Here is a 239767-nt window from a genome sequence, read left to right on the forward strand (position 1 = left end):
AATAAACAAGTCCATAGACTGCTTATGAACCCTGGGTCCCTCAGGCCCTAGCTTCAACAGAGTTTGTGTACATTATTATTTTAGTGTGTTAAAGATTTTTGTTGTGTTTCTGGTCACACTTGACTTCATTATTTGTTTACAGCACAGCTACAGTTCCATATGACTTCAAGTCAAAATGATGTTACGTGTCATGGGCCAGCAGCAGCTTTTATTATGTTTGAATATTGCTGTAATATGTGTGTTACGTCTCACTGTTACGTCCACAACTTTTAGAGCAGAATAACGACAAAAAGAAACAAGGGAGAGTGGATATGTAGTTATAAATCCAAAGTAGCTTCTGTTTTGCCCACACACGTTGATGATGATTTCACATCACTAAGCAGGGTTATCAAATGTGGACAGAATATTAGCAGAATCTTATCATTCTCATAAGATTCTGTTTTTGTGTCATTGAATACATGTTTGTGTGTGACTGTCAGAGCAAAGAAGTAGGGAGGAGGATGTGGAAAGTAAGAGGACAGTAGATTGTAGAAAAGCAGAAAGAACCAGGTGATCGAATGTTGGCAGATAGTTAAGCTCAGTGGAAAAACATGAATTATTTTTCACAAAATAAATAACATACTGATATGAATCGTAGTATTTTATGGGATTCTAAAAATGGCTGCCATGATGGCTGCCACTACACTGATGTGACACACTACAAACTCTTTGAATTAGGGTACACAATGCTCTGTGCTGAGTCCACACAATAAAAGATTGTTTGTCCGAATTCAAAAACTTTAATAACAAAGCTGCTCTTTTAGCAGTTTGCTTCTTGTCCACATGTATAGAGGGGCAGTATGATGGCCCTCCATACACCTGTATGTATGGAGTAATGCTGCTTTAAGTACTAGATGATTTGGTCGACTGCCTCTACTGCATGTGGTTCAGGGACTGAAAAAGTGTCTGATCAGCATAGCTGCATAAATCTAAAGGTTTTGATTTAACTCCCTGTTTTAACTGAAGATGGTTTTCTTTATTGTATTACTGATGATAAAGACACTTTGGTTTGGTTTCAGTCAATGCTAATGCAGAAAAGCATAATTTGCATTTCATACCATATTATGTGATATGAAACAACTAACACTGTTTGAAAGAACCAAGACAGAAGACAGTTTGGCTGCTGAATCCACACTGGAAGCAAGATTACAAGATTATCTGTTCTGCAAGAAATCTTTTAGTGTTTGCTAGGCTGCTGCAAGGGCATTTGAAGTTAAAGGCACTATAACTTGTTTACTCATACAAGAGCTGATTTCTCATTTCTCATTGGAATTAATTCTGAGAAAGGAACAAAGAACACTTCCATAGCAAATCCTCACTTTGCCATTGGTTTTGCCAGTTTTTTATCTTACACTACTTGATAACAGCTCTTTTCTAATAACATTAAAGATGCCCTTTAACTGCTTTTCAGCAGTAGTGCCCTACTAATTTAAGACATGTTACATATAGAGGAACTTTATTAATAATAATTTTAAAAAAGATACATTTAAAAAATACAACTTAATTCTCTTTTAAGACATGAGCAACCTGTCAGTGATGACCATTCATGCATCGCAACAATGATTGCACTGTGATAAGAATAGATGGTTATGGGGTCAACTTAACCGTGTGTCACAAATGAACAACACAGTTGCTCTAATGACAGTAAGCTTTTCCGAAATGCCTGGCAGATCTTTATTGTAAGAAATGGGATACATGAAGGACTGCGTAAAGAAGTAAGCTGTGGCTAAGAGGAGAGGGCAGCTGTCGCTAGCTAAATCCATTTTCCCACAGCTTTATCAGTGTCAGTGTTGTGATGTGGAAGGAGAAATATCAAACCACACTCTCACCGCACCTAATATCCTGAATTACCAGCAAGCATCACCTACCAGCCCAGTTGGTGTGTTTCATGGGAAAAAACAAGATAATGTGTGTTGTTTTGTTTCCAGCCTGTGCTAGAATTGTTTTTCAAGGTTGGGACAGAGAAATATGTGAAATTCTTGCAATGACAGGCCCGTTTTTCATGGGTGGTCTCGTAGGGTGTCTTGCATTGAAATCTGCTGCAATGACCCGGTTACTGCGTTCACCAGATATCAACACAATTTCGATCCGCTCCTCACGTGTTAACCTCTTCAACATGTCAATGGCTGTGGACAAAGAGAAACTTGTAAATAACTCATGAAAGAATAAAGTTACGTTGAAACCAAGCACACCATTGTTTTTCTTGTGACATTACCAATAAGTTTGATGTGTCACATGGCCCTCTTCCTATTGAAAAAAGAAAAGTTGTATCCAAGATGGCCGACTTCTAAATGGCCACCATGGTCACCACCCATCTTGAGGAGTTTGCCCCCTCACATATACTAATGTGCCACAAACAGGACTTTAATATCACCAACCATCCCATTTTATTACGGTGTATCCATATAAAAGGCCCACCCTGTAGATTTTGTGTCTTCACCCTGAGTCCATCCTCTGTCAAGCAGCACCTGTGATTCTGCGGCTGCTTGCTGATGAGGTGACAGATAAGTAAATCTTTTCTTGGATCTTATCCCCTTCATCCTTACCCTATCACCTCTGCCTCCCACAGGACGCCAGCCTGCACTGACCAACTGGACAGCCCGGATTTGAGGCCAAAACTGCAATTTAATGGACCCCTGTGTGAATAAAGAGTGAAACAGAAGGAAGCATTGCTTTGGTTGTCAATAACAAAGGAGGCCTCTTTATTATCAGCCATTGATTATATGCGAGCCATCATCTGAGACCTGAGCCAATGCTTGTTCCACTTGCGTTAGCCCATTGCCCTGGATTGAATGATGAATTACAGATCAATACGAGCGGTTTGAAGAATATCCAATCAGAATGGCACAGAATGCAGATCCCCCCCTTAATTATTCTAATGTCATGGTAAGTATGGCTCTTTGCCCCCCTTTCCGTCTTAGCGAAGCCAGGTATGAACCGTTAGAAAGCTAAAAACTGTAAAGCACTGCTGCTGATAAATAAATAATTACCAAAGCCCAGTAAGGCGGAAATGGTTGTAATATTTATGATGCTGGTAAAAACATGTGAAATATCACCATTTCACTATGTGCAGCAGTCAGTTCATTTGGTTAAGTGATCAGTTTGAGATGAAATATCATGGCATGGGCGTGGGAGTCAGAGCTCACCAGGCTTACCTACCGTTGCATTTAAAATGCCCTGTCCTTCTTTATGCTATAAACTCATGAACTAAAGGGCCAATTACAAAGATTAAAAGTCGTAAAAGCACCCGGAACTGTCCTACCTCTCAAGGTTTAAGCAAAATTATGTTGACGGCGGTTGCAAAGGCCCTCATTAAAGCATGATAACATTAAGCTCCTGGATCCTTTCAAAACAGTTCAGGTGGCACTGCTCGTTTCCCTCCGTGCCCTCTCCTCCTCAAGGAGAGCCTCGGCCCCAAGCGTGTAAATGCAATTATCCAAATGACTGAGGTAACCTTTAACTCTTGCATAATCACGTTGTCGGTGTCCCATTTGTACAATTTGTCGCTGTTAATTACATATTTAAATTCTGCGCGCCCTTTGGATGCATGAAGCGACAGATACGGCCCTGATATCCACGTCTTTGTGTTTCGGAAGCAAACAAAAAATGGTTAAAGAGCTTCATCCAAAGCTTCCGTCCCTGCAGGCACGGTTTGAAACTGGTTCTTTCTCCTGCGGGTACACTCCAAAGAGAATAATTTCAATCTTTTATTCATGCTGTTTAATGTAACCCTTTAATCTGGGTGGAAGCCCAGGGGGCCTCTAATCCAGGAGTGCCAGCCTGTGTGAGTGTGTGTGCTGTATACCACTCTGAGTACATGAGCCCCTATTGTGGTGCCAATCAATCACACACTCATTACACCGGCGCTATAAATGCCAAGGCGTGCCAACAGTTATGCCTGAGGCCCCAGACAGCAGCTTTTCTTCTTCATGTTCCTGCCAGGCGTACCAGTGTGTGGGCATGATTGTCACCTTGCCAACTTGGCGATATGCTGTGTCTATATATGTCCTGAATGTGCCAATGCTGCATCATTTTGACGCATGGGTGCTGTCTGATGCTGTCATACAGCAGCGCTTTTAGGCTCTAAAAGCCTGCTGGGAATCCCAGTCGATGTTCCAACCACTTGCAATTATCCTCTCTCATTCTGGTGCCAGTAAATTCCTTGCACGAAAGAAGAAATGCATAATGTCCATAATGTGCATGATTGATGTTTTTATTGACAAAGGTTTGTTTCTGTAATTCAAAGGTAAAGGAAGGCCTCCAACATCAGAGGTGCCAGCACTTTTGTCTTAGCTGCACAGTTTTCACAGCTGGGATTTTCAAAGGGACATTTGCTTCATGGGCAAATTCAAAACCACTAAAACATCCTTTGCTTTTTGCTGTTTCTTCTTTATTGCAGTTGTTTTCAGATCCTCAGCAAAGTGCTAGGCACACATCACTGCAATTAACCTCCTCTGTCCTCGGTAGTACCAAGCTGCAAGCTGACCAGAGGCTGTTAGACAACAGGGTAGTGCAGGGAAGAGAGGAACAAAAGGCCAAATCACAGTAGAATTGTCTCTGTCAATGCAAAACACTCTGTTTAGTGATGATCTTTAACCTCTCCTCCTACTGTAAATCAATCAGTGTACTGTACACAGATGATGTTAAGAAATAAGATGGAGGGCTTTCAGGTAAAAACACATTTTTACTACCTTCCATAGGTAATTTTAAAGGGTCATTCTATGAAGTAATTTGCATTTTAGGGAGAAACAAAGAGGTTTTTTTGTTTTTTCAAAATATTCACTAATAGATAATTGTCCTCCTCACGTGATGGTACATGTGCTTTTATTATCGGCCTGGTTAGCCTTGTATTAATGAGGTTAACCAGACCATGAGTAAAAAAGCAAGATCAGACTGTTTAAAAATTCACTGAAAGCTGGACAAGAAACAGAGATATTTACTTTATTTGAATTTAATTTCACTGTTTAAAGAGGAAAAAAGGTTCAAAAATGAAAAGTGACATGTGATTTGGAGTATTATATTATTGGGTAATGTTAATGGGTCATTTTCTAATACTGATGGGAATTCTGGCTCTTTTTAGAGAACCGGCTCTTTCGGCTCGGCTAACTAAAAAGAGCTGGCTCTTTCGGCTCCCAACCGGCTCTTCAGGTTGTTTTGTTGCTTTAATTAATTTAATATCAACAAACATATAAAATTATGCACAAAAGGAATTACTAATGTAAAAAAAAAAAAAACCCTGTGGTTTTATTTATATATGTTTATACATAAATATATACGGTGGCCATTAGAAACAAAGCACCTACAAACTCCAAAGCACGTACAGAGCTACCTAGATCACTTAAATTACACAATTGAAAGCATATGTGTATTGTTTGTGTATTTATACACAAACACTCAAATATATTCAAATAATAAAAAAAAAAGTTAATTCACCTGTTACTACCGCACACCAAATCAGGTCGTTGGTACTTCCTGGCTTGTGTAGCCACTAAGTAACAAGAGCTTAACACTAACCCTAGCATCCTGGAGCACTTCTGTTGTGTTTTGGTAGTTTATACGTGCTTTGTCTCTAGGAGCCACCGTAAATATACTTTTATTTTTTAACGCCACATAAAATGTAATAAATTAATTATAAGATACAAAAACCAACTCGCATCGTTCACTTCAAAGAGTCGGCTCTAAGAGCCATTTCGTTCGCAACTGACACATCACTATTTTCTAATAATATATGCAATAAATGTGAAAACATGGCACTTCTAGTAATTTATACAGAGTGTAAACTTAATGGGCAGCTGCTGTCATGCTACTGCAATAGTAAAACTGTGCCTAAAAGATTCATATATGTTAATCAGGGGTCCATCTACAGTTACAATAATCCCTACTTACTGAATTCATTACCTTAATTTTTTTCAAGTTTTTGTGTAAAGCAATGTAGCGGTCACGAAGGATAGTAAAAGTTCTTTAATATGTAGGAGTTACATCAGTTTAAGTGAACTGTAAAATGAATTCAGATATTTTAATTTACAGTTTACACACAGACATCCACAGATTTTGACGTCTTTTTTCATTTTTTAATTTATATTTTTACTCTCACATAATTTCCACCATCTTACTCAGTACGTCAACTGGTATCATTAACATGTAGCCTTTCAAAGACAGTATCAGTAGTGTACCTTCAGAAAAGTAGATTAAATTAGTTTAATATAATTTTGCTGCTTGGCTTTGTCATTTTATAATGCTTGACCAAGCTCACTTGAACTGTTCTGTAATAAAGCAACAGCAGAGACGTTTTTCATAAGCTGCTATGCATGTAGGCTATATTGTGGCATGTTTTAAGCTAGGTGAGCTAAAAATTTAAAGCTAACATTGAAGTGGATAACAGGGCTCTAGAGTGCGACCAATTTGGTCGCAAATGCGACCAAATTTTTCAGTGGTGCGACTAAAAATAAATATTTGGTCGCACAGGTGCGACCAACTGTTCCGGTAACAAAAAAAAAATCTCTGTAACTCTCCGTGTGGTCAACAACAGACACACATTATGCCCCTATCGTGGACTAAACCAATCAGAGATAGTCAGGGGCGGGACCTCTCTGATTGGCCGTGGTCCAGTTGAAAGTGCAGGTGGAAGAGAGAGGTGAGTAGCTTGAATAAAGCGATATCAATTCATTAACGGATTCCACACAAAGACCCAAACACGGAGCGGACCCAACACATCAGAATCAGCTTCGTCTTTCTCGGCTTTCTCACCCGACGGCCTGAACACAGACACGCTGTCGGAGCTTAGCGATTCTTTGGGTCCGCGCTGTGTTTACGTCTTTTTGCGCTGATTCTGAGCTGCAGGTTTTGCCTCTCTCCAACCAAAATTCACCGAGCCTGCAGCAAAAGAAGCAGCAAACTGCGCTTCACATTTGATCAATGTCGTCATGAATTCCCTCTGACTTTTGCTGTTTTGCTTCCACCACGATAAAAATCACACTTCCTGCACAGCTCTCTCTCTCTCTGTACTTCAGGAACAGTTTCCCGTCTCAAATCTGTTTTCTGCATTATTCATTCGCTTATTACCCACCAGTCTAGCGTTGTTTACAGCGCTTTTTCTTTTTTCACTTAAATGACCTCGGACAAGAAAGCCTAATTTCTGCTGTTCAATACTGAAGAAATTTAAATTTCTTAAAATTATGCAAAATTGCAGAATATTTTTAAGGTTATCTGCTATAAAAAGCCAGACCAGGAAAATCTCCTTCATGTTTTCCTGTGTTTTATTCTCAGTTACTTTCACACAAAGGCATCTGCTGTGATTTTCACAATTCTGATGAAGTCTCATGTGTATCAGTACTGATAAATGATCAGAATTATAATATTTCTGACTGTCTGAGGCTAAATTGAATCAAATCAGGACTTTGAGAACCGGAATTGAATGGATTATAGAAATCAGTGATGATACTCAGCCCTAGTGAGCAGCCTAGGCCTGAGAGAAGTGGATGTACTGTAGCTGTGGGTAATAAGAAAAGATGAAAAGAACTATTGATAACTTTTTTGTTAAGTTAAGGCCTGATCTGTCTGAAATTCATAGCCAGTGCTCTGACACGGTGCCATCAATATTTGAATGCTGAAAAAGCACAGTGTATCCAGAAAACACATTATATGCTGCAGTAAATGCACTGCCCAAGTGTCCCCTCTCCCCACGGCCTTTCAGCAGCAGACAGCAGCAAACAGGTCGTCAGAGGAGCCAAGATGATGATTAAGTTTTTAACATTTTCTACAATATTGACAAAGCACTTTAAGCACAAGTTTGTTAGTTAATAATTTAGAAATTAATATTGTCTGTATGGACTCCCCCCCCAAAGAAAGTGCACATGTAAAACTGCGGTGTTAAGCGATGCGGTTGAAAAATTTGAGTGCGCCTAACTTTTGTGCCGGTACGCCTAAATTTTTAAAGTTAGGTGTACCGGTGCGCCCATGTCAAAAAGTTAGTCTAGAGCCCTGGATAAATGCACTAATTAACCCATTTCTTGCTGTTTTTGACCTGTTTTATTAGCAGAGGTGGAAAGTAACAAAGTACAAACATTTCAAGACAAAATAGTGTGAGATAACTTCATTCAGAGATGAAGGGAGGTGTAGGAAGACAGAGAGGACAGGAGAGAAAGAAGAGAGGTTAGATTCAAAGGTAAGGACTGCTCATCAACGCTTGATAAACTGCAAATTTATTTAAAGATTACATTCAATGTTATCATTTTATTCACATATTGCAGTACTGTGGTGAATTTACAGTAAAGCGCTGTGTTGGACTGGTGCACAGTGGTTGTGATGGTCAGTGTAGCAGAGAATTTGATTTTAAGCTGATGATGCTTAGATTCATTCACTGGATGCCAACTTTATACCAAGTTTATACAGCGTAGTATAAAGATAGTACATGCTATATTGTGCCAGTGCAGGCGATGGAAATTAGTCAGGAAAGCTCGAGTAAACTACGTACATATGGTTGAATTCAGTGTGTAAATCGGCAAAGAGCAGGACAGCTGATCACAGTCTGTACTCAAATAAAACTGAAGCTCAGATACTGAATCCCACTGCAACCCTTGACTGTACTCATTTTACTGTTCAGGTGTGAATGTGTGCATGTGTCCTAGATAACAGATTCAAGCTGAGTACATTCATTAGAGCTAAAATATAGATTTGAATCATATTTGCATTCTTATGTACTAATATTGTTGTTATATTAATATAGCTCAAGATTCAGTCGCCTTTGCACAAAAATTCTTGGTAGAATTGTCCCATAAATAGATACAGTTAAGGAAAGATTTGTGTTTTTGTCCCCTAATGGTCATAAAAAATGATCAGTTGTATGGTTTGTGCTATATGAAAATGGAATCACATTGAATTTCCTTTTAAATTTAAGTAAAAACAAAAACAGCAACAGGTTTAATAGTGTTAAAACCATAAAAATTTCACTATATATATTGTTAAACAATTTTATCTGCTGAGGCATGAAATTGTATCACTGAACCACCGATCTTTGTTCAATTTATCTGCCTGAACAATGTATTTCACAAAAGGCTGCCTCAGTTTCTTTGCTGTTAATTGGACTGACAAAGTAGAAAGTGGAAAGTCAGAGAATGTGCAGGTTTGTAATACATAAAGGCTTAATAGCTTTTACCTTGAATGTTCAGCTATGGCAGAGTAAATGGTGTACCTTGATGGCAGCGATTTAAATGAAATAGGAAGGAGTCCAACTGTGCATTTGGGAGATAAGATCAATGCTGGAAAAAGAAAAAGACTGACAAAAACTCCCTTTAAAGCTACAATCAATACATACATTCCCATTAACACAATTTCCCTTTTTCCCCATTACAAGGTTGTGCTTCTTTCCTTTTTAGCCCCCAACCATGGAAAACGAGGTCAAGTCTGACTCATAATCTGCTATTTATTTTTTTATTTTTCTCCAAAGTTTATCCTCTTCCAGCTCTCCAAACCCAGCGGGAGCTGTTCAATTCTTTTTTTATTTCCTTCCCTCTTCTTGTGACCTGTAGCTTGTCACCCCCTGGAGGCGACTTTGGTCACCTCACGCACTCAGTGGTCAACTGTAAATCCCCCCCTTAGGAGTAGAAACACAGTAAGCTTAAGAGGATTATTCAAACACTTTTGTCTAAAACTGTTAGTCCTTACAGCTGCTAATAGAGGCTTGATTAAAAAGTCATCTTTTTTATGTACTGGTGAGAACAATACTCAGGCCTCAATTTCAGTGCTCTTCTTGAAGACTCAAAATAGAGACTATTTTGATTGAGGAACAGAATAAGACCAAATAATGATTATGCATTTAGCTTATTTATGATGTCTGTGTAGAGTGCTGTCTAAGCATGTCAGTCCAAGGCTCTGGTAACTGGGATCTGGTAACTGTTAAGGACATTTATTGTTTTAATCGTTTCAAAACACATCGTTTTAAAGGGAGCTGTTCTGATTTTAGACATAAAAATGTCTTTAGAGTGGTTGTGAAGTACTAGTCGACTACATATAAGCTTATTTGAGTAAGCTTTGATAGAGAGTGAGTAAGTAAAAAAAAAAAAAAAAAAAAAGTTCAAGGCAACATTGGCCTCTTCTAATGTGACTGCACTGTAGTCAAGCGGCAATATGTTTTGTAAAGAAAAAAAACTGTTTGTGGAATGAAAGATATTTTTGTAATGAAATATTTATTCAACGTAATCTTTGCAAACATATGTGGTAAAGCGCGATAAAAACAAACTACACAAAAATGTCTGTTATTCAATTCCGGTTTTGAAAAATTGGGATGCAGTGTTAAACACATTTAACTTAAAGCTAAATGATTATTGCAGTATTTGCAATATGCTGCCTTTCAAAATAAGAGTTTGTAAAGAAAATACCTGCTTATTACAGCAAGACTATGTCAAACCACATGCAATCATTCCATAGCACAAACGGAGGCACCGAAGTACTAAGCAGCTTAAATCACATATCAAGCAATGATTTTTTTGAAAAAAATCTTGTCACATTCAGGGGAGGGACTCAAGCGCAGAGCAGAGTTCAATACAAGGAATGACGTTAGTTTACACAATCACCAAGTGCAAATATATACAGTGGGGGAATTGTGGGGTTCCAAGGAAGGGAATCTCATTCACACTCGCTCTCCTCTTCACTCACGTTCACACGGTGGCAGTTCACAAAGCTAGAGATTCACTAATGTGTCTCACACAGTCATCCAGCAATGAGACTGTCTGTGTCCTGGCCTTAAATATCCAACACATAATTGCAGGCTGATGAGGAGCAGGTGTGTGAGCCAAGGGCGGGAGCCTGCAATGAGCTCCGCCCCGGCGGAGAGGTGAGAGGAGAGAGTAAACAGAAACACATGTGGCCTTGTGGAGCCGGACGGGCAGACATGGGAACCATGACAAATCTTTTAAACCAGCAGTTCCCAACTTTTTCCATGGACCGGTTTGATGTCAGACAGTATAAGATGTCGCAAATAAATACAACAAAATAAAATGATACGAGCAAGACAAAAACTGCGGTATTTTGTAAATATTATAATACATGCGAATTCACTGTGTAATTGTGTAACTTTATTTGCAGCGTGCTCCTGAAATGCCCCAACAACATTGAGCATAACATCCTCCTCTCTGCCCCTTAATGCTCTCTGATTGCTATGGTAATGCTTAAATATTTCTTTCAAAATAAGACACACAACTACAACACAGGAAAAGACCCAGGGAAACCAAGTTAACAATAAAACCCCTGAAAACCATAAATTTCACACCCGAGCCTCAAATCTCGCAGCCCAGTACCAAACGACCGGTACCGGCTCCTCAGGCCTGGTGATGAACTAATCATTTGATTCAGGTGTCCTGCAGGTGATATCTAAAACCTGCAGGACACTGGCCCTTGAGGCCTGGAGCTGGACACAACTGGTGTTAGAGTGTTGCAAAACTAGCAAGTGCTGCAACACCTAAACAAGCCCATTCCCAACTATTGCGTTTTAACAGTTCAACGATATAAATAGTCTACATCTTGCAAAATGTTCATACATTTACATGCATGTTTATTTGTAAATTAACCTCTATAGAAACTAAAAGAACAAATGTCTTAGCATGATCAGACTTATGCACATGATCATGCCTAAAACCTTCTGACCCATAAACATTTAAAATTATTAACTGTAGAGGATTTTTCGGCATCTTTTATTGACACCTCTTTTATTATTGTACATGGACAAACCCGGGGAGTATAAAGAAGACCATTTCCCTGCCTAACAATGGCCCACTGACACCAGTGATTAGTGTATTTGTGTTGGTGACCAGCCCAGCACGGGCCTGAATGAACTACGGTGATCAGCAGAGATCAGCCAAAGAGCATGTGACTTAGCTAGCTATTAAAGCGAAGCAGCTGTTGATGAATAAAGTACTAACTAACCACAGCACAGACAGTTTAGCCTCAAAAACTCAAGGACCAGGTGATCTTCCCTGGAGTGCTTGTCATTTTGACCTTCCAACAGTCACAGAGATTGTTAGGATAAGCATGACTGCAGTGCTAAAAGGGATTCTGTAAGGCCATTTTGCTGTTGTGTTCCCCCCAGCACCCTGACACACAGGGACATTGTACAAGAATTCAATGACATGACTCTTTCCCCATTCAAGCCTTTAGGATCCTTCCTGATTGATATTATTGTCTCTAAGAACACCAGCTGTAAGTGTTTTATCATTTCAATTTTAGCGGTTTCACCTCTCGTATTGTGTTTAACTGCAGCTGGGAAAGTGTCTCAGCTTTGCCAATGGAAAATTAGTTGAATTCCAATATTTCTATCATTCAGCACAAGACCGGCAAAACGGCTGATGTATCAAGGGTACAGACAATGTCAGCGAAGTTGTATTGGCGGCATCCCGCACGCTTGCCAAGTCTTAGCCCAGCTTTAATGGCTTTTCGCTCAATAACAATGAAGCGACAGAGAGTACCATAAAGACAGAATCAGCCAATCCTTTCTGAATCTTAATAAGGATGGGCGCATTTTAATACAACCACGGGCCTGCTTTCCATGACGAGCTCTCACGCGCTGCCAATCAAACAAGTTGCAAGTCATTTACAGCCTGGAAAGAGTTTGGGGAAAATAGCCCAGAGGAGTTCCAGTTACAGTACGCTTTGCTGAATGAGCGAGGGAGCAGAAAGGCTTTTCTAATTACAGACGCTGAGCAGCAAAATGTAGCCCAAACAAGTCTCTGCTGTAATCAAACCCAGAGCAGCCACGCCCAGCCACACCATGCAAGAACAATCAAAACATTCATGCGATTTTTCATGCTTTAGATGACATATCAGGCCGTGGACAATCACTCACTCACTGTATATCAGTGGAAGCCGGTGTTCACAGAGGGGAGGGTGCGTGTGGCCCTTGTTACTCAAGTTAAACTGTTCATACATTATTAGAGCAGTTGAACATTAGAAACAGCTTGCGTGCAAACTTCAGCCAAAGCGTTTGCACTTTAGCGGACATGTGGCATGCGAGATACATGCGCACGTATATACATACATATATATATATATATAAATAGGATATGAAGAGAGTGCAGATATAGGCAAGCAGGTGCTGTGAGCAGAACAGCAGATGCCGCATTGCATGGCTCAGCCATGGGCCATTGGTATGGTATAAAATGGGTCAGTGGGTTGGAGGTTCACCCTGAAAGGAACCATATACTTTTTACACAGGCTAGCTGTCTGTATATATTTATTTATTATCTTCAGACTCTAGAGGTTGAGTTAGCTTCAACATCTAAGGGGTATTAAACATTCCCATGCAATGATGGGAGGGCATTCAAGTCACAGAGCTTGAATTCAACTCTAGTTTCTGTGCTTTCCTTGGGGTAATATATAATGCTGTGGCAAAGCAACTCTTAAGAGAGGAATCAATTATCAGACACATACTGTATCCTTTTGGGAAAAGACTCATTTATCTGGGGGTTTGAATCTTCATTGAAGGTTTGCTTTGCCTGACGCATTTGTCATTTCCAAGAGATGAAATCACTCCTGACTCACTCTCAAATGATGCGACACTGTTTGGAAGCATCATTACAAAGAAATTATAAGCTGCAGCTTCCTATGCGTGCTTTTAAGTTGACACAATATAAGCAGTAGGCAAAAGTTTGATTGAAAGTTTTCATGCCTTCCAACATGATCAGGTTTCTGCTAAAAATGGTGCGGTGCATTGTATAGTAAACAGATAGAGTTTACCTCTGAGGATGGCTTTTCAATACGCTCCAACTCCGGCAGTTAAGTTCCTAGTTCTCAGAAGCAGCCACACCTCCCATTCATAGCTCTGCACATCTTTGACTGCCCTGCAATCTCGTCTATAAAGGTTCTGCTGTTGTGTTGATACCGCTTATTCCTTTACAGTGTATGTTGTGTAACAGTTGTCCTTTTTAAGAGGGGGGAAAATGCCCGGGATTTTAAGCATTAGATTTTAATATTTAGCTGTGATTTCTGAACCAGATTAAATGTCTGTTGCCTCCAACAACAGCAGTTTTGTATTTAAATTAATCTCGTCTACATGGACATCTTTGTGTCTTCCTGAACAACCTCTGTAGGATGGATGGTAGTAAATAATCTTAAAAAGACTATTAAATTAGACTAATTGGGGTGAGAATTTGATTTAAAGCACTGCTCCTGTACTCTCTTTGGTTTTAAAGCCAGCCCCCCAGCTTGTCCCTCTCAGCTGAATGCAGAGGGCAACAAATTGCGACCCATTTCCCCAGTGTTTGTGTTTCTGCAGCGAATTGCCTCATCTGTTAAAAATGGGTAGGTGATGCATCAAGAGGGATGAAACATTTATCGGAGGATGATTTTTCATTACGGCAAGGGGAATGCTTCCATCAATATTTCAATGGGCCTGCCCACAAGTGTGTGCAAGTGCTACCATGTGTGTTCCTGCACATTCTGTAGGCACAAACATCTTCACAAAGATGGGCAAAATTCTTATTTTCCTAAGAAAACCACCGCCAATAAACAAAAGCATGTGATTTTCAGAAACACACTGATATTTCCCTTTTATTTCTTCTGGGGTTGCTGATAATAGAGATGTCAGTGTCTCAGAGTACCCTTTGCGGTGACTCAGCCTGTGCCATGCTACTACACACTCACGTGCTCTCTTCTTCCTTATTCCTCCCTCTCTAAGATGTCTTTCAGAGTAGCAGCCCTCCCTTCATTTTGCTTCTAGATGGCTGTTGTAAGCTGTTCTCCTCCGAGCATTTTCCGCTGTCACACTTTTTCAGAGTTCGCGACGCTGGTTTTAGTCCTTTGTATGAAATATTCATAGAGGAAGAGAGGCAGCTTTGCCACGTGCTTTTCTGCCCACCACCCATATGAATTACATCCCTCTCTTCAGATGCACCTTAAATCCTCTTGACTCATTTTTTTCTCTCCCTGTCCTGCTTGCCCTCTCCTGTTGTTGTCCCTGTTGATTTGATCTGTAGGGACTCTTGAAAGCACAGACGTGGAAAAGAACAAAGACAAATTGCTAAATTACCCGTATGTTCTACTGTAAAGTACATAAAGTAATGCAAATACTAACTGGATGATTTTTTTTATCCTTGTTTGCATTGTGCATTTGCCATGTTTTCCTTATAGTAAAGCTTTATTAAATATTTTAAGGCACATGCTGCTTCAGCACAAGCTCGAACCTATGTCATTGCATTATGTTGGTATTGCAAATGTTGCAAACACCCAGCAACTACAACCCCAATTCCTTAAAAGTTGTAAAACTGTTAAATTAAAAAATATATAAATTTTAAAAAAAGATTTACAAATCTCATACAGCCATATATTGTTCATGACAGAACATAGCAAACATATGCAGGGCATCCATATTTACGGCACTTCACTTGTTCCACAGTTTTTATGCATTTTTCCAAAATGAATTAAATTCATTTTTCATCTTAAATTTCGACACACAATACTCCAAAATGACAACGTGAACAAAGTTTGCCTGAAATTCTTGCTAATTTATTGAAAATTGTACAAAAGTGTTCACCACCTTTTGCGACGACACTCACAACTGAGCTCAGCTGCTTCCTCTTTCCACTGATCATCTGTCAGATGTTTCTAAGACCTGATTCAGTTGGACATGATTTGGAAAGGCACATACCTGCCTGTATAAGGTGCCATAGTTTACAGAGTATGTCAGAGCACAGACAAACCCGTAAAGTCCAAGAACTTGTCTGTAGACCTCTGAAACAAGATTTCATTGAGGGACAGAAACATTTCTGCAACATTGACGGGGACCGTCATTGGGACAATGAGCACAGTTGCCTCCATTATTCATATAATAATACAAGTTTGCAACCACCAGTACTCTTCCTAGAGCGGCCCAGCTAATCTGAGCGAGTTTGTCATTATGGGGTGTTGTAGTTTTGAAACAAAAATTAACTTTTAATTTCCATTTTGGAATAAAGCCTGTAAAATCAGTAAAATGTGAGACAAGTGAAGCGCCGCGACTCCTTTCGAGAAGCACTGTACATATCTTACTACTAGGTTATTTAACATATTCTCTGATTGCTTTTTGGTATTTAGATAAACTGAGAAAGTGCATGTTTCGCTACGGGTTAAACTGTATTGTTAAAAGTAAGGAAGGAGAAAAGACATGGAGAAGATGTGTTTTAACTTAGCATGCTTCACTCCTACACTGCTGTTCTCAGATTTCAGCCTCCAGTATGATCCAGCAGTGCTGTTTTGTCCTCGCATGCATATCATGTGGCAGAGTGAGCATTTGTGCTGAACTGCTACTGTACCATAACCTACATCAGTCAAAAAAAATGAAACCAGGAACCACAAATTGCTTCTACCTAATGTGTTAAATACATGCGAAGTTCCACCTATACTCTATACGTCTATCCTAACATACACTATGCCGCTTTCTAGAAGGATATGTAACATTGCTCATATTGTCAGTCTGTTAAAGTGATGGTATTCTGTTGCTCAGAATGTTCACTTTTATGTGAATATTTTTCACGGCTTCATTTGAACGTACCCATGACAGTGACAAGGAGAGCCACACCATATGTGCCATATTTGCCATATGCACAAGATTGGACAGTACATCGTTAAGGTTTGCCAAGTCTCTCAGTCTCACGCTCTCATGCTGCCCAAACAAATCTCATGCCAAATAAGAGGAGGCCTCAAAGGCTCTTTATTAAAGAAAAATGTTTTATACAAGTGCAGACAGACAGAATCAAATCTGAACATTTTTTAGCATTTCACCACATCGGTTCATTAACACTGACGCAGACTATGACTTCAACATTTGACATGGTAGAAGTGTTCCCTCTGACTATGTCAAATACCTACAAAATGAGACACATTTGGTACAGCAGCAGCATAAGCTCATTATAAATCAGGCAGAATGACATTCGCTGTTCACTCCTTTCTTACAAAGTGAGTCTTCTTAATAGAGTGAAGCTAGTGAGTTAGGTCATGCAAGTGACTCAAGCTGAACTGCACTCCATACACCCATAACATGCCCCACACTTCTCACATACCATATGCCATATATCATACACCGAAGTCATTAAAGTTTTTTTGTTTTCATTAAGTTTTGACTGCAGATCAGATTCACTTATGCTTTCCAGACTGAGTTTGTTCTCTTATTACTTTTAGAGTCACGTTTAATTGTTATTATAATGTGGTTGGTACAGTACACAGTACTGATAGCTTAGTCACAGCGATGTAGACATCCCTGGTTCAGGAAGCATATGTGCCAAAGCATTCTGATGCTGACTGTGATGACAAATTTGACCAAATCATAAAAAACTATAACTAGGATGACTGATGTATATGTTTAGTCTGTTTCATTATTTTTGTAAGTATCAAATAGTTCATTTTTCTCTAAAGCCTGCTTAATACAAAAAATACACTTAGTTTAGTTTTTATTATAGTTTAAGTATCTCCCAGTCTACTTAATTAATATTGCTGCCAGGTTTCTCAACCCCTCCGCCACCCAACATCCACCTGTAGACTCTTACCATCATAAGTACATACTTATGTGGTGTTAGTCCAGTGTATCATATTTGCAGGGGAGTATCAAATGTCCTTTGAGCCTAGATGCCAAACTTGTAAGTGTATTCTGCTGCTGTGATAAATCAGTCATTTCAAGTGCAAGTTGTCTCGGTGTACTCGGGCCATTTTTGCTGTTTCTGCTGTTCTCAAAAATACTACCCAGGCACATGAGTGACATGCACATTCGTAGCTGAGCATGTCGATCTGATCATGTGACTACGTGCATTTCAGGCTCGTGTCATGCTGAAAGCGATACCTTACGTAGGCTGCGAGTGATGTTGCTCATGAGCGTGTGAGCAGACTGAGGGATGTGAGAGTTCAAGTATGGAGATGGTGGAACATATTTAGGGTGAACGTTGGAAAAAAAATAAGGGTGACGATGAAAAAGCTTGTGGGGGAGTTATGGAGCCCGAAGTGGCACGATGTGGGGGTTAAGCATACTGAGTACCAGAAAGATGAGGAGGGTGCATGAGGGTGCATGAGAGATATGTTTATAGAGAAATATTTTAATTTATGGTGAGAGAGGTTTTGATGGGGATGGTAGGTGAAAGTCAGGGGCGGCTGGGCTGGAAGTTCTTCCTATGAGCATTGCTGCAATAATATTTACCTTAAACAAAGCACAGTGGGACAGCAGTGGCAGTGGGGAGCAGAGGAGAGACGTAAAGTCCTTCCATCTTCCTTCTCCCTTAGCCATTTTTTCCTTATTCGCTGCTTGTCAGATAAAGTGGGTCAGCATTACACATCAGCACAACCCGCTGGAGTGGAGGAAGGGTAGGATTTAAGAGACAGATGGGGGCGATGGGAACGAGGTAAGAGAGAGTGCAGAAAGGAAGACAGAGATGCTGCAAGCAGACAACGTTGACAAAGAGAGTAGCTGTAGGAAAGTGAGAGAGAGCAGGCATGGAGGAGGGGAGGAATGAAGAGATAAGCCAACAATTCATTTATCTTTATGTTTCAGTGGACCACTATGGTAGCTGCCAGCTTTAAGAAGCCCTTCACGATGGTGAAGGGCTTCATCATCGTGTTTAAAGCACTGTTCTCATCCTCCTCCCCTCTTCTCACTCTGGCTCCTGATTTAGATCCTCAGGTTTATGTAGTTTTGTTTTTCAGTGTGGGAAATGATGCTAGAGAAGAGGAAGAGGAGGTGAGCCAGGGGAGGGAGAGAGAGAGGGTGAGAGGGGCAGATGAAGAGACTGAGAGCAGGATTAGCTCAGCCATGTGTCAGCCTGTGCCTGTGAATGTATTTGCCCGTATCCAGTATCTCCAAACACATGTTTACCCACCTCGCAGGCATCCGAAAGCAACGACAGTAGACGTCTCTGCCTGCCTCACAGGCCAGCCTGACATCAGAGCAGGCCCGAATAGCCACTCACTGTTTGTTATTCTGGGCAGAAGAATCGCTGATCCAGATACGGGAGGGTGAAAACCCACCAGGGAATGCTTTGTACTGAAGCTAAATCCATATAACTCATCTTTTTATTAGAGGGGAAGAGAACAGGTACGGAGCTGGTTATATTAGTTTTAAACTGCCGCTTGACTTCAGAAAGAAATAGTTCTTTCGCATAATCCTCACAATTGAAACTGAGCACGTTTCACAGGAACTACTTTCTAGGAAATTGTGGACTTGAAGTATCAAGAGTAACAAGGACAGTGTTTATGAAAGAAGCAATTTACAGTCCTTAATTACAAAAATGTTAGCATATCCGGCACGCCGTGGAGTCGAGTTCTTGTAGGACCCACTATTTCAGATGCTTCAGCCTGCACACATTTGCTGCACATCTGCAAGCCACTTTGCAAATTTACGTCCAATTCACACTGCATCTGACTTAACCAATGCCTCATCTGTTGTCATCCATGCCTTTACTCTGGGTATCCATGTGGAAGAGCAGAGAGTTTGGAGAACACAGTCTTCCCACAAAATATGGTGGATGTGGATGAAAATAAAACGTCTTCTTTATGTTTAGTGGTACTGACTGAAACAAGGTTGCCATTAGCTTAATTTCATTGATCTAAAGGTGTTTCAAGACATTCTGAGCTAGTAAATCTTGAAGAAATTACAGATAGCAAATAGACTATCCAATGTGAGTGCTGAATTTATAGTCATGTCAGGACGGCATGGTGGAATGGGGGTCAGCAGTGTACAAATCTACCATCAGGCTAGAGCCTTTCTGTGTGGAGTTTGTATGTTTTCCCTGTGTCTGTAGGTTCTCTCGAGGTATTTCAGCACCCTAACAAAGCTCAAAGACATCCTGTTAGTTGGGTTAATTCGTTTTTCTAATTGTTAGGTGTGATTGGATGTCTGTCTCTCTGTGTTAGCCCTGTGACAGACTGGCAACCAGTTTGATACGCCTTTGATAAACATGCTTCAAACAAGTTCACCACTATAATAAGAGTTTCAGACAGAGAATGAATTGAGAAGCTGCATAGATTAAAGAGGCATTAATTTAAACTAGTGAAACATGCAAAGTACCCCAAGTATAAAAACATGGAGTTTGAAAAACATTTAATAATTTTTGTGGTGTTGATTTTGTAAAATCCACTGAAACCCACCGAGAGGGACGCATTTTGTACATTCTGTCTAGTTTCCCCTCCTCTCTGTTTTACGCCGCCTCACCTCTCCCACCCTCTGTTAAAGCATCTGCCAAGACAAGTGCGTCTCAGGCTGTCCAATCTGTGCAAACCTCAGTGAAGTACCTGTGACTCATGCCATCCAAACCCACCTTGGCCCCCTGTGAGCCTGCCAGATGAAAACATTGAGAATTTTCTCAGGTTTTTCAAAAAATGGGAAAAAAAACAACAACTACAAAGCAAAAAGGTCTTTTTGCTTTGTAGTTTGGCGGCAGTACACCTCGTCAAGATCCTCAATGACATCAAACGCTTGGCAGAGGGTTATCCAACCAGCTGGTGCAGATGGCTAGACTCAAGCGGGACATTCTAATGAGGAGCAGGTAGAGCATTAGTAGTCTGGGCAGAGTGGCAGCGCCCAGGAGACAGCAGAAACACACATATACATGCAGCTCTAACCAGCAATATGCAGAGAGGAGGTGTGGAGGTTTTGCATGCTTTAAGCAGCTAGGAAGGGAAACTGTGGTGGACTCTTGACAACTTACTTCATCCCTCAGACATACTCACATATTTACAGACGTGCACATCCATACATAACTATCTCATAGTCTAGTCTGGCAGCACAGCATGTCAGAGTTGAAACAGCATGAGACAGGCTCATATCTCTGTTACAGTGCTGGGAGCTTGAGGATTCTCTTGCTCTGGGGTGGAAAGTGGGGGTTAATGGGTTCATCAACTGAAGTCAACAGCAGGCTACTACTGCCACCTAGTGGGATTATTGGATGACAATCTACCCTGCTTTGAGATAATGGGGGTATGTAAACAGAGGGGGTGCATTATCTGGTGGATACTGCGAGGTGCAGTAGTGAGAAAAATGGTTTTTTTCTCATTTGGAGAATCAATTCTGTTCATAACTCTTGCGGTGTTTGTAAGGCTTCATGTTGGATGAGATTCTTAAGGCTGGTATTCTATACAGTCTCACAGGTTAAATTTTCCTTTATAAGATGCAGAGGCATTTTTAATATATACATTTTAAATAATAAAAGGCAAATCAGAAGAAAATGTATTACTATTTAAATGTTAATACTAATGCAAATTCTGTTAAGAGGTCAAAAATAGTATACCCTATTTGGTGTTTTCAAAAAATCTTTTTACTAGGGTTAGGGTTTTTCATTAGGTGGTATTACCTGGCACCAGGTACTGTTTTAGTACCTATGCGGCCAGAATGCCAAGCAATCTGAGGCGCTTCTAAAATGAGATGTCAACAGACTGCATGGCACTTATTGGTTAGTCAGTGGCATGTTTTTAAATCTGATATTGGGTCTGTACATGTGACACTATGCTTTTTCATATTGTGAAACCTGCTGCAAAACAAACTGAGGTAGGCTAACTGTTTTTTAAAGGCTGCAAACTCCTCTGCAGGTTAGTGCAGGACAAACAGGTTTTCTGCGGGGGTGGGTTTAAAATAAAGAACATTGTGTGACTGGTGCACAGCGGCTGTGGTTTCATGGTCAGAGGTAGGTTACATCAAGTGTAGCAGAGACTCATACAAATTTTAGCTGATGATGCTTAGATCCATTCATCGAATTCCACCTTCATACCAACTGTATAGGGTACACTATAAAGACAGCATAAACAAGTACTGCCAGTGTTGGATGGAAATCACCCATGACAACCCGTGAAGCATCTGGTCACATCTGGTTGAATTCAGGTGTGTACATCCACAAAGAGCAGCAGGTCAGCTGATCACAGCCTGTACACTAAGAAACATACTGGAGCTCTCAATAGAAATTATTGTGAGTTATGATTCTTTTTCCCCACACTGAGCCATCACAACCAATTTTAGGGTTCCCCCACCTGCTGAATCCACTTTAACCCCTGACTGTTAAACCCCTCTACAGTGTAGGCAACAAAAACAGATATATTTTTTATTTCCCTTCTTTTTTTTTCAGATTCAAGCTGAATATAATTAGAATTTTAAAAAGTTAGACTAAAGCTTGTATTCCCACTCTTCTCTACTGATATCACTTTATCATTATGTTAATATAGCACAAGGCTTAGTTAGCTTTGCACAAAAATAGAAATGTCCTCCAAAGAGCTACTTTTTACTTCCCTACTTTCAGGAGATTTCAGAGTTTGTACTTTTTTTCTTTATCTTGAGTAAAGAAGTTGAATCAGTAATTCAGCTTTATTTTTTAGCAGTAGTATTTGTACTTCTACTTAAGTACAGATTGTCTGTACTTTTGCCAACTCTGGTAGCCAATCCCAGGTCTCCTCGACATCTGTCTGTAATGTCCATTTCGTTCCTTCCGCTTGCTGTGCTGTGTATCTGCCCCCTTGATTGTGACTTCCCTCTTTTATACAGTGACTGAGCACTTGTTGATAATTTCCTTGATTAGGGAAATGTGAGTTTGAAGTGGTAACTTTTCAAAATAAAAGCATGCAACATTATATAAAAACATTCAACTATAAATGCAAACTAATAAAACAAACAGAATAAAACATTAAAACTGCTTCCACAACATGACAAAAAAAAAGAGAAAAACTCCAACAGAGCTGTATTTTAAAGTATCTGTTCCTGTCAGAACCCCTTAGAATATATCTGTGAACGTATCCATCGATCCATGTATTTTCCAAAATGCCCCTAGGGCCTGGAGCCTATCCCAGCTATCCAAGACAGCATGCAATGTATAGATACGTTCACCAGGGTGGATCTACTGTGGTGCCATGTGCCACCCTAAAATAATCTGTTGCCAACCTGAGCACTACCCTAGTTTTGCAGTTTTGTTTATTAAAATAAGCTAGGATTGATGCTTTGAATTTTAAAACTGAATATGTTACATTATCTCACCTGGCTTTGATTTTGTCAGCCCATCTGATTTCCATGCCACCCTAAAAAAAAGAATCTAGATCCATCCCCTGATTGTGTGATGCTGCTGTGAATTCAAGTTGTTTTACATCAAGTGGCCAGCAGAGGTCAGCGTTGAGTAGTAAATGTAGTTTAGGAAGCCGGCAGCAGCAGGCTTTGGATAATGCTGATATCAAGTAAGTTTTAAGGAGGTTACAACTCAGTGGATGTGCTGCACAATCGCGTGTCTTCAGTTGTTTTGATTACAGATGGATTTCGTATTGCTGTCATTATAAGGCTGCCTCCTTACTTTAGACTTGAGTTAAAAGACCTGCCAAAAGAACAATTATGAACAAATGTTAATCTGTTTTCCATTTGCATTTGTAAAATGAAACAGGGTGACTATTCATTCTTAACAACTTATTTATCAGAAACAAAATTTAAACTGCTTTCAATCATAATTTTTCTTTTCACAATTTTAACTGAAATCTAGGACACTGTTTTTGTTTGTTTGTTTTTTAATCAACCTAACTGAGCTTTTCTTGTTTGACTTATTATATTTTTATTGCATTTATAGATAAATCACCAAACACTCCAATTCTGTCTGTGTTGTTGCATCTGAAGGTGTTGCATGATTTCAGTTTTAGTCTTTGACACACTTTCTGTAGTTTTCTGTCTTGTAGGCTGAGCATGTGCTCAGCATGGCTCACAGGTTGAGTTTTCTATCTGTTAATAATTACAGCCTTGTGTTCTGCCTTCACCAGGACTGGATTTATTGGCTAGCCAATACCACAAAAACCAAATCCTGCCACAGTAATCTGATCAATGTCGGGGCGGCCATATGTCAAAGCAGCTTATGATTAGCTGTCACTGTATGAAACCGTTGGCACAAGCCTGTGGATTTTTGTGAGGTCAGTGGATAAAATTATGGAAATGTTTATGAACATGATCACAAGTGGCCTCAGATGTTTATGGAGCGATTATTTTTCTTCATGTACAAACAGTGGTCAGTTTGGTTTGTGTGTTTTGTTTTGATATGTTGAATCTGAAGACCTCCCAGGGAAAATATTCTATTCAAGCACTCTCCAAATTAATGCAGTGTATAAAGATTTAAAATATATTCTGTGTACTTTACTGTTGTTTCCTTCTTTTTTATAAAAGAAGATTTCATTAAGATAGACTTAGAAAATAATTTTTTTCTTGCTTGTGTTTAAACTATGGAAGGTTTCACTCTTAACCCATTTTTTGGTACAGAATAAAAATCAATGCAAATTATTTAATGAACATTTAAATTGTGGCCTTTTTTTATGTTAAGAAAAAGACTTAAGGGAAATCCATCACATAAAACTGAATAATGATCTTAGTCGCTAAACTGTGGCTTTTTATCCTCGACCCATCTCTTCTGTGGCCCATAAATTGGGTTGAGCTCAGTTACTGTCTGTCTAAGTTAAGTCAGCCAGAGAGAGCTGATGGGCTTTAGGAAACCATTCATTGTAGCAAAAGTACACTTTTCAGGCCTCATTGAAAGAGTGACCTGCTGAAATGATCTGAGGGCAGAGGATCTTCTCTACTTACAGCTCTCTGCTCCCTCACTTGTCTTTGTTATGCTTACCCCAGCTTTTAAATTTAATTGAATGTGGATTTTTTTTTTTTAAAACTCCACTTGAAGTTTGTTTCTTTTAAGTAATTGTGTGTCTGGTTGAGTAAAATCTCTGCTTAAAAAATGAGCACATGTTAGCTATAACTTTATGGCTCTCTGCTAGCAGCGTTTAGCAGGAACAGCATATAGTGCACATAGAAATACATACTTTATCAATTTGATAAGTGAGAATATAGCAACTGTTTCTGGGTCCAAGCCTCCACAGCACTGGATGAGACTCTTACCTACATGGTGTAATGCTTTGTCCCTTGTTTTTTGAATAGCTGTCAAAAACTATTCAGTTGCCATTTGAGGACTCTACAGCCTTTATAAGCACTTTAATGTGTAGCAAGCCTTTAAGGTACATTTTTAAAAGGCCATTCTAGACAGTGTTTCTGTTCTGATAGTGTAAAAACCACTGTCCATTAGGATTTCAGTGTGGACTGCAACCATCCATCTATTTTCTTTCAATCAGTTTTTTTTTCACCTTATCCAAATTATACAATAATAACTTCATATTATGGATACGATCAGAACTTTCCGTAACTTTAAAAAAATATCTGTCATTTGTAATTTAACCCTACATCTTCTCTATGCAACTGTTTATAATAGGCTAACCATAGTTTTGTAGCTAGCCACGACACAGCATGTCATTTAATGTTAACTAGCACAGTTTCGCTAACCTTACAAACTTCAGTGTTCATGAAAACACTTCACATACGTTTGCCTTTCTATCAATATCTTCAAATTCAAAGATGGAATGGAAATAACAAAAGAAGTTATCTTTTACTTGAAATTGTGTGTGTGATCTAAATCTTTGTTTCTAATAAAATTACACAAGTTAGTTAACTGATGCTATTTGCATTAGCTGGCTAAAAAAATAAAAGCGCTGTTATCTGAATGCATTTTTATCAGAAAACTAGTATTGATATGTGTAGCTAATGTTTTTATGTATTTTCGGACAAACTGTTTATTTCTGCTTTTTAGCAGTTTTGTGGCAGTTCCATACAATTTAGTAATTACTTGCATATATATGCATATATGGTTATGAATCGATTATATAAAACCCTGTATACGTGGGCACTTTAGCCTGCTTTTCTGCATCAGTATCTGCAGCGAGCACAAGGGGCCGTTTGTTCCTATCCTGCTCGGTGTGTGTGTTTGTGTGTTCCTTCATCCTGTCCAGCGTCGAGCCAAGGGCCCATCTGGCTCCAGTGAGGGCCACTTCTTCACGGTGCCTCAGCCTGATTCATGGGCAATGGACAGCTTCAGCTGCTATCCCACTTCCACCGTTTTGCAAAAAAAAAAAAAATAGTCTGCATACCTCCCAGTTCCCACTGCTCTCCCACTGACAGACAAACTCTGCAGAGATCCAATATTTCTTTGAGTAAGTAGAATCCTTCAAAAAAAAGTGTTGGCCAACATTTACATCTGCTTCTGTCCATCTGCTTTGCGAAATCCCCGCTTGTTCTTGACCTGGGAGTTCCAACGCACGGCCACCTTTGCCTTTTCCTCTCCTTTGCTTGCCCTCAAGGATTTCCAGTTTTACCTCAGTTGTCATAAAACCATTGTACAATGCCCTTATGGAAGAAAGAGTGTGCAAATTACAGCCAACTTTCCTCTCTGTGTTGTTTTTTCTTTCTCCCTTTCTTAATTTACCCTGCATCTTAATCGCTCGCTCTCTTTCTCTTGTCTTTTCAGCTTTCACACTCGTCACCATGACGTAACCACAAATGCAAGACTGCTAGTTTGTCCTCAGACTGCTGGCCAAACCTCATGGTATGGACTGTGTAGTTCGCGGGCGATTCTGTTGCACAATCCAGAGCCATGAGGCACTCGTAGTCTCAGATATGCACTCATAGGAACTCTCCCTGTCAATCACATCACAAGACCACAGAGTCCATGAAAAGACAAAAGGCAAAGAAATTGCATGAATTATGAATGGATATTGACGGCTGGATTGGATTCATATCCTCTGCTGATGTGGCAGTATGGTAACATATGACCTCTAACATGCTGCACAGGGAGATGCATTACCTCTGCATATAGCTTTACTACATACAGTCTGCTGTTCACCAAACACCCCAGGACAGATTTTTGCATTATTTTGACTGCAGTTTAGCATAATAATTTCCTGGTTACTTGCCTGGTAGCGTTCTTATGAATTTGAGGTTGAGGTATAAAACATATACAGTACTTTATCAGGGTTAATAATTGCTGACATTCTATGAACAAGTCAAGTTACTGATTTACTTTAAGGTGAATTTAATATTAAACTGAAAATAATCAACTCTTTTCAAAAAGCTCTTTTTTAAATTCAACATGTTACAATGTTATATTAAATAAACTGTTCTATTTTCTTACGAGCTCGGTGTAATTAGATCAATTGTCATGTTATTCCAGGTCAACTAATGGCTGAAGTCATGAGTTGAGTATTAAGGTGGGTAAACACCCTACAAATTTTTCTCCTGTTCCTAATATTTTCTATTAATACCCATAATGCACTGCATTAGCATTTCAACGTATCCAGAAAACCTGATTTCAGCTTCACATAAGAGCTTTGTTGTATGTCTCAGATGAGTCACATGGACTTGTCTCATAACATTACAATGATGCAAGTGTAGTGGTATCAACTTCAAATGCTCCACATACTCTACGGGTTTGCCAGTGGCTGCAGGCAATCTAGAACTTATTAAGAAGATCAAATGCACATTTTAAGTGCTTAAATGGTGCATATTTACCACCCCACTTCTGAAAAAAGGTAGCATATTGTGTGAAATGTCATTAAAAACAGAATGCGCTTTTTTTAGTTTGCCCACTTGAATGTTTTTAACTATGATAATCTTAGTTGTGATATTTAAAAAGTAAAATAGTTATATTAAGTGAATATTAGAAATCCACAAGCAAACATTTGGTAGAATTAAAAACATACAAGGACATGTTCAGTGGACAACACAGTTCTCTGAGGTGTAAGTCATCATAGGTGATGTTATATGTTGGAGAAAGGCTAAAGAGGATTATGATTTCCCACCCTCCCAACTCTGGATTTCTTCCTGTTAAAAGGGATTTTTTTCCTTACCACTCTTGCCAAAGCGCTTGCTCACAGGGTGACATATGATTGTTCGGGTTTTCTCTGATTTCTTTGTAGGGTCTCTGAGGGTTAAATCACAGTAGATATGAATTCTCTCATACAGTACACATTAGCTCTCCTTCACCTGCTTCCACTAGTTTTTCTTCAGCTGACCCTGTATGGATAGCAGATGTTAGGCCTTGTATCTTCTTTATCAGTACATCTGGTTACCCTTTCAGTATTAGTTAACCCTCTGAGGTCTAAGCCATCATAATTGTTAACTTTACCCTAATCTTATATTTTAGAGAAGGGCAAAACTGAATTTTCTTTGGAGAAAAACATGCCAAAAGTTTTTGATGTGTGTTGGAGTGTTGTTTTTCTTTTTTTTACTGATTCGGGACTTGGAAGAAGAATCAGAATTTAGAGTTGGATAAGGGAAAATAGGCATCCTGTTGCCACGATGTTGGCTCCAGTAATTTGGCAATGGGGGTTTGGTTGCTGTCGCCATATCCGACACTCCACCTGGGCAGGGAGGTTTAGCTGAGGCTCACCCCCTCCTCTACAGAAAGGATGCAAGTTAAAAGGGCAAAAGGTGAATATATAAATACTTAAATAATTGAAATAATAAATAATACATTTAAATATATATATATATATATATATATATATATATATATATATATATATATATATGTTAAAAAATCAAAAATAATCAAAAAGACATACATAGAGAGAATATATCAATCAACCTATGAAAAAGAAAAACTGGGGGAAGGGAAGAATTTATTTTTTTTATCATGCATTATAAAATAATTATGCATTATTTTACCCCACAAAGAAAAGAAAATAATCTTTTTAAAACTTTAGAGCTGAATAACTTCCTCTTTCTTGTTTTCACAGGTTTGACTCTGCGGAGATTTCCCTTATATACTCGGGCAAGAGACAAATTCAGCTCATTCTATTAATTTCCTAATTCAAATGCATATCACAAAACTGCTGCTACTATGAAGGATTTTCACCATGGTAAGGATGTTGTGAAAACCTGCTGTTGTGACAGGCCTAATGTCCATCACACATCTTCAAGAGAAAATTGAAACCACCCTTTGCTTGCCTCTGTAACCGGACAGAATTCCCTTGTTGGCTTATGATGTGACTGTTAAAGGTTTATAGTTTGCTCTTCGGATTGAGCGGGTCATGGCTGTTAGTTTTACAAAGGGAAAATGTCCTTAGAAAATGTGTGCAGTAGCCACGGGTTTTTCTCTTGAGAAGCCTGCATACTTAATTTAGTTTTTCTACAGGTATCCTAAGGCAATACTCAGTAGTAAGTAACAAGACAATAGGTGCAGTTTACTGGATTATGGCTGACAGGAAGACTGTTGAATTTTCCGTGTTTCTGTCATCTTTATTGCAGTCGGTGTGGAGAATGTTAGCTGGCAGAGCTCGTTGCTGTGTGCAGATTCTTGCCCTGCATTCGCCAAGCCACTAAATAAGAGTCCCTCTGTGCTTTTAAAATTTTCTACTTTTTCCTCACCTGCTGTGAGCATCGTGTTGTCAGACAGCACTTCAGTCTGGCTTTGTTTGCTATAGCAACCAGATTACTACACGTTTTAGCACAAGCGATGTTTACAAGTGTAGTTGGGATTTTTATGAGCCAGGACATCATTCAGACTCCTTGGCAAGGTGGAGCCCAGCAAGAGAACTACAGCAATGTATGAGGGTGTGGGGAGCAGACAAGTGAACAGAGGAAGCCTCTCCCTCTCAAGGTGGGGCCTCTTGTATGATTTTAATACACCTTTTTCATGCCAGGACACATAACAAGACAAAGGACATCGGCAACTGATGACTACAATTCAATATTGACGCCTTGTTGGGACAATCAGGCTTTAATTTTATAAAACTATATTCTATAAATGTGTAAGTAGTAATATAACATACAAAGTACACTTATTTATATAATTTGGTAATGAAAAATCTTCATTAGCTTATTGCTTAGTCCCAGCTCGATTTAATTATTTGGTTCACAGTAGTTTAGTGCTTCTGCAGCAGTCGTGGTAACCATAATGACTGAGGAAGACACTGAGCAGACGGGGCTGTGCAGGTCACACTTTGGGCAGTACTGCTTGTGTCTCTTTGAAACAAACACATGGTCAAGTTCCCAAAACAAATCCAAAACTGTTGAGAATATAAGTTAACCGTCCTAATGTCCGGTGAGTTGACTGTTGAGGTGGCAAAAGTACAGACATTATGTACTTAAGTTCAGGAGGTGGGGGGAACAATACTTTCTATTGAGAGCACCAGCAGACTTTCTAAATGTACAGGCTGTGATCAGCTGACCTGCTGCTCTTTGTGGATGTACACAACTGAATTAAACAAGATGTGAGCAGATGTTTTGTGAGTTGTCATGGGTGATTTCCTTCTTCTACAGTGGCAGTACCTGTTTATGTCTTTTTTCTAGATAGTATGAAGTTGGTATGAATGTGGAATTCGGTCAGTGGATCTAAGCGTCATCACCAGCTGGCGGCCATGCAGCTGGAGCATGCCTCACTCCTGGTGGGAAGAACTGTAGGACCGATCCGAGCATCAGGTGCAGCTGATCGTGAGTCTGGCAGCTCGGGTCAGTTCCTGGCCTACACTGCCGCCACTCCCACCCGCGACCCTCGACTGCACAGCAACTGCGGTCCATACTGGTCCAGCGCCCATGCCGGCCCCCAGGTTGAGGCCAGCCAGGACGCAGCCTGCCTCCGCAACCATCTCCACTCCTCAGGTGGACTGGCTGGTGCCCAGCAGGGGCCTTCACCCATTCCTGCTCCCCGGAGGAGGGCCGTTGAGCAACTGCCGGGCCCACCACCTGCTCACTCACCTCACCAGCCGTAGGTGGAGGACGAGGCACGCGAGGGACCTCATAAGCCGGAGACAGAGCTCGAGGGGCGCGAGGGTCCTGCCAAGCCTAAGTCGGCGTGCTGGCCAGACCAGCCTCACCTCCACTGCCAAGCCACCTGGGAGTCACTGCCACGACTGCTGCACCACCGCCGGTTGACACACGGGTGGCCCCCAGACACACCTCATCACCACCACCGGTGGATCCGCGGGCGGCCCTCTGAACCAACACGCCCCTGCCGCTAGGCCATGGGCTGGGGATGCCAACGGTCGGGGCTGATTCCCTCTCCTGCTCAAGGGATCTGCAATCGTGCCTCGCCGGCTTTAAAATCTGTATTAGGTCCTGAGATTGTGTTGTTGTTGGCGTGTATGTTTGGCTGGTGACTGGAAAGCCTCAGGTGCGTGTGAAGAGCACCCAGTGAATAAAAGCAAGATGCTGAAAAGCATGAATGTGTGGAAGGGTCTGCCGTGTGTTCATTACATTATGTCACACAGTTTTTGCTCTTTCATCTCTTTTTGTGCCACATATCCTGGTTATTAATAATTGAATAGGACTGCCTTCCATGTGCTAATTTTCAGACTCAAATTGGTTTGATATTTGAAGGTCTGCAGTGATGAAATAATAATTCCATTCAAATCAGCTAAACCAAAATTAACTAGCCTTTTTTGAAAATGTAAGGAGTACAAAGTAGAGATATTAGTTTAAACATGTAGGGAGTAAAAGTAAAAAGTTGTGAGAAAAAAATACTTAATTAAAGTACAGATACATGAAAGTATCAGTATTTGTACTTCAGTACTTCCCACCTCTGGTTCACTGACCTACCTCTGCACCTACAAAAGGTGTCTTGTTTGCTTTGCCTCTGCAATCTAAGACACATATTTTTGCACTTTTACAACTGTGAGTGTTGTGAGTACTATGCATGTATGGTTGTAATTATGTGAGTGAAAACCGACTTGAGCCAAATGCCCCTGTCAAAGTTGGTTCCCCATCCAGTTCGTACGGTCTGCTACCAACACAGCTTTTAGCTTATAGCAATTACCCAGTAGCCACATTAGCTGTCTGTGAAGTTGTCAGTAGGGCTGTGGCTGGCAGCTATGGATAATATTAAAATAATAATGTTAATGTGCTCGAGCTAGGGAACTTTATGAGTCCTGCCCATCTGTAACGTTAATGGACAGTGTTATTTTGATAGGAGAACACAATTATTTGTCTCTAAAAAGTGTTGCACTTCTCAAGTACCCAAATTAAAAGTGAGAAAAGTGTACCAGCAACAGACAAAAACAGCATCATCCTACCCTACCCCAAAAAAATATGGTGCCAGGTCACCAGAGGCACAGTGCTACTGTCTTTTTTTGGGTTTTCCTTTTGCACTACCTGAGAGAATCTTAAAATATTACTCAGATACGTACCAGTATGTCAGTGCTATTGAGCATCAAGTAATTCCCTGGGTATTGGTGTCATAAGTTTGAAATTCTAGTGTTGTGACAACTCTAGATACATAAAAGAGGAAGAAAATAACCCAAAATAAAATGTATCAATATGTGTGGCAGATGCAAAATAATTTCATCCATTCAGCTAATTTACACAAAATGTTGTAACTAGTTTTTAGAAATATATTTTTGACGACAAACTATTTTTTCTTTCAAAAAATAAAACAAATAAAACCACCAAAGAGTTCTTCTAAAGCTTATTATCAAATTTGTTATAACCACTTTAATTTTTATTTTGAAACCAAAATGAAACAATAGGAATTTCTCATTTAACAGAGTTTATATGCTGTAAAGAATGACTTTAAAAAGTAATGCTTTTTTCAGTTTTTATGTTATGCTAAGCTAGTCTGCTGCTCGGTTTATTATCATTTTTAGCATGCTGACCTTAGAGTACCATCTATTGATAGCATAAAACATGTACATAGCTTCCAGGTTGGAAAGATTAAGCCAATGCAGAAGTCCTTTTAATCCTCATTCTACCTAAAGGCTGCCAGACAGTGATAGATGGTTGACCTCTGATAACACTTTCCTGGTGATTTCATGGTCTCAGTCAGTCACCAGTCCATTTGCCAAAATAGTTTTATTCACGGTATCAACTTGTTATTGACAAATTGTAAACTAATGACCAACTGGTTTAACACTCAGGCCACCACCTCCTTGTCATATCACATGTCATATATTTTTGTTTTTTTTTTAAACTAAGCGGGCAATGGTGAAAAAGTTGATCTCAAGACTCTAGAAAGACGCAAGTTTTTCTTTCTCCAACATAGTTTTTATGCCATTATTTTAATTTTCTTCCATCTGTTTCCTAGATGTTTTCCTTTTCCTCAGGATTGACCTAACAACTGACAAACGGATAAGGAAACGATATCAGTGAGAAGTGCGTTCGAAAAAAAATGATGAACAGCTTTTAAGATGAGTAAAATAAGAAAGTCCACATGAGGACAGGGTTTGCCAACACAGATGTCTTCCTTGTAGTCCAGATGACTGTCAAGAGAGATTAGACAGAAATAAGTCCTGCCAGAGAGCCCATATTAACTTCGAGTGTTTTTTAGAGCTTGAATGTTTGTGCTAAATAACATTATCTAGCTGCACTAAAATCGTTTGTGGCATGTTATTATATCATGATATTAACGCTCTCTCTGACACAGAATAGATCTTCACGTTACTGCCCAGTTTCCAACAGCTTCTTCATCCAAAACAATACACACACACACACACACACACACACACACACACAGAAGACGTGACATTTTCTCTGGGCAAAGCAAGGCCCTAAAAGCAGCGCTAGTGCATAGCTAAAGAGTAGAACAGCACCATTATTGATGCAGTCACGTTGATTTTGTTTTGCTAGCCGTCATTTCCTAGAAATTCCTGCCTGACTTCATTCCCCTAGCTCTTCCTCTTTGATTTGTGTCTGCCAGTTGTCTTTTGCTTTTACAGAGAAACACATGTAAGCTACAGCGTACATACTGCACCTAGCTTCCACTGACACACAAGTGGTACTAGACACCCACACACTCTCTCTTTCCCCAACATAATTATGTGATTCTATAAACGGGTCAATACAGTCCCAATTTTTGCTGTTCTCCCTCACTATCAAAACAGTCTCTTGGCTGCTGTGATACTGCACACAAAATGGGTCATTTGGGTGTCCAATATTCACCAGCTGTTGTCTTAAAAAGTAGCTGTTAGAGGTTTATAGTTTCATCCTACGTATTAAACAGCATTTATTAACCAAATGGGGCACGTGGGCAAAGGGGCGGTCTGACATGTAGTTAATTTTGCTAAATGGTCTACTTTAACCCTAACCAAAGCCATTTTTCTAAACTCCTCCATGTAGCTTTGGTGCCTAAACCCTATGAAACTCGTGATTGCAAGCAAGCCTTTCTGGCGGAAAGCCCTGAAGGCAAACTCTCCCACTACTGCAATGCAGTCATGCCAGCTCATTCAAACTGTGGCAAACTATTGAAACAGTGTATACAGTTTTTACAGACTCTTAAAGTCTTCTCATCTCTATCCTTTAACCTCTTTTATTTGGGTTTTATATGCCCTTTTGGGTTTATTCTCTACCCACTCATTAGCATGGTTTATACCAACAGCAGCTTAAAGCTACAAAAGCTCTTAAAGGCAACTGTACATTATTTTTCTTAAACTTCAAGTAGGATTAGCAATAAGTGGGTTAGCTTATTAGCATTTGGCAGGTGAAAGGCTCCATAATTTTGTTGTACATGTATAATGACAACAAAGGGCTATTCTGTTCTATGCTATTTCCTACGAGTTAGAAGTTAAACAGCAGGCAGCCTGCAAGGTTTCTAAGTTGGTGTAAGAACGCATATATATGAATGAACAGTAGAAGAACACTCGCCCAGCTTGGATGGGCACAGTAAAAATGGTAGTGGTCCAATTTGTCTCACAGAGAAACGTCCTCCTTCTGTTTTCTCTTATCTTGAGGTGATGATGGATCTGTTTGTCACATGCACATTTGTTTGAAAGAAGCTAGACGGGTGACAGGTGTCATCATAATGCGGAAATTCTGCAATAACATCATAACAAGGGAGATGAGACTTAATATGAAGCTAGTATAATTAAAAAAACATTTGAAAGGAAAAAAGCTAAATATCACCTTGACTGTCAAGTTACTGGCTCACTCCGACCTTCCCCCGAGATTACCGTCCATCAGCACAACCCTAATGGCGCTCTCGAACATGTGGTGCATGTAACAGAGGGTGTGTTTAACACAAGCCATGATTGGTTTAACCCTTACCAAGTAAGATCTGTGACTAAAATAACTAGCAATTGTTAAACTAGGGATTCTGACTTTGGACAGTTTCGTTAACAAAGTCAGCCATTAAGAAAATCAATAGTCAACTGTTGAAGATGAAGGAAACAGAGTGGATTGTTTAACAGAGGCTTATACATGTTTACAACACTGGCGCTTTGTGTTTTGCTGAAAAATCTAAGAACATTCTGACTTTAAAAAGTAATAATTATAGAAAGTTTGTTAAATCACACAAAATAAGATTGTCACTGTGCAATGATTGGATTTGCAAGTACTCAACAAACCAAACCAACTGATGCACAATTTTAGATGTGTTGGATATTTTACATAGGAAATGAGACAAATCAAGGAGATAAAATTTGTACCATCATGTCAGCTTTTTCAAGCGTAAAAACAGCTGTTTATGGCTTTCTTTTCTTTTCAACTCTTGGGTTTTGAAAAGTGCTCCAAAGTCCTGGAGTCATACAGTGAGCCTAAGATAGCCAGGCAAGATTAAGTAGATACATTCAATAGGAACAAGGATGCTAAAAAGGGGGGGGGGGGGGGGGAGACAACATTCAATAAATAATAATCTGCACACACAGTGATCTTTCATCCTCCTATTCCCGTCATCTCCTCCTCCTTCTCAGATGCCTTCCTTCTCCTGTGTCGATGTGTTTTTCCATCCGGAGGTTCATAGGTTAAGTTGTCCCCAGCATGTGTTAGCACTCAGGTCAGCAACAGTCAAAACCTGTGATGACAGAGTGTGTGAACGCTGGGGAGTGTCAGGGGTTAAGTGTGTGTACAGGTTGCATGGCGAGCTGGGGTATACACCCCAAAATACTTCTTTTCACCTGGTGTTCAGACAGGACAGGGTTGATAACAGGTTTTAACGAGTTTACATATGAACAAAATTTGAATTGAAGTTAAGAATGATCTAATTAGAGGATTTAAGATACCTGATTTTTCCTGACTTCTGGAATTTCTAACAATTTACAACCTTTCATGTAGATTTAATGTCAGTTTGTAATTTCTGTTAGTCCACTGCAGCTAACCTAATCTGTGGTGTAATTCATATTTTGGCTAACTGTAGTCTGGATTCTGAGTGCTTCCCTTCAAATACAATATTTATATTGAACAAATGCTACAAACATCTATGGTTTATAGCACAAATAGATTGAAGCCCTTTTAGTGCAAATGCCAAGAATACAGCAACTCTTTACTGATGAAATTTATCATATTGAATTTCCAAAAAAAGGTTGGGACCCGCTGGTGTAGAATGTAATAAAAACAGAAAGCAATGATTTGCAAATCTCCCAAAACATATTTTATTCACAAAACAACATAGAAGAGAAGGGAAAAACAACTGAACACTGAACAGCAGTGACATGTCTTTAAAAAAAAGTTGGGACAGAATCATGTTTACCACTATGTAGCATTTCCTTATATTTTAACAACAGTCCATAAATGTCTGGGAAGTGAGTTGACTGTTGGAAGAGGAATGTTGTTCCACTGTTTTCAGGTATAGCATAGTAGCTGCTCAATATTCCGGGGTCCTCTTTTTAATTCTTAACTGCAAGCAGGCCAATTCAGCAACTACACTATGCTCACACATGCTGTTATAATAGATGCAGCATGCAGTTTACTCCTGTCTTGCTGAAATATGCAAGGCCTACCTTGAAAAAGTCATCCTGGATGGCACATTTCCATGCAATCGGAGATGCAGGCCTTTGAACTGAGTGCAGATAACAAGCCTATCCTACTCCCTATCCTCTTTAGTCCAGAGGATGTGGTGTCCATGTTGTCCAATAATTTTTCCAATTTGCCCTAGTCCATTTAAATGAGCTCAATGGCTCAATAAAAATTTTAAATAAGCTCAATGACTCATTCAAAATGGCCTCAAAAAATGGTGTTTCTGGATCATGTTGGCTTCATTTTTGCACAATACAGCATTTGTGGATAAAAATAGTAAACTTTGTTCACAGATAGTGATTTATCTAAGTGTTCCTGAGCCCATGCAGTGATTTCCACAACAGAATCATGACTGTATTCAATTACAGGTATCCAGTATTGATCAGCCACATGTTTTCCCCCTCTGTCTCTCACTCCTTTCCTGTCACTATCAAAAAAATGCAAAAATGCCAAATAAATAAATAAATAATTTCTACTTTGAGCAATAAAGTTGCCTTTGCAAGATTAAATGGCCAGAACCTCATAGATGTGAAACAGAAATTCAGAAAGTTCCCCACAAATAATTGCATAGTTACTTTAAAAAAAAGCAATACAATCAGATGAGTTGGGTCGCCTTTTGTAAAGAGACACACAGACAAGTTGTGCTTCTCAGTGCAGACTGACTCCGACTGATTGCAACATGTTGCCAATCAGTCTGCACTTATGAATTAGACAACGATTATTTGGAAACAATTGTTTGGAAACCGTTTGGCTCCCACCAGGTGACCTGTGCAATCGCTTAGCATTGGCCATCCTTAGGGTGTTGAGCATGCAACACCCTCAACCTCTGGGAAATCACCAATGACTGAGAATGTGTCACCAAATGCAAAAAAAAAAAGAAAATTCATTGCATTCACTGAACAATCACAGATTTTACCTGTTAAACGAACAATGTCATCCTGGTTTTACTGTAGTATGACTGATAAATTTCTAAATGGATTTGAACAGACACCTTTACCACATTACCAGAGCCAATTTAAATAACCTGACGTGCAAACCGGCACACGACCACACGTTTAACTTAAAGGTAATGCACCAGCACAACTATAAATGCTGTCCACTTGCATAGGTTACATCATAGACTTTCACTCTAGAAGTCTAAATCAGCTATAGCTGCATGATCAGCTAGCAATTGACAACGTAATCCATAAAGGAAAATATCAAACAATTCACAAATAAAAGCACCACCAAGAAACTGTTAATCAATGTCAAAATGTGTTTGTTTGCCTTGTCACAATCACTTACAAAGGAAGCTGAAGGTCTAACATTACTGACAGCTGCTCATGTGTTTGCTAAGCAAGAGTTTCAATGATGTTTCAGACAAAATACAAGTGCCAGTGTGATTAGTTCAGTTACCATTTGAAAAAGCAAAAACATTAAATCGTTACAGTAAAAGACTGGCCGAGATTGTTGTAGCTAAAAGAACTCTCAATGTCTAGATATGTGTACAAATGTGTACAAAGTCTACAATGCCTGTTTTTGACAAATATCAGAGGGAGACAGAGAAGGTTACTGTCTGTGGCAGATATCAGGACTTGTTCCCAGCACTAATGAACTGCATTGTTAACTGGTGCTTCCTCTTCCCCACAAATATTACTAGTAATTTCATTTTTTATTATTATTATTACTAGCAATTCTTAGTATTTTTTCAAGGCCATTGGGTCTCGCACTTTTAATAAAACATATATGTATTGCTCTTGTTGTTTTCAAGCTCAATTGTGTTCTGAACATTTATTTACAGATATGCACAGTGATAAACTGCACTAAAAATGTTATTTACAAACAGCAACATACACATAATACAGGCAATGTCGTACACGTTATATAACATGCCATTCATTCTGAGATCAGATACATATAAAATATACTTGTAAGGATTTGAGTGTTGTAAATATAATTCCCAGAAGTTATATAGATGTTGTATATATGATCCTGGTACCATAGACAGTTTACATAGGAAGTTTCGTTCAGATTGATCAACAGATTAACGTGTCTAAGAGGAGTCAGAGAACAGATAAGCTGCGAGAGTGTTATCATTATACTTGAATTGACAGATTTTTTTCTAGTGGTGCCACTTGTGCCACTGATTAATTTATACATCTATCGAAGGTTTGACTGTTTCTTTTACCTAAGCCATAGTCAAAGTCTTTCTGTGTGAAACTGGCCTCAGTACATCTGGTCTAAACCCACACAGACAGAAGGAGGCCATGCTAACACCAGCCAGCTGGTGATCACATTCAAACCAAAACCCCTCTGTGCTAACCACTGAGCTAGTGTGCCAACAGCTTTCTCTTTGACTATATGATCCTTTAAAAGTTACTCAAGAACCACGAAACACATGGTAGAGACAATCAGAAAGTGTCCACACACCAACACACACACACACACACACACACACACACACACACACGCTTAACATAGTGAGAATGACAGAAGCAGCTGCTGGCATGATCTGGAGGTCATGTTAGATCACAACACTGAGGTAAAAAACAAATTCTTTAACCCGGGGGGGTTGTCTCAGATCTGAGTTACTGGATCACATGGTGATACAACGCTGCAAGTGTTTGCCTCAGTTTGTGGGTCTCTTTGAGAGTAACAACGAAAGAGAGTGTGTGTGATTGGGTTTAGTAAAAAGTTTTATCTGAAGGACGGCACCAGGAAAGATTTTAGCACTATAGATAACTGTGCTGCAACCAAGAGAAAACAATCCAGGCCAGGAGTCAGTGAGAACAATAAGATCATCATAAAATGTGTCTGTGGTACGATAAATACACTTGCAGCACTAACCAGTTTCACGCTGTGGAAAAGAAAGGAGCATTAAAAAGAAGACGGAAAAAAATAATAATTTGAGGGGAAAAATCAGGTTATTTCATTTGGATTTCTTTGAATACGGCAGCTTGTGTCGAGCAAAAAAGACCCGTCCAAAAATTTATCATTATCTGGCAGTATGAAATGTCATTAAAATAGTTCCATGTAACTACACTCTGGGGTGTATTAAAGAAATAATAGCCTTTTCAGAGCAGGGGGCAGCAGTTCATTAATAAAAGTAATGTCTTAGTTTAGGAACTGTGCAGGTGTGATTTGTCTTCATCTTTAATGGTACGCACTGATTAAGAAAGCAAACAGTGTGTGCGTGTGAGAGAGAGTCCAAATGTGGCTACACGCATGCACGCGCATCTGTGTGTACCCGCAGTAGTGTTGGTGCGCGCCGCAGGTGATTAGACCCTTTTCCAGAATATGTGTGCATGGTTGTGTTTCTGTGTGGGTCTCAGTGTGTTGGCAAACAGAGCTGACAAGACTATGAGTGATCCTTAACGTTGTTATTGACTCAGACTTTATTTATAGAGTGTGTGGTCCTGCTGCATGAGCTGCACACAGCGCCGCCCCTCCGAGGCCCGCGAGCAGACACGATTAATCAGAAGAATGTTATAATTAGGGTTAATACCCTCAGGCTGCATGAAAACACACGCACACACAGAAACAACACTATAAGTGAACATGAACATAATGTATGAATGCATGTGGTCCACAAACACACACATATACACACGCACACATACACAGAGGGGGCCCTGTGTATGTAAGCAGGCCGGATGGGTTGCAGAGGTTTTCGGAGCGGCTGGGCCGGCGTGCTGTTTGTCCAGAAACGCTTTGAGGCTTGTTCTCTTCATCGGAGAGGTTGTTAAACAAAAGTGAGTTTGTTACAGTAGCGGGGGGCCAGCGGGGGGGTATTAATACACACCAATGCAGATGTCTGAGCATTTACAGCCATCCGTGAGAAAGCCTGTTGTGTTCAGTGTCAAATCCAATGTCTGGTGATCCCCATTTGGCCGGGCCTATTTTGGTTGGAGGGTTCACATGAGCCCCCTTGAAAAGTACACATTTGTCTCCGAGTGCGCTAGTATTCTTCCGCCAGTGAATTACAGTCACTCTCTTTTTATTTTATAGCTGTGGCAAAAAATAAACACAAAGACTCCCATTTAGCAGAACAACAAAAAAGAGACGAAAACAAGCAGCTATTTTTGGAAGTTTTATTTCATTATAAATAGGAGTGATAATGCGCTCGTACACATGACATTATGTCATATCGCTTTGTCAAATAATACAAAAAAAATATATCAAATGAATGAAAGGACTGCTTCATTCTAATATAGACAGAAGGACAAAGCAGGAGTGCTCGTGACGACACTCTGCTATTCACAATTTCACGGATAAAGGATTTTAGTTCTTTTGCTTTTTTTTTAATGACGTTGCTGACACACAGGACGCTCGTGACAATAAATATGTCTGGAATGCATCGGAAAACTAATCAGCATTTCCTGCTTTTGTAAGACGGAAGTTTAAAAAAAAACGTTTCAAACAACACAAAGTAATAAAAAAATACAATTTTGGCTTTGTCATTCCTTCGTTTGCTCTATATACTGGCTTTCCCTTCACTCAGTCCTTTCAAGGCCCTGAAGCCCTAACAAATGTGGTCCCCTCAGAGTGCTCTTTTAGCTATATTAGCAGTGTTTCCTATTTGTTTTGGACCCGAAAGCCTTCAAAGGCACATGTGTTGCTCCTTTGCAGAGTCCCAAACTCGATCCAGAGAATGACTTCAAGAGGCACATTTGATTTTCTTATTGTTTTAATGCTGAGGTTGACTCTAAGTTATGTGATATTGCACTTCTGGTCAGCTGGGAGAGTGGCTGTCTTTAGTCTAAACTCTTTTGCTTTCTTGCTTTCTCAAGTGTCTCCTGGTCGTGACTTGTGACCCGCTGGATTTTTCTTGCCAGGAGAAGATCTTTAGAGGTTTTTTTTTTAACACTGTGATCGATCTAGCTTGTCGTCCCCCCTCCCGTTCCGCACGCCTTTTTTTAAAGCCACTTCTCTGCCACCCTCTTCTACTGCGCTCTCATCTGTCACTTTCCTTAAAGTCACCCTTTGACCTCTTTAAAGTTTCTCTTTAAAACGACAAAAGGCCTCACCGTCTGAGACATCAATGAGACAGAAAGGAGGGAGAGAAGGCAGAGGGGGAGGGAGGCGGGAGGAATGTTTGAATTAACTTTCTCTGCCGTACAGCTGTGGTGTACATTAGACTTTCTGACACAATAAAAACCCACGGATTCGTTAGTTCGAGTTTGTTTTCCTTCTCTCTGGAATTTCTTTCCATGTGTGGGATGCTGAGATGTCAAATAAATGCAACAAAATCAACAAAGCCATTTTCTTCCCCCATACAATTTAAGGATTAATTTGGGAATCTTCTAGGCGCTCATGTGGTGCAGATACGTAAACATGGTAGTCTGTGATGATAGGTCGGGGTTCTCTGTCTTTACAGGCAGAGCTGGCCGTACAACTTCATCCTCGTAACACAGCAAATGGTCCGAACTCAGCGAGCACTGGAGGCTCCGCCGTTCATCTAAAATAGCAATGTTTGTGGTTCATAAAGAGTTTTTGCTCCCGTATTCTTTCTTGTGGTCCCTTCTTTTTGTTTTTTTGTCCATTCATCCTCCAAAGAGAATTAAGTAACATCCTGTAGTAGACAGTAAATGGTAAAACAAATTTGGTCCAGATATTCAAATATTTCTGTCACTACGTACACTCTCTCTCTCTCCCTCACACACACACACACACACGCACACACACACACACACACACACACACACACACACACACACACACACACGCACACTCTTGTGGGGCCTTCAGTGAATCTTGAAGCTGCTCATCAGGTGATTTCAGGCCTCAGATAAGGAAGGGTACCTGTAAAAGAAAAGAAAAGAAACAAAGGATGAAACAGTTGTTGAATTATTACCTGGAAAAAGTGAATTTAAAAAAACAAATGAAGTGGAAATACAATAAAAGAGATATATGGCTGCAATAAATTTTGGGCATGTGTTTTTACGTCCAGTTCTGCCAACATATGGCTGTTGTTAGCATCGCATGTGACAACAGTGGTTTGTGGTGTTGGGTCAGCGCAGAGAGATGTGAGAAGTGTAGGTATGTGCAGAGGGAAACTAAACTATAAACTAATTATTAAAGTGAAATTTAATGGAAGAATTTACATGTAGATCATGTATTTAAGCACCAATATTATTATTATTATTATTATTATCATTATTATTAATAATAATAATAATAATAATAATAATAAATGGCCTGTATTTGTATAGCGCTTTTCTAATCCCTAAGGACCCCAAAGCACTTTACACATTCAGTCATCCACCCATTCACGCACCCATTCACACACTGGTGATGGCAAGCTACATTGTAGCCACAGCCGCCCTGGGGCACACTGACAGAGGCGAATAATAATATAATTATAATAATAATAATAATAATAATAATAATAATAATAATAATAATAATAATAATAATAGCATGCTGGTTTAAATTCTTCTTCCGACTCCCAGAAACGACATTTTGTAATTAGTAGAATTTTTTTTTATTTGTGTTGCACTTATTTATTGAGTGTGATGTACAAACAGGGCAGAGAATCCCAGAGCACCTCGCAATAATGTTACAATATGTGGTTATCAATGTGACACAGAGACGTTGTAATACTCAATACACTACAAGACTTATTAAATATATATCCCAATATCTTAGAAACTATAAAAAAGGCCTTAGAATTGTCACTTTAATGTCTTTAATTTTGTATACATACATAAACCAAATGGTCCATTTATTAGCTCTCAGATTATTTTTCCAGTGTTCTGATCTTTTTAGTAGTTTTTTCTTTTCTTCTGTAAGCCTGTCAACTGTCCTTGCCATTCACTCACACTCACTCATCGGACGAGCGTGCCCACAGAGAATTATAAAGTAGTGATTCTGATAAGTCGAATTGTTTGGAGAGGCTATTTAGAGCCGCTGCAAGTTTCATTGAAAACACTGATATGTGCCGCCAGCGGAATCAGGTAGCTATGTTGCAATACCAGTATTTCAGCATTATATGTATCTATATGAAAATCAAAAATGTCTAATTGGCCGCAGCTTTTTGTTATAATAGAATTTTATCATTAATTTTTGTCATTGATTAGCACCTGTGTGTATAGGCTCCTCTATAACCGAGTATGTATGTTAAAAACCAAACGCTAAGGAACAAACTGGCTTTGTTTTTGAGGGCCGATTACATATGAAAGATATAATGGAAATAAGACTTAATGAACAGAGCACAGAAAACAGTAGCTCTGAAGATTTTTGAGAAATGTCATCGGTTCAACAAACAAAGACGTTTTTATGGGTCGATGAGCGCCCTGGGTCTCCGTGACTTGTTTGTTATGGAACAGTTTTCAGACTAATTCTGATTGGAGGCCTTTCCTAATACACAGGAAGAGATGTTTTATGTGAGATGTGTCCATTTTTTCCCAAAGTGAGCTGTAACTGGCACCACAGCCTAACAGGTAAAGAAAATGACAGGTGACCTTTGCAAAAAGCACCACAGAAATGTCTGCTTAGCAACAGAGACATTACATAAATAAAACCAAACAAGTGCTTCATGGATTACCGCTGTAATTTCCGTGAGGCGGTCCAGTGAGAGCTAACGTGTTGTCAAAATGTGCAACAGTGTGTGGACCAGTTTTTTCATACTGCTCTGGAACTTGGAGCAGCACTGTTCAACACTGCTTCCCCAGCTGACCTCAGTCCTAGCACCTGTTTCTAATCGCCGCCCTGCCAGAGGCTATTAGGATCCGTCCACCCCCAGAAAGGACCTTTCCTCTGCAGATCCAAACCCAACCACACACCGGCTATCCAGTCACACTGATTAATCACATCAAGATGGACTGCTCAGCCTTGTATCGCTGCCGAGGTGCGTGTGTGTGTGTGTGTGGGGGGGGGGTTGCATTTGGAGGTCTGTGTGTATGTAAGCGCACAGAGCTACATGTTAGCGGTTCATCATGTGTGTCGCACTAATTCTTTATTCTGTCCGCTTTAAGATATCAGACCGAGATATTTCATTAGACATTTGCTGCTATCGGATATTAAGTTAGATATTCATTTGATACCCGCCGCCCCACAGAGCTACACAGAGTCAGACTTGTTGGACCGTTGCCATGCTCTTTGAAGGACCCAGTTGTATTGAGGTTGCCACAAGGTCAATGGATGAATCTGATTGGTCAACCCCCTGTGGAGCAAAATTGGAAACGGCGGCCGCTGTAATCACGCTGTGACGGAAAACGATGTTGCCTTCCAAAGTTAGAGGGAGATGTGTTTGAAGTTGATTTTAACCCTTCAGGTAACAGTAATGCGAAGTGAAAAGACCCTCACTCCAGGTATTCTCTGAGGACTAACAGTCTGAGGAGGGCTCCGCTGCTGCTGTCCTTTACCCTGATGCAAGCTGACTCTGCAGTGTACTTCACCGCAGAGTTCAGTCTCAGCACCGGCCCAATCTCCTCTTAGATGGAATCAGATCTGCACAATTAACCCCAACACTTGAAACTGCATAACTGGACCCGCAAAATGTTAACAAGCAGTGCTACAGCTACCTGCGTCCTGTATGTACAAGAGCGTTTTTTTTTCCATTTGTGGAAGGAAAGGAACCAATCTGTGGTTACAGGGTAGACCTGAGACCACTGAACTACCAGCGTGCTCCATAATCATACACTGTAACGCCTGATTTGGCTCAAATGTTTTCATATGTAAGTAAAAGGCCACAATAAAACCAGTCAGCAGTTTGGACAAGAAAACTGGAGAGTTACTGAAAGCCATACGCTAGATTCAAAATAAACACAACTCTGTGGTTTTTGTTGTTCTTTAGTTACATGATCTCAAAGTCCTAAGAAAAGCATAGACATGAAAATACACCATATTTTACTGCAGGATACTGTATTTTTCATTCCTCTGTATTTATTTATTCATACTTTTCTGACTCTGCATGTTTTAATGCTGTACACACGAAACACAAAATCACTTTATAAAATACAACTAATTTCTAAGATTTTACAAAGTATTTAAAGTCTGATCTGTCAATGTATGCATCTATAATCTTAAAATACTGCTTACTTTTACGTCTTTATTAGACAATTAAGCAGGGAAGAAAAGACTGCTGCACCGGTGCTCACAATCAGGGTTTTGGAAATACAGGCTTTTTACTTGTAATAGAGTCAAGACTGAATACTTTTTCCATAACACATAAGTGTGTCTGTCTTTGTGTTATTGTTATCTTTTTTTTTTACGCAATTGCATTAAAAAAACTGCAAAAACAGGAACCATGTCTAAATAATGGCATTTTAATGCATTATTAACTAAAAGGTAGGAATAAAAAAGGTGAAGTTTATTGACCTTACTTTGTCCGTACTGGCTGTACTGGTAGGATGTCACATGGTCGACGGTGTAGCCCGGTGAGCTGTAGGATGGGGGGCAGTAGGACTGGGAGCTTGGCAGTGAGGGCAGAGCTGACATGGAGGGAACGCTGGTGAGACCCTCCAAGCCCTTGATGTGATCCATCCGCTGGCTGCAGCTGGCAGCCATGCCGGCCGGCGGCTCGAGGCCGCCTGTCAGTGGAGAGATGGCGTAGTCACTTTGGGGCTGATGCGGCACACCGCCTGGGTTCAGAAGACCCATCACCTGATTAGAAAAATGCAAAGAAGAGGAGAGGAATGAAAATCAGATTAGTTATGTGTTCATTTTTAAATACGAGTACTGAGACCGCCTCTAACGTTGGTAGGATCTGAATTCAATTCAATTCAATTTTATTTATATAGCGCCAAATCACAACAACAGTCATCTCAAGGCACTTTATATTGGAAGGTAGACCCTACAATAATACATACAGAGAAAAACCCAACAATCATATCACCCCCTACGAGGAAGCACTTAGGCGACAGTGGGGGAAAAAAACTCCCTTTTAACAGGAAGAAACCGCCAGCAGAACCAGGCTCAGGGAGGGGCGGCCATAATGAAATGTTAGTGTGGCAGATTATTCATCTTGGTAATAAGCGGAAGACCATATATGTGTCACCTCCCAGTGGTTTGCTCAGATAGGTGTAATCATTGGAACATAATGCGTTATCAGCATGGCAAACTTTAAAATGTCAAAGTGATTTTCAAACTTTCAGTGATTAGCACCTTAACCCCTATTTTCTAATACCAAAGGGGTGGAAGACATGTTTTCTTTTTCTTTTATTGTTTCTGATAAACCACTATAACAGCTTAAATATCTGTAGTTTCTCGAGTACAAAACACCACAGACACTAAGACCAACACCAACCCAAAGTAAGGAAATCCCCCTGTCGCATACATCAAAAGGCTGCCAGCGAGCCTGTCTCATACTGAGATAGCACCAGAAAGGAAGAATTAAGCAATTTGTTTCTGATCTTTGGCTCTACTTATTCTAAAATTCCCTTTTGACACTGCTCCAAAACCCATGGCATAAGATAACAACTTATCTCCAAGAGAGATATGCTGACAAAGACAACACAAAAGAAAGGTCTGTGTGAGCTCAGCTCCGTTCAAACCCTCCGAATAGATTTCCAGGTTCAGATCTCCGTTAGCTCTTGACCTGGTCTTTATTAGCGACCAGATAATCAAATTTGGGGGGAATAGTCCTTGGCCAGCAAAGAATGGAAAAGAGCTGCGGGGTGAAGTGTTTCAACTGGCTTCAAAACAGACCTGATATCACGACTCTCTTCGCTCACTCTTTGAATTTACCTGTTTGTTAACAAAATCCATGGTAAACCATAAATAAGGAATAGACTGACCTTATCACTTATGAAATTAACTCTAACTGAACCTGCTACCTCTAAATGTATCATATCCCACCTCCTTCTCAACCACGCAAAGGCCTCAAGGCTCTTTCAGTTGTCCTAATCAGAAGCAGGTACACCACTCTGCGTCCTCCTGGTCCTCTAAGTGACATATTATTCTACATTCACATACACACATGGTCCTGCTTAAATCATTTCCCAAGTAGGGGAGGTGAGTGGAGGAGTCCAAGTTGATTTTGAGAGGGGAGTTGTGTTTCCTCCTGTGCCTGGTAACATTTTCCTAAAGAATTAACCTGCATTTGAAAAGTTCGATTTAAGCACACAGAGATCGGGGAGACAACACGGCCAAATCAAACCACAACGAGCAGGAATACCTGCCCCGTGAGTGAATGAATTCTACTCTGATGACTTTCATGCTTTTGCTGTTTTAACCAAACTTCTAGCTACCATCCTTCCCCTTTCTCCCTACCTCACTAGGGGGCTGCCCCATCCAGGGTGTTTTATTTTGGAGCGCTGCCGTTGCCAGCGGCCTAAATCAGGGTTTAGTAGGGAAGAATGTCAGGATGGGGGAAATGTCTAAGATGGGGCATTCCTTCCCGTCCGTACGAAATATATACAAATAAAATTAGAACCTTTGCTTTCGCGCGGAAGAATGTTGAAGCAAACATTTTAAGAATGCAATCATGAGAAGGCTTCCTTGCAGCTGTAGTTTAAGGTTCGGTGCATGCACATGCACACATGACCACGCTGTCTACGTGTGCACAGTATTTTATTTTGTGCACGTCTTATCTGCGCAGGAGAACGGCTAAACATCTAAAAGTATGTGTGATGTATGCAAAACTAAAAGCTCTTCCACATGCTCCCTCAGTTTACCTGCGTATATTCAGATCATTTTACTATCAATGCTGAGATCAGCCAAATATTAGCACTGATCTATTTACTGATGTCAGTGGCTGATATTTCTTTGCTGTATCGCATCCTTCTTGTTCTGGCTAAATGTTAAAATATATTAGAATCAAGAGCTAAAAAGTTTTAAAAAGTTCAGTATTCTTTAACGGTTGACGTGTCTTTGTTTCCTTGGCACGGAGCTGGAAATTATAATAATAATAAATATAATCTAAACTAAAAGATAAAATAACGGCCAAATGATTATTTTGAACATTGGTGTCCGTGTCAGCCCAGAATTACATAATTTGTGCATTCCTAGCAAAATTACTGTGAGTCATTTGCGAATAAATTGGCTTTAGTTCCTTGCATGATGTATTTGAAAATCCTAAAAAATGCAGTAATAAATCCTCCAATCTAAACACAAGATTGAAGAGTTAACTTAGACATGCCACTTGACCATGACATGTAATATTTGTGTAAAAGATGTTGCAAAATCCTTAAGTGATCCTCTGAATGTTATGGAGTTGATCAATTATCTACACCGTGTGTGTGTGTGTGTGTGTGTGTGTGTGTGTGTGTGTGTGTGTGTGTGTGTGTGTGTGTGTGTGTGTAATTATGTGAATCTGCGTGTATATCTTTGCGAGTGTCTCCATCTTCACACTGCTGTGGCCTGTTCTCTGAGCCTCCACCAGGCTAAAATCTCATTTTATGCCTGTTAGGCTCTCTGACTCCTCTGTCTCCTCTGCTGCGCCCTCTGTCTAGATGCAGAGACCTTGGGACTTCATGCCCGATAATTGACTGTAATTGTCTTTTCACTTCTCATTTGTCACACGTTCACTTGTCCTCTGTGCTTCTTGAGTCTTCGCACTTATCTCCCTCAGCAGCAAGTGACCCATCAGCCACTGAGCGGAGAGCCTTGAAGCTATGGTGCAAACTGGAATCAGAAAGAAGTAACGCTGCTTTTTTATGTTTTTGCAACTTGGTTGAGACTTTTAAAGCTCACGTCACATGCTTCTCAACTTGAGTTCAACTCTTTGAAGTCATGTTCAGATTTAATTCTCCCCAGATACAGTATGTAACACGATCTCCATCTCCCAACCTAAAAACATCAAGTCAGAAGAAGCACCTTCTTAATTATGCTGTTTCCCTTGAACTAACCCATGACAGCGCAGACCCATTTTTACTGTCAGGAAAACTATGGAGGGTCAAAGTTCAAACTTTAACAGGAACTTTTTTCAATGTGTAAAGGGGCGGTGACACCGTGGGTTCTTATGGGTTAATTTAATCCCAAACTAAATGTCACTATGTGTAATTTAATATAAGAGTCAAGGTTTTTATTTTCCCTAAATATGATGAACAAAATCAGGAATCCAAGAACATCGGTGCTTTTTACACTGCTTGATATAAGTTCTTGTTTAATGTCAGTAATTAATCACCACACATACCTCCAAATATTTCTACCTTGTGTCTCACCTGTGGAGAGAGCCCATTCCCTATGGAAGCATTCATGGGATTGGTTGGTGCTCCAGGGCTCACAAAGCTGTCTGAGTAGCCTGAGAAGGAGTGGCGTCCGGAGGCGAGGCAGTAAGCAGAGCCTCCTTCTCCTTGTCCGCCGGAGGCCTGGTGGCCCGAGGAGGGAGGCAGAGGCTGGGGGCGGTGCACTGTGCTGGGTGGCTCTGACACTACTGGAAGCAGGAAAGATGGAGTTAGAGTAAACATTGTTTGGGAGAAGTGATTTGGATGCCTGAAAGTGAAATTAAAACTATAACATATCCTCCAGGCAGACTTCAGAGATCTATACTGAATTTTCACTTAAGTAAAAGCAAAACTGATGCTGTCAATATAACCTTCCACGTGAAAAATGCCAGAATAAAAGATATGTAAAGTATGTTTTTAATACCAACATAATATATAGGAATTTTGGAAAACAACATTTTTTATATATTAATTTGAAAAAGAACAACCCAACACCAAGAGCACTGCATTCAAAATTTAACAATACCTTGGGCTATGGATGAGGGGGGGTAGCTGCTGTCAGAGAGCTGGTAGGGCTGGATGCTGGACATGGCTGATGGTGGGAAACCCCCTGGAATGAGGTGATTAAATGCCATCAGTTGATTGGCTCCAGCTTGCTTCCTCCATCTTGCTCGCCTGTTGCTGAACCACACCTAGAAGACATCACAATGATGATGTTCAGTCAGTGTGTGTGTGTGTGTGTGTGTGTGTGTGTGTGTGTGTGTGTGTGTGTGTGTGTGTGTGTGTGTGTGTGTGTGTGTGCAACCCATCTACTACAGTAGAATCTACCATATAAAGGTAATAATGTAACACCTTTACGAGCTGTTGTGATGATTACAAATATTTTGAATGGTACAAACACAAACATATTCACAAATACACGGAGAAACATTTTCAGGGTGTGAAGTTGAAAACGAAGGTGGGAAGCAATGTGAGAGAAAAAGTCTGTGTGTGCGTGTATAACACGGCTGGTTGAGCTGACATACTGTGCCCATATGGACGGAGCTCATGCTGGGAGTGTTTACACTTCACATATGGAGCCCATGGAGGAGAATTTACTGGACTTCACATTAGAAATAGGAAAGTACAGATTGGGCCCCTGGGAGCAAAGGGTAAGTTTGTGCTATTGTATGGAGCAAAGAGAGATCAGCAGGTTGCCTTTAAATGGTTAGAGTGTGTATAAAGCCACAAAGTTTACGTCTGTTTCAGAGGGATGTTTAATGTATGGCAATGTTAGGTCGTGGCTTTCATGGTTCTGTAGGGTTGAAAAGCTGAAAAAGAGAGAGAATTTTTTTTTTGTAGATCCTGACCGTGCACGCATGTGCCTGCTCATACCTGCACCCTGGCCTCCGTGAGCTTGGCCCTCTGAGCGAGCTCCTCTCTGGTGTAGATGTCAGGGTAGTGTGTTCTTTCAAAGGCCCGCTCCAGTTCTTCCAGTTGCTCTGCAGTGAAGGTGGTCCGACTGCGCCGCTGCTTCCTTTTCAGCGGCAGATCAGGCTCTGACTCTACATCTGAACCCTCATCTGAGTGACTGGCTGCTCAGACATAGGAGAAAATAAAAGAAGACAGCCTTAAGAACAGGTCCATTAGTCTTACCTTATGACACATTGAAAGCCGAATTATGGTCTCTCTAGAAAACATAAAGTGAACACCTGAATTCCTGTTGCTGCACAAACCAACTGAGATTAAAGTCTAAAAACCTTTATTTATGATAAGGAAGAGATATCACCTTCAGCAGGATTGGGAAATGCTCACTTATTTGCCATCTGTTGTCCTTTGTTTATGTTGCTTATAGAAAATGTGTGTGTGTGTGTGTTGGGGGGGTTCAACTTCTTTACACACCCACACAATCACACACACAAACAGCCAAACAGACCTCCATTCAGAAGGAATATTCCAAGCCTAAGGAATAATCCCATCGGACATGATTCCCAGAGCACCACAGGGGGACCGGTGTACTAAAAGCCACACAAAAGGCTAATTTGGATCCAGGGGCCATTCTTCAAGTGTGTGAGGGTGTGAGTGTATGGACAGTAGCCTGAATGGCCAGAAGCAAGCTGACTCGATGAAAGGCAAACTGTCTTTTCAGTCAGGTGATTGCCGCTTTATGATCCAAAGGGACGCTATGCAGCAACTGCTGTTAACAATGTCTCCTTTTTCCTGTCAGTCGACATGCACAAAACTACGATTCCACAAGTCCCTCAGATACAAGTCAGTGAAGTGCCTGCTGTAAACTAGGCTGTGTGATTTTATAATGGTGACAAAACATTGGATGACATGTGTTGATTTGATTAAAACTAACCCATAAAAAGACTTATAATTAGAACAGGGCTGGATATAGCACTTATAACACTGATATTGGGAGGAAAATGTGAATGTGTATCATGCCTGGTTGTGTGACGTAATTCACTGAACAACAGATAGATTACTCACTGACTCATTCAATGAATAATCTGCCTGTTTGAAATGTATTATTGCAAAAGCATCCCCAGATTTTTTTCAGTAAAAGCTTCATGACTACAAAGTCAAAATGGATGAGAAACATTTAGAGAATCCAGTTTTCATCGGTCAAAAGTAACAATTTTATGAATGAAAAGAGAAGAGTGAGCATATATAACAATGACCGTGTGAGTCACAATCTATCGAAGTTAATGCAGTTGGAAATGAAGCACGATAAATCTAACATCAGTTTTACTCACTGTAGTAGCAGGTGTCTTATTAAGTCAACATGCCAACCTGTGAAAAATGGGACCAGATAATTCTTTTATAAATAAAGTTACTCCTTGACTAAACATGTTGGAGAACTTTTTCAAAATTAATCATTTACTTTAAATATACTATCACGTTTCCTTGTTATTTTTGTTGTGGCAAAAAGACTATAGACTGTGTGGAAGTATTTCTGTCTTCATCTGACTGCTTGGTCCGCAGCTGGAAACTAGTTAAATGTATCCAATCATACAGTTGTGTCAGTCAGGTCAGCCAGTAAGAGAGCAGAGAAGATGGGCGTCACACTGTCAAAGTATTCAGATTACTTTGTGATAATAATATTGTTAGTTGCTAATTAGCTCTACTTCATATTCTTTAGCAGAGAAGCAGAGTCCTGGAAATACAACAGGTAGCTTTTAGCTAAAGCTCTCATTCTGGGATCGAGGAGACGCTACCAAAATTAACTCACTATGGAATTAGATCAAATCAATAAACTCAGAGGTAAATCGACTACAGGGTACACATTCTTTGGACAAAACTGAATGCAAAGGGTTACTTTCCTCAATACTTTTTAACAAAATCATTGAATTCAACAGGTGTTTTTAGTTGTTTGGTTTTTTTTAAGTAATCCTGCCCAGCACTGTTGATCGAAAACAAACATTAAACCTTATGAACTGCAAATCCTCCCATTAGAGAAGCTCTTATCACTGAACTGTTTGCCATTCCTGCTTAATATGTTACACAATTTTATTTCTAAAAATGTACGCAAATTTTTGCTTTTTCACCCACTGTGATCTTCAGGCTGACTGAGCCTGGTGATATCATGTGTCTTGACAGCTTTTGTGTGTTTTTACTTTTCCTCACTGTCTCAGATTAGTATTAATTCCATTGTGAGCTGCGCTCTATAAGCCAGCAGTTTGGGTTTTTTTTAACACACTTACTTCAAACACTTCATTGGCTCCCTTCTAAGTTCACCAAGGCCAAAGCGCCCACTTTTTGTGTTACACTTAATTAATTCCCCCTCAGCACAGGGGAAGTTTTGTGTGCAACACTGTATTAGTTCCCCCCTCAGAAGCAACAATAAAATACAAGAGAATCCAAATAGCTCAGGGCCCCTCATGTGAAACTGATCCTCTCTGCCCCCCTTTGGCGATTTTCTCTTCACAACACCAATAGCAGTGGGAGTCAACTTAACATGCATTAGGAGCAAATTGGTAAAGAAACATTCAAGCATGAGGGAGGCAATAAGTAAAATATTTTCAAAGAGGCAGCAAGAGAAATGGAGACATTGCCTTAAGCTGCTGCTGAATATTTCTGCAATTTTGTTCTCTATGATTTCCAGCTCTTCTTCAGTCTGCCTGTGAGTTTAGAAATTCGCCATCGTAAAAAGACTGCAGCACTTCTCAAAGACACGATCGTTCGAAACTGCGGCAACTGTGGTTTCAGATAACAGCCGTTTTTGGAACTTCTTACATTTGCTCGTCACAGTTTTGGAGGCGAAACCTCTCTGGATTTGAGGGCCAACTTTTTTATATGACTAGAGGACTTTGTGCTTCAGATGGCGAGGAAGGAATTCGGGGTGTGGGGTATGTGGCACTTTGGAGTTTTTTTGGACAGGACGGCTGAAAAACAAGAGACGAGGCCTTCTTTTAGCCTCCCCCCTCCAGTTCTTGCGTGGAGGAGGGCCACAAGGAATGCCCCCAACACCACCACCTCCCCCACTCCACCCCAGCATGCACGTTCCTCGGCATTTCACAGGGATTTGGGTTTTGGGAAAGCTGAGGCAGCCCGGGAAAATCCTTAATCACTTTGGAATTACCTATCGGTTATGAGCGCTACCGGGGTTTCAAGAACTTTTCAAAAGAAGCGACAGTGTGGCACCTCTTAAGTCTCGGGAATCTAGTCGAGATACAATCCTGCAGAGAGGACCAAAGCTGGCTCGTTTCATTTCGATTCGTTGGATTGTAGTATCAGTTGATCTTAAGATCCAACGAGATAACTGTGTTGGTCAGTGCAACAAAACAATAGCAGCACCATGTAGTGACAGGTGAAAAAAAGTGCTGAGAAAACATCAGACTTGAGCATTTTTCACAGCAGCGTAACACACACTTTTTCGGACCTCCTTAAACAAGCACCACCTTCTCCTCCCTCTTCTCTCTCAGTCGCTCTCCCTCCTTCTCACCCTCTCTCGCACCCTCTCTTTGTCTCCCATCTCTCTCTCTCTCTCTGTCTTTTCCACCCATATTTCTCCCTCTGACTCTCGGGCTCTTTGTTGCTCCACAGAGTTGAGGTCTTTGCCGGCAATTTCCACGCTCCATCTGTGGAATCCGTCATGGCTCCCTCAGCCCTTCACAGTGGAGGGCTGTCACCTGCCCCACGGGGGAGCTTGGAAAGGGCTGGGGAGGGGCATGAAAAGGCTTCTCAGAGGGCTGGAGGGGTTGGGGTGGGATAGATGGGGGTATAGCCGGGGGCATTCTAACCCCCCCACCCCCCAAAGAACACCCCTTCTTCCAGAGGGAACTGTAAGAGCACCTGAGGGGGTGAGAAGGGAAGTGGAGGCAACAGGGGCTGTTGCTGTGCTTGTAAATGTACCCATGGGGATAGTCTGTCTGGGCATCTGTGTTTGCTTGGTTGTTGTTGGTAGACGCAAAGTACATCCACAGTTTTGTCTTTTAATACGGTGTGCCCTTTCGAACAATTTCCCCAGATTTTATTTTTATGTGTTCTAAAAGATCCAAACCTCTTCTGTCTCTTCCCACAGGTCTCCTTTGTTTTAAGCAACAGTGCAGCTGGTTGTCAGATGTCATTTGAAATCAAAATGGAGCCTCTCTCTTAAGATGGAAATCAACTGTGTGAGGTTTGTTTATGACATGTCTTTGGAAAAGACTTTAAACTGAGTTTACTGTGAATGTTAGTGGTGAAAAACAACAATGTGAACACATTTGGGAGAAGACACTCGTGGCATATTGTCATTGTGAACTTAAACTTTACTTGATTGCTGTTTCTTTCACAATAACATTATATGTATAAATGTTTTCTGACTGGTAAATAAATGGTTTGCATTGTCTGGATGGTTATTGTCAAGTTAAAACAGATTTTTTTTGTAAACAAACATTAAACATTAGATATCTATTTACAGTAAAATGTCAGTTATGGCCGCTCTGCTGTCATTGTAACTGTTATTTATTTATGTATTTAATCATTTCGGTCAGGTTGGGGTGTTAAAAAGCCCATTCCAAACATTAACTCTGCAGGCTAAAAAATTACCAGGACACTCATCATATTAAAATATGACACCAAGGTTTCCTGCTGCACTTACATATGAGGATTTAAGCCTAAGACTGGTCCCATTAAAACACCATCAGGTAGTATTAGATGCACAGGGAAAGAGGACGGGCTCACTGACCAGTAATAAATCCTTTATAACAAAACTACAACATTTGGTTATAGGCATAGTGTATCTAAAATGTTATGTTTGCCGATGTCATCAGAATGTAATTGTTCTTGATGCGTATCATCTGTGATAAAATTCATAAAGCAAATTTTTTTCACACACTAATGACATCTGACAATGACATAATTACTACAGTTTGTAAACTTTGCTACGTTTTGTTAGCAATAAAATTTGCATTAACGTTATAAATTTAATGAACGACAGTCAGTGCCTTTTATACTGTTATTTGGGATGGTTAGTGCAAATCGACTTTTGTGTCTAGAAATAAAGTCTTTGTGGCAATCAATTATTACAAATGTTTTGCATGTAAATATATATTTACAACAATAATTTAAAGAATCAGAAGTCAGTATTACATTATCTTTTAGTTTGCCTTTCAAATAATTAAAACGGTTTCCAAAAGCAGATTTGAATTCCTGCATTTTTTGTTTTTTACTTAAGGTATACTTCATGTTAAATATACCAATTCTATAATTGTCATAAAACCCACAACACCTAGGTGATAAAGGCTGACTGTGAGAGACGTGTTCGTCATAAAAGAAAGAAAAAATCTCAAATTTAAAATGTATTTCTTGGCACTTTTTACGATCTGAAATCAAACACATCCCTTAAATGCTAAAAATGTAATGTCATGCAAATTAAAGTGGCAGGTGATGGCAGTTCATGTGTTGTTGTAGGCAGAGCTGTGCCAAGAACGATGCCAGTCACCCAACCACCACTAAAGCTCTCTACACCCTGCAGCTCGGTTAAAGAGCTCTTAAACACACACATACACACACACACACACATGTACGCTCCTCATTCTAAGCTTTTAAAGCTACGTTAATCAAGCTTGTCAGCCCTGAGGCGTCCCTAATTCAGTGTCCAGTATTACTCGCCCTTCTCACATGGCTTAAAAGAGCCGATCAAGTCCACCATGATCTTTGTAATTACAAAATAAAATACCGGAGCAACATCAGTACATAGTGTACCCTACCTTTCCTACTCACGGAGGAAGCAAGGAAAGGTTAGATGGTGAGAAACCTTTCCCCTGCTTCCCGGATCTTTTCCAACCTTGTAAACCTGTGGTTTTGGAGTGCCCCATTTGCCGTCATCGCCTCGCTATCCCTAAGATCTGATCATATCGCTTTGGCACCGTCAAATAGCCTTAGCCAATCAAATTATCCACTCTAACTCTCATATCACTCCCTGTACATATGCATATGCTATATCTTGAAATGCAGTATTTATAGCCCCTGTAAACACTTGACTTCTCTCTGTATACTTTTGCTCCACCTCGGCTTAAAGGCTACAGGCATGCGGTCCCAGCTCTTGTCAGTTCATCAAAATCTGAGAAAATACGAGCCTTAAAAGGGTAAAATTATCTGAGCAGTAGAAGGCCTGGAAAAGTAGCCTCTGCGAGCTTGTCTGGGAGCTGGGGAGCATTAAGCCGCAAAATAAGAGAGGAGCAGTTGGAGTGGGAGGGAGTGTGGGTGGGAAGGGGTTAGAGGAGAAAAGAAAACTGTTTAATTTAACCAAACTGAAGCCCTGAGAGGCACACAGGGCACAGCACTCCGGGCCAAAACAACTTTTTCAGAGCCAAAAAAAGAAGGAAAAAACCCCCCAAAATGGCTCCCATCGTGCAACGCCATCCCAGAGAAGAGGAGAAAAAGGAGGAGAAGAGAGGGATTTAGCTGAAACACACTACTGGAAAGACTTCAGCATTGCTGGATTTCTAGGAGGGAGGGGGGATAGTCAGATGGGGACACAAAGGCTTAAATATGTCCACAGAGACATCACACAGTACACACTGAGCATACACGCCTGTGTGCGTGAGAGACGGAGAGAGAAGGAGCTGATGGGGATGTGTCCAATGTGGATTTTGGGACTTGGGGGAATTGACTGACCATATGTGGGCTATTTACACCCCTCTTTGGACATCCCAATAGCTCTTCTGGGGCTTTGGTTAACAGTGAGGGTAAATTGAGCTTCTGACACATTGCACCCCCCACCCATCACCCTCACCAAAAAAAAAAAAAACCCACAAAACAAAAGGCAGAGGAGACAAACGCAGCATTTATTTGGGCGGGCCGACCATGCTGCTCCTATTCAGCGGCAGGGGGACTAAGTGACTGGCCGACTGCATTAAACAGTATATAGAAGTCAAGGCAGGCAGATGCTGGGATGGATAATGGCTTTACTGACAGCTTATGGACCCATCTGCGACTCTTTCTGATGGGTTGAGAAAAACTGTGCATGTGTGCATGTGTGTATTTTTTGTATGCGGGTAGTCAAGAGGGAGGGGTGGCAGGAGAATGATCTCACTTGACTTGCTAAGAGGAGGTTTCAACCTTCACAGATGCCCTGTAAATGAGCCAGAGCTGTGTGTGTGTGTGTGTGTGTGTGTGTGTGTGTGTGTGTGTGTGTGTGTGTGTGTGTGTGTGTGTGTGTGTGTGTGTGTGTGTGTGTGTGTGTGTGTGTTGGCTAAAATGTGAATATACAGATAAATGGCACACGAGGACAAACAGTCATCAATCACTGCCTTGTTATGTGCAGAAAAATGGAATAAAGGGAGATGCTGTCAGTCAACACTTACGGGAGCTGTTGTGGATGTCAAGGGGGGGATCAGGAAGTGGCTACCTGTCATTTATGGCTAAATGTGTTTCTAACCCCGTTTCCTGTGTAACGTTAGGGGGGAGCGACCCTCCACAGCCCGCTGACCCTGCAGTTCCTTCTCTGTCTTTTAACTTTTGAAAATGTCTCTCAGCTCCAGTCAATGGGGACGTAAGCTGGCCTCACAGCCATATGCAATTTTTTTTTATTAATTTTGTTTTGCTGACAAGGAAGTATCTTCATCGCTGCACAAGCAGACCACAAGAACTATTTTTCTTCTACAGAAATTAGGCAAAGAAACAATCCATGGACATGTGTTACTGTTGTTTTTGTATTTTAATTCAAGTATAAAAAACATGAATAATAAAATCTAGTGAGATTATGGATTAGAAGCAACAGGCTGCATAATTGTGCACTGATTCATTTTTTATGGGAGAACGTGGACATGAGTTTCCAACTTTTTACCTCAGATAGTAAATATTACAGAGGAACTCTGGGTTTGGCAGTGAATCCCTGTATGAACAAGGACATACCTGTAATCAGGTTCTACACAGTGGTACATTCACTCAGACAGCTTATATATGGTTAATTTCTTTTCATCATAAATGTTGCTCAAATGCAACTTGTGCTGGAAATCAACACGTTCTACCACGGTCTGTAGAAATGCACTGATATTTGCATATTTAAAACCAGTACTGGCCAGTATCGGCCTTTTTAGATGATGTCTTACCGTCGAATTTGTGCTCAAAGAGTGTCTGCCAGTGTTTTACAATTTTATAATTAAGAAAAAGTTACAGCCGTTCAGTTAGCTAGTGTACCTTATTAAACTATTGTCTCTCACATAAACAACAACAGGAATAAAGACCCAGGTAAATGTTATGACTTCTGTTTGACCTGTTTAGCTGACATCACTGTCCACTAATTAAGGTAGGCTAATTCATTCACGGCTGTACGTGAACAAGGGTTAAGTAAATGTATTTACACATCTTCTCTTCGTGCTGGAAAGGACAAATAAAACCTCTTTTATCTCTCTGTCTCCCTCTAAGCCTGACACAGCCCCACTGCCCTATCTGAGCCACCACACAGTTAGCAATGTGTGTGATAGAGGGTAAATAAGATGAATAAGATAGAGTGTTAAATAAATTATGTCTCTCATGCTGGTTACCACTGCCAAGTCTAACAACTTTGCTTCCAGAAACCCTGAAGAGCTAAACAAAAAGAAAAAAGAGTTAAAAAGTTTTTTCTCAATTAAGTTGATTTTCTGAAATAATATTGGCATTTGATGCAGAGCAAAAATGTGCTTTTTCTTTGGCTATATCCCAAGAATTTAGAAGTTATCATAAACACAGAATTCTATAGTCAAAATAGCTTTTTAGGAAAATACTGATTATGAAATTCTACACTGATATTAATGTTTAAAATGAAAACGCAGTTAATTTTTAACCCATTTGAATCAGGAAAATAACAAAATCTTGATTCTACATAAATAACTGAAGTTTTTAAAGCCTTCCTCATACTCTTTGAACAGGCAAAGATTCAAAGATACAAAGTGATGAAACTAAATCCCTGACAGGCCCGAAGCAGGCCACAGGGCGTATACGGGACAATACTGATAAATCTGTTCAACGATTCTGTGTCGAGTTGTTCAAGTTTAAGAGTTTTCCTAAAACATATTCCCACAGGGCACGACCGCAGCCTTAACACAATTTTAAAGCCTCTTTTCCAACACAAACACAAAAGCTCATGGGCTAATTAGTTAACAAAGCTGTGAAGAAGAAGTCAAGCTTCATCAGTCAGGTGATTGACAGCTGCCTGTCCCTCCATCAGCAGCATATACTGGCCTCTGCCATCTTTGACACTCAACCCTTAACCCCATAACGCGCACATGCACAGACTCACACACATTAAAAAACATCCAATCTCCCAAACAGACAGATATATATATATGAGAGGGACAGACATGCACTCACATTCCTCCTTATTTTCTCAGAGATGCACACTAACACACTCATGCACATTAAAAAACAACCTCTCTACCCCTTTCACCCCCCCAGCTGTTGTGCCTATAGTGCATACTTGCAGCAGATAAAGAGGGGCCTTATTCTAAGGCGAGCCATTCTACTTGACCTTTGCTGGGCCTTTTCACTCTTTCACTCCCTTCAAATCGTCTTTGGGGCTTGCTCACTCTCAGCTCAATGTGGCTAGTCCATCACGGGTGAAGGCTGGGGCGCTACCGCGGGTCTTGAAGGGGGAATACCCCAAATAAACCCCATCACACACCACTGCCCCTTCCCCCTTATACACATACATGCGCACACACTCAAAAGCCCCGCCCTTTTAAGAAATCACCCTGACTTCAAAGTTGGTGTGCATTCATTAATTGCCCTTTGAATTGATATCAGAGTGTCACAATAAGAGTGTGAAAGGAAAAAGAGGCTTTAATGAAGCATAGAGCGGCCATTCATTTGCAGATAACTATGTTTTCATGCTTGGATAGTCATCATGCATGGGCTTATTAGAAAAAACTCACGAGAGAGGGAGGAGTACGGGGCAAGGAGAAGAGAGGAGAAGAGAGACAGAGAGAGCCCCGGGGCAGAAGAGAGTGATTTGGTGCTCGACCACTTGGCCCTCGTGCCCCCCTTTGCCCTCGTGCCCAGGGACTCACTGAGTGACACATTCATTCTTTCAGTGGACAGACAGAGCCCTCTTCACCAGACACTTGGCTCAGGCCACTAACAGCTAATAGCTACAGGATCTATCGAGATCTTATTGGTTCTGTGTTTGTCAGATCTGATGACAAAACAGCAACTGGTAAGTTATTAGGGCAGTTACTTTAATTACAATTTCATTTACTTTTTTTTTATAATTGAAGTCTTTATTTGTTTTTAACATTTCACAACTACAATTTCATTTACTGATTATTTCGCAGTTATGATTAATGACTTTGGTCTGTGAAATATCAGAACATGTGCGTTACAAATTTTAGAAAAATCCAAGGTCACATCTGTCTTATTTGTATCTATACCCAGACACACAAATATGTTTAATATACAGTTAAACAAAATAGAGGAAAGCATCAGACGCTCACATCGGTGAAGCTAAAAAGAGAGAATCTGAGGTATGTTTACAGACTGACTGGCTTGTTGTTTCAGCTTAGCAGCTTAGTGAAAAGTACAATAAGTTTTCAACTTTGAGATTTTATTTGACCCTTTTTGTAACAGCCAGAAATAAGAAAGAAATTAGTCTATTACGTAAGGTAGCACACACCCACTGCCTTAAGTGTTCTGACGTGCATAGGCATGAACTGAAATAGATAGTTTAAATAATCTTTAGATAATAACTATAGTTTATATACAAAAGTTCAAGTTAAAAGTCTGCCTGAGCTAAAGCCTTAGGCTTATGTCCTCTCGACCCATCCTCTGCCTCCCCTTCAGCTCCTTCACTTTTTTCCTTCACTCCTTCCCCCTCGATCTGTTGTTTTCTCCAGTCATGGCATTGGTCCAGGGTCTGCCCATGTATCACATTTGCAGCACGCCATCTTCACCCCAAGTGGCAGAGAAACCCCGAGTCCCTCCTTCACCCGCATTATTTACACAAACAAAGTCCTGCTCCGTTTCTGTGACAAAGCCAGCTAAATCTTTATGGCTCTTTCATGTATTGTCTGCTCACGGTTCTCTTTTGTCCCTCGGCCATTGGCCCAGGCCACGGATACAATGAGGCCGGCAGAATGGAGGCAGATTGAAGGAATGCGCCTCAATAAACCTAATTATGACATGATGACTGCGCTCACCATGGTAGGGGTTTTTCAAAGATCCCGGGCTTATTCAATTAGCCCTTTCCAGGATCCCCTTTCACCAAATAAAGTTATCCCTTTGACTGTTTGCATTGCAGAGTGGAATGTGTGTGTGTATGCATGCATGTTGTGTACGCGCACACACGGCCAGCCTAAATGGAAATGTATTGGCCCTCAACAAGGCTCCACTGTATTATCTGGCTAATTTCACCTAACTAAGTATGGACTCCAAAAGATATACTGTGAAAATGTGCAGCAGGGGAGGGAGGAGGTGGGGGCACTGTGACTGTTTTAATCATTAACTTTGTCTCCAGGGTTAATTACTATGAGGCTGAGAGGTTGGTGCAGCCCAGTGACAGGTCTGCATGGCCAACTTTACTATCAAGGATGTATTTATTCTGAAAGAGAAGAGGCATTATGATTTCGGGGAACCTTTCTTTTAGTTTCAATTTCCTTGTTGCATGGGAATTTGGAAGAAAATGTTTACCTTAGTGTTTAAGCCCTTATATAATTAGTTTAGAACCAGGCTGCTTATATATTTCACCTTTTAAAATTAGGTCTAAATCCTTCATTGTGACTATGACTACCAATAGGGGATTAACGCAATAAAGCTACCTTTTTCAACAAATGTGACTTTTTGTTGAAACATGGGGTTTTTTTTAAAGGACAAAACGCGGTTGGCAGTGATGGTGTTATTGCCACCGCTTTATGTCAGTTCACTGAGATCGAAGACACTATGTGCTGCTCCAGTTTAAACAGCTGGGCAGCCGCGACATTTACAAATGGGAACTTTTAAAATCAGGCTTGAAATTGCAATAAATCCATACACAATCACCCCACAAACGGTTAATACAGAGCTTGATTAGAAAACTTTAGAGAGTGGACTGACTTTCCTTTGTGCGCTCCGGAGGATGCGGCTCAGATATGAAACGAGCTCAGCGCCGCGGGCTGAGGGACAGAGACAGAGAGGAGTAGGAAACAGAGGGAGAGGGGCGGTGTTGCTCTCCAGATGAAAGTGAGATGAAATAAAAGGGTCGATTTAATCTGCTTGAAGAGATTTGGGGAGCAAGTGGGGGTAGAAGAGGAGGTGGGGGCGGTGGGGAGTGGGGTGCGGAGGGTTTTCGGAGCTGTGCGCAGCGCAGGACGGGTGGCCGGGGGGTGCACCATTGTGAAGCTGCGCTCCGGGCCAGATCGGGGTTCTCCGGGGAGAACATTGGTCCCCATTCACCGCAAACACTCTTTAATACACTCCCTCCATCATTAAATGTGACATAGCACAATATCGACATCATTTAGAAGACATTATTGATGTTCGAGGGGGCAAGGCCGGCACTCCTCAAAGAATCGATAATGGATGGCGTATTACAGGCTGGACACGGAATTCATGCGTCGAGGAGGAGAAGGCCACTTTGTACTGTTGACCAATTACATTCTGAACATTATGACAAACGCGGTGATTACGCTTCATCAAATACTGCTTAATGGGACAATGTTGCTTTAAGCGCGTGGGGTTGCACACAGCAAGAAACTTCTTCAAAGTTTACTGTAGTCAGACCAAAAGAAACAAAAGTTTAAAGAAATAATTTAAACACAAAAATTGTAACTAAGCATCTTTACGTCTTCATTTTTAATGCGCTTTTATTTTGGTTTACGGGTTTACTAGCTCCATCTTGCTGCGTGCCACTTGTTAGCTTACTTTCAAAGTGGCTAACCGACTGTAAATGTTTAATGTACACTTTCAGCGCACACGCGAGCGGCAGCGTGCGCGCGCGGGTTCTGGGAGCGAGCGCGCAACTTCGGGCGATACGTGAGCGGATTTCAGAGGCCTTAATTGTCATTCTGAATGGCAGCCGGCTCCTTTTAGCCGACCCCAAAAGGAAACATTTTGTAGGTGAAAACGGCCATTTTCTCTCGGTGAACGGGCCCTCTAAACCGCGCCGGAGCGCTCCCTGAATAATTCATCCTTCATTGCGGCCTCATAATGTGCGTCGTTGGGCTTTTCTGTGCAGAAGCTCTCCTCTCTCCCCCCACATTTTTTTTCTTTCTCGGGCTGAATTATAAGCAGGTTGCCTTCTACTTCTTTTGCGCCGGCCAAAGCTGTTTCCAAGCTGGCCTTTTGTCCTCGTGCAGCCCAAGCGTGAGCCCCAAATAGACTCTCACGCCTTTGTCTCCCAAGTTCATCCCTGAGCGTCCCGTTGTGCGCGCGAGGCGTGCCTTTGTGAGGAGATGGAAACCGTTGAACAAATGTTTGATCAACTCATCTGGGGGACATTTTGTCTCCTCAAACCAGAGACCTTTATCTGTCCTCCCCCGACGCAGACAGCGAGCGAGTGCTTAGAGGGAAACAGTGGGTTAAATGTTGACATTTGGCGGCTTAAACTGATTTAATAAGTGGTAGGAAAGGCAATGGAAACTGTCGTACTTTTGTAATAAGCAACGCATTCTAGCATTTGGTGCCAAACGGCTGATAGATAGTAATAGCTTGATTATGAAAGCAGCCGGTAAATAAAGGTTTCGTTATAATGCCGCCAGTTCCATAGAAAGATGGGGATAAATGGAGCGGACATCCATCATTCGTAGTGTTTCTCTCCTGAATTATATGCCTCGTTTCAATTTAACCGACCCTCTGAGTGATAGTTAAAATTATAATGAATTTTTCCAGGAAGAAAATGTTTAAAGTGATTTCACCGAGTAAAGGCTGACACGCACATTACCACATTACAGGCCTTTTTAGGAGTGAAGCTGCATATGCGCAGTAATAGTTGGGAAGGTACCAAATAAAACGAATTTCCACTCTAATGACGCAGCTTAAAGGTAAAGTGATGACATTGCAAATGAGGTAGTTAACTGGACCTTATGCAGCTATGAAGTAATGATACCCCAAACCTCAAACGTCACTAATCTCCAATTAGGCTTCTGTCTGAGTGCGACTGCAGGCAGGGGAATATGCCATGTTTCATTCACTTAACAACTACTTAAAAAAAAGTAATAAAAGTAATTAACTTCCAATTTTAAAAAAAAAATTCAAAAAGAAAAAAAACTATCTATTTATTAATTATTTTCATAACACTCGAATTTCTCCGCAGATTGTGAGACTTTTCCAACAGGTGCTTACTTTTCTTCTTTATTTATTTAATGTTTATAGTCGACAGCATTTTGCAGCACCAATAAAGATCGATTGGTTACATTATTAAAAAAAAGATCAAATTACTGCATAACTCCAATTATGTTTCTATATTGCATGAAGACACTGCTCTTACAAGTGCTGCGTGGATTTATGACGCTCCATAAGTACACAGGAGTTTTTGAAATATGTGCATAATAATATGCAGTTACTGTAACGCGGCTATTGAGCCCCACATTGCTTTTAAACCACACACACACACACACACACACACACACACACACACACACACACACACACACACACACATTCTTACTTTTTTCCCGCACAGAGCCATCACCTGCTGTTTGATTTACGGTACGGCCTCATGGGAAAAGCATTAGCGAAGAGATATGGTCGATAAAGAATTCCTAACAAAGCTCCACGCACACACTTTCTCCACCCACACACAGCAACTTTACAGCAAGCAGCAGCTTCACAGACAAGGCCAGTTCACCACCAAATGAAGCAATGTTATTTTACACACAGCTCAACAGGTTGGAGGTGTGGAGGCTGTTGTGGAGATCATGATAGCGTATGCCCCCTTTAATTACAACAACACAGAATATAGGCGGGTGTTTCCACTTTCACTACACTGATAGGCAACTTCCCATCTTGAAATGACTGCAGCAAACTGAGACCGTATCTGATCAAACGGGATTCTGCTGAGCTCTAATGTTTCTAATCAAGCTCACTGATATGAAAAAAGATAAGTCGTTTCACTTATTTTCTTTCGCAAGAACAAAAACAATAACAGCTGGGAGAGTTCACTCACATCTGTCTCCTAAGATGCCTTCAATGCTGTGTTTGGCCCTCCGCTCGTTGTCCTCCAACTCTTTCTTCTCAATTTCATCTTCATCCTCTTCTTCGTCGCCTTTTCCCCCAAACTTACTCCGCATTATGCGACTGATGGCGCTCACTGTGAAAGTACGTTAAGATAAAGGAAAGCAGTTAGTAAAAATAATTAAATAATTACAGTAAATATTTTTAAGTCTGGAAGTAAAATTAATGTATGATATGAATTGTTTTAAGAAGTGGAATAAATGAATAACTAATAGTTAAAGTATCAAAAACAACAATCTGGAATAAATTGGTTTGTCAGAAATCTTAAAAAGTTGAAAAGTTGCCGTTTATTTATTGTTTTATTTTCCAAATTCAAAATATTTTTATCAGGATGTAGATTTAGTAATTAAATGTTGGGGGAAAATACAAATAAAAACAACTGATAATAATAAAGTAAAATTTTTGAAAAAGTGTAGCTAGTAGGCACACTCTGTTCTTTTCTGACTTTTTATTTTTATTTTTTACCTGACGGAACGTTGTTGCGGTCACAAATCCCATCCTTCAGTAATTTATCCCGAATCTCCCAGCTAAACATACCCGGGTTTTCCCGCTTGTATTCTTCTATTCTCCTCTCTACGTCCGGCGATGTCCCCTGCTTCAAAGGTCAGAAAAGTCGCTGTGTTTATTCACTTGTTGTGGCCCTTGGGGCACAAGGCACATGACTCTATTATCACTAAAAATCAACAGGTTACTAAAATGAATCTACGTCAAACACCCTTACACGAATTTGGATCAAAGAGACTCCGGTCCCTACCTTGGGTTTGCTGCCTCCGATGGCCCCGGGTCTGATGGAGCCGGTCTCCTGGTACCGGCAGAGGATTTTGGACACGCAGCCGTGGGAGACACGGAGCTGTCGGGAGATGACACACGGCCTGATTCCATGGTGGGCCATCTCTACGATCTTATGGCGGATGTGGTTGGGCAAAGGTCTGCCATTTATGAAAACTCCTCCGAGCTGGTTGACTCGGCCTTGACCCAGCGGTGTAGACACTGGATTGAATCAAAATATTACGAGAACTGGTCACCACAGAGAGGGCAAGTTTAGCAAAGACGCAAAAATAATATATAAATAATATATAATTATAGCATTAATTATATAGGCTATAAACAGCAAAAAAAAAAGGGAGGCGACAAATGCTCCACTTGACAAAGAATAGAGCTGATTATGTTATCGGAGTGGGGCAAATATTTATGAAAATTAAAATGGCCTAAAGTTTTTTAAAGGATAAATTTGAACAAAAAAGTACAAAAATGTGAAAACATTGTTAAAAATAATTAATAAAACCTAATACAAATGTTAAATATCTGTCAATTGAGATGTGGGGCTATTTTATAGGTATATAACCTCTAATTCCTGTCTTGGAGCTGAGCTTTGGGACATGACTGTATAAAAACAATAGTGCCTTTTTGCTAACTAGCTCTCAAACGCAGAAAATCTTCAGCCACTAATGCGTCCTTTTACCTTCCAGAGGGAAGCCGCTGCGGGGATAGTTCTGGGTCAGCGAGGGTCGCATCATCCTGGGTATTGACCCCGCCAACGCAGTCATACCACCGACACCCCAACGACTGCAGGAACCACCTCCTCCAGCTGCTCTAGCACCGACCGAGCGGCAGGTGGACGTTGTTACAAAGGTTTCCCCGTCGACTGTGAGAATTTTCCCCGAAATTTATCCTGTGTAGCTTCGGAGAAAAGTTAGCCGTGCTCGTGCTAAAGCCAAGCACCGTCCCGGGACAACCACGAGCCTCTGATGAGGCAAATTTGACGAGGAAAAAAGGCAGAGCGTGATTTGGGGGTCGTTAAAAGAGTATGTTTCTCATTCTGTTGGTTTTAATCGCCGGTATTGAGGTTTTCTGAGAAACGCGGGTGCTAAGGCGGTGTAGCCCGGGAGAAATATGTTGTTGTTGTTTGTTGACACCGGTTCAAAGTGAGAGCAGCCCGTCAAAAGTAGCGGAGCTCTTCTGTCTCCCCTGGTCAGCGCTCCCGGCTTTGATTGGTAGAGCGTCTGCACTCAGTAGGCAGCGAGGCGCGCGGATTGGCTGAGACTGAAAACTTTCGTCCTATCACAGACTGTCACAATTCCACTCGGACTGGACAGGACAGGGCTTCAATTCACCAAATCCAAAGCTACGACAGAAACATCTCCAGATTCACTCTTGTGTTGAGTGAACTGCTGAGTGAAAAGTGAGGCAACAAAAGATGATTGACGAGGAATAATTATTTTTGTTAAAATTAGCAGGTCACAGAACTATTTTTCACAGAACTACACACTCGGTCCTGAAAAAAGTGCGTCTATTAATTTTTTTTGCCTTGTCAAGTAAAAAATATCCAAACATTATTTTAATGCCAAAAATTAATAATAAAGACTTGATGTGCTACAAACTTTAATATTTAGGACTGCACTAAAATCATAAGGCCCCCCACTGCAGCTTAGCCCGCTGAATCTCAGATATGTGTAAGCTTTTCTTGTGAAACATTTGCGTCCTAACGATTACTCCACAAATTCCTGACAGCCTGATGTGTTGCATTGTAGAAAGATTCTTCTGATTTAACTGGTTTGGCACCAAAAACATAATAATTTTTTTTCTCGACCCAGTTTTAATGATAAATAACAGGGTCTGTATACTGGGTCTGTCCAGACATACATTTTTCTGTCATCTCTGTTTTCGACTACATTTTATGGTGAATTTTGCTTCAGAAAAAGCTTCAGTCTGACGCAAAACATATGAGTTCAGCGTTTTCAGAACTTTGAGTACCAGTTATTAAAGCAAAGCTACAAGACAACTGTGCGTAATATCGTCTCCAGTGTGTTTTACGCACGTCATGGCTCATGACCTCCAATTTGTTCCCACCCCATGCCCTCACATATGACTCAAATGGTGCTAAAAAAAAAAGTGTGCACCTCTAGGAATTTACTGTGGTTTTCAGACTGCAGCACCGACCAGCAGAGAACAGTCTGAAAGGGGACGTGCGCCACAGCAGGATACGACGCCAGGGCGGCCGTAAAGCTAGTCTAGCTCTGAGGCACTTTAGAGCTGTATACCCCCCCCCCCCCCCACACACACACACACACACACACACACACACACACACACCACCACCACCACAGAGGTTATTGTCCAATATTGTCCACCACTCAGTAAAGACGATGGGGGGAGACGAGTTGACTCTGTAAATATTCAGCATCCATTCTCCTTTTTCAGGGTGTCGTGGGCCATAGCATCCTTTAGCCTGTGATCAGTCACTGAAGGCAGAGACTCAATTGTGAGCGAAGGTTCGCTTTCCTTCACTGTCTAGATGAAGAAAGGCGACGCCATCATCACCTAAGTGACAATCGAAGTGGATATTCGGACTGGTGCATCAGATGAACTTATCAATATTTGACTTTGGAAAATATCATAAATTGCGGTTACAATTCACTGACTTTTTAGTGGCACTGATGCATTTCTCATTAATATTATTACATCCTTGAGTTTGGACCAAATCAAAGCGACAAATATGAGTGGTGGGCCTACATGGATGAATACGCCAGCTGGAGATGTACACTGTCTAAAGCCTGGACCGAAAGTCCTGAAATCTTCGTGTGACTCGCGCAAAACTAAAACTGAAAAGCCCTGCAGCACCTGATCATCCCTTTAACGTCTCAGTCCACTCACCTATGGGCTTTCCACTGAGCAATAGGGACTTCGACAGAGGGGGTCACTGTCATTCACCTTCATGTACGCAGGGAAGAGATACCCCACAGGCTTAGTAGGTTTCAATTAGCACTCGTCTTTAAAAAAAAAAAGGGGGGGGGGGGGGGGGTCGCTTCAAATGTTGTCCTTACTGTCAAAAACGCGCCAAGACAAAAGATAGAAGCTGGCTTTAAAATAAGCAGGACTAACGGGGGTCTTTCACCTGCTAATGAGGGTGTCATTATCTGCGGGCTGAAGCTTATTATCATCAGCCAATGAATCCTGCGGGTTTTCATAAGGCGGCTTCAAAGAGAGGAGAAAACTGTTTATTTTCCACCGAAAACGCGTAAAGAGTGATTTCATTTCTATGCTGTGGCAGAGCGTTATTTCAGCCATTAAAGCCAAATTAATCATGAGTAGTAAGGTCAGGGATTTTTCAGGTTGTAGGGAACAGTGTTACTATGCAAATGAATGTTTTACCCCATCTGAGTAGTACAATAAAGTGTAGAAGAAGCTGGGAGTTAAACTGCGTTGTGTTTTCGTTTCTTCTAAAGTTTGAACCATCACTCTTTTCGATGACGGATGTGACGATTTGGGATAGATCCCGTTGAAATTGGATATTATCGAATTTTTTAAAAAGCCACAGAGGGGCAAATGGAAAACAGAAAGTGAGGCATGATGCATACCTCGACCCTTTTCTTTTAAAGCGACATCGAATCTCCGTGTCCAATCCATTACCGGGGGATGAGATTCAAAGTCAGAAATCTTTCCCGATGAGAAATAAATTAGTTGCATCATGCGTGGACGGCATTCACAAACACGTATATTTGTCACATCAATCAGGACACTTTTCCATCAGTGTATTAGAGGAGCGGGCTAATTATTTGATTTGAGATAGGATTGAGTTTTTCAGGTGAAAGAAAGTTCAACTTCACAAAGCTCGGTGCTTTACACAAACCACACACAACTGTATGAAAGTTGTTCAAAATAAATTAAAACATGACAATACATTAACACACACCATAAATAGCAATAATTTATATTTGGCCTTGTTACATGTTGACTGTAGGGTCCTTTTATTTCTTCAAGTTTATTAGGCCGGCTATTTTTAGTAGGCTAAAGTTGTGGACCACTTTTTAAGTTAAACTGTGTAATTGTTTCTTTTGCGGATATATTTTTACCACTATAGCCTGTATATTTTAATGGCATATAAAGCAACATTTTCTCCGTTGTTGAGATATTGCCTAATAACTTTATAGACCACTCTTTTACTTCTTACACTAACATTTCTTACTTATGTTTCACTAAAGTTGCCTACCGTCTTTGATTCAGCTGACGTTTTGTTTTAGCTTTTCTGTTTACTGTAGTTTTATTTTTAAATTTTTTCGTCCATCTCTGTATCCATCACTTTTAAGAGCAACACACACACACACAAGGAAGTGTATGATTATACAATAAGGCTTTTTTGTTATTTAAAAGTTGTTGCTTCAGTGCTTTATGGAACAATACCATTTACGATGTAGCTATGGTTTAATTGTTTAATTGTGTATCTGTAGTTATCTTTACTTCTACTCGACTGCATGGGTTTTATATATATATATAAGACCCATATATATATATATATATATATATATATATATATATATATATATATATATATATATATATATATATATATATATACATATATATATATATATATATATATATATATATATATATATATATATATATATATATATATATATATATATATATATATATGCATTTACCTTGCTGTTGCCAGACACTTTCATTTTCGATGAGTGTTTGAAAGCATCCTATTCTATATTGTATTGTTCAATGAGAACTAAATGAAGAAACATAGGATGTCACTGTGCTCTGCCAAAATGATGTTTAGTCTACAATGACTAATGGAAACAAAGAACATGTAAGCTGGTCTGTATTTTAAGCTAATAAAACTAGTAAGCTGGGCATGCGCTGCATTATATATGTATAGGCAATGGGTGGAAACTAAAGATAAATAAAAAGAAACTATGTAAAGCGACATACATGCAAGCATTAAATTTCGTAAGGTTAGCATTGCTAAAAGAACATGTCGTTTGTAAATGTTTGTAAATGTGCCTCAAACTATTTACCAGAAATCTTTGTAACTGCACTTAGGGGGCCGGTGCACACTCAAACCTGTGAACGCCCGCTCGTTTGCATGCTGCTCTAATGATAGCAAAAGAGGTGCGTATTCCTCGAAGAAATCCGCTGTGTAAGAACATCAATTTATGGGGTGTGGAACTTCTGGTCAACACGTGATCGGAAGAATGCACGAGCTGAATCTAACCAGCAATTAGACGGTGAACAGTCAACACTGTTGTTTTTATTTTTAATCTGTTCTGCTGGGTTTATGTTATAAGGGAAAAATCTTGATGCTCAATGGCTTAATTTATGTGAACTAAAAGGAAGCCTTGTATGAGTAGGTAAACACGCATGACAAATCTCAGGCTGTGATATTAACGCGCACATCAGCATCCAACTCATACTTCAAAAATGTATTTACTTTTAATCAGCGTTTAGCCGCTGAACGTTTGCATAACTAGACCTACATGAGAAGTGCAACCATGTTGACACTAAGGGATGAAATTTGTACTCTTTTTTTTCTTTATTGCGTGTAGCATTCTTTGTCCAGCAGGGGGCATGTTTGACGCACAGCAGGGAGCTAAATGTGTCAAGTTGGATCATACAGCATTCAGTGTATGACCACTCATTATGTAAGCGAGAAGAAGAGACCATTGTCTTCAGCCTAGTGAGGAAAATGAAAAATGGAGCAGATGCTCATGTTTCCTTTATTACTGAAATGTGTTTATGTATGTAAAACAGCACATAAAGAACATTTCTCTGTGCAAATACATTTGGTACTTCAACAACAACCACAGAATCTCAGAAAAAAAAAAGAAAAACGTTTTTCTAGGTCCTCTGAAGTAAATACAATATGCGTACATCTGTCAAAGGTAAACCCCTTTACTTGTGTCAAATAAGAGGGTGAAAGTGCATCAAATACAAGTTGGGAAAAGGTCAAGCAGGATGATTGAAAGCGACATCAGATTTAGAAGGGGAGGGGGGGGGGGGTGTTTAATAATCAGGTTAAATTGCTTTGCTCTTTCCCCCTGCAGTGAGGTAGGGATACTAGTGCTTATAAAATTTTTAAAAAGAAAGAAAAAAACACTTTGGTGTCCAGATTGAATTCAAATTCTATATTAAATGCTGTCACGGAGTTAGAAGATATCACAGTATTCAAATTCACATTTGTCATGGAGCACATTTGGCAGTGTAAAGGTCTCACACTGCACCCCTAATAAATAACCGTATAGGTTATAGCAACAGCAACATTCAAAGACTTTACCACTGACTCATGATAAAGCCTGTGAGCTTCAGCCTCTTTCATCCTAGTGCATTACATGCAGACCCGCAATGCCTTTCAGAGCTATAAATTACATCATCTAAATTATATTATGCTTTAGTTTACTCCAGGCACCGGAATAGCACAAACCCTCTCAGACCATATTGTACTGTTTTTCTCTCTTGAATGCCTCTTCCTAATCCCAGCCACACACAGCTCACGGGGCTCTTTATGTATCCAGAGGTAATTATGACTCACAGGATGTCTCAGGAGCCAGAATGACACCAAATGTATCCTTTTAGGAGTTTTCCTTCATAGCTTTAAAGATGTATCACTGGCTTTTCACACATGGCTTTAAAGGAAGAAAACGGGCGGGTTTGGAAGCAGCTGGGAGTGGAGCCTGGATCATTTAGCAAACAAGGGCAGGTTGCTTCCTTCTTCAAAACCACACATTTTTCATGAGCAAGTGTGCTAAACATTGGAAACCCTGTTTCTCATTGATGTGATGGGAGAGGGAAATCCCTTCCAGCACCCACAGCTGGGTGCTGTCTGCAGCAGGAGGCCCGTGCAAGATTTCCATTATTATAACAGTGACGTTTTGCTTCATTCAGCAACAAGGTGAGGCACACGAGTCAGGAGACGCACCGTCTCTTCCAATTAAAAAGAAAAAAAATAAAATAAACCTATTAAAAAAGCCTTGACCTTTCAGTAGCCAAACATGCACAAATGAGGCAAAACACAGGTTCAAAATCACAAGCTTTGCAGTTTTCCTGCAGTGGTACCCTGCAGGGCGAGGTTAAAGCACAAGGTTCATGAAGAGTCCTTAAGAAAGGCTGATCACTCCCACACCTCTGCACCTGTCAACTATTTACAAGGTTAGATTGTGGATGCATCTTCTACTGTACCTGCATCTGCATCTTAGAGGCTCTCCATGCAAACATATACAAGCAACCCTTCATAAGAACCCTGGAAACTCAGTTAATCTCATAACTGAGATGAGATATCAGCAAATATCAGTACATTACAATAGTGCTTTGTTGAGATATGAGTGAACGATCGTGGACAGTTATCATACAGTGATTGGCATAGTGGGATATGCATATTATTCAGCAGGGTAAGGTGGTGAGGGTGTCAAACCTTGGAAATAAGCACTTCAACATTCAGCCATATACAAACCAAATACAGACTTAGGCCCAGGCAGAGGGTCTAAGACTTGGAGTTCACTCATGGAGATGCCCAGACTGCAAATTCAAGTGCATAACTTAAGGGAAGAAAAAACAACATATCAAGGATCATGTCGGCCTATTGCTCCAACAACATGAAGGCCTTCGGGTGTTTGCTATACTCATAAAAGGCCATTTTGGGCAAGATTTATTCCTAGAAAAGTAAAGGGAGCAGGAGTTGCCAGTACTATGTACATCACCACCCACACACCCACAGCAGCCTGCAACATCTCCATCGAAAGTCAGAGGCGGCAGCCTATCAGGCGTTTCTCCGGGAGTTACTGGTGGCGGATGAGCGGCCTGTCTCATGGTCCGGTCTGTATTTGAGCCAGCAGATGAGCCATGTGACGACGACCGAGAACATGGCCAAGATGCTGGCTACCGACAGGCAAATGGGTCCCGCCGGCGAGGGAGGAATGCTGTGGCTGTGCACAAAGATCAGGCCCATGAACAGCAGCACCAGCATGGAGAGGAAGGAGAAGATCACGCACACGCAGCCGGTGGTCAGCGCCACCCTCTTGCAGCTCTGACAGCTGTCGTAGCGCACCGAGTCCTGGGAGAGGGTTGTGGCCGCGGACACGGTGGTGGACGGGGTCGCCTGACTGGCGCTGGACGCCCCCGACGCCTCCTCCCGGCGGAGGGCGACGAGAGCCGGGTGCAGCGGGGGAGGGTACGGCGGCAAAGCGTCCTGAGGCAGGGGGTCCGAGTCGATGTAGAGCGGGAAATCCTCCGTCACCTTCGTGTTGTTGGGGAGGTTCTGTATCCGATAATCCGGAACCGGGGTCCGGTGGCGACAGACGGGGCAGCTGATGCGCCATGGCCGCTCCTCCCGAAGGTGAAGCGTGTTCAGGCACTCCTCGCAAAACGTGTGCAGGCACTCTAGGATCTTGGGAGCCCGGCGGTCAAGGTCGAAATAATTGTAGCAGATTTTGCACTCGTACTCCTCGTAGGGAAACGCCGAGGAGGCCTCGCCGGGGGGTTCCGCTCCACTCGATGCCAGATCTACCTCTGCCATGTCATCTTTCGCCATTCACATTCTCCGGTGAACACAAAGGGAGCTGGCGGACAGATGCTGATGACGGTGCACGTCTCTCCTTCTCTGCCCCCTCCTCTCCTCTCCCCTTTCATTGAAACGCCATCATCCGTGTGCAGACATCACCGCTCATGTGTTTTCTTTTTTTTATTGTTGTTTTTGGTTCTTTAAAAAAATAATAATAATAATAATCCTCCCTCTGCGTCCTTTTCATGTGGAGCCGCACGGACGCAGTTCGGGATCCAGGTAAAATATTTCAAAAGAAGCCTTCGTTTCCTGTTCGCCTGTGTGGGAATAGATGATGTAATGGTGGTGACTCCGGTGGGAAGGTGGGGGGGGCTCATCCATCCAGAGAGTCCGAGAATCCCACAAAACAGAGAGAGAGAGAGAGCGAGAGAGAGAGAGGGGGGACTCTGCGTCTTAGAGTCCTGTTAGAGAGCTGCTGTTGCTGTTCCCGCTGTGGTAGTGCAGCAGGCTGCCTATGATGACAGCCATGCTGGCTGGGAATTACGTAGACCCTGGCTCACAATAGGATGCGCTTATTTGGTCAACTGGGGGCGTCAATTCTCTGTTTCCTGTAACACGAAACATCAAAACTCACACGGTGTTCTGGCAGACAGAACGCGGTGTGTGACAGTGCAGAGCGACAGTGAGCATCAACAAGTTTCACGTGAACCAAGGAGGCTCTTCAGAATCATTTACACCTGTAGTCTGAAAAATACATAGCTGGTGTAGGCTGTAGATGGAGGACAGACAACAATCATGGTCATAGTCGTTTCGAACTTCATACCTGCCCCAGAGGAAGTGAGGGACTAAAGCTGAAGCATAACATCTGAACATTTAGGGCAAATCCAATTAGCCGTTGGGTTATCAAATTAAACTCTAAAGTATGAACATGAGCTCTCAAATGAGAACCCTTTGGAGAGGTATTTTAAAGAATGAGCAGAATTGGAATCATCTGAGACACACATTTGGTTTGACCTAAGGCCAGGGTTCTCAACATGCAGCTCGCAGGCCAGTGACGCCGCCTCTCTAGAATCTTATGCAGTCCCTCAAACGTGAAAGGAAAGAACGCATTAATTCATACAGAGTTTTAGTTGCTGTAGGGCAGGCAAATACTAATGCAATCAAATGCATCCTACACCCCTTTTCACCTGATGTCGGAACCTTCCATTCCATCAAGTCGCTGCGGGCTGTGTCAGCCTGACATTTCTAGGGAGCTGCACTTCAGGTTAAGTAGAAAGTCACTTTGTAGAGTTAGAGTTTCCAGTTATGTCGTTACAGTGCAGATTTCCCACAAAAGTCTAAATCAGGCATAAAAGGTGAAAACTCAGAGATTTTTTATGACCTACCCTGATACATATATATTTCTAGTAGTTCCTCTCTCACACCGCAAAATACAGGAAGGCCAAACTGACTCATTAACATTTTGCAGCACGCAATTTACTGCTAATTGGCCTAAGTGTGTCTTATTTTTGCATTTAATATTGAAATGAACTGACTGCACCTGTGTTTAGAAAACTGTGGAACTTTTGTAAACACCTGTAGAACTAACCACACTTATAAGCACTCACACGCTATTTCACCCTGTTTAGTAAACCTGGTCCACAGTGGCCCAAACTCTGGTTTATTTGTGCAAGGGACCAACTGCCCAGAAGCATCCATGGTGCATTTGCAGAATGTGTGAGGGCACCATGAATGCTGAATGTCATACACAGGTTTTGCCACGCAGAGTCGTCTTTTTCAAAGAAGGTGTTGCGTATTTCAGAAAGCCGGTACCTTCCATTATAGCAAGATGGTTCCATAGACGAATAGTGTGGATTAACTGCTGCCCAGATCAACTGAAAAGAGTCAGAACAATAAGCAGTGAAAAACACAGCAAAGAACACCCTCGGACTGTTAAGAAGCCAACCTCCTATTATATGATTGAGCAAGATGGAAAAAGTTTTATTCCAAAACTACAGCAACTGACCTCCTGAGTTCCCAAAAACCTGCAATATTAGTGATGTCAGCATAAGCACAAAGAAGAGGTGATGCAACACAGTAATAAGCACTGTGTTATCATATTTAAAATGGGCAAATATTTGAACATGTCAGTTTTCATTGTACCCTTTCCATCTGAAGAGGTTAAATTATGTCTGAATCACTGCATTCTGTTTGTAATCACAATTTACTTTGCACTCTAACAGGATGATATAACCGATTTTTGTATTAGGTCCCAAGTAACCACGGGTAAGTTAGTTTACTGTTTGGTTATTCAATGATATGAGAAAATGAGCACCAACAATGAGTTTAGGTTTTGCACACATAAAAGTGAACATGATAATGTCTACAGAATGGTCACAACTGACCTGTATCCACATCAGAGCTGTTCCCAATCAAAGCTCGCTGCTGTACTGTACAGTTAAGTCTCTGCTGTGGTGAAAAATCACAGGCAGATTAATTTTGTGGATAACCACCTCATGACCATAAAATGTTGATTTACGTAATAAACATTTTTTGAGGGTGAATTGAACATGTGCACTTGGGCTTCGTGGAATAATGTTTATTATTATTTTAAATCAACGATCAATTAATTATTGATAGAAAAACAAATAGTTATTATTAAGAAAATACCTATAGCCTGCAGAATATGATGTAGAAATGTGACCCTGGCAAAGGTTTCCACTTAGGGACCTGACACATGACACAAATAAACAAAGCATTGAAATCATAAAATAAATCTTAAGCTTAAAAAAACAGAAAAATTAGAAATAAATTGAATACTATAGACTGAAGTCTGATGGGGTAAATCCTGCCTGTATTTTAAGCTCGGGAGAAAAGACAAGTCATTACAAGAAAACATAAAGTTTCAGAAAAGCCTGTTAAACCTCTTAGAGCAGGCGTGTGGTCTGAGCCTGTGGGAGAAGCACATCACTGAATCTGATAAACCAATTAGTGGAAAAGGGAAACTTGTGTTTTGAGACAAATGCTCACAGTTATGGCAGTTTACTGCAAAAAGCCACACAGTTTGACTCTTCAGACACTCCTTAGTAATAGCTCAGTAAGAATCCCCGTGACATGCTGATTTAACTTAAAACCTTCTATGAGCGCAGCCTTCGACCACTGAACTTCTGTTGTGCGGTTGTCAGCAACATGAAGATACAGCCCCATCAAAAGCCCTGCTATCATGGACATGCCATAAATCTTCCTCGTGCTTGCTATAAATACTTGATGATAACACCTGAACCAGCCCGGTATAAAGGTCGCACTAACTTTTAGCTACTGGTGAGCAACTAAAGACTACCGGGTCAGCCCCCTTTTGTAGTTAGCCCCGCCTCGCTTCGCACACCTGTGACGCACGGCGAGCCGCACCTGTCCGCCCTTCTACAACCTGCCCCCTGGGATGCGCCCCTGCTTGGGCTCATATCACTTTCCACTACTCCTCTTGTCCGGAACATCCTCATCATCTACTTCCTTTCCGTAGTTTGTGTGTGTGTGTCTGTGTGTGTGTGTGTGCGTCTTTGTGTGAGTTGTCGGTTCACCTGTCGCGCTGCATGGAGCTCCTGACTTACCTCCACGATTCAGAGCTCGTGGCCCGGTTCCAGCGGCGATGCGGACTCTTCCTCGTCGAAAGCGCGCATCTCAAGCCCGAGAGACCACGTGGGCAGCTGGTGAGGGACAGATTGGACCACCAGGACCGCAATTCCAACTATAAATACAAGGAGAATGGATACGCTTCACGTGTAAGGTTTCTCCTTTAGTTCAATCAAAGCAAAGTGTTCATTTTTATTTATTTATTTATTTCAGTCCTGCTGTGTGGCATTAAATTCTGTAGGATAAAGCACAGTTGGTGTCGAATCTCTGAGAATTCACTTTCGGGTTCATTAGATTTATTTGAGATTATGCAAAACAAGCTGTCTGGTTTTTCCCGTTTGACTGGCTGCTTCTGGCAGCCAGCAGATAGCCATGTGCACTATAACAAGTTGGGTCACACACTCACATGTAACAGTGGCCTTGTTGTTTTTCTAAGTAACGTCACTGAGTGAAGATGTAGTCAGGTTACATTCTGACTTAAGAATGAAAGATTTCTTGATAAACGGATCAGCACAAAGCGATATGGATGTTTTTAAAGGCTAAACCTCAGTAACTGCAGTATATCTCCTTCTATGAGACTTATATACCGACAGAAAAGGCTGTGATGTCCTCTGTGACTCTAGAGGACCTTTGCCAGGTTAATTTCCCCCCATTATGCCACAGTGATGTTGTAAGTGTGTCTTGGAAATGTTTATAACATAAAGTGGAAGTGCCGGGTTTGAAAGCAGTGGGGATTTACTAGGCAATGTGAGGTTTAATAGGAGAGTCTAAGCAGTTGCATTATGGGAGATGTTGGACCCATGAGATTAAAACTGCAATTTAGGTGTCTCTGTGAATCCACTGGTTTCATGATAGTCATGCTTGATTAAAGGAATCCTATAGGCTTCAAACTGCCTGCTTTTTAAATGAGGAAGCTTTAAAAGAAAAGTGATATGCCGCAAACAAAAGGTGTGTCTGGTCTGATCTGATCTGACAGACAGCCAGGCATTATCTGTAGGCAGCTTGTTCCATGATGTTTGCATTTCATGTGCAGGACTGTGGTAGGCCTCGTTACGAGGTGAGGAACTGGCCGTTGCACTTCCTCTTCTTGCTGTCGGCCAGCCTCGGGCATGAAATCTTCTACATCACCTGTCTGCCCAACATACATTGGAGCGTGGACCCTTTCCTGTGCCGCCGCCTTCTCAACATGTGGGCCGTAAGTCGCAGCTGGAGAGAGTGTGTCTTTGTGTGTGAGTGTGTGTGTATATGTCAGTCAGACTGCATTAGCGTGCACAAGCCTCCAGTCTGATGTCTTTTTCCTTCACAATGCCACATCTCTTCTCTCTGCTTCTCTGCCTTCTTCTCTCTTCACCTTTCAACCTCCTTTCATCCTTGCCCCCCCCCCTCTCCAGTGACCTGTCTCTGACACCATCATGTACATATATCCCCAGGCCTTGGGGTGGGGGGCACAGGGGCCAGCCTGACCAGGACCCCTGACATGGTGAAAGGCCACACATGAGGACACATCAGTGGGAAAGTACTGTTAGGAGCTCCCCTTCAGATGTGTATTCTGGCAGAATCGAGCGCATGATGACCCTGAAAACATGTCAAACCCCAGAAGGAGTCTAGATGTAGACACACACAGACGGCCTCACTCTTTGCAGTGTGTGTGATGGGCAGTGTGTTTTCATGCCCTTTGTGTCCCTGCCCCGAATGCTGGGTGGATGCCCTGTATCTGAACTCCGTGTTTTTTGGGGGCGGGGTGGAATAGATATCATTCTTCTGGAATCCTGGCTGCACCATGCCCCTGTGTGAACTTTCAAACACACGCATAAACAGCTACACACACACTCGCAGTCCCCATCTCACTTGCTAAACACACTCATTGCCCTCCCTCTAGTTAGACATTACCAGCGTTGCTGTGTGCTCTCCTCCCCCTGCTCTACCAGCAGAGTGTTTTATTGGCCTCGTCGGTGCATTTGAGTGTTCTCTCTCTCTGGACCTACCATTTGGTCTGTCAGCCCTTGGGGCGTGTCAACCCGCACCTCTAACTTCTCAAAGCGCCCCGCCATTGTGTTGGTGGAGTTATCTGAGGTTAATGCAGGGCTTTGCACCCCCCCCGTCCTCTCTTCTGTCGCGCACATAAACAGCAAATCTTCGCGCTGGCAGCACGGATGCCACATGCACCCTTGTGTCCTTCACTGCTCGCTCTTGGCTTTACTTAAACAATGACTTTGGTTGACTTAGAAAACAGTTACTGTGCCTCACCATATGGTCATGAATTACACAGGTGTCATTGTAACATAGCGTTATGCAAATCACATGTGCTGTTTAGAATATCAAAAATTTCAGGTTTACATCCGCACAATTGCATGGTTTTTGTTTTTTTAACCACATGAGGTGTTCTAATATGATGTTCCTACATAGTGATAAAAAGTAATTTTATTCCCAGAAAAAGCCACTTCTAACGAAATGTTAGAACAAACCATTTGATACAAATAAGATTATTCTCAAATGGAAAAGTAAAGGCCCGCTCAGCAAAGACAATTCTATAGAAACTTACAAAGGAGCGCCAGAGGATCGTACTCTAAATCATAAAAGTTAAAAGAACTGCTTAAAACTGTGCCCAGAAGAATAACAGTTTCCACTTCCTTATTAAAGCTATTGCAGTAAATTGCAGAAACCATGCTGTGGGGACCTGGCATATTGGCTCCACAGCCATATTATGGAGGAACGTGACTCCCAGAATGCCCATTGTACAAACCCAGCCCCTATTATTTGTAGTTAAGGAGTCATGAAGTCAGGAAAAAAAAAACGTTTCAAGGCTTTATTGTAAAAGGAATCATGTGATGTTCAATCTGAACACAAAGGTTTTTTTTATCCTGGACTCTACTAGAGGAGCAAAGTGATCTAAGTAATAGGTGGGTGGGGACTTTGTTTGTGATGACCATTTTATATGACATCATGTAGAGCCAACACTATATAAAAACTGTCAGACTCCGAGCAGTCAGAGCTGGATCAGAGAGATTATTTGTACATACACTGACCTTTGAAACTTTGGTCATGTTTAATAGTGGCAGCCACTATGAGAGAAAATAAAATAAAGAATGATAGGTACACTTTAAAAAGACAAAATAATAACGTAAATTCAAACATAAAATTATCCAAAAAGTTATTATTATAGGAAAAAGGCACCGCACAGTGTTTTAATGATTCTGCATGTTATCTGAACATTATGTTGGTGTATAAGCTCAGTTTTAAGGAAATCCATGATAGAACCTCTTGAAGCTGTGATATCGGTGGTTATATTCACTGATACTTCACTTTGTTGTGTGTATTCATTAACAGGGTTAGGGTCCTACCATGATTTATCACAATAATTCTGATGACACATGTATTTTACAGCACCTTGGAGGTCATATATTAGAAAAATATATGAGCTAGCCACCCAGTTTTGAGCTAAGCTAAGCTAAGCCCGCTTAGCATGTCACCATGAACTAACATTCTTGTGTTTTTGACTTATAAACAGTAGCCTGTGGGACCTCCTCCACACACACACACACACACACACACACACACACACACACATTTTCATATCTTAGTGAGGACATCTAATTGACATAATGCTTCTCCTAGCCGCTTACACTAACCCTAACAATCAAAAATGAATGCCTAACCCAAACCCTTAGGCTAAATCTAACCATAGCCTAATTGTAACAATAACACTAAACCACATTTTGAGCCTCAAAAATACCTTTAAACTTGTGGGGATGGGCATTTTGTCCCCATAAGTGACTGTTGGTCCCCACAAGTCTAGTGACATGTCAATTTTCTGTCCTCACAAAGATGTCTAAACAAGTACTCACACCGACACATACATATGCACGCACACTTGCACAGAGTCTCATCTACATGTTGACAGATCAAAGTCCAAAGCTGCTCTGGCCTCGATCAATATACTTATTCACAGGATCACTCAGAGCATGTGTGAGCTATCTTTAACTCTTCCCCTAATGTGGCCAGACTGTCCCTGGGTCAACCCGTTTGATGTGACCGTTACGATGAGACACTGGGGTGACAGCTTCACTGGAGGCAGCTGAATGTGATGTTTGTGTGGATGGTGAGTTCAGAGCGTGGTGGAGGGGTATCATATCATGCAAGCACTTGAACTGGTATGCAGATCCATTGTGTGAAGGCAGACGGTGGGGGTGCACACTAGTATGGATTATTGCTTGAATACACAGTTGTGACGTACGAAAGGGGTCGGGTTTGCCATTGTCTGACCTCAGTTTATTGTTCACCTCCTGGAGCCAATTATTCTGTCTGTCTCAGTTTGTGTGGGTACAGTCAGTGTAGACGCAAATATTGCAATAACACACTTCATATTCAGTCATGACCAGAGGGTAGGGATAGGGAGAGAAGGGACAGTGTAGTTTTGGATGAGGAAAACAAAGAGGTTTGGGAGCTCTGGTTTACCACCAGAGCTCACAGTGAGAGATACTGTCCATATCCAATGCAATTCTCCATTGCAGAAGTGCCTTAAATCTTTCTTCTGGCCTTTAAGGGGTTTATATAAAAGTCTAGGAAAAAAGGTCTCTATTAATCACTTGATTTGTGATGTCAGTACACACTTACCTAATTCCCCAGTGCCAATTTCTAGGAACTGGTTGGTTTGGCAGTTAAGTACAATGTGTACCTTAAAGGCGGAATTTCTTCGTTTCTGGTTTCCATTTGCCTTTCCCAAGTTTCACTGCCACTCAAAATTAGTTAGTGAGTGTTTGCAGACACATTGACTATGGGTGACTGCTAGAATGTTTTAGTGACCAGCACTATCTTTGCAACCAATTTTACCTAGCAACAGCCCCCAGCAACCACTGCGCAACTGGTTGCAGAATAAGACTGGATGTTCCCAGAGGGGTCCCAAACTGGCCTCTAGGCCTAATAGGTTTGTTCTTTATTCACTACTTTTCGCTAAGTCAAACTTAACACTATGTTATATATATATATATATATATATATATATATATATATATGTATATATATATATATATATATATATATATATATATATATATATATATATATACAGTCTAGGAATGGCACAAAGGGTCACAACAGCGGGCAGCTCACATATTTGATTTTATTGGATTTGGGCACCAAATGTCCTCCATGATTCAACCCAGAGGGATTTGTGTCTCCTCCAAAGATCAACCTGGGGATCTTTTACTTAGCTGAACATGTTACTCAAACCACACTAGCTTTACATGTATAGTTATCCTCACACAAATTAGCAATGTTTGTTTCATAACATTGCATTAAATGAATTGGCGATTTTTAAACATATTCACAAGCTCATTTGTGCTTTTAGGTATTTTTTTAAAGTCTGAGTAATTATTTCTTCCAGTCTTAAACCTCAATTAAATCTACTGGTTCAGATTTGTGCCTAAAAGACAGAAATGACAGTATCAATCGTCTCATCTAACTCTCGGTTAAAGTGTGCATGTGTTAATTCTAGTCTGTGTAGCAATGATGAACCAGACAATGATGGGCTATCTCTGTAGGAAAGACTCTTTCTATCCCACCTATGAACACAGCAACCCTCAAGAAGAGGTTTTATCAGTCCGAGCTCTGACTTCAGCCTCATCCAGCATATTAATTTATATTGTTTGAGACGGATGTTCAGTGTCCTCACACAATTGGTCCTATCATTTTTCTCAATGTCTATCTGCATCCGTTTCTCTAAATAGTTGCTGCACTAACAGCGGGTCAGAAGATGTCCTCTTATATCATTTGCCATGGTAACAAGCGTTTCCTGATTACAGTGTCAGTGGAGACGGTAATAACAACCTCTCAATTCTCTCCCTTAAACACACACATTAGTATCCTATCTCTCTCTCCATGAACTAGCCTCCCTGCTTCTTGCCAAGACAGCCATTCATTAAATATACAAGGCAGAGCTTTAAATAAACCCGGAGCTGGAGCAGGCTGCCCCATCGAGGGCCACTGGGGATCTCATGAAAAAGAATAGGCAGCACATTTGGCAGGATACACACATCGGTACAGCTAGCGTGCACACCTTGCGCCGACTGTGTCATTGTGTCAGAACCCCTCTGTCTCACTATACCAGCTGGAGACGCTGCATCAGCAAACTCCACTTTCTTCAGTCGTCTGTTCCTTGTAGTAGATTTTGTTACCATACTACTGCAGCATCTGCACTTTATACAAGTGTGAGTCTCTGCTCTTGGGCAGTTTTTCTTTTTTGAGTGGGGACGATGATTACTTATTTATGAGATTGTGTGATTAGCTTTAAAGTGGGATCCTTGCTTCCTCTTTGCATTATTTTATCATCTAATTTTTGCTTTTGTGGCCAGCATACTTTACTACACTCCTGCAGCATTTCTTATTGCTTTATTGTAATAATACGCCATAGTGGAAGGGATGGCAGATATATACCATTTGAAGCTAACAACACGGTACCATAATGCACTACTAAAGCTGTGCTTTTCTATCGTTTGCAGTTAGTGATGTACGTCGGCCAGGTGATGAAGGACGTCCTGAAGCTGCCTCGCCCTTTCTCTCCCCCTGTTGTCAAGCTGGAGACACGTGTAGACGCAGAATACGGACTGCCCTCCACCCACGCTATGGCAGCAACTGCCATCTCCTTCACACTTTTACTAAGCGCCACCTCCAGAATACAGGTGAGCATTTAGGAGAAACATGAAACACAGCAAGCAAGCTTAATGATATCTGTTCCAAACTGGCTCAGATTCACTTTCCGGAGTTTTCAACATCATCCCAGAATTTCCACCAGTAAATGAAGCTGGCTTACATCCAAAATGAGTCACAGCAACAGTAAGGAAAAAGCTATCAACCAGAAAATTTCACCCTCGTTATCACACTATGAGCACTATGGGGACCATAATTACAAAATAATATCATGTTCTGTTCAATAAGTGTTCAAACCTGCAATTACGCCGTGTTTTTACATAGACTTGTATACAACAGGTCTTCAGTTTGCAACCACACCAGTTGTACCCTCCTTGCACATTACACTTCAGCCATGTCCATCTGGAACTTCATTACAGTGTCTGTCTGTATAAAACTGAAGTACGTCACATACAATTTGTTGGGTTTTCATGACACTGCAGCTTTAAGGGGAATATATCAAAATCTGCTGGATGGATTGCCATAAAATTTGCTACCTAAAATTACACTATTTAGACAAAAGGATTGAACTACTACACATTACACCTACAGGAGCTGCTCGGTCATAGATATCCATGCCATGAAGCTCCCAGCACACAGTTTTTGTGCTGGTATTAACAGTAGAGGAGGTTTGGAGCTCTGAAGTTGCAGTTATCCTGCTAGCAGTTGATTGAGGAATATCTAGGAGAGCAGAAATTTCACAAACTGACTTGTTTTAATGCTGGTATCCTATTACAGTTCATGCTTGAATTGAATTCATGCGTGAATTTTTTTCACAAATGTGTCAGTGAGACTAAACACCTGAATTCAGAGATAAGACTTTAGCCACTACAGTGTATGTCTGTGATAAACTGTAACTTAAACTTCGATATTTCCATCACTGGTTTTATTTAACCACTTGCCTGTTTTTATAATTTGGCTTCAGTGAGAGCTGTAGATAGGTCACTTAGGATCAGTAAAAATTGACATTAAATTGCCATTTTTTAAAAAAGAAATTCCACTGTAAGAATGTCAGGTGACTAGTGGACATATTTATAAACTCCGAATATTCAAACTGTTAGCATAATAATGTCAGCATTAAGTTCAGTGTGGCTTAACATTAGGAATATAAACAAATCATAATCAGCTTCATGGCTGACATGATGTGGACTTTTTCTAAATATTTCTTGTAGTTCAGTTCAATTCAATTTTATTTATATACCAAACAAATTATAACAACAGTTGCCTCAGGTGCTTTATATTATAAGATACAGATAAGACCCAAACAATCAGAGGATTAAGCAAGCATTTGGCGACAGTGGAAAGAAAAAAAACCTCTCTTTTAATGGGAAGAAACTTCCAGCCGAACGATGGGAGAGGCGGCCATCTGTGACAGGTGGGATTGAGGGGAGGGAGGCAGGATAAAACATATGATGTGGTAGAGAGCCAGAGATTAATAATAACTAAAGATTAAGAATGATGTGGCAATTGATACCGAGTGATGTGTAAACACGTAGAAAGGGAAAAAGGTGAGTGAAGAAGAAACACTCAGTGGATCGTGGTAAGCCCCCAGCAACCTAGGCGTATTGCAGTATAATTAAGGGAGGATTCAGGGTCACCTGATCCAGCTCTAAATATATGCTTTATTAAAAAGGACATCTTTAAGCTGAATCTTAAAAGTAAAGAGCTTGTCTGTCTCTAGAATGCAAACTGGGAGCTGGTTCCACAGAAGTGGAGCCGAAAAGCTGAAGGCTTTGCCTCCCGTTCTACTTTTAAATATCCTGGGCACCACAAATAAACCTGCAGTCTAAGCGCGAAGTGTTCTAATGGAGTGATACAGGACTATGAGGTCTGTGTGGCCTGATTATTCAAGGCCTTGTACATGTGGACTTATGAGAAAGAGGAAAATGAAACAGCATTTTACTATGATATTCTACACTTACTCTGCAATGCTGAAAAGCCTGACAAATATCAACTTAAATAACTTCAGGCTCTAACATTTATCTCTTTTCTTAAATGTTTATCAAGCTTGGGGTCACAGGCTACGCCCCTGACAGGGCATCCCAGGGCTAACACAATAAGATGATCAGGATATAACATCAATCAGACATTTTCCATGTGGTTCTACAAACTGTTTCTTGATTTGCTACTGAAATAATATTACTGAAACTGAATAGCCATGGTTCATTACCATTGCCTACCAGAGATGATGTAATTCAGCTGCTATCAGAGCTGGGAAGTGTTGGCTAAGTGGATGTTGAACTGTAATTCAGACACTAGGTTTCTAATTAGATGTGCTATTAAACTGCCATTGGATTTTATGGACCGCAGTAAGATTGGGTGTTGAGTTATCCCAGCTAAATGATCATTTTCTCTCAGATCCAAGTGTCGTCACTGGGATCCTGAGGATGGCGGTTTGGGATGAAGGGAGTGGCCCAGCTGTCCATCACAGAGTCGTGCCTGAGCTGTTGGACAATGGGTGGGGAAGGGCGGGGCCAGCAGTCACCATCAGTCACCATCAGCCACACCCGTCGAGCTGCTGTTTGGTCTTCTGATGGACTCCGCTGAGTCAATGACTGTCAGTCCACGTCTCCACCTCCCTCCTCCTCCTGACTCTTCCTCTCTTTATCTTTCCCACTCCTCTGTCGAGTCAATAAAGCAATCAGGGGCTCAATCATAGACTATCTTAGTCAAGCAGTGTGTTTGACTGAGGAGCTGAATGAATGCTAAACCCTTCAGTTTAGTAGTTTACAGTCTCCGGAGCTGTCAGACTGATTTGTGGTTGGATCGTTTAGGCTAGCTCTGTGTCACACTTTGTTGCAGTGGCTGTTCTCAGGGTCAGAGAAATCAGATCAGCACCCCAGGGACGTGCATGTACAGTAGAGCCCTTAAACGTGTCCCGAAATTCCTCAAGGAATCCCCTGAAAGAAAAGAGCATGTATCACTATAGATGAGTAGCAGGCTGTTGCAGAGGCCACTGAATAGCCACAAGGCCTTGGGGCAACTTCTCCCCAAGCAGGTCAGAGGTCACGACAGTCAATCACAGAGTGACTCTTTCCCCCCTCCTTTCTCTGACATCCTTTGTGGCCATTCATAAAAAAAACTCTCTTCATGAACTAGCAGTGAATAGGCTTCCAGCTGCAGAGGACAGGAACAGACACAGGAAAAAAGGCAGAGGGCAGGATAAGAGGGGGCTCGGGAGTGGAGGGAGGCCTCTCTTCTCACTGTTATTGAAATGGACGAAGGAAACAAAACCTGCCACTATAGGTAAAAGATGGAGAGACAGTAGAGCAGGGTTGTCAAACATAAGGCCTGGGGGTCAGAATCGGCCTGGCAAAGACTCCAATTCGGCCCACTGGATGGCTTTGAAGAAGGATGGAGATTTTGGACTTTAAACTGTACTCTCATAAGTGCCACAGCTTTTTCTACTGATAAAGACCTCCTCTATGCCCATTTACACTACACCAAAGTAATTTTAAGCTCAAACAGTCGTTCTGAGAGGCCTTCATTTTCTACACCAGGATTTCGTTATCGTGTGTAAAAAGTGAGAAGTGCTGTTGGAATTGCACTTCTTTTTCTTGTATTAAAATATCTCAAGAATTAATTGTGCAGTAAAAACTTCTTTTCATTGACAGACAGGGAAGCTTTGCCCATCCAGCCCACTGAAGATTAAAGTGAGCTGTATGTGGCCCAGAATGTAAAATGAGTTTGACATCCCTGCTGTAGAGGAATAAAGGAGCAGCGACAGGCAGTACATCAACTAGGCAGGCTATATAACTGGCAGAGACGAGCTAAACGCCCAAATGAGGAGCATTGATGAATGGATGATTTGAAGGCAAAGTGGAAAGAAAAAAAAGCACCAAATAAAAACAATTCTTGGGTTTTTATCTTGAAAGATGACTGCACAAGGAAGAATTGCAGACATGCCTGAGCCTGCTGATGGATTTAATCTTTTATCATGTAATGTGCGTGTGCTTTTTGCTCCACGGTCGCCGTGATGTCTGCTGATAACGTGGGTATTTTTGTGCCTCAGTTCCAGTTCGGGGTGGGCCTGACCATCGCAGTGACACTGGCGACCTTGGTGTCTCTGAGCCGCCTCTACACTGGCATGCACTCGGTTTTGGTGAGCTATTCTCTCAACTCGCACACACACACATGCACACATAGTACAGTATAAAACATTAAAGCTCAACATGGGATTCATTATTCATTGTGTCTGGTTAAGTTGTCTAGCTGAGGCTTTGATCCAAGACTCAAAATTCAGCAGGCACTTCATGCTGCCTTCGTTTAAATGGGAAGCATCAGCACTTATGACTCATGCAGTTATTTTTTTATCACGTTTATTAAGACCATAGCCATTTAAAATGTGGGATTACGGGAAATATGCTCATCTGCTTTCTTGCTTGCGAGAAAATTCCCAAAACATCTGACCCTAATATCCAGTCACGCTGAGACTGAATGGTAGTTGACGTCTTTTATGGTTTCGAGTGGCGTATGTCACGCTGGTCAGCCACACAGAGGCCACACTATTCAGATTTGTGCACAGCACCATAGTAAAATTTGATCTTTATTTACAGTGGAGTACAAGAAGGTTAAACTACCCATCGTCCACTGTTACAACACCATACCTCCTCATAAATGCACCTTGTAAATCATAAATAATATATACGCCTGGTCAGTTTTTATATGATCTAACTTATGCCTGCAATCCATAAATCTTTAATAATTCCTTTGCAACTCTTTGCAGGGTATAGCACACACTTTCTGCCCAAACACATCTCATTCCAGACATTCCTGAATGAAAAAGCATCGGTGTGCACACAGTCAGATTTACTCTGAATCAGACCTGTCTCCACAATTCTGTCCTCTGAAACATCACAGAGGACACAAACAGAGGTTTACTTGCTTAGGTTGTAAGAAGTGTACATAAAGTCTTGAATGAGAGGTTATGAATGAGACTCATAGCCCATAGCAGAACAAATCACAGGATTCAACAAATATTAACACACACGAGAGGACAAAAGGTGCCTTCATTTGATATTAAAGTCTATTATTAATTACCAGGTCAGATCAGGAGGAACTGGTGTATTACAGTGTGTATTTTTCTCCACCTCAGACAGACGAGTTGTTATACAGGAGCTTTCCTCAGACTGAGACTGGACTCCTTTAAAGCTGTCAGACATGTTGATTTTAGTGTTGGTAAAAGTCTGTGTTCACTAAAGTTTGGATTTTCCTGTCATTTTTCTGCATAAATTCAAAGTAAATATTGTTATATTGTATCCCTGTAGTGCACGTGAATGGCTACAGTAAATCAACATAAACAGATTTTTATCCAAAATGACCAAAACCGGCCTGTAGTGGTACATTGTTAAGTCCTGTTGTGTTCCTGTTTGAAACACATCAGGAGAGCTAACTGAGCGCTAACAATGGGTCAAATTTTCAGAGTAGACACAAAGGTGATAAGTCTTCTTATCTGAGTTTTGTCAAGATAAAAAATACCTGTACCTTTCTGTTTTATTCCTGATGCATTCGTTGTACACTGCCAAAACTTAAAAAAAAAATTGGTGGAACACTGTGTAAAATGTAAATACAAACATGCAATGATTTACAGACCTCATGAACTCATATTTCCTTCACAAGAGAACGCAAAAAGCATTTCAAATGTTTAAACTGAGGAAAATGTGAAAAATAGTGGTTCACTTTGAATTTAATGGCACCAAGACATCTCAAGTTAGGGCAGGGACTGTGTTCGCATAGTGCAACAGTCCTGGGTTGCATTTCTCATTTCATATGGATTGATGCCAAATGTTACAGGCAAGTCAATTATGCACACACACTCTAAAACAAAGCCATGCTGTTATAATAGATGCAGCATATGATTTATCATTGTCTTGCTGAAATATGCAAGACCCTTTCTGAAAAAAACATTGTCTGGATGGGAGGATGCGCTGCTCTAAAACCTACATTTACCTTTGAAGACTGATGGTGCCTTTCCAGACGTGCAAGCTGCCACTTCTATAGGCAGTAATGCACATCCATCCGATCAGAGCTTTTTAACTGAGTGCTGATAACGAGCCAGATGATCCTGTGTTTTCCAAAAAAGAATATCACATTTCAATTTCTCTGACCACAGAGCAGTTTTCCTCTTTGCCTCAATCTATTTTAAATAATGTTTTCATCCAGAGAAGACTTGTTGTATTCCAGAGCGCATGCATTGATTTCTATGACAGAATCTTGACTGTTTTTAGTGCAGTGCTGTGTGAGGATGATGCATGCCTGATGAAAACAGGCAGCCAATATTGATTTTCCACCTTGTCCCTTGCACAGAGATTTCTCCAGAATTTTTTGATGATTTTATGACTGTAAATGATGAGATATTTAAAGTCTGATGAACAGTATTCTGAAATTTGTAGTTTTCTGTAGATTGGTGAAACTCTGTCTCTCTAAGCCGCTCTTCTTATAACCAATCACGTTACTGAGCAGTTTCCAAGTAACCTAATTAGTTGCAAGCCGTTTCATTTTATCCCCAATTCAACATGAGCTAGTATTTTCTTGAAATAGTGAAATGTCACAGTTCAAACATTTGATATGTTTCCTATGGTCTTTTGTGAATAAAATGCGGGTAGATGAGATATGCAGATGCATTGCAGCATCCCTTTTTTTTTTTTAGGAATTTGGTTTATAAGTGATTCTTCTTTTTCTGCCTCCAGGATGTTATCTGTGGGATCTTGATCTCTGCCGTGCTGTTAGGGGGCACCTATCCCTACTGGGAAACAATGGACCACTTCCAGCTCAACAACCCCATCTCCCCCATTGTAGTGCTGGTACTGTTCTACTTCCTCTGCTACATATACCCAGAGCTGGACCATTACAGCACCACACGGGGGGATACGACCACCATTCTGGGAACGTGTGCCGGGGCCTCAGCGGGGTACTGGGTGAATCAGCAGCTGGGGCAGACGTTTGAGCCTGAGGGCATGTTGCCTGTACCTTTGCCCACACTGACAGCGAGCGCACTAGCGTTAGGCACTGGCCGCTTCTTGGTGGGGGCTGTAATACTGCTGGCAACTCGGCAGATAGTGAAAACGGTGAGCCTGCACATGTTGTATTCATGGTACAAAGTACCGAAAAGTGACAACAATGCCAGGAGGAGGAAAGAGATTGAAGTGCCTTCTAAGTTTGCCACATATACATCTGTTGGGCTGGTTAATTCTATACTGGCCAACAGAATTTTCCTTTTTTTGGGACTGTTATGACCTGACTGATCAATATGATCTGAACAAAACCGAACCTCATATTTATCTCAGTGTTCTTAAAATGATCATTTTTTTGTAATACGTTGCAAGATTTTCAGAAAAAGTTCTCAGAGGGAATGATTCACAACTGTGTACTTGTGACTGACCTGTAACTGAGTTGAAAGAAAATAAAACATTTTGCTTAAATAAAATTTCGTGTTTAAAAGCTTTGTTTCACATGCTGAACACGTCGTTTCCATTTCAGAGCACACAGGTCCAAGTTTCTTGTTACTTTTGCAATTGGGAGAACCACACCTTAAACCTGATTTGCTCATACCAAATCCAGTATAACTGAATCCTGACAAGTTAATTTCAGCCGAACCCACCTTTGTCCTCTCAGCAGGTTAGAGCATGCAATCTGTTACACCATGCTGGCCTGGTTACTTTGTCTAGTGCAGGAATGAAGCAGTTAAGCTCCCTTTGCTACAGTAGAGTTTAAAAGAATGTGAGAGCACCTGTCAGACTTCATGTATAGTGCAGATTGATGTCTGCATGGCTTGTTTTCTTACAGGAGTCCACTGGCTTCACAAATTTCTTTTATTTGTTAGTAATGTATAAACAGGTGCAGATGACATGTGGAAAAAACAAAGATTCAGAGCACTCAAGTCACAAGTTTGAATGGCTTTAATTGTGTCTGAAGGCAAAACCCTTTTGGACTTGTATCAAAGGATAAAGAAATGAAGCACCTGAGCATTAGCCTCTTTAATACAGTGATGCTGGAATATTAACTGAACATTGCATTTATCGCCCAGCTTACACCAAGTCCACAAAATCTCAGATGGCACTGTTCTGTCTCAGTGATTCAGATCTTATTGAAAGCAGCCACATCCACAGACTGAACATATTCCTCGAAGGCGGTGATGGCTTCCTCCAACATATCAGTGCCCACTTTATCGTCCTCCACCACACATCCTATCTGGAGCTTCTTGATGCCGTAACCCACTGGCACCAGTTTGGACTGCCCCCACAGCAGCCCGTCCATACTGACGCTGCGGACGCACTCCTCCAGCTTGGACATGTCCGTCTCGTCGTCCCAGGGCTTGACGTCAAGCAGGATGGAGGACTTGGCAATGAGAGCTGGCTTCTTGGATTTCTTGGCGGCGTACTCGGCAAGACGCTGCTCCTTGATTCTGGCCACTTCTGCGCTCTCTGCCTCATCGTCTGACCCAAAAAGGTCGATGTCTTCCTCGTCACTGGCATCATTTGGCGTGGCCAGGGGAGTAGCTGGGAGGACATACCGACTCTTGGCTGATGGAAGACGAGCTCTGTCTGTCTGGAAAGAGTTTATGTGGTTGTACCAGCGCCAGAGGTGGCAGAGCGTCGGTGAGGGAGGAGAGGGGATGGCGTCAAACACGATCATGTCAGCTTGGGATGCCACAAAGCCCTCGATGTAGCTTTTGTCAGCCAGAAAATCACTGAGAGCTTCGAGGCCCACTTGTGTGCTCACGTCACCAAACACAGTTTTTGTGGAAGTCAGGCGGGAGTGGGCGCTCTGCTGGGATTCATCTCGTGTGGGGAACCTGTGCTTGATGACTTCTTTCATGGGAACGTCGCGTGTGAGGGGAGTTTCAGCGGTGTGGCCACTGGAAGAACCAAGGCAACAGAGCAACAGGTAATGAGTCACTCAGTTTAATTACCATGCACTAACCCCAAGGCACAAATAGGCTAAATTAAGATCAGGCATGCATGCGCAAGCCCACACACAGACGCACAAACACATGCTACAAACACAGTGGAGTGTTGTTAATTTTTAATTATTCTGACTTCAGTAAAAACAGCCCTGTTACTCTTATATAAAACAATGTTTCCACACAGTTCCGCACAGTATTGTCTCCTGATTAACCAACTAAAAAAAAAAATCATCGGCAGCACACCCCCGTAACATACACCAAACAAACAGCTATATATGGTTTTAGGTTTAGGAAAGTAAAATCACAGGAAGGGTTCGATGTCCATCTCCAGGGCGGAGCAGGGCATTGTCAGCTCGAAGCGATTGATGACATCTGGATGAAGCACTCCGAGACGCCCGACGTTCTTTCCACGGACAAAGATATCAGCACAGCGACCGGGGAAAAAGGTGGAATCTGAAAGGGGGAAAAAATAAATAAAGTTAACAGTTTGGCCCCACTTCCTTCTTGTTAAAGCTATTTTAGAAGAAAACATTGCAACAGTTATCTTTTTCTTTTAGAAAAAGGCAGCTTAGCTTTCTCCTAATAAAAACCAACGGACTGATTCTAACAGTCAGACCACGTGTTCAATACAGACAATGGCCCTCTTTGCCATCATGAATATACACGTGTTCTTTAGTAATGGCCAATTTTGTTCATAATACAGTGTGAATGTTCATGACATTCATGACACAGTAATTCTGAATTATAGCTGCCAAAGTAAAAAGCAGGAGAATTTCCACATAAGGAAGCTTTAAGAATAATGGTCAGAGTTTAGGCCAGAATGGCTACCTCGTCTCTTAAGATGTGACAATGGTTAAAAATGTGAGGCCGGGGGCAGCAATGAAGCAGGATTGTGTCCAATGACAAAAAAAAAAAAAAACTTGGAAAAATGAAGCATATGGAGCATCTGATCTTTTAGCCCAAGACAACGAACCAGCTACAATTACTGAAACATCCTAAAGGGCAGGGGTGGCCAACTAATCTACCCAAGGGGCCACAACTGGGACTGTTGTGAAGGGCGGTACCAAGCAGCTTCTAAAGAAAGCTCATCAGTGTGGCCATCCACCTAGTCCCAGTCTCTCACTGGTTTTACCCTTGGGTAAATTTTTTAAAGATGGTCAAACTTTTTCCTTTCTTCTGTCTCGTCTTTGTATTTTTGAAACATTTGTTACATTACAATATATAAAATGATTGAAGTGGGGTTAGATAAATAAAACTGATTTGAAGGTCCACTGCCCTGATTGGATTCTGCTCACAAATAAAACAGCTTAAATTAGACTCCCAGGTCTTGGCTACTAACACCTACACCTGGCACCAACTTATACTCTTGCCACAGTCCAGACTCTTGAGCTCCCGCGAGAGCAACCTCTTTTGTTGGACAATTATCACCTCCACAAGCTTTTCGTACCTTACTGTGAAGCAGTTGTTTTTTTGTTTGTCCCCCCCCACCTGTATTACTATCTAAACACCCAACTGTGATGATTTAGGTGTTTCTTGGATCCTGTTTGTGCCATAGTTGCAACATCTCCAAATGAGGCGTTTTGCCAGCTCCTTGGACATGCTTTGTGTCTCTCCTGCTTTACATTACAATGATCATGAGTCAAGTGCAGCATGTGGGCAACACTGTGCAGCTTTTCTTGTTCCTTGATCATAATTTGTTCACCCACGTTCATTATCACTGGTTAGCTGATAAGAATAAAGCCAAAACCTCGAAAGGCTTTACTTCCTGTGCATCTTTTTTTTTTCCCTTGAGAAGAAGAAAAAAAAAAAAAAAAAAAACACTTCAAAAACTGAAAACAGCCCTCTGGACTGAGTATGAGCTTGACTCTTACCGTTTATTACTGATCAATGATAAAGCACAGAAAGGAACACCATTTATGTGAATATGTGATGGGTCATTACTCTGAAACAACCACCACTGGAGGCCATTTGACCATAATTGGCTTAGTCTCCCTCAGACATGATGCGGAAAGTGTGTCAGCATCTGGACTCACCAAAAAAAAAAAAAAAAAAAAAAAGGTCACTTTGCTCCAGATGGGAAGAAAAATTCGCCATCGACACAAATATGAAAACACTTTTGTTTGTGTGAGAGGCGTTTGCTCACTTTGTTAAAAAACAAAAACAAAACCACTGATTGAAAGACGGACTTGTCAGGAGATAACAAGATACAGGGGTTGCTATGACTACAGCCCCACACACTCTCACACAGACACGGCATTCTCCCATCGTGCACCGCTTCTTCCCACGCTGCCTTGCTAATGGGTTCCAGAGCCCACCGCTTAGATCTTCCATCACTGCTGTGGACGAAGGCTTACGACAGAAATGCATGAGCTTTCAAACACGTGTTGGGCTGCTAGAGCAGAAAACGTCGAGCAGTTATTTCAGTGCCTGTTAAATTAGTGGAATGTGCTTGCGTCAGTTCACACGTCATCTTCTTGCACCGTGAACAGGATGCCATGGCAACTACATAAATAGCTCGGGTACATCTTAAATAACCAATCAGTCAATGAAAACCCCACACTTGAGCCCCGCTACTTTCCGCCCCCTCTCCTCCAACTTGCAGTGGAGCTTTCAGCGGAAGCTGCGGTTAGATCGGCGCATCATCAACAAGTCCAACTGGACAATTTATCACCATTATTTTATTTAGAGAGAAGTTCTTAATCAATTTAATGAGCAGCAAACTGCAATGAATGCCTCACTGTGTGAGCAGGTGCACATCTGAAATTAGTACCAATATAACTTTCATCAAATGAATTTCAGTAATCACTTTTATGTTCTTTGAGGCTTTTCCCTGCTTTTAATTCCACATTTTAGGAGAACTTGTGAATGAGTTAAAAATCCACCGAATCTTATTCCAGGTCTTGCTTTTATAGCTTCAGCCGTCATTTCTGCTAATTATGATAAACAGTGTGTATTCCTGAGATATGATATAGTTCTACCCTTAAAATGAATTCAATCTAGGTAAGAGATTGCTTAGTTACAGCTGGGGATGGTCTACAGTTTTGTTATCACCATTAAAACTAATGTCAATAGCAGATGCATAATGTGTTTTGCTCATGCCAATGACAAATCTCTACAGCACAGAGGGAAAAATATTAGGCTGTGTATGTATAGACAGAAGAGCCTGGTTTGTAAAATGTTGCACATTTACAACAGCTTACTTGGTTATTTTTAGTACTGCTCACCGTTTTCGCCCAAGTAATTTTGTATAATGTATTGCTTCATATAAAGCAGACCTGATCACTTGTTTCTGTGTTGGAACACCGAGTTACGTCACCTAAATCTCAGGACCTTTGTAAGAGGTGTCATTACCACATATAAACAGGAACAATAACCAAAGGACAGATTGAAAATAAGTCCTTTAGTGTCATTAAACTGAGCCTTCATCCTGTGAAGCACACACACACAGACTGATCGCTCTAGGTGAAAAAGCGAACAAACATAGAAGACATGATACTAACAAATGGGCCGAGACCTCGCATTGGACACAGTTGTTAAGTGAAACGTGGGCATCTGTCATTTAAGTGTTTTCTGCTCTGCCTCTGTTCCCCTGACTCGTCATTTCATCGCCTTTCTGCACTGAGTGGTGGAAACACGACTGACATGTATTCCTGGGGAGCGATGCTGAGGGAGCAGCAGAGCTGCTGATGGACACATCCTGAGGACATGTGTCTGCATCAGGTGGGCTATGAGACTGGGTCACGACCTTGTAATGGGTTTAAGGACATGCTGACATGTGTGGGGCTAATGGTGCATAGAGACTAGAGGAAAAAACAAATGGAGAAGGTAGAGTGAGTGGGAGTGTGTGTTCCAGTATGTTGTGCATGAGAGCAAACTGTGAGGATGTCAATTTCAGCTCCTGTTTGAAGTATGTGTGTTACTTTATGCCTGTCAGATGGCCAGTCTAAGCACCCGTGGGTGGGTGCTGTATGTGCCAGTCTGTCTCGTTGCTCGGCACTGCAGTGGGTGACGTGACTCCTGTGCTCCTCTCCACACTGCAGCCTATGCACGCTCTCATACCTAGCTTCTTTCGTCTGCCCCCCACCCCCAAGTTTTTATCTGTACCCTGTAGTTTCCCCCCCATTGTTCCTCTCCCATGTCTGCCTTCAATCCTCCCCACTCCTCTCTCTGCACTCATCTCTCATCCACCGATACTTGAGCCCATTGATTTGCAGTCTGAATGGGCCAGTACAGGCAGATATCCTACAGCGTGACCTTGCAAAGCCCAAAGGAGAGGTGGGGCGGAAGTGGTGGGTGGAGAGGTAAATAGGTAGGAAAATATGGGTCTGGGGGTGGGGGAAATGGAAAGAGGCGAGGAATCTAAAACTGAAATGAATGGATGAGAATCCCTCTGGGAAACTTGGGGCAGCTCAGATGCATACAGATTGGCCTGCAGTCGAACATTTCTGATTAACAATCTCATAGGAACAGAGCAACTGCATCAGAAACTGAGTCACACCTGCCATTCAAACTTAGCTTTACAGTAAATTTGACAAAGCTGGTCACGTGTCACCACATGTTAATATCAGCGGACTGTGAAGAAGAAAATGCATTCACACTGTACAGTTTACTGCTTTCAAGCTCTCTGTGATTAAAAGAACCTTTCAGAATAAAAGGTCAGCAGAATTCTCAACAGGCTTCAAGTGCTGATGCAATATGACTAATTTCATTCACAGTGACTTAAGAAAGAATCCCTATGAAAATGTGCTCAGATGCATTTCATCATTAGAGTGAAGTGAAGTGGTGTTCTGGGTCCATGACCCCGAAAAACCAACGCTGATGTGACACCTTTTATTTTTATTGAGCAAAGAGATGACAGGAACAGTTCAATGCCATATGTATATGAATGTAAGAGAAAGAGGGTTAGACTGATTTATTAGGGTGATGGGATGTGATTGCTGGACTTGCAGGTAGACCAAGGAATGTAATATAACACGTGTTAAAAATAAGGGTGTCACAAAAACTGTCATTTAAGTGATGACACGTTATGAGTTCCCACTAAAATGGTATCTGGTATTTTCCAGGTGTTAGAGACACTGGATGACACCAACATGTCAAATGTTGGCATCAAGTGTAGATGCATTGGCAGCACTGCAGCTTAAACATCCTGGTGGATTTGAGCCAGGTCTGGATGGTGTGCATTAGAATGATTTACATGCAGTCAACTTCAAAAGTGATATCCTTAACAAAGAATCGTTGTTGTTTTAATGTTTTAGTCACTATACCATTAATTATGAGGCACAGATTAAAAAGTGAAGCTGTGGTGTGTTAGATCCATCTCTGCACACACAAGGAGAGAGATACTGAATCCTTGCCTGATGATTTCATTAGATTTTTTCACATTTGATGCAACACACCTCCACCTCTGGGTGACTGCACAGGAGGCCAGGTGGAAGGCCACCTGTCTGCAAACAATTGCAAACAGTTACTCTCAGACAGTTTGGCAAAGGTTTACAGAGGAGCACCACCCATCTGCAGTGTTTCTATAATACAGACAATAGGGGACTCGACTCAACTGGTTCCACTCCTGTATAAAAGCAAGGCTGTCGATCATGATGTCATTTTGCCGTTACATTGTTGTCCTGTAACAACTACCTCATCATTGTGGATGGTTACGTTTACATATCTTAAACACATATTACACATGTAGAGTTAAACACACAAGGTAAAAGTAGGCTAATGAGATGCATTAGCCAACTTAACAGTTGTAGTTTCGCACAAAAACAGCAGGCCACTGGGCTTGTAAGACTTTGGATCTGGAGAAAACTAATTGTGAGGGTGACTTAATTCAGCAATTGACCCTTAATATTACCACATTGTTAAAATTTTACTGTTATCATTGGCTAAATGTGCTGTAGTGCTGCTCTTCACAATGTTAGCCAAGTCCTTCTCACTAAATAGTCTACTATCAATAACAGAGCTGAAATAACATAGGATTTCTAAACATAAAAATATCTGATGATTATCGGTCACTGTTCATATTTTCAGCTGTAGCAGAATGTTTAAGTGAGGAAGCTCTAAAATCCTTCCCACACATCTTTCAGATTTTTGGATGCAACTCACTCTGCAGCTTTCTAAAAACAAACAATAAAACATAAGTCATAACCTCTTCTTACAGGAATTGGTGAGCAATCTGGAGGTGAGGAAGGAAGCGGGGGTTGACCTTCACTCCAGTTCTTTATGTCCCAAAATAAATACATTTTAAAAAAAGAAAAAGAAAATAGAAGCCGGTCAGTCTATTCCAGAAGAGACTGAAAATATAAGCTACTGTAGCAACTGTCCACGTTCAGTCCTACCCAGACCAGAGGGGAAACCCGGTCATGCTCTCCATTAACTTTTTATTGAGCGAAGGTGGCTACTTGACAATTCTGTGTGCTAGCAAAAGAGAAAAAAAAAGTGTGTGGTCAGTTTTACACACACAAAGACCTGTTCTTCCTGCTCAGGCACTACAGCATGAAGAATGGGGAAAATAAAGGATCCTAACCCTGTCTGACGACATGTGTGGCAACCATGTTGTCAATGATAACTCAAAGATCTAAATGTTAGTTTTGGGCCACGACTTCCAAGTAATCAGATGGTGTGCTCAAAAATGCAACATCATACAACATAAGATAAAAACAGAGAGACCCTACAATGTGCTGAAGTTACAGCATAACTTCTGATTTATTACTCCGTGGTTATCCGTCTATGATTGCAACTCCTGACGTGTTTTTTGATTTAAACAGCCCAAGCAACTACCGATTATTCACAATCCATAACTCTAACTTCAAAAAAAAAAAAGCCATCAATCCATTTTCATATCCATGCCAATCACTACATCACCCCTATACCTTGTGTATACATACACAAGCTCCTGTATATCCTTCCTGTGGAGTTACCCTCACCACTGATGATGCAAGCCAGTGTGGAGTTGAACCAGAACTGTGTAGCTCACTGCGATGATAAATGTTCCCTCACAATAAAGCATGTACATGCTGCTCTCATAGCAAACACAACAATGCAGTTGCTGCTAGTCAAAGACTGGATTTACATAATGTCAACAAAACCTGCCTTTTATCATCACGAGGTAGATTAATTCATTCAACAGCTTGTACAGAAACAAAAGATCACGTGGTTTGAAATCTGTGGCTGGGATTTCTCTGCCTTCTACAAATCCAGTCTTTAGTTATTTGCCAACAAAGCTAGGCAGTACATACGTTCCTATAGGCCCACACCCCCCTTCATCTCCACGCTTCTTACCATCTGCAGTCTGGATGTGGTAGCCTTCTCCTCGGGCTGGCTTCACCTCCAACAGCTGCATGGTTCGGTCCAGTAGGCCGTGGATGACCTCAAAACCCGGACTCTTGTTGTAGTAAACAGCACAGAAACGTCGGCTGTTTCTCGCCCCAACATCTGGGTGGAAGGATGAGAGACATAAGTAACAGTTTCTACAATAAAGCTAATACACACAATTCAGTATGCCACATTTTAGGTTTTTTTTAATCCTGTATATTTATTAAAACATTCATTGACCCTTCTTTAATTAAATCTATCAACTTCAACTACGATTCGACTTGATCTAATTTGTAATGTTTAAGAAAGTTTTCATCTTTCCAAAACTGTACAACTCTACATGTAATAAATTTGTCTCCATCACTTCAGATTTGTTGACGCCTACCTTTGGTCTCATCCTTTAGCACCACGTCTGATATCTCAAACAGTTTAAGGGGAAGTGGCATCTTCCTGTTGGCTGCTATGGTTTTCAACAGACCTGGCAGCAAGGTGGTGCGCGCCACCTGGTGGGGAAAAAAAAAAAACGGGTCAAGCTGGAAACAGGCCTGCAGTTCCTTATGGAGGAAGAGGGCGCCCTCTTATGGAACAATCACAGTACAACATTGTGCTTCTGATTAGTTCTCAACTTCTCAAAATCATCCCAGCATTAAAAGTCTTTACCTTCTTCATTTTAAACTTAAGGAGATACATTTTAAAATGCACCTATAAACATTATTTGGAGTTGAAACATTTTTACAGATCATTACACAGACAGTGAAATGAACACCTGCAGATGACATGCTGAACATTTACGAATTTCACTGCAGCCTGTTGTTTGCCGTTTACTGTACAGTGTAAATATCCAATCACATAATAATCTAAAAAGACCAATTAATGCTCAAAAAAAATAAAATAAATAAAAAATCTACTCTTTAAGTTACTTTGAGGATAAAAATGTGACTCTCTCTTGTCTTTTTTAAAGGCCCAAAACACTTCATTTCATTTCTGTCTCTTTGTTTGACTGTATATTACCTGGAACTCAGCAGTCTTGGGGTTGGAGATATGAACTGCCCTCATCTCCGAGATCTTCTTCCCAAGCTTTTCTGCAATATCTTCTTGAGAACACTAAAGAAAGAGAAGATGAAAAAATTTGAGGATTTTTTTTAAAGAGAGACAAAAAAAAAAAAAAAAAAAAAAAAAAAAAAAAAAACAACACCCTGAACAAACAAAAAAAAAACCCAAACCAAGACAAAAGTTATGATTTTTTTTTTTACCAGGGCAAAGTTGAGGGCCTCTGTAAATCCAGCGGCTGCCAGGTCTTGCCTCAGCAGCTCTGTCAGTTTATTAAGTGGGAACTGTGAACAAATACATAAGAATGCACATGCTTGATTAGACACACTTGATTGTTTAATTAACTCAGCATTTGCTTACAGTAATGCACCATGTATAGAAAACAAGCAAAGGCAGCTACCTGGTTGGCTACAGTGTAGGTGCGTGGGGTGGTGCGGGTAATGTTGTTGAAACCGTAGGCAATGGCGGCGTCCTCCATGATATCGCAGGCGTGGATGATGTCCGAGCGAGTGGGTGGGATCTCGACCTCAATCTCATCACCGGCGCCGGTAGCCTGGGAGAGCAGGCACATCCTGGTCAGCAGGTGAGCAATTTTCTCTGTCGATTCACTGTCAGGAGAGGGGGAAAAAAAAAAGTGAGCCTTTTCATGTTACTGAACGTCCGCTGACACAAAGCATGAAATGCTTTAGTACCAAGACTCAAATGCAGAGTGTGAGTATCATTTTAAGAACATATACTAATAAACTGATCTGAAACTTGTCAATGGAAAGTAAAAACGTGGCTACAGACAGTTCCCACTGGTCCCAACATGGATTTATAGTCTGACAGAGTGGAACAAATCTGTTCATCAATAGTTAAACATATGTTTGAAATTTGGTACGATGTGATAAATCACTGATAAGATCTTTGAACTCAGCCCCACAAGGGTTAACCAACTTATCATACCAGGAAAGGGAGATGCTACATTTGAGCTTCGGTCATGAAATTTTTCCAAATCGGTCTCCTTCAAACACTGATCTTAGCATCTTCTGAGGCATTAAACTACTTTAAAATTCAAATCAAACTTATCCTGAGTAAAAAAAAACAAAACACACTGAACATACAGCTCAGACTAACACACTGTACTTGGTTAATGTGAACATATGTAAATCTGCCAAGTTAAACCATTGTAATAAATGTACACCAGACATATTTACTAAATGGACAGGGGCTACAGGAACACCGCCTCACTGTATTAAACATTTTAGCGATCAGAGTGACATGTCTGACAATTTTTAATTTTTATTAAATCTATTAAACCTAAAAATTACAGTATTTAAACTTGGGAAAGTTGCTCAAAGATGAGTTACCTAAAACTGACCAATCAGCAGCTATTGTTCAGTTTTAGGTAACTGCTCTCCATATATCAGTTAAAAATATACAGTGCTGTGAAAAAGTGTTTGCATCAACACATCTGGCAGTAATCAGGCCTCGGTGTGACTACTGAAATTGAACTAAACTTTTGTGATTCAACAAGGTAGGTTTGGGAAGCTTTTTTCTCTTACTTAAGGAAATCATCACTTTAAAAACTGTTTCACATTTTCTCAGATTATCGTTGTTTAATATCAAGATTTATCTGACAATATGAAACATGCAAGTGTGAAAAGAAATCAGAAAGAATTTTAAAGAGGGGTTTCTTTCTGTTTATCTGTACCGGCCTATATTGGCCGTAAAGGTCGAGAACTGAATGTAAATTCAGATTATCATTGTTTTACGTAAATTTTTGTTAATCTGAAACATGTAAACGTGATATTTATTTTGAAGCTTTATTATTAGTTTTAAAAAAGGCTTTTTTCCCCTTTTTTTAAAAAGCATTTTATCCATGCGTTTCATATGCACCTCAAACTCTGATAATTACACTTATACATAAATGACTTACTTGATGCCAACTTTCTGGTTAATAAATTTACCAGACAGCTTCTCCTTCCTGTAAGCCAGCTCCTAAAGTGTAAACCAAAAATCAAGAGACAAGAATTAAGAGCCATTCCAAGAAATTAGTGTCACATGTGTCACATTTCGGATAACTGTGGGTGATACAGTACTGGGTATATGCAGGTCTTGCCATCTGGGTACACCACTTCAGCCTCCTCTACCCTGAGGGAGAAAGAAGAAAACATCACACTAATTGTAATATTCAATGAAGTCAAAGCCGGGCTGAATTTAACAACACAGACAGACAAGAAGTCGGTGAAATAAAGTACAGCTTGTAGACGGGCTTTTAAAATGATATCCAGTAAACTGTGACAGCTGTTGGCAAACAGCTGCTGTCACATCACACAGCAGAGCATGGTAAAAAGTGAAAATATGACTCACTGCTAATGTAAACCTCTACAACACTATACTACACAGTCAACAACATGTCCACTTCCATCCTGAACCAGCATAAGTGACCTGACATCCCATTTACTGTCTGCCTGCAAACAGCAAAGCCAGCATTTCAGGAAGACGTGACATACGTGAAAGGCTGAGCACAATACTCGCTGAACATGGTCACCATCATGTCCAACACAGTCTTCGCCTGTAGGAAACGTGATCAAGTTAAAGTCAGTTTCTCATGACAGTGGTGATAAGTGACAGATTTATTGTTTTCTTCTCTCAACTGTACCTTGGTCTGGTCTGTCGCTGTGCACTCAATGAAGACATTTTTAGTCTTCAGGGAGATTTTTGAATGGTCCCCTGAAACAAACGGCACTTCATTTTACTGGAAACATTTTAAGAAGCGTTACTACTTTCCGATTTTAATCTTCTCTAACTATAGACCCTGAGCATTTCTGAACTAAATATATTAATTGTATACTGTGTAATCTAATCTAACACAAATTTTCCAATAAAAAAAAAGAAAATGAAAGCAGAGCGAGGTCACAGCGCTCACCGTTGATAATAGGAGGCATAGACAGAACAACGCCGTTGCTGTCGTAGATGACGGGGTACAAAGGTTTGTCTTCAATAATGTGAAGATAATGCCTCAAGTGGCTATCGGTCTGTAGGAATCAGCAGAACATCAGTGAGTTAGCCAAAACTACAAACTGCCTGTGTGACCCACAATGAGTCATTCACCTGCTCACCTTATAGAGGCTCATGAGCTGGGTGGCCGTGTACTCTTTGGTCTGATTGAGGGGCTTGAAGGAGATGTCTCCTGGACGTTTGGCTGTGTACGTGAAAGGACCAGAGATGGTGTCCAGGTCATGGGTCCCAATCGCCACCAGGCTCCTCTTTCTGCACAAACATACCAATCCGATATTACGTATCGGTCCGATACAAACCTAAATTACTGGATCGGATATTGGAGAGAAATTAAAAATGTAATCCATTAATCTATTAAATATCATAAAAGCATCTCACAAAACTTGCGACATGGTGTAACCCAGCTCATGACCTTAGCATGTCGGAGAAGTATGCGTCATATGATCGAGTGGCTGTGTTGTGCGAGAGCCGTCGGCTGTCTGGTGGAGCATTTGGAGCCTCGCTATGTGCTTCCAAACCGGCATTTCATCTCTGAGAAAGCTATCCCAGAGAAGTAAAGCAAGTGTGTAAGTTCATCTCTGAATGTTTGTAAAGCATTCTCACGTTAAGCTTAACAACCGATATATAGAGCGACTGCCTCTTCTTCCCTCTCCTGTTGCTACTTGAAATCACGAAACTGATCAATGATCGGCTGACTGGCCCTTCTGTCTCTCTTGTTGGTTTATCGCCCACTTTGGGCCAGAAAGTGGAAACGAGCGGATAAACAACAGCAGCACATTTAAGCTTGATAAGCTGTTGTTAGAATTTATTTAATATTACTTTCTGCATCAGGATCCTTTTTTACATAGCTGAGTGCAGGTAACTGTGCAGGGGCGGGTCTAGCAAAAAATTTGTTAGGGGGGCCAGGTAAGGCATTAACAGAGACAGGGGGGCACAAAGAAATACTTTTCTTTCTTATTCTCATTTAAAATGTCTAGTTTTTAATAAATCATTATCTGAATCTTACAACCAAAGTTTTCATCTGATGTAAACTGCAAGTCCATTATTGTATATAGTAACTATTAAGTCTAATAGTTAGTAGGTTATAGTACTTTTCCTTTAGGAAGGTACCATCTATGCAGTCTGCAATTCTGTTGAAGAAAGATGTTGAATCTATTTAATTATTGTAGAAAAAGAATTGATTTCTGTGCATTTTTTATTTTATTTTTTTACATGTGCATTAAATTAAAGTCGATTACGTCGATTAAGCATCATGAGTCAGAGGGTGGGCGGTGGTTCCCTATGTTTTTTTGCTGGGTTAGGGGGTTAGGGGTTGGCAACCCTATTAGTTAGGGGAAATATTAAACAACCTAAGTACTCTCTAAAATAGGGAGGAATAGTGAGGATGGAGTAGGTTTAAGTTTATTAGATTGATCAGTGTTGCTGAACTATGAAATATTTTGTGTGCAGTGTATTTTTTGCATACAGGTATAACAGAATAGCTTTAATGTTTTGCTTTTAATACTTGAGTATGAACTTCTACAAAATGCAGCAAAATATTTTTTAAAAAACAGTTTTATTGATGATAAAATACACAATCGGATTCATATCGGTATCGGCAGATATCCAAATTTATGATATTGGTATCAGATATAAAAAAGTGATATTGTGCCATCTCTAGTATTAAACAACAACAAATGGCCCCGAGACAACAATTTCCTTTGTTTCAATAACTACTAGACAGTAGAGTTCCACAGCCCAGGACAAGATAGGATATTAAAAAACTAGTATTAAATTGATACCTGAGCTGAATTGGTATTTATGTAACATTTATTAATACTACCAATGTTTTCAAATGTTCTGATTGTGAAAGGACTTTGCTCTCATTTGCAATCAAAAGCTGATGTGATGTGAAGTGTAACACATGGTTAGGAATAAATGTTAAAAAGAAAAAAAAAGAAAAAAAAAACCCTAGGCATCAAAGGAGCCTCTATTTTCATCTCCAACAAAAAGGCTGAAAATCAGTTGGGTGGATGCCCATGTGGCGTGTTCGAGACAACCAGGCCTGGATGAGTTAGATCAGTGTTTCCCTACCACTGTGCCACTGTGATAATCTTCCACGGCACATAGGTGTGCCATGAGAAATGATCAGGTGTGCCGTGGAAGATTATCTGGTTCAACCTGATTAGTATTCCAAGCGATCAGTGAGTAACAGGCAGAACAATTACATTCTCTTCCACTAGAGGGCAGTATAACTACTCTGCTCTAATTAAATGGGTTGAAGAAAGTACATAATAGTCATGCTGTGAGTGAGACAACGCAGCACGTAATAGCAATAGATAAATATTTGAAAAGAAAAAGTAGTCAATCTAACCTGGGTCCTGGAGAAAATCCTGACCCAGATGAAGGCCCTAGCATGAAGTAGTGGTTAGAAGGGGTCAAGTGTTTCCTGGACTTCAGGAAGACCAGGAAACACTTGACCCCTGTTTCAATCCAGGGGGTCAGTGTTGACATTGTGGAGGACTATAAATACCTTGGAGTTCACATTGACAATAAACTGGACTGGGATACAAACACCACAGCACTTTACAGAAAGGGCCAGAGTCGTCTCTATTTTTTGAGGACACCGAGGTCCTTCAACATCTGCCAGAAAATGCTCAGGATTTTCTATGAGTCTGTTGTGGCCAGTGCGATCCTCTGTGCTGTTGCATGCTGGGGGAGCAGGCTGAGGGTCGTAGATGCCAACAGACTCGATAAACTGATTCGTAAGGCCAGTAATGTTGTGAGGATGGATCTGGACTCCCTCAAGGTGGTGTCGGAGAGGCGGATGTTGTCCAAGATAAAGACAATGTTCGAGAACACCTCCCACCCACTCCATGACATGCTGGTCAGTCACAGGAGCACGTTCAGTGAAAGACTGAGATTACCGAGAAGCACCACTGAACGACACAGGAAATCATTCCTGCCTGTGGCCATCTCCCTGTACAACGCATCCACTTAACACACAGTTTACTGCAACAGCTACACCCTTCTTGCACATGTTCTTCCTTTTTCAGCTATTTATTAATAAGTGACTTTTATGTGTGTGTATATATATATATTGTGCTATTCTTAGTTAGTGTATTGTCTGTCCTTGTTAATGTTTGTTTATAATAAAGCACTGTAATGAAAAATAATTTCCCCTAGGCATCAATAAAGTATTCTGATTCAGAAGAAAGCAAAAATGATATATTGGGGACAAACTGAGCCAATTCCAGTATACCTGGTGCGCGGAGAAAAGTTATCAATATGCTTTTTGTGACATTTCTGTTTCGTTGTGTGCCGTGTGATTTTTCTAATGTGATATATGTGCCGTGACTCGGTAAACACTCAGTTAGATTCTGTTTGTGTGTGTGTCTGCGTGTTTAAGCATGCTTGCAAATAACTGTGTGTGTCTCTAAGCCTTCATAGGAGCATGTGGTGGCTGCAATGAAGAAAACAGAGCATATCAGTATTCTACGAAATGTTTTCTGTTATGATGGTATAGATGTTAATAATGTGAATAATTAACTCAGCCACAGGTCAGTGGCTCAGTTTTACTGTTTTTCCTGAAATGCAAAAAAACCCAAACCCTAGTTTATTTTTAAAGGTTAATACAATTTTATTATTACAATATGGTATTCATATTTTAGATTAATCTACATCTGCAAAATAAAATGTCACAAAAGCCTTTAAATAAATGTAGTCTTGTACCCTGTAGGCTCACTCCTGCTTGCTGCAGGTGTCACTGTGACAGCCCTCAGTGAGCTGCTTGATTAAAACATGGTATCAGACAAGGTTAACAGCTCTGCATATTTTATTTGAACTTCTGTAGCTTTCTGCCAAAACAAATTGCAACGAAATGGGAGCAGCTACAAAATTAGCTTTACTTCATGTTGGAGATTGGTAATCAGGTGGTTTGATGAATGATTCCTGCCAACTTTTTCACAGTAAAGGGGTTTAATAGTGGTTACTGTAATAAATCTATTTGAGCTCACCATCTCATTAACAGCACCGCCTTTTCGCTCTTTCCTGTATGTGTACAGAAAAGCTCCACGTTAAATTATGACAGCAAATTTGTCACTGTTGTTGTTGTGTTATCGGTCTTTTTCTTGAAAAGTGGGGGCTCCCTGGGCTTAATGTTGTCACACTTTTTATTGACAAGCTTGCTCCTAGATGTTTTTGCTCAAGGTGCCGTTTCACTGGCAAATGTATGTGGACCACTTGCCATGAAGGCTACAGAATGCCACAGCACTGTTTTGTAAATAAAGCATCAAAGTAAAAAAAAAAAATAGCATCCAGCATCTAGTATCAATAAAAAGTAAACAATTAAGTTCTTACGAAATTCATCCTTAGGCATGTGCAAAATCAATCTTAGGCAACGTAGGCCCTGATGATTTTTGGCTCTGCAGTGAGTTTCATGAGAGTAAAACTATCATCACAAAACATAAGTGTTGTTCTGCAAGATTTATTACTGGGTCTAATCAAAAACATTCTTAGTACTTTTAAATAAGTATATTATGTCTTTAGTTACCTAACTAGGTGACTTAGGACAGTAACAAGTGTCAGAGGTAATGGCAACATCGTGTTGGTCTTTTCATTGTAAGTAGCTGCAGCTAGCCATTTAGACTCAAATTTTTAAAGGAAACACATTCATGTTATATATAGTAGGTGGTTGGTGTGCTCTCACCTGCAAATGTTCTGATGTAGTTTCTCCTGCAGCTCAATGAAACTGTCATATCGCTCCTGTGTGAAAGTGATGTTCCTCAAGACTGCTGCCACAGCGTGGGGTCGCACTGCTTCCGTCTGAGGGGAGTGAAGCGCCGCAAACATAGGGTCAACAGGCAAATCGCACTGATACCTGTTCTAGGTTACAAACTATTTTTTTTCTTGTTAAACATTTTATAATTGTGAACATCTCCACACACCTCCTTAGTGATGATCAGCTTCTGAGGCTCCCCACTGAGTGGGCTAACACGTTTGTATCGGGGCACCTCCAACCTAAAACAAAAACACAATCTCTGCGGTTAGAGGGAAGAACAGTTTTAACTCTCAGTGATGCCGCAGTGTTCGTTTGACTTTGGGACCTGAAGCGGACAGAGTTTTGGACCTAGATTACTCTGCGAGGCTACTGACTACGGTAGCTGTAATGCTCCAACAATCCATCTGACAATCCATCAAGCACTTCGTAGCTTACACAAGTCGTACTAAAACATTTTTTTACAGATTTATGAGCGCCATGTACCACATAAAATTGGTTCAAGGTTAGAAAGCACAACCAGAATTCATACATAAGGCGCACTGGATTATAAGGCGCACTGTTGATTTTTGAGAAAATTAAAGGATTATAAGTGCGCCTTATGGTGCAGAAAATACGGTACACAAAACAAAAAAACAAAGTGCTGGTCAATCACGGCAACAAAACTTGATATATAAATAAATCTCTTGTCATTTATTTCAGGTTAAGCCTGTTAAAAATTGCAGAAACGCACTTATTCTTGAAGACCTGCAGTCCACGAACCAGTCCTTCCAGACATAGCAGATCATAGCGGTTAGCTGGTACATCGATCTTATACAGGATCACATCAGATGCTCCTGAGGCCTTAGTGTCACCCTGCTCTCTGCTGATTATCTCTTTCTCAGAGGTCTGTAAAGCAGATGGGGAAGAGGAACTTCAGCATGCCAGAATTCAGACACAAATGTAGACAAATCAAAGAACTGTACTTACATCTCTGCAATAACAGAGCATTACTGCATTACTTTATTAACCACAAATAGCGAGCTGTTCGTATTTGATGTCATGTACTTACAATTTCATCCAGCTCCAGCCCAAACTCAAAGCAAAGCTCGTCAAACTCCTCATCAGCTAAAACAAAAGGCAGACAGACATTAGAAGATATTTACTGGCACATGTCACAGCAGCCTGCTCACATTTAACCCTCTGGGCTCTATGCTGGCCATTTGTGTACACTTCAATTTCTTCAATTTTTCACTATTTTTTTAATTTTCCAACTTCAGCTCCTTAATTATATCAATAATATACACTACACATGCAGTTATTCCTGTTGGCTCTATGGTGGCCACTTTTGGCCAACTGAAACCCATTTTTTAATTCCTTGTTACTGACTAAATCAAGTAATTTAGGTAAAATTCCAATAACGTAGATAATGTTAAAACTTAATCATCCTCTCAGCCTCCTCTGATGACCTGTTTGCTGCTGCCTGCCGCTGAAAGGCAGCGGGGAGAGGGGATACTTGAGCAGTGCATTTATCGCGGCATATAATGTTTTTTCTGGATACACTGTGCTCTTTCAGCATTTCAATTTGAAATGTATTAGCACCAGTCACAAATGCAGTATTGCCGGCCATGGTCTTTCCACACTCACGACAGTAAATGCAGTGCATCATGTTGTCAGCTTTACAGTATCTTAGCCACGGAAACTGGTCAAGCCACTCTCTTTGAAATACTTTGTATACACTTTCCCCCTTTTACTTTCAGTGGGCTCTGGCTCGGAGTCGATCGTATGAGGCTCATTATCTGATTCTGTCTCCGGACCAATGTTAGACATAACCTGAGAGGTTGATGGCTCCGTGTCAGAGCACTAGCTATGAATTTCAGATGGCTCAGGCCTTAACGAAAAAGTAATCAAACGTTCTTTATATCTTTTCTCATTATCCACAGCTACGTCCACTTCTGTCAGGCCTAGGCTACTCACTAGAGGTGGGTATTGTCACTGATTAAACACAGCGAAGATTTTCCTGGCCTGGCTTTTTATAGCAGATAACTGCCTTAAAAATATTCTGCAGTAGATCAAAAACTGAAGAAAACCATGAATCAACATATGAACATTACCCGATGCTGCTGAAGTGAAGCACAGCAAAGTTAGAGGTTTTATTTGAGACACAGCCAAGCATTTTTCAATTTGGCATAATTTTAAAAAGTTTTAATTTCTTCGGTATTAAACAGCAGAAATTATGCTTTCTTGTCGGAGGTCATTTTTGGAAACAAAAAACAGCGGCCGACAGCACTGTACATGACTTGTGCATAATAAGCGAAAAATAAACAAATAAAGCGAATAATGCAGAAAACAGATTTGAGATACTGGTCATGAAGTACACTGAGGGTAGAGCACCGCGGTAAAGTGAGCCGTCATTTGTGAGCCGCGGTCAAGCCAGCCGCCTCCTATCCGCCGCATAAATTTCCTTGCGCTTTTACACCAGTCTTTACGGTAGCGCCTTTTCGCTTTATGTGCCGATTGAAAGCCTATACCCGCGCACACGTGCGCGAGCACAAATTACAATGAAACAGCCCGATACAGTCAATACAATTATGGAAATGTCAGAAATTCATTAAAAATCATCATGAGTAGTTGAGGTCCAACTTTCAACACATCCCTCCTCTGGGACACCTTACTGTACCTGTGTGCCAGGTTTCAGCCAGATTTACTGTAGAATTCCTCAGAAATTAAAGTGTACTTGTATTCAATGCAATACAGCCAATACACTACAATTATGTCAATTTTCAAAAATTCATTAAAAATCATCCTGAGTAGTTGATGTCCAACTTTCAAAACATCCCCCCTCTGGGACACCTACTGTACCTGTGTGCCAAGTTTCAGCCAGATTTACTGTAGAATTCCTCTGAAATTAATGGAAACATTTATTCAATCTAATACAGTCAGTACAATAGAATTATGTCAATTTTCAAAAATTCATTAAAAATCATCCTGAGTAGTTGATGTCCAACTTTCAACACATCCCCCCTCTGGGACACCTACTGTACCTGTGTGCCAAGTTTCATCCAGATTTACTGTAGAATTCCTCAGAAATTAAAGGGTACTTGTATCCAATGCAGTCGGCCAATACAGTAGAATTATGTCAATTTTCAAAAAATTCATTAAAAATCATCCTGAGTAGTTGATGTCCAATTTTCAACACATCCCCCCTCTGGGACACCTACTGTACCCGTGTGCCAAGTTTCAGCCAGATTTACTGTAATATTCTTCAGAAATTGCAGGGAACTTATGTTCAGTGCAAGAAAGGCTGAAAGACGACCACCACTGAACAAGACACACAAGCTGAAACGTCAAGACTGGGGAAGGAAATATCTCAAGACTGATTTTTCTAAGGTTTTATGGACTGATGAAATGAGAGTGAGTCTTGATGGGCCAGATGGATGGGCCCATGGCTGGATTGGTAAAGGGCAGAGAGCTCCAGTCTGACTCAGATGCCAGCAAGATGGAGGTGGAGTACTGGTTTGGGCTGGTATCATCAAAGATGAGCTTGTGGGGCCTTTTTGGGTTGAGGATGGAGTCAAGCTCAACTCCCAGTCCTACTGCCAGTTTCTGGAAGACACCTTCTTCAAGCAGTGGTACAGGAAGAGGTCTGCATCCTTCAAGAAAAACATGATTTTCATGCAGGACAATGCTCCATCACACGCGTCCAAGTACTCCACAGCGTGGCTGGCAAGAAAGGGTATAAAAGAAGAAAAACTAATGACATGGCCTCCTTGTTCACCTGATCTGAACCCCATTGAGAACCTGTGGTCCATCATCCAATGTGAGATTTACAAGGAGGGAAAACAGTACACCTCTCTGAACAGTGTCTGGGAGGCTGTGGTTGCTGCTGCACGCAATGTTGATGGTGAACAGATCAAAACACCGACAGAATCCATGGATGGCAGGCTTTTGAGTGTCCTTGCAAAGAAAGGTGGCTATATTGGTCGCTGATTTGTTTTTGTTTTGTTTTTGAATGTCAGAAATGTATATTTGTGAATGTGGAGATGTTATATTGGTTTCACTGGTAAAAATAAATAATTGAAATGGGTATATATTTGTTTTTTGTTAAGTTGCCTAATAATTATGCACAGTAATAGTCACCTGCACACCCAGATATCCCCCTAAAATAGCTAAAACTAAAAACAAACTAAAAACTACTTCCAAAAACATTCAGCTTTGATATTAATGAGTTTTTTGGGTTCATTGAGAACATGGTTGTTGTTCAATAATAAAATTATTCCTCAAAAATACAACTTGCCTAATAATTCTGCACTCCCTGTAGGTCTGTTGACAGAGCTCTGTACAGGTCTGCTCGAGCTGACCTGAAAAGGGGTCCCACCTGTCCAGCAACAACACATGGCATGGAATAATAGACATCATAAACCACAGAGGCAGAACTGTGAAAACAGAAAACCTGAGTGTGCAGCTAGCAGAGGAAATAAACAGCTTCTTCGCCCGCTTTGAAACACCACAACAGCAGCATTCATCTGCCTCAGCCCTGCTCCCATCCTCATCCTCACCTGGTTCCTGCACCGCTCCATTCACTGTAACGGAGCACGATGTCAGATGTGTGTTCCTAGCAGTGAACCCCAGGAAGGCGGCCGGTCCAGACGGAATACGTGGTAAAGTGCTAAGACCATGTGCCCACCAGCTCACCCTCATCTCCACCAGAATCTTCAACCTCTCACTGGATGAAGCAGCCATCCCATCCTGTCTAAAATCAGCCACAATCATCCCAGTACCAAAGAAGTCTCCCATCACCAGCCTGAACTATTATTGCCCTGTGGCCCTCACACCGGTAATCATGAAATGCTTTGAGAGACTAGTCCTTCAGCACACCAAGGATTACCTCCCCCCAGAATTCGACCCCCACCAGTTTGCATACCGTGCAAACAGATTCACAGAAGATGCCATCACCCTCCACTCGGTGCTGAGTCACCTAGAACAGCGGCAGAGCTACGCCAGAATGCTCTTTGTGTACTACAGCTCACCCTTCCACCACTCGCCCATTGAGAGCCTACTAACTTACTGCATCACAGTATGGTACAGCAGCTGCACTAAGGCGGATAGAGCCACCCTCCCAGCATGTTTGCAATGAGTAGGAGATGCTCTGTATCTCACTGTACAACTGTATAGTGACAAAGGTATTGGGTTCTTTTCTAAAAATTGCTATAAACAGAGGAACCCAAACTGATGAAAAGTGGCGAATATTTTTTTTCAAATGACTATTTTTAGTGGATTTTTGATATAGAAGCAGAATGACAGAATGTTAAAAGAAGTTACTTTTAGTCATTCTAAGCTGGGCATTGCGTTCTCTGGCTGTTCAAAGCCATGGAACTTTAGACTTTCCAAGCAAATAATGATGGCCATACTGATGTTCTTTTCAGTACATTTTACTTTATGTTCATTTTCTCTGCTGAAGGTATTGTTCAGGCCTGTCAAGATGGCGCCAGTGTGTGTGGCTCGCCGTCTGGCTCTTCCTCTGTTGTGTTTGCTTATGTTGTTTTTTATTGCTAGAGTCAACTCTCTTTTAATGTACAATCGCCAAAAACTGTTGGACCTCCGAGTTGCCAGTGATCTTACCAATGCAACTTATAATGGACATAAGGCGTTACCTCCATTCCTGTCTGGGATACCAGCTAACCTTTGTCGGACCCTGGCCCCAGCCTCACGGCGAAAGCGTTTCAGACGCCGGGGCAAACGTAGCGGTCTACTCATGAAACTTAAGGCGTACTTGGCGCGCTCTTCCCCGGCTCCGTGGAACGAACGTGGATCTGTACCTTGTCATGCCTTTTCTCCGTGCTCTCTGGAGCCCATCGATGCCTGGCTGGTGCCCGTTGTTGGCTCGGATCAGATGTCCCAGCCACGAAAGATTTCCCCTCATCTTCGTCGGCGCGGTGCGAACCTACAGAACCTACGGGTAAACCACTGCCATTATCAACCTCACCTAGTAGCTTTGAACTGAGCATGTTTGAGCTAGGTCGCTCTCACACAGTGCTCTGGTTTACAGACCCCCAAAATACAATAAGAACTTCTTAAATGACTTTTCTGATCTGTTGGCTGAAATTATGCCAAAATATGATCATGTCCTTATTATTGGGGACTTCAATATTCATGTGTGCTGCCCTGACAAGCCAATGGCAAAGGACTTTTTAAATCTTATTGACTCTTTTGATCTTGTGCAACCTGTGTTTGTGCCTACACAAAAATATGGGCACAGGTTGGATCTTGTTTTAACTCACAATTTACCTGTCTCTAACTTAGAGGTTTGTGATGTTGTATGGTCAGACCATAGGTCTGTCTTGTTTGAGGTTTTCCTTCCTTGTACCAAAGTTAATCTTCCTCCTGTTGCTGCTAGGAGCTGTCGTATTTTTAACCCTTCCTCTGCTGGACAGTTCTCTATTGCTTTTAATCAGAACGGCGGCCTTCCTGATTTCATATGCAATGATACGGAAGAGCTGAGTACGTGGTTTTACTCTGTCTGCCAAACTGCTTTAGATTCAGTGGCCCCCTTTAAGCTTTGGCAAGTAAAAGCCAAATCTGAACCCTGGCTGAATGAAGACACCCGGGCTGCCAGAAGAAAGTGTAGGAGAGCTGAACGTAAATGGAAGAAGGATCAACTTCAGGTGTCATATCAAATGTTACAAGACTACTGGAATTCTTACCAGAAAACTGTAAAAGATGCTAAGAGGAAACATTTTGCTGCTATTATTCAGGCAAATTGTCGTAAGCCTCATGTCTTATTCAAGACTATTGACATGGTCCTTCACGCTCCACAGACTGCTGGTGTCGAGTCTTCTCAGGAAATTTGTGAAAACTTCCTACACTTTTTTATTGATAAAGTGCTATCTGTCAAAGCGCAGACTTCCCAGTCCGTTCTCGACCCTTCTACCCCTGTCCCTAGTTCTGCTGTCTTTGACAGGTTCGAGCCAGTTTCCTTGCTCTGCCTGCAGGAGTTCATTGCTCACATGAAGCCCTCAGGCTCCCCTTATGATGCTCTCCCTCCTCGATTTTTCAAAGAGGTTTTTCTCACTATAGCATCAGCTGTACAATCCATTGTAAATAGTAGTTTGTCCTCTGGTGTTGTACCTGTCAATCTCAAACATGTGGTGATTCAGCCTCTACTCAAGAAACCTGCTCTTGATCCTGATATTATTGCGAATTACAGACCTATTTCCAAACTGCCTTTTATCTCAAAGATTCTTGAAAAGGTAGTTTACAAGCAATTAATGTCGTTCCTAGAAGAACACGGTATTTGAGAAGTTTTCCAATCTGGTTTTAAAGCTTTACATAGTACCGAATCTGCCCTTTTAAGAGTTTTTAATGATGTGTTTTTGGCAAATGACTCAGGTGACTGTGTTATTATTGTGCTGTTAGATTTAACTGCTGCTTTTGATACAGTGGATCATAATATTTTAATTTCCCGTTTAGAGCAGTTGGTGGGTATGCGGAGTACCGCACTGCAGTGGCTCAGATCCTATTTGGCAGAGCGAACTTTCTCTGTGAAACTCGGGGAGTTTGTATCCTCTGTTGCTTCTCTTCAATGTGGGGTCCCACAGGGTTCAGTTTTAGGCCCGCTTCTTTTCTCTCTATATCTCCTACCCCTTGGGTCTATTTTCAGGAAACATGGGATTTCTTTCCACTGCTACGCCGATGACTCCCAGATTTATTTCCCACTTAAAAAGATAAATGGCTTCTCAGTAGACCCGCTGCTCAGATGCCTTGATGATATAAGGGCCTGGATGGCTTTGAACTTTTTACATTTTAATGAACAGAAAACAGAAGTGATGGTTTTTGGTGGCGCTTCTGAGGCCACTATTATAGATCTTGGTTCACTGGCACAGTATGTTAAACCAGTCATCACTAATCTGGGAGTTAAAATAGAGGCAAATCTTAAACTTGAAAGCCAGGTCAGAGCTGTTGTAAGATCTAGCTTTTTTCATTTGAGGGAATTAGCCAAAATAAAGCCTATCTTATCGAAACAGCATTTTGAGACAGTAATCCATGCCTTTGTTACTTCTAGGCTGGATTATTGTAACGCACTTTATTTTGGGGTTAGTGATGCGTCCATTAGGCGCCTGCAGGTTGTGCAAAATGCTGCAGCACGTCTCTTAACTGGAACAAAAAAGTTTGAGCACATTACCCCAATTTTAATTTCACTCCACTGGCTACCTGTATATTTTAGGATTGTTTTTAAAATTCTCTTATTTGCTTTTAAATCTCTTAATGGCCTGCCCCCCCCCACCTCTCGGAGCTACTACAACCATATACACCTCCCCGTTCCCTTAGGTCCGCCAATCAGCAGCTCCTTAAGGTACCAAAAACTAAGTATAAATCTAAAGGTGATCGTGCTTTTGCTGTAGTTGCTCCAAAGTTGTGGAATGATCTACCCTTGAATGTTAGGCAGGCCTCTTCTCTCTCTGAATTTAAAAGTCTTCTTAAAACATATTTATTCGCTGAAGCCTTTGGCATTGATTAGAGGGGTTGACTCAATTTGTTTTGACATGTTTCAATTTATTTTACTTTTTAGTTATTTATTTTATCTTATCTCATTTTAATTTTCTTTACTTATGCTTTTAGCATGTACAGCACTTTGTGAACTCTGGTTTTATGTTAAAGTGCTTTATAAATAAAGGTGGTATGGTATGGTATTTTCATTTTTATGATGTTTCTATTTTTACACAATTCCTCCCACATAGCAAAATTGGTATGGCCTGGATCTGTCCCACACAATGTGCTTACACATGGCCTGCGTACCGCAAAGAATGACGGCCCCATGGTGGCCCAGATCTGGTTTACCAGAGGTGGCCCACACATGAGCCAGCACAAGGCCAGTTGCAGACACACTGCTGGCCCTGTGCTGGCCCAGAACAGTTTCAGCTCTGGCCCCAGATGTCAGCCTAATGTGTACCTTAGCCATGTAAGCCATGTAATAACAACATGTGCTGGAACATAATAGTGCAAAAGTAACATGACGAAACTCTGTTCAGACAGTGAATGGACTGATTCTTATACAGCACTTTTTTACTCACCCATATTACTCAAAGTGCTCTATACAACATGTCACATTCACCCAATCAGGCCAAATGTGGCATGCCATCACATAAACAGTGCCATCTTACCATGCCAGAAGTCAGCCAGCAGTGCCGGCTTGACACCAGACCCAGGCAAGACCCGTCTGCTATGTGGGATGACTTGTTCTTTGGGCATTTTAGTTGTGGATTATGTTTGGGCTGTGTCTCTTGCCCTTTCAGTATTGTATTCTTGTGCTTCTAAGTGTCCCTTTGTTTCTTTTTAGGTTATGTAGTATGGGTTAGAGATATTTTGTATGTTGTTTTTGTTTAATAAATCCGCCTTTTGGATTATTCCCTGATGTGCCTGAGTTCTGTTATTTAGTGTCACTTTGAAAGGACACACATCCAGCATTGACATATAATTGTTCTTTCAATTTTTGATAAAGATTACAGTGAATTGAGATGTAACTTGGCCCAGAGGTACGGTAGGACGCCCAGAGTAAGAAAGTGTTGAAAGTTGGACCTCAACTATTATGGATGATTTTTAATGAATTTTTGAAAATTGACATAATTATATTGTATTGACTGTATTGAATTGAATATAAGTTTCCTGTAATTTCTGAGGAATTCTACAGTGAATCTGGCTGAAACTTGGCACACAGGTACAGTAGGTGTCCCAGAGAAGGAATCTGTTGAAAGTTGGACCTCAACTACTCAGGATGATTTTTAATGAATTTTTGAAAATTGACATAATTGTAGTGTATTGGCTGTATTGCATTGAATACAAGTACCCTTTAATTACTGAGGAATTCTACAGTAAATCTGGATGAAACTTGGCACACAGGTACAGTAGGTGTCCCAGAGGAGGGATGAGTTGAAAGTTGGACATCAACTACTCAGGATGATTTTTAATGAATTTTTGAAAATTGACATAATTCTATTGTATTGACTGTATTGAATTGATTATAAGTTTCCTCTAATTACTGAGGAATTCTACAGTAAATCTGGAGCCGGAGGGCGCTACTGCACTGGGCCCCGGTCTGATGGGCCTGGGCCCCCCTTCCCTGGCGGGTCGCGAAGGGTGGGAGTGCCTACTGGGGTCAGCGGGGGAGCTGGCCCCATGGAGGGGTTACCTGCCCCTCCCGTCCTTCCCTCCCCATCTCCAGCTGCCTCCCTCTTCCCGCTCCTCCACAACCACTCACACATGCAGGGCCTTGGAGTGGGGGTATGTCACCAGGGTGCAGAGGAGGCTACCCCCCCCCCCCGTCCCCTTCTGGCTGCCTCTGCCTCAATTTTATCCCACAACTTAGACATTCACATTATTCACACTCTCATTACACATACATATAGGATCTTGGGGGTGGGCACAATCACGGAGTCCAAATTACCATCAGGGTGTATACCTCACCCCTGACGTCGTTACCCACCTCTCAATTTTAAATACACTTAGTCATTGAGGGCTAGCAGGAGGGACTATGCGCTTACCTGCTGCTCCTTGGCAGGTAGCTCCATGCCCTCCTGGGTTTTAATTGCACCTTAGAACACATATGCATCAACACTACAATGAGCGGGTGGAGGGAGGTTTGGAGTCTTCTCCCACCCCCATTCTCTGCGGCCTGCTGGAGCGGGAGGGCTAGTAGGAGGAGTTGGCCGTCCGACTGCGGTCTGGGGTGTGGGGCCTCCCTGCTGCTGCGGAGTCGGGGTGGTCTGCCTCTCCCCACCGCAGGGAAAAGGGTAACACCACCTGGGTCTGGGTGCAATTCCCCCCTCCAGGGGCAAGGGTACCTAGACCCGGTTTGTAGAGTACGCTTGGGGAGTGTGATTGTGTGTACAGCGTCTCTTTATGTCTGTCTCCACGTTGGTTGAGTGTGGAGTGAGTGCATATGAGAGCATGAGGGTGGGAATGGATGTTTGTGTCTGTGTGTGCCCGTATGTCTGTGTCTATATGTCAGGTTGGGTATCAGACGCCACCTCTCTGGGGACACCTCAGGCCCTCCAAGGTTTGGAGGCCTATCTCCACCCACCACCACTTCCCCTGCCGGTGGCGGACTCCCTCAGGTGTCGGTGTGTTGGTGGTTCTTTGTATCTGGGGGTGGGAGTCCGGGTACACACCGGCTCACTCCTTGGCGGCCGCTTGTCGGGGCCTGGGGCTCGCTCGGGCCCCTTTGGAGGTGGGGTGCCCCCGGCCTCTCGGCCTGGGGCTCGGTCACTCAGGCACAGCTGGGGGCCGGCGGAGCTCACGGGCGCGTCACTGCAACTCCCCCTGACTTCTGCTCCGCGGCTGCTGGGCGAGCCCTCATCTGGGACTCTCCTCAGCTCTTACTGGAACAGTGGCGCGGCTGCCCCTCTGTTGGTCTTCCATGGTCTCTTGTGTTCTGGGGGCCTCTGGATGTCTGGAGTTTTGATCTCCTCCATACCCGCTTCACACCCTGGAGGACGGGGCTGTGGCCCCCCCACACTCCCTAGCAGATCATTACATGGAGAAACCTTTGGAATGCAAGCATGCTGATCCACACAGGTATGCACACATGGGTATTCACAGACGCGGACTAAAGCTTTCTTGGCTGCTGCCTCAAAGCACACTGTGCGCTGTCTATCTTGCGTGCTGCACAATATCGTTTATTATTTAGTAAATATTGATATCTATGACTAGCTAGTTTATTGTGATGGTGCTTTGTTTTCTCTATTATTATGTTGCTCTTTGTTGTTTGCTGTCTCCTCTGTTTGTTTTTTTTGTTTGTTTTTTTTTTTCTCCATACAGGTGATCCAGGAGTTCTTTTTTTTTTTTCCTCTCTCTTCCCCCCCCTTCTCACCGTCTCTTCTCCCCTTTGGTTTTCTTTCTTTCTCTCCCCCTCTTTCTCTCATTCATTCCCCCTGTCCTATTTATTAAAAAAAAAAAAAAAAAAAAAAATGACAAAGGATGAACTGAAGCTCTGCCATCACGTAATGTCGCATACTGCTGTTTCTGATGTCATTTTAAAAAAAAAAAAAAAAAAAAAAAAGAAAGTTGGACATCAACTACTCGGAATGATTTTTAATGAATATTTGAAAATTGACATAATTCTATTGTATTGACTGTATTGAATTGATTATAAGTTTCCTCTAATTACTGAGGAATTCTACAGTAAATCTGGATGAAACTTGGCACACAGGTACAGTAGGTGTCCCAGAGGAGGGATGTGTTGAAAGTTGGACATCAACTACTCAGGATGATTTTTAATGAATTTTTGAAAATTGACATAATTGTAGTGTATTGGCTGTATTGCATTGAATATAAGTTTCCTTTAATTTCTGAGGAATTCTACAGTAAATCTGGATGAAACTTGGCACACAGGTACAGTAGGTGTCCCAGAGGAGGGATGAGTTGAAAGTTGGACATCAACTACTCAGGATGATTTTTAATGAATTTTTGAAAATTGACATAATTATATTGGCTGACTGCATTAGATACAAGTACACTTTAATTTCTGAGAAATTCTACAGTAAATCTGGCTGAAACTTGGCACACGGGTACAGTAGGTGTCCCAGAGGAGCGATGTGTTGAAAGTTGGACATCAACTACTCAGGAGGACTTTTAATGAATTTTTGAAATAAACATAATTGTAGTGTATTGACTGTATTGCACTGAATATGAGTTTACTGTGATTTCTGAGTAATATTACAGTAAATCTGGGTAAAACCTGGCCCAGAGGTAAAGTAGGTGTCCGAGAAGAGGATTGTGTTGAAAGCTTGGCATCAACTTTTAAGAATGATTTTTAATGAATTTTTGAATATGCAACCAGACTGTCACGATGGCTGTATTGGGCTGTTACATTGTAATTTGTGTGTGTGCGCGCGCGTGTGACTGTTCGCGCGCGCGCACGTGTGTGCGAGTCTAGGCTTTCAATCAGGATATAAAGCGAAAAGGCGCTACCGTAAAGACTGGTGTAAAAGCGCAAGGAAATTTATGCGGCGGATAGTAGGCGGCTGGCTTGACCGCGGCTCACAAATGACGGCTCACTTTACCGCGGTGAGAGAGCTGTGCAGGAAGTGTGATTTTATCGTGGTGGAAGCAAAACAGCGAAAGTAAGAGGGAATTCATGACAATGTTTATCTAATCGATTACATGTCCCAGACTCCATTAACAATACAAGAAAATCAAGCAGCACTGCAAATATATGAAATGGTCATTTTTGATGTTGTCCTCCAACAAGTGCATTGTACAAACGAACGTGATGACCATTTTATATTTATAAAAAAAGATGATAAAAACTGATGTTAAAGACTTTATGCAGTAAAAATAGCAACAAAACATAAAAATAATAAAAACTGCAGACTTAATCTGTTGGTGGACACTTTTGGCAACGAACAAGCTGACAGGATAGTGATTCTGAACAAACCCAGAGGCTTAAATGACAGGAGGAAGCGGAGGAAATGATGCAATCACGCTGTCAGTCAACAGGCAGATAGAAATGAACTAGTACTATTTCCTTATCGCAAAAAATACACAAGTTAACAAATAAACCAAAAATAAACTCGCCATCAAATAAGTGGTACTTTCTTTAATAATTAGAAATGAAGGCAGTTAAAATTAGCTCTACAGTTCATGAGCAGCTGCTACATTGCTAACAATCAGACAGCGAGTTCACAACGTACTGACCTAACTCTGTCGTTTAGAAGCAAAAATAAAAAAAAAGAGAAAACAGACGAGCAGATTAAAGGTTACCGGAAAATACAGTAAATATGACTTACTGTAACTTCTACCCAAAGCTTTGAATAGAAGATCCCGTTTAACTCCGACAGTCGGCATGTTCGCTGCTAATCGTCACCAGCTATGTGGAGGAAAAGGACCCTCACTAGCCGGTTGTAGTTGTCTGCAGAGGTGCCTGAGTGATTATTCTTTTTTTTTTACTCTCACAAAACTTTATTTAGAACTTAACATAAGCCGTTATGTTCATTCTTAATATAAGGAAAACGTTTAGATATAGATTTGTTCAATTTTTGCAATGCAGCATGTGAGCTCCGGGACACAGACCTACAAAAAGGTTAAGCTATTTATTTACAGCTTTTTAGCTATTTAATTTTACTTCAAACAATCGGTAACACATTGTTGCGTGCTGGAGAAATCATCATCATCATCATCATCATAACTAGAGAATGCGTTCCCTGAAGAAAATGCAGTGCGAAAGCTGATACGCGAATATTTTTTAGCTGAAATACTGTAATTGCTAAAATATTTGGGAAACTTGTTAAATTTAACTGAAATACACCGAATCATTCACCTGAAAGCTGAAGTTCACACCGAAAAGAAGGTTCAAGGTTGGAAAGTAGCTGAACATCTTCAAAATACATATTATTAGTAAGTTAAATTTATTTGCCAAAGACACTGAGGAAATTGAATTTACGCCTGACCCCTGACCCCATGGGCCCCGACATAAACCTTGGAACGCGTACTTTTATACTTCAGTTCTGTCCAAAAAGGTTTTGAAGCTTTAGAGTAGCTTTTCAGAAAATAAAAGTACAGTAATTACACTGTACAGTGTACTACAGTGTGCAAGATATTAAAACAAACAAACAAACAAAACCCGAAGCTCCTTTAAGCTGAAGGTCAAAACCTTTATTTAAATATTACACAGACTGCGTGTGCTGACCGAACAGGCTTGGGCTGAAGCAATGCAGCACCTAACCTATTTTCAAGTAGGCTATCATTACTTTAAAGGGGACTCAAGAAGGAAGCCCCCTGGCACCGCTCTGGTGGAGCGGACACCGCCGTTGCAGTCGACTAACCCGTTTCCCTCCATTCTGCCTCCCCAGGACTTGGAAGTGACCGGTACTGTACCCGAGAAACTGGGGCAGGAGTACCGCTAGAAGTGTGGGCTGCTGGTACACCTGATGCGGGAGTGCCCGCTGATGGAGGTGCGACAGGTGTTCTGTGGCGCCAGTGTTCTGGATTATCTGGCGTTGTGAATTAACTGGGGACGGTCAAACAGATGTGTGGGCCGATGGTGATTTTCCGTTGGCAGATGGGCAGATGTTTGCTTTGTTGTGGTTGTTGTTGTTGTTTTGTTTGTTTGTTTTTTGTAGCGGTATAAACAATGAAAGGTAGTGGATTGGCCAATTGGTCATGGTCGACTCTGGCCTGGACCAATTAAAGCCGAGGACGTTGGCTGCACCCTCCCCCTTCCTTGTGCTACGGGGTCCGTTCTTCGTACCTCGCTTACTACATCCAAGATCAAATGACACATCCAAGATCAAATCATCGCGCTAACTTTGAGCTCGCTATTCCGGTTCTCCGAACACACCTGTTGTTGACGATTAGTATAGCTGGATGAAGTAATGTGAGATCACTGGGTGGCTTAACAGGGGCTACGCATCGATAGTAGAAACATTGATCGGCAACCCTTTGATTGGTCGGCGAAAATGTCGAAGGAGCGCGCTCGGTATTCTTCGGCAGCAGAGCAAGAACTCTTGATTGAGGGATTTCAGGAGTTTCAGAGTTTAATTAAAACGCAAGGGAACACTGCAAAGGCTGCAAAAGCAAGGCGAGAGGGCTGGCAGAAAGTTGCTGACAAATTAAACTCGTAAGTAATTTAATAATAATAATAATAATTATTATTATTATTATTATTATTATTATTATTATTATTATTATTATTATTATATAATATTATATAATAATAATAATAATAATAATAATAATAATAATAATAATAATAATAATAATGGATTGGATTTATATAGCGCTTTTCAAGGCACCCAAAGCGCTTTACAATACCACTATTCATTCACTCTCACATTCACACACTGGTGGAGGCAGCTACGGTTGTAGCCACAGCTGCCCTGCGGCAGACTGACAGAAGCCAGGCTGCCATATCGCGCCATCGGCCCCTCTGGCCAACACCAGTAGGCAGTAGGGTAGATTTATTATATTATATTACATTATATCCTCTTTCACATTAGAGCCACGACAGGGCCCACTAGAACATGGGAACAAGTAAAAGTGAAATATAAGAATATTCTACAGAATGGTAAGATTTATCACTTATATTGCTTTTAGTCTCTTGCAAAGAGACCCTGAAATAATCTGTTTGTTTGTTTATAACAGCAACCAAGAAAAGGGCAGAGCAAAAAAAGACAGGTGGTGGTCCTGCACCCCCTCGTCAACAAGTTGGTTAAGTAAATAATACCCTCACGGGAATATCGATATCTCTCTATGAGCACACTGTCGCGCTGAGCTAAAGGATCCTGTCTATCCCGCAATATACGCTGAATTCTGAGAACTCTCCTTATCAATCTTGCACCTTCCGCAATGGGTGGCTCGCTTATACGGACAGGACATGGCTGCGACAGGCTTCCCAAATCCACCTTCGCTTTTATAGCCGTGGTCTCTCATCAAGATTACACGAAGTAATTTACAATTACTACTCTAAAATATGAATTACATCTGAAATAATCAAATACATGAAATAGAATGATTAATAGTACATTTCCATTTTTTAGGAAATGACCTGTATGTATCTGTATGAAATCAATAAAAGGATCAAGTACTGCATTAACTTTAGTTACATTGATAATATTTATTTATGGTAAAACAGTGGTAAAATATCGCTGTTGCTTTCGTATAAATGAAGCGGACATACCTGAGTGGCCGCGATCTAATCCTGTTTACATGAAGTAAACCTGCTCCCGAGCAGGTTTACGCTTACGGATCTGTTGCTATGGCAGCAAGTCCCGGATGAGCTTCGGAGAACCGAACGATCCAAGATCATGCGAAATCGTCAACAATCAAATCCAGCTAACTTACTTAGCGGGGTACGAAGAACGGACCCCGGCTCTGAAAGCAATCTTATCACAGATAAACAGAAGAAAATGGTATTGAGGTATCCATATTGAGGTTAAAAGGAACGCGATTAGTCCTGTACTTCAGCTAGAATGAAAATAAAAAACGCAAAGCTGGAGTTATTCTGTGTCTGCGCAGCTGCCTCTTCTTCTTCTTCCCCTATTCTCTCCCCCAATTGCTACTTCAATCATGAAACTGATCAGTGTTCAGCTGATCGGCTTTTCTGTCGCAAGTCTCTCTTGTTTGTTTATCGCCCACTTTACAATAAACAGTTTAGAATTATTATATTTCTGACTTTCTCAGGAAAAATTTCGGGACCTTGTGAATCGGAATCAAATCAATTATTGAAATCAGAGACGATACCCAGCCCTATCCGTCAACAAACCAGCAAATAAACACTAAATTTAATGAGGGCAAAATGAAGCTCTCTGAAGCATTTTGAAGCTTGTGTTAAAAAACGGTTCATTACCGCAAGATAAGATTCATGGTCTGCTCTTAAATGAACTCTCCCTGTTGTGTAAATCTCTGAAGATAATAAATAAGCCCCAGGCAATTAAATTGCACAATTTTTTTTAGAAGAGCTTGATCTGTCTTAGCCCCTTGAGTTAGATGTCTTGTTAATAAAACCTCACTTTTAATGATTTTCATGATCCCCCTTATCTCCTTTATTTTTGTTCCTTGCATACACCCACACACACACACACAGAGAAATATATATGTGTGCGTGTGTGTGTGTGTGTGTGTGTGTGTGTGTGTGTGTGTGTGTGTGTGTGTGTGTGTGTGTGTGTGTGTGTGTGTGTGTGTATTTTTCATCTATTGTGGCCCAATTTCAGACAAATTTGTGAACCCCACTGTAGAGTGGGCAGTCGTAATGAAGAGGTTCATTTTATTTTGTAGATTTAAGCTGCTCTTCATATTTTTGGCCACCAGATGTCACCAGATTGCACTGTGTTGAAAAGCTTCCAGTAACTCATTTACAAGACAGCTTTGAAGATCTGCTGGCATCTTCCGAGCTACAGGGCTTATGTGAGACCCACACCCATCTAAACCAAAACTGACATGAGTGACTGATATGAGATCATTTCTGAGGACCTGAGAGTGGTGGTGGTTTAAATGTCTCCTTTTATTTTTAGATTGCAATGATGATGGAGTTCCTTAGACTTTAAAAGGAAAACAAAATCCTATCACATATCACTGCTGAAGATCTGGGGGATTTTTTGGTGGAGAAGAGCAAACAGACACTCAAAGAGCAGTAAGTTACTGTGACACCTACAGATCATCCACCTCACACCTGAAACTCTGTTTGTGATGAAGTGTAAATGCCAAGAGAAAACCTCTATTTTTTCTTTTGAAGGCTTTGGGACTTGGAGGATTTTGAGGAAAAAGAAGCCAAACCACTTCTGAAAATGGTAAGACTAGAAAATAAAAAAAATTAAAAAAAAACATGTTCTGGGTTTTCGTCCAAAGTTGACTGGTATTTGGAACTGTTCATTATTCATTTCACCTTGACTAAAGACCTAGTTCCATGATATTGCCTCCACCATACTTCACCAAGGGTATGGTGCTCTTCTGGTGATGTAAAGTGATTATGCAACTTATATGAACTTATATGAACGTTTATGAACTTAACTGCATAAGTTCATAAACTTATGCAGTTTATGCAGGTTTATTCTACAATGGCAGATGGCTGCATCTCCCTGAGCCTGGTTCTCCTGGAGGTTTTATCCTGCACTTAAACTTTTGATATATAGCACCCTCAGGTGGCTGCTGTTGTGATTCGGTTCCACATGAATAGAATTGAATTGAAAAATCCAATTCAATTGGTCACATTAAAGATGGGAAAACTTTTAAAAGTAAAATCACAAATATCTGGCATTTTAACAGAGATCAATTTCATTCATTTTTAGCCTGAATTATAAATATAACTTACTTGCGCTATATTAATTTGATGTCTGTTGTTCATATTTTCTTTCACATTTGTCATAAATATTATGAGTTGTCTTAAGGAGGGAAAGTAATATTATACTTTAAAGAAGATAATGTAATTAAAAATGAATGCTATTTTCATAGTAAATAGTATTTTTCTTCATTTTCTGTCTTAACATATATGAAACATTTAAAAAAGCACCACTGACAGGACAGATAGCAAATAAGAGTCAAGTTCTCTCATAGAAAACAAAATGCACTACTATTTGTAATACTGAGGAGAAAACTGTTTGTTGGAGCCCAAGGCGAAAGTCAGATTAAATAATTTCAGGGAAGAAAAATGTATTGAAAAAGAGTAGCAGTATGTGAACTAGCTCAAAATAATGAATTGAAATGTCAAAAAGGACAGAGAACCCTTTTAGGGCTGACAGAAAACACCACCGTAAAGGGATGAGTGTGAAGAAACATTTGACTAGTAGTGATGCACTCCCATCACACAGGGTGGGGTGGGGGTGGGCAGGCAGGGTATACCCTGGACAGGTCCAGGACCAATGAACCTAACCTCAATAATTGCATGTCTTTGGACCTGGGAGGAAGCTGTGGAGTACCCGGAGAGAACTGAAGCAAACACATGATCATATATTTGCTGCTTGCAAACATATTCAGTCTGTTTCTAATCAAATCAACAGAGTACACATTCCAATGATACTTTCAAAAGCAATCTAAGTTGGATGACCTATTTTCAAGTCTAAGAATGATTCAGAATGAAAGATTACAGTTCTCCATATAGAAATGTCCACTCTAAAGCGTTTAAGCGTCGACTCTTTAGTCATCAAACCTGATTCGATTTTGGGACGAACATTGTTCAAAGTAAGTAAAGAATAACTTGTTGCAAAGTAGATATGATGAGAAACATGTACAATGTTGTTTCAGTCTCTTTTTTCAGTGTCCTAATCACATAAAGTCAGTCAATTTTACTTTATGTGATTAAAATCGCATTATTCAGTACAGACATAACAATCGCACTGCCATACACCTGGACAAAAAGCAAATAGGTAATAGAGTTGATTTTCAGTTTTCGGATTCATACCTGAAGTTAAAGTATTTATTGTTTTATCTGTTCCCTGTTATCTTGCTATGCTTCAACCACAGCAGCAGAAAGAGACAGGTTTTTGTCTGATCGTAGAGAATGATCGTTGCTCTCTTAGTGGAATTGTTGCACGGAGGATGTAACATCTATGCAAAGCACTGAGATCTGTCGCTTGGTCAGGATTAAGCCCTCTCTTAGCTTCCAGGTTAGCAAAAGTGTCACTGGAGATATTCAAATACATCCCTCCACAGATGTTGATGAATTCTACAAAAATAAAAAACAGGTTGTTAAAAACACTTGAACTTCACAACTCATTATATGAAATATCGTAGTATACAGTACAATGAAATGTCAGATTAGCATTGTGTGTCATATCACAGGCAAGTTTAGACCCTTTAATAATAGTAAAAGCTTTAAAAAATATATTATTTTCTGGAATAGTCTATCTTTTTCTAACTTATCTATTGACGACAGTACAGGATAGAATGAAAACATGTTTTAAGTCCAGTGTTGTTGTTGATGCCATGATGTTACAGTGCGCTCACACAGAGGGAGGTTTGTCATTAATAGGCTCAATAAGACTTTCATTGTTGTGATAAAAAAGAAGATGCAGAGATTTAAAGCACACTTTAACTGAAACATTAAAAAACTTCAAATTGTTCTGATGATGCCAGGTTAAAACCTTACTGTTTAACAGTGTGTACTGTTAAACAGTAAGGTTACATTAAAGGGATGAGTATGAAGAAACAGTAAGGTCTGAAGTGTTACCCAGAGGTTGATTTTAAACCGCTGTCTGTGTGGTTTTACACATAAAAATAACTACGTTTATACGAACACTATTTTGCATGAGCTAATGATTATATACATTAAACAAACACCCAGGCAGGAATCTCCCACCACCGAGGAGCTCGACACCGCGCGTTGTCATGGCGACAAGCATCCCATCTTAAATTTGTCTATAAAGGTGAATTCGGGCTTCGCGCACTGGTTTGTGTGCGGGTGTCGTGCTCGTGACGTCTTGCTCTTTTGTGACCGTCAGTAACCCATGCGGTCATGTCGAGCCTTCCTTCCATGTCGGCCGGCCCCTAGCACGCGCCACCTCCGCGAGTCCAATCATAACTCAAAGAATGCCCACCCTCTCCCTCCCAACCCGCCATCCAAGTCGTCCTCGTACAACAACACAGCGCGCGTGTCACTTCCGGACCGGGCAGCGCACAGCATCAGCAGGCAGAGTGAGAGCCGATGGATGAACATATGAACGGAGCCGTCACAGACAGAGCCTGAGCACAGACACGCTGAAGACGTGCCAGCGATAAACTAACAGAAACATTTACCGGTAAGTTTCCTCGTCGTTTTGTGACGAGCACACAGGATGCTGTGGCACCGTCAAGCTACACTAAAAAATGAAGATCTACTCTGAAAGTAAGAAACTTTATGCGTCTAAAAACAAAAACAGGTCTAAGAGGTTTATTAAATGATGTTGAATGTCACATGTTCTAAATATTTGGGAGCTAACTTAGAGGCCTGCCAAATAAAAGAGCCAGTGACTGGGGGGATTTTATGTACTAAGTATTTTAAATAGCAGTTTTGCTATTAGCTTTCTGACTTGTTTCGTTGCAGGTAAAGATAAATAATGCCCATAATTATTGTTTTTATTGTTTTTTATTTTATTTTTCTTCTTAAATGAAATGTGGGCATTACCTCCCATGTTGTAAAGTGTTTTACTTTAGAATTTGAAACCGGAAGTGTAACTGACGGTAACTGGTTTGTGTTGAATGTTGCAGCTGGAACATCTGTGGCTCACTGCTGAGCCCACTGAACTGATAAAGTCATTGAAATTACACAACATGTTACATGTCTTTGGCCTCACTCTTAAGCCTTAACAAGGAATGATTTATGCCCCTTAAAATAATTTTGTAACATTTCTTCATGAGCTAATATAGGTCAGCTTATTACAGTCTTAATTTTTTTTGATGTGGAAACTTTTATAAATGTCCCTTTTCCATCTCTCCTTTGGTATTCACATTTACCCAATTACGAAAAGCAGACAAGTGGAGCACATTTTAAAAGAACATTTGTTGTACTCAAAGGCCCAGAGCGGAAAGTGTGTCAACCTCACCGCAATCCTTGCTCTAACACGTACAATCCTAACCTGCTGGCTGCTTTTAGTTTCTATTTACACAGCTGACGGGAACTTGCCTGTGGTGGCAGTTATCAAATGATGCAGGTCCTTTAGAGTGCTCCTGTACCTAGAGACAGAGACGCTGTTGTCTTGCAGAGGATGGTCCGATGTGATCAGCAAACCCACACACACACACACACACACACACACACACACACACACACACACACACACACACACACACACACACACACACACACGCGCACTCCTTCCTGCAAGCCAAGACACTAGTCTACTTCACTGTGCTGTTATAAAACACATCTGAAGCTGGGTATGGAGGGGAAACAAGGATTTTTATTTAAATTTACTGTGATTTTTCTGCTTAACTGTGAACACCCTCTAAGCTTATATCGGAGAAAGAAATAAGTTGTTGATTGTCATGCATGCCAGTAGTTTGTGTCACCACAGAAGCAGAGTAAAGCTGCAGTCTGATCCGCATAATCCAAGCAATTGTGTTTTGTGCTTTCACTCTTGTTGAAATCACACTTCATTGGTTTTGATTGTGTCATTATTTTAAATCTGGGCCCTCAAACCAAACACAAACATACGAACGAACCTCATATCCTATTTCTTTTTACACACACACACACACACACACACACACACACACACACACACACACACACACACACACAACCCCGTTCAGCTAGCTTAGTGTGGACCTTCATTGACATGATGGTTTCCCTAGCCCCTTTACCATTAAAAATGAATGCCTAACCCTAACCCTTACCCTAAACCTAACCATAACCTAATTGTAACCCTGACACTAAAACCACATTTTGAGCCTCAAAAAGGCCTTCAAACTTGTGAGCACCGGTGTGTGTGTCCTCACAAGTGACTGTTGGTTCTCACAAGTATAGTAGAATGCAGATTTCGGTCCTCACAAAGATAGCTAGACAGGAACACACACACACAGAGTGTGACCCTCTAGCCTTGAGGTGCCCCATTTCAGAGTCGATTGACCCACACAGCAAACGGCTCAAGGATTATATTTGCTAACCCTGACCCCGATTGTTTCCGTTCGGTGCATTGTTTCGCCACAATGTCCTTGTTAAAGTTTCTGCAAGGTTTCGAGACTGCCTGCTTAGCTGAGTGGGTGTAAGCACTGTGACGTGTGCACACAAAAGACCCCATTCACGCCATCTCCTGAGGAAGCAAAGATTCCCTCACACACACAGGCGCACACACAGGCGCACACACATGCCGGCTCACCCCACCACTACGTAGACCGTACCACTATATTACTCAATTAATCCAGTGATTAACTCAGTGAGTGGAGACTGCCTGCAAATCTCTTGCTGTTGCATAAAGCTAACTATTCAGTAACCATTAGTCTACATGTTATGTATACCCATTCTTGAATGCAGGCGATTAGTTGGTTGCAGTTTTGCAGTTTAGACTCTTGATCCTTCTTTTTCTTTGCAAAGACATAGTGCAGCTGGTGTGTAAATCAGGCTGCATGTGGTTGTGAAAAGCCTCTTCTAAACCATCAGTAGGTCAGGATGCTGTCTTATGGTCAGCAAATGGCTATTTAGGGCAGTTAGTGATGTAGAACCAGGACCATCAATCTTTTATTTATGCTAACTTGAGTATATTTAATGTAGCCAAGTGAAATCTGACCTTCATAATATGAGTTATGAAGCCTATAAGCACATAGGTTTGGGGTGCAACTTGGTACTTTTTAAACTGCCTTATTTTTTCCAACATTTTTTAGCCTGTATGTGTCCATGAAGATATCTTACGTTCAATTTTGAGGGCTGAAAAATTGAATTACATTTTATTTATGTACCGCCAAATCACAGCAACAGTTGCCTCGACACATTTGGGCAGTGCGAAACATGCAGGTGGGCAAGTGGCTGGACCTAAACAAGTTTCAGCATTTCAAAGGTCAATTTCTTAGCTACATTTTGATACAAGGCTCATCCTCATCCTTCTGTGTCAAAATAAAATTTGTATCGTCTAATGTTTTTAATGGCTTCATTTAATACGCTAAAGCTATCGTATAAAAAATTAACTGATTCTGAAGGCGTCAAGTGGAACTCACTTTTTTTTTGGAAAGGTAGTGAAGTTATCAGGTCCCTTCTCTGCCCTTGCGCAAACTAACTAATGGTACCTGGTAACACACACAACCACTGTTAAGTTTTAAATATTGTTCAAGATGCAACAATGCTGGACATTGTGTGTTTTTTAGAATTCAAAATGGGAGTATTACTCCTCTGTAAAGGTTCGTGAGGGTCTGCAAATGCAGGATGCAGAGGGACGTTAAATCGCAAAAGATGAACCTTTAATAGCTGAGATAGACAAAGTCCAAAGGGCTTCAAAACCACAGCAGGATTCTAAAAAACAGAGAGCAAAAGAGGAACAAGTAAAGAGCAAATGGAGAACTGATAAGGAGAGAAGCAATACTGTTTAAACAGAGGTGAAAATGATCAGGCACAGGGGAATCTTATGAGCGCTACGCAGATGTCCACAAAGAAGCAAGGAAAATCTGTATAAACAAACAGAGACTTTTTTAACCCCTCCCCCCATCAACCCCCCCCCCCCCAAAAAAAAAAACAACAACAAAAAAAACCAGGAAGGACAGTGCTGTAAAATAGTATTACCCTTTCACAATTTATTTTTTTTTTTTTTTATAATTTTCACACATACGTGTTTCAGACAGTAGAAAAAAAAAGCAGAAATGTGAGAACAAACAACAGCTATGAAACATGCTTTCTAGGGCATAGTATGCAAACTTTCATGGTCACACTCTCACAATTTCTTTCCTCTACTGACACTGTGTGTGAGAGAGAGAGAGAAGGTGTTGTGATATTTTGATACCATGGTAGCATTTGCTGAGTATTGTTTGCAATGCCCTTTGTTTCAACCTCATCTCCTTTTGCCGTGAAACTATAGGTTGGAGGGAAAACACCAACAAATCACTCTTTTACCTATCACTCCCTTGCAGAAGATGTTTATGTGAAGACCATCTGGTTTTTGTGTCAGAACTCAGGATGTAGAAGACTTCTGTGTAAAATTTATAGGTCTTGTGAGTGCATTTTTATTGCCCTTGCTGAACAAAGGATTCCAACTGTCAGGACACCACCCCACCCAGTGGGCAGGGTCTGAACTGAAACTTGTTGTCTGCCTATAAAAAACTGCTGCACAAAGAATAAACTTTGAGTTAGTTTGGAATGACAATTTAGAACAGTCTCCGCGTCTTTTTGTTCTTCCAAACTGCTCCCGGTACTCCGGCCGGTACCGTAATTAACCGTTGATCATGCTTGAGAATATTTGAATTTTGTTATAGGTTAAAGGATGAACTCTGATGATAAAAGCCCACGCCTCAGAGAAACCCGGAATGGAGTTTCTGTCAGAAGGGAAGAGATAAGCCAACAAGAAAAGCTTCCCAACAAATATTTATTGCTCCTATTTTAGTGACGGAAAGATGCCAACTGACCTCAAAGTCCTGACCAAAGCCAAAGCAGCTGAACTCTGATACTAACTAGAGCTATGAAGTTTAAAAGATGTCACTGTTTGTTTAGCAGTAAGGGATCTCTAAAGACATGACGGGGGGACATTGTGTTTTCTGGAGTAAAATTCAGTATGTCTGGGTCTATCCTGCTAAACTTTCTCAATTTTTTTTTTAAATCTCTCTGTTAAATGTTCTCAATTTTTAAAAAATCCACTACAATAAAAGCACTGTATCATTAGAACTAAACTAAATTAAAACACAAATCACTGGGCCTTTAACCTATGCCATGGTATGAAATGTGTCAAAGTGAAGGACAGAGTCACTGAGTTCAGAAGAAAAACAGATTTTAACTTTATTGCTTAATGGAAGTCAGGAGTCATTTTTAACTCATTCACTGCCATTGACGTCTATAGACGTCAATTGAAAAACTTACGTTGACTGCCATTGACGTCTATAGACGTCAATTACGTTTTTCAATGGGAGGGGCCAGAATACAACCTCGGGCAGCTTGTCAGTGAATTTTATTTTTTCATATATTTGTAAATAAATTGTTTTGATAAAACATAACCTTTCTCAGTGTTATTTCTGTTTTATAGAAGTGAAAAACTATTTTATATGTTAGAGGTGTCACAAAGCAAGAAATATTAGTGTCAAAGGCACTTTTCTGCTTGAAATGTATTTTTCACAAAAAGCTCGTTTTCTCCCTTTTTTTGGTCAAAACAGGCATTTTTGGTGGAACCCACCTCTCTTCTACAGCTGATTACTAAAGAATGGAAAATGGTAGAAACAAGCTTTTTTTTTGGATGAAAGAAGAGAGTCTGTTCTTCATTTTGGTAGGTTCAGCGTTTATATGATCATAACACACAGTTTTCTGTGGCTCTTCAAAAATGAGTAAAAATGCTCAAAAACCCTGGCAGTGGGGAGTTACCTGATTTGAAAATGGCTGGCAGTGAATGAGTTAACAACTAGCAGAAGATAGTGGAAATTATTTGATATTTTACAGGAGATCTAAGCCATCTGTTCCTCATTGACACTGAGCAGCAGTGGAAGAAGTTGTAGTCTGCCAGCACCATGCCTTCCTGAATCTTTTTACTCTTGTTTAATAGATTGTTTAGCACAGTGCCGCTCATCCATTGTCTTTATTTCCTTGAGCTCCACTTTGAGCAAAAGAAAAATGACAAATGGGACAGTGGGGCCAACAAACGAACACTGAAGAGTGATGGGGTAAAACTTGTGTTCCACCAGGGTACAGTTTTGGTAAGCTTTAGCATCCTGTGATGAAGCAGGGCGTCCTTGCTGGGTAACGAGACACCAGGAAGAACCACAGAGCTGCAGAGAAAGGAGTCCATGTCCCACAGGGAACAGATGGTGGTCTGGGAGAGCAGTGCTGGTAAAATCTTTGATTTATTTATGAGTCTCAAAGGGACACTCGTGGGATGAGTGTGTACAGGAGGAAGGTGGGCACAGTGTGTGTGTTTTTCAGCGGGCAATTTTGTTTGAGAGGTGGGGGAACAATGTGAAGCGGCAAGATGAGCCTCTTCCTCCTATGAATAATAAATTACTGCTGCTAAAATGGACTGTTGTAGAGTGTGAATGTGCGCACATACACACACAAGCTGTTTTGACAGACGGTGTTATTTTAGCTGCACAGCTGCAAAGACGGCCGATGGCCTGAATAGAAACATCAATATACATTATGGTTATTTGTCATAGTAGTGCCCATAAATAACACCTTAAGAACCTTATTAACCCAGAAACTAAGAGAATAACAAATAATACATAATATAGCACAGAGCTGAGTAGCGAAAACAGCTTATCAAAAAGAGTTAACTAGCCTAAAACCAAAGAGGGGGCTGATTCTCTGATCGCATAGTCTATGGTTGCAGTCTATGAAAATAGCTCACTTAAACTGTTGTACTTTACTGATAGGTTTATAGTCTCCATCACTAGTTTAATGCCTTGGTAAATATAACATCATGCTCATATTGTATCAACAAGTGGTTAAGTGGTTGCCAGTAGTGATGACAGTTTTAAGATAAGCATTTTTCCAGCTCAGTCACCACACCTAACAGCCAGATCGTCATATTATTCGGCTGTTGGGTGTGGGTATCCTAGTAATCCACAGTAATCGTGATCTGGTGTCTGTGGTGTCTCAGAGTCAATGAGACATTCTTCTACAGCTTGGCATGACATTTAATTTACTTGAATCACTGTAATTATTAACTCATTCACTGCCAGGGTTTTTGAGCATTTTTACTCATTTTTGAAGAGCCACAGAAAACTGTGTGTTATGATCATATAAACGCTGAACCTACCAATATGAAGAACAGACTCTCTTCTTTCATCCAAAAAAAAAGCTTGTTTCTACCATTTTCCATTCTTTAGTAATCAGCTGTAGAAGAGAGGTGGGTTCCACCAAAAATGCCTGTTTTGACCAAAAAAAGGGAGAAAACGAGCTTTTTGTGAAAAATACATTTCAAGCAGTCTGATATTCACTGACAAGCTGCCCGAGGTTGTATTCTAGCCCCTCCAATTGAAAAACGTAATTGACGTCTATAGACGTCAATGGCAGTGAATGAGTTAATAGAGGTGAAGACATTTTAAATGTTTGGTTATACTGGGAACTAGTTTTATTTACCAGTCCTGTTTTCTCACCCCAAATTTGAAATCATTGTTTCTCTTGACAAAAGAAACTGTTTAACGTGACTCATCCTCAACATTCTGTACTAAAATCAGTCAGTGCAGTCCTAATGCTGTGCCTCTTGGATGGCAAATTTACATTTAGTTTTCTGTATATAGAGTCATGGTAAACATTAAAGTAAGCTCTCTTTAAATTCTGAGGTTTTGTGTATCAGGACATGAAAAAAAAATCTGGTCTTAAACTCAGATGAATGAAAACACGTCCTCATTTCTTCTACAACTACATGCTTTCAGATAATTTAAAAAATCCCATTGATGGGATAGTGTAAGATTTCAGTCAACGTAGGCTTTTTAAATTGCAAAATAATCTCAACTCAAAATTCACTTAATGTTTTGCTTTTTCCTTCATGGTGTGAAATAAACATTCATGCTGAGCCTATTATTTTTTAGTTCATTGACCAGGTTCTGTATCTATCTTGAAAATTAGATATTGGCACTTTACACTAACTGGTACCTATTGGTAAGGCGCTTTTATATTGACATGATAATGTTGCCTAATTGCCTTCATGGGTTATAGGGAACTACACTTACCAGGAAGTCTGTAAGATAACCTTAACGCTAATCTCTGTTCAGGACTCTGGATAGCTCCCAAACTCATCTTCTGTAGGTTACAGTCTCCGTCACCAAGTGCATACCTGTTCTGTGTGTGTGTCTGAAGAAGCTAGGGATGAGGTGAAATTTCAAAGATACGCACACACAATACAGCCACCTTTTACCCAGTGAAGTAGATGTGAGGTAGTCCCTCTACGCAAACCTCATCACATTCTCTCTAAATTTTACATCATGGAGTTTAACGGGTGGATTCTTGAGCTATAGCTTGTTCCCTGTTCTTATCTGCTCCTGACTTGGCTATCTCCTTCTGTCGAGTTGCTTGAATCCTGTCACACAGCCCACATGTAGACTTTCAGAAACCTCACAGTTAGTGTAGTTTATGTCTGTTATAGCTGACCTTTTTACTTTTTTCACTTCTTCCTACGTGTCCCCATCCTTTTTGATTTGTTTCTCCTTATATTTCCTCTCTGGTCTCCTTCCTCACCCCTTCATCTGTCTGTGTTGTTTTGCTGTCTTCGACACTAACAGTGACTGACATTGACTGATGTGCTCTCTTCTTTGGCGTGAGTGCACCGGACACAGGAGTTGCAGGGTGGGGAAGGAACATTTGAGTAAGAGAGTCGGTGTGTAACACCATCTCTTGCCAATAACATAATAACAAGCTTCTGCTTTACTATCAGCGAGAACATGTGAGACAGTGCTTTGTTTCAGTTTTAGAATGAATCTCTTGGAAAACCACAGGAGTGTTGTAGACACAAGCATAATTTTGAAACTAGTTTAAAAATTTCCTCTAATGCCATGTTGTGGATATTTTTTAGGAGTATTGCAGAGCTGTGGGCATTGCATTAGCAGAAAGGGAGAATTGAGAAGGCAACAGAAGAAACAAGGGAGCAACTGAACCAGCACGAGCAGGCACTTCTTCCCCGCTCTCTTCTCTCTGCTTGTCACAGCTTTGCCAAGATGAAGCTGAAAGAGGACCTGAACCCCATGCTGCTGCTCCTCTTCCACCTCATGGTGTGGATCTACACCGTCATCACCTTTCTGCCTTCCTACCTCCTTAGCTGGGTGTCCAGACCTGACGGGAATTTCTACGGCTCAGAGGAGGAGAGAGCCAAGAGAGCCAAAGCTCGTTCGGTCCTGGGACAACCAGAGGGACCATACCGAGCAGTGAGCTCCATGAAGAAGCTGGTCACATCTCTACATCCGGGAGTGGACACACTGGATAAGATGTTCGAGTACGCAGCCATGAGGTTTCCCCACAGAGACTGCCTTGGGACAAGAGAGGTGATTAGCGAGGAAGATGAGCGACAAAGCAACGGGAAGGTGTTCAAGAAGGTAAAAAATGATATGGAAGTGAGGAAGTAAATGTTGTGTTGTAGTAGCAGTGTAGCTAAAAAGGGGCTATCCAACATTCTATTACAGGTACTTAAAGGACTACACACTTTTATCTGTCCCTTAAGTATGCAGCTGCAAACAGCATTTAAATTTAAGAAGTATGTCTGCTTACAAATGGGGTAATAGAAATAGCATAAGAAGGTGCACAGAGAGTGATATTAGAAGTGGCACGGAAACTGAAAGACTCACTATGCAGTTGCAAGTTGTGGGGTTGGAAGTTGCATCTAGAGCCGGGAGAATGGTGGAAAAAGGAAGGATTGCATTCGTTGAATCATACAAAGCTGCTCTAGAGTTCAAGAATAAAAATATTGATTTTGAAATAAGTAAAATGGGTACAATTTCAGGATTTGTCAGGAAATATCTTATGAAAGGTACCGTATATATAAAACACAAGTTTTATATATATCCAACAGATGAATATTTACCATTTTTATTAATTTCTTTCCCATGTGGGATAACATAGAAGATACTAAATTGCAACCCATAAACACCCTTGTGTGTAGCTCCATGTAGGAAAATTGCATCGACAGTGGTTCAGTTATAATTCATATTTTCATAATGACTGTGGTATGGATCTGTGAACTGCATTAACACCCAGCGTGCAAACCTCATTTAAAGCTTGTTTAAACAAGCTTTGCCTCATTTCTTTATCTAGTGTGAGTTATGTTAGCAACGTGCCTGTTAAAGCATAGCATTGAAATACATGGCACCTTTTCTTTAAATCTAACAGGCCCAGCTCTCAGCCCCCAACCTCACATTAAAAAAAAACATCTTTTATGTATTTAGGATGAATACCTGAAAACCAGCTACGCAGTGTAGCTTTTAATAAAAGTTACTCACTCTAGACTAAAAAGAGCTTTTGCTGTGAACTATTTTCATCTGCAGATTACTGTTTATTATTGAAGGATCCTGTTATTCAAGTGCAATGCTGTGCAACACTGTGGCTCAGTCGTGTATTTGTAAGACAATAGTTTTAGAGAGTTATTACTCAATGTGTGGATTTCTATGGTGTGATATGAAAACATCATATCCATTGGATAATAAGCAAGAGATTGCATAGCCATGTTGGACAGGGTGTCAGTCAGTGTAAGGAAGCCTCTGATAGGGACTGGGCAAAGAGCAGAAGGATTCTGAGATGTCAATCAATAGGCAAGCTGTCAAGCTTACAGCTTTCAGAAACTAATGAAGAAAAAAGGAGGCTAGATATTTTTCATATTCTAAAAAATAAAGTTTGTAAAATTCCAAATGTCTTCAAAATGTTCCTCTGTGACTTCTCTTGGCCTGCTGTCTAGACAAACCTCTTGTTAATGTTTAAAATGTTCAAAATCCACTTCCAGATGCTGCTACTCTTTCAGCTGACAGCTTGTCTTGTAGACCACTTATTTCCTTCCATCCATCCATTCGCTTCCGCTTATCCTTTTCAGGGTCACGGGGGGCGCTGGAGCCTATCCCAGCTGTCATAGGGCGAGAGGCAGGGTACGCCCTGGACAGGTCGCCAGTCTGTCACAGGGCTAACACACAGGGACAGACAACCATTCGCACTCACATTCATTCACACCTAGTGGCAATTTGGATTATCCAATTAACCTATCCCCACAAGCTGCATGTCTTTGGACGGTGGGAGGAAGCCGGAGTACCCGGAGGGAACCCACGCAAACACGGGGAGAACATGCAAAGTCCACACAGAAAGACCCCGGCCTGATGGTGGAATTGAACTCAGGGCCTTCTTGCTGTGCGGCAACGGTGCTAACGACCGTGCCACCGTGCTGCACTTATTTCCTTCAACCTTGCAAATGTTAGGACAGAGGGTAGAGTATGAATACGAAGTAGCAAAATCAAAGCAGTAAAAAAAAGTATTTGTTATTAATCCAGAATTAGTGTAAATTGGAGCAGAAAGAAAGGAAGAAGACTTCTGCTTTCAAGATTTTTGGCTATGTTTTCTTCTTCAGTGTGCCTGCACAGTTAGGTGTTTATGTTACTTGTGAATTACCTCATTAAACCCAGTGGCCTGATCCCTGTAATCCATTGAATCTCCACTGTTGAAACACTTATTGCTGCAATAGTGCATAATTAGGCTGTTTAGCTAGCTATTGTTCCCAACCAGTGGAAAACAGCACCGTGTAGTCACTGTGGCTCTGTGTCCTTCTGCGTGTTTATGTGCACTGACATTTCTTAACCATTAGGAGCCGGTATAAGCTCACTAATACATGTGCAGGCAGCTCTCTGAACATAATGAGTGGTGAAGAGAATATCCAGAAGCCTATGCTTATCTTTCTCTCGTGCAGCTGATGACCGTGACATGCAGCAGCATGAGAATGACAGCAAGAGGAAGTACTTCTGTTTGGCAACAGTGGACAGTTGCTCCCTTTCCTGTGACTTCTTAATAAGGAACAGGCCAAGCATGTGACTGTGGGATGGGACACAGGAGCAGGGCTTTGCAACAGTTCAGTGGCTTTTTTAAGGAGATAATAGATTTGCATCATTCCATCTTTCAGTTTCTTACCATTCATCTTTTTCCTTGCTCTGTTCCTTTAATAAAACCCTGTATATTTGACAAAATGAATGAATAAAACCCATTAACACTTATACTTTGTCTTCATTGAGACTGGAAACAGTTTTCTCTTACTTGACAGCAAGATATTTATGCGTCTTTCTCCGGCCTCCCCTCTTTCCAACACCCCTGCAGGTAATTCTGGGCGAGTACCGCTGGCTCTCCTACAAGGACACCCTCACGGCAGCCTCCCATCTGGGCAGCGGTCTGGCGGCGTTGGGGCAGCGGCCTAAAACCAACATCGCTATCTTCTGTGAGACACGAGCAGAGTGGATAATAGCTGCCCAGGCTTGTTTCACATACAACTTCCCATGTAAGTCCAGGTTTCTCTGAGGACTTAAACATGCAGCGAACATTGCATACATAATGCTAACACAAGGACAGAAACATCGATCTCTCTATACTACTATGCATCTTTTTGTTTCATATGGACTTTCCATTTGCCCTCCTTTACACTACAGTGGTCCCTCCTTTATCACGGGTGTTACGTTCTAAAAAATAACCCGCAATAGGTGAAATCCACGAAGTAGCGAACTTTATTTTTTACAATTATTATAGATGTTGTAAGGCTGTAAAATCCCTCACTACACACTTTATATACTTTTCTCAGACAGGCATCGACATTTTCCACACGTTTCTCTCTTGTTTAAACACTCTCAAAGTTCTCTCAAAGAAAAATATATCCAGTATTATAGAATGAAACCAAAGATCACACTCTGTTTTCAGGCCCAGACCCTGGGAATAGAGCAGCTGCGAGAGAATACAACATTAATGAATCAATGGTACGGAAGTAGAGGAAGCAAGAAGAATGAGTTGAGTAAAGTTTGACTTATCCGACTGTTTGGTTTCGCTTAATGCGCCTTATAATCCTTTGATGTCAACACTGTTGTTTTTGTTTTCTTCTGCTAGCGAAGATTTAAATTTGACAAGCTGGATGCATTCTGTACTGTACAGGAGACACGGCACGAGACTGAATGAAAATGGTCTACAGTCGATCAGGACGCAGAACACAATGCGCTGTAAAAAAACAAAAACAAAAAAAACATGCAAAATTGCACAAAAAAAAATCAGCAAAACAGCGAGGCTGCGAAAAGTGAACCACGATGTAGCGAGGGACCACTGTATACAGATGTGTAATGGAGAGGAGTGTGTGTCTGTGTGTGTTATTTTGGGTCCTGTTGCCAGTGCAGCCCGAGCTGCTGTCAGGTACTGTTAGTTTTTCTTGGTGTTACTTGTGACAAATGCTAACTGACATTCAGCCTACAATCCACCCTTATAGCAGTATGTCCAGAGCTGAAGTTAAGGCCTCCTCAGTTCAGTGTTACTTCAGAAGTAGGCGAGCCCAGATGTGGGACACAGGAGGCATCAGCTTAAAATTACAAACCCAGTCAGGTACATAAAAACACAGGGAAGAGGTTATAGGTGAGAATCACCAGACACCGAATGATACAATATTATCACAATACTTAACTCTCGATATGCTGAGTATTTCAGTAATATATATTGTGATTAATCATGTTTTCTCACTTCAGTTGTTTTTTTGCTGAAAAATAAGATATTCAAGCATACCAACACTGTCACTAAAACTGCAATACATGTTCCCATAAAATGGAATCCATCTGATAACGGTCTGATATTACTCACATATCTGTCTGCAATTGTATGGGGTCAATTTATGACAATTACAGTGGGGCAAAAAAGTATTTAGTCAGCTACCGATTGTGCAAGTTCCCCCACTTAAAATGATGACAGAGGTCAGTAATTTGCACCAGAGGTACACTTCAACTGTGAGAGACAGAATGTGAAAAAAAATCCATGAATCCACATGGTAGGATTTGTAAAGAATTTATTCGTGAATTAGGGTGGAAAATAAGTATTTGGTCACCTCAAACAAGGAAAATCTCTGGCTCTCACAGACCTGTAACGTCTTCTGTAAGAAGCTTTTCTGTCCCCCACTCGTTACCTGTATGAATGGCACCTGCTTGAACTCATCATCTGTATAAAAGACACCTGTCCACAGCCTCAAACAGTCAGACTCCAAACTCCGCCATGGCCAAGACCAAAGAGCTTTCGAAGGACACCAGGAAAAGTATTGTAGACCTGCACCAGACTGGGAAGAGTGAATCTACAATAGGCAAGCAGCTTGGTGTGAAAAAATCAACTGTGGGAGCAATCATCAGAAAATGGAAGACATACAAGACCACTGATAATCTCCCTCGATCTGGGGCTCCACGCAAGATCTCATCCCGTGGGGTCAAAATGATCATGAGAACGGTGAGCAAAGATCCCAGAACCACACGGGGGGACCTGGTGAATGACCTGCAGAGAGCGGGGACCAAAGTAACAAAGGTCACCATCAGTAACACACTACAACGGCAGGGAATCAAATCCCGCAGTGCCAGACGTGTTCCGCTGCTGAAGCCAGTGCATGTCCAGGCCCGTCTGAAGTTTGCCAGAGAGCACATGGATGATACAGCAGAGGATTGGGAGAATGTCATGTGGTCAGATGAAACCAAAGTAGAACTTTTTGGTATAAACTCAACTCGTCGTGTTTGGAGGAAGAAGAATACTGAGTTGCATCCCAAGAACACCATACCTACTGTGAAGCATGGGGGTGGAAACATCATGCTATGGGGCTGTTTTTCTGCCAAGGGGACAGGACGACTGATCCGTGTTAAGGACAGAATGAATGGGGCCATGTATCGTGAGATTTTGAGCCAAAACCTCCTTCCATCAGTGAGAACTTTGAAGATGAAACGAGGCTGGGTCTTCCAACATGACAATGATCCAAAACACACCGCCCGGGCAACAAAGGAGTGGCTCCATAAGAAGCATTTGAAAGTCCTGGAGTGGCCTAGCCAGTCTCCAGACCTCAACCCCATAGAAAATCTGTGGCGGGAGTTGAAAGTCCGTGTTGCTCGGCGACATCCCCAAAACATCACTGCTCTCGAGAAGATCTGCATGGAGGAATGGGCCAAAATACCAGCTACTGTGTGTGCAAACCTGGTAAAGACCTATAGTAAACGTTTGACCTCTGTTATTGCCAACAAAGGTTATGTTACAAAGTATTGAGTTGTATTTTTGTTATTGACCAAATACTTATTTTCCACCCTGATTTACGAATAAATTCTTTACAAATCCTACCATGTGGATTCATGGATTTTTTTTTTTTCACATTCTGTCTCTCACAGTTGAAGTGTACCTCTGGTGCAAATCACTGACCTCTGTCATCATTTTAGGTGGGGGAACTTGCACAATCGGTGGCTGACTAAATACTTTTTTGCCCCACTATATATCCTATTTATTTCTGATAATACAACAATTAACTGCAATAAAGGATCAAAAATCACATACCCGTTGCTCTCTACATAGACAGAAATTTGCATTTAATATTTACATTTGCACTCTGAAACATTTGTATTCTACAGAAACATAACAACCAGCACTTGAGTTGTGCTCGGGTGCAATCACATTGTGATCATAAGCGGCCATGAGTGTGCAACAGCCTCAACTCTGGGCAACCATTTAACCATCACAAGCCATAATTAGTCACAGAATGTGGGAAAAAAAGCAGCCACCAGTTTGTTTTTTTGGAGATGAAAGGCGGTTGCTGTCCTATTTTACTTGTGTGACTGAGCTCTTAGGGGGAAGATTTGTTTCCAGTGTTTCCAGTGTTGATGTTTCAAGTTTTCTTAGATAATGTTATCTCAGGAGTGTGGTGAAGGGGATGAGCTCTCTCAATCGTAGTATTTTTTTTAGAGTAGTTGAACTTTTTTTTTTTTTTTAAATATTGATATTCGGTGTCCCTGTATGGATACAATATTGCCAAACAAAATATAGCAGTGCTCTGCTGTATGGATTTTTTTCCATTACTCCTACTGTTTTTTTTTTTTTTTAATCCAGGAACAAAAGAAAGAAGCAATAAATAAAGTAGGCTCAATAGAATGGTATGAAAGCAATAAACAGACTCGTGACGTGGGAAACTGCTGGACCACATTCACATGAGGGACTGATTGGCTCATAATAGACATCCCAGCATCAATAAACATGCACCAGAGGCACTCAGACACAAATTGTAACACATCCTGGATAATTTTATTAGGGAACTAAAATGTTTTATTTTAGATAATATACCAACCTTGTTCCCACAACAATTCCAACTATACTTATAAATTGACTTGTAGTTATATTGCTTTTCTACTACAAGCTTCATTCACACATGCAGCACTTTTATTTTATGCCTTTAGATGCTTTGTTATCATCATTATCATTATCAAATTTTGGCCCATAGACTGGATGAGCCAGGAATCGAACCCTTAAACCTTTCATTTAGTATCTGACCCACTCTACACTTGTAAGCCACAGGTACCTGCCGTGTAACTTTGTCATTCCCCAAGTAAAAGGTGTTTGATGTATTCACAGGTGTTACAGTAAAAAGTCCTAATGAAGAGTATCTTTTGAAAAGTAAGAGTGCCTACAGTAAAACAGGCTGACAAATGGATCTGCTTTTTTCACGGACATACAGATAATTTGTACATTATCATGTGCTTTCAGTTTTGGCTATATGGTTTGTATTCTCTGTATTCTCTTTCTTTTGGTCTTTCCCTCTGAGTAGCTCTAAATAAGTCTGGATGTGGCAGATTTATAGCCATTTTTGTGTGTGTGCATGTGTGTGTGTGTTTGAAAATGTGTTTGTGTGTGTTTGCATGTTAGTGGTTTCATGTTAGTGGACAACTTGTAACATGGAGGGCCCAGCTGAGACAGAAGAAGGTCAATTTGTCCCTTCTGCTTCGGCGTTATATAAGTGTCCCATTTCTCCTCCTTTGGTGCTTTCTCTTTTCCCCATCCGTTTTTCCCGAGTTCTTGTTAGGAAAAGATGCTCAAACGCTGACAAGAGTACATTTTTGAAAAAAATAATTATACACTAATGGTGTTTGTACTTGTACGGCACTCATACACTTAGCAAAAACGTGTCTTGTGTAATGGAAAGTGGTTCGTTCGGTGTAGTTTTTCATTTCTTCCACTGAATGAATCATTCAGTGTTAGGCAAAGCTGATTTATCTTCTTAATGTGTGTTTCTGGGGACGTCAAGAATCACGACAATAAAAGCCAGCGAGGATTACTTGGAAGAAAGAAAAGCAAAGCAAAGATCTTCTCTCGCTCTGAATAAAAATGTTAATAATCAGAGAGAGCAAAGCAGCTGTGGGCTTCAGCATGATTTACTCTTTAATATGTTCCATAGCAAAGACTGCAGCACCTTTTATTCATCACAAGCTTCAACGGCAGTTCGTTAAATCTTTTTGATTACCCATAAAGGACCCTTTTGTTCGGGCTATCCACTTTAATTTAAGCTCCATTAAACTGTCATTCTCATAAAAGACACAGCCATCCAAGCCAAGAAAGCATCTTTATATTTCATCTTCCTCTGATGCAAACACAAACAGTGGGAGAGTGGAAAAGCCAGGGGCAGTGGACAGCACACAGAGGCCTTAAAGGTTGGAAAGAGCAGCAGAGGAAGAAACAGAGGGGAGGAAGGAGAAGAAGACAAGTGAGGGCCAATGGCGTCAGAAGAGGGGTGAGAGAGTCTACGTGAGCATCTGATGTTGACAGAGGCATCAAGGAGTCAGCCAAAGGCCCCCAGTGAACTCACATACTTAGTGTGTGTGTATGTTTTCATTGTACTTCATATTCACTGTACATTGGCTCAGAAGGCCAACTTTTGTGAGCTGTCTACTCTACCGTATATAAGTTACATAAAAGGTGTATCACAAGCATCAGCTGCACAGCAGAGCTCCCCCTCGCAGAGTCAAGGATAGGCTTCTCTTTCAAGATGTCATTTGTTGTATCAAACTAAAAAAAAAACGAGTCCAGACTCCACTTTGTTGCTACTTAGTGGAATCTGGATGTTTGCTAAGCTTCCTGTACTAACATCTAGTGTGTGACAGTGTGTGTATGTGTTAAGCTTGGGCCACATTGAATGTTTAGATCTCACGGCTGGAGGTGTCATGGCTCTCCCTCTCACACACACGGTCACCCGCACACAGCAGCAGCGCAGGAAGTGTTGGAGCTCCATGACGCAAGATTTTGATGTCACAAATCCCTGTCCCATAAACCCCTGTGTCTGTGTCAGAGCCGGGACGCAGGGTTGCAGACTATGTTATTCTGTGCTAGCCTGCTTCTGTTGCTGTCAGTGTATCTACTGTTGTTTCCTCTTGTTACTTTTTTCTCCTTCTTTCCTTCCTCTGTTTTTTTTGTCTCCTGCTCTCATCTTTTAAAACAAACACATTCTTCAGCTGAGCGCTAATTATATTATGTTTTTTTCAGTTTTTCTGTGTAAATGTGCATCCTGTCTAATGTGAAGAAGAAATAATTGCAGTTTTTATAAAATGTATTAAGTTTCAGGGAATCATTCACAACAAGGACATGCAGCAAAAGCTTTTTTTAAATCATAAGAATGAAGAAAATTCGAGGCAAACGATTAAGTCAATCACAGTTATGTTAGTACCCGTTAAGTACCTCAGTGAGACACCAGGCTGAATAATAATCGCAAGCTGGACATGAAGCAAAATCAGTACTGTTATTGTTTTTATTTAACAACTTGAAGGGGGGAAGGGGGGGGGGGGTCCGTGCAGGAAGAGACTAGAAGCAAACAGAGAACAAATTCTGCAACATGTGGTGTCAACAGGTGAAATAACCATTAGTGACACAATGCGAGCAAGTCCCACAATAACTTTGAGTCAAGCAATTAAATTTATTTAGAATTAAATCACAACAGAATTCACCTTAATAACATAAGGAAAAGACTATAACATTAAAGAACTTGCCAATAGTCATGAGCAAGCACTAGGTGATAGCAAGAAACCTCTAAGAGGTCCAAGCTCAGGGAGAGGCAGCCATCTGCTGTCACGAGATGGGGGTGAGGGGAAAGAGAAGGGGAAATTGAAGTGATATAATTGAAGTGACTAATAATGAAAGCATAGGATACCAATGAATTTGGAACATCTGCTTATGCATGCAGCGGTTTATATATTTAGCTAAGTAAAAGAAAAACAATTGTAGGAATCATATGGATAGTGAAGTGAGGTTTTATTGTCTGTATTTTAGTTGTGGAGGATTAAAATATCTTTTAATGGGCCTGTGGTCCTGTTTTCTAAAAATGCACAGTATTCCTCGTTGGGTACAGGTAAATGTTTATGGTCTTAAATTTGCTCTAAAAATTGACAGAGTGGAAAAAATGCAAAGGAAGAAAGAGACCATACATATGGTGAACATTTGGTATGGTGTGAACATATAACACACACAGCCAATCAAACATGCATAAGAAGATTGAAGGGAAATTGTCCAAATTTAAATAAGTGTTTTTTAATGTTGTGATTTTTAACCCCTTTTGATTATACTTCTCTAGGGAAACCATGTTTTTTTGCCCCAAGTAGAGAAGAGAAAACCTTTATTTTAACTTTCTTCTGCTGAGAAGTTTTGTAAAAGCACATAAACATAATTCACTTAAAAACTTTATGATCTGCGTTTGGGAATTTAAACTACATACTCAGTTGTGCTTATGATCTGGGGATATTTTTGTCATGTTTTGAGTCCCTTTGATCCTTTTTATTCCCTTCAAGGCAAATCATAATGCTGAAACATCCAGTGATATTTTAGAAAATCAAAAGCTTCTAAATTTGTGGCACTAAATCGGGCCGTTTCCTGTTTAAAAATGACATGACCCTTCATGCACATGCAGATAGCACAAAGAACGTGAAGAACGTCTGTACAGAGTCAACATAGTCGACCCCATACAAACACCTCTGGTTCCAAAATGCAGTTTTATAAAGATGTTAAACAAGCACATATAGGTGCATCATTTGGGTGTTCAGAGTTTGACCAGTCTTCAGATCAAGTCTTCCCAAAGAGGCACAATGTTGTGTAACCAAAGTAGATCATATCCATAACATATGAGCCATGAGGCAAGAGTCAATATCTGGTTTTAAAGGACGGCTTGAAACGCTAACCCTGGTTTGCTGAGTGCATGCATTCATGCAACCACACAGTGCTTCATTAGACATATGCACTTAGTCAAAACAGTAAACCCTCTCTAACATCAGTACTTGTTTATATCCCCCAAAGAGTACTTATCATGCAACGAGAGCCGTTTGGCTCGGAAGCTTTAGCAGCAGCCTCTGGAGGTGCCTGAAGAGCTCATCTGAGTGAGAGGGGCCTAAATCAGGGACACTGAGGATTGTAGACAGTCAGCACGTACATGGTCCATCTTCACATGTCTGCGCGGTCACTGTGTTCACACACAGACAGGCTTGTCTTGAATTAACGCAGTTTAGATAAACAGCCCATCCTGCCTCTTGCACATCACATTAAGTCCACCTTTGCCTCACGCTTCATAGTGGCAGATGAGTACATCTGGATGTGGGTCCTGTGTATGCATGTATATATTTTGCTGGACTACGATGTGGAAAGCAAATTTGCCTGTGGGGCCATTAATGTTTTAGTCTATTATACTCTAATGCGCTTTTTCTGTGTCCCTGTGGGTTGCAGTGGTCACCATTTACTCCACATTGGGAGGTCCCGCCATTGCCCACGGGCTGAATGAGACTCAGGTGACCCACATCATCACCAGCAGGGAGCTTCTGGAGACCAGACTCAAGGTTAGAATACACAGAGTAAATTCTCTCTGCAAATCTTTTTTCACAGGAAATTTATTTTTCATCACAAAGTATAAGAAACTACTAGACAAAGCCGTATAAAGCAGCGAACATTACAGTGACAAACATCATTGTGTGGACAAATATCTCATATATCTGATCTTCTGAGGAAACGTCGGAGCCAAAGAGCCAACGAGCCAAAGAACACAATGTTCAGCGCTGACAGAACAGAGAAGTTGCAGCGTCCCATAACAGAGTTGTAAATGTTAGAAGACACGTGCCGAATACTTTGGCATGTTTTGGCCAGGTTCAGTGCCAAGACAAGCAGTGCTCCTGCATTTCATCTTTCCATTTTTATTGAGGCGGCATAAACAGAATGTTCCTTTGTTCACTTGTTCACAGAAAAACCGACTCTTTATCTTTTGTCAATATAGAAACAACATATATCAAGATGGCATGTTTGTTGTGTGTGTGTGCGTGTGTGCATGCGTGTGTGTGTCTGTGTGTGTGTGTCAGGCCATCCTAACAGACGTTCCAAGGCTGCAACACATCATTGTAGTGGACAATGCACCGACTGCGTGGCCCGGCTATCCACGTGGCATCAGCATCCACAACATGGCTGCGGTTCAGAAGCTGGGAGCCAGGCACGAGAATGGTAGGTTTTGTCTGTGTGTCTGTTCATTGATTTATGTGAAGTTTGCTTTCAAGAGTTCATGACTCACAGAATTAGGATTGCTCCATTTTAAAACATTAAAAAAGTATTTAGCTGCTTGCCCATTAAGAAAAAGGTTTTCTCTACAGTTTTGTGTATCATGGTGAGTCACAGTGACAATTAGTCACCACACTCCACTTGAGATAAAGCACTTTCTTGCAGGACATTAACAGTGTAGATCTATGTAGTGTTTAATATTTTCCACGTTACTTCACTATGGCAAAATGCCATTTTCCAGTGAAGGATTTTGGAGCTCTAAGGAGGCATTTTGATCTGAAATTGTGGCCTTAACTATAGTTTGACAAAAAAACCCTCTTAAAAGCCTTTAGAAGTACGGTGTGAATATTTTTTAACTGAAATAAATAAAAGACGCAAAATATGAGAAGAACAACAGTCATACACTAAATCAAATAAAATACAAGTCATAAAGTTTCATAAGGTGTCACTGAAGAGAAGAAGAGATTGAAAGAAGAGCTTTAAAAATCAGACAGAGGCCGGCCTAATGTGCAAAGGCAGATCATTCCACATTCTGGGAGCCACAACAGTTTTAAGCACACTCAAGAGCAGTTCATCAGATGAAAACGGGTGGGTGCAAAAGAATGCAGGAGCTCAGAGAGTTGCGGAAGGGCAAGACCAATGAGGCCTTTAAAAGGGAAGAAAAGACATTTAAAATGAATCCTAAAATGTTAGGGCAGACAGTGGAGTGAGGCTACAATGGTTTCAGAATCAGCCTGGAAACAGTCGGCTTTGTTTTGGCCAGCTGCCTCAATTGGAAAAAGCTTGATTTAGCCACTGCCCTGATCTCACTGTTAAGCTGAATGGTCAGCAGCACACAACACACCATATTATTTGTCAGATAATTCCACTGTAAAAGCTCCAAAAGGCTCCAGCAGCACAAACACAGCTGAAGGGTCCAGTTCAGTGACTTCAATCAGTGTTCATGAGGCCTAGCAGAGATCAGTCAGGTGTAGCTGCCACTGTCCACACCTGACAGTCCAAGCATCCACCACTCATGTGGCTGTTTTGAAGAGGAAACTATCCTTACACTTCAGTATCAGGCTCTAAACATACTTTTTATTACAGTTAGTTTTTTAACACGCGGGCATACAGGGACTGACTCTCTTTTGGATGCAGCCTGACTAGAAGAACTGCAGAACTGCCGCTTCATTTTTGTTTTCCTCTGAGGTTACAGTCAAGCTCAAGTCAAAAGAGAGCTACACCTACACCACACAGCTGTCCTAACTTTGCTAGTGTGGTTTCTGTGACTAAGCAGCGCTCTGTTAATGGATCTGGCAGCATTTCTGGTGGAAACCAAACTTTACATTCCTCCCTGTGCCACTTGGGACACAGACAGCAGCTTGCAGTGCTTCTGTTTTCCCATGGATACAGATTTTCAAAACCGAATGTCTATTTCGTTTATTCAGTTATATATACACATTGAATTATTTTTCTTTTAAAAGTGTATTCATCAACATCATCAACTAATAAAATGACAGTTGGCCACTTGGGGGCAGCAGAAGCAACCTACAACACACTTGTTACAAGCTTAAAGTGAATAAAAGCAAATTAAACAAATCTATTATCAGGCAGTGCTGTTATAACTTATAAAAGACAAAAAAACAAACAAACAGCAGAGCGCCTTGAAGAGAAGCACCTTTCCAACTAAGAGGTCCTAAAACACTACCGTTCACAGCACATGTGTTTTAATCTGCCAGGCTTTTTGACGTAGCCATCTCGTCCTCTCAAGTAAATGAAATAGTCAGGGCTTGTTTCTTGGGGGCATGGAGTGGGGGCAGATTGGTATCTGGCCCATTAGGTCATGTGAAGAAGGAAGTGCTAACATCTGTGTCAGATTAAGGTTGATACCGTGCATGCTCAGTTAGCGCACAGATAAGGAAGAGGCCATCACCCATCTTCACTTTTTATTGAGGCCCCTTGAACTGACTGACCCAAAACATGTCTAGCTGGTAGAGTCATGTGCAGATAAAGGGAGAAGGAAGTAGGAAGGGAGGATAGAGCGCTGGGATATAGGCGAGGGTCATGTTTACACATGGCGCTATTAACTTCACATGACATCAGCTTTCGGAGTGCACACGCCTCATATCCACGTCTCTGGAGGGAGAGAAGCGATGTCTGCCCTTGTGACTATGATGCACTTTACTTCATCCTTTGGTTTGTCAGTGCCTGCTGAGCTTGAGCCTCTTAGATCTGTTTTTGTTCTCGGCAGAAAGCGAAAAACAAAAACCAATCTCTTGTTTCCCAACTGGTTCTGTTCCCGCTGGAAACTGACTTGCTCTTTACTTATTTATTCAGACCGTAGGAGTCCAAGAGAGGGATCAGAAGGCAAGAGATTCATCATATTGTGCTCTGCTGTCTAGACATGCGAATGTCCTTTTCACTGCCTTTATCTGCTGTGTTCTTTGATGTAAAGAAACATTCACAGCAGCTTTTCTTGTACTTGATCACATGTTTTGATTGTTAACCTTACCTGCTGGGAGGCAGTGATGAAAACAGACTGCAACTGAAATCATGGGTGGAAAGGGAAGCTGTGTTAGGCCGCATTCAGCCTGACTGTGCTGAATGCATAAAAAAAGTCATGCACAACTTTTGCTACAGTGCAATGTCAAGGAATATACCAACTCTTTGCAGTAGCCAGTAAAACACATGCAGTTGTACAGTTCTTGGTAAAAGTTGGAAACCAGGAAGTTCTATAGTTTATGGAAAATTATCCTACTTCTTAATTCCTTTATGTCCTCATCAAATCATTTCCTAATCATTTCACAGATTCAATCACTAGTTTTAAATCATATTGAATACAGAATGATGTTTCTGTATTCAAAAAATGATTAAAAAAAAAAGAAGAAGCCTGGTTTCTTTGGGCAGGTCAGCACTGTGATTGACAGGTCACTATAATATATAACCGTACAGTGTTTGTCTTAGCCAGTGCTAATTGCATCTGGTGTCAAATCATCAAGATGATCATAAATACTTGACTAGCTGATGTGTAACATCTGTTACTCAGCGACGTTTTTTTGAGGACCGATACTCGAAAATCTAAAATTTATGCCTATATTCACCCTCAGCCTTGTGCACGCCACGTGACAGCTAGAGAATCATTCTCACGCAAATATGTTGGCCTGAAAGAAGATTTGGACCTACACACAGTTTTTAAAGTCTGCACACACCATACTGTTAACATACTTGTCATCAAATGGGCACAGCTCAAATAGTTTAAAAAAAAAGGGGCAACCATGATTAAAGAGGAACAACTGAACATAAGGAAGAGTGTAAGGAGGGAGAAGAGAATAGATAAGAAAGGACAGACAGCAGCAAACGACATGAGAAAGAGAAAAGATCAACACGTGCAAATGGTGTTTTTGGCGAACGCACTTATTTAAACTCTGCATTGTGCCAGATGTGTTACCTGATTAGTTGAAATTAGGTTATTTAATTTCTGAGATAACCATTTAACATTTCTGTGTGTTTGACCCTTAAGTCATGGGGTTTTTCCTACATACAAAAAGACTTTTTTTTAGCCAGCACACACACAACAAATGAACCGTGTTTCTGGGGATTGTTTAAAAATTGGTTCATTTTTGTGCTATAAACCATTAATCCAGTTCTGCCACCACCTTTCTCTGTTGACATTCCAGCAACACGTGAGCGCAAGACCCCGCTGCCCTCGGACATTGCAGTCATCATGTACACCAGCGGATCCACAGGCATTCCAAAGGGCGTTATGATCTCCCACAGCAACATCATCGCTGGGATTACAGGAATGGCCGAGAGGATTCCCAACCTGTGGTAAAGACCTCAAACGTGCTTATTATACCACACCCCGGGATATGGTCTAATAGTTTTGGGTTTTAAATGTAATGATTTTTGACTCATCTGTTTGTAAAATATGGAGGCAGTTTTGCAGGGAAATTCACTTTCCAAAGCAGCTTATCTCCTCTGCTACACGTCCAAGCAGAATCACCAGCCAGCAAACATACAGATTAGAACATGCCATTTAGGTTTGTTCATTAACAGAAGAGTGTGATGCACTGGATTACTGGAAGCAGAAGAAATATAATCAAAACTGTAATCAAAACACTGTAATCAAAACTAAGCTGAGGTCAATGTTCAAATTTCTCTCTTCTGCATGTTTCAAAGGAATATTTTAACTAACATTATGGGAAATATGCTTGTTCAGCTGGTATCATCATGCAGCTCAATTGCTTATATTAAAAGAGAAACTGACCCGTCTCCGGGGATTAAGATGGGAGTGAGAGGAAACAGAAAAGGGAGGGAGTTTAGTATGAGTAGAGGAACAATGTGGGAGAAAAGGAGTCAGGGTGAGATGGATGGAGGTTAAAGGGGTTTAGTTGTGACAGTCTCAGTCGATCTTATGAAAATGTTGGCTTTCCTTTGTGGATTAAGTAACACGGCTATGTAAATCTCCCCCTCATTCATGGCTTGAATGTACAACATGTTCACTAAAATGGAAATTTCCCCAAAATTTGGTTGTTACTTGAGTTGAGATGAATATGTTTTCAGTAGGTGAACTCAAAGGAAATGTAGCTCATAAACAGTATATATCTTGAAAATATGACTAATGTATAACTTGCAATAGTTTGTCTTAGTACTGATTCAGCTTGATGAAATAAACGACTGATTAATTTCACTAAAGGGTCATTCTGTCTCAAATCAACCAACCAAATTCGAATTGAATATACAGACTGTAATGATTGCTGTTAATTTCAGTTTTTTTTTAGCAAATACCTTTTCAAATAATTATTTTTTCCAAACACCATTGACCCACTTTCATGCAGTTTGCCTTGCACATTGAAATCTGTGGCAATGTTTGAACAATACAAAAAATAAAAAATATATGCATATATATCTTAAAAAGTGTTTTATATATAAAGGTAAAGTTTTTACGCAAATTGGGAAAGGTGAAGCAGGAAGCCTTCTAGAAATTGTCTGACTGGAGATGGGATGACCCTAAGACCTTCATGTCCGCGGTAGTCTCAAACATTTAATAGCCCACATCAAATCGGGGGTTTTGAAGTCTGCGTGTGTTTTTAGTGAAGAAGACACCTACATCGGCTACCTGCCTCTTGCCCATGTACTGGAGCTCAGTGCAGAGCTCGTATGTGTGTCTCATGGCTGTAGGATTGGCTATTCATCGCCTCAGACTCTTGCTGACCAGGTAAAACCTCTCATCTGTATCATCTGAAGTGCATTCTGGTTTTAGGGTTGACTTTCATGTATCTTATATTCAATATATTGTGGTGAAAAAGAAAGTACACCCTTTGTTTGTTCTATGATTTTATATATCAGGACATCTTTACCATGTTCTGAAACTATTTAAACACCACATCAGATGAATAAGAACACACGACATATTACACTGTCTCATTATTCATTCAACAAAAAAAAACTAAGCCAACATGTAGAAGCATTGTGTGAAAAACTAAGGATACATCATGATTCAGCAGCTTGTAGAACCTCGTTTAGAAACAGTAACATCCTGTATGACTTTATCAGTCTCTCACATCATTGTGGAGGAATTTCGGCCCACTCTTCTTTACAGTCGTGCTTCAGTTCATTGAGGTTTGTGATACCTTTATGCGCCGGTCTCTTAGCCATAGCATTTCAGTCAGGCTGAGGTCTGGACTTTGACTAGACCAATGCAGCACCTTGATTTCTTTCTCTTTTCAGCCATTTTTTGTAGATTTGCTGCTGAAATTAGGATCATTATCCTTTTGCATGATCCAATTTCAGCCACGCTTTAATTGTAGAACAGATGGCCTCACACAGGGCTGTAGAATACTTTGGTATCCAAGGAGTGCCCAGGTCATGTGGCTTAAAAACAAGCCCAAATCATGAAGCCTTATACAGTTGGTATAAAGTTAATATAAGGTGATTGTGCTGTGTATGGCCAGACATCTCCACTTTGGTCTCATCTGTCCAAAGGACATTGTTGCGGAAGTAGTTGCGAGGCTTTCTCCTGACAACCCTTCCAAATAAAAAATACTTCTCTTTCTAATTATACTGACCTGAAGTTTAAGGGTTAAAGGCCTGTAGAGTCTGAGATTTAGCTCTTGGGTTTTTTGCAGTTTCTCTGAGGATTGCTCTGTCTGACCTTGGGGTGAATTTGCTGGGACGTCCACTCCTGGGAAGATGGACAGCTGTCTTGAATGTTTTCCACTTGTGAATAATCTTTCTCGCTGCAGAATGATGGACTTCAAATAGTTTGGAGATGACCTGATAACCCTTCTCAGACTGATGAGCACCAACAATTACTCTTCTAAGATCATTTCTGATGTCTTTCCTCCACTGCATCTGTCAACACTCATGTGGATACTCGAGACCAGCAAACTACCAAAACTTCTGGTTTTATAGAGGTGCTCACACTTGCAGATGATCAGTTCTAAGCATGTGTTTGATTTGCAGGACATGCTTGCTATTTACCCTCTGAATTCCTGTGGAAACAGCAGGGGCATACTTTTTGTTAAATAAATAATGAACCAATATAACATATTCATCTGAGGTTGTATTTAAATAATTTTAGATCCCGCTAAGCATCAGATTATTTTTCTGTTATGTACTGATACAAAAACAACCTTAAAGTGGACAGAGGGGATACTTTTACTTTTTCATGACAGTATATAGCTGGATCTAGTAGATTTTTAGACATCATTTCAGTCCGAATATGTGCAAAACAAACCCCAAAAATGAGGTAACAGCTAATTACAAATGTAATAATTTAAATTATCAATTGATGTTTCTTTCTCCCACCCTAAGTCCACAAAGATCAAGAAAGGAAGCAAAGGAGACACCAGTATGCTCCAGCCCACTCTGATGGCAGCGGTCCCGGTATGGCTTAATGCACTGTCCAGCATAGTGTTAGAGAACCATTACCATTAACAATAACAGTATCACTCACTGACTCACTCGACTTGAGTCTGTATGTCAAACAATGCTGCTGGCTTGCGTTTGAGGCCTGTGCACAAGGTTTACTCATGGAATAGCAGTGATAGAGTCCAGCAGTCTTGGATCTGCTGGATCTTGGTCTGACGTAAATACATCCTACCAATGGTCAATGCTGCATTTAATCACCAGACAATGTTTGATTCCCAGGGGTCTAAGTTGAATATTTGTGGTTACCTAGTGCAGCTTGTCTTTGAAGTAAATTTTACTAATTAATCCATTTCAGCAGTAAGGACTCCGAGATGGGCTTTGCTTAAATTTTTTTTACAGTTTGTTTATTAAAGAACACCCCAAGGTAGTCAGAATATGTCAGAATTTAAGCTGCTCTAATCACGTGGACATTTTTAACATTTTACACAGTTAATGCAAAAAACTTTAATGTGAAATTAGGTCATTTGTAGCTACAAGTTGTTTGTTTCAGTCTTTTCACTTTCCTTTTACAACACTCAACTTTTGGTTTGGTAGAAATGCTGCAGATGGCTGTTTTAAGTGAAAGAGTCCAAAAACCTACCCCCCACCCCCATTTGCTCTAAACCAAAAACCACATTTAGTAGCTACTTGGTAGATGTATGATGTGTATGAAGTGATTATTATTAAAAGGGGGAAAAAATGATGGTATATGATGGACTAAAATTCAGACTGTGGCCTGAAACATGACTTCAAACGAATCCAAGTGTTCACGCTTTTGAAGGTTCTTCTGGTTGTAGTTTTATTGTGCTTTGCTGCAGAGAGATATTCATACAAATACTCAACAAAATTTAGCACTCTGTTCAGTCGTGTTGGAGAAACAGGGTGTCTACAGGTCCAAAAGAAGTCTTAATTATATTATGTTTTACTGTTAAAGTGTCTTTTAGTTTGCATTTTCCAGCTTGCAGTATCTTAATTTTCCCCCATTCTACAACCACGTCCTTATTCACAAGTTGTCACAGCGGGTAGCGCCACATGCTTGATTTGGAAGAGTTTTATGCTTGATGCTCATCCTGACACAACTCCAAAAGGATACGTGTCTCTTCCCGGGACATTCTACAAAATTCATATACTGAAATTGTGTTTTGGAGGCTGTAGTATTTTTGGAATACTTTAAAGTCCAATCCATGCTTCAATTCAGAAAGCTATAACAGCTATATCTACAGCCATAGTATGATAAATGTTATTTCTTCAAGTAGTCAATAGAAGTGGACACATACAGTTGTGGTCAGAGGTTTACATCCACTCAACATGGGCATAAAGGTCGTGGTAATTTGGGGGCTTTTAATTATTTCTTCATTGCTCTTTTTCTAGGATGGAAACTTGTACAACATGTTGCCAAATGTCTTCACTCACACATCCAAATCATTGAATTCAGATATTCTAGTCACAGGTAAATAAAATCAAGCACTTCTACATGCAGACTGCTTCTACAAACATTTGTGAAAGAACAGCTCGCTCTCAGGAGCTCAGTCAAGTCCAGCGTGGTACAGTGATAGGATACCACCTGTGTAACAAGTCCAGTTGTGACATTTTCTTGCTACTAAATGTTCGACAGTCAGCTGTAGGTGTTCCCGCTAAACACTGATTGGTGGATGTGTGATCATGTCTATATTGGGTCTGTCGGTCCCAATATAGATAGTATTTTAGTTAATCAACTCATTTGTTTGTAACCAGGTTAAAACTGTCATTTATTGAAATGTGTTGAAATATTAAATATGTTGAAATCTATGTAAAATAGTAATGGTTAGAGTATTTAGAAAATGTTTAAATTCCTTTTGCTCTTAAACTTATGAAACAGTGTGTTTTATAAGTTTAAAAGAGCATTTGCATTAAGTATCAAGTATCCTGTTTCATTGTGAATGCCTGGTGTTACAAAACAGCCCCTTCAGTGGGCCAAAATTGGAGGTCCAAAAATGACTTATAAAAGATGTCACTCCAACATCACTTTGTGCAGTGGGTTAATAACAAAGTGGAAGCAACTGGTATCAAGAATCACTCAGCCATGAAGTGGTAGGCCAAGTAAAATCACAGAGCGATGTTAGCAACAAACCTTCAAACTTCATGTGGTTTCCTAATTACCTCAAGAACGGTGTGTAGAGAGCTTCATGGAATGGGTTTTAATGTCTGAGCTGCTGCCTGCAAGTCTTATATCACCAATTACAATGCAAAGCGTTGGATGCAGTGGTGTAAAGCACGCCACCACTGTTGTCTGGAGTGATGAATTATGCCTCTCGGTCTCTCAATCCAATGAACGAGTCTGGTTTTGGTGGTTGCCAGGAGAACGGTAAAGTGTACAAGTTTGGTGGAAGGGCGATTATGGTGTGGGGTTGTTTTTCAGAAGTTGAGCTTCTCACTGAAAACCCTTTACCCCTCCACATATCTCTTATCATTGTGGCCACATAGCCAAGTCTTTATCTTGTCTCACCATAAAACGTCTCTCCAGAAGGCATCTAATCAGAATCAGAACTTTATTAATCCCAGACGGAAATGCGTGAGTGAAAGAGTGTTGTGAAATAAATTAATTTTATGCTGGCAAAGAGAAACTGCCTGTTACAATCATACATGGACAGCAATCTATGCAATCTTTTGATTCCGTGTAGAGAATTTGAGAAAAACCAAGAGAAATTCAAACTTATGCAGCCAATTCCTTTTTTCTTTTCTTTGCCTCATTAAAGATGTCTGGAAAAAGAACAGAAAAAAAAGAAAGCATTAAAAGCTCCAAATTAATATGACATTCCATAATGAGCAAATCTGTGTACATTGTGGCCTCAAAGTTCTTATCCTTTTTTTAAAAACTTTACCAGTTTGATGCCCAAGTTCACACTGTATTTACATGTAAATTGTTTTAACTGTATTATTAGGATGAAAAGTTACATTTGCTAACCTACCAGTTGTTCAAAAGTCAACAGACTGCAGACACATTGATAAAGTGATAGTCTCGGTACTTTTCCTCCATTCAGGATTTTGTTTTCCCATATCTTGTTGTTTGACTGTGACCATTGCCAATACTGAAGATGCCTGAAAATGAATGTCATCTAACAAGCCAGTTGTATTCAATACAGGATGCACTCTTCTCTCCCTCTCACTCACATGGAGACCCCCCCCACCCCCATCTCCCAGTGGTCGTAGTGTAAAGGCCAGAGGGCCCCAGTTTCTGGAACCATTCACAGCTGTAAACAGAACGTGAGAAAGCCCCATGTGGTTATCCCCACGACACGCACACACATACAAATTGTTTGCTGTGATATGACAGCAGGCGGCTGCATGGATCCTGTGTCGACTTCCTCTCTCACTGCTTCATGCACACACGTACACACACATGCACAAACCCAACAGGACCAGCTGGTTTTTATTGTTTTTTTGGTGGGAGGGGGGTTTGTTTGTGCCCTTTCCCCATTTCACCATGTCCAGCCTTTTGTCGACACTGATGTAGATGATGAAGTGCTCTTGATCTGTGGGTTTCTGTTCTCTGCACCACAGTCCCTTTGGTAATACAAATTGATACGACTTCCCATGATTGACATTGCTCTTCCTTGTACCGTCATGTTCCTAGTACCACTTCAGCCCATTTTTAGCAAAGAAGATATTTGTTGTGAATGTTGGGCTAAGGCATTTTGGGCATTGGAAAGAAGATAGTTTGAGCTGATATGACTGACAGTGGCTTAGTTACCCAGTATTAACAGAGAAACATGTGCATTCACTAGGACCTCCAAGTTTCTGGCCACCAGGCAGATTGAAATGTGATACTTCCTTTTTTTTAGTCTGTTCTTGGACTCCTGTGGAAAAATATCTGCATCCTCTGCTGCTTAATGTTCACCAGCTCATTTCTAAGTCTGTCTGTTGTTTGGTGCTCAGAAAGTACTTCAGCTGAAACTTAGTGTTAATCAGAATAGAGATGAATACAGATGCTCATTCTGGTGATAATTCTCCTGTAATGTATCAGTGAAAGCTGTTCCAAGGAAGTCCTAAATGTTTTGCTTTGTCGCTTATCTGGCATATTGTTATACTTTAAACAAAGGAGCTCAGAAGGAGCTGCTTTAGCTCACCTGGTTGAGCTGCTGCCACTGCAGGGGCCTGGGTTTGAGTCTGCTCCAATCCTGTGTGTTGTCCCCCTACCTTCCTATCCAACAAAGGCTAAATGTCAAAAAATAAATATAAAAAAAACAATCTAATGTTTAGGGCCACAGTTAGTAGTGGGTTTACCACATGGTTTTGTTTATTCCAAAGAGAGATTCCTTCTTCTGGTTTGCTTTTGTTTTGTTTGTTTTTTTAGTTTTGTAGGTCACATAGAAATTAGAAACACATTAGATATCCATTGGGGAGCCTTATAGTTATGAAACCAGAATTGAAGAGCACACGTGCATGTGTGCTTGTGTTGATCTTTTCTTTTGTTTTATAAAGTTTCTTAAATATGAGATTTGGGGGTTTTGAACACATTAGTGTTTAGTCTTTTTTAAAAACCTCCAAAGCAGGGACCATATGTCTAAGCCCACCCAACATGAAGGTTAACTCCTATTGTCGTCCTGTGACAGGGATATTGCTATCAGTGTATATGTTGGTTTAGATGTCAAACATTTCTGCACATTGATGCTGAAAAAACATGCTTAGGGTAACATTAGAACCGGTGTCATCGCATAGTCTGTCCAGCAGAGTGTGCTCCAACTTACAATGGCTGGATTCTTTTCCGTGCTTTCAAAAAAACTTTAATAAACTCTCATTGATTTATTTACCAAATGTTTCTAAGAAAAAAAAATATTGGCTTAGATATTTATATTGCGATCTTTTTGCACCATATAAACTTGCACTGGTCTCTAAAATCCAGCATTGCTCAAGTTCTGCTTCGTGCCAGAGTTCAGATACATACTACTCTTCATTGCTCTGACTCCAGTATAATCACCTTTAATAATCACCACAGCTGTAAGTTCACTTATAGATTAACTATAAAAATTACATTTCTTAACCATCATTTTAGTCTTTTCTCTGTATCTGTATCAGTCTTAACTGTTGCTCTTATTGTTACCTTTTACATAATAATGCTCTTTTTCTTTTCACCCTGTCCCGCCTCCTGACTTCAGGAGATCATGGACCGTATCTATAAGAACGTGATGACAAAGGTCGAGGAGATGAACTGTGTTCAGCGAACACTCTTCATTCTGGCATACAACTACAAACTGGAGCAGCTCGCCAAAGGATACAGCACACCACTGTGTGACAGGTATGGAGACTTATATCACCAATTACTGTTGCATTTGCAGCTTGGACTCTCAAGGAATATTTAAAAGTCATAATTTCTTCATGTATTTCCTCCTTTGTTCATCCAGACTGGTGTTCAGGAAAGTCCGCTCTCTGCTAGGAGGACGGACACGGGTGTTGCTTTCAGGTGGAGCGCCACTCTCAGCAGCCACGCAGCGTTTCATGAATGTGTGTTTCTGCTGCCCAGTGGGTCAAGGATACGGCCTGACGGAGACCTGTGGAGCTGGAACCATTAGCGAGTGTGAGCATGAATGGAAATCTTACAGTAGGCATGCCTACTGTAAGATTTGTAATGTGTGAAATTATTTTAGTTTGAAATGTGTAAAATTTCAAACCACTCACAAATTAGAAAAACGAAAACATTTTATGTCATTAATTTTTACCCCTCAGCCCTAAAAGGCTGATGATGTATTGTCATCACCCCACCTAGTGAGCGGATGGGATGGACACCCAAGTTGATGAATATGAAAATTGATCAATCGAGAGTGAGCGGATGTAATTTTTCTAGCTTATACCAAAGGTGCATCTGTTAAAAATCTCAGATGAGTTCAAATCTCTGTGACCTCAACCCATGTCAAGGTCAGAGGTCAAGTTTTCTGAAAATAACCAAGGACTTTAATATTCATACCACAGGTGTAGCTACTCAGAGTCTGAGTGTTAGCACTGCCGGTCATCAGTATTTTTAATGTGAGCTGAACACATTCAGTGTAAAATTCCTGTATCCTATTTGGCAACAATCAGTCAGATCACAGTTCCCATCTGTCTTGTGCAAATGAAAAAAATACACTCACTTGTGAGTTTATTAGCTTCAACCAGTTTAACTAATTCAGTCCAGTACAGTCCTGTTTTTTTTAACTGTTTTACACATGCTTTGATTCAGCTGTATGATCACCAAGTGTATTGGTATCATTGTGACACACTCACAGTTGTGCCTATTATTCTGCTGACCCTATTTTTATAAACGAGGCTAGACTAAACAAGGGAAATGCCTCACTACAATGGTAGTAGACTGTAGTAGCTACTGCTAGGTGTACCTAAAAATCTCAGCATAGCTAAAGCTACAGACCTCCTTTAGTGAACATAGAGGGAGAAATAATTTTAAGGTCACATTTTACTATTGTGCTTTATGGATACCGAAATGGGCAGCGCTACTGCAGGTTACCCTGTAAATCTGCAGGGCATTTAATAAAGTCACAGACAGGACCCCCGCTTCATAAACAGCTGGAAGCGACACTCCAAACCACTGTTACGTTATGCTTAGTCTGTGTGCAGTGGAAGACAGACAAACAGAGGGACAGACACTGTTTATGTACAGTATTACACTTTATTGCTGATTTTATCATGATATGTAAGAATAAAAATGGGATATTGCCAATATTTTAGGCATCCTTAGAATTTCACAAATCACATTTTTTCAGGCAAAATTGCTAGCTTGTTGTGTTTATTTGTTTATTTAACAGGGACATTCCATATTACTGGATATCAATGTGAATATATAAGATGTAAACATGCTGGGCTTTAGTAAAGCTGCTAATTTACATCTATAGAGCCCAGGCACGTAACATAAAAATATACTTACTACCAGTTTTTTCTCAATTTTCCCATATTTTTCCAATCAAATCCTGGCACCCTCCTATTTTGTGGTTTTTCCCCATGAAATTCCCGTCAACTTCGACAGCCTGAAAGCAGAGATAAAAACAGGGGGAGAACACAAAGAGGGACAGAGGCCTTATAGCCAGGATGGGAAAATGGATAAGAGGAAAATAATTAGTAGATATACAGTGCGTGGGTTGCAGTAAACAAAAAAAGGGAGTATATTATCTGTTTTCAGCAGAGTGGTGTGGAAAAATCAACATTAGCAATAAGTCACGCTACACTGAGACCCTATCAAGTTTTTAAAAAAAAAAGGAAAGAGAAAAAGAAATGAATATGAAATTTTATGAGTTTTGTAAAAGAAAACAGAAGAAAGAGTGATAGTCTCCATTCCCTCATAAACATGAAGACCAAGAATGTTTCACATAACTATGGTGCCAATGTCTGTCCCAATAATCAGATATGAATTAATCTATCTGTTCCACTGCCAAAGCATTTGCGAAATGTAAGAAACCCTATCAGCCTTTCCCAGGCAGACCAGACCAACAGACCCATCAAATCCACTGTGGTCATCTGAGTCAGGAAAACACTGAGTTGCGAACACTCCTTAGGGATGGGGTTTCCATGGCGAGGGAGCAAGTCAGGTCGTGTTGCTATGGCAATAAATGTTGTGCCTTGATGCTAGTGTGCTCCCTGATATGTGCGTGTGTCTATGTGTGTTGTCTGTTCTAGTGTGGGATTACAGCACTGGGAGAGTGGGAGGACCACTGGTGTGCTGTGAGATCAAGCTTAAAGACTGGGTGGAGGGTGAGTGAGACTGGGAGAGGCACTACGCACATATACACACACATTTTATGATGGTATAAACACAGTCATTTGCATTCATATTCAAAAAAACATCAGTCTGCATGTTTTGTTTCTTTATGGGTCATCTTTTACACACATACGCACTTGATCCAACACTTTCTTTCACATTTCCCTGCCTGGTGGGACTTTGAGCATTGCTCTGTAACCTTGTAAGGACAGTACTGGTCTCTCCACTTTTTACGTAAGGAATCATAACTCACTTTCATTGCACTCTGTTGAAGTTTTGATACTTATCGAGTTGAGTTTATTCCTTGCAGAGTAAAAATAGAATTTTAAGTAAACATACCATCTGATTTTTGGGGGTTTTTTGTTTCTCAGCAGTGTTATGATGTAGCAGATTCAGTCCAATAAATGTTTTTTCATTTCTAATCTGCTGATGCTTTTAGGTGGGTACCGTAGCACTGACAAGCCTTATCCCAGGGGAGAGATTCTCATTGGTGGGCCCAACGTAACGATGGGATACTACAAGAAGGATGCGAAAAACCAAGAGGACTTCTTTGTAGACGAGAACGGCCAGCGTTGGTTCAGTACAGGCGACATTGGAGAGTTTCAGGAAGACGGCTGTCTCAAGATCATTGGTGAGGAGGCATGAGGAGGTGTGTGTGTGGGTGGAGTGTGTAGAACGAGAAGGTCTTATCCTGGTTTTTATCGTCACTAAGTCTGAAGCTCACATTCTCATGCTGTTGCCCATGTTGTGACTCTCATGCTTGGTCTTGTTCCAGACAACCTTTCATCTCCACTTGCCATTTTTTAGTGTGTCAGAAAAGCTTTTAACAAATCACATTTTACTTCGCATCCTAGTATGATTTCACGTTTCTGTTTACTTCAGTGAGCCAGCCCCAGCCCCCTACTTTCCTCTTTTATCAAGATGTTCAGATGCAAGATGTTCATTTTGTTCAGATGCACACAGCTGAGTAGAAAATGCATCCTTCTATCTCACTTCCTCCTTTCTTTTTAAGATATATCCACATATATGCATGGACATACACACTTTTTACAGGCTGCTCCCTTTGCTGTGTTTCCAGATCGTAAGAAAGACTTGGTGAAGCTGCAGGCAGGAGAGTACGTTTCCCTGGGAAAGGTGGAGGCCATGCTGAAGAACTGCCCTCTGATCGATAACATCTGTGCCTATGCCAACAGGTGTGTGAGGAGTGGGGCAGTGAAATATTCATAAGAGTAGTTTACAGATCCACTGAAACCTTTATTATCTCTGTGGATCCTGTTCTTTTAGATCGTCGTATTGGTTTGACTTTTAATTATAAAATAGACCTCTCGCATTAGCTTCTTTCCATAATCTATAATTGTGAACATACCACGGCAGACCTAATGACATTTTCATGCTTTTCAGCATTAACTTTTTATTAACTCGCACGGTTGCTGTTTACACACTGCTTGGCTGAAGCTTTGCAACTCCCAGCTACACACACTAACAACAACAGCATCTTTTCATTAACTCCAGTTGCTGCTATAAACACCCTCAGTCAGCCGCAGCTTTCCAGCTCACAGCCCGACTCACATCATCAAGAACAACCACTCTCAGGACCCTCTGGCACAGATACAGATGAGGACAGAATTATTAGTTCCTCTATGAAAGTTTCTTTTTTTAAAAGAGTATTTCCCAAGTTCCAGTTAGAAGAACAAGGAATTTCTTACGCAGCCTTTCCAAACATCCTGGTTTTATTTTGTGTGCTTACAAGCAAAATTATTTTACAAAAACTACCAAGGTCAAAATTATTGATGCTAATAGTTAATTATGTGTTCTTTATGCTATATAATAGCCTGCAGTCTTTTGTTGTAGTTTTCAGTAAGTCAAACTCGTGTCCTGAACAATCCCAGCCCATTCTTCTTTGGAGAATGTCTCAAGCCCCTCCAGATTCGTACGCCTCTCCCTTCTTTCTCTAAATATAAGCAGCATCTCTGTGGCCAAAGAGCTTTACTTTCACTTCATCTGACCAAAGGACGTGCTTCTAGTATGCAGGTTTCCTTAACATATTTCAGTCTGTCTTTCTGCAGAAGTTTTTTCTTTTAGCATTAAAAGTTTAAGCACATCATTGCACAGCACTAGTTTGTTCTGTGGTTCAAAAAAAGGGTTCAGGGCACTAATAATAATAATAATAACAACTTTATTGATACTAATTTAATAATAATTGGTCATTTTTGTTTTTTCTTAAATGAGTCTGTTATTGTGTGCAAACAGAAATAATTGACATGTTATAAAGAAAACTGGTATGCTAAGAAATGTTACATTAAAAATATTTTGCTCTGTTTAAAAAACAACAACAACACTAAATTCTGACAAAAACTTTAAATTTAATTGGTGGGTAATAATTGTGTCCTCATCTGTATGAATGTTACTTTGACATATCGACCCACCTTAACAAACTGAGGCTGTCAAAGCAAACCCTTCATGCCAAAGGCACTCCCCAATGACAGCAGTCCCACCCAGCAGGATGCAATTTGCTCAGGAATGGCTTGAGGGAACACAAAAAATAGCCAAAGTTGTTACCATGTCTCAGTCTTATTCATTAACAGCAGATGTACCAAAAAAAAAATCCATTCTGCTGAAGCTGCAGTCCACAGGACACCCACAGGCCCACATCTGTGGCCTAAAGGCTCTAAATTGGTTGTAAGGTAAAAGGGTGAGCATGAATATCTGTGTTAGCTATGTGATGGACGAATAACTAGCAAATGACAAGCAGAAGAAGATGAATGGACCATTTATTAAAGTTTTGGTTGTCTGGTGATCTGCGGTGCAATATTTTTCTGATTAAGCTCCATGTATCTGCCCTGCACGAGATAACAAACAGGCAGAGTGAATTAAGCTCAGATAACAACAAATCTGTTTTTCATTATTCGGTAGGAATAAAAACCTTCATTTTGTACCCTAAAAGTGGCAGGCCCTCCTGCTCTGTGTGTTTCCACAGATTCACGAAAACATTTTGTTTTTCTGATTCAGAACCTGGATCTGTTTCTGCAGCCTGAAATATTTATTCAGTTCTGGGTCACAGTGCAGCTGTTTGTCAAGCGATTTGAAGCATGCAATCTGTTCACACTCTCTCAAGCATGTAGTTTTTCCATCTCCTTACAAGGCTAAATATGCCACTCACTGACGAAAAGATTGCAAAGATTGCTCACTCTGGTGCTCCATTACCTTATTCGGCCCAGCGTCCACATCCTGAAGACCAGTTTAAGCTAATAATTGTTCTGTTTTTCTTTCTCTTTGACTCGTCTTCCTGCTCTGCAGTGACGAGACGTACGTGATTGGCTTTGTGGTGCCCAATCAGAAGCATCTGTTGGCTCTGGTTGACCAGTACGGTATCCGAGGGTCATGGGAGGAGCTGTGCAACAGCAAAGCCGTGGAGGAGCTCGTTCTCAGGGTCATTACTGAGGCCGCACTGGCAGGTGAGAAAGTCAGAGAAGGGGTTAAGCTTCATCTCAGAGCTGCAGACACAAGCTAGGTTTTACCAAGTTCATGTTTCTTCTTCCTTTGTAGCCCAGCTAGAACGCTTTGAGATCCCCCGCAAGATCCGGCTGAGCCCAGAACCGTGGACACCTGAGACAGGATTAGTGACTGATGCGTTCAAGCTCAAACGCAAGGAGCTGAAAACACATTACCAGGATGACATAGAGAGAATGTACGGTGGAAAATGACAGCCAGGACCAGCACAGACCTGAGACCAGAACAATACTTAACTCTGAAACACTCCCACACCCCCAACTCCCATCCTTTAGTCTGCAGTGAAAGAGCCACAGCAACATAAATCTGTGCTAAATCTTGTGGTTTCAAGGACCTCACAGAAACACAGATAAACCAGTTTTACAGAGGAAGCAGATTTTACTTGAATTTGTTGCAAAAGACGGGCTGAGAAGGTCTTTGTAAGAAAACATCCCTTGTGCCCTTTTTTTCCATCCAGGTGTGTGACCCTATTCCAGAGGACTTTATTGTTCCAGATGTGAGTTATGAAACAGAGCATGCGTAAGCTGGTGTTGTCTGTTGAACTCTTGTCTGAGTTGCCACAGCAGAAGCTCAGGTCGCTTGTAGCCTCGGTGCCTTTTACTCACCTGTCTCGAATTATGTGTCAAAATCAGTTCATTTTGATCTTCTTCTAAAACTTTAACTTCAAATTTCTAATTTCCTGCAGGTCAGGAGATGGTTAATTTTCTTTTCTTGTCTTTAACTTGTTTAGTGTTCTGTCAGTGGTTTATTTTGCCTCCCTCCCACAGTCAGACTGTGACTCCCACGCTCGTGGGGCGTCTCTCCCATCAGCACACTATGAAACTAAAAGCACAAAGTCATTTGAGTGCAATGAAACAGGTTGGTAATCAAAGATAAATCCTGTTATGTGATCTGATGATTTTTATGTTTCGACAATGATTCTAGTTTCAGAAAATTACCAAATTGTGACTAATAGGTCTTTTAAAACACTGAAGAAAAAGAAACAAAAGTGCATGTTTAGACATTCACTACAGTGATACAGTACACTTTTCAGTGGGTACTCCTTGTATTACAGATGAAATGACTGTGTAATCATTGTAGTATTGATAAATCATAATGCAATATGAAAATAGATTGCATCTGCTCCAGTAAGGCAGTTGATTACAGAGAGGATCTAAATAAAACTTTATCAGTGTGTGTGTGTGTGTGTGTGGGCTGGAGAACAAGCACATTTATGGAAGTCTGACTTTGTCTACCTTGCAGTCATTCTCTTTAAAGTTGTGTCATACGTGTTGTCTTTTGAATGGCCAAGTGTGTAGCTTCACGTACACAACCCTCACAGCCTTTTGCCTTTTTTGTCAATCTTGGCTGATCGGATGTTCCTCCTTATTCACACATTTCCATCACTGAAGCAAATGTGTCGGCTGTGTTTAAACTGAAGTTATATGATCAAAAACCAGGTTTGTAACTCGCTGCACTCCTTTGCTGCAGTGAGAACCTGCCTTGGTGAATGACACAACTGGATGAATGCGCCAGATACACGTGAGCTAACCTGATGATGCGATGGCTCTGTTGTGCAAACACAATATTTCCCTTTATGGAAACAGAAGTGATAGTGTAGGGCTGTTTTAGGTTATTTTCTATTCTACTCTTAGAATAGTTGCCTTGTATAATTTTGGGCAACACCTCTACATGTTTTAATTCACATGTTTTCTGTCCCATTGGCACAGTTGGATAAAATCAAGCACCTAGCCACGCAGTCTGCTTTTACAAGCATCTGTGGGAAAATGGGCCATTCTGAAGAGTTCAGCCGAGATATTCCAGAATCAGCTGTAAGTGGTATTACTACAGAGTGGAAGCATTTAGGCAGGACAGGAACCTAAGCCTTCTGTGGCATTAACATCAGAACAAAAACTGTGAGCTTCATGGTGTGTATGTGGTCCTCTACTTTGCCTATATCGTGTACATCATTTGAATATCTTTGTTAAAGTATTCCCTTAGGCTCCTCAGGGCTCCTCTTTCATTCCCTCAGTTTATATTTTACACAAGAACAGTACCAACATTTAGCGAGAGACTTTGGACCCAGCATTCAAAATCTTAAAAGACTGTGCCTACCTTTTCCCTAAAGTGAAGTGTTTGTTTTTGTGTGTATTTTGCAGCTCAGGGCCACTGGACCTTGAGTAGCCTGCCAAATAATCAACCTGTCAGGTGCAATTTAAAGTGTGTGCTAGAACGGGAACTAGTTGAGGCATCATGTGTCTTCCCACCTTTATTCCAAAATCACGTTAGAGAACTAGACCAAACCTTTTATGTAGGGCTTTGTTGTCTGTTGTTGTCTTTCTATACCGAGGTTGCAAGTGTAAGAATATGTCATTTTTATTATTCCTTCTTTTATTATTATATAACAAAGTCTTCCATGATTGCATTTGGTGAAAAGGGCACATGTGCTGTACGCCCACCTACATGAATATTTGTGATTCACTGGCTTGCCTGTTTGAACACTGTAACACATCGCCCAGCCTAGTGATGAAAATTATTTATTCATAATTTGCCTTCTCCAATGAAGTAAATAAAGATTTATTTTGGTCTCCTTGTAAGTGCGTTTTATTTCCGCTATGGTCACCAAGTCTGACTAATTAAATTGAAAGTATTAAGCACTATCATTCTTTTGTAATGAGCACATTAGCCTTACTGGGTGTGGGGGTGATGCCTGTGTCACCAGACAACAGAGAAATGATGACATTTATTTTTGCCTGAACGTCAGCTACAGAGTGAAATCAGCCTCCACTGATTCAATAATGCTAATGGTTAATTGGAACTAAATTCAATTCAACCATTAATGCTCAGCAGTCATTGGATTTTTGAGGAGTCACTTTGGAGTGTTTGCAAACTGATCCTTGGCTGTGTCTGGTGAAATCTCCTTTGGATGCCACGTTTTTAAAACAAATGAAGGCGCCCTTGAAATTAAATGACACAAACAGTCAGCAGGTCAGTCACATCACATGGAAGATAAAACTGCAAGGGGACCTTCATGATCTTTAACATCTATGTTAGCTTTGCTTTCTGGAGGGTCAGGCCTTTTATCTGAGCCCTATTTATTTTTGTTACTTTGAACATAGTAATTTTAATAGAATTTTACAGAAAGGGAGTTAAGCAGAATGAACTCTACTGTGCGAAAGAGTCTCCCTCCATTTCTTCATGTTTTGCCAGATGTGCTTAGAATTTATTAAAAAAAAAAAAAAAAGGTCTTGAGCAAAAGTTCTCCAGCTTTCTGAGGGCCTTTCAACTTTTTTCGTTGGACATTGGCTGCTTTTCAATCATTTTCAGTTCAGTCCTTGTACCTTGCACCAATAAGGTAATTTCCAGAGCTGTTAGCTAAAAAAAAATCTGACACATTGCTACATGGTGTGCAGTGTGTCCTGAAAAAGTTTGAGAAAACCGTTAAAGTGAGGACAAATGAAGTGACAGGTCTAAAAAAAGATGTTAAAAGTATCTGAAAGTTATGTTATCAATAGAAAAAATCCATCAAGTATCTGACAATGGGCCTGAGAGCACCTGCCTCTTTAGTGTGATAAATCTGCGCTGAAATCTTTTTAGAAATGATGTCAGTGGAAGAGTGACTCAGTGACTGGCAACGGCTTCAGCATGGGAATGATCCCAAACTGCCAATGCAATAAAAGCATACCAAAGCCCAGAGTGGAACACTATCAGCCGGTACAGCCCTCCTCAGAGCCCGGACCTCAGCATCACTGAACCAGTGTGGGATCCTCTTGGGATCAAGATGTCTGTCAAGAAGCCTTGACACTATTCCTGCTGATTACTCAAATAAATTACAGAAAGCTGAAGTTAGTTCAGGCTGTGTTGAAGAACTAAGGTGTTTTTCAACTGTACCATTGTTCTGTGTTTTACCAGCAGTTGTTATGAAATGGCTAAAATATCTGTAGAACTCAAAACTAGTCTTTGCTCCATGCCATAATCATGGTTATTTCTCGTATAAAGTTGCCCATTTGAACATCACGTTCTGTGCAGATTAACGTGCTTTTAGAGCTGGCCTCAAGTGGCCACTTGAAAAACTGCAATTTTTGGCATTTTATCAAAACCTTTAATTTTCAACCCCAGCTTTTAAATATCTTGGGAATCTCACATGAATCTGCAGCGCTTCTCTGCCTTATAACAACTCATAATAACCTAATGCTCTTGGCTCTCTTTCATACATGATACATAAAGTAGAGCTATTTCCTTTAAGTGGCTGGTGGAGACCAAAGAAGAGACCAAAGAGCCAGTCAGTATTAGAGTTACACTATCAAAATGATCAGATACAAAACTCCAAACTAACAGTTCTATTGCTGCATACTGCAATAACTGCTGAAGGTGTAAAAATAGTGCTTTGCTAATACACTGATATTTTATACTTAGTCTTCTTCTGCTACATAAAAACTGTTACTGCACTTGAGTATTAACTTTTTATTTATTTACATATATGTTTAAGGTTACTCCTGGATTTTGAAGAGAACATTTGATATCTAAAACAACAGACAGAAAATGTGTTGGTCTTCTGAAGTGCATTTACATTTCAACCCTCTATCATCGGCTAAAATGGTTTTCCTTCTCAGCCTCTCTGATTATCTCATTTTAAACCAGGTCCAACAGGTGGAAATTATGCTAGAACAACAACAGAAGAACAGAACAAAGTCTGCAGCAGAACTTCCATGAGTTCCATGAGGTGAACCACTAGATTGAAATCAGTTAGTGGCTCCTTTAACAGCTAGGACACTAAAATACTTCTGATTGTAAGACTGTCATGCTAACAGCACTGATACACTTTTATTTGGGATGGATTTTTTGATTATTTTATTGTTACACTGATACTTCTGCTGGAGATTCAAAAGACCACCGTCAGACTAGAGTTCTCAGAATATTTGTCAGCACAGATGTGTTGGAAATGAAGTCCCTACATTATTCAAACACATCTTTAAAATTTTATCCATAGACCTCAGGCTCATTTGCAAGGAAATGGAAAACAGTTTTTGCCTCGGAATGGTCCAGAAGATTGATGGAAAAATAGAGTGGTCCGATAAGATATAGACTCTAATAGACTTTGACAGCAGAGAGTGTGAGCAGTGACTCCAGGATTAATTCACTTTTCATCAGCTGCTTCTAAACAGTTGCAGTCTATAAGTATTTTTCCATTACGCCCTCCCAGGGGCCACTTTCTCCTGGACTCTGGAGATGTGATGTAATTCTTCATAAGATCTAAAGTACTCATGAGCATGTGGTAGTTTCATAAGAATCCTCCAGAGGTGTGAAGAATATTCAGAGATGTACTTTACTTCATTTTTTTTAAACACAAGATTCTCCCTCAAGGGTTCCATATACAGAGGGCTCATCTTACAATCAGTCCCCGTCATGTGACTCACGATGACGCTCCAGGGAAAGGGTATAAATAACTTCTAACTTTTAGTAGTTCTGCCAAACTCCAGAAGAGCTGCAAGAAGACACAAGTGGTAAAAAGGTCCACATGAGACACCGCTCTTCAGTTTGGTGAGTTTACAAATCCTGACACTTTTCTTAATGTTTAGTTTGAGACTAAATCTGTTTTTGACTGCTGGTAACTTTTGCTCAACTTTAGGGAAATGCACAAAAACCTTAATTAAAATATAGTAAATGAGCAAAATGTTGAAAGCAAACAAACAAAAAACCCTTAAAACTATATTTTTAAGCAATCAGTGCATGAATAGAAGAGGGTAGCAATTAGCGTTTTCTAAATCGCCTATAGCTGTGATTGATTATCAGTCTCTCAGTGTTGGCCCCGGTTCAGACTGGCGACCTGTATCGGTACCTCGCCTAGCTTGCCCCAGGACACTGGAGTTAAAAAAAATAAAAGAGAGAAAAGGATAGAATTTTTTTTAACAGTTACATATGTTAAAGAAGGAGATAAACTCGTGAAAGATATTTTAATTGTAAAATTTTAAAAACTATTTATGGGGGGGGGGGGGGCACTCTTTAGAAACTTTGTCTTGTGCGTAAAACACGCGCGTATGGCGTGCGTCAAGTGTACAGAAAGTCTTATATTTATGGATGGAAATCTTTTTTTTTTTAGGTCCCCTATACAAAAGTTGCACTTAAAAATGGAGCACTCGGAAAACTCCACAGCTTCACCAAAACGCCTCGTCCTGCACGCGCAGAGCACCGGAGAAGACAAAAGCGACGGGAACGCGTACCTCTACATACTGATAGTCATGTCTTTCTACGGAGTCTTCCTCTGTGCTATAATGCTAGGCTACTTCCGCTCCAAGAGGAGGGAGAAAAGAAGGGTGAACATATTCACGCGCCTGGTGCACGAGGAGGAACAGCGGGAGTGGGGTGCACTGCCAAAGAAGCACAGCCTGAGCTGCCCCGCTGCGGCCTCGGGACTGCGCTCGATGCAGGTGTCCCTGCCTTTCTACAACAACCACGGCGGCCACTTTGGGAATCTTCATTATGAAAGCGCGCTGGCGTGCGTGCTGTGCACGGAGCAGAGCAGCATCAGTTCCCTGTGCTCCTCCGCGGACACGCGCCTCACCATAGAAGAGGAGTCCGACAGCGGCACGGCGGAGGGACCGGCGGAGGGACCGGAGGAGAGCGCGAAGCCAGGAACCGAGAACAGCGGGGATGATTCAGGCTGAACCTCCCCCATTCCAAAAGAGAAGAAACATCACCATGAGAGAAGATCAGGATGTCCTCTGACGTCTTACTATCAGAGGAGCCTTAAACAGCCCAACATCAACTACCCAAGCCACCATTATTCATGATATGAGTAAGGGACTGGGAACTGTCAAAGAAGTCTGAGTGTGAAATGTTTTAGATTTTGCTCTCAGACCACTTAGAGGGTGTCACGGCTATGAGTGAGTGCCCAGCGGCAGCATGAACCCACACACAGACACCACATTAGGCCACATATTTAAATGTATATCTGCTTTTATTTAAAACTACAAGCTGAGATTCAGATGTCATTTTACATGTTATATGTTGGAAGAACTTCCAAGTGGTGAATTCTGTTCATGTCAAACTCAGATATCCTCAATACAAGTAAATCAGAGTATTTGCTCATATATTCTATGATTTTACTGTATATTCATGATTTTTTTTTCTTCACTTTGTGGTGACGCCTCCCTGCTGGAGCTCCCCACCCTCTCTTCTGACGCCACACTGAGCTCCACTGCACTGGTTTGGGCTGATGACTCACCCTGCTGCAGGGGGATGAGTGGAAGACAGATGACTTTTCTTGTGGGGAAAATATTTTGTCTGAAACTGAACCTGGCTTCTTTCTGGCCCACCCAACCCTAAGTTTGGGGGGGGGGGGGGGTTGTTTTGTTTTTTAAGTATACCTGGAACCCACTTGAAAAATAGTGAAAGCTCTGATGTAATTGTAGCTTTGTACACAATCTTTGAGTTAGGTTTACTTGATGACACCACTGCACTGTACATATGGTTTGCATTTGTCACACTGTAAGGCTTAATTTAAAATTGAATCTTTGTAGTGGTACAGAAAGAATAAATGCTTTTGAACCCAACACAAGCTTCAGGTCTTTTTTTCTTGCACTGTAATGATTCACCAATGGAGGGCAGTGTTGTAGTTGTTGCTCCTAACAAATAAGGATGATGGAGATGAAATGAGGAGAAATACTCACTATTTTTAGAAAGCCTTGATTAATATTAGAATAATGCAAAATAGGGCTGATAATAAGTGTATTGTTGCCTCTGAAGCTCATCTCCTTTGCACATATCCTTAGTTAAACCTCCACAGTTCTGAAAAAAACACAGCAGGGGTTATCACAGTAAACACAATTCTGCTTCTTAGTTTAAACACAGACCATGCCCAAACCTTTACCATCAGCTAACTAACAAGCCTTAATCCATTTGTTTCCTTATTTATTGTTAATATTTTTTTATTGTTGTGGGGGTTTAAGGTCATAGCAGACCACCTGAGGGATCGCAGACAGCATCTGTAGACTCATCAGCCTCCATTATCGTGTGGTGATTTGACACGGAGCACTAGCAGACAGCAGCAATGATTCACCAAGGTTTTCCTCTGAAGGGGAAAAGATGTCAAGTTTTTAGTTTGCTCTTATGTGAGTGTGTGTGTGTCTTTTTTTCCTCCACCGCATCATCAACCCCGTCCACCAGCATAACACACGCACACAAACATGGGCTATCAGCAGCGCTGCAGGCTCACAGCTGCAATGACAACTCATCACACCAACATTAGCACCAACAAAGGCCACGGGGAATACAAGTAAAGACTTTATGACGTATATGTATTGACACTGTATCAGCCCTGATAGGCCCACAAGGTGTCTGGCAAGGGTCTGGGTTTGTCTTCTTTGTTTATCTGGCATGCTCAATTTAACACCATTGTAAATACATTTCAGTGAACTGAAAGGCAGGAAGTCAGCTACACTAAATATTTGGTTTTATGGATTTATGAGTTTTTATGGTCTTCAGCCTCATCCCGGGAGATTAGACATTTAGTTCTTATCAAGAGAAGTACCCACTCCCCTGAAAGTTCTCATGTGAATCAAAGCAGACCCAATGCAAATGTCAGTGTGATCCAAGTTTATTACCAACATAAAAACTGAAACACTTGACTTCATAAGTATTCAGCACCACCAACACTGTTTAGTGAATGCTTATGCTTGGGACCTAAACATGATATTTAGACTACTGGCACAGAGCCTTGAGCTTTTGCTTTGACCTTCTTTTATAAAATCCCAACCAGTGAAGCACTCACAGAGTATCCAGTCTCAGCCTCAGAGGTCAGGAATTGTTTCAGATTTATGCTTTGGTAGTGTGGCTTTCTTTTGTTTTCTTTGTTTTAAATTATTTTTGTCTAGCACAGTAATTGGTATTTAGCCATAGCATCAGCACAAATAAAGCCCATATGGATGATTAACACTTTCAATGTCTCCTCAACATTGAACAGCTTGATTCTCATGAGAAATTTATGCTTGCTTGAGGATGTAGATATGCTTATAGCTACCTGTATTATTTACTTTATGCTAAACATACAATAACAAACATCAGGGTTTTTTTGTTTTTGGGGTTTTTAGTTTTTTTGCATTTTCACTATGTCCAAGTTAGCATGCTGACTTAGCTCAGTATGCTAACTTGGCTCAGCTCAGTTGTTAGTCTCATATTAGCATGATATTTTAGCATTTATCTCAAAGCACCACTGTGGCTTACCTCAGCAGCTAGCTTGGCTGTGTACAGTGTACTCTTTCTATCTTTTATTCACAATTTAACTGTACTTAAAGTAAGACTCTGACCCATAGCACACCTAAATTCACTTGTGCTGTCATATGGCTTCAAAAGTCTAGGCAGGCTTATTATTTAAATGACTTGACTTTAGGGTAACTCACCTGGAAAGTGGAACCTTTGGTGCATTGGAATGGTGACATGAAGACATAGGTATGGGAAAGTCTGGTGTCGGGGGTAATTAGCACAGAACATTGAGGTTTTGCAGACGTGACATGTGACCACTAAACAGTTGATATTAAGTTGTCCACTATTTTGAAGTGACAATCATAATAATGATGTAATTTCAAGGGAATAAAGCCTCAGTGACACGGACCTAGTTACTCTCTGAATCATACTGAAACTAAAAAGTGCCACACAGAATTGAAATGGAAGAGTGGCCTTGGGAGCCCAAATGCATTGCAACTTAAGAAAACACCAGCAAATAGAAAAACACTACAAAAGCACACAAAACACAGCAGAAGTAGAAAAAGCACCATGAAAGCTAACAAAATACAAAGGAAGTGATTGAGAGCTGCAGTAAACGACTAACAGCAAACGTATCTACAGTATTATATGAATAATGTGAATACAGCACACATTACCTTCCATCTTTTTTTCCCCTCACAACACTGACTAATCCTCCTCTGTAAAAGTGTGGCTCAATCCTTTGCATGTTTTGTTTTCTGCCACTTCCACAGCTGTTCCATCATGTTATTGTCTCACTTCTTCCATTTTTGTGTGTATTTGTGCAGCATTTGCTGGTGTTTTGTTAAGTTGCGTTTGGTCTCTCAGGGCCACCATAAAATTGAGGCATGTAGCCTACCTTCAACCTTTGAATTAGCAGCCAAGAATTCTCCATTTCCAGTCTGCATCATACTTTCTTAAATTGTGCTACCTCTGAGCTTGTAGTTATAGCAAGGGCTTGCAGACAACTATGAAAAAAAGAATTCTATTAAAAACTACCAACACCAACAGGTCCAGTTTGGGTTAGTCCAATTTGCGCCATTGAGGCCTGGCAGTAAACAAATGGTTACAGCTGTGTCCACACACTGTAAAATCTAAATTTAAGCCTTCTCAGTATCCAAATGAAGCCATCCAGGTCAAATAGTGGATGGCTCAGATCCTCAGAGTCATATCTCAGAGTCTCTGAGATATGACTCTTTAGGCTGTTGTAGTCAGGCCCCAGTGCCCATTCCATGCATTAACATTAAAGGGCTCTTTTCTGGTGATCAATTACCAAAAAAAGAAAAGAAACTGTATTATTATATTACTATAGACATTCCTAGTGGATGAGTTGCTAATACGTGTTACTATCATTGTAAGCGTACGAAGGTCATCTTTTCAGAACGCAACACATTTAAGTAATGCTATGAGAAGAAGAGCAAAAGTGTGATTGAGGAGCCTTTGTGCACATCTCTGTTTCTGTGTGTCTTCCTTACCTCCAGACACTCTGACACGGATGCAGACTTGTTGAAGCGTTCAAAATCGCATTTCCGACATAAACACCCACATGAATTATTGATGTACAGCCAACCCACAGCCACACATTCGACCGTTCATTTATTATCAACCAGGAAGTCAAAGAGGGTGCACTGCTGTGTCTCTGGGAAAAATATCTGCAAATTGCCTTTGTCCTATTTCACAATCTAAGACCGTCTGTGTGAGTGTGTGAGAGACATAGTGGGGCAGGAAAGCAAGAGAACAAGGGAGTGTAACAAGGGCAAGAATAAGAAGCAGATGTGATGCATGGAGCTTCTCCTGCACTGTGAAGCAGGATGTGTGTCATTAGTGTCCCCCTGTGGGAGTCGATGGTGAAGCTTGCGTCCTGCCTTAGGCCTCTTTTACACACACACATATACACATACAAACAGACACACACAAACGCACACCACCATCACTACCAACCACCAACATAGTCTCTCCCCTTTTCCATCCTTGTCCTCTTCCTTTTGTTCTCTCTTTCAGATTTCCTATAAATATAATTGGCATTAGTGTTGTAAGTGGCTGGATTAGCAGAAGTATTTGAATTGTGCTGTATGTCTGAATAAATGTTTTACATCGCCTTACAGGTAGCAGCTAATTTTTCGTGCATCAAGAGACAATGTATACTAACTAAGCCATAGGTAGTTATTAGCTGCATAAGCCCCCCCCCCCGCAACTCTTCTTAGGTCCACAGAGAGAGTGGGCTGGGGTTACTCGTAGCACCATTAAGGTGATTTCATGCAGTGCGCTGATCAGTGTGCAATGTGACGACTGCCCAGAGAAATGCCATCCAGTCAGCAGCAGCAGACAGGAACAGCACAGTGGAGGAATGGCTGATAGCATGTGTCTGAATTGAAAAAAACTTGTTACATTTTGTATCAAGACCACATGATGAAAAACCTTTCTTGTAAACAGATTTCATCAAAGTACAGACATCAGTTGCATGTTTGTAACCTGCTGTGGGTCTGCAGTGAGTGTAAGTGCAGGTTAGATCTGTTATCCATCTGCTGAAGGTCTTGAGATAATGTAGAAACGAGGCAGAGACACAACACATCCTGGTGGAAATTTTAAAGACACTCAGTTTCGCACTTTGCTCTGCAGCTCCCTCAAATAACACGTCTAACCCAGCAGTGAGTCCTGCTCACTGCACCTTTATCAACCCAATTTCCACCAGGAGCTGTTTTTTTTTTAGCAAAACACCTCTAAAAATAGTCACGGAAACAGCTCAAAGTTAGACAACAGCAAGGTAAAAACTAGTCAATGGAATTATTTAGAACTTGCATTTGTCAGGTCCCTCTCCGTGAATTGCTACCTTATCGTGGTGGAGGGGTTTGTGTGTTCCAGGGATCCCAGGGGCTATGTTGTCCGGGGGCTTTTTGCCCCCTGGTAGGGTCTCCCATGGCAAATTGGCCCTGAGTGAGGGACCAGACAAAGAGCGATTCAGAAGACCCTTATGAGGAAAACATCGAGGGAACAGTTTACCCAGCCCGGGATAGGGTTACCGGGGCCACGCTCTGGAGCCAAGCCTGGGGAGGGTGCCCGAGGGCGAGCGTCTGGTGGCTGGGCCTTAGTACATGGGGCCCGGCCGGGCACAGCCCTAAAAGGGGACATGGGCCCATCCTCCCGCAGGTCCACCACCCGCAGGAGGCACCGTAGGGTTTGGGTGCATTGAGGGCAGCCAGAAGCGGAGGCCCTGGCAGACTGATCACCGGCTACCAAGACTGGCAATTGGGACATGCAATGTCATCTCTCTGGTGGGGAAGGAGCCTGAGTTAGTGCGTGAGGTTGAGAGGTACCGGCTAGATATAGTCGGGCTCACCTCTACGCATGGCTTGGGCTCTGGAACCAGTCTCCTGGAGAGGGGCTGGACTCTGTCTCAGTCTGGAGTTGCCCCTGGTGAGAGGCGGCGAACTGGGGTGGGTATTCTAATATCGCCTCGGCTTGCTGCCTGTACGTTGGGGTTCTTCCCGGTGGATGAGAGGGTTTGCTCCCTGCGCCTTAGGGTCAGGAAAACGGGTCCTGACTGTCATCTGCGCTTATGGGCCGAGTGGCAGTTCAGAGTACCCAGCCTTCTTAGAGTACCTGGGTGGGGTGCTGGAAGGTGCTCCACCTGGAGAGTCTGTCGTCCTACTGGGAGTTGGATCAGGTGGCAGGGGAGGACGCTGGACAGACCTGGTGCACCTAAACATGTAGTGAGGGTGTGCTGGGAAGGCCTAGAGGCCCCAGTCAGTGAGATCTTCAACGCACACCTCCGGCAGAGCTTCAACAGCATTCCGAGGGAGACTGGGGACATTGAGTCCGAATGGACCATGTTCAGCATCTCCATTGCCGAAGCTGCTGCACTGAGCTGTAGCCGCAAGGTGGTTGGTGCCTGTCGTGGTGGTTATCCCCGAACCAAATGGTGGACACCAGAGGTGAAGGGAGCCATCAGGCTGAAGAAGGAGTCCTATCGGGCTTGGTTAGCCTGTGGGACTTCGGAGGCAGCTGACAGGTACCGACAGGCCAAGCGGAATGCGGTTCGGGCAGTGGCTAAAGAAAAAACTCGGATGTGGGAGGAGTTTGGAGAGGCCATGGAAAAAGACTTTTGGACTGCCTCAAAGAGATTCTGGCAAACCATCAGGAGGGGAAAGCGGTGCTCTACCTGCACTGTGTATAGTGCTCGCGGAACGCTGCTGACTTCGACTAAGAAAATTGTTGGGCGGTGGAAGGAATACTTCGAGGACTTCCTTAATCCCACTGACACGTCTTCCGAGGAGGAAACAGAGTCTGGGGATGAGGGGGATGACCCGCCAATTTCTGGGGGCGAGGTCACTGAGGCAGTTAAACAGCTGTGGCAGAGCCCCTGGTGTGGATGAGGTCCGCCCCAAGTTCCTGAAGGCTCTGGATGTTGTAGGGCTGTCCTGGTTGACACGCCTCTACAATGTTGCGTGGAGATCAGGGGCAGTTTCCCTGGACTGGCAGACCGGGGTGGTGGTCCACATCTTTAAGAAGAGGGACCGGAGGGTGTGTTCCAACTACAGGGGGATCACACTCCTCAGCCTCCCTGGGAAAGTCTATGCCAGGGTGCTGGAAAGGAGAGTTTGTCCGTTGGTCGAACCTCAGATAAGGGAAGGAACAATACGGTTTTCATCCTGGTCGCGGAACACTGGACCAGCTTTTTATCCTCTCAAGGATACTTGAGGGCGCATGGGAGTTTGCCCAACCAGTCTACATGTGTTTTGTGGACTTGGAGAAGGCATTCGACCGTGTTCCTCGGGGTGTCCTGTGGGAGGTGCTACAGGAGTATGGGGTATCTGGCCCATTGCTACGGGCCATTCGATCCCTATACAACCGTTGCAAGAGCTTGGTTCTCATTGCCGGCAATAAGTCGGACTCGTTACTGGTGGGTGATGGGCTCCGCCAGGGCTGCCCTTTGTCACCAATTATGTTCATAATTTTTATGGACAGGATTTCTAGGCGCAGCCAAGTGGCGGAGGGCTTTCACTTCGGTGGCCTCAGAATCTCATCTCTGCTTTTCGCGGATGATGTGGTTCTGTTGGCTTCACCAGGTGATGGCCTCCAGCTCGCACTGGAATGGTTTGCAACCAAGTTTGAAGCAGCGGGAATGAGGATCAGCACCTCCAAATCTGAGGCCATGGTTCTCAGCCGGAAAACGGTGGAGTGCCCACTCCGGGTCGGGGATGAGTTCCTGCCCCAAGTGGAGAAGTTCAAGTATCTCGGGGTCTTGTTCACGAGTGATGGGAGAAGGGAGCCGGAGATCGACAGACGGATTGGTGCTGCGGCCGCAGTGATGCGGACGCTGCACAGGTTTGTCTAGGTGAAGGTAAATTGGTAAATTGAAAGCGAAGCTCTCAATTTACCAGTTGATCTACATCCCTACCCTCACCTATGGCCACGAGCTGTGGGTAGTGACCGAAAGAACGAGATCGCGGATACAAATGGCGGAAATGAACTTCCTCCGAAGGGTGGCTGGCCTCTCCCTTAGAGATAGGGTGAGAAGTTCAGCCATCCGGGAGGGGCTCAGAATAGAGCCGCTGCTCCTCCGCATCGAAAGGAGCCAGCTGAGGTGGTTCGGGCATCTGACAGGGATTCCTCCTTGGCGCCACCAGTCGATCTACATCCCTACCCTCACCTATGGCCACGAGCTGTGGGTAGTGACCGAAAGAACGAGATCGCGGATACAAATGGCGGAAATGAACTTCCTCCGAAGGGTGGCTGGCCTCTCCCTTAGAGATAGGGTGAGAAGTTCAGCCATCCGGGAGGGGTCAGAGTAGAGCCGCTGCTCCTCCACATCGAAAGGAGCCAGCTGAGGTGGTTCGGGCATCTGACAAGTATTCCTCCTTGGCGCCTCCTGGGTGAGTTGTTCTGGGCATGTCCCACCGGGAGGAGGCCCCAGGGCAGACCCAGGACACCCTGGAGAGATTATATCTCTCGGCTGGCCTGGGAACACCTTGGTGTTCCCCCGGATAAGCTAGAGGAGGTGGCTGGGGAGAGGGAGGTCTGGGCTTCTCTGCTCAGGCTGCTGCCCCCGCGACCCTCCCCAGATAAAGCGGAAGAAAATGGATGGATGGATGGATTTGTCAGGTCATCAGAAATATGAAACTCTTTATCATGCTAGTGGTCTTTTTTATCTAGTGGAAAGCAAATCTTGTAAAAATACTGAAGGTTTAAAGCTGCTATAGTCAATGGTAGTATATTAACAAAGGATCAAATTATTGTATATAGTGTGAAAAGTGCCCACAACCTTGAACCCACAGAACAAACACCTTTCTTAAATGTTTAAAGTGAGAACAGAGTGTACCACATGATCAAATATTCCCTTTGGAATATTTGATCATGTGGATGCTGGAGTAAAATATTGAGCTGGCATCCATCAGAGTCCCAATTACAATACTCTTTATGTTACTGATGCTCTCTTATGAATATGAATAGGAAGCTAATTTGCAACATATTCATATAAAGCAACTTTGTAAAGTTATATAGATTAGTGCTGAATTTAAAACTTATTGTTCTGCCAACTAATGTTTTTCTGGCGATAAAGAAATTCTCACATCCTAAAATCTAAACTGTTTCATACTTATGTAATTTTTGTAATTTTTTCTATTATCTGCCGCTTTTGAGGGATTAACCAGAACAATCTTCATGGATCTTTTGCTGTGTGCATGCCCAATCCTTTCTAGGTCAATAAGATGGAGAAAATTATAACACAAATCCAAAGCAATTACTTGAGCCATGCTGAGAGTTAGTCAGAAAATCACTCTGAGAGTTAACTTTGCTTTAGATGTCTAACAGAGTACTCACAGCTTAATGATGGACTGATATTTTTGTGTACTTATAGTCTACAGGTGCATAATCTAAAGCTGCTGACCTTCCTTTTTTCACCTCACGAGGATGTCAGGCGTCGGAGCTCTGTCTCCTTACGTGGCATTTCAGTATGCCACTCTAATCCACACTGTATGAACTGTTCTCACAGCCTCTTGCAGACTAATAACACGAGGATGGAAATGTACTCAGATTCTTCTGATGAACCACAACTTTCTTTGGAGTTCTTGTATTGATTCTGACCTTTTGATCTTTATCTCAGAGACCATTAGTGCCTAATCTTAGAAAGCTTCTCAGCATATTGCCTTGTGTTTTGAAGTTATTCTCCTGGGCAGACCGTAATAATACTATCTTTCTCACAGTCACTAAACCAGTGAGCTCTCAGGTCATACTGAGAGGTGTTCTTCTGTAGTGTTTACAGCAGCACAGTAAAAATAATTGTTTGTGTGCTAACTTCCTTCTCTTTTAGTTCTTGTAAACGGGCTCTTATCCACTGAAAGTACTCACACACCTGTCAGCTCACTCAAAAGAGAAAGCTAATAAGTGTGAGTGTTGTGTGATTTTGCATGTTAAATGTGTTTCTGTCTCTCAGACTGTGGATAGTCATGTTTTCCTTTTGACAAACATTAGTCTGGAGTCAACCTTTTATCTAATAAGTGTTACTATGGAAACCTAAGCCAAAAGGCTAATTTGCATCTGTCTTCCTGGTCTGGAGGGACACCGGTACTAGTCAAGAATGAGAAGAGACTGTAAAGTACAAAATAAATGAAAACACAGCTAATCAAGCCTGTTAATGACAATTATTTTCATAATACAGAGTTTGTATATTCATTCAGTATATTAAGCTGGAGGAGAATCAGTGTCCATGCCATTGTAGACTTGGGCCATCAATAAACACCAATCAGGCTTAACATTATGAGCACTGACAGGTGAAGTGAATAGCACTCCATGAAGGTACCTGTTAGCAGTGTTGGGGAGTAACGGAATACATGTACCAGCGTTACGTATTTAAAATACAAAATATGAGTAACTGTTAGAATACAGTTACTTTGTTGAAAACAATGGATTAAACGGCGATCTTTTCCTATTTTATATGTTAGGCTATCCCCTCTCTAATTTTTGTAAATCCACGCATTCGCCCAAACACAAACAAAACACGAAATAATAGGCACTAATGTATAGGGATGGGTCTCGTTTAGGTTTTATCCGATACCGGTGCCAAACCGGTACTTTTGAAACGGTGCTGGTGCTTAAAGAATGGAGAACACCAACTTTGTCCAAAAACCTCTCATGTTCGGCTGTTTTTTTGTAAAAAGATAACAATGTTAGCCTTTTCTGCAGCTATAGGGCATATATGATATCACTCTTGGCTGGAAGCAGTGCTTAAACAATGAAAAAAAAACACAAACTTTGTCCAAAAACCTCTCATGTTTAACTGTTTTCCACTTTTTCTTTGGTCATTTTAGCCTTTTTGGCCAGGGTGAAGGGAGTATCTGCCATCAAACAAGAAGACAGCCGCATGTAGCTATGATGATGTTTGCTAGTTCACCTTACATGCATTAATGTAATAACGTGGTTAGCCTACTCAACGTAAATTACACACGAACAACATTAAGCTACTCACGCAGAGAAGAACAGCTGCTGCTGCCATCATCATCCGTCATCATTTCTGCAACACTGGCAGGGCTAGGGGCCAGGACTCTGTTCTTCGGGTTTTTGGGGGATGTTGCTCCAGGTCCGATAACTGGCAACCCACCCGCAGTAGATGTGCACGGAGTGAGGTCTCGCAGCAAGCTATCAAATATGGCGCATTTCTCGGCTTTTAAAAAAAACGCTATGCGTCATCAGGTGTTTCATCGGATTTGAGGTGTTACCTCCTTGACAGTATCACAGTATCAGCTTAAAGCACTTGTTGCAGGCTGCTGAGTTTGCATATTTTGAAAATGTTTGACCGGTCCTCCTTCGGCATTTTTAATCTGTAGCTCTGCTCTAAAAGAACGTACGTACCTGGACCCGCCTACTATCCTTGGAAACGTAAAATGATTGGCTAGAATCTAAAGTGTATCACAGCTCAGGAGAAAAAAGCACCGAAATAAAGCACCGAAATGTGCGCTGCTTTTCGGTCTGGTTACTACCGTTTATGTCAGAACCGATACCGGTACCCATCCCTACTAATGTAAGTGTACTGTTAATGTTGGTGGCATCAGTTACACAATGGACCCAAAGCCAGCACAACAGAGCCAACAGTGCACGGGCAGGAATGCATTTCTTACTTGGAAATTCCGACACCATTTCATATTTAAAGAAGAAAGGGATTGGCATAATGTAACCACTCAATGCAAACTCTGTTTGCTAGCAACCAAGCTGCTCATAGCGTCAGAAGGCTCCACCTCCAACCTAAAGAAACATCTGGAACTAAGTTCTTTTTAAAAAAAACTAATGTTAGTCTACGGCAACTACCTTGTGATAGTTGTGGTAGCTACCTGGGTTATGTGCCACTTCAGAATCTTGGATGTACTATTGCTGTGTGATTTATTACGATTGCTGAAGGCTACTCGCCACCAAGCTAGCATTGTTACAACCTGCTTGCTGCAAATAATCATGTGCACTTCTGAAAGCAGTCTATGAACTAACCTCAGCTAATACCAGCTAAAAAATTTAGCTCTGTGGCAAGTAGTCTTCAGTAATAGTAATAAATCACACAGCAATAGTACATTCATGTAGTTGTAAAAAGCATGGCAGTATAATAAGTAATCCAAAGTATTCAGAATATGTTACTCACATTGAGTAACTTAACGTAATATGTTACAAACTACATTTTGGGGCATGTATTCTGTAATCTGTAGTGGAATACATTTTAAAAGTAACCTTCCAAACACTGCCTGTTAGTGGGTGGGATATATCAGGGAGCAAGTCAACATTTGGTCCTAAGAGTTGATGTTAGAAGCAGACAAATGGGCAAGCGTTAGGATTTGAGGGAGTTTGACATGGCTTAAAATTAAGGACTAGCTGCTTTGATTGAAAGAAGAACCACAGTAAGCTGTATCCAATCAGTGTCATGGTCCCAGGACTTCTGAACTGATGTTTTGAGTTTTGACATTCTGTTCATTTGTATTCTTAAGATCCCTAGGTTTTCTGTTCAGTATTGGTAATTGGATTTTCCCCTCGTGTTGTCGTCTGTGTCTCCCTCTGTGTGACCGTGCATATAGTGATTTAAGTTATTGTGCTTTGCTTCCACTCCTTGTGTCCCGTGTTTTCCTCTTTACATCGTGTTCTCTCTCTCTGCCTCTCTCGGCTGTCTCTGTGCACTTTCTGTGTTATGTATAAGGTCAGCGTCTTGGCATCAGCATTTTCAGTTTCGTGTCCTCCCCGCTCTGTCGTGTGTAATTGTCCTCAACTGTGTTCTGTGTGCTTCCACTTCCCTCGTTACCTTCTGTGTATTTATGTCAGCGTCCCCCTCTGTTCTGTGTCTTGTCGTCCCTCATGGTTCTGTGCGTTTTCTGGTGTCTCCCCTGTGGCTTAGCTTCTCCCAGTTCCGTTTTGTATGGCTCTTTGTGTTCCTGTTAATAAAGACCTGCCTTTTGAGTTTTTCCCCCTGTGTCTTGAGCCATGCGTTTGGGTCCTCTCTTGCCTACACACAGCCGCTCCTTGACAATCAGTATTCTTGTAGAGTGACTGCACTGGACCTCCTGGTGTGTTTTTAAATTTGTGAAAATTTCTAATGGAATTATCTGACTTTGTGTGAGGTACCCAGATAGCAAGGAAACATTGAAACAATGTTGAGTCAATATCAGGCTGTGTCATTGAATCAACGTTGAAGTGTGACGTTGACCTAACGTCACTCTTGCACCCTTTTTTAACGTTGAAACAACGTCAGGTTTTGATGTTGAATCAATGTTGAAACCTGACGTTGATTCAACGTTATATTTTCTAATACTGCTGACATTGAAACAATGTCAGATTCTGATATTGAAACACTGTTGAGCTATGGTGTTGATTTTCCACCTCTTTCGCATATTTGCTTTTTATTAAAACAACAGTTAAATCATGACTGGAAATCTACCTTTCTTTATAGGTATTTTAACAAATACTAAACTACTGCATGTTTCCATCAATACTTCAACCACCTAAACACATAATTGTACTTATTCCTTAAATTGGACACCCTTTATAAAAAAAAAAACCCAAATGTCTCACAATGTATCATGTCAATATTAATATCCTAAAATAAGAAAGCATTGCATGTGACGTAACAGAGAAAAAAAATAAACAAAAAAAGGTCAATAGGCATGTTTCGTTTGCTAAATACTTTATTAAAAGACAGTTTCCTATTTACGTTTATATGATTCACAGAAGTTTGTAATTTTTTGCATGATGTGCGTCCTGCACCACCCAAATGATCCGGGGCGTATCGGAGCCATTTCTGCACTGCTTGTGCAAAGACAAACTCGGACATAGAGTTTGCCCCTAACTGCTGCGTCAGGCTCCAATCAAGGCAAAGCGTCTCACCTATAGACACATTTTAAGAGATGGAATTAGCGTGTCTCATGTCTTAAATGTGTATGCAAGTGCTTGTGTGTTTAACCAACAGGCCGTTGTTATGTATTTAAATCACATCTGACAGCTATTACACTTTATAGTTACAAAGTGTACATAACCTTTATATACTTACCATTGCCTTATTTGCCTCTTGTGATTGAAGAGCTGGCTCTGCATTGTTTAGCTCCTCAATGTTGTGCAAGGGCAAATCCAGAGGCAGTACCCCAGCATCTACCGATTCATTGCAGCCGGTATTGCGGATGGCTCTGACCTCCTCACGGAGTTCGTTAACAGCTCTCGTCAGGTCTGACAGAAAAAGATAATTTTTTTTAAGTATTTAAGAATACAGACAACTTATCAAAAGTTTCCTTGTGTCACACACAGATATGTACAAAGACACTAGACAGTATTTTATTACCTGGTATTTTCACTCGAGGGGCCTGGGGAAACCATTTCTTTGTGGGCTGCTCATCCTCTGAGTCACTATATGTGTACAGGGGATTTGGTCTAAAGAAAAAAAGTTGAAAACGGTCATAAGTAATTACAAATGTGCTTTTGGAATATTTTTTCCTAAAGTTACAGTTTGATTTATAACAACACACACAGGAAACGGAGATGTGCAAGAAGGTACAGTATACACGGAATTTTTTGAAGTGCACAAGTGTATACGGCTTTGCATTTATAAAAAGTTTACAAGCTTCCACTTTTTGGACTATATTATGTGGTGATATTGCAGTATGCAAGCACCAAAGATATGTATAAAAGACAAGATCATAAATTCTTAGCAATCAAAGATATGTTTGTGAAATAAAAAAAAAAACTTGTTATTGTTACATTTATACAACACCAATCCAGATGATACCCACCATGGCTTATTAGAAGTCGGACTGGTGCATAGGTGAGCCATGTTGCACCAGGATGAACTCTCCTCTTTACTGCGTCGTGGATCCTGAATGTGTCTCACGGAGGATATGGAGGCCATGACAATTTCTCCCCATTTATCCATGATCTAGGGACTATTTCTGTACCACCAGTGCTAAACTGCACAATGCACCAGTCTTTCATTTTTATCTTTTTTTTAATTTGGAGTCCTTTTTTGCCCTGTCTAGGATAAACAGGAAACAGATAATTACAATATATTTCATAGTCACTACAAAACTTGATCTATTGATTGAACTAAATAATAAATAATAGCTTAAAATGTATATAGGCAACAATTACAAGCAAACCCGTATATGTAAGCATTTAAACACTGAAGATAATAACATTAACAGTATTTTGTCTAAGTCTGCCATTGTAGGAATTCATGGCACCGAGACAAAAACTTGGCGCACAGTGTGGCGTCAAAATAGGCGCACACCTTTGACGCTGCGTTTTCTCCGTCTTCCTCGTCCACACGTAAATGCTAAACGCAGTTTACGTGTGGACAAAAGGTGCAAACGCAAGTTAGGTGAGCGTGCAGCGTAAAGTTTGAATTGAGTGCGAATCGAAGCGGGTGCTCTCCAATCATTAAAAGTAACAAAGTCATTGAACACATTTATACAGTTACCTTTACGTTTATCAATCATATATCACAGATTTACAATTTTTTGTAGTACTATGCTAAAAAGCAACTACAGAGCGAAAGTCTGGGTCAAGCGCCGAGGCGACGGCAAGAACAAAGGAACCCTCGAAGCGTTAAAGCTAGCTTTGTAAGGGAATATAACGGAAAAGTATGAAACGAAAATGTTTTCTTTGTTGATAGACTTTGTTTGCAGTGCAATTTACTTGTTGCCGGATTGTAAGATGAAAGTAGACACAATTTCGGGCTCCCACATTTTATCCGAAACTTTACATTAACAAGTTTTTTTTTTTTTTTTTTACTGTTATCCAAATGCGACCGTGGAAATAACGAATAGAACAAAAGTCATTCATTCTTACCTTATACTAATCGTGGTGCAGGCCAGTGCAGTGCATGAACTGATGCCTTCTCCGGTCAATTCCGCTGAGAGTAAATCTAATGTCCCGCTCTACTGTACAAGACAATGGTTACCTGGAGGGATGTACCAATGTGATAGGGGTGCTGCGGAATAGTCCAAGTGGTAGCAGCTTTAATTTCCCGCTCAACCATAAATCGATGGTTTTTCAACGTGATTGTTGTCACCTTGTCAACTATAAATAGATCAACAATCAACGATGACAGAACAACAGTGAATCAATGTTATTTCAATGTCAGTGTAAGGTTTCATCAGTATTTTAATGTTGTTTCAACATTGGTTTAGTGTTGACATTTCAATCCTGACGATTCTGATGGTTCAGATGGAAAATCAACATCTGTTCAATGTCTCCTTGCTATCTGGGTATAGACGTCCAAGAAGTTTGTGTTTTCTGATTAAAATGCTACTATTTTATCATATTCAGCACTAATGACCAGGCTTCTCTGTGTGTGCAAAACTCTCATACAGCTTGTTAACGATACTAGCTAGCATTTGCTAATAAATTAGCATAACGTCCTCTCGACCAAATATGTCTGCTTCTGGTTAAATTAAAAAACACACAAACAAATAAATAAGTGAAGCCAAAACAATAATATTAATATCAAGGCATCAAAATATGGAGGCCAGAAAGAAATGGGTGATCTCACTGTGGCTACTTCCATCTTTTATATACAGTCAATTGGGACAACCTATTATTAATCTATATCCAGGCATAAATGTAAAAGACTGAAGTCTTGTCCAACCTCAAAGAAGATCCTGGGTTCAAATCCACTGGCTGGGCACAGTTGCCTCCATATACAGTGGGGCAAAAAAGTATTTGGTCAGCCACCGATTGTGCAAGTTCCCCCACTTAAAATGATGACAGAGGTCAGTAATTTGCACCAGAGGTACACTTCAACTGTGAGAGACAGAATGTGAAAAAAAACATCCATGAATCCACATGGTAGGATTTGCAAAGAATTTATTCGTAAATCAGGGTGGAAAATAAGTATTTGGTCACCTCAAACAAGGAAAATCTCTGGCTCTCACAGACCTGTAACGTCTTCTGTAAGAAGCTTTTCTGTCCCCCACTCGTTACCTGTATGAATGGCACCTGTTTGAACTCATCATCTGTATAAAAGACACCTGTCCACAGCCTCAAACAGTCAGACTCCAAACTCCGCCATGGCCAAGACCAAAGAGCTTTCGAAGGACACCAGGAAAAGTATTGTAGACCTGCACCAGACTGGGAAGAGTGAATCTACAATAGGCAAGCAGCTTGGTGTGAAAAAATCAACTGTGGGAGCAATCATCAGAAAATGGAAGACATACAAGACCACTGATAATCTCCCTCGATCTGGGGCTCCACGCAAGATCTCATCCCGTGGGGTCAGAATGATCATGAGAACGGTGAGCAAAGATCCCAGAACCACACGGGGGGACCTGGTGAATGACCTGCAGAGAGCTGGGACCAAAGTAACAAAGGTCACCATCAGTAACACACTACAACGGCAGGGAATCAAATCCCGCAGTGCCAGACGTGTTCCGCTGCTGAAGCCAGTGCATGTCCAGGCCCGTCTGAAGTTTGCCAGAGAGTACATGGATGATACAGCAGAGGATTGGGAGAATGTCATGTGGTCAGATGAAACCAAAGTAGAACTTTTTGGTATAAACTCAACTCGTCATGTTTGGAGGAAGAAGAATACTGAGTTGCATCCCAAGAACACCATACCTACTGTGAAGCATGGGGGTGGAAACATCATGCTATGGGGCTGTTTTTCTGCCAAGGGCACAGGACGACTGATCCGTGTTAAGGACAGAATGAATGGGGCCATGTATCGTGAGATTTTGAGCCAAAACCTCCTTCCATCAGTGAGAACTTTGAAGATGAAACGAGGCTGGGTCTTCCAACATGACAATGATCCAAAACACACCGCCCGGGCAACAAAGGAGTGGCTCCGTAAGAAGCATTTGAAAGTCCTGGAGTGGCCTAGCCAGTCTCCAGACCTCAACCCCATAGAAAATCTGTGGCGGGAGTTGAAAGTCCGTGTTGCTCGGCGACAGCCCCAAAACATCACTGCTCTCGAGAAGATCTGCATGGAGGAATGGGCCAAAATACCAGCTACTGTGTGTGCAAACCTGGTAAAGACCTATAGTAAACGTTTGACCTCTGTTATTGCCAACAAAGGTTATGTTACAAAGTATTGAGTTGTATTTTTGTTATTGACCAAATACTTATTTTCCACCCTGATTTACCAATAAATTCTTTACAAATCCTACCATGTGGATTCATGGATTTTTTTTTCACATTCTGTCTCTCACAGTTGAAGTGTACCTCTGGTGCAAATTACTGACCTCTGTCATCATTTTAGGTGGGGGAACTTGCACAATCGGTGGCTGACTAAATACTTTTTTGCCCCACTGTACTCTGGCTTCCTCCCACAGTCCAAAGACATGCAGGTTAACTGGTGATTCCATAATGGCTGTAAATGTTAGTCTAAATGGCTGTCTGTCTCTGTGTGTTAACCCTTGGCCGACTGGTGACCTGTCCAGGGTGTAGCTTGCCTTTTGCTTTGTGAGAGCTAGGATAGGCTTCAGTCCCAGCACAACCTGGGACTGGATAAGTGGAAGAAGATTTGTGGTCTCTCCTAAAGAAAACAAATACAGCAGAAATATGTAATGTCTCCCTCAGACCATGTCACCCAGTGCACAAGCTGTTACTCTTCTAAAAGAGCCTGACTCATGTAAAAGTCTGGGGGTGTACGGACATAGTCACACGTGACACATCGAGCCAGGCGCACTGAAGTCCTTACCCAGTTCTGAAAATACTTGGTCACGGCTTTGTTAGTGCTGTGTGTATGAAGCTTCATTAAGTCAGTGGGAGGTGTTGCGCCTTCCTGCCAGTTTTGCCTGGATCACTACTAATGAGCACAGTCATGGTTCACTGACAAGGTGTAGAAAAGATACATTTTGCTTTATTTTTCAAAAGTGGCTCCATGTAATCGCACACTGCAGACTGCCTCAAACAGCAGCGGCAGAAGAAGTTGCTTTCTGCTGGCTGTTTAAACACACCTGTCTAATAAGAGGCAAATTAAGGCACTATTGTTATATATGCAGTCAAAGAGCTAGCCCCTATAGGCTTGTTACCGTGACAACCACACACCAATGCCAGTATCTCCATTATTATCTTCTTGAAAGCTGTGCTCCGTCACAACTGCTTGTGAGCTTGTTACTGCCTGTTTTGGTGTGTCTCCACTAAAACCAAGAGTCAGAGGACTTTACTGCAGTGGATACTGTGCTGATAGCATACAGCATGGGGGAGCTCTGATGCCTCTCAGAGGCTTTTAAATGACATGTTACCCGTATTTGAGGTGTCTAGTATGAGGCAGATCATTGTGTACTAACTGCCATATGGTGTAAGTAATTATAAGCAACAGTTTCCATCTGCATGGGTGCAGAATGTAATAAAGCCATGTGTTCATGTGGGAGCATCTTGAGTGATGCACATAATAACTACATATTATTTCATCATCTCGTAATTAGCATTTTATTATCCAAAAATGGGACGCCACTGCCAACCACTCCAGTAAGAATTAAATATTAAATATTAAATATTAAAACTGGAGACGGTCTTAAGTTACTGTATGAGTGCTAATTAGAGCATCAGTATCAAAAAGAAACTTTCTGTGTGGTTCAGTCCAGTTGAATTTTCACACAATCCGACTGGATTCAGAAGCATTTAAACATCCAAATCACACTTAAAAAGTACAAAGCAACTGAGACACTTTAAATTTGGGGGAAAAAAATCTAAATGCTTAAAAGTTATTTCACTGGAGATCACAGCAAAAGAGAATCGAGGTGGTTTTTCTTTGTCTTGCCATCTGATTGTGGATTCAGCCGAGCACTGTCACCTGCTGATAAAAGTTTGCTCCATGTTTCGACTAGCACAGTTTTGGGTTCACCCACAGTGGCACATTAGTGAACTGTTATGTTGTTTGTTTTGTTTTTTGCCCAGTGGTATTCCGGCACTTTAATTTTCTCCTTGTAAAATATTCTGTAAGTATTTAGCTGTCTTCTCTGGATCATTATCCCGTTGAAAGACCCACTCCCATTGCTTTAATAATCTTTTGGCTGATTTCTTTAAATTTGCATCCAAATTCTCTTGGACATAATTCTTTCCCCTCTGGCAGGACTTTCTACCATCAGATCCATGTAGGCTGAATTTGGACCCATCTGAAAAAATGTATCTCTTAAACTCACTGTCTGTTAACTAATTTAATCCTAGATATGTTTTTATTTTTTTCTTTGAGCTTGTGAATGGCTTTCACGCTCCCTCTGTACACGTTCTTACTGGTCAGAGAAGTGTGATCTCTGGAGCTGTTTCTGGCCTGTTTTTCTTGATGTTACTCACAATTATGTGGCCCAATCTGCTGCTGGTCTCTCGGCCTGTGTGCCTTCTGTTCTCTGCCATTAGCCCTCGGTTTTTAACTTGATGGAAGGTTTTTATTACTTTGCTATTTATAGTAGCATCTAGCCAGCTGCAAGATGATTTACATCTAATCTATAACATCCATCCATCCATCCATCCATTCGCTTCCGCTTATCCTTTTCAGGGTCGCGGGGGGCGCTGAAGCCTATCCCAGCTGTCATAGGGCGAGAGGCGGGGTACGCCCTGGACAGGTCGCCAGTCTGTCACAGGGCCAACACACAGGGACAGACAACCATTCGCACTCACATTCATTCACACCTAGTGGCAATTTGGATTATCCAATTAACCTATCCCCACAAGCTGCATGTCTATAACATCTATAACATCAGTTATCAAAAATACTCTTATGTGATTCTGTCCAAATACTATTTTGTTGCCAGTAGTTACAATAGTTTAAAAAAAAAACTGAGTTACTACACTAACTCCCATAATTTTCAGCTGTATTGAGAGATCTTCATCATCAAAACAAAAAACACGCTCAGTAGCTCATCCATTCCACTTTCACATGGGCTTGAAGCCCAATCTTGAAAGCTTGTCATTGATTGCATGTGGTTGCTGTATGTGGGGATCTTTTGTTCTAGCCTTTTGATCTCTGCTCTGGTGAATGTCCTCTATGGTTCCAGTTTCCTATCATAAGAATTTTAGCCCTGTTTGGCTGGAGGCTTAATTCCCAGTTAATCCTGTGTGTGGTAAGTGTCACTGTAAGCACTAAAGGGAAACTTCCTTAAGTAGAGATTTTTTTAAAAGGAAGCAAAAATAGTTCAAACTAAAACAGAAGCAGCAGAGGCAAGCATGTCTTGACTTTTAATATGTGCAAAGCTCAAAAAACACAGCATCCTGCAGTTTTTTTATCTCTCTGCTAGAAAGTAAATGCTCATGTTTTTCTTTTTTTCATACTCTATGCCTGTAGTTTCACGAGTTCAGCTTTCAGCTAAAAATGTGCCAACATGACATTATTAGCTTCAGTTCCTTTATTTGGCTCCTGCTTGAAGCATATATGTGATTAATCACAGGATTGTTGTCCTTAAAGGTTACTCCTACTCTTTGCAGTATGTAGGAGTAAGTCTGAGAAATAGGATTTATTCCTCAATTTTAGCAAAAGAGTAATTCTTTAATTTCAACAGTTTGTTGTTCCAATTTCAGCAAGAACTACCAGACTCACAAACAAGGAAAGCCGAGACTTAGCTCAGGGCTTTCACTGAAACAAAAAAACAAAACAGAAATAAATTAAAAAGTTTCTTGTAGGATGGGTGTGAGGAGGTCAGAGGTAAGTGGAGTGGGCAGGCGAGGTGTGTTTCCAAGGAGGATGGTTTCCTAAGGCAAGGCCAGCTAGAACATCAAGATGACTATAGAAAATGGGTAAGCAGATGCAGGTAACTACTGGGAAAAATCGAGGACGCAAGGAACATGAGTGAAAATCATTGTGCTGTTAGCACAAGACCTCAGAGAGAAAACCAAAGGGCCAGGGAGACACACCCACACACCGAAACAAACAAGAGATAAGTCAAACATTTCCCTGTGGCCTGACAGTCGTGGTAGCTTGCTGCGTGCTGCATCGACACTGTTGTTGCAAGCAGAAATGAGCTGACAGGCCTCCCAAAACCACGGATAACACTTGACGGATGATCTGATATCGTCGTGTTGGTGTTGTTCCTGGAACAACATAGTAAATATTGTTCCAGGATCAACATTGCAAGTGACCAATCACATTGTTGTGACGTTATTCTTTGGCACGCCAAGCCATTCGTCCATTTATGAAATTCCAATGTTGCAAGGACAATATCAATTCTGCTTAGCGTTTATTAAAGGGTTAGGGTTAGGTGCAACACTTGACTATCTTACAGTTTTTTCTGAATGCTTAAACCCTAACTGTGATTCCTGTAGCACAATCTCTAAAACTATTCAGACTTATAGCAAAACCACTCACTGAGTTTGCAAAACTAAAAGCACAAAAACTGCTTTGCACTCAGTTTGCAATTTTGTAACACACACTTTGCAAAACTGTAGGCACAATTCACTGCACAACACTCAATTACCAAATTTCCAACACACTCCTAGCAAAAGTATACACATGTATGGCTATCATTAACACTAATTTGCCAACTGTCTGGCACACTTTCACATGTGAAAACTTTTTTAGATAATTAGTTCACTTTGCAATCAGCCTAAGCACTATAATACAGGTAAGCTGTGTGTGCGGAGTACAATGGAGGGAGCAGAAAGAGTGAGAAGTAGAGGAGGCCGAGGAAGAGGACGTGGAGGTGAAGAAGTAGGATGAAGAGGACGACAAGGACAAGGAGGAGCAAGAGGAAGACGAGGAGGGGGGAGAGGAAGATGAGGAGGGGGGAGAGGAAGGGTAGGAAGAGTAAGAAATAGAATTGCTGATGACATCAGAGCTACAATAGTGAACCATGTAATCAACCGTGGAATGACCCTGAGGGAAGCTGGCCAACGGGTCCAGCCTAACTCGAGCCGCTACACTGTAGCAAGTATCATAAGGACATTTTGAGAATCGGTTAGTACAGTCACTTCGCACAAAGATTTGTAGCACTGCCGTATGCCAATGAGAAACACACCAATACCATTGATGTAAAAATACTGAAGTTGTTACTTTACAGAATTGCTAGATGACCAGATGCTGGGGGCAGAGGAAGCATGTTCACTGCAGACCAAGTAACCCATATAGTCATTATGGCGATTGCAAATAATCCTATACTTGGAAATAAACACTTGTGTTTGTTTTGATGTGTTTGAATAAACACCAGTACTTGAAGTTTGGATCCCTCTATGCTTATGGATCTATGACAGAAGTATGAGCTCAAACTGACATAGCCTACCTTGTGCACAGAGAAAGCAAACGCCAGATGTGTTTTGTATTCATACCATCGGTGTGCAGTTGGCGCATTGTGTGCTTAGTAGATGATGGCTTGTGTGTACTGTTTGATACGGAAACACCATTTTTACAAAGGTGTGAAGAGTTAATCTAGCTGTGTTTGCTTTTGCAAGAGAACTACAATGTTTTGATTATTGGGTGACAGGTTTTCTTATTTGTGTGAAGAGTTTTGCAAAATTAGCCAATAGTTACAAAAAATGTGCTTAAGCAATCTAATTCTAATTCTGTGGTTTTCATGCAAATTTTGTTGTTTTCATTCAACTTCCGGTGTTTTCATTCGAATTCCGTTCTTGTCATTCGAATTCTGTGGTTTTCTTTCAAATTCTGTTGCTTTCATTCTAATTCAATTCTTTTCATTCTAATTCAGTTCTTTACATTCTAATTCTGTTGTTTTCATTCTAATTCTGTTGTTTTCATTTAAATTCCGTTCTTGTCATTCAAATTCTGAGGTTTTCTTTCAAATTCTGTTGTTTTCCTTCTGATTCAGTTCTTTTCATTCTAATTCAGTTCTTTACATTCTAATTCTAATGCACAACTCTGTTGCTTGTGAAGCTCGCACACAAGAATTTCACTCACATGTGCTGTACCAATGTACCTGCACATGTGATGTGACAATAAAAGTGATTTGATTTGATTTGATTTAATTCTGTTGTTTTCATTCTAATTCTGTTGTTTTCATTCAAATTCCTGCGGTTTTCTTTCAACTTCCGGTGTTTTCATTCAAATTCCTTTCTTGTCACTCTAATTCTGTTGTTCTCATTCAAGTTCTGTTTTCTTTATTGTAATACTGTTTTTTCATTCAAATTTTGTTCTTTTTATTCTAATTCAGTTCTATTCATTATAATTCTGTTGTTTTCATTCTAATCCAGTTCTTTTCGTTCAAATTCTGTTGTTCTCTTTCAACTTCCGTTGTTTTCATTCAAATTTTTTGTTTTCTTTCAACTTCCGGTGTTTTCATTCAAATTCCATTCTTGTCATTCTAATTCTGTTTTTCTCATTCTAATTCTATTGTTTTCATTCTAATTCTATTGTTTTCATTCAAATTCCGTTCTTGTCATTCTAATTTTGTTATTTTCGTTCGAAATCCGTTGTTTACCTTCTAATCCTGTTGTTTTCATTCAAATTTTGTTATTTTCATTCTAATTCCATTCTTGTCATTCTAATTCTGTTTTTTCATTCAAATGTTGTTCTTTTCATTCAAATTCTGTTCTTTTCATTGTAATTCAGTTCTTGTCATTCTAATTCAGTTGTTTTCATTCTGATTCTGTTGTTTTCATTCTATCCATCCATCCACTTTATCCGAGGCCGGGTCGCGGGGGAGGCCCAGACCTCCCTCTCCCCAGCCACCTCCTCCAGCTTATCCGGGGGAACACCAAGGCGTTCCCAGGCCAGCCGAGAGATATAATCTCTCCAGCATGTCCTGGGTCTGCCCCGGGGCCTCCTCCCGGTGGGACATGCCCGGAACACCTCACCCAGGAGGCATCTTTGTCAGATGCCCGAACCACCTCAGCTGGCTCCTTTCGATGTGGAGCAGCAGCAGCTCTACTCTGAGCCCCTCCCGGATGGCCGAACTTCTCACCCTATCTCTAAGGGAGAGGCCAGCCACCCTTCGGAGGAACCTCATTTCTGCCGCTTGTATCTTCGATCTCTTTCTTTCGGTCACTACCCACAGCTCGTGGCCATAGGTGAGGGTAGGGACGTAGATCGACCGGTAAATTGAGAGCTTCGCTTTTACACTCAGCTCCCTCTTCACCACGACGGACCGGTGCAGCGTCCGCATTACTGCAGCTGCAGCCCCAATCCGTCTGTCGATCTCTGGCTCCCATCACTCGCGAACAAGTCCCCGAGATACTTGAACTCCTCCACTTGGGGCAGGAACTCATCCCTGACCCGGAGTGAGCACTCCACCGTTTTCCGACTGAGAACCATGGCCTCAGATTTGGAGGTGCTGATCCTCATTCCCGCTGCTTCACACTCGGCTGCAAACCGTTCCGGTGCGAGCTGGAGACCCGATGAAGCCAACAGAACCACATCATCTGCAAAAAGCAGAGATGAGATTCTGAGGCCACCAAAGCGAAAGCCCTCCGCCACTTGGCTGCACCTAGAAATCCTGTCCATAAAAATTATGAACAGAACCGGAGACAAAGGGCAGCCCTGGCGGAGCCCATCACCCACCAGGAACGAGTTTGACTTATTGCCAGCAATGCGAACCAAGCTCTTGCAACGGTTGTATAGGGATCGAATGGCCCGTAGCAATGGGCCAGACACCCCATACTCCCGCAACACCTCCCACAGGACACCCCGAGGGACACGGTCGAATGCTTTCTCCAAGTCCACAAAACACATGTAGACTGGTTGGGCAAACTCCCATGCACCCTCAAGTATCTTCGAGAGGATAAAGAGCTGGTCCAGTGTTCCGTGACCAGGACGAAAACCGCATTGTTCCTCCTGTATCCGAGGTTCGACTAGCGGACAAACTCTCCTTTCCAGCACCCTGGCATAGACTTTCCCAGGGAGGCTGAGGAGTGTGACCCCCCCTGTCGTTGGAACACACCCTCCGGCAATGTGAACCAAGCTCTTGCAAGAGATTCTGGCAAACCGTCAGGCGTCTCAGGAGGGGAAAGCGGTGCTCTACCTGCACTGTGTATAGTGCTGGCGGAGCGCTGCTGACGTCGACTGAGAAAATTGTCAGGCGGTGGAAGGAATACTTCGAGGACCTCCTTAATCCCACTGACATGTCTTCCGAGGAGGAAGAAGAGTATGGGGATGAGGGGAATGACCCGCCAATTTCCGGGGGCAAGGTCACTGAGGCAGTTAAACAACTCCTTGGTGGCAGATCCCCTGGTGTTGATGAGGTCCGCCCCGAGTTCCTGAAGGCTCTGGACATTGTAGGGCTGTCCTGGTTGACACGCCTCTACAATGTTGCGTGGAGATCAGGGGCAGTACCCCTGGACTGGCAGACTGGGGTGGTGGTCCCCATCTTTAAGAAGGGAGACCGGAGGGTGTGTTCCGTTCCAACTACAGGGAGATCACACTCCTCAGCCTCCCTGGGAAAGTCTATGCCAGGGTGCTGGAAAGGAGAGTTCGTCCGCTAGTCGAACCTCGGATACAGGAGGAACAATGCGGTTTTCGTCCTGGTCGCGGAACACTGGACCAGCTCTTTATCCTCTCAAGGATACTTGAGGGCGCATGGGAGTTTGCCCAACCAGTCTACATGTGTTTTGTGGACTTGGAGAAGGCATTCGACTGTGTCCAAAAGTCTTTTTCCATGGCCTCTCCGAACTCCTCCCACACCCGAGTCTTTGCTTCAGCCACTACCCGAGCCGCATTCTGCTTGGCCTGTCGATACCTGTCGGCTGCCTCCGGAGTCCCACAGGCTAACCAAGCCCGATAGGACTCCTTCTTCAGCCTAGTGGCTCCCTTTACCTCTGGTGTCCACTATTTGGTTTGGGGATTACCACCACGGCAGGCACCAACCACCTTGCGGCCACAGCTCAATGCAGCAGCTTCGGCAATGGAGACGCTGAACATGGTCCATTCGGACTCAATGTCCCCAGTCTCCCTCGGAATGCTGTTGAAGCTCTGCCGGAGGTGTGCGTTGAAGATCTCGCGGACTGGGGCCTCTGCTAGACGTTCAAAACGTTCAAAATCCGTTGTTTTCAATCTAATTCTGTTGTTTTCATTCCAATTCCTGTGTTTTCATTCAAATTCTGTTCTTTTCATTCTAATTCTGTTGTTTTCTTTCTAATTCTGTTGTTTTCTTTCAAATTCCATTCTTGTCATTCTAATTCTGTTGCCTCAAAGCACATTGTGCGCTGTCTATCTTGCGTGCTGCACAATATCGTTTATTACTTAGTATCTACTGATATTTACTGCTAGCTAGTTTATTGTGATGGTGCTGTTTTTTTTATTATGTTGCTCTTTGTTGTTTGCTTTCTCTTCTGTTTTTTTCTCCATACAGGTGACCCAGGTGTTTTGTTTTTTTTGTTTGGTTTTTTTCTTTCTTTCTTCCCCCCCTTCTCACCGTCTCTTCTCCCCTTTGATTTTCTTTCTCTCCCTCTCTTTCTTTCTTTCTTTCTCCCTGTCCTATCCCCCAGTCATGTCTGTCCCGTTTGTAGCAACTGAAAATAAAATAAATTCATAATTATAATAAAGGTCAATCAAATGGACCAATATGGCAAGGCCATGATGATCCACTTGGTAAAATAAATCCGCTTGGCATCTTTCTTGGCCTTAAGACAACAATTCTGATGGCTAAAGATCCAAACGGGACACAAAAAAAAAAGAAGAAAAAAAAAAAAGAAGATCTCGCGGACTGGGGCCTCTGCTAGACGTTCCCAGCACACCCTCACTACGCGTTTAGGTGCACCGGGTCTGTCCAGCATCCTCCCCCGCCATGTCTCCACTCTAATTCTGTTGTTTTCATTCAAATTCCATTCTTGTCATTCGAATTCTGTTGTTTTCTTTCAAATTCTGTTGTTTTCCTTTTAATTCAGTTGTTTTCATTCTAATTCAGTTCTTTACATTCTAATTCTGTTGTTTTCATTCTAATTCTGTTGTTTTCATTCAAATTCCGTTCTTGTCATTCTAATTCTGTTGTTTTCGCTCAAAATCCGTTGTTTTCCTTCTAATCCAGTTCTTTTCATTCAAATTCCGTTGTTGTCATTCTACTTCTGTTGTTTTCATTCAAATTATGTTGTTTTCATTCTATTTCTGTTGTTTTCATTCAAATTCTGTTCTTGTCATTCTAATTCTGTTGTTTTCTTTCAAATTCTGTTGTTTTCATTATAATTCTGTTTTTTTCATTCAAATTCCATTCTTGTCATTCTAATTCAGTTCTTTTCATTCTAATTCAGATCTTTTTGTTCGAAATCCGTTGTTTTCCTTCTAATCCTGTTCTTTTCATTCAAATTCCATTCTTGTCATTCTAATTCTGTTGTTTTCATTCAAATTATGTTGTTTTCATTCTATTTCTGTTGTTTTCATTCAAATTCTGTTCTTGTCATTCTAATTCTGTTGTTTTCTTTCAAATTATGTTCTTTTCATTATAATTCTGTTGTTTTCATTCAAATTTTGTTGTTTTCTTTCAACTTCCTGTGTTTTCATTCAAATTCCATTCTTGTCATTCTAATTCAGTTCTTTTCATTCTAATTCAGATCTTTTTGTTCGAAATCCGTTGTTTTCCTTCTAATCTAGTTCTTTTCATTCAAATTCCATTCTTGTCATTCTAATTCTGTTGTTTTCATTCTATTTCTGTTGTTTTCATTCAAATTCTGTTGTTTTCATTCAAATTCTGTTGTTTTCATTCAAATTCTGTTCTTGTCATTCTAATTCTGTTGTTTTCTTTCAAATTATGTTCTTTTCATTATAATTCTGTTGTTTTCATTCAAATTTTGTTGTTTTCTTTCAACTTCCTCTGTTTTCATTCAAATTCCATTCTTGTCATTCTAATTCAGATCTTTTTGTTCGAAATCCGTTGTTTTCCTTCTAATCCAGTTTTTTTCATTCAAATTCTTTGTTTCCATTCTAATTCTGTTATTTTCTTTCTAATTCTGTTGTTTTCATTCTAATTCTGTTGTTTTCTTTCAAATTCTATTGTTTTCATTCAAATTTTGTTGTTTTCATTCAAATTCTGTTGTTTTCATTCAAATTCTATTCTTGTCATTCTAATTCTGTTGTTTTCTTTCAAATTATGTTCTTTTCATTATAATTCTGTTGTTTTCTTTCAAATTATGTTCTTTTCATTATAATTCTGTTGTTTTCTTTCAAATTCCGGTGTTTTCTTTCAAATTATGTTCTTTTCATTATAATTCTGTTGTTTTCTTTCAAATTCTGTTGTTTTCATTCAAATTTTGTTGTTTTCATTCAAATTCTGTTGTTTTCATTCAAATTCTGTTCTTGTCATTCTAATTCTGTTGTTTTCTTTCAAATTATGTTCTTTTCATTATAATTCTGTTGTTTTCATTCAATTTTTGTTGTTTTCTTTCAACTTCCGGTGTTTTCGTTCAAATTCCATTCTTGTCATTCTAATTCTGTTGTTTTCATTCGAATTCCGTTCTTGCCATTCAAATTTTGTTGTTTTCATTCAAATTTTGTTGTTTTCATTCTAATTCTGTTGTTTTCATTCTAATTCTGTTGTTTTCTTTCAAATTCTGTTCTTTTCATTCTAATTCTGTTGTTTTCTTTCTAATTCTGTTCTTTTCTTTCAAATTATGTTCTTTTCATTATAATTCTGTTGTTTTCATTCAAATTTTGTTGTTTTCTTTCAACTTCCTCTGTTTTCATTCAAATTCCATTCTTGTCATTCTAATTCAGATCTTTTTGTTCGAAATCCGTTGTTTTCCTTCTAATCCAGTTTTTTTCATTCAAATTCTTTGTTTCCATTCTAATTCTGTTGTTTTCTTTCTAATTCTGTTGTTTTCTTTCAAATTCTATTGTTTTCATTCAAATTTTGTTGTTTTCATTCAAATTCTGTTGTTTTCATTCAAATTCTATTCTTGTCATTCTAATTCTGTTGTTTTCTTTCAAATTATGTTCTTTTCATTATAATTCTGTTGTTTTCTTTCAAATTATGTTCTTTTCATTATAATTCTGTTGTTTTCTTTCAAATTCCGGTGTTTTCTTTCAAATTATGTTCTTTTCATTATAATTCTGTTGTTTTCTTTCAAATTCTGTTGTTTTCATTCAAATTTTGTTGTTTTCATTCAAATTCTGTTGTTTTCATTCAAATTCTGTTCTTGTCATTCTAATTCTGTTGTTTTCTTTCAAATTATGTTCTTTTCATTATAATTCTGTTGTTTTCATTCAAATTTTGTTGTTTTCTTTCAACTTCCGGTGTTTTCGTTCAAATTCCATTCTTGTCATTCTAATTCTGTTGTTTTCATTCGAATTCCGTTCTTGCCATTCAAATTTTGTTGTTTTCATTCAAATTTTGTTGTTTTCATTCTAATTCTGTTGTTTTCATTCTAATTCTGTTGTTTTCTTTCAAATTCTGTTCTTTTCATTCTAATTCTGTTGTTTTCTTTCTAATTCTGTTCTTTTCTTTCAAATTCCATTCTTGTCATTCTAATTCAGTTGTTCTCATTCAAATTCCATTCTCTTTATTCTAATACTGTTTTTTCATTCAAATTTTGTTGTTTTCTTTCAAATTCCGTTCTTGTCATTCAAATTCTGTTTTTTTCATTCAAATTCTGTTGTTTTCTTTCTATTTCTGCTGTTTTCATTCAAATTCAAATTCTTGTCATTCTAATTCTTTTGCTCTCATTCAAATTCTGTTCTCTTTATTCTAATACTGTTTTTTCATTCAATTTTGTTCTTTTCATTCTAATTCTTTTTTTTTCATTCTAATTCATTTCTTTTCATTCTAATTCTTTTGTTTTCATTGTAATTCTATTGTTTTCATTCAAATTCCTGTGTTTTCATTCAAATTCCGTTCTTGTCATTCTAATTCTGTTGTTTTTGTTCGAAATCCGTTGTTTTCCTTCTAGAAACAAAAACAAAGCAAACCATAACAGAAGGAAAGGGCAGATATACAAATCAAGTTAGAGTTTCAGGCTGTTAAGTCCACAGTTTATACGTTGCAGTTCTCCAGAAAGTTGTAGAATTTTGACCATATAGCCCAAAACATGTCCATTTTATTTCTTAATATATAAGTTATTTTCTCCATAGATAGTATAGATGTCACTCCATTAAGCCATTGAGATAGTCCACACACACACAGCCTTTCTGTCATACCACTTCTTCATGCTTGCCTGGGATGTACACAGGGCCTCTTTTGCTAATGCGGTGGCATGTTGCCTTCGATCCCTGCACGTCTTCACAAAATCTGCCACGTTAGTTTTTGGAACACCCCTTCTTTCAACACCTTTAGTGGGCCCCACACATCGTGGCCAAACACAAGGGTAACTGGGCGGAACCCCACGGACTCCTGCTTAGCATCGCGTATCGCAAACAGCACAAAGGGGACACCCTCATCCCAACTTCTGCCCGTGTCATGGCAGTACTTTTTCAGCATAGCCTTAAGTGTTTGGTGCCAACACTCAAGTGCACCCTGCGACTCTGGGTGATAAGCACTGGACACAGAATGAGAAATGCCAAGGAAGATTAAAGTCCGTTTAAGAGTACAAGCCAGCTATGCATACTAAACCTTGAGAAGATTAAGAAATATATCAGCCTGCTCTTCCATTCTGAATAAGAAAAGACAACAAAGGAGCTGAATGGTTTGGAACGCAAACCTAAGCATTGTTGTCTCCGTATTATTATCGTTCTTCCTTTTTTGTCCATTGTCAGTATTGTGGTGAATTTTGGCTTCATTTCCTGTTTTTTTTTTTGTTCTTTAAGATGTTCGAAATATTCTTGAGATTCTGCTCCATTATTTCATTTAACTTCCATAATACCTCACAGACCCAGTGTGCTTCCTTGGGATTAAGGTCCTGGTTCCTCTGTGTAGAGGCCGCTGAAGTTCAATGAAGTCATTTCTCATTGTTCCCAAAAACAGTTTGCAGTGCTTTTGTTTTATGACCAGCTGTCTTACCATGCTGTAAATCCCATGAAAAAAAAAAAAGGCAAAATGTACCATTTTAAAATCATGGAAATTTTTGTATTCATTTTTTAAGGACTTTTAACTACACATTAAATTTTACTGTTTACCATTTATGGAAACCTATGTTTTAAAAAAAGAAATGATTAAAAATCAGTTTGTCTGCAACAGTCAAACTACACTTATCACATTTAGTGAGATCAACCTTTTACCTCTTTCTGATGTAAGCAGTAATTGAAGCTTCTGACCTTAATCTATATCCCTCCAATTATCTTTGAGGGAAATTGCATGAATATATGTACAAATGTACTAGTATTTCTAATAAAGTGCTTGGATAGTGCATACATTTATAATGGATCAAGTTCCAATTAAATATTTTGCATATCTTGTCTGTAATGCAAGGTCTCTGCAAGTTACCTCAAATCCTGCAGAGTGACTCTGCATTACTGGGACGTTGTTTTGGTTCACAAACATGGTTAGAATGCACACAGGCAGTTTGTTGTACTATCACAGAGAGAAAACAAGGAATAAAGCATAAAGATTACCCAGGGCCTTTATCTCCCTTCATTTAGGTTTTTCAACCATGTATTAAGATATTTAATTCTGAATTTATAATTAAATGTAGTCCCATCATTACTTGTTATCAAAAGACCGTATCAACTGAAGTCTCTAAAGAGTCTCCATCAGATTCCTCAAATGGCTGCCTCCATCTGTCTGGACAAATAATTGATTTGCCTCTGTGGTGTTATTCTCTGTGGAGCTGTGGAGGCGAACACAAATAACCTGAATGATGGCAACATTCGACCTGAAGTGGCAGTCAGAGCAAATGGTGTTTCACTAGTTTTTAATGGCTATTTTACAGTTTGTAAATTTTCTTTTGTATTCAACATAGAGTATGCTGTGAATGAAATGAAGTGAATGACTCATCCACTCGGGTTATTTATAGAGCGAGGGACAAAGCAGCTCCAGCAATGAGGGGAAGATGTCATAAAATGATAAGTGTTAACTCACAGCTTCCTGCGTCCACAGCGCAGATTAATTAAAAGTAGAAAGAAAAGAAAAATAATGTCAAAGGAAGAGCAACGAGCCCTGCAGTCACCAACAGGTCATGCTTTCTAACCCATTTGAGCATTTACTGTTTTTGTCACTGCTCAAGAGTCGTGTACGACCACGCCTATTGCTGCAAAAACACGTTAATCTTTTCTTTGCCTGCATCATCTTTTCAACATCTACACTCACTTGTAAACACAGTTGAGCAAAAGATACAACCCTATTACTGACTCAGTTATTTCTTTCATTACAATCTTTCAGTAATGCTCACCACCAGTGAGGGTAGGGCTGCTTGGACAATCTGTTCTTCTCTCTTCTATTTGAAAATTAAATGTCAAAATGTATTTGTTTGTACTCTCCAGAAGCTCACAGGGAAGCTTTTTACTAACGCACAGCCTAGTGAGGAGGAGGACATCGACTAAGCCTTCCAAAATCCTTACATCACTGTTGGAGAAAAAAAACATCAATATTGAAATGTGTTATCAGGTGAAACAGTATGTTTGCTCAGGCTTACACACAATGCCACAGTTCAGGGAAGGTGCTTGAGTGAACACAAGCTGACAGCTGCTGGCTGAAATCCTAAAGGATTGTAAATCTGAACTCAAAATGTAGCAGTTCAGTTTTATTTATTTAGCGCCAAGACACCTCAAGGCACTTTATATTGTAAGATAAAGAACCTACAACATCCATCCATCCATCCATCGTCATCCACTTTATCCGAGGCCGGGTCGCGGGGGCAGCAGCCTAAGCAAAGAGGCCCAGACCTCCCTCTCCCCAGCCACCTCCTCCAGCTTATCCGGGGGAATACCAAGGCATTCCCAGGCCAGCCGAGAGATATAATCTCTCCAGCGTGTCCTGGGTCTGCCCCGGGGCCTCCTCCCGGTGGGACATGCCTGGAACACCTCACCCAGGAGGCGCCCAGGGGGCATCCTTGTCAGATGCCCGAACCACCTCAGCTGGCTCCTTTCGATGTGGAGGAGCAGCGGCTCTACTCTGAGCCCCTCCCGGATGGCCGAACTTCTCACCCTATCTCTAAGGGAGAGGCCAGCCACCCTTCGGAGGAAGCTCATTTCTGCCGCTTGTATCCGCGATCTCGTTCTTTCGGTCACTACCCACAGCTCGTGGCCATAGGTGAGGGTAGGGACGTAGATCGACCGGTAAATTGAGAGCTTCGCTTTTACACTCAGCTCCCTCTTCACCACGACGGACCGGTGCAGCGTCCGCATTACTGCAGCTGCAGCCCCAATCCGTCTGTCGATCTCCGGCTCCCTTCTCCCATCACTCGCGAACAAGACCCCGAGATACTTGAACTCCTCCACTTGGGGCAGGAACTCATCCCCGACCCGAAGTGGGCACTCCACCCTTTTCCGGCTGAGAACCATGGCCTCAGATTTGGAGGTGCTGATCCTCATTCCCGCTGCTTCACACTCGGCTGCGAACCGTTCCAGTGCGAGCTGGAGGCCCTCACCCGATGAAGCCAACAGAACCACATCATCCGCAAAAATCAGAGATGAGATTCTGAGGCCACCAAAGCGAAAGCCCTCCGCCACTTGGCTGCACCTAGAAATCCTGTCCATAAAAATTATGAACAGAACCGGAGGCAAAGGGCAGCCCTGGCGGAGCCCATCACCCACCAGGAACGATTTCGACTTATTGCCAGCAATGCGAACCAAGCTCTTGCAACGGTTGTATAGGGATCGAATGGCCCGTAGCAATGGGCCAGACACCCCATACTCCCGCAACACCTCCCACAGGACACCCCGAGGGACACGGTCGAATGCTTTCTCCAAGTCCACAAAACACATGTAGACTGGTTGGGCAAACTCCCATGCACCCTCAAGTATCTTCGAGAGGATAAAGAGCTGGTCCAGTGTTCCGCGACCAGGACAAAAACCGCATTGTTCCTCCTGTATCCGAGGTTCGACTAGCGGACGAACTCTCCTTTCCAGCACCCTGGCATAGACTTTCCCAGGGAGGCTGAGGAGTGTGATCCCCCTGTCGTTGGAACACACCCTCCGGTCCCCCTTCTTAAAGATGGGGACCACCACCCCGGTCTGCCAGTCCACAGGTACTGCCCCTGATCTCCACGCAACATTGTAGAGGCGTGTCAACCAGGACAGCCCTACAACGTCCAAAGCCTTCAGGAACTCGGGGCGGACCTCATCAACACCAGGGGCTCTGCCACCAAGGAGTTGTTTAACTGCCTCAGTGACCTCGCCCCCAGAAATTGGCGGGTCATTCCCCTCATCCCCAGACTCTGCTTCCTCCTCGGAAGACGTGTCAGTGGGATTAAGGAGGTCCTCGAAGTATTCCTTCCACCACCTGACAATTTTCTCAGTCGATGTCAGCAGCGCTCCGCCAGCACTATACACAGTGCAGGTAGAGCACCGCTTTCACCTCCTGAGACGCCTGACGGTTTGCCAGAATCTCTTCGAGGCAGTCCGAAAGTCCTTTTCCATGTCCTCTCCGAACTCCTCCCACACCCGAGTTTTTGCTTCAGCCACTGCCCGAGCCGCATTCTGCTTGGCCTGTCGATACCTGTCGGCTGCCTCCGGAGTACCACAGGCTAACCAAGCCCGATAGGACTCCTTCTTCAGCCTGGTGGCTCCCTTTACCTCTGGTGTCCACCATTTGGTTCAGGGATTATCACCACAGCAGGCACCAACCACCTTGCGGCCGCAGCTCAATGCAGCAGCTTCGGCAATGGAGACGCTGAACATGATCCATTCGGACTCAATGTCCCCAGTCTCCCTCGGAATGCTGTTGAAGCTCTGCCGGAGGTGTGCGTTGAAGATCTCGCGGACTGGGGCCTCTGCTAGACGTTCCCAGCACACCCTCACTACGCGTTTAGGTGCACCAGGTCTGTCCAGCATCCTCCCCCGCCACCTGATCCAACTCACCACCAGGTGGTGATCAGTTGACAGCTCAGCCCCTCTCTTTACCCGAGTGTCCAGAACATATGGTCGCAGGTCTGGTGATACGATTACAAAATCGATCATCAACCTACGGCCTAGAGCGTCCTGGTGCCACGTGCACTTATGGACACTCTTATGTTCGAACAGGGTGTTCGTTATGGCCAAACTGTGATTAGCACAGAAGTCCAATAACAAAGCACCGCTCTGGTTCAGATCAGGGAGGCCGTTCCTCCCAATCACGCCCCTCCAGGTCCCGCTGTCGTTACCCACGTGAGAATTGAAGTCTCCCAGCAGGACAACAGAGTCTCCAGGTGGAGCACCTTCCAGCACCCCCTCCAGGGACTCTAAGAAGGCTGGGTACTCTGAACTGCCACTCGGCGCATAAGCGCAGATGACAGCCGGGACCCGTTCCCCGACCCTAAGGCGCAGGGAACAAACCCTCTCGTCCACCGGGAAAAACCCCAACGTACCGGCAGCAAGCCGAGGGGATATTAGAATACCCACCCCAGCCCGCCGCCTCTCACCAGGGGCAACTCCAGACTGAGACAGAGTCCAGCCCCTCTCCAGGAGACTGGTTCCAGAGCCCAAGCCATGCGTAGAGGTGAGCCCGACTATATCTAGCCGGTACCTCTCAACCTCACGCACTAACTCAGGCTCCTTCCCCACCAGAGAGGTGACATTCCATGTCCCTATTGCCAGTCTTGGCAGCCGGGGGTCAGTCCGCCAGGGCCTCCGCTCCTGGCCGCCACCCGGCACACAATGCACCCGACCCCTATGGCGCCTCCTGCGGGTGGTGGGCCTGCGGGAGGATGGGCCCATGTCTCCTCTTCGGGCTGTGCCCGGCCGGGCCCCATGGACTAAGGCCCGGCCACCAGACGCTCACCCTCGGGCACCCTCCCCGGGCCTGGCTCCAGGGCGGGGCCCCGGTAACCCTATCCCGGGCAGGGTAAACTGTTCCCTCGATATCCTTTTCATAAGAGTCTTCTGAATCGCTCTTTGTCTGGTCCCTCACCCAGGACCAATTTGCCATGGGAGACCCTACCAGGGGACAAAAGCCCCCAGACAACATAGCCCCTGGGATCCCTGGGACACACAAACCCCTCCACCACGATAAGGTAGCGATTCAAGGAGGAGAGAACCTACAATAATAGAGTGAAAATCCCCTATAAAGCACTTGGAAACATTAGGAAAGAAAAACTCCCTTTTAACAGGAAGAAACCTCCACCAGACCCAGGCTCGGGGAGGGGTGAGGGGAGGAAGAGAGCCAGACATGAATATTAACTAATAATCAAATGCAAAGCAGTGTATAAACACATAGAGAGTGGGGAAAAAAGTGAGTGAAGAGGAAATAGTGCGTTAATGTTGGGTCCAACTTTGAGGCCTTGATTTGGTGCTGTATAAATATAATTGAATTGAACTGAAGTGAACTACATCATGGGAAGACCCAAGAAAAAAACACAAGCATAGAAGTATGCTGCCATATTCAGATGTCTGCCATATGGTGACTATAAGTGTGTCTACTACTTTGAAAATTAAAAGTATCAAGCAAAACGATTTTACATGTGCCTGAGGTGGAAAAGAAGCTTTAAATCAAATTACATGCAGCTGTTTGTGCCTGTTTCAAGTGACTTTTAACAGGAAAAACTGTCAACTCTTGCTTTGTTTCAAATTTCATTTGACATGCCTCACACCACAAAGAAAGTTCCATTTTCTTTCATAATGCTGGTGTGGCTGCAGAAGTCTCAGAAGTGGTGCTATCAGCGGAGCAAGAAACCTCCAGCTGTAGGTGAGGTTAATATTTTTCTTCATGGATCAACTGATCCTTTAAGCCACTTTTGAAGTCTATAAGTTTCAATTTGGATCTCAAAGGATGGAGTTGGGTTGAATAATCAGTTTAATGCAAAGTGTACAGGTCATAAATGGATTGCCGTCGTGACTGCGCTCTGTAATGCGTCCATTGCACCTGGTGGGACATAAAGCCACTGCAGGGGGAATTTGAGGAACCATGGAAAAATGTGAAGTGAAAATCATCTGAATGAATAAGATTTATGTAAGGAAAATAAACTAACAGGAGTTTGCTGATGCTGCTGTGCTATCTTTACCTTTTTATTGTTATTTTGGATATTTTGTATGATTGTGAGCTGAGGAGTGTGAAGTTTTAATGGCTTCTGAACAGGGATGCCTTTCCAGTTTTAAAAGACAAAGCAAAAATCCCAAGGCACTGCTCCCAAAACCCACACAGCACAATACAGACGTGACAAGTGCTACAGCCAGACAATTTCCACTATCTGAGAGCAAGTCGACTTTATCTTCACCACCATGTCTTTGGGGAGTTTACTCACAAAGACCTCTGATAACGTATTGCTTTGACCCTCCACATCCTCCAGTTTCAATTCCAGAACATTTTATGCGCTACTCAAACTTCTCTTTCTGACTTGTAACAATAACCCCATCTGAATTCCACATTTCTCCACCCTGAGCAACGTCCTACTTTCCACTGTCTGCAGTCACAGAAGATGTTTGCACTTTTACAGCCTCATTAAATGCAAACAAAGCCAAAGTTTTAATCGTGTGATGCACAAACACACCCATGCACAAGGGAGAATCTTAGCATTGATAGCAACCTTTTGTTGGAATTGACATTGAACAAAGTTAACCCTTTTCTAAACAGCATTCTCGCTGATATTGACAAAAAAATAGTTTCTTTTGATGAATCCAAGTGTCGAGGCCAGTGCTTGGAAGCTCTTATGTAACTGCTGGGCTTATAGTGAAGTGTCAACATAACAGGATACAGCGTAGAAGCAATAAAGCAGCCCTGTGAGTCACTACGCTGACAGACACCGAAGTAGTCACAGGGGATCTGTGTCGACAGCATAACTTTTCACACCTGTCCGTTCTTTGGAACTACATGACTCAGTTTGTTAACCCTTAAGTTTCTATTTGTAATGTGAGTATATGATTTTCTGTAGTAAGCCATCCTGAGCTGTGCTGAGCAATTTAGCATCAATTAGCTTGTTGTTTTGGTTTTAATCACTGAAGGTTAACTGTTTGGATTCAGTCTCACTACAAGGATTACCACTGTGGGTATTTACGAATTTAGAGAGAAAAATTAGTTCAAGGGACAATAAATGCTTACAAACATTCAAAAGCATTTACAATGGTACAAGACCTAGGCGCTGGGGTGGCAGTGGGTTGCAAAGCGACTTTTCAAATTCTGAGTTATGGATATGGATATGTGAAGGTCACTGCAGCTGTTCATTTTGAATTAGCTTTACAGTTTAAAATCCATTGTGGATTGTTTTGTTTTTGTTTTTTTTAATTGTTTCTACAATTTTTATTTATACGTGTTGATGTTGGGTAATCACAAGTAACTGTGAGACTGAGTGTAAAATTCAAATCAGTGAGTTTATGCTTTTATGTTTTGTTGTACACGTGTGTTTTGCAGTCATGAGTCTCTCAGAGGCAGTATTAGCCGCACGTTAGCCACTCCTCAAGATGGTATCCATCCATCTTTGGTCTCCATGGATACCAGCTGAGCAAACTGAAATCCATTTGTTGGTTGGAAATATGAGATCGGCAGATACGTGTGCATTCTGGTCGATTTTTAATTGAGTTCAACATGACTGTGTAATAGTCACAAGGAGGGTAATATGTTCAGCAGACTGTGCTGTGCATGAACACACACCCTCCGCTGGCACTTTCATCCTCTGTCTCTCGCTCGCGCTCTCTCTCTGTAGCGATTAGGTATAATTGCTGTCATTTTTTCTCTCGGTAATCGAACTCTGTGTGGGCACCAACACGATATGACATGAAAAGTACAGGGCCTCAGCACTTGTTCTCCGATGCTGAGGAAGTTAATTAAATTCACAATGAACCTCTGTCAAAATACACCCCAGATAATTCAGTTGTTTGGACAGTTTTCGCAATGAATTCCTGCTGGCAGACTGTATGTGTGTGCTCCAGCAGCAGTTCTGTTTGGAGTAAAGGAATCAGGTAGGAAAAAAATGACACGTTAAAACAGCTAATGAAGAGAGATATCAGCTGAGTATTTTAACAGCTCTGGGTGACAAGAAAGAGGAAACGGATTTGAGCACAGCAAAGAAAGAACATATTTGTTAGTCTGCCATGAGTGCTTAAATCCTGAGGAGAAAGATCACAGAAACCAAAAAGAAGAGGAGTGTCACTAATCTACACACAGTGTTAGAAAACAGCATCAGATCTTGAGTTAATGTGTGTTTGTTTTAAAGACAGGTCACTTTTTTCCCATTTCAGTCATTTCTTCAGCAGCAGCTATTTTTTATTTAGGATAAATCATGACTTTTGGATTGAAAGCTAGGCTTATCTTGTAAGACATCCTGGAGTAAATGGTTTTGTTGCAAAAAGGGAGAGTTTGTTGCTGTTGGTCCTACCTAATATGTCCAGCTCCAAATACAGATTCTCCCACCTCTCTGGAAATGGATAAAATCTCTCTAGAAGGAAGCCTCTTCACTCGCTAGCCATCTTTGTAACACCACCAGGCAGTTATTTAAGAGGATGTTTTGAAGCTACTCTTTAAATCAGCTTTGGTGAGTGCAATAACGTTATTTTCAGTGGTCAGCACAACATAAAATCCTTAAAGTCTGTTAACTTTGCCCCCAAATAAGGTTTAAAAATCTAAAAGAAGATATCCTTTTGATCATACACGTGTTTCCATACAGCCAATAAAGTCAACATCTCTTGCTCTTCCCAGCAAAGCACTGAACAAATGACGTGCGGATTCACATGATGAATGCAGTTAGCCAAGACAAAAACAGAAGCCAGTTTCTCAAACCTTTGTAAGAGATGTGTTTTACAGTGTGTGCTGTGACACACTAGTCACAGCCAATCAGGCATAACATTCTGACCTGCTAATATTGTGTTGGTCCCCCTTTTTTGAGGCATGGACTCTGCTAGACCCCTTGCAGGTTTGCTGTCATATCTGACTAAGATGTTAGCAACAGATCCTTTCCAGTCCTGTACTTACAGACTTGTTTGTCCATCACATCCCTCAGATGTTCGATTGGATTGAGATCTGGGGAATTTAGCCAAATGAACATCTCAAACTCATTGTTATGCTCCTCGAACCATTCCTGAACCATTTTTGCTTTGTGGCAGAGTGCATAATCGTGCTGAAAGACACTACAGCCGTCAGGGAAACTGTTTCAATGAAAGGGTGTACATGGTCTTCACCAGTGCTTAGGTAGGTGGTACGTGTCAGTGTAACACCTACATGTATGGCAAGACCCAAGATTTTCCAGCACAACACGGTCTGTAAGCTTGCCTTTTTCCCATATTGCATCGTGGTGCCAGCTGTTCCCCAGTTAAGTAAATGTGATTCATCAGACATATCCACCTTTTTCCATTGTTCCGTTGTGTTCATTGTTGTTGTGCTCGCTTTTAGTGGTGGACAGGAGTCAGCATGAATACCCTTACTGGTCTGCAGTTATGCAACAAACTGTAATACTCTGTGTATTCTGGCACCCTTCTAGCAGAACTAGCTTTAACCTTTTCCACAGTTTGAGCTATAGTAGCTCATCTGTTGGATCAGACTACATGTGCCAGCCTTCACTCCTCAGATGCATCAGTGAGCCTTGGCTGCCAATGTCCTTGTCGCTTGTTCATCACTGTTCCTTCCTTGGACTACTGTTGATAGATACTGACAACTTCAGACTGGGAACACCTCACAAGAGCTGCAGTTTTGGAGATGCTCTTGCCCAGTCATCTAGCCATCACAGACCACTGGGTAAGAGTACCTCTCAAATCCTTACGCTTGCTCATTTTTCTGCTTCTAACGTCAATTTTGACTCTGTCCCTAATATATCGTACCCACTAACCATCCTAATATTATTTTTGGCATTCATGCACGTTCTTCTTTTTTCCTTTCCTTGTGTGACCATCATTGGCATATGTTTCACAGCTACACAGGACAAGACGATCTATCTTTCTCCCCACTGAAATAACGGCCATGTTCTAGGTGATGCTGACCTTGTGCGTTTGGTGTTAATCCCCATAATTCATCCTCAGCATGGCCATAAACTGTTAACCCTTTAGACCCCAAAGGCCACAGCAGTATAATTTGCTACCATTTTTAGAAGCTTTGTGCTTTACCATTTTGATTCAACAGACATAGAGCTACTGTGGCTGTAAGCAGTAGTGGGATATTTCTGCACTAAATTGTGAATAAGCAACTGATCATTGGTGGGCATTTTGTATGGACTGAAGCTCTTTTGAAAGATTCAGAGCACTTTAAAGGTCTTTTTTCTTTTTTCTTTTACAAACCAGCATGATGTGTTATCCATGTGTCATGTTCAAAGACACAAAAACCATCAGGTAAAATTAAGACAGTTTTGCTAGATTAAAAAAACAAAAACAAAACATTTTTTCACTCCCACAACATACTGAAGTTTGATAATTAACCATTCACAATACATTTTAAAACACCAGGTACACTTGATCTGCTGGGTTCTATTTCTGAACATCTTTCTGCCAGCTAACAATTGTATATACCATTAACAACCAACAATACCAGTGCTAAGTAACCAAAACGTCTCCCATGAAAATGACCGAATGCCATGTAGGGCTGAAATCTTTAAACTATTTCAATTTCAACTGCTGTTTATTTAGGTTTAAGCAGCAAAGATCAAACATAACCTCAGTCTGAGCAGGCCACGGAGTCAAGCTCAGGTCACATCCCAGCACATCATTGACTTTAATGGCTGCCCTGGTTCCTCAGCTTCCCTTGCATATATCCCAGTGGCATGCAGTGACGTTTACAGAAAGGCAAGCAGAGACGATTACCTTCCCCCCAATACACATACAGACAAAAACATCTTCCTCCACTATTGACCTATCTAACAAGATAAATTGGATTAGATTAAAGCATGCTGTTTGGACATTCTGCCTGTACTCTGCATCCCACATAGCAAGGAAGTCTGGCCCGGATCTGGTATTAAGCCGGCACTGCTGTCTGACTTCTGGCAGACGTATGTCATCGAGATATGGGCCAGGCCTGGCATAGATGGCACTGACTATGTGATGGCATGCCATATCTGGCTTGATTGTGGTTTGGTGTATGTGGCCCAGGCTCATAGAAAACAGGTCTTCCCTGGATCCGGCATCAAGCTGGCACTAGAGAGTGATATTATACCCCTCTCGTCAAAAAAAGTGACAGGTTGCTTCCGGAGCTCATTAATTATTCATGAGCTCCGGAAGTCCGGAAGTAGGAAGTAATTAAATTATCCCCTAATTAAATTATCCCCTAATTAAATTAGCTCCGGAAGTCCGGAAGTAGGAAGTAATTAAATAATAAAAATATGATATTCATAAAAATATGATATTCATAAAAATATGATATTCATAAAAATATGATATTCATAAAAATATAATTGATTATTTAGAAAGTTTCTTATATATCAAAATAGCATTCTTTTATTTCTTTAAGCAATTAAAAAATTTATTTATTTTTTTATGCTCAAAAAACGCCATCTGGTGGTGGGTCAGTGTGTGCGCGCGCCCACGCGCGCCCGAGGCTGTGTGTCTGGGCGCGCGGGGGCGCGCCCGTGTCTCCGGACCGTGCTCTCTCGGGCTCCGTGCTCATGTGTTTAAAAATGTATTAAACCATATTAAAATTGTTTAGTTAAACTTGTGCTTTTGTAACGTTCAGTATGGCCACAAACACATGCTGCATGCCTTGGGGGAAAACTTTATTTAGATTTATATGCATTTGTAGATTTAGAATAAAACTCATACTCAGAAAAAACAACTCGCGATCCCCGCAGCCCCCTTAACCTAATCCTTAGATACATAAGCAGGGAAAACTCCTTAAAAAACCCTCCGCTATTTCTCCAAAACCCTACAATAACTTGTTAGGGTACCCCCTCTATTCCCAAAACCTTATATTCGATAACAGGGAAAATCCTGAAAAAATCCTTAGTCTTTTTTCTCAAATTCAGCGCCCCGCGGCTCCCTTCATGCTCAGCCAAACAAAGCCAAAACTCCTTTTAAAAATTTCTCCGCGATTTCTCCAAAACCCCTAGAATAACTTGTTAGCTACCCCTCTATTCCCCCCAAAAAAAGCGCTATAATCCAAAAACATTGGGAAAGCTCCTTACTCTTTTTTCTTCAAAAACTTGCCTCTTGCTAGCTACCTCTAAAATTCAACCCACACTCTAAGTTCTACCTCGCTCTTAATCGCACCGACCCGCAACAGCTTCCAGAGCACAATTTTTTCCTGCTTGTTCGCTCCCCGCTCTGCTCCCGAATGCGCTGCTTACCTCGTTTGAAAATTCCCCCCTTAGACCAACTCCGCCTCACTGCGCCCCGCTGCCAATCACATAACCCTTGCACCGCTCCCTTCGCACCCCGGTTAGCCAATCCACTCCAGGTCTGATTTTACGATCTCCCGCTGATGTTAAGACTATCTTCGAACCCCCAGAAGACCCCTGCCTTCAGCCATATCAACAACTGGAACCGCTCAGACTGCTTGCGACTTCGCATAGGGAGCGGCCGATTTCAACAGCAACTTGCGTCTCTTTCCTTATCCGCATATCATTCGGTAAGTGTTAATCTTGCTCTCTAACTACATTTTTGCATTTTCCTTTTTGCCATTCTGTCAATCCTTTCATTTAAATAAATAAATAAATATCACAATGGTTTGTAACAGGTACAATACACCATCCATCCATCCATTCGCCTCCACTTATCCTTTTCTCAGGCTCGCGCAGTGCGCTGGAGCCTATCCCACGTGCAATACACTTTAAAATATATATAAGCTCCACTTTTAACCCCCGTAAAAGTTTATACATTACATGTCTACATCACCTATCATCGGGTATCTCATTTTTTCTCACTCTTGTTCATATAATGTTTATATTTTTACTGTTTGTAAATACTCGATGTTATTTCTTTTCAGACTCTGAGATAAACCTGCTCAACTCCTCTTTTTTTGAGTCTCTCGATCAAATTGGTAGGTTTGGTTCATTCTTGTTCCCCTTCTTAACAGCTAATTGTACAAGAAAAACAAAACATTTACCCTCTTTTTTCATTTTTATCAAACTTTCTAGATATCTCTGACTTGGACACCTTTATTGGTACGAGTTCCCCGAATTCTTCACCACCAGTGCTTGTGCGATCCACAGGAAAGAATATTCGTCTCTCCACACGGGACAGACAGCATTTGCTCTCTACGCTAGATCGCCCTGCTTCATCTGGCCCCAGTTCCATTCCCGTCGGAGCTTGTTCTCTCCCGCAACCCTCTGGGAAAAACTTGCGCCTGTCCGCCGGGGACAGGCAAGATTTGCTATATCATCTTGTTATTGTTATGTTATGCTTCTTTGATATTTTGCTAGTTTGCGTGTTTTAAAACTCTTTTTGTTTTTCTTTATATTTTTAGACCCAGATGTGTTAACCTGATCCCTGCGAAACACCAGCTCTGCGTGGATTTTGACCGCGAGTGACCGGATGTTGTTTCCGGCCTGAGGTTGCCTGAAATGCCGTGAGGCTCGTTTGAAAGATTGCGCCCGAGACCAACTCCGCCTCCAAGGCATGCCTACCTTTAGCTGCCACCAGTGAGATATCAGAGCCGGGCTCCACATATCCAATCAGGAGCACGAGCAAGACAGCTTTTGCAGACTCTCCAGAAATATACAAGTCCTTACCAACTGCTCTGCAACCCAGTGTTTCTGGTCCCCTCACTAACATCGCTTTTTGAGATATTTTTTATGAACCACCAAAAAAGCAATTTTACCCCACAGTACAGAAGACTGGGTCTGAGGGCAGCAGCGGGGAGAAATGATTGAAGCGACGGACATTTCATGGCTGGTCTTGCATAATCGTGAGTTATTATGTCATATGGTGATAAGTACATAGTTTTGCAAGAGGCATACAAGCACTGTGGAAAAAGTAATCATAAAACTGTTTTTGTGAACACCCTACGTTATGCTTTAAAAAATGTGATACATGTAATGTGATCATCAAAGAACATGATTTTTTTTAAAAAAAACTTTTATTCTTATGCTTTTAAAGTATGTCAGATTATCTTAAAACACTTATTTGTATGTTATAATGTTTTTCTTACACCATGTGTAATTTTTATAGACACCTTATTCATTGTATCAATGTGTAATTATGTATCTTTGATAAATAAATAAAATATTTAATCTTGTATTTGTGTACTTTCTGGTGATTCAATAAAAAATTAGTCACATATCGCTCTGATAAACACAGATGGCTGAAAGAAATGTTTGATGGAACAAAGGAAACAAGTGTCTTGCTGCTAAACTTTTAAGTCACCATGGTTTAAATGAGAAAGTCTGTATGTAAAACATGAAAAACTCCATATCAGTGATATCTACAAAGGTGTACTCATTTCTTTGTAATGGTACTTTACTGTTCCAATGAAACAAAAAGAAAATCTCATTTTTAAAGTACATTTTTCGGCCATCCTGACCTATTTTCAGGGGCAAGAATGTTGATGTTAGACTGTGTTTTAAATCAGGTTGTGATCTTAAACTAACTATCACAGCACTGATTTCAGTTGTAATCTCAATTAGAATCCCAATTTGGCTTTTCTCCAGTCAGTGTTATGGTGAAATTTAACTTGTTCTTTTGTGTAATTGCACATGGCCCAGCAAAGGACCCCTTAGTAAACTGTACAGCATAAGTTTTCAATTCACTTTTGTCAGAAAACTTCACAGTATGAGAAGTTACAGCACAGTTTCTCCAAACGTGTGGTTCTTTTTCAGCCAGCGTGCTTTTAGAGCATCTACATTAGCTCATGTAGTAAAAGTACAATCAGTAAGTGTACTTTAACATTTGAGATTCCGAGTCACTCTTGCTTAGATCATGTGAACTATATCATGAACCTTTTTTTTGTATAATGCATCAAACGTGTTCAAATCAGTTTATTTTCAATTTATTTTAACTAATCTAGAGACAAGGAACTCCTTTTTAGCTTCTGTTATGTATTTACCTCTCACACCTTAATCTAGATGTTAGTGTTCTCAGAGTTAACATGTCTCATGTTGCCATGTTGTATTTCTAATACCCAGCCTCAGTGTTCGCCCTGTTGACCCTCAAATCCAAACACCAATGATCTAGATATTCACAAAATTCATAAGGAGATTCTTAAGGTCTTAAGTTTTGTTGTTTTTATGTTTTACAAAAAAAAACTTCACATTTTTTATATTTTTAAACGAAAGTGACATGCAAGGATATTTTTCTTTAGTGATGTTGCTTCAGCAATCTCAAATACTAATTATTCTGGGAATTTTTATGGTCAAACTATGTGATTTTCCAAATGTGTGTATGTGTGGAGTAAAATGACCTTGTTCTTATGATGTTGTCACCGTGAATCATTTAGGATTAACAACACAAATTGTATCGATAGCAGAAACAGTCTTATAACTTATAGTTCTCACACGTTACCGCTAGTTTTACAAACGCAGTCTTCTTCAGCTCTGTTTATGTAGCTTTTATGAAACTGATTTTCCATAGTACAAGTAGAATTTAATTTTTCTTTGCTCTCCAGTATAAATGCAATAATTTGCAGGCTTTTTACTGAAACTCTCACAATGCAACACTCAATGCTCAGAGCTTCATATATCAACAGCTCTGAAAATATCTTCTTTTTTAAAGTAATGTAGGACAGGATCTCTCACTCTCTGTGTCTCAAAAAAACCCAACTAAACTGGCAATCACCACTAAACAAATGAAAGTAGTTTATGGCTTTTTTATCAGCTGCATTTCTTTCATTTATGTATTGATCCCATTGTTTATTGGTAATGCTTTTAGGTCACTGTTTTAGCATGTCTGCCTCACACTCCATTTAAACAGTTTAACAGATAGTGGGGTCTGGTAAGGAAGTTGGGGGGAAGCAGACAACTCCACAGGAAGAGTCTTTTTGTCTTTTCTCCACTGTAAAAGATAGCAAGGCAGTGTGAAACCTTTGCGGGAAAGACAAAACTGAGAGCCATGCTAGGCTCAGTGAGAGACTCTGCTCACCCTCTGTCCCAGCGATGGCAGTCCCTCACCAAGCTTGATTTCTGTTCTTTGTCTTGATTAAAGAATGTTAGCTACCACTCATCGCTTGTCTGCAGGCTTTATTAAATGGAAAACTTCCACAACAACCTCTAAACAGTGGTTTATGGCTTTTTGTCACCTGCAACACCATGTAACACTTGGATGTTAGATTCTTTTACCAGTCAGTGTTGTTAGCCCCAACCCCCAGGCTCCAGGTGTCTGAGCTCTAACCCTGGCTGCCAAATGTCCCCCTGAGGCCTTTGTGCCTTTTACCACCAGACTAAGTTTGTAGTCCTATCTACTAATATTATTTTATTTTTTTATTATAGCACAAGGTTCAGTTAGGTTACTACTTTGACTTCCTCAATTTGAGCACATTTCTGACCCGATACTTTATCAAGCTTTTACTCGAGTGTTTTTGACACTAGCAGCTGTACTTCTACTTAAGTGAAAATTGCCTGCAATTTTGCCACCTCAGTTGCCACTTTTCACAGAGTTTGTATGAAGTTCACTTTATCAGCTGAAAATATTAAAGCCAGAACTTACAAGATCAAAAACCTTTTACTTCATGTACAGGGTTTCCAAAAAAGTTTTATTTCAGGTATATAAACCATTACATTTGATTCAAGTAAAACAAATAATTACATTGATTCTTGTACAGTTTTTCCAAGAAAGTTTTATTTGATGTAACGGGTTTCCAAAATTATTTAATTTGATGTAATGAAACCAATAGATTTGAATGGGGTAAAACAAATAACTCGATTGATTCTTGCAATGCTTTTCCAAGAAAGTTTTATTTGATGTAACGGGTTTCCAAAAAAAAGTTTTATTTCAGGTATATAAACCAATACATTTGATTCAAGTAAAACAAATAATTACATTGATTCTTGTAAAGAGTTTCCAAAAAGGTTTTGACTGGCAACAACGCTCACCTGCTAAATCCATCAGAACACCACTGGGACATTATGTTTCACTCCATCTGACTGTGCAGGAGCTCAGTGTTGGGTATGGTAAATGGTCTGTTTCATATTTAGTGCTTATAGACTCTTCCTGGTTGTTGATGAGACTTTGCAGAAAGCAGCTTCACCTCTGATCACACACACACACACACACACACACACACACACACACACACACACACACACACACACACACACACACACACACACACACACACACTCAACTCCACTCACTCACCTGGAGGATCAACACTCAGGCTAATGATGCTGATGTGGTTATTGCTCTGGGGATTTAGCAGGTGAGCTAAATCATGTGTAACATGTGAATTTCCTGAGTGTGGCATTAATAAAGTCTGTGTCTATGTCAAAGCTGACGTTTAAATTCCTTTTTAAATTTACCAACATTTCTGATTTGCGGTTAAGACTGTGACATGTTTTCACCATTTGAAAGCCAGAAGAGTGATCACTCTTGAAGCCTGGTTGCTGCAGAATACTAGGACTACTAGTACTAGTTCTAGTACTACTGCTACTCCACAAAGCACATTGTTCAGGAATTTCACAAATTTGCTTACGTCTAATGTGTTGGCTTACAGGTAAACTTGTTTTGCAGATGGATAGGATGAAAACTTCCAGCATCACATAATGTTTTCCGATCAGTAGGTTTGGAGTAAAAAGAACTGGACATATATTTGTCTTCTTTGGGTTACTTTTATGTCAAGAAAGTTAACTTATTTAGAACTGTGATCAAGGATAACACATAAACCCTTGCAAATGTGATGGTAAAAGAGTCTAACATCTAGGTGTTACATGGTGTTGCAGGTGATAAAGATCCATAAACTACTTCCATTTGTTTAGAGGTGATTGCCAGTTTTGTTGGGATTTTTAGAGATACAGAGATCCTGTTCTGCTTTACTTAAAAAAAAAAAAAAGGATTTTCAGAGCTGTTGATATATTAATCAGTGTTCATAGAAACATGGATCAACCATGTTTTGACAGTGAGAGTGTTACATTGTGACAGTTTCCATAAAAGTCTGCAAATTCTCTGAACAGGTAGCCATGAAGCAGCCATTTTTTAAAAAGATTAATTAAACTTAATATTATTTGTATGGCCATATCACAACAACAGCATAGCCTTAAACCAGGTTTGGAGTAAAGAGAACTGGACATATAGTTTCTTTTTTGGGTTACTTTGAAGTGAAGAAAGTTAACTTGTTTAGAACTGTGATCAAGGATAACACGTAAAACGTAGAACGTTTCAATATAAAAAGTGTACAAACTCCAGAAAAGTGGCAACTGAGGTGGCAAAATTGCAGGCAATTTTCACTTAAGTAGAAGTACAGCTGCTAGTGTCAAAAACACTCGAGTAAAAGCTTGATAAAGTATCGGGTCAGAAATGTGCTCAAATTGAGGAAGTCAAAGTAGTAACCTAACTGAACCTTGTGCTATAATAAAAAAAATAAAATAATATTAGTAGATAGGACTACAAACTTAGTCTGGTGGTAAAAGGCACAAAGGCCTCAGGGGGACATTTGGCAGCCAGGGTTAGAGCTCAGACACCTGGAGCCTGGGGGTTGGGGCTAACAACACTGACTGGTAAAAGAATCTAACATCCAAGTGTTACATGGTGTTGCAGGTGACAAAAAGCCATAAACCACTGTTTAGAGGTTGTTGTGGAAGTTTTCCATTTAATAAAGCCTGCAGACAAGCGATGAGTGGTAGCTAACATTCTTTAATCAAGACAAAGAACAGAAATCAAGCTTGGTGAGGGACTGCCATCGCTGGGACAGAGGGTGAGCAGAGTCTCTCACTGAGCCTAGCATGGCTCTCAGTTTTGTCTTTCCCGCAAAGGTTTCACACTGCCTTGCTATCTTTTACAGTGGAGAAAAGACAAAAAGACTCTTCCTGTGGAGTTGTCTGCTTCCCCCCAACTTCCTTACCAGACCCCACTATCTGTTAAACTGTTTAAATGGAGTGTGAGGCAGACATGCTAAAACAGTGACCTAAAAGCATTACCAATAAACAATGGGATCAATACATAAATGAAAGAAATGCAGCTGATAAAAAAGCCATAAACTACTTTCATTTGTTTAGTGGTGATTGCCAGTTTAGTTGGGTTTTTTTGAGACACAGAGAGTGAGAGATCCTGTCCTACATTACTTTAAAAAAGAAGATATTTTCAGAGCTGTTGATATATGAAGCTCTGAGCATTGAGTGTTGCATTGTGAGAGTTTCAGTAAAAAGCCTGCAAATTATTGCATTTATACTGGAGAGCAAAGAAAAATTAAATTCTACTTGTACTATGGAAAATCAGTTTCATAAAAGCTACATAAACAGAGCTGAAGAAGACTGCGTTTGTAAAACTAGCGGTAACGTGTGAGAACTATAAGTTATAAGACTGTTTCTGCTATCGATACAATTTGTGTTGTTAATCCTAAATGATTCACGGTGACAACATCATAAGAACAAGGTCATTTTACTCCACACATACACACATTTGGAAAATCACATAGTTTGACCATAAAAATTCCCAGAATAATTAGTATTTGAGATTGCTGAAGCAACATCACTAAAGAAAAATATCCTTGCATGTCACTTTCGTTTAAAAATATAAAAAATGTGAAGTTTTTTTTTGTAAAACATAAAAACAACAAAACTTAAGACCTTAAGAATCTCCTTATGAATTTTGTGAATATCTAGATCATTGGTGTTTGGATTTGAGGGTCAACAGGGCGAACACTGAGGCTGGGTATTAGAAATACAACATGGCAACATGAGACATGTTAACTCTGAGAACACTAACATCTAGATTAAGGTGTGAGAGGTAAATACATAACAGAAGCTAAAAAGGAGTTCCTTGTCTCTAGATTAGTTAAAATAAATTGAAAATAAACTGATTTGAACACGTTTGATGCATTATACAAAAAAAAGGTTCATGATATAGTTCACATGATCTAAGCAAGAGTGACTCGGAATCTCAAATGTTAAAGTACACTTACTGATTGTACTTTTACTACATGAGCTAATGTAGATGCTCTAAAAGCACGCTGGCTGAAAAAGAACCACACGTTTGGAGAAACTGTGCTGTAACTTCTCATACTGTGAAGTTTTCTGACAAAAGTGAATTGAAAACTTATGCTGTACAGTTTACTAAGGGGTCCTTTGCTGGGCCATGTGCAATTACACAAAAGAACAAGTTAAATTTCACCATAACACTGACTGGAGAAAAGCCAAATTGGGATTCTAATTGAGATTACAACTGAAATCAGTGCTGTGATAGTTAGTTTAAGATCACAACCTGATTTAAAACACAGTCTAACATCAACATTCTTGCCCCTGAAAATAGGTCAGGATGGCCGAAAAATGTACTTTAAAAATGAGATTTTCTTTTTGTTTCATTGGAACAGTAAAGTACCATTACAAAGAAATGAGTACACCTTTGTAGATATCACTGATATGGAGTTTTTCATGTTTTACATACAGACTTTCTCATTTAAACCATGGTGACTTAAAAGTTTAGCAGCAAGACACTTGTTTCCTTTGTTCCATCAAACATTTCTTTCAGCCATCTGTGTTTATCAGAGCGATATGTGACTAATTTTTTATTGAATCACCAGAAAGTACACAAATACAAGATTAAATATTTTATTTATTTATCAAAGATACATAATTACACATTGATACAATGAATAAGGTGTCTATAAAAATTACACATGGTGTAAGAAAAACATTATAACATACAAATAAGTGTTTTAAGATAATCTGACATACTTTAAAAGCATAAGAATAAAAGTTTTTTTTTAAAAAAATCATGTTCTTTGATGATCACATTACATGTATCACATTTTTTAAAGCATAACGTAGGGTGTTCACAAAAACAGTTTTATGATTACTTTTTCCACAGTGCTTGTATGCCTCTTGCAAAACTATGTACTTATCACCATATGACATAATAACTCACGATTATGCAAGACCAGCCATGAAATGTCCGTCGCTTCAATCATTTCTCCCCGCTGCTGCCCTCAGACCCAGTCTTCTGTACTGTGGGGTAAAATTGCTTTTTTGGTGGTTCATAAAAAATATCTCAAAAAGCGATGTTAGTGAGGGGACCAGAAACACTGGGTTGCAGAGCAGTTGGTAAGGACTTGTATATTTCTGGAGAGTCTGCAAAAGCTGTCTTGCTCGTGCTCCTGATTGGATATGTGGAGCCCGGCTCTGATATCTCACTGGTGGCAGCTAAAGGTAGGCATGCCTTGGAGGCGGAGTTGGTCTCGGGCGCAATCTTTCAAACGAGCCTCACGGCATTTCAGGCAACCTCAGGCCGGAAACAACATCCGGTCACTCGCGGTCAAAATCCACGCAGAGCTGGTGTTTCGCAGGGATCAGGTTAACACATCTGGGTCTAAAAATATAAAGAAAAACAAAAAGAGTTTTAAAACACGCAAACTAGCAAAATATCAAAGAAGCATAACATAACAATAACAAGATGATATAGCAAATCTTGCCTGTCCCCGGCGGACAGGCGCAAGTTTTTCCCAGAGGGTTGCGGGAGAGAACAAGCTCCGACGGGAATGGAACTGGGGCCAGATGAAGCAGGGCGATCTAGCGTAGAGAGCAAATGCTGTCTGTCCCGTGTGGAGAGACGAATATTCTTTCCTGTGGATCGCACAAGCACTGGTGGTGAAGAATTCGGGGAACTCGTACCAATAAAGGTGTCCAAGTCAGAGATATCTAGAAAGTTTGATAAAAATGAAAAAAGAGGGTAAATGTTTTGTTTTTCTTGTACAATTAGCTGTTAAGAAGGGGAACAAGAATGAACCAAACCTACCAATTTGATCGAGAGACTCAAAAAAAGAGGAGTTGAGCAGGTTTATCTCAGAGTCTGAAAAGAAATAACATCGAGTATTTACAAACAGTAAAAATATAAACATTATATGAACAAGAGTGAGAAAAAATGAGATACCCGATGATAGGTGATGTAGACATGTAATGTATAAACTTTTACGGGGGTTAAAAGTGGAGCTTATATATATTTTAAAGTGTATTGCACGTGGGATAGGCTCCAGCGCACTGCGCGAGCCTGAGAAAAGGATAAGTGGAGGCGAATGGATGGATGGATGGTGTATTGTACCTGTTACAAACCATTGTGATATTTATTTATTTATTTAAATGAAAGGATTGACAGAATGGCAAAAAGGAAAATGCAAAAATGTAGTTAGAGAGCAAGATTAACACTTACCGAATGATATGCGGATAAGGAAAGAGACGCAAGTTGCTGTTGAAATCGGCCGCTCCCTATGCGAAGTCGCAAGCAGTCTGAGCGGTTCCAGTTGTTGATATGGCTGAAGGCAGGGGTCTTCTGGGGGTTCGAAGATAGTCTTAACATCAGCGGGAGATCGTAAAATCAGACCTGGAGTGGATTGGCTAACCGGGGTGCGAAGGGAGCGGTGCAAGGGTTATGTGATTGGCAGCGGGGCGCAGTGAGGCGGAGTTGGTCTAAGGGGGGAATTTTCAAACGAGGTAAGCAGCGCATTCGGGAGCAGAGCGGGGAGCGAACAAGCAGGAAAAAATTGTGCTCTGGAAGCTGTTGCGGGTCGGTGCGATTAAGAGCGAGGTAGAACTTAGAGTGTGGGTTGAATTTTAGAGGTAGCTAGCAAGAGGCAAGTTTTTGAAGAAAAAAGAGTAAGGAGCTTTCCCAATGTTTTTGGATTATAGCGCTTTTTTTGGGGGGAATAGAGGGGTAGCTAACAAGTTATTCTAGGGGTTTTGGAGAAATCGCGGAGAAATTTTTAAAAGGAGTTTTGGCTTTGTTTGGCTGAGCATGAAGGGAGCCGCGGGGCGCTGAATTTGAGAAAAAAGACTAAGGATTTTTTCAGGATTTTCCCTGTTATCGAATATAAGGTTTTGGGAATAGAGGGGGTACCCTAACAAGTTATTGTAGGGTTTTGGAGAAATAGCGGAGGGTTTTTTAAGGAGTTTTCCCTGCTTATGTATCTAAGGATTAGGTTAAGGGGGCTGCGGGGATCGCGAGTTGTTTTTTCTGAGTATGAGTTTTATTCTAAATCTACAAATGCATATAAATCTAAATAAAGTTTTCCCCCAAGGCATGCAGCATGTGTTTGTGGCCATACTGAACGTTACAAAAGCACAAGTTTAACTAAACAATTTTAATATGGTTTAATACATTTTTAAACACATGAGCACGGAGCCCGAGAGAGCACGGTCCGGAGACACGGGCGCGCCCCCGCGCGCCCAGACACACAGCCTCGGGCGCGCGTGGGCGCGCGCACACACTGACCCACCACCAGATGGCGTTTTTTGAGCATAAAAAAATAAATAAATTTTTTAATTGCTTAAAGAAATAAAAGAATGCTATTTTGATATATAAGAAACTTTCTAAATAATCAATTATATTTTTATGAATATCATATTTTTATGAATATCATATTTTTATGAATATCATATTTTTATGAATATCATATTTTTATTATTTAATTACTTCCTACTTCCGGACTTCCGGAGCTAATTTAATTAGGGGATAATTTAATTAGGGGATAATTTAATTACTTCCTACTTCCGGACTTCCGGAGCTCATGAATAATTAATGAGCTCCGGAAGCAACCTGTCACTTTTTTTGACGAGAGGGGTATAATATCACTCTCTGGCACTTCTGACTGACTGGTGTCATGGCAGGGAGCATGTCAATCAGATGTGTGTCAGGTCTGGCAATGATGGCACTATTTATGTTCCTATTTTCCTATTTGAGTTAGAAGGCCCAAATGCTATGTTGCCGTGCTATACTGCAATGGTAGCCAATGTTTCAAATGCAGCTTAGACAGGTTTGTGAGTGTGCACTTTATCCGCAACCTAGTGAAGGTTTACTCATGCTCAGCCAGTGGGTGGTTGTAGCTCAGGAGGTAGAGTAGGTCACCTACTGATCGGAAGGTTAGTGGTTTGATCCCTGGCTCCTCCAGTCTGCATGTCAAGAGTCTGAATGTGTAAGAATGTAGTTAGGAAGCACTCACGTTAAAGAAAATGTGTGATTGACTGAACATGGAATGTTACTTCCTTTTATGCTGTTTGTGCAAGTCCCAGAACAGAGACATACAGCAAGTGACAGCATTTCGACATCACAAAGATAACGGATAAAATTATTTTTTTATGAAACCTAGAAGGTAAACAGAGCTTGATCGGATCTGACAGGAGAGTTATGAGTTGGAAACAAGCCGGGGCTGAAAATAAAACCAACACATCTGCTAAAAACTGCAGTTGCTCTAATGGCCACTTGAGGCCCCACGTAACAACTGTAGGGTGGATGATTTGTAAGTCATCCATGTAGATACAAGTAAGTCAAGTTATGTGATTGTCATGTGTTGTAGCAAATGCAGCTTCATCTCAACTAATCCAAATCAAGGAACTGGATCTCTTCAGTTTGTCTGGGCTGTTTTAAAATACTCCTCTATAGTATAGCCCAACAAACCAAACCAAATTTCCCACATCCACATCACTTACCTGTCATTGAATGTCTGTGAAGTTTCTCAGTCATCCAGGTCATCGTAGTCAAAGGAGCTTGCAAAGAAAAGCGTCTGGACTTCTTTAAGTTGCTTGAAGACGTTTCACCTCTCATCCGAGAAGCTTCTTCAGTTCTAAGGTCAAATGGTGGAGAGTCCCAGATATAAACCTAGTGGGAGTTTCCCCCCACAGAGGGACAAAAGGACCCCCTAATGATCCTCTAATCGCCCGAGCCAAGGTGTGAAACTGGGTGTGGGTCCCAATCAGCCAGAGTTTTGGGTGAGTTCATTGTGACACCTGGCCCCACCTTATCATGCAAATTCCTGAGGTCAGATGGCCCAGGATGTGAGTGGGCGTTAAGGCGTCTGGGGAGGGAACTCAAAACTGGATTATAGATGGCAGAGAGTTGGTGTCGTAAACCACCGCCTCTGTTCAAAGATGGTCGCTCACAGTGGACATAGATGGCTTCTTTCACTCCTCTTTCAAACCATCTGTCCTCTCTGTCCAAAATGTGAACATTGGCATAAGAAGGACAGACGCAACAACATTGTCATCCCCTATGTAGCCGGTGTATCAGAAAAACTCAGGAGGGTTTTCCCCAAGCATGACATCCCAGTGCATTTCAGACCCAGCAACACGCTCAGATAAAAACTGGTTCACCCGAAAGACAAAACTCCAAAACACAGACTTAACAATGTGGTGTATGCTGTACAGTGCAGCGAGGAATGCCCAGACCTCTACACTGGAGAGACCAACCAGCCACTTCACAAGCGCATGGCACAACACAGAAGAGCCACCTCCACAGGACAAGACTCAGCTGTCCATCTGCATCTTAAGGATAAAGGACACTCTTTCGAGGATGCCAATGTTCATATTTTGGACAGAGAGGACAGATGGTTTGAAAGAGGAGTGAAAGAAGTCATCTATGTCCACTGTGAGCGACCATCTTTGAACAGAGGCGGTGGTTTACGACACCAACTCTCTGCCATCTATAATCCAGTTTTGAGTTCCCTCCCCAGACGCCTTAACGCCCACTCACATCCTGGGCCATCTGACCTCAGGAATTTGCATGATAAGGTGGGGCCAGGTTTCACAATAAGATAAGATAAGATAAGATAACCTTTATTAGTCCCACACGTGGGAAATTTGTTTTGTCACAGCAGGAAGTGGACAGTGCAAAAGTTATGAGGCAAAAATTAGAATACAATAAGAATAAATACAGTACACAACTGTACAGAATAGAATAAAATAAAATACTATATACAGTAGAATAAAATAAAATAAATATACTATAAGATAAAAATAGAATACAAATACAAATACTATATACAACTGAGTAAATGAATGAACTCACCCGAAACTCTGGCTGATTGGGACCCACACCCAGTTTCACACCTTGGCTCAGGCGATTAGAGGATCATCAGGGGGTCCTTTTGTCCCTCTGTGGGGGGATACTCCCACTAGGTTTATATCTGGGACTCTCCACCATTTGACCTTAGAACTGAAGAAGCTTCTCGGATGAGAGGTGAAACGTCTTCAAGTAACTTAAAGAAGTCCAGACGCTTTTCTTTGCAAGCTCTTTTGACTACCTGTCATTGAGTAAAGTGTGTTTGAATGCTGGATTCTGTTTTCTGGCCAAAAAAGGAGGACAAAAACCTTCACATGTTGTTTACACATGATTTTTGCACGAGTCTTAAACTATACTTTTTATTTTTATTTTTATTTTTTATCAAATAAAAGTATAATCTTGCGGTAATTCAGGGTAATTAGGGCAGTCAACAACTGAGGGAAGCATTTAGTTTATAAGGTCTTCTTTTCAATAGCTACATGAGCAAATGTTCAATTTTAGAGTTACTTTGATGTATTTTTTAATCTGTTTTGAAAAGCGTAGCTAGTGAATGATTTAGCCAGAGGATGTTAGAGAGACTTGAATGCTTCAAATAAATTAACACAAAAGCACAACTTTGCATAATGTGCAAATGCAGAGAGATGTACTTCCACATGCACACACAGGTGCACACGTATGCTTTCTCATTCACTAACACAAATCTGACCTATGAGTCATTCTGGCTCTCCTTCCAGACACCCTCTCTCTCTGCCTCCCTCCCTCCCTCCCTCCCTCCCTCCCTCCCTAACCTGCTGATTGTCACAGATGGATGCAGCAGACAGCCGCAGTCTTAATGCTGTTTCCTGTCTCTCTCTGGGCACTTAGCAACCGCTCGGCTAAGGGCGAGTTTAACCAGCAATTAAAGGAGAAATTCGTCATCGCTCACCATTACAGAGAAGGATCGGGACTGGATAAACCAAAACAAAAGCATGAACAAGACCACTGAGTGAGAAACTGGGCTAATCATATGATCAGCTTTGAATAATGTGTGAACTGATGTTTCATTAGAATTAAAATCACTCCGCGGTCCGAGTGACATGGGGCTTTATGGGAATTTGAAACTGACCAGTGTGTTCCCTGAACTGTTATCCTGTGGTTAGGTTATTGCTGACTGCAAGTCTCTGAGCCCAACACAAATATATCAGCTTAGTGTGGTCCTAAATTAAAGCATGAAATCTTTTTCAAGAAAAAAATGTTGCACACAATCTCATGGCTAGCAAAGCTCACTCAGTCTGCAGATTTAAACAAAACTCTTTCTCATAAAGTCAGTTCTCAACAAAAGCTTTTCCTTCTCCTTCTCTAACAGTAACTATCCATGTCACAGCTACAAATCAGGTGCAGTCAGGTTTCAGTCCCTGAGTGCTGAAGCCCGGCATTCATAAAAGTCGCCAACATGCTGCTGACTCAATGATTGCAGATTTTCAGTCCTCTGGCAAAAACATCAGCACAGAAAATCTAAGGAGCTTGGAAAGAAAAGCGTCTGGACTTCTTTAAGTTTCTTGAAGATGTTGTAAGAGCAAATGGTGGAGAGTCCCAGTTTTTCAAGGTCACAAAGGTCATTCTTTCAAGGATGCCAATGTTCACATTTTGGACAGAGAAGACAGATGGATTGAAAGCGAAGTGAAAGAAGCCATCTGTCATGGTCCTGAATCTGATGACTCTGTGTTTTGTGTTTATTAATATTGTCTTACGTTCTTGTTCATCCTGGTTATTCATTCTGTTAAGCTTTGCTAGTTGTTAGGTTTCGGTTCTGTACCCCCTCTGTTCCAGTTCAGTCAGGTCTCTGTGTAAAGCCCGTGTCTCTGAGTCTGTGTCTCTGCATGTGTGTGAGTTTCCTGTTTTACTTTGAAGGTCTTTGTCATATGTCAGTGTATTCAGTTTTGCGTGCTCCCACATCTTATCTGTGTAATCAGTGTCAACTGTGTCTCCCAGCTGTTTCCTCTTGGTCCTGTTCACCTCTTGTATTTAGTGTCTGCGTCTTCCTGTGTGGGGCTGGTTTCACAATGGGTTCACCCAAAACCTTGGCTAATTGCAACCCACACCTTGGCTTGTGTGATTAGGTAGAGGATCAATAGGAGGATACCACCATTTCCTCTTAGAACTGAAGAAGCTTTTTGGGTGAGAGGTGAAACGTCTGCAAGAAACTTAAAGAAGTCCAGACACTTTTCTTTCCAAGTTCCTAAGACTACAACAACCTGGATGACTGAGGACCTTCACAGACATCAGCATAGAAACGGTGCACCGGAAGCTTTATGGCATGGGTTACCATGGTGAAGCAGTTCCTGTAGGTGTGACATGTAGTAGGTTGAGTTCTTTTGTCTATATAGTATATTTAACATAAGTGCGTTACAAGCAATTATATAATAGTAATTATATTAATGAGTTACACTGTACATTACCTCACCTATCAAGAATTGGGCAGATGGGTCATGCCACAGCCTTGATTCAGTGGATCAACAAAAGTATGCACATTTTAAAGTTGAAATTCTTTAAGAAATAATGATAAAATACACACAATTAATATTATGCCTACATATCAGGAATCATGCTTTTGCCTGTTAGTATTTTCTTCATGCATTTTTAAATTGCTATGTCTATATTTAAATTTTTCGTGCGCTTGGCTGTCTTGTAATACCTGTGAGAGTTAAGATAGAAGAAATTTGTTTAATAACCAAACAGGACTTGACTTAAAAAAACGTTTGCATCTCCTTGCTGTTCTCAAGCCTGTTAAACATGACTTTATAAGATGCAACACGTGTGTAATAAAACATGCATGCATGAAAAGGGCAGATTTAATTCTTTAAGTCAACTGAGTCATACTGTGGTGTCTCAACACCTTCTAATTATTAATGTGGATAGTTACTGAGTGGTTTAAGTGTCATCCCCATGCAGCCGTTATGCCTATATGACAGCAGAGAGCAGCTTTTCAGACACTGAGTGCTAAACAGGAAATGTTACACTGTATGTGAATGTAATATGTTATGACAGTCTGCTGGTCTTAGCCAGGTCTGGAGGAAAGACTGCAACAAACAGCAAAAACATGTGGTGTGATGTGTTGAGACAGCTGGATATGGTGCTAACACTCAGTCTTGCTATCAACTTTCCAAAGTGGTCACTTGTGGTATTGCAGTTTCAAAAATCCTGTATTTTCCCATAATTTAAATTTCAGCGATGAAATTGCTGCTTCATAACAAATGTAGGACGTGTGAAGTTTGTAACTCGCTCACTAGAATTTTCTCAACAATTAAAATTAGCATTGTGGCTGCCTCAATCAACGCAGACAGTTACAGCTGATCAACTTCACCTGGTCCAATTCAAACTGGGCCTTTGGTCTGTATTTGTTGGATTTGTCTTTTTAAAAGCATTTTTTCATTAAAACAGTTTTGATGAGTGCAATGCAAATATTTCTTTAGTTTGTAATGTAGCACTAATGAGTGTCTCATCTGTCTCCAGAAAAATAAAGACAATGATGGTCATATAGCTAAACTGGAGCTGTCATAAACCCAGCATTTTGCCCAAGGGGTGGACTCAAATGCAGACACCCCACACACTGGAAAACCATTTACAACAGTCTTTATTTAACCATGAAAATCACAGGGGAGAGGGGATCTGGGGTAGGAATGGCTGTGGGGACGAGATGGCGTCTAGTACTGGAGAGGGGGTCCTGGGAACCGGGTCATGGAGGGGAGAGCCGTGACAAATAAACTGAGGAATGAGGGAGGGTCTGCAAGAGGATGGTGAAATAGTTACTGTTTTAAAGTAAGAAAAAGATAATAGAGGAGAGTTTGCTAGTGAGTTTGTTCGTGGAAGTATCCAGACGCAGTTCAGCAGCCAGAGAATCCAGGTTGCAGGGGCAGGTAACCAGGCCGGGAAGGCAGCCAGATATTTCCAGAGCAGAAGAATGAAAGTTCACTCAGGTGAGTCCAATTTGCGGAAGCAACTCCCTCGCCGGAAGGCACATAACAAACTGGCAGGTTGCTCTGGTGCTCTGGGTTAAGAAGCCCTCCTGCTGATTGCACGTAGACAAAGCCCAGGTGAGATGCAGGAAGCTTCACCCCAAAGGGTGACAGCAGACCAGCAGTCACAGGTGGAATAGAATAGAATTTGTAGGTGGGGAGCTTATAATACTATAAAGACCAGAGTTCCTTGCTCGAATATTGACAGTGTTATTAAATCAGTTTATCAAATCTTTGTTTATTCTCTCCAGACCTTCCTTAGTGTATAGGTTCCTTGGTAAAATAACAACACATCAATCAGTGGGAACACTTCAAGGCTGCCCTTTACACAGCCCAAGTATTTTAATGGTCCTGCAGTGCACAGGTAAAGGCTACAGGCAGCACTTAAAAAAATTTATTAGACTACCACTCAGTGTAAGGTTTGTGCCATACATGTTCAAAATCATTTTTTAGGTTTCTGTAGAAGTATGCAAGTATGCACAAGCTCTTTAATC

At 41.1% G+C, this 239767-nt stretch overlaps 6 protein-coding genes and 3 long non-coding RNA genes across 26 annotated transcripts; 4 read left to right on the forward strand and 5 right to left on the reverse strand.

Moving 5' to 3' along the window:
- Positions 1–41836: 41836 nt before the first annotated feature.
- Positions 41837–68134, reverse strand: pax3b (paired box 3b). 15 transcript variants are annotated; one of them, XM_026192135.2, is made up of 9 exons: positions 67664–68134; positions 66956–67191; positions 66667–66796; positions 66134–66277; positions 50986–51185; positions 50138–50303; positions 49609–49820; positions 45824–46108; positions 41837–42304 (listed from the first exon to the last, which is right to left on the reverse strand). In XM_026192135.2, exons 1-9 carry the CDS (start codon positions 67746–67748, stop codon positions 42287–42289), a joined length of 1476 nt encoding a protein of 491 aa, XP_026047920.2. In that variant the 5' UTR covers positions 67749–68134; the 3' UTR covers positions 41837–42286. The 15 variants fall into 15 exon arrangements, with proteins under 15 accessions (XP_026047920.2, XP_026047923.2, XP_080144564.1 ...); XM_026192138.2 differs by having other exon boundaries at positions 42115–42304; positions 45829–46108; positions 66739–66793; XM_080288438.1 differs by having other exon boundaries at positions 42115–42304; positions 45829–46108; positions 49597–49820; positions 66739–66793.
- A 6465-nt stretch (positions 68135–74599) lies between these two features.
- rnf228 (ring finger protein 228) lies at positions 74600–75662 on the reverse strand. Its single transcript, XM_080288588.1, has one exon. It carries the CDS (start codon positions 75515–75517, stop codon positions 74747–74749), a length of 771 nt encoding a protein of 256 aa, XP_080144714.1. The 5' UTR covers positions 75518–75662; the 3' UTR covers positions 74600–74746.
- A 3197-nt stretch (positions 75663–78859) lies between these two features.
- Positions 78860–93206, forward strand: sgpp2 (sphingosine-1-phosphate phosphatase 2). 2 transcript variants are annotated; one of them, XM_026191547.2, is made up of 5 exons: positions 78860–79245; positions 80130–80291; positions 85594–85773; positions 89793–89882; positions 92470–93206. In XM_026191547.2, exons 1-5 carry the CDS (start codon positions 79057–79059, stop codon positions 93013–93015), a joined length of 1167 nt encoding a protein of 388 aa, XP_026047332.2. In that variant the 5' UTR covers positions 78860–79056; the 3' UTR covers positions 93016–93206. The 2 variants fall into 2 exon arrangements, with proteins under 2 accessions (XP_026047332.2, XP_026047333.2); XM_026191548.2 differs by lacking the exon at positions 80130–80291 and having other exon boundaries at positions 78926–79245.
- Positions 93207–93663: 457 nt separating this feature from the next.
- Positions 93664–124708, reverse strand: farsb (phenylalanyl-tRNA synthetase subunit beta). The gene is made up of 18 exons (XM_026191546.2): positions 124569–124708; positions 111857–111912; positions 111539–111693; positions 110975–111047; positions 110737–110852; positions 106151–106301; positions 105958–106066; positions 105691–105761; positions 105542–105603; positions 105128–105179; positions 104965–105026; positions 103447–103654; positions 103250–103330; positions 103008–103100; positions 102382–102499; positions 101964–102116; positions 94991–95138; positions 93664–94637 (listed from the first exon to the last, which is right to left on the reverse strand). The coding sequence occupies exons 1-18, from the start codon at positions 124624–124626 to the stop codon at positions 93857–93859; spliced, it is 2547 nt and encodes an 848-aa protein (XP_026047331.1). The 5' UTR covers positions 124627–124708; the 3' UTR covers positions 93664–93856.
- A 1292-nt stretch (positions 124709–126000) lies between these two features.
- Positions 126001–173559, forward strand: acsl3a (acyl-CoA synthetase long chain family member 3a). Of its 3 annotated transcripts, none has more exons than XM_080288589.1 (18): positions 126001–126397; positions 128554–128682; positions 128790–128908; positions 129011–129065; positions 140379–140895; positions 143642–143819; positions 152051–152160; positions 152674–152812; positions 156523–156673; positions 157940–158063; positions 159662–159733; positions 164893–165032; positions 165139–165311; positions 167396–167470; positions 167917–168108; positions 168556–168670; positions 170775–170932; positions 171024–173559. In XM_080288589.1, exons 5-18 carry the CDS (start codon positions 140521–140523, stop codon positions 171179–171181), a joined length of 2160 nt encoding a protein of 719 aa, XP_080144715.1. In that variant the 5' UTR covers positions 126001–126397; positions 128554–128682; positions 128790–128908; positions 129011–129065; positions 140379–140520; the 3' UTR covers positions 171182–173559. The 3 variants fall into 3 exon arrangements, with proteins under 3 accessions (XP_080144715.1, XP_026048134.2, XP_026048135.2); XM_026192349.2 differs by having other exon boundaries at positions 128587–128682; XM_026192350.2 differs by lacking the exons at positions 126001–126397; positions 128554–128682; positions 128790–128908; positions 129011–129065 and adding an exon at positions 130115–132008.
- A 2798-nt stretch (positions 173560–176357) lies between these two features.
- Positions 176358–178519, forward strand: kcne4 (potassium voltage-gated channel, Isk-related family, member 4). Its single transcript, XM_026192454.2, has 2 exons — positions 176358–176507; positions 177067–178519. Exons 1-2 carry the CDS (start codon positions 176485–176487, stop codon positions 177629–177631), a joined length of 588 nt encoding a protein of 195 aa, XP_026048239.1. The 5' UTR covers positions 176358–176484; the 3' UTR covers positions 177632–178519.
- A 12272-nt stretch (positions 178520–190791) lies between these two features.
- LOC145420184 (uncharacterized) lies at positions 190792–193807 on the reverse strand. Its single transcript, XR_013901481.1, has 5 exons — positions 193506–193807; positions 192452–192690; positions 192004–192092; positions 191719–191891; positions 190792–191555 (listed from the first exon to the last, which is right to left on the reverse strand). It is a non-coding gene; the product is annotated as an uncharacterized LOC145420184 (long non-coding RNA).
- A 28024-nt stretch (positions 193808–221831) lies between these two features.
- On the forward strand, positions 221832–223606 carry LOC145419946 (uncharacterized). The gene is made up of 4 exons (XR_013901202.1): positions 221832–221998; positions 222356–222409; positions 222507–222732; positions 222836–223606. It is a non-coding gene; the product is annotated as an uncharacterized LOC145419946 (long non-coding RNA).
- Positions 223607–230049: 6443 nt separating this feature from the next.
- On the reverse strand, positions 230050–231798 carry LOC145419947 (uncharacterized). Its single transcript, XR_013901203.1, has 4 exons — positions 231658–231798; positions 231247–231300; positions 230924–231149; positions 230050–230820 (listed from the first exon to the last, which is right to left on the reverse strand). It is a non-coding gene; the product is annotated as an uncharacterized LOC145419947 (long non-coding RNA).
- Between the last annotated feature and the right edge of the window lie 7969 nt (positions 231799–239767).

Source organism: Astatotilapia calliptera, chromosome 14 (assembly GCF_964374335.1).
Source record: "Astatotilapia calliptera chromosome 14, fAstCal68.1, whole genome shotgun sequence".
Lineage (NCBI taxonomy): Eukaryota > Metazoa > Chordata > Actinopteri > Cichliformes > Cichlidae > Astatotilapia > Astatotilapia calliptera.

Coding starts and splice junctions, on each gene's coding strand:
- rnf228 (XM_080288588.1), bottom strand. CDS start 75,517: ATGGCGAAAGATGACATGGCAGAGGTAGATCTGGCATCGAGTGGAGCG.
- farsb (XM_026191546.2), bottom strand. CDS start 124,626: ATGCCGACTGTCGGAGTTAAACGGGATCTTCTATTCAAAGCTTTGGGT. Junction 102,117..102,381: donor GCTAAAGGATGAGACCAAAG/GTAGGCGTCAAC, acceptor CCTTCCACCCAG/ATGTTGGGGCGAGAAACAGC. Junction 95,139..101,963: donor CCACATCCAGACTGCAGATG/GTAAGAAGCGTG, acceptor TCCCCCTTTCAG/ATTCCACCTTTTTCCCCGGT.
- acsl3a (XM_080288589.1), top strand. CDS start 140,521: ATGAAGCTGAAAGAGGACCTGAACCCCATGCTGCTGCTCCTCTTCCAC. Junction 152,161..152,673: donor TTCTGGAGACCAGACTCAAG/GTTAGAATACAC, acceptor TGTGTGTGTCAG/GCCATCCTAACAGACGTTCC. Junction 158,064..159,661: donor CTCAGACTCTTGCTGACCAG/GTAAAACCTCTC, acceptor TCCCACCCTAAG/TCCACAAAGATCAAGAAAGG.
- sgpp2 (XM_026191547.2), top strand. CDS start 79,057: ATGGAGCTCCTGACTTACCTCCACGATTCAGAGCTCGTGGCCCGGTTC. Junction 80,292..85,593: donor GCCTTCTCAACATGTGGGCC/GTAAGTCGCAGC, acceptor TATCGTTTGCAG/TTAGTGATGTACGTCGGCCA. Junction 89,883..92,469: donor CTGGCATGCACTCGGTTTTG/GTGAGCTATTCT, acceptor TTCTGCCTCCAG/GATGTTATCTGTGGGATCTT.
- kcne4 (XM_026192454.2), top strand. CDS start 176,485: ATGAGACACCGCTCTTCAGTTTG. Junction 176,508..177,066: donor AGACACCGCTCTTCAGTTTG/GTGAGTTTACAA, acceptor TTTTTTTTTTAG/GTCCCCTATACAAAAGTTGC.
- pax3b (XM_080288431.1), bottom strand. CDS start 67,748: ATGACTGCGTTGGCGGGGTCAATACCCAGGATGATGCGACCCTCGCTG. Junction 67,192..67,663: donor CAGCGGCTTCCCTCTGGAAG/GTAAAAGGACGC, acceptor GATTCAATCCAG/TGTCTACACCGCTGGGTCAA. Junction 42,305..45,828: donor GTACAGCCAGTACGGACAAA/GTAAGGTCAATA, acceptor TTTCTTTTACAG/GTACCCTTCCTTATCTGAGG.